The sequence below is a fragment of the Tympanuchus pallidicinctus genome, unplaced genomic scaffold, assembly GCF_026119805.1.
Source record: "Tympanuchus pallidicinctus isolate F22 unplaced genomic scaffold, pur_lepc_1.0 scaffold2, whole genome shotgun sequence".
Lineage (NCBI taxonomy): Eukaryota > Metazoa > Chordata > Aves > Galliformes > Phasianidae > Tympanuchus > Tympanuchus pallidicinctus.
In genome coordinates this window covers 5,380,470-5,668,827 of record NW_026294721.1, presented here as the reverse complement: position 1 = coordinate 5,668,827, position 288,358 = coordinate 5,380,470, and the positions used below count along the sequence as shown (strand labels likewise).

The following is a 288,358-nucleotide window of genomic DNA, read 5'->3' as shown; positions in this document are numbered from 1 at the left end:
CCCTAAATATGGACTTATACCCAAAGTCTGTGTTTGGATATGGTGCCAGCTCTTAAGCTGGGCACGAGATGTGCTGCAAATGCTAATTACATATTTTTACTGAAGAAAAACTTAGACATAATGTTCCTCTGACAGGTGATCAAAACATCTCAGCAACTATCAAACCCAGTTTCCTACTGTCAGAAGTAATGGTGTTATCTAGACTGGGAGCTATTAACATTATGTTAATGCACTGCCATTCATAGAGCCCAAGGGAGGATTTTTTTTTTTTTTTTCCTTAAATTGCAATCTGTCAGGCGTGAATGAAGATCTTTATCGTCTGAAAGATAACAGCTGATGTCTTCCCTCCTGCTTTCAGACAGAGAAAGTAATACTCTACATAATGGAATAGGGGAGCTGTAGTAGCTCAGGCGAGAATGAAGAGAAGGGAGTAGATTGTGTTTCAGGTGTAAGTGTTGAGCTATTATGTTTCACAGAATAATGATGTCCTACCCTGTAAGACAAAGTAGAAAGAGGCTTTTTATGCTGCCCTCAGGGGCACAGCGGGGCTGTGATCGCATTCCCATTGTGTGGGGAGAGCAGGGGATGCAGAAGCCACAATCTGTTTTCCCACTTCAACTTATCTAGCAGAAGGGGAAAAGGTAATACTCTGATAGTCAGGATGAGACTTTCTGAATGCAGCATTTGTTTTGGCTGGTAGAAGTAGCCCCAGTTAAGTAAAATGACAGAGTTTTCAAGATCCACAGGAAAGCGATGGGCAGGGCATGTCTCATCTCATTTAAGGCTTGTCTTTGAATTGCTAGAGCCTGTAGTGGCTATGGAGTGGCCATTGATAATTTCTATTTCTACATTCTGTGAAAAATCACACATTAAATCTCTGGGGATTCACTGTAAGAACAGCAGTCCATGTTTACAGTACTATTCTAAATTCTCCTTGTCTCCAGCCTGGGACACAGTGCTACATCATTGCCTTATCAATCATGGGGAAGCTGAAGGAAAAGTAAATTTGGATTGGTACAAGTCAGTACCAAGGGCTGTACTTTCATTAAGGTACAGTTATGAACATGGGTGGCTTTGGATTAGCTCAAATGTCTGTCACCACAAACGACTGGAGATCCTTAGGACTTTAGAGCCTTGCTGATCTGCTTTCTCAGTATGTTTTATTGTTTTTCCTGAGCTGCATGACTAAAGACCACAAGTCAGCAACACTGCAGTGACACACAACAGTGACAACAGTGTCAGAGAAGACTCGTGTGATTCATCCTAGTTTCACACAGGTAGAAGAGAGAAGGGCAAACAGCCTGGGTTATCAGGGAGCTGTAGTATTTTGATGATGTTTTTCTGCCTTTTTGCCAGACGTCCAAATTACGATGAACATTACTTCAGAAACCCCGCTTGCATGTTCGCAATGCAAAGTCAAATTGCATCTACAGAAGTACTGGTAGAATTTTTAGGTTTTTCCTTTCTCTAATTCCTGTATCACTAATGAATTCTTCCACTAAATATATATCAAAGAAGTTGTGGTTCTCCTCACAGACTGAATTAAGAATGAGAATTTGTTCTGCTCTTCCTCATAATACAGTCAAAGGCTGAAGTCAAGTTAGTGAATTACTTCAAAATGGAAAGCTCTCTCTTTGCTCTGTGAAACACTTCACAATTACCTTTTGCTGTAATTTACATGTAAAATTACCTGTAATTTGAGACTCTTGTTCACTCACCTACTCACTTTTATATAATGAAGCAAGTCCTTCTGAACAGGAACACAAAAATGTGTTCCACTAAAACTGAGAGAGTGAATGAGGCCAAGGTCATCACACAGGGGTGGGAACAGCTATATCCTGCTCTGCAGGTTTTGGCCTTGCCTCCCCCTTTAACAAAGAGCTCAGAGAAAAAACTGCTTTGAATGCTGAATAAGACCTTAAATTAATGTAGCAGAAGCGTACGGTCACAGATTTGTTTCAAACAGACATGGGAAACCCTGCTACAGCTTCTACGTGAGCTTTTGTTGATGCCATTCCAGGGGGTCACTTTCCATGCATGTATTTTAAGATTATCCAGTAAAAATGGGCTGCATCTAGGATGGTCTCTGCCAGGTGGGTGCTCTCAGATTACCATCTGGTGGTGCCTTCAACTTATTCACACATAAATAAATGAACAAACATAGTGAGGTTGATGACAGAGGGTGCCATGTGGTTCTGTTGTCTCTATTTTTCCTGCCTGCTGTATTGCTCTCACATGCACTATGATCTAAACGGAGTGCTTAAAAAAAAAAAAAAAAAAAAAAAACCACCAAACTATTTACATTTAAAAATCCATCACCTTGACACTTTGACAGATGGTTTAGGAGGCTGTCTTTTATACCATGCTTCTTAAAACTCATCAGATGCTGCTTCTTCTGTTTCAACTCTCTCCCCACCCCGTTCACTATCATTAACATCATAGCTAAATTGCCAGATGTATAAATGCTATTTTCCATTAAGGTTGCCATGTTACCAAATAAGTACAAGTTAGAAAGAGGAACATGAATTTAATTCTGAATACCAGTGAGACAGATGTTTCTGTTACGAGGGATTAGCACTAAAGGCTTCTTTTCTCTTACTCAAAAAATAGTGGCGTTTCTAGCACTCTTCTGTAATTAAGTATCTGCTCTGTCTGTATATTCTTTGTGCTAAAAGTTTTACGCATTAGGGATTATGTCATTTTTCTGTTTTGGCGCATTAATAGAGCAAAAAAGATTGCTTGCCAGAAACTGCCCATAAGTTCTTGAATAAATAAACAAAATCAATTTCTTAAGTAAATTCTGCTCAGTTGGAAAAGGGGCAGAAAAAGTCTTTTGGAACTAAACCCAGGTTTGGTTGGTTATGATGATCCCAGGTCCTTGTGGGCAGAGGAGCCTGTGGAGCTATTCAGCTGACAGATGTTGGCATCTGTTCCTGGGGAGTTGAATCACTCCCTATGCTCCTTTGACTGTGCAGATGGCAGCTCTGTCTGGGCTGAAGTAAGCCTGAGCTCTTGATTCACACACATATGCATACATTACACACCTAACTGAGGTGTCTTGATCCAAGAGCTGAATTTCGCCCTGGTGGGATTATTTGGCTACTTCAGTCAAAGAGCTTTAGCAGAGCAGTAGGGTGCTGAGACAACCACGCAGGATTGGTGGAGTAGGAAAGGGACATCCTGGAGACCTGGGCCTTCTGGAGTGGCAGCTGGAGACCAGCTGGACAGCACAAGAGCATCTCAAGTGATGCAAATGCCGATGTGTTGGCGATGGTGTGGAGTGCCAGGTGTCAACCGTCAGTGGGAAAAATTACCCTCTGGAGTTGACTGTCTCTGTATATTGCTGGAGTCTTGATGGCCAGCATAGATTAGACTGTCAGCTTTTAGCTGGTGAAAAGAATCTTACTTTATGAAAAATTGAAGTGTGAATGGCTCAAATGTGTAATCTGTGTTTGCATTGTAGAGACTTAGCAACCCAGCCAAGATAGCTCCATTTTTCTGAGGCTTTCACAAATGAAAAAGTGTTTTCTTTATCTGCCATATATATTTTATATATATATTTTAGATATTCCTCGCATACTCGAGAGAAGTGAGGAACCACTGGAGTATTGATCCTACAGATTCAGAACTGAAGCAGAGAGGAGTGAGATGATATGCCTACAGTGGCATAGAAAAATCAGGGCAGGAGGAGCAAGGAGCTTGCCTGGCTTTCCTGTCCTTAATTCCATCTCTTAATGTCAAAAATGTTTTTCTTTTCTTCAGGTAGCAGAATTCTTAAAACAAAATCTTGACTTAGTAAGCGCCTGTTCTCTGCAAACCAGATTCAATTACACAAGTTAGTTTTGAAAATAGATGTCTAATAAGAGAATCTTTTCCTTATTATTAGCATTATATGTAACATGGAAAAAAATGTGCATTTCCTTACATGAATTGGATGCATTTCGGTTTAGTGAAGAAGAGTTTGACCACACACACACACACACACACACACACACACACACACACACACACAGAGTACATGTATAATGTATGTACAGTGCTGAGATAATTTATAGCAGGCAGAAGGAAGCAGTAACTAATCTCAAAAGACATGCCCTAAGAGTTTTTTGATGGAAATAAGTGCATGGCTTTATTCTGGCAGGATGCAGAGCACAGAGTAACCATAGCTTTTTGATAAATCATGTACTTTGCACTTTGCAAGGGTTACCTTGAGAAACTATTGAATTAGTGTCTGTTTTTTTGCAGCAGATCATAGGGAGCTCTTCCGTAAGGTGCAATTTTGGGGGCTTTTTGTTTGAATGTATTTGAATTGCCTGTGATACTCCCAGACATAACAACATCCATCAGCTTAATCCTCTTCTCTGCTAGAGTCTGAGGAAGAACACTGAAAACCTGTGAGGTTATAAAGCTCTTTATCAAAAGACACAGAATTCCTATGACATTTAATAGATTTTTTTTGTACTTTGCCTATAAACTGGAATGTGAGTTGAGAAACATACCTTAGGAAGAAAAGAGTAATGATGGGAACACTACCTGGAAATTTTTGGTAGTCTGAAATTGACTATAACAAACCTCAAGCCTAAGATTGTGCAAACTCTGTTGTGAAACTTGAAGTTAACAAAAGTCAGTGGCAGAAGACCATTCACTTTTGTCAGTCCTTTCCCCAGGACTCTCAAGGGAATAATTTGTCAGTACTATTTATGGTCCTATGATTTGATATCTGTGTTTCGTTATGCATGCGTGGGAAGCCCAAAGATCCCCTGTCCTTTCTTAGTGACAAATTACATTGCAAACGCATTTTTGTTGTCCTCTTTGTCTCTCTTTCCTTCATTGCTTTTCTGTTTTTTCCTTTTCACTGCTATCATTCTAAAAATTGCAGAGAATTGCCTCATTTATCTTAAAAGGCAAATGTGCAGAGGAAGCTTTGCTCTAAGAAGTTATGATGTTCTTTAGAGCAAAAGACCCTAATGTGCCCTATTTTAAAGTACTGGCAGAGACTGCTTGGGATCTTTCAGTATACCCTGGCATGCAGCAGATGCTTAGCACTCATTTCCTCTTGTGAATCTAAGTATAAAACCCAGATGATGAAAGTTTAATCCTTTGGCACAGGTACTGTGCATTGCATCTTTCGACACAATTGAGCTCATTTTCTGCTGAGGAGAGGTACTAACAAAATGCCTTACACAGGTCTCCAGCACAGGTTCTTGGGTGGAGAACAGGAGAGGTTAAGAAAGGTGTAATTTCTGCAAATTAAGTTCCATCTCCAAGATACACATCTTGCAAGCCAAGATGTTGCTTACTGAAAGAAGCAGAGTGCCTTAAACTATCTGCACAATTTCTTAAAACTTCACTTCCCTGATGGATAACAGATGGGGGAGAAAATTTATAAGGAAAAGATTAGAGCAACTCTGCTTATAAACAGGAGTACTAATCACTCTGCCTCTGCCCTGGAGACCAGATTTAATCTGAGGGTTTAGCTTAACGCAACTGTCTTGTTTCTACTGTCAGCTAAGAATGTCCATGAAAAGAGATACCTTGGAATGATGCAAACCTTAACATTGCTTGGGAATTAATGATCCAGCACTTAATCAATGATTACACTCACCATAACATGGTGAAATAATTGGACTTGGTAATCTGTGCACTCAACGTTTGTTATCTCATAGAGTTTTAAGTCTATCTTTACTGATGACCTGGATGAGGACATTGAGTGCACCCACCGTCAGTGAGTTTGCAGATGACACTAAGCTGGGAGGAAGTGTTGATCTGCCTGGGGGTATGATGGCATTACAGAGAGATCTGGACAGATAGGATTGCTGGGCTGAGGCCAAAGGGATGAAAATCAATGAGGTCGAGTGCTGGGTCCTGCAGTTCAGCCACAAAAATCACAGACAATGCTACAGGCTTGCAGAAAAGTGACTGGAAAGCTGTGTGGAAAAAATGGACCTAGCATTGTTGGTCAATGCTCAGCTAAACATGAGCCATCAGTTTGCCCAAGAGGCCAAGATGGTTTTATTCAGCACCCTGAAACGGTGGGGGGGGAGGGAAGTGAGACTGTACCACTGAGTATATTGGGAACAGGGCACAGAGTAATGGATCTGCTGCAGGAGAGGTGTTCTATAGCTTTATATCCTTCATAAAAAAAAAAAATCTGTGCATTGCTGTGTGAGTAGTGTCTGTAAATCAAGGATCTGCGATCATAAAATGGGTTAGGTTGGAAAAGTCCTTAAAGATAGTTGAGCACCAACCCCTGCTGTGGGCTGGATACCACTCACCAGTTCAGACTGCCCAGGGCCCTATCTAACATGGCCTTGAATGATGGGACACCCACAACTTCTCTGAGCATCCTGTGCCAGGGCTTCACCAACTTGTGTGATTTTTTCTAACAACGGTCTTTTCTGAGAGCTTCACTGGAACGGTGTGTCCCTGCATGCTGCAGGATGCGTAAGGCTCAGTGAAGCATCCTACCACCAGCACTCTCAACATAAACTACTAGGTAGCAGATTTTCCACAGTCTGCTTTCTTTTTCTATGCCCCAGTTTTTGCGCTATATTCTGGAGCGCTGGGTAAAAGAACAAGGACAGGTAATTAGATCTATGATGAGAATTGATTTTTCAATTTGCTGCTTGAATTGGAAATTAAAAAGAAAAATTGTCCCAGTTTGACCTGACATGAAGGTGCATTAAATTTCTCATGGAAGAAGAACCCAGCAACATTCCTGCTGTACCCCTGCTTAAACAACGTTAGCTCCAGGTTAAGCAGAGGAATTATTTTCAGAATGGAATGTTTTGTTTTGCTTCTTGCTTCTGGTAACTTCTAAGGTGTATGGTAGCTGCAAACCTGAACACAGCTTCACAGCAGAAAGAAACACTGAAACTGTTTTAAGAAAAAATCTAGTTTTCGTGATGTTTTCTCCTGGACTCTTTCTTGCCACATGTCAGAGAGCTGACCTGAGTTTTACTACTTCACTGCAGGAGGGGGTTTATAGTGCAAATACAGGGAGAGGAATCTACTCTTTGAAAGAGGCTGTCTTGCACCAATTTCAGAGGCTTTGGTGGCTAATTCTGATGTTCCCCTGCTTAAGACTGTTGGCTTCTGTGATGTCTGTTACTAAGTAATTAACTTTTCCTTTATGTCATATGGGAAGTTCATGGCACTTAGGCAGAGGGTTCCTAAAATTAAAGCCAGACGCAGATTGATAACACCTGAGTCTGTTGACAAACACTGATTAAGCAAATGCTTGTTAAAACAGCACACTTCAACTTTGGACATTCTGTAATGGATAAATATGAGGTCCACTTTTGCTGATTAGGAAAATAAGTAAAGTTGAGGACATTGTTTTATAGATGAAGATAATAGTTGAATCATGGAATTATTGTTTGGAAAAGACCACTAAGTCCATTTAGTCTGACAATCAAAGCAACCACTAACCATGTCCCTCAGAGCCACATCTTTATGGTTCTTGAACACCTTCAGGGATGGTGACTCCACCACCTCCCTGGGCATCCTGTTCCAATAACTCACCACCCTTTCTGAGCAGAAATGTTTCCAAGTACCCAACCTAAACATCTCCCTTTGACAAACTTAAGGCTATTACCTGTCAACAACACACACTGAATCACAAATTTTGAGAAACTTTTTTTTTTTTTTTTCTTCCTGGGGCAATCTCAAACAGAAATGCAGTTGGGGCAGAGAATGGCTTGAGAGCAGCCATGATGAAAGTGCAGGAAATGTGCACTGGCAGCTTAGAAGGCCAGCTGTATCCTGGGTTACATCAAGAGAGACCAGCAGGTCAAACAAGGTGATTCTATTCCTCTACTCTGCTCTCATGAGACCCCACCTGGAGTATTGTGTCCAGTTCTGGGGTTCTCAACGTAAGGACACTGAGTTGTTGGAGTGGTCCAGAGAAGATCCACGAAGATGATCAGAGGGCTGGAGAACTTCCCCTACAGGGGCAGTCTGAGAGAGCTGGGGCTCTTCATCGTGGAAAAGAGAAGGCTCCAAGAAGACCTTAAAGTGACCTTCCAGTACCTACAGGAAAGCTGGGGAAGGATGTTTTTAGAAGGGCATGTAGCGACAGGATGAGTGAAAATGGTTTTAAACTGGAGGGGGTAGACTTAGATACCAGAAAGAAATTATTTGCTGTGAGGGTGGTGAGATCCTGGAACAGGTTGCTCAGAGAAGTTGTGGATGCTTCCTTCCTGGAAGCACTTAAGACCAAGTTGGATAGGGCTGTGAACAACCTCGTCTAGTGGGAGGTGTCCCTGCCTATAGCAAGGGGGTTGGAACTAACTGATCTTAAAAGTCCCTTCCGACCCAAACCATTCTACGATTCTATGATGATTATGGGGAAAATCTCATGAAAAAGTGGCAGCGAGACTCTGCATCTTATTAGATTCTTGAGATAACAACTCCAAGACCCAAACCTGTGGGGAAGCAGGTACTGCTTATTCTGTTGCTCATGAAACAAGTTAAGAATTGGAACAGATGAATATTTTCAGTCTATTTCCTTAGGTCTGGCAACAACTGAGAAAGGTATCTTTGTCTATCACTGGGTGTGCTACTCACTGGTGCCAACAAACCTTTAAACTTTATTTGTTTGCTTGTTTTCTTGACTTTTAAAGGACAGTTTCAGAACAGACTGGGATTTCTCTGAAAGCCAAAGACCAAGAAAAAAGGATTAAATAACCATGTTACAAAGCCATGGTATCTAGGTTGGAGGTCTTCATGGATTAAAAGGGGATGCATTCCCCCCTTGGAAGCAGGAAGCTTGTAAGTACACCCTTGAGACCTTTCTTTCTGGAAAAAAGATAAATTTAGTAACTAATTTATTAATAATAAATGCATATCCCACCACTAAGGATATCTCAAATATCTCTTTATCAAGTATGTTTCCACATCCAGTAAAGGCAACCTTTGAGGTTTTTCGTTTTTGGAAGAATGGAAACATATGTATAAATATCTGAATAAAATATTGCCTTTCTAGGCTCGGAGGAAAAAAAAAAAATCCCAACAGAACCTAAGTATGTTTTTGATAGATGTGTTTACACAGAGCCTGAACACTAGTAGTTTTGTAAGAGATATTTTCTTTTTCTGAACTTTTTCTGGCTTGGACATTTTCTCCTTTTATGAAGTGTGTTTCTTTCAGACATCCTGGCCTCATAAAAGTGGCTTATTTAGAACAGACCTGGCCATCTGGGGCTGCCTTGCTATAGGCTAAGCTTAACTTATTAGGTATTGTTGTCCAAAGACAAACAAAGAAGCTACTAATGCATTTTTGGCCTGTTCATAGTACTTCCTATTCTGTAAGGGAAAAAAATATATATGTAGGAAATGAAAACAGAATGGGTTGTCTGCTATTTGCCTGCTTTGTGATGAGCTACATTGAGTGTATGGAGGTGTTCAGCTTAGTTTTCCAGCTGAGGAGAAGAGAATATGCTTCCTTTCCTTTTCCCTCATGTGTCTGCTGAAAACTCACCCCAGAAGGCCTTGTCTGAGTCTGAGGGGGAGATAACCACATGTGCTGTGGCACATTTGTCTTAACTACTTCCCACCATCTGGAACAGTAATAGCTTTTTGAAAGAGAGTGCTGAAACAGGGATGTCACTCATTAAAGCAACAAGACAAGTTCTTTTCGGTGCTACAACACTCAGAGGGCATGGAAAGTAACTGCCACTAGAGCTTAAAGGCAATTACTTCAGTATTAGTGTAACTGCTGGGGAGCTGGGATTTTTAACAAGAAAAAGTCATTTCTCACTACTACAGGTTGCTCTCAATCACGTCATGCTCTCTACAAGATTAAGCACAGAACTCTCAACCCACGTACCCAAGGAGCACAAGTACGTTGGTTTTTTTTCTATTCCATTATGGACTGTGTGATCTTAGAGGTGCCAAAACCAATTACTTTCCACACTAGTGACAAGTGGGACATTGCAGAAGTGTAAGCTTATATGTATTTATAAGGCTTCCCTGGTTTGGGTACTGTGTAGACACTCAATTGTCAGAATCCATTTCAGACCAGCTCTGAGCTGTATTTCTGCCTGGATCTCATCCATACATTGGATGCAAAACTCCTTCATTTTTGCTAGGACCTCTGTTGCTTGCTGCTCTCCCACATTCCCCAGGAGTGTTTCCCAGCTGTTCAGAAACAAGGTACCACTTCCTGCTGAACTGACCTTGGTAAAAAATATCTTCTGAGAAAAAACGAGTTGCTCAGCTCCAATGAATGCCACCGTCTGAAACTTTATTGCATTTAGGAAGTGGCAGGATTTTGGAAGGAAAGTATCTTTTGTTGGTGTGTGGTTGCAGCTTAATGTGCTACGCCTGGAAATAAAACACTGAGGGATGATTTCTTTCCACTGTCTCATTGAGAAAGATGAGAATTTGAAAAAGCTAAAGACAATACAGAGATTAGGCTGCTGTTGTTTCAGCTCAGCAGCAGACGTTTAAGCTTTGGCTGAAAGCCCATTGACAGGACCAGATGTTTTAGTCTTGTGCTTCCTTTGCAATGGGAAATAATGAAAATGGAGCCGCATAAATGAAAGGGGATTTTTCGGAGTTGTTTTTGTGTTGTTGTGATTCATAAGACGTTGTGATTCATAAGAAAATCTATTTTCTGTGGGTCCAGACCAGCAGGGCAGGAGCTCGTAAAGAAGCTGTTAACGGAGTTTCACAAGGTGTCTTCACATCTTGTTTTCATTTCTCAGGTATCATCTTTCGTAGCTTTAGTATCTTGAAAGACCTCCAGGAAACAATTTTTTCAAAGGCACATGCTTTCTGGGAATGCATGTCCTAGAATCACAGAATCTTTAAGGCCACTAAGGTCATCTAGTTCAGCCCCAATCCATCCTCACCATGCCCACTAACTCCGTCCCTCAGTGCCACATTTCAACAGTTCTTGAACACCTCCAAGGATGGTGACCAACTCCCTGGTCAGCCTGTTCCAATGCATTACCACTCACTTTGAAATGAAATTTTTTCTTAATATCCAATAGGTAACACACACACACACACACACACACACACACACACACACACACAAAAAAAAAAAAAAAAAAAAAAAAAAAAAAAACCACAGAGATGATAGAGAAGGAGATAACATATCACTGCAACTTCGTTTTTAGCAGCAGTCAAGGGAATTTCCTTTAGAAAACATCATTGGAAACAAGAGGCAATATATACATTGTTTTCTCATAAACAACTTATTTCTCTCTTTTTTTTTTTTCTTTCTTTTTTCTTTTAATAATCCATATGTACTTTTACATCTATTCCATTTTGTGTTAAAAGACTTTTAAATACATCTTACTGCTTAGAAATCCAAATCATTATAGATTGTAGTGTCAGAACAGAATAAAAAATTGCAGAGCTTCACTCCTATTAAACATGGTTGGAAATGTGTATCTACTTAACAAAGTTGAATTATATCCTAAAAATATGCCTCAGAATATCCAGAATACTAAAATCTCAAAATAGAGTCAATAAAATGTAACAGATTTGAAAGAGGGAAAATGTTGTAAATGAAAACCAGAAATGAGACCCTACAGTAACAATATATGACTATCCACAAAGCCAAGGTTCTGGCAAATGTTAACCCGTTTGCTGTAACAGGCTGCCACTTCTGATCCTAAGCTCAGTAGCTTAGATGAGTTATTGGAAGTTATGCTTCGATTAGGGTCTGTTTTATGGTAGGTATGGAATGGGATATTTAGCAATCCTTTAGCTCTGTTCCTGTAGAATTTCTGCTGACCTCAGTAGCTACAGAGTTCAGAACTGAAGTTTCTGAAAATCCCACCCGAAGGGCTTTGTGCCTGCATTTGCTTGGTCACAGCTAATATTTTCATAGAATGGCTTAGGTTGGAAGGGACCTTAAAGCTCATTGAGATCCAACCCCCCTGTTTTGGAGAAGAGCAGTCAATAAAGGTTTGCAGATCCCTATACCAGATGAGGCAGGGGTGTAGGTTCACATTAAATACAACATGGAGTAAGAAGAGAGTAGGCAAATTCTTCCATTAACCATGTTTATAAAAGAGTGTAAATGTACACAATTATTATGTTCCTCTTTGCATTTGCTTGCTTTCCTAAACTCTCATATACGCCTGGAATTTTCTTGTAAGAAATCCTGAAACTCTGTGAACTTCCATTAGGTCCAATGAGAAATAATATGGCTGAAGGGGTTTTTGCTGCTGGAAACAATTTGAGGCCATCAACATATTAAAAATGAGTTAGTAGGAAATATCAGCATCCATTTCCTGGGACATTTAGGAAAAGATGAAAACTTGATAGAGAGACCGATTGACCAGCTTTGCTGTCGTGTGCTCCAAGATTAGAATCATAGAGCCATTATTGTTGGAAAAGACCACTATGATCATCTGGTTCAACCACGAACTCATCCCCACCATGCCCACCAACCCATGTCCCTCAATGCCACATCTCCACAATCCTCGACTGTCAACAGGGATTGTGACTACAGCACTTCCCTGACTGGAAGTAGTTACTGCTCTTTCTCTGCTCTTTAGTACCTGACTTTACACGCAGCCCAGCTGACAGTGTCTGAGGGACAATTCAGGTGATGGAACGCACTTCTCATGGCAATTTGTTTCCTCAGACTCCCCATTCTTAGATAATTGTGCTGTTTTTCTTGTCTCGGCCTTTAATTTTCAACCCTTTTGTGCTACTTAAAAAAATCTTTTGATATCTGATACATACTGTCTTTAAAGTAGTGCAGATCTTTTGACACTGAAATCATATCTCCCCTTGATCTTTTTGAGGACTGCAGAAGAGCGAGTGTCTGACATGTCTCCATAAGGCACATTTTCCTACTTCTCCACTGAGAACTGTGTATCGCTGTGCTCTGAATTTTGTGAACATGATGCTGAAAATGTGCCCAAAATGTGGCAGTATATCCCTTACAATAATATATTTCCACGCACGCAGACGTATACGAGCATGAATTGAAAGACAATCGGCTAAGTCACAATATATCGTAAAGACATCATTGTACCTGTAAAAGCTTGGAGTTAACTCTATCACAGAAGATGCTTTTTTTCTTCTGTCTAAATCTAATAGAGCTGGAAAAAAAAAAAAAAAAAAAAAAAAGCATTGAGCACTGTTCTTTGCTAAAGAAATTAATAAATGAAGATTGTCACATTTTTTTTTCCTCCAGCAGTTTAAGTACTTTTACAACTTCAATCTTTCCATTCTTCTTCTCCCCAGGCAGTTTATTTAAATGATACTTTGGCAGCTTGTGGTATAATCAAATGTTTTATTCGAATAGCTGAGGAACAGTCGGGAGAAAATGTGCCACTGTTAAATATTTTGTAGGCTGATATTTTCCTGAAGAGCTGGACACCTGCCTGCTGGAGACTTCTGTGATTACCAGGAGATGTGCAGGCAAACAGCAGTCAGATTGCTGAACAGTCATCATTTAAATAACAGAATTAAAATCTTCATTTTTTTCTCATCACATTCCAAAGAAATAAAGAAGGCTGTAAAACTGTCCTCATCACAGTAAGCTAACTCCATGTGTGGGAACATTATGCTTCTTCTTACATTCAATACGGGTTAGAACATTACTGAAAATTGCAAAGCCATTTACATCCTGTCTGGCAAACAAACAAACAAACAAACCCAACAAGCTGCATTTTTCTTCTTAATGTAATTTGAGACTTCCAAAACACAGACAAATATAATGGAGACACTGACAAGCTTTTACTCACAGTGTCACTGAGGCAACGCTGATGATTAAACTACAACTACCAGCTATTAAGAATGCTGCTTCTCATAATTTCTTATGGCATGGTTGTTCTAGAATCTTGCACATGGGGACAGACTGACCCGTGTAAAATTTTCTCCCTCCTATGTGCTCATAATGACTTCTTCTTTGCTCCACTTAAAGAGTGGTGTAAACTCAAAGATTTTTGCTGCTCCTTACTTTGAGGAGATGAGTGGAATATGCAACTTTAGCTCCACTTAAATCATTAATAAGGCAGATATAGGAATACTGTGCCTGTTTCTAGTATCCAAATTTTTGTTCAGATATTATCAGATGGGAGAGAGGTCAAGGGAAAAAGAGGAATTTATTGGTCAAAATCTACTACATGACCAAATGAAATAATTTATAATGAGGGATTTATGAAGCAAGTTCTTAGGTTATCAGAAGAAGACTGATTCAAAAAGTCAAGACATGACTTAACTTCAGTCGATTTTCACTCAAAGAAAGCACTCAGATCGAAAGACTCTCTGTTCCTGTGGACATGGACATTCCTATGACGAAGTGGAAGCCAGACACATTTTTATGAAAACAATTAAACTTTGGGAGAATTTCCTATGAGAAGATGGATTCTCCACATCCTGTCGTTCTTGGTGTCTTATGGCAGTGCTGGCTTGAATTCTGCAGCATGCAAACACAAATAAATGGACTCAGTCATGCACTGTATGGACACACCAATACATCCGATCTCCTGCTCTTAGAATTCACAAATGAGAAGCCAACAGCAAGATTACTTTCTCTGTGTACATCCAATAGTTCTGATTCTTGAGGATGACTCCAATGTGATGAAAAAGAATCAAATATGGATTTATGCTCTTTTGGGAGGAACTACAGATGTCAGATTTATCACAAAGGACCATAATATTTTAATATAGCTACCAAATAAATAACACAAGCATTCTTCTGAAGCACAAGCCTGAAGCAAACACACTTGATGCACTCCTTGATGCATGTACCAGTCAACTTCAGCACAGAGCAAAGCCTCTGCTGAGCATCTGTCAACTCTATACTGAACGAAAACAATGCCTACACCAAGGAACATATCTTTGTTATAGAGGTAGGAAGGTATGCAGTGGCTGGAGTGATAGAAGAAGGAAATCCACAAAGTTCTACTTATTCTGCAGAAGAACAGTAATTTCTTTCTGCCAGCAACAGAAAATCTTTGTAGCATGCACGTATACAAGGCAACTGGTTCCAACAAGAGCAGCTTGAGTGCCAATATTTACAGACAGCTCACAGGGCTGCCTTTTGTAAGTCTCTTAGAATACCAGTGCAGCTCCTAAAAAACCTCTGTTATTTCGGCTATGAGATCTAACTAGAAAAATTGCCTTGGCAGTGAACGAGATATTGATCTGAATTCTGCATTTGAAGAGGGGAAAACTATAGCACAAAAGGAAAATACTGATGTAAGTGCCTGCACTTTGCAACTGCCTATTCTAATTAAATTCACTGCACTTTGAGAAGTGTTGGGCCAGTGTCACACAAGCAATTTACCACGTCTCCCTGTAACGTTTCTAGACTTCACAATTTGACACAAATGTAGAATGCTGTGAACTGTAAATTAGATCCTTATTCATTTCCCTCTCTATTGGGGAAAATAAAAGAAGAAAAAAAAACTGAAGCAGGCTTTCAGGTGACAAATGAGGTGTTGTCAAGGTCTTGTAATATCTCTTTTTCCATGTCCCAGTCTGTGATCAAGGAAAGATTCATGGCTTTGGAATAAGGTAAGGCACACCACCAAGAGGTTGCCATATGCAGATGCTAAATAGGATTCTCACATTAAACATACAAGAGAAGCTGTGGAGGATCACTGCCTTTGTGCTTTAAGGGTGGGAGCTGAGGCTGATAGGAAGGTAATAATAGCAAAAGGTTGTGAGCACTCTGGTGTGCAAACAAAAGGCAGAGCAAGGTGCCAGCAGTGGGGCCAGAAGGGCACATTGCTTTGGAGCTGAAGTGTTCCCTTGGCACCTTATCCTGTGGTCTAGAAGTGGCCTTTATGTGCTTTGATACATTGCAGGTAAAGGAAAACACCCAGTTCATGGTGTCTAAAGCTTCAGCCATACTCAGATGTCTTGTCATTGTCATGCTGACACAGAAGCAGCACCATGCTCTCAAGGCTGACCAGCAGATACTGTGCACATCCATTTTCTCATGTCTATCAGTTTAGAAGTTGAGGTGAACGCTTTCAGAAATATGTTACTACCAATCTGATACGTGCTTCAGTCCACAGCAAAAAACACGCTGTGTGCTCTGTGAAAACGTGGGCATGTGTGTGTAACTTGGCTGAAAAAAAAAAAAAAAAATCACTAAGGTGTTGATACAATTACCACTATAAATATTTGAAAGGTGTCAACATCAAGGTCTAGATTTTACCCACAGAGGCCAGCACAATGTTTCCATTGATTAGCTGCTCTGTAATATAAGCCTGCATATGGAAAACATATATTAAAAAGAGCCTTATGTATATCATGCCAGGATTTCACTTCCCCTGCTTTTGTTGTACCAATGTGAGCTGACTAAACCCACTGGAAATTTGTAGATATTTTTATTACAAGTTAAAATCAGGAGCTTATTGTAAAGAAGAAAAGTATTCTTTGCTGACTGAGGTTGAGAACAGCAGCATTATTTGGATCTATAACTTCCTAGATAACATTCTCATTTGATTACCAGGTCAGCAAGTAGCTATAACTAACAAAGCTCATTCATGGTGTTACAATTCTTTATACTTGATGCTGAGCTGGAGGTTACGTGTGCAGCAAGCTGCTTGTATTACGCAGATGTGCTCCAAACTCTTCTCTAAAGAACTTTTACAAGTTTTTTTTTTTTTTTTTTTTTTTTTTTTTTAAATTGTTCATACATTTAAGCTTGGTTTGCTCCAAAAAGCAATGTACCTTTGTAACATGTATTTGCCCAAAATTCACCAATCATGCTTATAGTAGAGGTCAGAGCAGAGCTCAGGCCTTCTAAGCCTGTAATCTTGTGTTCCACCTTGATAAAACAGTCATCATGTGCTGCCTCACTCTATGATGCAAAAAGAGTTCTGTTAGTCCCAATAAATTAATGGAGCTAGCTCCACGCCTGAAGTTAGCAATGTGCCATATCTAATGCCACGTATAATCAAAATGGGTCTTCATCTACACTGTTAATCACTTTCAGTCCTTGATGCTCACACACATCTTTAGAATTAATAAAAAGATTTTCCATGGCAGACATTTTACATGTGCATAATTAACATAAAAAATGATCAGAAGAATTTGCATGGAATAAATCTTGGATGAAACAGTTCTCAAAATTAATACATTTCTGAAGAATGGTCAATGGCGCGTATCAGAAGAAAGTCATTAGAATGTTTTAGTCCTATAACATTTCATGTGGACATCTAGAAACAGAACCCATAAACTTTTTTTGTAAAGCTGTTTGTTTTAGTTCCTCCCCTGACCCCTCAACCCCCACTTTGCATACTAGTAGCATTTAAATTTGCAAATGAACTAGTTTTAATTGAAATAAGTCAGTGAACTAAGATACCTATATTTGTGATAATTTCTCTTTCATGTAAAACCTCGAAATATTTGGGGCTTTGCTCTGACTTGGGCAGAAGCACGCCTAGGATTTTGAAGCTCCATCACAAAGTGAAAGCTCAGAGCTTCCATTTCCATGCAGCTTAATCCCAAATCAACTTTGTAAGGTCCAGAGAGAGGAACCGACACATTTTTCTGTTCTGTTTCCATTTGAATTGAGCCATAACTGAAGCTGTTCCAGCTCAACTCCAACCAAACTTCAGAATAAGAATTATAACTCAAGGCAAAAAATAAAAAGATTCAAACCAATTTTTGTTTCAAGTTCCCTTAAAAAAAAAAAAAAAAAAAAAGCCCCACACATCAAGAACACCATAACGATTCTAGTGCTATCAGCCAACAATTATCTGCACCTAGTGTTACAAAACTGTTGTTTAGGCTGAACTAAGCCTTATTATGATGCTTGATGGGTGAACTAGATGATCTTAGTGGTCCCTTCCAGCCTTAATGACTCCATACTTCTATGATTCCAAGACCATTCAGCTTTTTTAATCTATCTACCACTAATGCAATTTTGAGATTGCATCCTGAAGAGGAAAATACTAGAGACTGTTTTTTCTTCTTTTCATTTTGTTTTCTCTCACAGTAGCTAATATACCCATGTATTTTGCTCAACAGAAGTAGTGTTCTGATTTCACGTGCTCAGGAAATATTCTGTATAAGCATTTAATTAGGTTACTAATAACTAAAGGGTTGTTAATATTTACCCTGTAGATGACAGGCTTCCTTTGTTTCTGAGACCTTGATGTGAAAACTGTTTTGATCTCACTGAGTATAATGTCAGTGAGATTTTTTTTTTTTTTAAACGGTATTGGCAAAGAGAGAAAACAAAGGTACCCTTTTATTTAGCCATGTCTCAGGGTGAATAACAGGGTTACACATAGTGAGTGATGGTCCTGGAAAACACTGAATGCTGCATGAATCACTCAGGAACCCATGGGCTGCAGATGGTGGTCGTGGGTTGATGCACATCTGAAGACCCTGAATCTGCCCAGATAATAGAATGGGCTGGGTTGGAAGGAATCCCAAGAAGCATTAAGTTTCATCCCCCCTGCCACAGACAGGGCCACCAACCTACAGATCTGGCACCAGACCAGGTTGCCCAGGGTCCCATCCAACCTAGTCTTGAACACCTCCAGAAATGGAACACCCACAACCTCTCTGGGCAACCTATTCCAGCACCTCACCACTCTGTCAGTAATTTAGCACATTGTTCACAGAATTGCAGAATTGTAAGTAACTTCCAGAGATCATCAAATCTTCCCTGTTATTTCTCTACCAGCAAGGAAACCCTTCACTCAGCTAACTTCTCTGGGGCACTGCATGGATCCACACAACAGAAAAACCTCAGCTGGATCCCCGGTGGTAGTATTTTAAGATACAAAAGACAAGCTTATTTGGTGTGAAGAGTATTCTTTCTGGTCACTTCATTACCCCTTGAAGAGGTTCATTACTCATAAAGAACAGAGCTCTTTGGGCATTTTGCACCTGTTGTAGGAGAAAGAGCATCACTTTTGGGAACATCTTCAGCACCCAGCAAAGGTTCCCTCCAAAGCATGGAAGCTCTGGCACTATGGTTTTGGTATCCCCATAGCACCACAGACTGCCCTACCCACACCTCTGTGAAAGGCTGTTAACAGGTACTATGATCACAGTTTGTCCCAAAGACAATAGAAGACCCTTCCTAATCATTAGAACAGCAAGAACAGTGTTCTAGTTGGATAAAAACTCATGAAAGTTGAAAAGAGCATAAGAGCACAAACAGAGGATAATATGCATGACCTGTAAAGGACAATTTCTCTTGCACTTCTGTGCAGCATTAATATTACCAGATTGATCTGTATTACAACTAGCCACAGAGGTGAAGATATCTGATAGGTTTTGTCATGCAGAGATGACGTGGAAGATGATCGTGGAAGAGTGCAAATGCAAGAGCACTCACATTTTTGTGAGGACTTGAATGCAGCAGTTCCAGATTTTCAAACTTCCTTTCTAAACCTACAGCAGGTACCTGAAAATGATGCCATTCCCTATGCAGTACACCTAGCATTCACACAGCCCGCATCTGCCCTGAGCTCATCAGTAGGCAACGAAGGTTTTATAAACAAAAACACTTTCATAACAGGTTATTCTTTCCAAGTAGGAATGGCTAAATGCATAGCTGAAACTAACTCAGATAGTGTTTTCTTCTCAGTTTAAACTTCACAGCTAAAGGTAGTATATTTTCTTAATAAGCACAAGGACCAGGCATACTTGTTCCAAGGAGTGATAAATCTTGGCATTAAATATCATTCCTGGGGAGAAACCCAAACCTTGCTGTACTCTAAAGAAGCATAAATAGCAGGAACACTGTAAAGTGGTGTAGGAGAAAATAGTTACATTGCCTTGGGGGAGAGGGGAAGGCGGCCTCTTAAATCCCTTCCTACTCTATTCCTGTGGCTCATCCAGACCTGCCTGCAATGGGCTGTTGTGCTGCCTCACTATTAGTTTAAATTCTTACGTTCTGAACAGCCAGTGGGTCAGTAAAAGAAGCTCTTTGTGCCTTTGGTGGGAGAGAATGACACGAGGGTTGTTCTTGGAAGAGTCCCAGGGAAAACATGGGGTGAGGAGGGAGTGGAAAAAAAAAAAGAGGGGGGGGGGAGAAAAAGAGTTTCTGTTTCACCAAGCCTGACCTTCAGCAGAACTGCCATTTCCTGAAATGGCACAAAGTGTTCTAAGCAACAGTGTTCATGGGCTGACAAGGTGGGAAGGAGCCAGATACTGGCACTGCCACAGAGCTGGCTCCTCCTCAGCCATCACAGAATCTCAAGGTCCCAGAAAAAAGTTGATGGCCAAGTTGACAAGTACCTGGTCCTTTCTTAAGGAAGAAGATCCATGCAGACTGAGCAGTATCACTCGTCTTGAGAGGGAAAGAGAAACCCTACACAATAACCACCACCCTTTACTTGAGAATCTGAATCAGCTCCATGACAGAAACATTTTGTAGTTGGTTGCTGAATAAAGCTTACCTTATCTCAGCACTGCATCTACTAATGAGGTGGAAGAATGATGAACCCTTGAAGACTTGTTGGGATTATCCTTCTCCAGCAAGATCTTTGCTCTTTGACATTTCTTGAGTTAATGTGCTATTGAAGACAAGAAAATGGGTTAAATTGCTTGGAGTATAGAGAACATCTGAGGTTATTCCAGTAAGAACTGCCAAGTCAGATGGGGACCATCTTTCTGGTAACAGCTCCAAGAGAGGAAAAGTCAGGGAGGGGCCTTATCAGTTCAGAATTGAATTATTCACAGTGCCTCAAAGATACAGTTACTTGGGTCAGTGATTACTCTTATGATAATGAAAACCTTGGGAAGAAAAGTTGGGAGTGAATGTCTACATGCTGCATTCTGAAGCGTTCTTTCTTCTGTATCTGTATCAACAATAGACAGGAGCAGATTATTATCACTAACAGTTTCCATAGAAAATTTCAACAGGTTCTGTAGTAAAGGGTGATGGCAGATAACCAGTTCTAAATTACCCTCAAAATAGCAATGGTCACAATCCAGTTAAAGAAAAAAAAAAAAAAAAAAAAAATTGCTTACCTATCCCAAAGACCAGAGCTTCCTAAACACTCCAAAAGGAAGAACCCCTAGGTAGAGGTCCTTCCCCTGTGGCAGTCAGCCCTTAAATGAAGCTTCCAGTTGCACAGGTGAATTGCTTTCACCTGTGCTCCAAGGGCTCCCAGCACCTGTCCCTTCACCAGATACTCAATCATTGCTTCAGGCCATGACTTAGCTTTTCCCATAGCAGTGTATTTCATGGTAGATAAAAACAAGACCTGAAATTTCATAGAAATTGAAATATTCATTGCTGAAAGTGAACTTGGGTTACGGGTACAGAAAAAAATATTATCACTAGAAGGACAATGGATTTGGCAACGGTATATTGAAGGATGTAAGGTCTTGTCTTCTACAGACATTGAATGTAGTTGGAACAAGAAACGGAGTGGAATATTATCAAGAAGATCTCTTCTTTCTTCCTCTAAATGCTTCACAGAAATATGTTGGTTTTTGTTACATAAAATCGAGATGATAGTGTTTTGAATGGTTGGAAATGCTGAACTGTGAGGTCCTTCCAGAACATGTCTGTATTCCAGTTCCAGCTCTGACTCAGAATTCTTCTGCTCTCCAACACACATCAACTGACTACAAAAAAAAAAAAAAAGAAATTCTCAGATATTTGCAAGACAAAGCAAACAGAGAATAGTTCAGATGTCTTCCACATTCTGTGTTTTTTCTTTCAGTGTGAATCCTACATTTTTCCATGACTAGAAATAATGGTGAACATCTGCTTGGCGAAGATATCTGTGACACTTGCAGAAGGGCGGGAAACATCTTGAGAGGCATCATAATCTACATCAATCATTTCTGTAGCATTACTGTGTTGTGCTTAGGCAGATAATGCCAAACTTCTCACCAAAATCCTCCAGAAATGGAATGGATACACCCAAAGGGTGGGAACCTTTGCCAGCTGCTGAGTCTTGGGCTACACCTTTTATATCCTCACTGCGTTTGAAAGAGACTTGGGTGCACTCTTGTCTGACTGACTACCTTAGATTTCAGATGAGGTTAATGTGGATAACTAAGCAACCTAGCATGACGAAGTGCCATGGAGTTCACTTTCTTACAGCTGAGAGAAAGCCAAAATCAGCACAGACAGAGACTAGTAAATTGCCATTGGCAAAGATAATTGTAAAGAGCATAAAGTATTGAGGTAACTGTAAATAACAGATGGAAATTTGCCTGATCCTTCTTCTGCTTCTCTCCTCAAATAAGAGAATTCCATCCTCATGTAAAAACTTCAGGAACTGTTTCTTGAGCAAAAAGATTGTGCATGCATGGGTCTTATGCCTCATAATTCTGTGAAATTTGGACAAAGGAAGCTAGATGGGAGAAAAACTTACTTTGCTGTTTGTTTTCCAAGACTGTTGAAATGTTAAAATTGTGTTAACCCAACAGTGCTGTGTCTTGCAATCAGTTTTGCCCTCTCTGAACTTTAGTCTGTCTGAATATTTCTGCAGTAAGCCATGCTTCAATTGAATGCCTTGACCAAAACTCTTACTGGAGTGAGGAGTGTCTGGGAGAATGACTAAGGAAGATGGTCTGTAGCACACATAAGGGCACTAAGATGGGACAGAGATTGGATATGTGGTGCAGATCTTACTTTCTTCTTGACTATATCACTCTTGCATGACAGGATTTACTGCAGGATGAGTTAGATAGGACAGATAAAGCATGGCCTCTTTTTCACTGTCAGCCTATTTTATGTCAGGCTATTTTATGTCTTGATAGCTCTAGACTGGAGTTGACAAGTTTGGTAAGAAAACCAGATTTCAAAAAGCGCTGAGTTTTTTTTTCTAAGAGATGCTCAGTCTAGTGTTTATTTAGAATTGTCTGTAAGGCTTTGACTCCTAAGTCAGAAGAAATCACCCAGACTTTCAACTCATAGGGAGAGATAGGAGTTCAAACACATGCTTATATCAAGGATTCTATGATTCTGTGATATTTATCAACTCCTATTAGCTAACATTTCCCTGCTCTGTATGTCAGTTTTCCAAAAAATCCAAAGGGACCAATGACTGTATTCTTAATTGATTTGTGAAGCTCCAGTTTCACATTAGTAGGGTTTCCATTATCCACATTTGAGTTTCAGTACCTTTTAATTCTGACTTTGTAAGACCATATGACAACACCTGGTTTCCCTGGGGGTACTCTGAACTATGCTTTTGTCCCTATATCATGCACTACATTTGCCTGAGCATTATATTTAATTGACATTTATATCAACTACATTTGAAAGCAAGCAGCTCAGCACCCTGCCTCATGATTTAGGTACTGAACCAGCCCCGTGGATGTTGACACCAATGATCCTCTACCATAGCATAGTAGGGAGAACCACTGCCAGGGACGAGTGAAGCTGATCAGTCTTTGCCCTGACAATAATTTCAGGCTATTTCCATCAGTTATCCCTGCTGACTGAACAGCCAAATCATAAATCATGCTTTTGGTGTAGCTTTCATCTCCAAAATACATCATAAACATTAATCTTAACATCCTTGATAAGTACCAGTAAGTTCAATGGTCAAAATCTAATAACTTGCAGACACAGTATTATCCAAGACTGCAGTCTCCCACTGTTCAGATCTGAAAATAACCCAGCATGTAGACGATGATATTTATTGCATCAGTGGTACCTTTTATGGTGGATCCTAACAAATGTCTTAAGATATGCATCAGTTTGGTGGCAGCACTCAGAATTCTATCTCGTGTCCAGTGCAAAACTGGATACTTGATTTTATGCAGTGCGAAATGCAGTGACATTTCCATGACTAAACGAAAGCCATAACAACAGAAGTTGCTCTAAGTGTAGCTGAATGCTGCTGTTCAGGTTGGTCATTCTATGAGACTGAAGTCTGATTTAAGGCAGATCAGATATATGCTCAGTAGCGAGGGAGATGCCAGACATTTCTCTGTAACCAAAATAGATTTTGATGCAACGTGGAGAAACCCACCCCGAACAAAAGCTCACAAAATTGGGGTTTTAGCACTTGCTGGATTACAAAACACCAGCCAGCTGGATATTGTTCACATCAAACTAGCTTACTGCTCTGAGAACTGTGGTTCTTTGATCCCAGTCCTAGCAATACTGTTGCACCTCTGCTGTACAATGAGCTTGAGGTCAGTAAAACATTTTTCAGATGTGATGGAAGCGTTTAGGCTGGAATTTTTTAAATCAGGGGCACAATTCCGTGGGTAGAAATTGAACTCTATTTGTGACATTTCTCTCTTATTTCACTTTAAAGTATAAAACCGTGCAGGTTTTTACTTCCATTAAAAACAAATTGCCAGATTCAGCATTTTGTAACTTTGAAGTCCTTCTTTTGTTCTCTCCCAAAGGGCTTTAACTTTCAGACATGGTTATCCTTAAAAATACATCTACAGTGTTGGTTTTGAGACCTTCCAAAGGATATGGCATTGGTGAAATTCCGGATGGAATGATTTTCTCAAGGGCAACAGTAAGGAACAGCAAAATTTCTCCATTTTTTTCCACCCCCACATTTCCCTTTAGTTTCCAGTATATTTAATTGGCTGTCAGTTCTTTCTACCTTCTGTACTGAGTTTCATGCTGAACTCTTATATAAGCTTTTTTAAGTATTAATTTCTATTGAAAATATTTCCAGAGGATTCATTCATTCCTAGCAGCAATGTGAGACAGCAACACCTGTGGCTGCTCCTTTGTCAACACAACCATGTTGGAGCAATGTTCTTTAAATATGGAGAAAAAAAGCCAGACTCTTATGGATAAAAGTGCAACTTGCAATAGATTCAAACAATCAAGTCATCATGAGATCCTCATTCTAGATTCCAGCTCCTTCTACGTGTTTGAAGGACACAGGACCAAGAATGTAGATGGTAGCTGATCGTCACCTTGCTTGCTCTACCCTCCATCTTCAGAGAAGAGCATAATCCATCATTCTGTTTTTCTCATAGGTTATCCTGGCCCAGCCCCAGTGTTCTTGCTTATGCTGGAAGTGTGAATATGGCTGTCAGGGAAATGGACAGCCAGAAGGTAACTGGAATATACATGCTTGAGAGCCAAGGTGTATCCTTCTAGAAGGCCTGGAATGTCTCTAGCACCACTGACAACACGACCATAAAACCAGTAAGAGGAGACAGGAACTACCATGCACCTCTACATTATTTCATAATGATTGGCTTCGAGCAAAGCCCTCCCTTGCAGAGACCTAAGTGCCCACTGGAAGAAACTTGGCAGGAAACCTAAGTGGAAAATTCTTATTAGCACCTTTCTTTCCATCTGAATTTTCCTGACAGCTCTTAAATCTTTGGGGGAAGCTGTAAAATTTGTAATGATCATTTCAATAATAGCTAAAACTTTTCATATGCTGTTATCATATTCTATGTAGTACTTCTGAAAGAATGGTTTCTGGTCACACCAACACAGAGGAAGAAGCATGAAGGTGTGGATGTAATTTCCCTTTCTTTATAGCTGAAATAAGGTTCCAGGGTCATGGCATTTTTAATTATTTTAAATTCTTCCAGGGAACGTTTTAGAGGGCAATGACTTTGTTGATATTTCTAAGTTGTGAGATGTCTTTACTGTCTTACAGTGTATTCATATTTTTTTTCTTTCAAAACTGAAGTATTTCATTGCCTGAAACTAACCTTCAATTCAGAGAGCATCATCTCTTCTGCTCAGATGTGCCTGATTAAATTTATTTCACAAACTCAAAAGTCATTCTCCTTTTTCTTGTTATCATTCTCAATAAAGCTTCAGATTGTGGTTTGTACAAGGACCCTTTATAGCCTTCACAGAAGGTACAATATAATTATTACCAATATTTTTGTCTTACTTGGTCATCTGCAATCCATCTTGGCTGCATGTACAAGTTAGATTTTTGCATGTGCAAAGGTTTACCAAGCTGCCTAGTTTGCTCAAATCTCTATTCTGGAACAGGCTGCCAAGAAATGTGGTGGATTCACTGTGCCTGGAGGTGTTCAATAACTGTGTAGATGTGGCACTGAGAGACATAGCTAGTAGGTGGGCATGGTGAGGTGGATGGGATGGTGCTTGGATTAGATGATCTTGGGGTCTTTTCTGAACTTAATGATTCTGTGATTCTGTAATTCTGTTCTGCTGACAAACACCCTAAAGTGCCCTTGGTCTGCTTGAATTGATCTATCACGAATTTGTGCTGCCTGTAATTAATTTTTTGTGCTTAATTAAGGTTTTTAAATACAGAGTGGTGTAGAAAATGAGGAGAGTAAGATATCTGAATGTCAAGGAATATGTAAGGAACAAAAGTCAGATGGTGGAATACAGGTAAATAGAGGTGAGCATGCAAAAAAAGTACCTGGGAAAGACCATGGAAGAAATTCTTGAGAGTGCCCTGCTGAGAAGCACTTGGGGGTTCTGGTAGATGAAGAACTTAACACAAGGCAGAAGTGAGTGCTTGCAGCCTGGAAGGCCAACAGTATCCTAGTAGCCTTCCTTTCTGATGTACTGACTTAGTTTGTAGATTAAGTGTGTTTGTTTTTTTTTTCACAGAATCACAGAAACGTGGGGGTTGAATCTGATCTCAAGAGATCACCGAGTCCAACCTGCCTGTATCTACAAAGCAGATATCCTACAGTAAGTCACACAGATAGGCATCTTGGAGGATCTTGAATATCTCCATAGAAGACCTGTCTGGGCAACCTGTTTCAGTGCTCCGTCACCCTCACTGCAAAGAAGTTTTTCTGCATGTTAGTACAGAACTTCCTACGTACAAGTTTTAGGCCATTATTCTTGTCCTATTGCTACACGCGACTGAGAAGAGCCTGGCCTCATCCATTTGCCTCCAACCTCCCTTCAGATGTTTATAAACATTTATCAGATCCTGTCTCAGTCTTCTTTTCCCCAGGCTGAACAAATCCAAGTTACTCAGCCTTTCCTCATGCAGGAGATGCTCCAGGCCCTTAATCATTTTTGTGGCCCTTCACTGACCTCCTTCTAGGAGATCCCTGCCTTTTTTGTACTGGGGAGCCCAGAGTAGTCAAAACGTGGCTTCATCAGGGCAGAGTAGAGGAGGAGGATCAGCTCCCTCAGTTTGCTGGCCATATTATTTTTAATGTGTCCATTTGAGTGTTTTTCTGTAAAACACCCTCTAAATTTGTCATTAGCACCCTGAATGTGCAAAAACACTCGGTTTTGTTCATTGCCCTGAAAAAAAAACTGAAAAAACCCTTCTCTTTAGGAGAGAAAGACTAGAAAGAGAATACTTAAGAAAAGTTTTCTTCAAGAAAATTGGCTTGTAAGTGTTGCCAAAATTAATAACGGGATTTTCAGCTGAGTCTCTTTGACAGCAAAAGTGAATGCAGTTATTGTTATGAAGAATTGCACTGGTGCAGCTGCAGTAGTTTAGAGAAATGATACCGACTCAATCTCAAGGAAGTCAATTTGAATGAAGTTAGGTGTTTATAGTGAAACACACTTGTCCTTATCATTCAGAATATTAACATCAGACAAGAAAATGACAAGTGCTGTAGATTGTTCTTACAAAAACCCTAAGGTTACAGATGTGTTGGTCTCATCCTCTCTAAGACTCCTTCAGTACAAAAATTCTCTTGGTAACTCTACAAGGTAGTTGTAATAAAATTAAAAAAACTGGCAGCTCTAGCACTGTTTTTGAATGTGTCAGTTCTAGACAAAGTCTCATCAAGGTGAGATATACATTCAAAATTGTTGCATTACAAAATCACTGCTCATTCCAGACCTTTGACCATATAACTCTCCTGCCAATCTTTTCAGTGAGAGACAATAGAGAAAATGGCAATGCTAATTTTTTATTAGCATTCATTTTCATTTCAACCATCATTATCTACCACCTAGCAAGAGCAACATTTCAGATAATGACAACATTCTTCATCAAATAGCAGGAAGTGGATGATGAGATAGAATCATAGAATCATTGAGAAATCATTGAGAATCAAAGAATCATCTTGGAAAAGATCACTAAGATCATCTAGTCCAACCACGACACATCCCCACCATGCTCACTGACCACATACCTCAGTGCCACATTTCCATTGCTCTCGAACCACTCCAGGGATGGTGGCTCCACCATCTCTCTGGGTATCCAGTTCCAATGCGTCACCACCCTTTAAGTGAATTTTTCCAGTACACAACCTGAACCTTCCTTTTTGTCCAAAACTTTCTGATTCACAAGCTTAGAAAGCATGAGGAAATTATTCTGATAAATCACCATCCTTAAATGCCTTATAGATAAACATTTCATGGTAAATACTTTATGGCCGCTTGACACAGGAGGGTTGTAAAATGACTGAGTAAAAAGATAGTAGGTAAATTCAGATGTTGTTTACATTTATTCACACCTTCTCAGAAGAGTTGCTAGGGACTTCCAAACCTTTGTCTTACGAGTGAAAAATACAGATATAGCAAAGTGGTGGATTTAACCTCTGAGTAAGCATATGTTAATTTCAATTCCTGAGAGTGAGCTGCATTAAACCACTCTTGACAGCACTTAATAGGAATTTTGGACCTTGTACATTAATAAATTAGTACTACCTTTGTTATTTTAAGAGCAGTGGTTTTCCTTAGTTGAGAAAGCCTGGCTCCCTCACTTGATTTATGTGATGGTATGTTAAAAAAAAGGTAGTAATGATACATGTGTTATTCATGTACTTGGAAGTCTCAAAGGATTTTAAATATATCTTGACACGTATGCTCATAAATTGCATCTCAGGTAGATATTTTGGCAAACTGGATATGGAATTAATGTTCTTGAGACTTCCAAACACCATTGATCAAAAATTCTTTCAAAATTCTCCAGAACTCTGAATTGATTTCTTTTAAACTTGCCTGTGTGGTCAGTGCACCATCTATCAAATTGTCTTCAGCTTGGAGACATGGCTCATGTGCCCAGACTGCATTTCAGTGCAAATTCTTCCCATCATGAAGGCTTGATTTCGTCAGTTTGAAATGGAACAGCATGAGTCTCTAATGAAGCAATATAAAGAGTGAAATGTGAGTGAATACAGAGCTAGTCATCCCAAATGTGCTTGTGTTTATGAGCTTCTCAGTGATGATCTCTTACACTTAGTCTAATGTGTGAAATGCAAAAGCCTCTGTAAATAGCGTGTTTACACCACATATTTTCTGCAGGATGCATTTGGAAGGATGCTCTTGTGAGAGTTTGGGAGACACAGAATCAAACCAAGCTCCAAACTGAGAGCAGAATTGCATTTTGTGCTCTTAACTCAGTCTTCTGAACATTTTTCTACTAATCTCCCATACCTGTCAATTGGGCACCAAAATTAAGTTTTCCTAACTGTCTGTGTAGTGCTGTGTAGTGTCTGTGTAGCAATTTTAGCCTTCAGGTAAGACTGTAATTCCAATAAATGTCGCTACATTCTGGTCCATACAGCTAGGCCAAATGGAGTCCAGGAAAGTGATTTTCCTTAGGAAAGGCAGATTGCAATCAAATATTTCTTTGTCAGAAAGCATTATTCTGGATGCAACAGTAACAAAATTGAGTCTGAACTCTTGCTTGCAGTTCAGCCCCTTTCAAGGCCAGCCCTTAAAGGGGCCCTTAAAGGTCATGTAGTTCAACTCCCCTTCAATGAACAGAGAGAGATTTCTGTTTTTCCAAAAAAAACTTGTTGTCTGGACTAGACTCTTGTTCATTCCCAGTGATAATTTCTTTCTAATGCAATAATTTTGGTCTCTGAAATTATACTCTTGAGTTCTGTTAAAGAAACCTGAAACCTATAACACCTTTTTGTGTGATCCTGCTGTGTTCGGAGCCATCTTCCAAACCTTCTTCAGCCTGGTCTTCCTCATAATTCTACTGACAGCAGGCAAAATACCTCTTCAAAAAGTTCTCTTTTTGGACATGTGGGAAACTTCTTACAAAATAAAAATACCTTCTTCATCAGAAATGAGCACTTTTTTTTCAGATTTCCCATGTAGAATGTTTTATAAGATCCATACTTCTATGTTCTTTCCATGAGCCACATATGAGAATTTATGATGGGCCAGGGTTGATGCAGCAATGTTAAAAGTGTTCTGATATATTTTTCCATCTTTTTGAGTGTTCTTCTGCCCAGAAAAATGGAATATGCTGTTCCCAGTCGTTTTTGGATGGTTGATGCATGTAACTATATGAGCTGCTTTGAACCTTACTAGTACATGAGGGTGCAGAGGCAGGTGTGGGATTTTCAGAACCAAAAAATCTAATAAACCAGCAGAACACTCTAAATTCAATGTTTAAAAGGCTCAGGGGGCATCTCCATCACCTGAGTGCACCTGTATTTCTGTACGTCTTTCAGGGGGTACACATGCTACTGCTTGTAGCACGAGGGCAGTGTTAATGTACAAACAGAAAGGGCATGGAGTAGATTTTGATTTACTGCAAGGTAAATGAATTTCCTGAGGACTGCTTATCACTTTACCTGAAGGGAGCTCCTGGCACTGCCAAAATCTGTATAACATTTTCTCCACAATTTGTATGTAAAGTGGAGTAAGCCAAAAACTCTGCAGAAAATTGCATGTCAAGAATGTTTGCAGAGCTGACTCTTCCACAGAGCCACCGTTTTCTTTTTGTAAGAGATTTCTCTCTTCCACTGGGTTTCGTAACAAATATCTTTTCAACTGACTCATGCTTCTTTGCGCTCACTCACTCTCCTGTTTGACAGCCCACTTGCTTTCTCATCTCAGTAGCAAAAACAGCAAGTTTTGCTCAAAGATTACTAAAGGCTCCATGATATTATCTGGGCTTAAGGTGGCCAGTGCCTCCCAGGTGGAACAGGCTCTTTCCCAGGGTAAGGAAGTTTCACTCTAAGTTGCTGCAGCTCTTTTTCTGGTGTGTTTTCCCCTTGCATGGGGCATTTTCCACTCTTAAGACCAATGTGATACGACAGTTCATCATTCCTAAACATAACAGGAATGCTGTAAAGTGCCCCAGGATAAGGTTTCCGTGCTTCACACTGAGCTGGTCACTTCTGCTTGTTCAACTTGGCTTCTTCTGAAGTTTCATTTCCCTCTGTCCAGCTTCCTGGATAAAAGAGAAGACATTGAAGACACATGATGCTATGCCTTGCCAGCTGGAAATATGCAATGGTGTTGGCCATGAAACAAAGAAATTTCATAACAATAACTTCTATCTGGTCTGTTTCCCAAATTCGTGGTTTTGCCAACTTTTCTCCTCTCTCCTCTCTAAAACAAACTGAGTTTCATTGTTTCCCTGTTAGCTCAGAAATGCCATGACACAAGTTAGAGTCTTCTTGTTTCAGCCATAACAGGGGCAGAGCAGCCCATTAGGGCTCACGCACATCACCTTACCGCACTCCTGCTATGGTGGGCCTTCTCCTGTGGGGTAATGTTGATCACAGGAACTAATTCCCTTCCCTGAAGCTCCTAGGCCTTTCTGTGATTTAAGAGGTACACCTGAGTTCAGATGTGTGTGTTAGTCTTTCATGCCTCATAAGTCTTCTTCTGAGTTCAAATCCACGTAAGCTGAGATGGCGCAAATGTGCTTGGGCTTCCTCCCTGTTACTTAAGGTCAGCTGCTCTCTTCCCATTCATACAGCTCAAAACCATGATCTGGCAAGCTCAGACTGGTGACAGATTTCAAACGGATCTTAACAGTCTAAACCTACTGTCTTTAAAGTCAGTGTATTGTGTATGGCTTTCAAAGCAGAATACTCAGGGTGATTCTGTTTGAACTGGCACATAAAACCTCCAGCCAGTCTTTATGGGTATGAGACTGATTGAGATGTGTATGCTTTCACAAAATTTTTACCCTGAGCTGACATGTGACTTCTATTTGATGTTCACAAACAAGTAATTTGGTATTGCTATGTAGAAGCTGGAGTAAAACGAATCACCAGTGCTGTGTGAAATTCTTTGATGTATAGAATCATAGAGTTGTTTGATTTGGAAGGAACCATTAAAGACCATCTAATCCAACTCCCCTGCAATGAACTGGGACACCTACAGCTCCGACAGGTGCTCAGATCCCACCCAGCCTGACCTTGAGTGTCTCCAGGGACAGCGCATCCACCACCTCTCTGGGCAACCTGTGCCAGCACCTCAATGCCTGTCTACTTTCATTCTTTATTTCCTTTTCTTTTATTTTTCCAGCTCCTTGAGTTCTTGCTCCAAATGAATTGTATTAGTAAGTTCCAGTTGAAAAAAAACCCTGTTTTATGGGAAGATCTGTGATCCATCATATCTGGTTATTCACTATTTTATTGATCCATTATTGAGTGCAACCTGGAAATCCCAAAGAAGCTGAGAACCAGAATCAATGACAGAAAAAAAAAAAAAAAAAAACTGAACAGTGAACTTTTTTCACTTTTCCCCTAAACCTGTAATATTGGATATTGTTAAAATATTATGCTAGATTAATCTTTAGTTTGTCTTACTGCAGTTTTCATAAGTTCTTTTTTATATGCTAATCTGAATTGTATTTGCTTTAGCAGAGTTTTTCAGTCTGCTCAGACACGCTTCAGGCTGCCTCAGAAAATCTGTTCATATTTCTATCTTTTCTGGAAAACTACAGAAATTTGACTTTTTAAAGGGCTCCAGCAATTGTTTAGGTCTTGTTTTAATTATTTTTTGGCCATTGTTGAGTTATCTGAGCACCTCCATTAAGTGTTCCTGCTTGATTGCAGATATCAACTCAACGTTTCTCTTCTGGGAAACTTGATTCTTATGCTGATACTAGCATTTGCCTTCCACACAGCAGTGTTCTTGGTGCACAGGATTGTTTTCACTGGAAGGAGAAATTGGCGACAGATATTTCTTGAATGCAATCCTGCTTGTTTATGGAGAATGTTCACAGAGACCTGCACCAATGAACAAGGAGTCAGCATTCTTGCTCACAATGCCATGTTTCCTCAGTAATTCTACTCCTTCTCAGTGGTTTTTATCTCATAGGAGATGCTCTGACTGCTGTTTCCTACCTGCCATTCTTTGCTTCTGTCACTTGTACAGACATATAAACAGTAAGCAAGCCATGAGCAATGAATTCAGTTCCCAGCAAAACTAGCAAAGACAACTTAATTGATGGATCAGACACATAAATAAGTGTTATGAACAGTGTCTCATGTTGTTAAACTAAAGACCATTTTTCTGCTCTCCCATTTATCCTGATTAAAGGCTGCTACCAGTTCCATTGACTTCAAATAGGTTTGGAAATTCCTATGAAACAAAGACACTTTATTTTGTAGCTATAGATCTTCCAGCTTAATGATGAGAGATTTGGGCTCTGTCACAAGCCTTCATCCCTGCCTATTGGGTGGCTGATAATGTCTAATGCTTATTATATTCTATTTTCCCACTCTGAGGTACTGAGACAGTGGTAATAAAATATTAGCTAGTCATAATCTATGGATATTTTTATTTACAAAGCATATTTGAAATCTTCAGTGTAATCAAACTAGAAAAGCAAATCAAAATTTATTAATCTGAATGGTGACAAACAGATTTTGCAGGTTTCCAGTTGATAAACACCTTTTTTCTTCACATTTTCTTTGAACTGCAAAAGACACACTTCAGTCATTGGAGACGACCTCCACTTCCTGAGCCCAGAAGTACTCCTCCATTTGGTCTGTGGGAAATCAGCTCTATGATGATGTTTAATCTGGAAGAACTGTACCAAAGAGTCACATCTGAAGGACTGAACTTTCTATATCTTTCTTCCTCTGTAGTTAAAAGTTTCACTCTGTTCTGAATATGTAAGGTAACTATGTATAGGAGGAAGATGTAAAAATGGAGTAGCTAGACAATGAGCTAAGATCAATGCATGATTGGAAGAGTTTAGAAATTTGAAGTTATTCCTTAGTGAAAATGTGCGTGTTTGTGAGGTGAAGACGAGAATAAAAAGAAACACATTTATGGCTGCTTTCCTAGTAGCGACAGAGATTGTACTTAAGTTACCACCCCTGGGCTGATCTGAGGATCTCGACAGTGTAATGCCAATCCTCTGAAATCAAAGATTTTGCAGAAAAGATGTAATGTAACTTCCACCCGGGTCAGTGCTTGCTCTTGTCACCCAGCCAAGTCCTTGATCCTGACCTGTCTGTCTGTTGGCACCAGCATGCACACTCCATGTATCCACGTACCTCTGAGGTCAGCCTGACCTGGGCTGTGGCTGTAATGGCGACTCCCATCTATCCCTGCCTGTTGGCCCCAAATAGATCCTTTGTCACTCTGGCAGATATTTTTTTGCTCTGACCTGGCAGAACCTTTTCTTAATTAATCTCTTCTTTTGACTCTTCTTCTCTACTCTTTTGGTCTAAATAGACTATTTTTTGCTCAGCCAGGGAAATTATGTGTTGACTCCAGCTCAGCAATGCTTCTAGTTCCACACTTAATATTTTGCTTGAGGTTCTAAGCTTCTAACTCTCTCCTGTGAACATATCGGATCTCCTTCCATTTCTTTTTTCTTTCATAATTTGGGCTTTATATCATTTCCCTTTGTCTGGGACGTTATGTTCCATCAAACCATAAACCCTTTCTTCGCTTTTACTGTCATCTTTTCTTCTTCAAGACCACAAGCACTCTCACCCGTCTGTTTGGGAGATAGCTCAGAGACATCTTTCTTTTTCCTCCAGAATTTTCTTCAGAAGAAAACTGGCTCTGGTTTGACACTGACCTTTTCTCCAGGGCCAGAACACATGTTCAAGTTTCAATCATTTTCTTTCGTTTTCTTTCTGTGATGTTTCTCGTGGACCCAAAATACAGACAAGTTTTTTTTAATCTGTCTTCTCTAATTGATCTCAGATATAAATTATGCATCTTAAAGCTCACAAGTCATTAGTAATTGAAGGAAGTTTTGGCATGTAAAAAATGGTGTTTAAATGCTGAGAGGAATCTGGCAGAACATTACTGTTTTACCTTTCCAAGTGTTGCAAGATATTCTTGGCTTATTGCATATTATATAACCAAGCTTTTAAACATGGATTATCTTTAGAAAGAAAGTCAGTGATTATTGTCAAACTTCAGTGATATATTAGCTGAAGCTGATGATATGCATTTGCAAAAGGAATTGACCAGAAGTGAGAAGTAGCTTGCCTGGTTTGGGAATAACAGTGTTCTTAAAGATAAGTAAATTATATATGTGGCCTCACATTTATTGTTTTCTTGGAATGACTGTTTTGACTTCAGAATAAACAGCAACTTTGTTTACATTTTAACTGTCTGCTTTCCATAGGACTAACTCTGCTTTTGAAGAATGGCAAAGCAATTGGCCAAAACTGGGGCCACAGTAAGATATTTTCAGTTGGAAGTTCTGTCATACAAGCAATTACTGATGGATGGAGTCACTGTAACTTATGTCTTTCCTAGGGATCTGGAATTAAGAGAAGATCTATACAGGGAGTAAGGACAAAGGAGAAGACTTTTTATGGTTTGCTTTGCTCTTGTATTTGAAATAGATATTACCTCCGAACTTTGAGATATTAGGCTCCAAAACGAATAAATAAATGCATCTTGGATTAATCATTTAATGCTCCTTGTGGGAGTATTTGTGCACTATACACCAACTTAAAAAATTATTTTAAAATTGGGAATACTTAATTTCTTCTGTGACTTATCATGAGGTGTCTATGATTTATGGCAGGTGTAAATTATAACCAACTAATTTTGTGAATATATAATGATTTGATCTTTTGTGAATGTTTAAAGCGCAAGTCAAATGTAAGTCCTGCCAAAACTCCCATTTCTGGTGGTGAGAATTTGCTCTTTTTTACAACTAACAGCTTGCCAAGGAATGTGGTAGATTCTCTTTTGCTTATAGTCTTTAAATCAAAATGAATGTCTTTCCAAGAAAGATGCCATGTATCAACCACAACTTACTGGAATTGATTTAGGAATTGCTGGGCAGCCTCCTCTGGTCTGTGCTCTGCAGATGTCAGAGTAGGTGACTGCAAAATTTCCATATGATCTCAAAAGCTACAAATATACAGTTGGCGTTTGAAATACTGGGGTCTTTAAAAAGTTTTGCTTTTTTTATCAGGGAGGATTTGAGATCTTTGTTGTGCTGTTGGTCAGAGTCAGCTGGCTAGATGGTAAATCCCAGGTGAAACATGTAGATGTTACAACTTTTTTCTCACTTCTGCCTGGGAGCTATGGCACATTTTAGTGAATTCCTTGATTTTAATTACAGCTGTGTAGGAAGATGTTTTCCAATTGTATAAAAGCTCTCTTGATTTTTCAAAATGTCCTCATGCTTCTTGAAGCTGAAATCATAATCTTTTTTATGCCCACCTAATTTAAAAGCCATCTGGTAGAGCTCTGAGATTTTAGTACCCTTAGTCTTTATTCTGGGCTCAACTGAGCAAAAGATTGGTCTTTTGTCTTCTGAATGAGTTGGGATGGGAGCTACAAGACTGCTCCTCTCCATCAAAAGTTCATCTCGTTCTGCAAAGAAACTCTGCACACTGAATCTTTCCTGGGGGAAATGCTCAATGCTTTCTGGAGGAAATGTCACTTCTTTATTAATGATCTTGATTAAAGATATCACATCTTTATTAATGATCTTGATGAGGGGATTGAGTGCACCCTCAGTAAGTTTACAGACAATACCATGTTGAGAGGGAGTGTTGATCTGCCTGAGGGGAGAAAGGCACTACAGAGGAACCTGCATAGGCTGGATCGATGGGCCGAGGTTAACTGTATGAGTTTTAGTAGGCCAAGTGTCAGGTCCTGCATTTTGGTTGCAACAGCCCCAGGCAACCCTACAGTCTTGGGGAAGACTGGCTGGAAAGCTGCCCGATGGAAAGGGACCTTGGTGTACTGATGGACAGACAGCTGAATATGAGCCAGCAGTGTGCCCAGGTGGCCAAGAAGGACAATGGCATCCTGGCTTTGACCAGGAATGGAGTGGTGAGCTGGACGAGGGAAGTCATTGTGCTCCTGTACTCGGCATTGGTGAGGTCTCACCTCGAGGTGCTCAGTTTTGGGCATCTCAGTACAGAAAGGACATGGACATGCTGGAGAAGGTCAAAAGAAGGGCAACAAGGCCTGTGAAGGGCTTGGAGAATGTGCCCTACGAGGAGAGACTGAAGGAACTGGGGCTGTTTAGTGTGGGGAAGAGGAGGCTGAGGGGAGACCTTATGCTCTTTTCAAATACCTGAAAGGTGATTGCAGCGAGAGCGGGGCTGGTCTCTTGTCACTGATGACAAGTGACAGGAAGAGGGGAAATGGCCTGAAGTTGTACCAAGATAAGTTTAGGTTGGATATCAGGAAACACTTCTTTACGGAAAGGGTTGTTAAGCACTGGAATAGGCTTCCCAGGGAGGTGGTTGAGTCACCATCCCTGGATGTTTTTAAAAACCATTTGGATGTGGGCTCAGGAGCATGATTTAGCAGAGGGTTGTAAGAGTTAGGATAGTATGGTTAGGTTGTGTTTGGACCCAATCATCTTTAAGGTCTTTTCCAACCTGAGCAATTCTATGATTCTATGATTCTGTTAATTTGGTATTTCTTGACAAAAACATTGTGTCCTGCCCCAAAATAATTTATTTTTAACAGAACTTTGTGAACAAGTCAATGCAAAACAAGCAATGATCACAAAAAAAGCTACACTCGGGTCACGCTGTGATGCTTTCAGAATCTCAACAGCTTTCTGGACCACCAAATGTAAAATCATAACAGCTGTGAAGGCAAGAAGAAAGCAGTATAAGACAAATTGTTTCTTGCTTTGAAAGTGTTTATAAGTCTTTAATGAGCATGTTTACATATTTCTAAATCACAATTGTTCTGCCAGCATGAGCGCAGACATAGGAAGAACAAAAAGAATAAAACATTTTCTTCTCAAAATCTGGTTTATCAGATATAAGCAAATGCCTTTCCCAGTCTGTCTGAAGCTAGCAGTGCTAAATTTTCACTCCACAGAAAGTATTTAGTGTAATATGTGTAAATATTATGTTAAAGATTTCACGTCCTGTTTTGAACAGTGGCAAAAGTTTCCTTTCAGCCTTTAGGTTTTCCACTAATTTCTTTCATATTGAATCAGAGAAGGCTAAAAAAACTACTGATCAGATCTTTACCGAGCTTTATTATAATGTAGTTTAAGTAAATGCAGACGGTTGGTTTTGCTTTTTTTCTTCTTCTTTTTTTTTTTTTTTCACTTCATTTTTTTCCCCTCCATGTCTGAAATATTATACAAGGAGTGAAGTTCTTGTGGCATTAACACATGAGTCGCAAAATGGTCCAGAAAATAAATATTATAAAAAACATGTCATCCAAATCAAATACTGTACGAATAAAGGAAAGTAGAGAGTTTACAATTGTGGTTCAAGGTTTTACATGCAAGGTAGCTCAGAAGTTAGCCAAAAACATGTCAGATGGATGTAAAAAGAAAAGGAAATGTGTTAAGTATCTTCCACTGGGGAGATCTCAAGTCCACCTTCAGTTACAATCTTGGAGGTAAAGTTCCCAAGCGGTTATCAATCGAGCAATGGAAACAGGCTCAGGTCCTGCTCTTGCTTCAACAACATGGCAAAAAGGCAGAAGATGTGTTATAGCCTGAGAAAGCAGGAAGCTGGCCCAAGGACCTGCAAGCAAAATCTTGAGAAGTATACTGCATTAGTTGGAGCCTTTAGGTTTCCTTATATTTGGCAAAAAATGCTGCTACTGACTGTTGGCTCATGGTGCTTAACTTTCTAATTGCCCTAACTGCGAAATTGCACTGTGCGATCCCTCAACAATTATGAAAGTTAGCAACAGTTTGAAATGACAGAAACGACATGAATATAATTCCAGCATTGTCTGGAAAAGGCATGGAAGTCAATAAATACCAGAGTTCAGACTCTTACAGCTATATGAACTTTCCTGTGCTGTGCATCACCTCTATGATGGAATGATAGAATTGCAATAGTAGTGTGACTGTATGCTTGTGTAGAAAAAAGCCCTCAATACGACTTATGTGGTAGAAGAGGACAAACAAAACTACTCTGAAACTCATAAGTTTTACATGCATTTTGTTGCATGTAGCTGTAAAACCCCAGCACTGCACTGATGCATCCACACTCTCTTTGTACTCTGATTCAGAATGGCTGTGAGTAGTTACAGCTGGTGTGCCTCAATTTCCTGATGAAACTATGATACATCATCTCCATGCTATGGCTGACAGCCTTCAGCTGTCTGTCACTCTTTGGAGGTGTGATGTGGGTTGGAGGGCTGTTTTCTCCTCTTATTTCCTGTGCACACTGTGATAACTGCATGTGACTTTAGTGAAGGGTGCAATCAATAAAAGCACTGGTTACGTAAAAATTCTTTGTGGAACATCTCCACCAAAATGCACAGTTCTAAGTATTCACTAAGTAGTGTAAACAGTTTTAATCCAGTAGTTTATATCAAAGAGCTAATGTTGGCTATTGGTACCTAACTGAAGGGTTTTCAGCTGTTTTCAGTATAACAGTGAAGTATTACCAAGACTGACATAGAGCAGTCTGAAGTTGGTAATCCAGGACAGCTTACATGAACAGATTGTTTTCAGGGTGTAGATCTGGTCAGCTGTCTGACAATATTTTAATATATCTTAATGTTTTCAATAATTTAAATTATTTTAAATGGAATGTTTAAAAAGATAATAATAGATACTTCATTTGTGCAGCAAGCTGTAGCTGCTCTGCCATAGGTCTACTTTCCATAAGACTTTTCAGAAAACTGCATTGTTTTGACCTCTGTGACTGGCAACCAAGAGTAAAAACTGTAGTTTAGCAGAGCAAACAGACACAAGTGGCACAGGCTGCCCAGAGAGCTGTGTGTGCCCCTTATCTGGAGGTGCTCAAGGCTGGGTTGGATGGGGCCCTGGGCAGCCTGAGCTGGTGAGGGGCAGCCAGTCACAGCAGCAACTGGATAATCTTTGAGGTCCCATCCAACTTAAGCCATTCTATGGTTCAATGACCTTAAAGGAGCCGTAGAAAGATACAGAACCAAGTGTCAGCTTTTGTGTTGTATTCCATTAAGGCCAAAAGAAAGGCTGAACATGGATTATTTAGATAGCTGACCAGCTTCACTGTGAAATAACATCATGAATGAACAGAAGCTAGTTTGTTTTCATTATGCTTTCACGTTAGGGCTCTTTAAGGGATTGTATAGGATCCTCTGCAGCTAGCAAGCTTATTATGGGTCTATTTTTAAATAGATAGTTACATGTTATGGGTATTAAATAGGATGGCCACATCAGTGAATTCCATCTTAAATATTAGTGAAGCATTTATGCTTGTTGTTTTAAAGTGCTTCTAAAATCCAGAGCAAGACCCTTAATCTTAGTTACTTTATTGACAGTCTCTGCCAGTGAAACCAGTTCTGTAGAAGCTAGGATTAATTTACATCATGTCAAAGTTATCAAAACTGTGGAGAAGCATTTTTCATTTAACCATCTATGGAAAAATCAGTGCATTCCTCTTTCCATCTTCTGAGGAACCTACAAATTATTGGTTTAGGCATTTATAAAGATAGCTCAGTGTGTGGGATTTTCTAATGAGCCTTACCGAATTCTAGTTTGTGTTTCCTTTGGTGAAGTGAACATGCATATCCCCAGGTAGGCAAACTGCATAGACCCTGTTCAGCTTGAAGAATTTAGCAGTACTGAAAGGCTTAAGCATTCCTAGAAAAGTTTGGATTCCCTTCCAAATTGTAATTACAGTTTTAAATAGCATAAGGGTTTCCAGGATGTACTGTATCCAGAAGAGTTCTTCTGTTTATCAGCTTAACACTTACTCTTTGAGCAATAAAGAGGGCAAACCCTAGGAAAAAAGAAAGGGAAAGGGAAGGGGAAAGGGAAAGGGAAAGGGAAAGGGAAAGGGAAAGGGAAAGGGAAAGGGAAAGGGAAAGGGAAAGGGAAAGGGAAAGGGAAAGGGAAAGGGAAAGGGAAAGGGAAAGGGAAAGGGAAAGGGAAAGGGAAAGGGAAAGGGAAAGGGAAAAGAAGGAAACGAGGGAGAGAGGGAGGAAGGAAGGGAGGAAAGGAACGAGGGAGGGAAGGAAGGAAAGGAAGGAAAGGAAGGAAAGGAAGGAAAGGAAGGAAAGGAAGGAAAGAAAATCTGTTAAAGATGTATAAAGAGGGACATTATTCCTAAGATGGCATGCCTTCTTTTCCCTCTGGTTCTTTAGGACCAGAGGGAATGGTTTCAAGCTACGGTAGGGGAGATTCAAGCTGGACATGAGGAAGTATTACTTTTCAGAAAGGGTGATCAGGCACTGGAATGGATGCCCAGGGAGGTGGTGGAGTCACCAACCCTGGGGGTGTGCAAGGAAAGGCTGGATGTTGTGTTGAGGGACATGGTTTAGTAGGAGCTATTGGGAATAGGTGAACGGTTGGACTGGATGAGCTTTTAGGTCTTTTCCAACCTTGGTGATTCTATGATTCTATGATTCTATGATTCTTGTGTTTGAAGTAGTATCTTGTAGAATAAATGGCCAAAGTTACTTAAAATATGTTCTGAGTTTGGCTTCTTTTGGGAAATAAATGCTTCAGGATCTGAGATTTTGTGCTGAGGATATCTCTGTCATTTAAATCAATCAATGTTTATCTAATGCAAACTAAAAACCTACAAAAACTTACAGAAATGTATAGAAAAATGAATGCTGTGTTTCTATCTATGTTTTTTGTTGTTGTTATTTTTTTATAAGAAGGTTTCAGTCTTAAGAGACTCACATTCAGCAATGCTTCTGAAAAAAGTCAAATAAAACTTTGCAGTTAAAGAATTTCTATATCAGCCAAAAAGATCTATTAAAAACTTGAGGAATTTCTGATGAATAAAATATTATACTGCAAATATTTGCTTTCCTTTAATCTGGCACTGTTCCTGCTCTGAATCTATTGACAACATGAATGGAAAGACACATTATCTTTTCTATCCGTGTTTCAGGATTTTGGTCTAGTTTCTTTACAGAATATGTTACAGCAGCAGTGCCCTGAAAAACATCATTTGATACTTTGGTAGATGTGGAACAGTGTATCCACTCTCTTTCTGTGAAGAATACATTTGTAGTGGACACGGGTCTCAGCAATTACCAGACAAATCTGTGTGGTCCCAGCTTTCCTTATCTTTCACCTTTGTTTCATACACATGACTTCCGTGTCAGACAGCATTTTGTCAGACTGCCCCTCTGCTGCCATCTGTCACACAGCAACAAAATGTAACAGAATACCAGTGGAAAGGTTCAATCCCTACTGCCATCATCTGCCACTGACATAATGGGCCAATTGAATAAAATAGGAGGCATTACTTTTGGAGCAACCTTTGTACTTGACTCATCTCTCATTTCAGTTGCAGTTTTACCACTCTGGGTTTCTCTTGCAGACTGTAGATTGCTCTGAGCTTGTCCCACCTTGGTAAGTATTGTGGTTAGCCTCAATACTACTGATGTGCACCTCTGAACAACAACATCCAGCTCATGAGAAGAGAGCTGTACAGTCCGAGTTCTCTCCTGTTCTACCACTATCAAAACTTAACCTTAAAGGGCTCGTAGATCATGTTGTTTGCGTGAAATGCGTATGTCCCTTGAGAGGCTGCGTGCGTATCTCACAGCCATGCGAACCAGGAGTAATCTCTCTTCCTGGAAACTACTGTCTTTTACACTGCTGCAATAAACCAAGGGTTGGCTACTGTGTTCTCCCCAGTCATCATGTTAATTCCAGCACGTACTTGTATGTTCTCTGCAGTAAAATTAGAGAAAAGAACATCTGGCAAACAATTGATGTTGTCCATTGGCACCGATTTCACACTCAGGATATTTAAAACAAATGTTCTGGTACCACTGAGATCTTGACATGTTTATGTTTAGCTCATCGGGTCAGCTGAAATTGCCTGTGTTCACAGTGATCTTTGATGAGGGATGCTTTGAGTTGCAGATTATTTGGATTATTCTCAGCATGGGGTACAACTCAAAGCTCCTTAGCAGCGTGACTCTCATAACAATGACATAACCCAACAGCAGGTCCCCTGACCTGCCAGCACGCACATCACTCCCAGGGAACTGGTGTAGCTAAACACAAAGTTTGTGTACTAGTGGGGAAACAGGAGTCACCCTCAACAAATCTGTGGGGTTTTTTTTTAGGAAAGAACTCTGTGGTATGTTGTGACTTTCTGCTTCATTGTACCCAGATTTTGTTTGGAAATGGACCACATCTCCAGAAGTGATAACATTTCCTTTATTCTTATCCCCTTCTCAGCTGGAGATGGACACATGCGGTTTGGTTTGGCATCCTTTGTTCCAGCTCTGCATTTTAAAGTAGAGTGGAGATGTTACAGTGATGAGCTAGGCAATGGAGTCCCTAGAAGACTCGTAGCTCGTGCAAATGGGCATTTTTGCCCCGTCAAGTCAGTAGCAGATGTGTACAGGGAAATGTGAAAGAAAAATAAAAGGAATGAGGATGTCTTTGACTGAGAATTGATATTCTCCATAATACAAAGACAGGTGACTGCACAGAATCATAGAATGACATAATGGATTAGGTTGGAAGGGACCTTGAAGTTCATTCTCTCCCAGCCCTTTGGCTGTGGGCTGTGTTGCTCCATACTAAATTAGGTTCACATGGCCCCATCCAACCTGGTCTCCAGCACTCCCAGGGATGCAGCATCCACAGCTCACCAGGCAGCCTGTGCCAGTGCCTCACCAACCTCTGAGAAGAGAATTTCTTCCTAACATCTAACATAATCTTCCCCCAATTCTTCACCAGGAATAAACACTTCCCTGTTACTGAACATATTTCACCCCCCATCTCTTTTTATTTCATCTTCAAGCAGCAAACACTTCCAGCAGATCCAGGTGACCCAGGTAGGGTCACATCTTCCATCACAATAGTAGGGAGTACAGGTTAATTTCTGCCTTTGAACCAACTCTCATATGACATCTTTTTCATCCATTTCTGTTCTTATTCTAAATGTTCAGTTGGGCCTGGTTTTCTAGATAAGAGTGACAACACTTTAGGGTAGGTTTACCTTCTTCTTCTCTCTCTCTCTCTTTTTTTTTTTTTTTTTTTTTTTTTTACTTAACTGGAATAATATCGCCATTCATGGAAGACCGAGACAGTTTTGGTAGGCTTGTGGATGCCATAACCATAACCCAAGGAAACAACACATTCAGCCAGCCAGGATCCCATCAGTGGATCCGTATTTCACCAAAACATGAAAATCTGATCAAATTCAAACACTTCAGAAAACATACTGATTTTGTCAGCACTTCGGTTTGAGAAAACAGAAGGGAGGAACACTTTAAGCTCTGCTGAAATGTGCTGTTTTAAAGTGTGGGTATTTTGGATTTGTTTTCATTTCAGAGAAACTTTTCTTGGTCATTTTAACACTGAACTGTTTTTTCTAAATTTGAGTTATTTCTCTAAAAAAAAGAACAACATTCAGATGACAGCTGGTCTTTTAAGTTGAATTCTGAAGCTTGTGGGCTTAAGCTTACAAAAAAAAAAAAAGATATCTGGATCAGTAGCAATCAGAATGTGTTTCAGCAGAGATCTACACAGCATCAAAAGCTTAGGCAATTCCTCTCGTCTCCCATTATCTGGGAGAAAGTGGACCTGCAAAGGACTCAAATAACAAATTAGTATGGAATCATTACGAGTAATTCGATTTATGACATTAGATATTTCTGAACAAACAATAGATGCTGCTTGAACTCTTTTCTTTCCCACAACTGTCAAACATGGTTGTATTTGTGAGGCCTGGGATAAAACTCAGTTCAATTTGTTGACAAAATCTTTTTGGAATCAAAGGAAGCAAATGTAGTGTGGATCCTGAAGGCTGATGACGAGCACACAAAATCCAAAGCTGACTGTAAGTCATTGGCACAGTAGGTGAGGCTGCTTAAAGCTGAACAGACACAGTACATCAGATATTTCCAACTCATTTTTTGTTATACTTCAACAGATCATTTGTGTTTGTCAAAGAGATGCACTGAAATACTTTTTTATACTGGACCTTATGTCAGATTTTTAATTCTTGCTGAAATCTTTTACATTATAATTTGAAAAATTGAAGACTTTTCTTCAGTTTAAATATTTTCATCTAAAAGTGCTGGACAAAACACAGCTTTTACAAAAATCTGTTTACACTAACAACATTTAGTGACTTCTGAGTAATCATTTCTAAGCGATGAGTTCTATGTACTGCTTCTGATTATTCTTTCAGACTGCATTTAGGGAAAATAGACACAGTCATATCAACAGCAATAGAAAGGACATATCTAATTCCTCTTACACCATCACAGTAAAATCAGTCCTGAATAATAACATCACAGAGAGGTAATTGTACAATCCTATACAGCATGGCATGGGAGCAAAACACAGAAAAAGTTGATTGACTCTCAGAAATGTCTGGTTTCATTACCAAACACACACAAAAAAAGTCATTGTTAGAGAAGTCCAAAAAGAAGCAGCCGGTTGTGTGTCAGCCTGTTAACTCTGTATTAATGAGCAATTAAAGTGTGTTCACGTGGAGAAAAGTAAAGGTGATTAGGAGTGAAAACTTGTCATGCTCCAGAAGGAATTTTGTTTTGGTTCCTAAAAGGAACTGGTTGCTTGCTTACGAACACACAGAGGATCAGAGAAAAATCAGATTCACTATGTATTTTAATTAATGAATCGAGTTTTTGTTTAACCAAATGAAAGAAAAGCTGTAATTTAATTGATTGCATGAAAGTTGGACACTCCAATCTCATCAAGACTAATTGCTTTCCAGTTAATGCTGGAAATGACCACCGCTTTGCAGGGCTGAGCTCAGTGGTTAATACAGCTGTTGCAAGGAGCTGCCATTTAGGGAGGACAAAAATGGGGACAGGAGGCCACTGTTAATGAAATGAGCGTGGCAATCCTCTCAGTGTTTCTCCACTTGGTACAAAAAGAACAAGACGGATTTTATTACAAATGGAAATAACAGGATAACTCCAAAGAAACAAGGAAGCTCGGTGGAAAGAGATGAGATTTGGAGGTGGGGAATGGATACCTTTGGGATTTCATACATCCACATGGGAGCAGCATGCAGGGCAACAGAGGGTGCCATTGTGCTCCTCCTGCAGGGTGGGTGAGGGTAGTTTTCCCCGTGAGCTCCAAGATCTAGCAGATAAAACAATCAGATTGATTTATTTATAAATCTCCAAGAAGCTTCGTTTGCACAGCAGGCTTGGCAATACAAGCAGAAGGACAAGTGACCAAAGCACATTTTCCTTCCCAGCTTCATTTGCATTCCATCCATTAATTTCTTGATCTGTCAGTCTGCATGCTCCCAGCTAAGCCCTGTCTCTTCCCACTCCCCAGTGCTTTGGCACTGGAATATTTCCCTACAAATCTACTCTGGCTTGTGGTCCAGCAGATCAAAGTGCTCAGTTATTGGCAGCATTTGTTTATAGTAAAAAATGCCATAGCTTCATACCCAGATTTAGCACTTGCCTCTTAGTGCTGTAGAAAAGGGACATTTTTAGATACGGATGCTCATTCCTAGCTCTCAAGTTGTCAGAATTTTAATTTGTAATATTCTTATGAACAGAGAAGGCTATTTTTGGTCAGGATGAAGGCCTGTGATGGACCAAAGCTAATAAAACCCTTTACTTTATTACAAGGAATGTAAAAAAAGTAGTCCTAATTAAATATTTTTGAGCTCTCCTAAACTTTCCTAAAATAGCTATCTGTGTAAGGGAAGGGGCATAATCTGAATGCATGACGAGGAGGCACAGTTTTCACGGCACTCCTTTAGCTGCCTGCATTATTCATACCACTTGCTATGTGCCAAGCCCAACGTCTGTCTGATAAAACCTCTTCCCCCCACTGCCATCTATGCCTTACCCAGATGTCATAGTCAAGCACTTGTAAACTCCATGCAGCATTCGCTTCACACAGCAGAAGACACTTGGTGAGTAAAATCACGGATGCCCTTTAAGTCACCGTAAAGCAGGCTGAGGTCTTAAAAGCTTAAGAGGAGAAGCTGAGCTGTACAAATGTTGGTGTAAAAGCTCTGTTGTACAAACAGGAGCTGCGTTCCAAAGATGCTGCCACCTTGGATTTCACTAAAAACAACACCTCCCCCTTTCTGAATTATGAGGCCTGTGAATCCTCAAGACAAACAACCTTTATTTTGAGTCTGTACTTCACAAGCCGCCACATGTGGTGAAACACCCCACCAGGCTAAGGAAAAGCTTTCTGCAGATTCAAGAGTTCTGCAGGCTCAGCATCCTTACTTCCTCCAGAGCACGGATAATGTGTTCTCACAACGCAAATCTACGTGTTTGAATTTCCATTTCCTGGTGGGACATTGACACAGGCTGCCCAGGGAGGTGGTGGAGTCACCATCCATGGAGCTGTGCAAGAACTGCAGAGATGTGGCAGCACGGGATGTGGGCATTTGTGGGCATGGAGAGGATGGGTTGATGTTCCGGGTAGATGATCCTAGAAGTCTTTTCCGGCCTTAATGATTCTACGAATTTTTGAATAAATGTTTGGGTTTCTGTCTGTGATTAAAAGACAGTGCAGCCCTACATCCAATTACCTGTCTGTGGAATAGGAACACCAGCAGCACTCTGGTGGAAGTGGAAAAGGATGTCATATTGGACGCTCTGAGGCTGTAACAAAAAGACTAGCTAATTTTCTAACTAACACTGCAGTTTTGTCCCTAGAAGATTTTTCTGATCAGAGATATGTGCTTGGGGAACAAAGCTGTGCGCTATGCTAGTTGTTCCTGCTCTATATCATTACTGCCATAATGGTGAAATGGTACAAATACCAAAAACCCCTTACATCATGTCCCTATTTGTGCAGACCGATCTGGAAATATTGGTTCCCTTGAGTTTTGCTTTGAAGGTGAAGAGGATCAGACTTGTAACATAAATGTCTCATGGAGAAAGAAATAGCATTACACCATGCGAGAAAGTCCAAAATAAATGCAAGAAGGATCCCAGATTGTCAGTGGCTTGGAAACAGGTTGAAAGTTTAGTTGCAGATAGCCAGAGACTTTTCCAGGCATCCTGGCTGGTTCCTCTGCTTCCTGGGAAGCTGCTTTTGTCCCCTCTGAGCCTCGTCTGCCTGCTACGTTATACAAGCTCTTAGTACATCCCACATCTCTCCACCACTCCCTGGGTTCCATACCTGAGGTTCCATGCACTGTCTGCTCCCATCAACCTGAAGCTCCTATAGGGAACTGATGATTTTGCCCTCCTTCTCAATATCTCCTTGTCCAATCTTCCTGAAGGGAAAAAATCAGATAAAAACAATACCATCTGCTACAGGATGTTGTATTAGCAGAGTTGGATTTTCAGTAGAGCTTAGCATGCAGCCTGAAGCACGTGGTGAAACTGCCTTCGTTACAGAGGGAGCAGACACAGCCTCATGCCAAAAATCACTAGGTATATACCTAAGGTGAACCTTAAACCCATAAACTCCTTCAGAACAGACTCTAATGGCTGGGACAAATGAAAAAGGAGTATTTAGATCCAGTTCACAAGGAACATGGTAGCAGAGGGTATCCACACACACTGCCTGCTTAGCAACCTGCAATATGCTAGGTTAATAACCAAATTGTACAAATGACCATTGCCACAGCACCTTCAGGCTGGCAACATGAAATCCATTGTAAAGGAATAACCATGCTTTTCCTCTTGATCTTGTACAAAATTTGCCCCATTGTAGGGAAACTGTGAATCTGTCTCCTGAAATTCATAGGAGCAGCCTATGAACTGCCAGTTTTTCCTTTGGAACAGGGTAAACTCCCCTGTTCAGACCTTCAAAAGTTTGTGTCTAACGTTGCCAACCTCTCCCTTCCTGTCCCTTCCTTACCTGCCTCTGATGGTAAGCCAGGTATTGTTTGGATGACTTATATGCCCATTTCTTTTCTCTTTACCATTGAAATGCCACCAGCTATAACAGAACAGCTCTTTTTTTTTTTTTTTTTTTTACCCAAACACACTGTTTGTGTGAAGACTGACAATTTCAGTCATTTCCCCTTCCATGAATTCTGTGGAATTTATGCTCATAGATGCTCCCTGCAAATATGGTGGTAACAGTAAGTCACCATGGTGCCTCTGAGCTAGCAGCAGGGACAATCATGCAAGAATGAAGGGTGACATCTTCTGGGATATTTATCAGATCTGGAGGCTGGTGGCCCTGCCTGCAGCAGGGGAGTTGGAGCTTGACGGTTCCTTCCAACCCGCACTATTCTATGATTCTATGAATTTATGTGCATCTAAATGAGACTTGAGCATCTCCCGCTTTCCACCTGCAGGCTAGGAATCAGTTAAGATATGAATTCCCAAAATTTATTCATTTTAAGTGTTTACACATTGTGGTCTTACAATTTGCTACCTTTGTTTTTATGACAGGGTCAAACCTTTGAATTTCTATCGTATGCAAAATTCTGACATTTTGGTCTTTTCTATTCTCAGGCAGAACTGAAAGGAAATGAACAGAAATTCCAGTAAAAAAAAGTTAATGCCCATCACCCAAGCCATCTCCTTTTGAATATAACTGAATGGGTTTTGTCAAACTGTTTTTTTTCCCCCCTCTTTCTATCGAAATGGAGCAAATATATCTTTTAAAGTTTTCTATAATCTTAAAAAAAAACAAACAATCAAAGTTGTCCTATTCTCATGGAAGATTTCTTTTTTGGGCAAAACTTATTTTGACAAAAACAAACAAAAAACACCACAACCACCCAACAATCAACAAGCATTTAGTCAAAAGTTAGATTGTAACTGTAGTGTTTTCCTGCCTGATTTTTGCCACATGCGTGAACTCAGAGACATGGAGACTCATTCTCCATTCTAAAAGTCTTTTTGACATAGCAACCATTTTGCCACAAAAATATCTTGCAGTAATAACATAAGGCCAAGCACTGATTTGAGACCTCAGCACCTCCTGACCTGGTAACAAAGGACTCCTTAGTGAGTCCTTCCTGACAGAGGGGTTTATGGGTTCAGAAACAGTTGGCCAAGATGATTGTATATTTTCACCTACAGAATTGTGCCTTCACTTGAAACTCTAACACTTAACACTATGATTAGTCTGCTGTGCCGTGTCCATCCTATGATCTAGAATGCCACAAAACCCCAAACAAAATGGTGTATTGCTTATTCTGTGAGAAATGCTATATAATCAGAGACACTTTCCAGAAAGGGCTGCTATCAATCTGTGCAAAAGTCCTCCCAGAAGTTCTCTAGCCCTTATAAGAATATCTGGGAGAGAAGAGTGGTCAAAAAAAAAACAAAACAAACCTATGGCATGGGTTAATTTCACAGCACTACCCACCCTTAGAGTCTACTCATACTAACACTAAAACAGAATTATATTAATTGACATGACAAACATGCTAAAGGACATGCAAACAGTCATCACTTATCTTTTTAGTGGCATGCTACACTTCTGCACATTCATCTGAAATGAGCCCAGCAGGATGCTGTTTTTGAGAGCACATATAACATAGTTAAGAGTTAATCTCATTATTCAAAAACTGCATCTTCATTCAACCTACTGGCCTACATCAGTGCTACATCACCTTCTGAGCTATGTGGGATGAATTGTTGGCCACTGCAGTACCAGGCTGCAAGGTACAAACCGGTGCCCGAACATTGCTGCCTGGGGCAGGGGTTTATTACTTGTTCTGTGGTGCCTGTCAGCATCTTACCACGAGCTTCCATTCTAAATTTATGAATAGGTACTTAGGCACAGCACACAGGCATTATACATGATCTTCAGCATAAAAAAGGATCATGCCCTTATCAGTTTTCTATAGTAATTTGCTAAATGTCATTGCCCTTACCCAGGTCTCATTCTGCAGAGCCCTAGCCCTGCCTGCTAAAGGCAGTCTGTCCTTCCCCTTGCACTCATATGAGTGTTTGCTCTGTTATGAGATCGTCTGAATGCTGGATGTTTGATAGGCCAATTAGCTGCCTGAGTAAATATTTTTACTTGCTCTCATTGAATGCTAAAGCCAATGTTTCAACTGAAAATAGCTTGGGGTAAGTATCGTTGGTTTTAAATGAATTTTAGAGCAAATTCTCTTTGTGGACTCCTGGATTAGCACTCCTATGCTTTTAAAAGTACACCATGCAATATCACAGAGAAATAACATTTTAACCACTTGAACTACTACACTTTAGACTCATTATTTTTGGAAGGCTATCCTAAATTTTTCATGGAAAAGTAAGGGAAAATACAACAATCCAAGAAATAGTGATACAGGTCTATTGCTGACAGATTTGAGTATATGTCTTAAGTGTCTGGTTATAGTTACTGTCTACTTCGCTGCAGCCCAAAGAGTCTTTATACAAAAAAGAATATTAATAAATTGTAGACTAGTTCTTATTCAAGAACATTCGTAAGATAAAACAAAGTTTTGTAAATAACAAAGGTAAAATGCTACTTTGGATGATGAGCTACTTTTGACATTGCTTGATGCAATAAATTAACATGGATCTTTTTGAAATATGGCTCTTATTACCATTCATATAGAGGACACTTCCTTTTCTTGATTCAGCTGTGAAAAAAAAATCCAACTTACAGATAGCCCATATATTAGTACAACTTCTTTCACACATTACTACAGCATAATATATTTGGCTGCACTTGCTTCAAACAGGCCCATTTTACCCATATGGTCTGGCTTTATTATTTCTTGCTCCCATCTGTTTTAAGTTATCATTCTTGAGCTACAGTTTTCAAGAGATGCTCCCCAGCTACATGCACAAAGGCTGTTTCTGAAAGAAAATGTGAACAACAGGTGACTTCTACACTGATTCACATGTGTGCAAGGTTCATTGAGGTCAGTGTAGCCTATTGATGTAGATTTTGGCTTGACAGTCTGTAAAACCCCGTTTTGCCTGCATGGTCTGTGCTACAAAATCCTAGAGGTCTGGTTTGGAAATCCATGATTCCCACGAATACTCCTGCTGATAAGCAGTGTCTTAAAAGAAGTTGTCTTTCATTTTCACGTTCTCATTCAATTCTTTCCCCACCAGGTTTGTGAGTAATAACTACATCCTCCATGCTGGCAAACTAAAACAACATCCCTTGCCCAAAGCTTCGCCATGCTTAGCAAATAGGTTTAAAAGTCAAAATCTAGATGAGATTTGCCTGTCTTCACCAATATTTTGTTGAGTCAGGATGGGCAGGGAAGCTTGGAGAGCAAAACCAGCCCACAAGACCATCTCCTACCACCCAGCCCTACTCCATGCTCGCTGGGTGTTCAGACCTTCGAAGCCACTTCCTTGTTAGGAAGTCCATAATCTTCTCCTTTCTTGTTCTCTCCTGAAACTTGATGTTCCCAACATAGTGAAGCCATTTGACATTACTGATCCCTCCTAAACACCTGCTATCAAATGCATCAAATCTTTTCTTGTCAGCTTGCGTAATGCCCCAGGTCTTTGCAGCATCGAGCAAAACTGATACCACACAGCTGTTGTAGAGCCTTATTTTTTGTTTTGCAGACATGTCACTACCCCATACTTTTGCCCTTGAATTTATTTACATTGATCTTTACCTTCTACTGGTCAAGCTTAAAATGACATCAGACAAAATCCAGACAGAGTGGTCCAGAGCACTGGGAAAGGAAATAAAACAGAAAATTTGAATGCTGCCATGATTGCAACTCATGTCAAAGAGGAAGGGCAAAGCCATTATTTCTTTTCCTCAATAAACCCAAAGCCATTATTTAATCAAAAGCTTTGGTGCTTTTTTCTAGTGAAAATCTCAAAGTTTAGGGTGTTTTTTTTTTTTTTTTTTTTCCTCCCCCCTTTAAGGTGATCACTGATATTTGAGCTCACTGAAGAGGAGCCAAATGATCTGGCAATTCTTGTTAATGGATAAAAAAAAATTTTGTTAACAGATTATATTTATGAAACCCCTTAAAAAAGAAGAACAGAAGGCATCTTCTGAATCTTATACAACTCAGTATGAAGAATGGATTTTCTTTTTCAAAAGGGAAGAAGTCATATTACTGAGTTTGCTGGTTAAATTCTGCATCAAAATCTGTAAAGAAACAACGTAGAGAAAAAAATGGAAGTAAAAATCTCTGTACGTAATTGTTTTCATTTGACCAAATGTCAGCTTCAGTAACAATCCTAACAACGTCTTTTTGCTGTTTACAGAAGTCACATAGACAGTGTGAAAGAGAACAGACATCAGAGTCTGCCATTGATTTTTAAATTAACCTTTCCTAATTTGTTATGTCTTCTTTTAACACTTCCTTTGTTTATGTCAGCATAGAATAGAAAAATGTGTATTTCCATTGATTTTAACAGTGAATATGGAAAAAATTCAAAATAAACAGAAAAATATCTTCCGAAAAAGGCTGTAGCTGTGTAGAATATATTTTGTTTATAGAGAAATCCCAAGAAGCATTTATACAGTGTACAATCAGACTATGCCTGCCCAGGTAGAGCACTGCATATTCTGTAAAGATAAAAATGATGTTTCAAAACAGAGAAAACTTCCTGCCTTAAATTCTAAAATCCTAAGTAAATGAATACAATATGATCTAGACATAAAAACCATATATTAAGCATAAACCATAAGCATAAACCATTAAATAAATCTAGCCTACTCTTCAGTATGGAAAAGAACATTAATAATATGAACAGTATGTATTTTTTTTTTTTAACCAACATGTAATATCATTATCTTGTTATATTCTATTATCATAAACAGAATTGCATTTCAATAAAGCATTATTGAAAATAACTATTGATATATAAAATAATTTTCATGCAATTCATAAGTATTAGATAACTATATTATTATAGCATGCACTGCAAATAATATTCTATATATTACATGTAGGACTGTATTGTTCAGTTTACAATGCAACTTCTCTGGCAATTAAGATAACACTAATTTTTTTGTATGTCTTGATTTTTCTTCTTCATTACAAGTGATATAAACATAAAAATATAAAATATAAAAGACTGATTGTACCTGTAATTCTGTAACTGATGTCTCTACACTCATATTCCATGTGGGTCCTGAAATTATTATTATTTTTTCTTTCAAAGGAAAATGTTAACACATGAGTGAGGCACAAATCAGTTACTACATTGAGTAATTCAACACATAAAAAAAAGTTCCAGCCAAGGTAGTTTTTTTTTTTTTTTTTTTTTTTTTTTAAATCACTACCCATTCCAAATATTGCCTTTTTATATTCTGTTATTTCATATTTAAGGAAATATGAAAATCAACATAAATAATTGGATCCTCAGCATGCCTTTAAAATGCCCATTTCAAAAGTGAGACACTTTAACTGCAAAATAAAGAAATGAAAGCAAGATGAAAAGAGTTTCAGTCTGTTCCATAAAACTTCACTGGAACAACAGAAGAGCTTTAAAATCAAATACTAAATTTTTATGGTCACTTTTACATTTTGGGTCCAGATTAATAGAGGAAGAACAGATTCCTAATGATTCTTGGAATAAAATCTTCCCATAACTTAGTTTTGGAACAGTTCTTGTGGCTTTTTTTCCCCCTGCAGGAAAACAATCGTTGTCACCCAAACTCAAAGCTTTTCTTTCTTTCTGAAGTTGATAACAAAAAAATTGCCACCATCAGAATTTGCAAAAATGTGTTCAGATATTTGAATTGCAATTTAAAAAGCAAATGATCTCCGGTGATAATTTTAATTTTAGTGTGTCATATAATCCAAGTGCACATCCCACTTACGGCCCACTTCAGTTGAATTATGCTTTGAACCCTATGGTAGCACAGCACTGAGAAAGCATTTTACAAGCTTTAAGGCACGGGGTGGGCACTGTACAGAACCTGTCCTTTTATAGCAATAATGACATCAGATAAAGGTGACTTTCAACCTTTTTTTTTTTTTTTTGCCAAGTTGTTGTATGAACATAAAAAGGCCAATTCACAGTCAGCCTATATTTGTCTGAGGTCACTATTTCTGGGTACTGAGGGGCCAAGTTCAAGGCAGCAAGGTTACCTGCATAAAGATAAAGCAGAGGTGGTTTCACTAGAAGCATTAACGACATGCAATGTGATCTTGTTTCTCTTAACTATGAGGGTTTGGATTTAATTTTTTTTAATTAATTAATTTATTTTTTTTTATGGGAGTACGTTGAGGTTTTTTTTCCCCTTAAATTCTAGCTCTTTGAATGTAATAAAAATGAATGGCAGATCCCCATCCCATCCAAAATGCAATGTAAGCTGCAAACTTCCCTTTGCTTAGGAAAAGATCCTAGCATCTAATACAGCTGCAAACTAGCTCAGACTTGGTAGAAAAGGCTGCAGATAAAGGAGATGGATCTCATTCAAAAATGTGAGAAGATGCAAGGGACAGCAACACAATGAAAGTGACATAGAGGGTCAGAAGAAAGTCACCGCAGTCTCTGACCTTGGAGGAAGATTAAGCTGAAATAATTGTTCCACCAGTAAGATGAAAATGCTGGGGCTCATGGAAATTCATGCTCTCAGGTCCAACATGTTCAGACCTGGTTTTCCACCAAACAAACTTCAGTTTCTTGAAGATGTGAGTTTGGAAATACCACTGCTACCTGCTTTTGTGGCACTATGACAGCTTTGGTTTCAAGAGCCAAACGCCATAGGCTGAGCAGTTGCTCATGGGGAACTTTCTAGGAGTTCTTGTCTCTGGGCCCAAAGCAGCCAAGACCAAGTAACAATTAATTCTTGCTGAAATTCTCATCCATTATTTTGTCCTACTTGTAAAGAATGAGTTCAAGGACGTTGTGGTGTAATATAACTCTTTTAACAGACACTTTGAGTGGTCTGGGGAGTGATGTGCTTTGGAGAAGCTTGGAGAGCTAGATGCAGATTAATGGGATTATAAACTACGACACCAAAATCTCAATTTTCAATCCAATATTGTTTTCTTCCATATGAATAACATCAGATGACCACAGAATCATAGAATGGTTGCGCGGGAAGGGGCCTCAATAATCATCTAGTTCCAACTCTCCGCCATGGGCAGGGTTGCCGACCACTAAATCAAAATACCAAGTACCAAATCCAACCCAGCCTTGAATACCTCCATGACATCAGGCAGAAAACACTCAAAAAAGTAAAATCCAACTCTGCCATGTTTCAAATAGATAAGACTTTTTCTTGCCTCTACCTCAACTAGGAATATAATTCTTTTTATGTATGTACTCATGATTTCCAGAGGGAGCTCCCATGAAATCTCACTCTGCAGGAGAGCACAGTGAATGGATTGCAAACAAAAATGGTAACAACTGGTCCTAAGCTGTGATGAAAATTTAATCTGAGAAGAAAATGGAACAAAAAATTGTGCACAAAAAAATGCCACCGGGATAAAGCAGCTTGGTGCACCAACACTCTCACCTAGACTATAGTTTAATTTGCTTTAGGGATGGAGATCTCCAGCTCAGTGTGTAAACTTTCCCCAAAGCCTGTAATCATCAGTAACCTTTCCCTATGCCAAAGATACCTGCAGGAACTGAATCTCAGTAATGCTAAAAAAAAAAAAAAAAACCAAAACAAAACCAAAAACAAACACACACACACAAAAAAAAAACAACAACAACAAAAAAAAACCACACACACAAAAAAACATTAAAGCACAGTTGAGAGAGGGATAGAAATTGACTGCTGTCCTAGATGGAGAAGAAAACTCCGAGATCTGAATTGGCAGATTTAGTGGCATTGCTCACAAATGCAAGAAACAACAGGGTTGGAAGGGGTTGCTGAAGGCAAGACAGAGCAATTACATTGTGAGTTTTGCCCTTCAGACCTTACCTAGGTGGACAGAATCATTAACAACAATTAACATCCCATTTCCAGGCACGGACTGTAAAACTACAAGGGTAATCACTGACTCAAAGCTGAAGTAACATTTAAAGTCTGTTTTACTGCACGTCCAAGTCAAACAAACCAGATCTGAGTTTCTGCAGATGCTCAGTGGTCTCATGTGCTGTTTCTGAGCAACAGGGAGGCTGTTATACAAACAATTTTGAACAGCTCCAGCAGGGCAAAACCGTGCTTTATTCAAACACTTTCTGAATGGTGACTAATTGCACGCTGCCTCCCTGCTTATTTATTATTTTGCATTAGGTGACCCTGTTACCAGTGCAGCTTTGCATAGAGAACATCAAAGGGAGAGTCAGAAGTTATCGAAGCGTTCTTATCTTTTGTAGCCAACACAGCTTCCCATCCGTTTTGCATTTTGTGGATTTTAACACATTAAACAACTCATTGTGGTTCAGAAAAGCTTTTCTGGAGCCTGCCTGGTTGGCGCACGCTCTGCTTCATGCCCTGCTCCCCTCAGACACTCAAATAGTTGAGTAACTTTGCACATCTGAACAGTCCCATTGACCCAGAGGGAATATCAGAGTGGGTAAGTGCCTGCAAGACGCAGATCCAGCATACAAAGTGAGCTGAGAAGGAGAAGCCAAAAGGGGTCAGAGAGGAGGAAGGACATGATAAAAACACTGAGTAGTGAACAACACTGGGCTGTGAGATCAGGTGTTACTATTTAACTTCTCATAATAAAACAATAAGGAACTTCTTGAGGCACAGGTAAGATAACACACTGAAAAATGACAGAAGGAAATACTGATATTTAATCAAGGCTCATAATTCTCCTGTGCAGCTCTTGCTTATGTTGAAAAGTAATTCCTGCTGGAAAGGAATCAAGAAATACAACAAGGGAACTATTGTACCTCTTCCTAACTGTGCAAGAACGAGAGCTTCACTGGATGATTATGCAAGGAAAAAGGTACAGCAACAATCATGGGAGAATTTCTCAGCACGGACTGAGGAACACACTGCAAAAAAATGACTGACATTGATTTTAGACTTCAGGTAATATCTACCACAGATTAAAAACAAAACAGTGTGAAGATGACGTGCTCCCCTCTTCAGTAAGAGGTGAGAAAAGAGGCAGCTGAGAAAAAGAGGTTTACTCTTTGGGATGGAAATTATTTTGAAGCAGAGAACTATGTGGTAATATATCTGCATAGCAATCCTGCACACTAGTACAAATACATATATATAATCCAGAAAAGGACGGCTAAAAAAAAAAAAATACTTTTTTTTGGGGGGAAATAGTACTGTTGGAGATGCACATACTTCAGAGTATCACTTCTCATTCAGAGTTCAAATGCAATTGCTAGGATTTGATACACAGCAAAATGAGCCCTTCCATTAATTCAGCCCAGCATGAGGACGCAGGCACGACTTGGTCTTGGTTTTGGCATTGTGCCCTGATCTGAGTAAATGTGACTGACTGGTATTCTACAAAAATACAGTTTCCTGGATGTGGGGTGACTTGCATTAACCAGCTGACCCATTGCAATCCACTTGCCCTCATTACAGTGGATGAAATGCAAATGTGCTGAAGCAACAACTACCAGTAAACCAGCATGGCTCATGCATCCCAAAACACTGCACTCGAGTTAAAATTCAAAAATCCCAACGCCTTCCTTCACCCTCCCTCAACCTGAACAACTTTCACAATAGCAGCACTGAGGAGCTAATGAAACATGGGGCTTTGAGTGGAGTGTGAGGCTTTGATTTGAGCAGTATCTGAGCGCCTGTCAGCTGGAGCTGATGAGAGCCCAGATCTGCAGCTCTCGGCTTGAGCAGATGCAACAGGAGCAGCACAAGGGGAGAGCGCAGAAAGCAGCAGCCGTGCAGCAGGGAAAAGCGCCTGTTCATCTGAGCTGAAATGTACAGCTTCCTGAATTTGACCAACACCTGGAGAAGGAAGTTTGGGATACATGTGGGACAGCCCCACAGTGCTGGATGATGGCACTTCTATGAAAGGCTGCAAAACAGGACACAAAATGCTGTTTCAGGGTTACCTTCGTATTCTGTGTGCCTTAAGGAGCTCTGGTGCAGGAGACACTGAACATCTTCTCACCGAGTCCTCAGGGTTCAGCACAGCATGGAAAATTCACATCCTTCTGCTTATTTCTCCCTGAATATCTGCACTACTCCCTCTTAGCTGCAATCCGTGCCAGTACCCAGCTTAGGTAAGAAACTGCCTCTTTCTGCACATTAACACAGCTCCCCACAGCCCTCATCAGCACACACAAGTCACACTAAGCCTCGTGTTACCTCTTCACATCTTTGTTCAGTGTGACTTGTTTTAAACACCACTACTGTGTTTCTGAAGGTTGCGCTGTCACTTCACTATTTAACACTGAGCTCACGCATGTAATATTCTCTCACGTATTCCCACACTGTTTGAGATGGTTCAGAACCTTTCACTTAAGTTCTCCATTATTTTATCAATCCAGCATCTCAGACATCTCCAGGAGGCTGAAATTATACAATTAGGACGTCCGTTGGTGATATTCTCACCCCCTCGATCTCTCCTACTGCTCTCATAACTTCTTGCAGCTCATTTTATTTTGTTTTTTTCTTTCCTTTTTCATCTGCTTTGCAGAGCTCAAATAATTTCCTTCTCCAAATGTTAGTGCACAGCTAACTTCATTAGCTGCCTTTTGGGTAATGAAATGCAAACTATGATCACTTATCGAGCCTAGTAATCAACGATAATTTGAATATAATGTGGCTTCAAAATTAATAGCCCTGAAACAAATAAGAATAATGGGCTCTAAGGAAAATTACTGAAGTCAGAGCACAGCAGGCTTTCTTTAAACATGTCTTTAAAAATAAATTGCATATTAATAATTCTATTATTCAACAGGGGGCAAAAAAAAAAAAAAACATATTTCCAAATTTATGACACTCTGGAAAAGCAGCATTATTTTTTAATACTATTTCTCACAGATCAGTTTAATGATAAGATACTGTAGGCTTTGTCTCACATTTAAGTAAAATGCTTATTTCATTCTGGAGAGCGATGTTATTTTAACTTTAAGATTATCGTTGCTTACAAGGCTGTCATAGAGCAACATGAGCACTGGCAAATAGAAATACAGACCATCCCCCCTGTATGCTTAAAAATTAAGATTTTTTTTTTTTCTCCAGCACAAAAAAAAAACTTGTTTGTTTTGACAAAGGAGCAAAGGACAGCGATCAGGGACAGTAATGCTAACTGCTGCCTGAAGTCATAAACATCTGGTGGCTATTTTAATTGCATTGTGAACTAACCACAAAGTTTTCTACTAAAAGAATAGAAATATTTCCCCTGTGCAATATCATATTTTAGGATTCCTCTCTTCTGAATCAATGTCAGACATGATTACAGGACAATGAAGTCTGTGTTTTCATCCCTGCATCTTCCTGAGAATGCTGTACAGGCTTGCTGCAATTACACTGTTACACAAAGATTTGCATTCACTCAGCAGAGAGTGCTTCAGGTTATTGTGAAAAGCACAGGGAGATAAACATCACGCTTGAAGCATGGTCATGTCTTTGCAAATGAAATAAACAGATTAGTACATATAGAAACACGGGATGTTAGAATGCACACATACAAAAGCACACAACTTAGTGCATCTACAAGTGTATATATACATGTATATTTACAGACACATAATCATACATATACATGCATATATGCATTCAGTAAGTAGCAACAGAACCTACCTACATTTGAATAAAAATTGTCGTTAATAAAATACTTGCATGAGTTGTACAGGGACCTTCTAAATGTCTCTGCTTCCTGGGAGACCAAATGACCTCTTTTTTACAGATACTAAGATCAAAGCTCTTGGTTTAGATACTCCAGCTGTCTCTCCCGTTGGCATTTGACATGCAACCCAGTCCATTTAAAATCAGGGGGCATGTAAACATTTTAACCCTTGGCAGCAGTATCTAACAAAGATGCTAGCAATAAATGGCCCGGGCCAAATCACATTTGGTGCCCTTCCTTTGAAGTCCATGCAGGCACTGTACCCTATGGTTTTGACAAAGAGCCAAGTCCAAAAAAAGTGTGTAGGCTCTTGAAGCTGGCTGGACATGGGCTTTGGGATGCAGGGTGGCTCCATGCAGCCAAGCTGCCGCCTCACAACTCGCTGCAGGCTTCTCTGCCTGACCTTGGAGGGTCTTTGCCCACAGCTAGGCCACACTCCACCAATTCAGCTTGAGAGGCAATTTTTGGCTTAAGCAGAAGGGCACCATGATCCCTTACCAAACACTTAGTGACATGCACGTGGGTCACATGTACTGACTGAATTAGACACTGCATTTATTAAAATAATGTTTGTTTGTTTTAAAACGTTGCCACAGGAGGGTGCCATTTTTCTGTTTAAGCCCCCAATTGGTCAAGTCCCTTGCTCAAAACTGTCACAGGTTCAAATCTCTCTTCAGAAGCACTAGAAAAGCAGGAGATGATGGATGTGTGCTTAGGAGAAGGGGTTTAGCATGCCTGTGTCCTTCCTTGCAAAGACAAGCCAGTTCCTTGAGGACAGGTGAGCAAACAACATCAAAATAAGACTGTGAGCTAAGTACTTCTGGAGAGGACTTTGGGCAGCCTGATCTTCTGGTTGGCAACCCAGACCACAGCACAGACATTGGATCTAGGTGATGTCTAAGGTCCCTTCTAATGCAAACTACTCTATGATTTCAGGGTTCTATGAGCCTACAACTAAATGACTTCTAGTTCTCACTGGCAGGTTTGTTTCTGTTACACTGCTGGAAGAGAGATAACAATAGAACTCCTGCACTCTTCCCCCACAGAGACTGAGTCTCTCACTCATCAATCCTTGATAAAGTATATCACATTGGTTTGTCTATGTTTTAAAGGCCATTCTTCCCAGGCAGGGAGCCCAGGGAATTCATTTGAATTTCCAGTTTCACTTTGGGTTCAGATGCCTAAATACTTTGGCATCAAGGTACCCAAAGTGCCCCAGGGCACCTATGCACAAACCAGCTCTGGTGGTTAGGCAGTGGAGGTGTGACACTTGTTATCAGAGGGGCAGAGCCAAACGAAGGGGCAGAGCCAAACGAAGGGGCAGAAGCAGTCCTCACAGCAGCAACCCAGGAATTCTCCTTCTCCAACAGGACTTAAGCTCACAAAGCAGTTTTGGTCTTTGCACTACTTTCTCTTCTGTGCTCACCCACAAACGTTCAGAGGCTCCTCCAAGGTGGAAGTCACTTCACCCATGTGCATGGCTCCCCATAGCATGCTCTCTGACATCCAGGCTGTAGTAAACAGCACTATTAAACTCACAGATACTCAAAGCTGTACTTAGAGATGCATTAGTAACTTTCAGCTCACATGATTATTTAAAGTCAATAGCTCTCACTATCAAATAAACCTTCTATTGGCATTGTAAGCACTGAAGAATGTATTTGCATCTAACATCTATTGCCAGTAATTGTGCAAGCATTTTATATCAATAAAGATCTCAGCAAATACGATCCGGAGAGGTCACTGAAAGGGGAAAGTATAAAATAATGCTAATCTGAGGGTTTTTTCCCATTATTCTTTCTCATAGAATTTCAGCTATTATTGTGCCTTGCTAGATTTGCAGTTTTTAAATAAGTGCTAACTCAAAATTTACTGAGGCTTAATACTCATTTCAAAGTTATGCTTGTGCAAAAAGAGATAAAAACAATTTGTCTACCCCATTGTAGATTACAAACAAATGCATTTCAAGCATGATTTGCTTGTTAACTGACTATAATCGTATCACTGCATTTATTTCCATTTCCATATGATGTTACAAAAAAAAAAAAAAAAAAAAAAATCAGCAGGGAGGGATTTCTAATAGAGCAAATGGAGGTAAAAGTGTTAAAACAAATCCTTTCCCAACTCTTTCTAATTAATGCAGAGTTGTATATAAATGCTTTTAGTCAAAAAATTCAAGAAATCACCATAACTTTTGTGTGAGTGGTGCTACCTAACCAGAAAGACTGAAACCTGGATTCCAAGCGTACCAATCCTGCACTTCGCTATCAATTGCTGATATGGATCACTGGTCACAGCTCTAATTGACTGATTACACAAAAGCACTTTGCAAAAAAATCAAGACTAAGCTTCTGTAAAGTATGAGCTGCAGTTCCTAGCAACTGGTTCCAGCAGAGCTTCAAAGTTTGCATAAAGCCACCGAAATTGAATTTGCTGACTTAAAAGCAAAACTCAGGGGATTTGCTTTGGATATTTACAGACTCTGAAGGAATAATGAATAGAACTGGAACAGCCAGATGAAACAGTGATTGCCAGGGTATAAACTGAGCAGCAGTGTTTAAAAATATGTTTTGTGTCTGGCTTCAAGTGAAAAAAGGGATTTAGGTCAGAATTGGTGTTAAGATTGGAAGATCAGATTTTGATTTGCCGATAGCAAAAGTCAGATGAATGTGGGGAAAAATAATAGCACAGAACAGCATGCTTCTGAAATATGATTTCATTGATAGGGCTGAGAGTTTGTTTTCCCTTCACCTATTTTCAAAACTAATCGAATTAACTGGTACTTCGTCTACCTACTTACACTGTAATCTCAAATCTAATTCTGTGAATGGCCTTGAGACATCTTTTCATCTGTTGCCTTGAAAACAGGAAGAAGAGCAGAGAAAGAGAAAGGAAAGCATAACCAAAATACCAAGTAGTAATTAAAGACCTGCATACCAAACTGTTTCATTGTCATGATTATTTAGAAATAAGCCATCTCACTTTCAGCGCGCACCATAATCTCACGTGGCAAATGGTGCAATATCAGACCAGGAGTGTGGAATTTAGGTAATAAATTAGTCACATCAAGCATAATAAGATTTTGTGTTCTATTTCTGCAGCACCACATTATCCATTTTATGAAGTCTAGAGTATGTTTAAAGAGACCCTCACAGTTTTCATGGACATTTCAGCAGCTCAAGAACAGAAGCCATTATAACGTGCAACCTAATAAATTCTATGAAACCAGTGGGTTTTTCTTCTTCTTTATTTGAAATTCATAGAGGAGATAAATGAGTTAAAATAACAAGGAGGAAAATTACCTTCTTGTAAATCTTTGCTGACTTCTAGTTTATGGAAAAAGACAAATGTAATTTGGGACAGCAGATTTGTATTAAAATGTGACCCTTCACAACTGGAATATCCATAATGGGTGGCGGTTGAAAGATCTGTTTTATAACCCTGTCACTTCTTTAACAACCTCACATGCCATAATTTCTGCATTCAATTTCCTGTACATATGTACGACAGCTTTCCCAAGGGAACAGGGTTCCCCTGCAGCCCTCCTTCTCCCCCTCATCACTAGTCATTTCTAGCTGTTGGAAGGAAAAAAAAAAAAACCAAAAACAAAAAAAACAAAACAAACAAAAAAACACACAGAAAGGAAGAAAGATCCCATAAAAAGTGACACTTATTGTATTTATGAAGCAGTGAACAAGTTCATATTCTTTGCTATCAGTGAAATGGAAAAGGTCATGGCTGTGCCATAGCTCTGCCCTCTGAAGGGCTGCCTATCCTGGCAGTAGCTGGGTGGGAACATGAAATGCAGAATTCCCTTTTCCTCTTCCATATTTTCCACTTGGAGTAGAAGCCCAGGGAAAGGTTAATCCTAGCCTTGCAACTAGTGGAGGTAGTTCTGAACTGGCTATGACAAGAAGTGGTAAAGACGCCATCTAGTTTTAATATCATCTCAGTAGCCCAAGCCTATTATAGCATACACTGCTTAACTGACAATTTATTATTTGGCATGGGAAACCATAAGGAAATCCTTCACTTAAAAATGGAAAGTGCTTTCAGCCTGTTTGATAGCTGACACTTCCTTGTCTATTGTTGTATTTGCTGTATTCCAGCAGGAATGGCTGGAAGGAATTGGTAGTCCAGGTTATGTCCAGAGGACTGACCAGACAACCAATTAATCTCTTCTGGCTGTGTAATTCATTTACAGTCATAAAATTAAACCCGCTATTGGACTACAAACAAATTTTAAGTACTGTTATCTCTGTTAACTAGTGCTCCAGGCTTTTAGAGTTGGCTTTGGGTAGATAAGGAGCCTCAATGCTTTCAAGAAAACCATTTATGCCCAACACCAGATATTAGCATCAGCCTCACCAGCACTGGACTTTGAAGCATGTCTGTAGCACTTACAGACATGAGGTCATCTGTCTTGCAGTACATGACAATACTTCCACCTCACTACTGCCAGCACATTCCAGTTCATGAACATAGGTAGCATATGTATATTTAAACTCTGCACATCATGCATTTTCATATCAATATGTATGAAATCCAGAATGTTTACCAGCTATGAGTGTAAGTCTGGTTTTATAACTCTGAACTAAGACTAGATCTAGTTCATTTTTGTGGCAGACAGCATTCCTGTTTTTGGCATAATCACTATAGGATTATAATGCAATGGAAAGTACAGCAGTAGGAGTAGGGTGGCACAATCCCAGGCTGCAGCAAATGAGAAAAAGCCCAAATGCAGTAGCTATAGAAACAAAGGAAGAAAAACTACTTACCAATGGAAGATCTCTAGTAGGCAGGAGTCTCCAACAAGATAATCTCATCTCCACTACTAACTCTTAAAATAGGTCTGGGAAGGGCTGGATCCTGGCTCCACCCCTTACAGTCACTCAGGTTCATTGCATGCACCTGAGATCCCCTGGGCTGGCCCTGCCTTCCCACCAGGTGTTCAGTCACTGTTGCAGGCTGTGACAGCATTTTTGCTACAGTCATGTTCTCCTCATGCTGCTTAGCACAACTTTGCTATTTTGGCGGATGCAGAAAGTCTCCAGGAAACCTAAATGTTGCACTACAAAGGACTTGCAGGTGTATTTGGAACACAGATGGTGGGAATAGTTCCAGAAAATTTAAATAACTTTTTTCCCATTTTTCTTCATCTTTTTGTGATAGATGATCTTAGAAACAATTTGGTCAGGCACTGCTGCTTCCTGCACCCAAATATAACAAGAAATGCAACAAAGCAGTCATGATATTAAAGAATTTTTCCAATTCCTTTAAATGCATCAAGTGATGTGCCAAAATAAACTCCCACTGGATAATTTTTATTGACATGGTAGCGTATATAGCCTAGAGAAGCTGCCACCTTTGATTTGTTTCATTTAGCAATGAGATATATGAGCATTAGCTCTCCAGTGATATCATCAACAAAAATTAGTGTGGCTTCCATGCCATTTATCTCCTGTTCCTCCTGACACATCCTCCATCCTGCTGTCACAACGAATATTTCTGCAGCTAGAGATACTATGCAATGAGCACAACAGCCCAACGCAGATACACCTACAGTGAGTGGGAGTGGGGAATCAGAGGAGTTGGATCAGGAAACAGAGCCAGATGATCCTTGTGGGTCCCTTCCAACTTGGAATAATCTATGATCCTATGAGTGCACATTCTAAAAAGAATGTCCTAAACTTTGTTTCCCCAGTTCCCTCTTGCTGTATGTGTACCTGTGTAATATTTGCCTTCATTAGTACTTTGTGTTGGAACTCAAGAATTAAGATCACCATCAAAACTGCAGATCTTGTATTTGACAATCGAAGCATGCAGATGTTATGGCCTCCTTCAAAGTACCTGAAAGGTAGTTCTGTGCTTTGTTCCTCTGTGCAGTGCAAAGGAGGCACCAGACACATCATGTGATTAAATGGACTCAGGACAGACAGAAGGACCCCATGTCACTCTCAGTGACATGACATGGCATCTGTCACCACCAAAGAGTGTGAAAAAAGCCATCTGGTTCTTTGAGGAGATTGCAAAAAGAGTGGATCAAAGTGATTTTAACCACATTGCTCTCCTCGTAGTACAGCAGCCTTTAAGAGCAAGATGATCCTTCTTTTTCTTTCTTTATACGGGATTTAGTTTGGTGCAGTACAATGATAGGGAGGCTTTAAAATGGCAAAAAAACATCTGCCTTCACCTCTGTCTGTAATGCTTGCAAGCAGTTATTCCATCTGTCATAGCTTGTTTTTCTTGTCAAGGACAGTGGTGACCATTCTGCTGTCTGAAAACTCACAGCAAAGGGTGCCAGGGGCAAGCTTGTGACCATACCAATTACAGCTATTCAGCCTTCATGCTAAAAAGTTACCTTTGCTAAGCTGGTGAGTTATGGCATACATTCCCTGTACCCCTCTGTCTCATCAGTCAGGTCTGCATCTCTGTGGTGGTTTCAATGCAGTCAGTGTTAACATTCCTTTTTGATGGGTTGAGCACTGAGATCCCCATCCAAACCCCCATGCTACTGACAACAGCCCAGAAGACAAAGCTGGGTGAGATGGACATTTTTTTCCCCATTTTATTCCTCTTCAAAATGTACTTAACTGAAAGCTGCAGTCAGATGGTCAGTGGGCATGTGGATCAACAGGACCTATCCAAAACAATTGGTAGGATGGATATAGGCAGTTGCTATGCTAACACAGCTGTCTCCTGTCTTGCCACCAAATCTGGAGCCACCAAACCACAATGCTGCTGTCATCATTCTTAACTGCATGAGGATTTAGCTGCTGTCTCCACAGTTTGCATAATCATTGGTTCATAGCATCATCAAATGGTTTTGGTTGGAAGGGACCTTTAAGATCAACTAGCTAAGAGCCCCCCTGCTATTGGCACGGCACTTCCATCTAGACCCATCTAGCCTGTCCTTGAATGCTTAAAAGAGTTAAAAAGTATATTTTTTTAATGCAGCTGTATGGATAGAAGATGTTAAGGAACGAAGATTGTAACTGGCAGCTTTATGTTACTGACTAGATAATTCTGTGCTGATGCGAGATTGGATGAGTGTTTGCCAGGTAGGCTACTGAACAAAACAGTTGAGAAACATTTGAGAAATTATTTTGAAAACTTGAAGCCTGAGAACTACAAACATATTGAGAAGTCGAGGTCCTGTTTAGGAAATCAGCAGGGATTAAAATGCCTGAGTAAGTGACAGGCACTAAGCACCTTTGTGCTTCTATGCCTAAAAAGTTATTGATACAAGGGATTGCCAGCAGACTAATTCTGGGAAATTATTTATTCAGCTATTCTGAACTGTTACATTTTGTTCTGGCTGTAGGTACACTGGCAAAATCAGAAGGGGCAGACTGCCCTTTCCACAATGAATTAAACACCAAAGTGCTTTGGAAAGCAACAGGGAGGGCTGAAGGGGGCTTTAGTAGAACTGGGTTTGCTTCACATTCGATCTCAAACTCTTTATGCTTCTGTATTTAAATTATTACTTTGAATCTCTATTGCCCATGTAAACAGTACAAAAATACTTTATTTCTCTGCAGTCTGCCCTGTCTGTAAGTTTTCTCTGTGTAAATACGATGTGTGGCAGTATTAACAGGACACCAATATAAGGTGGCAATTCTAATACTATTACAATAATAACTGTAGCCAAGTCACATAAAATCACTATATATTTGAAGTAGCAGTAACAGTTTCACTGGAATTAGGATAGAGAGAAATTTATCCAAGAGTCTTTAGCAGTGGTTTAAACATGAATGCCTTTTTATGTAAAGCGATAGTTGGAAGGATTAAGATTAGGAGGTTAATCTTTCCTAACGGCTAACTCATTGTTTTCTCACGATTCCAAAATTCTTTGGTCAGAGACATGGTCTGGACAGCTCACCATTAGCAATTTTGGAATGGAAAGTTAACCGCAAAGCAGTCAGAGTTGGATATCTTGCAAAACTCCCTCAAATACTGATTTTTTTCTGAGTCTTTCTACCAGAGGTGCCAGATACATTCCTATCGATGTCCAACAATTCTGTTTTCTGAAAAAGGAATCCCTGTGCATACACACAGACCTGTGCAGACACACATACTCACACACACACTCAAAAGAGACGATTTTCAATTCCTGCCAAACACGTACACTGAAAAATATATTGATTAAATAACGTTTTCTTATCACAGGGTAAGAAACCTTACCCTTTGTAAGACAGGTCACTGCTCACAGGAGGGGCTAACATCAAAGTTAATGTTAATTAATTAGAAATCTTCAATGACTTGATGTTTTCTGAAATAGGAAGATACCCACCAAATATGTGGGACAGAAAGAAATAGTTCTGCTCTACCCCCCCAGATGGGGTAAGACTCTCTGTCACAGAACTGATGGAAAGGAAGAAGAGAGGGTGCCATGAGTAATTTCTGACTTAAACCCCAATGTTTGGAATTTAAAATGAGATTTCTCGGCACCATGCTAACACATACCTGGTATAAATCCACTTCCAGCCTCCAATTGAAATTGCAGTCCTAAAAATCAGCTACATAACCAGCTAATAAAAGCTTTTGTTTCCAGCAGGCTTCTGCCTAGTCTGAACTCAACCTGTGACTCAGTGTTGTGTGTGCTGGGTGCTGTGTTGGACTATGTTCCTCTTGGATGGTTCCTCTTATGTTATGGTCTCACCATTTGGCATGGCCAAGGACAGAGGGAGTCTTCTCCTGTGGGTATTCCAGGAGAATTATTTCTAGGCAAATGTAAAAAAGCCTGGTGGTTTGTTTTCATAGAATAATAGGATCACAGAATGGCCAGCGTTGGAAGGGACATCAAGGATCATCAAACTTCAACACACTGCTGCAGGCAGGGCCACCAACCTCCACATTTAATACTAGACCAGGATGCCCAGGGCCCCATCCAATCTGGCCTTGAACACCTCCAGGGACAGGGCATCCACAGCCTCTCTGGACAGCTGTTCCAGCACCTCACTGCTCTCTATAAAGAACTTCCCCCTGACATCCAACCTAAATCTTCCCTCTCTTGACTTAAAACCGCTTCCCCTTGTCCTGCTGTTATCTACCCTTGTAAAGAGTTGACTCCCCTCCTGTTGGTAGGCTGCCTGGGCTGGTACTGGAAGGCTATAACTAAGACACCCCTCAGCCTTCTCTTCTCCAGGCTGAACAAGCCAGATCCTCAGCCTGTTTTCGTATCTTTTCAGTTATATCCTTCACATATCAAGAGCCTGACAGAGCATCTTGTGCTCAGAGGCAATCCAGAATACAGGATGTTGCTCATGCTTTCACATAATCATAGAATCATAGAATCACCGAGGCTCAGAAAGACCTCCAAGATCATCCAGTCCAACCATCCACCTATCACCAATATTGCCCACTAAACCACATCCCTAAGTACCACATCTACGCATTTCTTGAACACCTCCAGAGGCGGTGACTCCACTGCCTCCCTGGGCAGTCTGTTACAGTGCCCAAGCAGCCATTAGGAGAAGGATTTGTTCTAATATCCTAACAGTTTAAATCATATGGAGAATACACTTTCAGACAGGATTTACAAAATCCAGCTTTGTATTAGACCAAATCTGCCAAGTGATACAAGCGTAGAAACAGAGCAAAGCCTTTGGAGAGCTACTGGAGTATAGTTGTGGAATGTCATTTTTCAGTCACACCCCGAATTCCTGTGTTCTTCTATCCTGTCAGAAGTGAAAGTCCTGTTACTTGGAAATTGTTAGCTATGCTTCCAGATTTTAAACAATTACTAAAGAGGGCTGTCTCAGGTTATTTATGGCACAGCTGCAATCAGAAAAATGGCCATAAATGTGCCATTGGTTTGGCGCCCTTTCATTAGCAGCTCTCTTCATTCTGTTTACGAATCAGACTGTTATCAACAGCACAACTCAAGTCAGGGAGCCAAGATATAGCTGGAGTCATTTTTGGCTCAGTAATCTTTAGCAGTACTCAACTTTCTGCACGATAAAGTGTGTTCCATCTGGGCACAGATTTATATCAGTAGGATAAGAGCCTCCAGCACATAAATTCTTTCAAGGCCAACACTGCCTGCATTTATGTTTTCAGAGTACCTCACTGAAAGGGGCCTCAGAGACATAGAATATTAGATTAAATGTTATTTTAAAATCAGTGTTTTCCTGAATCAATTATGCAATTTTGGCCAACCTCAGCACTACTGATAAAATAATAATAATATTAATAATAATAATAATAATAACAATAATAATAATAATAAGTAATTAATTCAGGACACCTCCAGATGAAGAAATGACAAACATTCTGAGGCCAGTGTAAAGAGAAAAAAAAAAGGAGAGAAAAATAGTAAGTCCAAGTTTGGTGGAAAGGATTTTGTGCCTTACAATTTTGGTTATTGTGAGTTTGGGACTGAATAACATAATTATTTTTTATAGTGCTATAAAACAAAAAACTCTTTTTAAGGAATCCAGTTCAAGCTGTCCCTTTTGGGTAGTCAAGTCCAAGCGTGCTCTGTGCAGGATATAATTAGTCTGTGGCACAAGCTAGTGAAATAAATGGATTTTTAATGACGCTCAAGGTGCTCAAAAGAAAAAGTAGCCAATAAAAAAAAAAAAGTGAGAAAGAGGAAGTCAAATAAAATTATTTCTTGCAAATGACTTTTTGGCTTGTTTTCTCATTTTATCTCTGGATTTCTTTTCTTGCTCTCTCGTTCTTCTGTTTGTTCCAAGGACACAAACCTATTGCAGGCACAGACTTCTCTACTACCTGATGTCCTCCCCCCACCACAAGCGGCTGCCATTTCTGACATTTCCTCGCCAGAACAACCTTGGGAGCCCTTCCCCAGCCCATTGCCATGCCCTTTGGTCTGTTAAGGATGCTCCCAGGTGGAGCAGCGTTCACGCTAAATCTCAGCAGAGGTGGGGGCAGAGATCTCTGGTCAGCCCCGATTCACTCTGCAGAGAAGACATTCGATTTTCTGTCTTGCTTTTCTCTTGGAAGTGGAAAAACTTCTGGATCCTACTGCCTCATGCTTCTGGCTTTTTCTCTTCTGTAAAGAGCAAGTTCAGACCTGAATTTAAAGAGCCCTTTTTCTTAGGAGTTGTCATTTTAAGACGAGCTTGTCTGGCTTTGTATGACTTTGGTTCTAACATGCGTACAGTTTTTAGCAAGCACAAATCTCATGCAAACCACACACATCCAGAGGATGTTTATATTCAAAGGCCAGCCTCCTTTCAAAATGTATAGAGAAAGGGAAATGAATCACAGAACACAGCTTCTATGAGCTGGACAGACTGCAAATGTCTCTCCATCTTGGATCAAAGACACTTTTGGCCCTGAGTTCTGGATCCATTGGAACTAATGGCAACCATCCCAGTGACTCCAGTGGCACTGGATTTTGCCCTGGGACAGTTATATTATCAAATGGAGCTAACAGTCCCTGGACAAGTTAGGAGAAGGGTCTCCTCCAGCCCACAGGGTCAGGAGGTCTGACTCTCACTTACTCAAATATGCAAAACAACACCATCAAAAGCTCATAAACAGCGGCTGAGGCTGGAGGTTAAAAGAAATGTCTGCATGCTTCAGAGACATCCAAAGGCAGTTGTGCAACTGCAAACACATTAAAGCATGAGTCAGTCTGGTGTTTGGAGAGAAAATACATCCCATGGTGGACAGATATAGTGGGTAGATGGACCACATGGCCTACTGCCATCTGAAACTGTTGCTATTTTATCCCCTTACAATGCATTATTTGCAAAACTATATTTTCTATCCAACTGTTGTGCCATGAGGTGCGGTATAACCTCTCTGCAAGTTGTGATTTTGCCCCAGATCTCATTATTTGTCCTGCTCTCAGTTTTCCATTTTCTTTTCCTATGACTCTGCTCCCATTTTTCTTAGAGCTGCCCTTTTTGATCTGCCTCCTTCTCCCTGCTCACACCTCCTAAATCCCAATGTTTGTAGTTACGCCCTTTCCACTTTTCTTCAGTCTGGATCCTTCTGTCCCATTAAACAGAGTATTTATTTACAGAGCTCTGTTTAAGTGTTGCATTCTTCTTTACTAGTCCTTCACTCCAGCTCTTTTTTGATACTGATGGTGCTTGTTTATTCATATTACTATTATTAACTGGTCTGGCATGTGTCCATATTGATAACATTTTCTTCCAGTTCAGTCACTTTACTCACCTACTCATTTCAATGAACAATTCCTTTGTCTTTCTAGGGAGCAATACTGATAGATGCTCTAATAATACACTGAAGAAATGTACAGGCTGGAGGAAGTTCGGTTGTTGAACATGTTGTCAATAGGAAAAGAAGTAGTGGTCTGAAATTGCACCAGGGAGCGTTCAGGTTGGATATAAGGAGAAATTTCTTCACAGTAAGAGTGACAGTGCATTGGAACAGGCTGTCCAGGGAGGTGGCGGAACTACCATACCTGGAGGTATTCAGAAAAGGGTAGTTTTTGTACTGAGTGACATGGTCTAGAGTGGTCGCAGGCATGGGCTGATGATTGGACTAGACGGTATTACTGGTCTTTCCAACCTTAATGATTCTATGATCTTTTTATTTGGGAACAGCTGGAAAAGTGAAGGTGAATCAGTCCACTGATGCTATATTTAACTAGTCACCTCCCATTAACAGGTGAAGGTGGCATTCCATTACTTAACTAGCCACACAGCTGTAATCTTCATGCAGCTTGTGACAGCATCTACAGCAGTCAGCCTCAGTATATGGGAGAAGTACGATTTCAGCTCTAAAATTTTACATACTATTGTTATGAACTGTGAAACTACAGCAGCTTTCCATCTGGAAACAGCTGGGTTTATGTGGGGATGAATAAGCACTGTATTTTACATCTACGCTTGTCTTATCTACCATAAGGTAAGAATTTCTGGAAAATGGATCAGTCATTGCATTAATAAAAAAAAGTATGTTGCTATTCGCACAACAGCAGTGTTATAGAGAGTCACGAAGTTGTCACGCATATCCCATGACCTATTTGCATGTAGATTCTCAGACCCACCTTGGCATTTCTCCTTGGAAAATCTGAGTTCTGCTAGGTGAATGAGCCATTGAGTTATTACAGTATTCCTTTTACAGAGCAAGATTGAATATGTCTTGGATGGCAATCAGCATGGAGAGAAAGGACAGACAAAACTCAAAGAGTGTAAAAATTCTCCTTAGCAAGCTATCATCCCCTTTCCTGCTCCCCTGAAGCAGTCATCCTGGTGGGGAGCTGGTTTTTCTCTCCTTGCAAAAACAGTTGGGAATGTGTAGTGCAAGGCTTGAGCAAAGCAGCTCCCAGCACAGGCAAGCTGCTTCTTACCTAAGAGAACAGCTGAACTCAGTAGAGACAGAAACACAAAATGAAAGGTTAATATTTTGGTTCCAAAGTCCTTCTGGCAGACTAGAGATTATCTTTGGACGTGTCAAGAAAAGCTTTCAAGACAGAACCCAGAGCCAAGCATTTCTGAAGTGACTAGCAGTTTTGGGAAACTCTGCTGTGATGTGCCCAGCTTGAGAAAGAGGTATCTGAATGCTCACCTTGTGAGAAGCCCTTTTCAGGGCTGGGAGGAGGTAATTCAAACGCCACGTCCAGTAATTCTCTGCATATAAAATCATAGAATGGCTTTGGTTGAAGAGGATCTTAAATATCACCTAGTTCCAACTCCTGTGCCATGGGCAGGGTTGCCAACCACTAGATCAGCCTGCCCAGGATCCCATCCAACCTGGCCTTGAATGTCTCCAGGCATGGGGCATCCACAACTTCTCTGGGCAATTGAAAGCATAATATAAATACGAAAGCATTGAGTGAATCCTTCTCAAAGCTGCCTCACTTTCTTTCCAGTGAGACATCTCTGGAATAGGATTCTCATTTCAATATGAACACTTTGACCACATCAGTATTTGAGACATTTTTTATGTTTCTGTTATTGAGATCTAATTGTTTTTAGTAAAAGCATTCACTGAGGAAAATCAATAAAAGGTTTGTCAGTTGTGTCATAGAATCATAGAATGATCACCACAATGATCATCCAGTTCCAACCCCCTGCTATGTGCAGGGTCACCAACCAGCAGACCAGGCTGCCCAGAGCCACATCCAGCCTGGCCTTGAATGCCTGCAGGGATGGGGCATCCACAGCCTCCTTGGGCAACCTGTTCCAGTGCATCACCACCCTCTGTGTGAAAAACTTCCTCCTAATATCTGACCTAAATCTCCCCTGTCTCAGTTTAAAACCATTCCCGCTTATACATACACCCTCATTAACAGCTGTTCCCCCTCCTGTTTATACACTTCCTTAGAGTATTGGAAGGCCTCAATGAGGTCTCCTGAGACCTTTCTCTTTTCCAAAAGTGTCACTTATTTTGATTACACCAAGATCTCACAGTGAGATCTTAGATGTCCACCTGCTGCTTCAGAAAGACCCAGGAAATCACAGGCAGCTGAGAACACAGTCTGCTTGAACTCAGATTCATTGGTCAGATCTCAAAGTTGGCTCCACAAGGAAAAAGCTGATGAAATCAGTGGGGTAAAAACAGTGTAACTGGTGGAAAAGCCTATCTCAAAGAATCAGCCTTTTAAGGATACGTTTTGATTTCTCGTACAATAGCTTGTACCTGGCATATGTCTCAGATAAACGACTCTGCAGCTTAAACTTGTATTTAAATGTGAAAGAAGATCCTAGAAGTAGAGGGCACAAACAGACACAGCAAAATAAACATTGCTGTGCAGTTAAGTACATAACTTAGCTCTGAGTCCTACACTACTGTAAGGTCTGCAAGGCTGGTCTGCCTTTCCTCCAACTCTCCTGCACAGCCACAGAGTGAAAACATGGCTAAAATGTAGGAGACTGAATCTAAGATTTGGAAACCACATTCTTGCTCTGTCTCATCCCTCCCTACCCCTCCTTTTCATACATGTCATACCCCTATACACTTTCTGATGAGCACGAATCTAAATGTTCCCATACTTTGGTCCTCAGGCAGAAGAAAGAGGAACAGCTGGTATGGGAATCCCTTGGGATTAATGCATATATCCAGGTATCAAAGCATTTCCAGGACTTGGAAGATTTGCTTATGCTTTCTGGCAGAAATTTAGACACCTTCTGTGTCAGGTGACCTGACCAGAGTGCAGAGCACCTCAGTCAAGCCTATGTGCTGAGCTCAGGCACCTTATCACCCAGCTGCATTCCCAAGGCCTTTTTGGAATTCAACCCCTTCATTTCCCTGAAATGCTGCTCTGAGTTCAGACTTTCAAAGAGACAGAGCTTGGGTTCAAATGGTGAAAAAACAGGGAATTATGGTGCACTGCTGCTCCTCCAGGCTGGTCCAGAACTGTCCACTGTGCAGATGTTTAAGACGCACATGCCAGACTCAGTGATCTACTTGGCATTCTGCAGATTAAATTTATCTCTTCTGTGGAAGAGCAGCCCTTAGAATAATAGAAACATTAACGTTGGAAATGACCTCTAAGATCATTTGGTCCAATTTTCAACCCATCCCCCCCATGTCCACTAAACCACGTTCCTCAGTGCCACATCTCCACATTTCTGGAACATCTCCAGGGATGGTGACTCCACCGCTCCCTTGGGCATCCAGCAGCTCATCAGCACAGGGACAGCTACATTTGTCAATTAAGAGGAAAGCTTTGATGATCGAGTTCTTGTAGATGGACCAGGGCAATAGCTACTCAGCTCTGCAGTAATACAAAGCTTCAGACTCCACATTGGCTGCAGCTCTCTTGTACTTTACTCTTGACACTCAGCATTCTCAGGCCTTTTTTCACCCCCAGACATTGGCAGCAGAGCAATGGAAAGCAGAACATGTTTAGCGTGTAGGAGTGTTTACTCTTGTAATGACACAATTTGCGATTTTCCATTGAAGCTTGAAAAACAAACCCTAAACATAATTTATTAGGAAAATAGTAGCTATGAGGTAAACTTATGTCAATGGATGCCAAGAGGTCAAATAGATGACACATGATATTTTGGTTGAATATTCTGTGTGTTCCTAGAAGCAGTGTGAAAACTGGCTCAGAAAGTATTTGCTGGAGTGTTACAGTGGCTGGGGAATAGAGCAAGTCCAGAAAGTTCCAGAAAGCAAAGTCTTATTCTGTTTTGTTGCAACAGAGGCCTTTTCTTCAAGCATCAAACCCAAGCACTCCAGATGCCAGGGCTGGATGCCAGCAGCTGCACTGGCCACATTGCCAGAAGGAGTCAGGCAGTGCGAAGCAGGATGGTGCTGTGGACATCCCTACTCTGGTCTGGATGAAGAATAACTGTGACTTTCCCCATGCTGCTCCTGAGTCAATAAGTCATAATTCCTCCATAGATTGTCTTAACCATTCCTTGAGGGTGAGAGATTACAGCCATTTCTGGGGAAGGCACTCTGCTGTTGCTAACAGACAGAAAACCACTAAGCTACCAAGAAGGAAAATAAAGGAAAATATGAACTGATGGTAAAAGTTGAATATGAACAAAAGGGCATCCCTCCCTGTTTCAAGTAATGTTCATATGTTGACCTCAACTAACAATTTATTTGATGTATTTCACCCATTTTTACAAATCTGACTACGTTTTTAACTGCATGATCTGCAAGTTTAAGAAATATTGCACATGATATGAGATCAATGATGAGTACCACAGAATTACTTTGCATGCTTTTATTTAGGCAGTGGCTGGAGACTGGGTAAATCCTACACTGTGAGAGCTCCTGTATTCCTGGGTTAAAAATTGTCTGTGAAAATGTTGCCATTACGCACCTTCTGGATGCCTTGGCACCATCAGAATACATACAATAACACAGGTAATAAAAGGTATTAAAAATTGCCATTGACATATTCCAATAACTCTGAAAAATTAATATTTATCTTATGGCCTTTTCTTCCTGTTCTGTTAATTGTTTTTGTGTATGCTAATAAAGCCATTTACAGGTGTGTGATTGCAGAAATTACTCTCTTTGGTTTACATTGCAAGTACACAGTGCTTGCACATGGTGAGTAGTCTCAGAACTATAGAATTTACTGAGATTATGGGAGTAGAGCTAGGGGAAATTCAGCAGCTGTGACAAAAAGGATGAGCTACAACCAAAGAGCACCCTAAAGTGGCAACTTGACTGTTGTGTAGATAGATCTGTTTTGTAGAGATACAATAAACACTAAGATGATCTTCCTCTCAGAAAATATGGAAAACTCTCACACAGACATCCACTATTTATACCCTGTAGTCTGAAACTCAGTAATTCAGAAGAATTCACATGCCACAGGGAGGTGTGTTAGTTTTCATGGCTGTGATAACTACGCTGTGGTGGGCATATCCCAACAGGTCACTCGTAAGCTGCAAATATGGCATAATAATGTGGTGTGCACAGGGGCCCCTGGAAAAGTCTGTGACACAATTCCAAGTTTTGCTGCATTTCTCTCATGTGAGCTCCAAATTCACACACCATACGGGACTTAATTTGCAGTGCTGAAAAAAATGAAAATAAGCAATAGCAGAGAAAAGTGGAAAAGAGGAGATGTTTCAGATGATAGAAAACATTTCCAGCTGTGTTTGAGGGGTAAAGACACAAAACACGTTCCCATGGGCAAGGCATGAGAAGACTGGGTATACAGATCAGGGGACACGTCATGACAACTGTATGTGGGAGCACTCCAGTGTGACAGCTAGTCCTAGTGCTTTGATCTAGTTCACACACTACCACAGGTAAGAACATGCTGAATTTCATGTTCACCTTCAGCAAGGTGAAATAAAGTCACCTTCTGGTTCACTCTGTGATGACATTTTTGTACAACCAAACTCTAAATCGCAAGTCACTAAGCTTAAGTCACTTTGAAAAATAAGAGTTTGGTTAATTTATTGTTAATTTTTATTTTTTAATTCTATTATTATTATTATTATTATTATTATTATTATTATTATTATTGCAACATTTGCCCAGTAAGATTTCAAAGATGAAATATTTTAGGGTCACAGAATCTTTGAGCATCTAAATCCCCAATGAGTCCAGGTATCCAGGATGTGCCTGTGTGTAAAATTTAGCTCTTCTGAGTCCTAAGCTATAGACCCAAAGCTTCTCCCTAAATATGTTGAATTGTATTGATGAGTACATTTCCTTTCTTCAAGACACCTAATTCATGTTGAAACCCTGCAGGGTCAATCACTGAGATAAGAGCTTCCAAGGTGAGATCCCACTCAGATCACGTGGTATGAAAAGGTGCAACCATCTTCCCTGGATATCTTGTTAGATAGAGAATAAGCTTTTATGAGAGTAGGATAAAACCTGAGCTTTGGTAACGTTTGGTACGTGTTTGCATTATAGACATTGAGGTGTAAGGTTCCATGTTTTGGATTGGAAATCACAGAATCACAGAATCACAGAATCACCTGGGTGAATAAAGATGCTTTATCCTTTGGGCTATCACCACTAGACGTTTCATGAGTTGGCAAGATGGCAAACACTGACCTGTATTTAATCTTACCTTGGGTTTAATTAGCACAGTTTCCCTTGTGTTGACTGGCTCACATCCTTTCTTAAGTAATCTGTGAAACAAAATCCAGAGTCCTCAGTTCAGAGATCCAGACTGCTTTCAAACAGCTAAACTTCTAAGGCACATTCTCCACTGGCTGACCTTTTTCTATCAATTAATCCTTTTTTAGTTCTAGCTCTGAGGCTCTAAATACTCTTACAATGCAATACTTAAACTTGGAGTAAAAATCTTTCTTGGAAAGAGCTGCATCCACATACCTGCAATATCAGAGAATCTTTTTTTGAGAAATTAAGTTCTTAGACACTTTTAAGTATAGGCCATTTAAGTTTTAAAATGCAAACTAGATCTGACATGGAATAGCATGGACCCATAGGGTGCAGTGGAAAGGGATGGCAGAATTTGTATCTCTGTGATGCAGGGAAACAGAGATCTTCTAGCAGAGCACAAACCCTGCCTTGGGCACCTTGACCAGAGCCAGAGTGTGTGGAGGCATTCCTAATACAATCCTACAGTGGATCCCAACAAAAAGACAAATGGAGGTCAATGCACTTCCCTGCCCTGCCATTCTTTGATGCTAGCCCCCCTCCATTCACCCACACAACCCCTTGATGTGAATGGGTCAAGACTTACTTTCCATATGGAGCAGCAAGTGCTATTTTTAATTTTTGAAAGTTAAACCAGCTCTGAAGCTGGATTAGTGATGGCAGATCCCCCTAAACTATAGGCACGTAAACTGAGGGTGGACAGCTGCTGCGACGTTCCTGGATGGGAATCTAACCCTTAAACACACTAGATGCAAATACATGGCTTCTTGGCTGCCCCATTTACGCTCATCTGTTGTGATGGCACAGTGCCTGCTTAGAAGTTGGTCAGATCTTTGTCCTTGGGTAATATACCAAGCAATGATGAATATATAAGGACAGCCTGCAGACAGTGGCAAGAGGTCTCTTCCCTAGGAAGTGCCGCCTTCTGCTCTGCCTGAAGGATGCAGTTTGGTGCAGTGATGCCTCCTTCTACTCCAGGCACACCTGTTTCACTAATGGACCAACATTAAGTAAGCAAGCCGAAGAGAAGAAAAGGAGCCTGTGGACTTCATGGAAAGTTCTGGCTGTCAACAATGAGCTAGGTTGTATTACAGAACATTCCAGAAATACATGTGGTCACCAATGGGGACATCAACATGACAGTTCCACCCACTTCCACCCTGCATAACAGGCAACCGGACCAGGGAACAAATCAAATTTCAAAGGACTGCATACATCTGAGTCCAAGATACCACTTGTACATTTGCCTCAAGAAGAGAAGGACATAATCCTTCCTGGTCTTTAGCAGAGTACATGATGTCCTTTCACTTAAGAGCATGATGACATGAATAACCATGTCAGGTGGAAAAGCAGGGATTTTCTTGTGTTCTATTGAGAAATGTGCATTTTGTATTGCATCAAGTGGGAAAACCCCCTTAAAATGAAAATTAAAGTTTTACAAGTTTCTCTTTCCCCTTTCTCCAATGACTTTTACTGTCAAAAGCCAAGATCTTTAGCCTTTATGGCAAGTAACATTAGATTCAGTGCAGAAGAGGACATGCAGTGAACTACTTTTGTATTTTCAGGAACATTTAGAGAATTCATATGGGATTTAAGTCCTAATCACTCTTCAGGCCAGCTTCTTTTCTTGGAAACATAAAATACAAAGTGGCAGAAGGCAAAAGATGAGAATATTATCCTGTATCTAGCTACTGAGAAATGGATAAAATGACTTATTCATGCTCGCGAACTAAAGCACGTGGAAAGCCCCTCTGAGTCTCTTGCTCACACTTTATAAGTTCTCCTGTGATAGAATTGTCTCAAATACATTTGTGATCAGGCAGGTTGGTAAGTGCCCCTTTTGCTGACTTTCTCTCTAAAGATTTTTCACCACCTTGTGATTCTGCTTCAGATTGCTTTATTAAGATCTACAGAAACAAAAGGGAAACACAATTGTCATCCTGAAAGCTGTTATGTGGAGAAAGATCCCCTCTCCCCCCATGATCCAGGATCCTAACTCAGAAAAGGTGCACTCCTGATTCAGTGCATAGTACCAGTGAGAATTCTACAGTTCTTTTACTCATAGCTACACAGCCAGTAAATCTGCATCTCTTTCTTTACTGTCTGCAAAGCTGTGTGAGCTCTGGTGCCCAAATAAGCACAGCAGGACAGCGTGCCAGTAAGAGTGCACTCCCAGTCCACCATCTCATGGGCACACACCTGGCAGCCCTTCAGAGACCATTCTCAAACAATGACGGGTATGTCCCACAGGTTGGTTTTAGAAGGGTATCTGAACATCTAGATCCCACTGAAATCCTACAGCCCTCCACGTAAATTGGGAATAAGAGGAAATTTCTAGCTTAGAAGAGTGCTACGAGGTACTTAGATACTAACGTATCTAACAGCCATTTATGTATTTCAGGTGGACAGATCTGATGTATTAGCCATGATGACCCTTTTTACTTTCCAAACTAGCCTTCAATATGTGTATGTTAAGCTGTGACATGCTGGCTTATATCCCATGTCTAACAGAGGGCCTTTCACTGGCTGATAATTAGAATATGCTTCGAGACTTTCTGGTGAACTATCATCTGGTCACTGGGATGAGATAATGTTTTAACTACAATGCGAGTCCACAGTGCTCTCACCATCACCAGTGAGAAGCTCGGGGTGTGAACATTTGTCTGTCTGGATGTGCCTCAGTGCTTGGTGCTGTCCCATCGTCCTCTGAGCCTGGCACAGCCCCAGCAGACAGGAGTGGATAATGTATGCTGTTTCTGACCGTAAACCATTTCTCTCACTCTAATTAAGTCTGACAAGCCCAGTTTCTACTTTCACATTAAGCTCACGCGCTCCCATAAGAGAAAATTCTATTCCAGCTGCCATTGTATAATAACATGTGTTATAGGTTTTATTCTTCCTTGCCAGACAGTGTTTTTTCTCTAATTGGATCCATAAGAATGCCCTTACTCCTGAGATGAGACAGACTTTTGCCAAGAGTAATATCTGCAGAGAGGAGTTAACCTCATTTATACCTTACAAAGTCATGCTTTTAATCCAGAAAAAGGATTTTAACACTGTATAATTTGTATGAGTGATGTGGAATGGAAGCCACCTAAATAACTTAATAACTTTAGTTGTTAGCAGCATAAAGTCATCTTCCTAGAACATCTTCCTTCAGTTATGTGTCTACTGGTTGCATTTTGTGGTCTTTTCCAGCTTTAATGATTCCGTGACAGAAGCAGATGCCCCACAGATACCACTGGGTGTGCACTGGAAACAGCTGGAGAAATGTCTCCTGTACACAGCCTGTCAGGATTTAGTTGTAGATGAGATGTGTTGGTTGATCAAAATTTAGCTGGGTGTACCCGGGATTAGAATGGATACTTCAGTATCTAGATAAAATCATCCATAACATCTAGGTAAACATTTTTTTCAGGTATCAGAACATTGTTCTTAACAGACCTGTCCCAGCTCTTCAGTCTTCCAATGTCCTTAAGCACAAGAACATTCATGCTGAGGGACCTTTCCATTGTTAGCATCTGTTTATATGTCTGGGCCACTGTGAATATCATACAGTGAAGCACTGGAAGACCACTTTTTGCACTTATGTCCACGGGGAGTAAGTCAGGCATCCTATTCATTCTTTGGAGCTAGCTTTAGATCACAGATATTTCTTTTTTCTTTTTTTTTTCAGAAATAAATGCCTTCTACTCATTACATTATACGTCTGTTGGCAACTGAGGGCCTTTGACCCCTACAAGCAGCATGTTCTTTCCAGCAGTAAGTTTATACGTAGTCTGGGTAGTTCATTACCACACAAAGCATCACTTCTTTGTTAAGAATAGATGTTGTCTGAGCATGATTAAAAATGAAAGCACAAAGGAAACTTGCCCTTTGCAGGCAGGAAGGGCACAGAAGCAGGCTTCACTGAGTGAAGTCACCAAGCTGCTTAGGACTGCATAAAACAAGAAAGGCATGACACAAAGCTGCAATGTGATGTTGCCAGGTAAGTGCTGGGGCTGCAGTCACTCCTGAACCAAAGACTTACAGAAATAAGCTCTCAGGCCTGCTAGTGTTGTACGACTCCTTTCTTTTTTCTTTTTTCTTTTTTTTTTTAAAAAAAAAAGCATACTAGACAGACGAAGCTGTGCTTGGTGAGCTAACATAGGTTTGGGAAACTCTATCCTATAGAACACTTGAGTGCAAGTGCCCTAAAACTTCATTCTGGATCTAGGAATGACACAGAAGGAAAGGGGGAAAAGCAGAGGAATATGTCCAGGATGTCTGCCTTACACAATACCTTCCAGAAGAAAGGCCAAGATTTCTGACTTCTTGGATGTACTCACCCAAAAACTTGCCAATGCTTTTCATTCTATGTGCTGCTAACAGGAATAAGGTAATGTTAACGGGAGGTGAAATTCAATTAGGTGGAACAAAAGGAATCTTTTATGGATTTTCCATCATAAATCCTTTACTCAGATATTTTTTGGGAAAAAGTCATACTGTTTAAAGAAATGAGGCATAACATATAAACCAGTAATGGTGATTAAATGAACATAAATCAGTACTTAGTGAAAAGTTGGTGCAAATGTAATAGCAACACACTATGTCATTGTCCTTTTGCCAAGAGGAATGCTTAATAATGATGGGTGAAAATCTGCTCTTATTTAGGCATCACCTAGGCATGGATGCCAAATTGCATCTGGGATTTTAAATCACAGTCTATATTTAATGCACTAAGTTCAATGAATTTCAAGCAAGGGACCACTTCCATTCTTTAAACCCTCTAAACTTAAATTCATGCTGACTTACATCTTTTCCTGTTCCAATATTGTGAGGAATTACAAAACATAATTCTGGGTATTTATCCACTGATATTGAGGGATTGACTTAGGTTCTACTTATGGCAGTAGGCCCAAAGAGGCCTTGTAGTACAGCTGAAGGCAACACAGGATGTCTAGGGGCTTTGGGGCTGCTGGTATTGGATAGTTTTCTGCCCTTCCCTTGAAGAGGTCCTTCATTCCTTGGGTAATCAACTCAGTTTCTTTACCTTGCATTGCTAGAACAGCTGCTGGCTGGCATGGTTTTGTCCAAGGCTGGCTAAAATTACCCCAGGCTGGGTATAGGTCAGGAGTAAGCATTCCTATTTTTTCCAGTTTTCTTATGGTCACCATTTGTAAGACTTAGTTTTTAATAAATCAGATTGGTGCAGGCAAGTCTTAATGCAGACACAGATCACAAGCATACATAATTCACTCATACACACACAGAATTTGCAGCCAACTTCCACCATTTTGAGCAATAAGAAAGTGTCTTGAGTCCTCGGCCCTTCAGCCACCCATGTCTGGTTTCCATTTTTGTTATAACAGCTTAGAAGAGGACATCTCAGAGCCACAAGAATGTATGTGACTCGCATCAGTTAACTGTGGTGTCATAAGGTGCCATAGAAACACCAAGTGTATATCAATTCTGGATGTCACAACACCAGACTTATACGTGTTAAAAGATGCATTTCCTTAGAGATAGTCCACAGCTCTCGTCTACTAACTCTGATTTTCAAGACTCAAGTCAAGGAGCTCCATGCTTTGAGAGATGCAAAACATCCACAGAGTTAGAATCACAGAATTGTTTGAGTTGGAAGAGATTCTTAGAGGCCATCCAGTCAAACTCCCCTGTAATGACCAGGGACACCTACAGATCCATCAGATGCTCAGATCCCGTCCAGCTTGACCTTCAGTGCCTGCAGGGATGGGACATACACCACCTCTCTTAGCAACTTGTTCCAGTGGCCCACCTCCCTTATTGTAAAATACTACCTTATATCCAGTCTAAATCTCCCCTCTTTTAGTTTGGAAGCATTTCCACTCGTCCTACCAAAATGATGCTGCTAAAGGTAGTGTTTACAGGTCTTTCAAGAAGTTCATCATGAAGGCCAATACCTAAAGGATGCAGAGAAGGAAAAGCTCTCTGTATTCTCTCTGCATGATGATCCCTATCTCCTCGAGAAGAAACAAGACTGTGTCTCACACTGATTAACAGCTTCAACTTCTCTTCCCTGTTGTAACTAATACTGCAACAACAATATATGGTCTTGTAGTATCCATGTCCCTAAGTTAGAGCAATCTTTGTACACAAATATAAGACATACCTTTCATTACAAAGAATTAAACACACAAAAGAAGGGAACCACATAATTTGCTTTTCCCTAGGAGCCCAACGCATCCCAGGGCTTGAATGGAGAAGATGTGGGCACACAAGTCACCCATCATCAGGCAGCATTTACTGATCCTTCCCACAGAGACATGTTGGCTACACATATGCAAAGAGCTTGGAGAAACCCATGACAGAAGTGTGCAATTTAAAACTCATTCAGCCACATTCTTGTAAACACTTGTCCCCAAGTCAGACAGAGAGAATATACTCAAAATACCAACTATAGGCAAGAAGAATTGCATTGCCATCCAACAGCTCCAGGGTTGCATTGTGGCAAAACACAAGAGAAAACATGGGAATCCACAACTGTAGCCCTAATCATTACCTTGATGGTGGCTTGGAGGTCCTTGGGTTCAAGCAGAAGTTACAGCCCTGCAACCAGAATGGCCCTCAGCTACAAACATATTACCTGGCTGATGCCATACAGCCTTGCTCTCAGTGAAATCAGTGTTGAGACTTCTCACTCTAGTTAAGTTAAAGAATCTTGTGATCCTGAATACGATCTTACATCAGTATGCTGACATTGTTCAGTTGCCTACATAACAGCACACAAGTAATTGTGCACGTTAAACCAAAAATAGAAATGCATTTGTGTGTCTGTATATTCACATATTCACAGATGTCACATGTGTAACCTGTTTTTAAACACAACAATGGAAATAAGATATGTATCTTTAAGAAAATGGAGGCTTCCTTTGGATAAACTGATATTTTTTATTTTTTGAAAGCATAAACAAAAAAGTAGTAGGTTTAATTAATGTTCTTCCTTTCCTTCCCTCCCCTCCATCCCCCCCCCAGAGGTCATTATTTGCAATTTCAAGCATAGAGATCTTTAAAAATAAAAAAAATCAGATCAAATTCAACCTGTTCTTTAATCTGGCCTTTCTTTGAGCCTCTCCTTTTTCAGTAGACATGTCCACTAGTCCTTAGCCTGATTTATGTGATTGGTCAATTGTGAATTAATGAAGGGAATAAAATGTTTTCTGGAATGCTGGGATAATCGACAAATAGCAATGACCAGTAACTGGACCACGGCCAAGACAGGAACTTAATCCCCTGAAGTCCAAGGGTATTGTGAAGTTTCACTGAAGTGGGAACTGAAAGAAACCAGTTACATCATTCCATTTGTTTCCTTCTATTGGGACAAATGTGCTCACTCCAGTAAGCATATTTGAAGACTAATTATACAGAGAGAAAACAAATTAGGAAAGAATTTCTCTACTTTTAAGCATATGAGATTTCAAGTGTGGTTTAAGATTTTTAATCCCCTTCCTTTCTAGCAACTTTTTACTGTTTGGTGCATTCAGCGCAGGTTATTTCTTCCAGAGGTCACACACTCTCGCCCCCTACTAGAGCTTTCTTTAATGATGCGAAGCAGTTCTCTCATCCTCTGTCAAACATTTTGCCTGAATTCTCAGTGGCAACACAAGAGCTGAATGGTTCAGCTGCGAGGATTAAAGAGGTGGGTTTAAAATGTATGTATATCCTTCAAGTGTAAAATTTAAATTAGAAAACAGAGACACCCTTGCTTGCTCTGCCTTGGATTTTGTGTAAAAGGTCAGAATTCATCATTGCTGGGGTCCCACTGAATTGAAGCAGTCTCATCAAGGATGAACTTGGGGCTATACACTACAGACAAGGCTTGTCAGCTTGGATCTTTCTGATTTTTAATCCACACCTCAAAGTAGATTAGATTATCAGGTGACTAGTACATAGTCAATGAGTGTAATAGTCAAAATTATATATATGAGGCCTTGATTAATGCAATTTTGGCATCTAGACAGGGACAGATACACTGCACATGTAAGAATGCCAAGAAGAGAGTTATCACTGCTTTAGTGCAAGGAAAAAGGTACGTATCATCAGCACCGAGGGGCTTCCCAATAATTGAGGGAGAACAACATAATTTGCCTCAGGTCTCCAATTTCGATAAGTTAGACTCAGTCTCCAATGCGTTACATGATATCTACATGTACAAAGAGGTTCATCAACTTTGTCTTGGTCTTAAAGCTCTGCAACACATCTCTCAGAAGAGAGGGAGTAATGCAGCTCTGACCAACACCCAAATGCTCAGCAGTGTTTTATTTCTCACATAAACATCATCTTCTCAGAACTTACATCTTGCTGAAAAGAAATAAGACACCCACAAACAAACTGAAGTGCCAGAAATTCTCTTTGTGGAGTTCCCAGCTAACACCCTCTCACGTATTTTCTGTGCAGCCTAGGCTCACTCTTCCTTCAATTAGTGGTTAGTTTTCACACAGTTGTACAGCTATTTTTCCAACAAGAAGCCCTAGAGAGGCATTGTTGCACATGCAGGTGGATTGTAAATACCCTGGTGAGAAGGCTGAGGTTTATTTGTCTCATTTGCACCTCAGACAGCAGAGCCCTCCTTTCAGTGCAACACCTAAATCACATAATTGATGGGCAAATAATTGCACAGCTTAAAATGCTTAGGAAGACCCAGGAGAAGTTCCAAGTCGACCTTTTACTTTTCTTACAAGAACAGTTGGGATCTGTAATGATGTGAGTTTTGAAGGGAGTAAAAGACAGTGCTTGTGGTAACGAGATTTCCAGGCCTGGGGACCTCACAGGGAATTGCAAAGAAGAGAGTAAAGCCAGACAAGAAAAGTTAGGAGAGATTAATTAGTAACTAGAAACACCCTCTTGGAGCTCTTTAAAAAGACAAAATTCTCATATATGTGAGCTGCATTAACAGTCCTTAAGGAATCATCAGGTAGGCTGGAATTGGTGCATGCACCCAAACGTAGGAGTGTGATCCCAACTCTGCTGCTCCTCTACCTGTCAGATGCTGACCTGCATTTGCAGACTCCCACACTATCTAGACATAGTCTACCTCCCCTTATCTCCTCTACAAGTCTCCTTGCACCCCCAGCCCTTCTCCATGTATTTCTTCAGCAAGCTTACCTCTTTATTAGCACTTCAGTAAGCTAATTGCCGTTCTCTGAGAAACTGCATTGTTTTTTCATGTGGTTTCTTGATTTGTTAATTTAAAATATTAGTTCATCCACAGTCTGACCCTATCAGCTTCATCTTCCTTTGCTGCTGATGAGAAGCACATGGCAGTAGGCCTGGAGATTTTCACAGCTGGTGGATTTCATCAGCATAAGGAGGAACTGAATAAGGAGGCGAGCTCTAATGGTACTTATGCCTTCTTGTCAAAGGCTCGGGATAGAGCCATAGGGAGAAAAGGCAATTGCCAGCACAGAAAACACTGTCCAGAGTTCTATTTAGGACAAACTTCAACAATGGGTGCCTTCAGATAGCAAGGTGCTTCTAGGGAAAGATTGGAAAAGATCATTTTGGCTATGGAAGGTCTGGGAACTTAAGGCAGGAGATGCCAGACTTAGTTTTACCTTGCTTCTAGTAACCAAATAAAATAAAGTACTTACAGGAATTATTGTGGGAAAGTCTTGTGAAAAAACAGAGATTTTTGTTGCTGGGTTTGCATATGGTGTACTAAAGACACACACTAACATACTGCATACACTGAGGAGAGAAGTATCTGGTGTGTTTCAAAGGAAGTTTTTGTTATTAGCCACCTTTTCAACTCACAGAACAAAACCAGATCAGATTAGGTTACAGCCCAAGGTGCTAGTGCTGAACACTGCCTCCACAGCTGTCAAGCAAAGAAAAGACCTGGAGGACATCCGGAATGGTTTTGCTATTCATTTGCCCCAATCTTTAAATACCAATTTATGGTACCATCTTTTAAGTCTAATCTAAAACAGGTTTCAGTTAGGAAAACAATTGTTCTTAAAGACAATGAAGCTATGTCTGGCAATGAATGTCTTCAGCAGGTCAGCCCAAGGCCTGATACACCCATTCCAGGTTTCTCAAAACCTTCCTATTAGAATTGTTCCTATTTAGTTTATAATAGTTTTTTATCTATCCATTGAGTTAGAAATCTTTACTGGTGTTCAGCAAACACGATTCTTCCATTTGTCCATGATTTTTCCATCTGTCTTCTCTCCTGAGATTTGAATCTAGTGAGTCTTGAGTACGCACTGCTTCAGCTGCATTGCCTGGATCTGGGCGGTACGGCCCACATTACTCAGATATGCTTCTCTCAATTAAAAACACAAACTGGAATTGCCAACTGTTGACTTTGATGGTGTGTCTATTAATAGTGACTGTTATCTGAACAATGGAAAGAACAGTAGACAGAAGAAAGACAGTATCAAATTAGATGTTTCTCTGAAAATATGCCCCAACTTAACCATGAAATATAGTTAGATAACCTACAGAATTATGGCTTTGTGGAATGATAAGTTTCCCTTTAATTTTGCACAGGAAACCATGTTTCAGATTAACTTTTCAGAAGGGAAAGCAGAAGTAATTTACTGCTACAAGCACAAAACACCACACAAGTGTGTTTATGCACTTCCATGGGCAAAGTGCCTTCCAGACACTTCAGAATGCTCCAGTCTCCAAGCATTGTGCAAGCCAAAGGCTGTTTTTTGTTGCTTGCTGGAGTACAGCAGCACTTATCATTAATTTTGTAACAAAATCTCAGGTAATGTAAATATTTAGAAATAGCCATGCAGAGCCAAACTCTTACGGGATTTCCCTTATTGTTACTCAGCTTGAAAGTTTTAGAGACAGGAAAACCAAAACGTGTCAAGCTGGACTGATTGTTCCCAAAGACTAAATGCCTGCATGTATGATACTAAATTCACAGGAAAGATTTAAGGATCAGAATTAGACTCTGCTCCTAAATCTTATTTAGGCAATTCTTAGCAGTGCCTGTTCACAAAACCTTGCACCTTGAGCAAGGATCTGCCTAGTACCAGCCTGTCTATTAAAAAAAACCAACAAAACAAAAACAGCAAAATGCTGAATGGGAGAAATTTCATGTGGGATTAACAGCTGGAGATTTTTTCTTAAATCCAAGCACTAAATTAGTCATCCATTCCTCTCTCTCCCCTTCAAAAATCCTACAGATGGGATATTCTATGTAGAACTCTCTTGCTTCACACATTATCCTATGTGTCTTTAATATGAGAAGCTCACCACTTCCTGCACCTGAGGTCTGTATTGGAAGTCGGGCAATTGGGTCTTCAGGTGTGAAGCAGAAGAGATGGGGATTTGGTGTAATGGGAGTGCAAGGACAGGGGTCAGGCTTTCTGCAGTACCCTGTGGGATATGTACTTTCAATCTAGCATGGTTTTCTGTGGTCATGAAGAAAACCACCTGTGGCCTGAAGAAAATCTAAAGCTCAGCTCAGAGTGAGGAAGAGACAGTTTGGAAGAGGCAGCTTGACGTGGTGAGCCACTGGACTGATATACAAAAGCTCTATTTTGGATGGAAAAGCTTCAGTTCCAGCTCTGGAAACATGCTAGCGTCAGGGTACTGACCAAGTTATAATTGAATCTCTTTGTGTTATTGGTCCCTTGGCCTCTCTAAGCTGAAGCAAACTACATTTGATTTCTTTGGCAGCAATCTAGCCTGTGTACTGCCAGCTCTCTGCCCTCAGTGCCTTGTGTAAGCCCAACTGGCCACTTCAGTGACCTCTTGTTCCTTCTATACGTGGAACATATTGCAGTGATTTCATAACTCCTCAAATAAGGTTTCTTTTATTCTCATCTGAATGCCCTGTTAACATGGTTTTGGGCTATGTCCCAGTCTCCAAAATTCCTGATACTTTATATTATACACCAGACGGCTTGCTGCTCAAGGCTGACAGAAGGTGTCTGATTGACACAGTTCCCCCTTCAAAAAAAAAAAAAAAAAAGAAAAAAGAAAAAAAAGGAAAAGGAAAAAAAAGAAAAAAAAAGGGAAAAAAGCGCAAACAGCCTCCTTCTGCATTCTCTGCTGCTCATTAACTCGCTTCTACTCTCTTGGTAACTAGCAAAAGCATCTTGCTATTCAGTTCAGCTTGCCCCACCCATGTAAATGGACCAATTTCACGACCAGAAAGCTCAGTGTGGGTCATTTCAGTACAAGTTCAAGGGGTTGATGAGACACAGGACTACTGAGATGAGGATCTACCAAGCGGAGCAGGGAACTGGCAAGAGAAAAGCCAGATTTCCTGGAAACTCAATTTGTCAGAAAGCAACCTGTTTGCAGGAGCTCTGACGAAGGAAGAATCTCCAGACTAAACATTAAAAAAGAAAATTATTTTCAACTTGACATAATGTGGTCTCTGTCTCTTGTATTTTCTTTAGATGAGGAATTTATTTTGATTCTGAAGCACCTTTGGTTTGAAATTGCAGTGTTAAATGTTTCAAAACTTTTTAATTATCGTTAGATATCAGAATTGAAACAAACTATTCCCATATGCTTCAAATTAAAGATTTCAGTGGAAGCTGATCTGAAACCAGAGGTAGAGAGTTTGGCATGCAATTTCACTTGTTTCTATTTATTACAGGCGGGGAAAAAGAAATTCCTGATAAATCTCACAGGACAGGGAATGAGTTTTCTGCTCGCTTGTGGAGACCAAGTCCTTCAGGCAGATCTGCTGTTCCAGCAAATCAGTTCTTATGAAGGCTTCTTACCATCAATGGATGGAGAGAAAATGCCCCATTCTCAAGGATACATGGGTGACAGAATCACAGATCCGTAGGGGTTGGAAGAGTCCTCACCAAGGCAAAGTAGAAGGGGAGGATCACCACCCTCAAACTGCTGGCTATGCTCTTCCCAATGCACCCTAGGCTACCATTGGCCTTCTTGGCCACAAGGGCACACTGCTGGCTTACAGCCAACCTGCTGTCCACCAGGACATCCAGGTCCTTCTCTGCATAGCTCCTCTTCTCAGGTCATCCTTTAACCTGTACTGTAACCTGCATGAAGTTATTCCTCCCCAGGTGTAGGGCTCTACACTTGCCCATGTTAGAAGCTTATCAGGTTCCTCTCCATTCTGTCCTGGTCTCACTGAATGGCAGCACAGCCTTCTGGTGCATCAACCACTCCTCCCAGCTTTGTATAATCACCAAACTTGCTGAGAGTGAATTCTATCCCTTCATCAAGGTCATTGATGAAAATATTGAACAAGAACCAAAAAACTGAGGTAGATTAGTCAAAGTGGTAAATACTTTCATTCCTAACTCAGCTTCCTCCTCTTCCTCCATGTTAATCATGGTCCATTGTACATCTCCTACTTAGTATTAAGAAAGAAAGTTGAGATTCTATGGTGGTGGGAAATGCAAGTGTAGTTACATTAAATTACATCAGTTGACCCTAAACTTTCCCTGCTTTCTACGCTCTCACAGTTACTTCTGATTTCTCTATCCCTGCCGTTTATTCCCTGAATTTCACTCTCAAAAAGGCCTCTCAAATCCTGAAACAGCCTCTTGTGTCTTCCTTACCTGCAGATTTTATTGTTGGAGCATTTCAGACCACATAAAACTGGCTATCTTTTAGACAAGCCTTCCAGAAGGAAGCTTTAATTGTTCACCCTCTGTTCTCCTTCATCTTCTCTTCACACCCTTTTTTTTTTTTTCATTTTTTTCATTTATTTATTTTTTTTTATGTGGGTTCCAGTCAATTTCTTTACTGTGCTTTACTGTCTTTCTCCCTCATAAAAAAAAATAAAATAAAATAAATAAATGAATAAATCAAGATGTGGAGCCTCATCTCTCTCACTGGTCTTCTCCTGCAATGTGGGAACAATTGGTAGAACCTCTTGTACAGCAGAGCCAAAGAGCTAGGGAAGAATGAATCACAGGGGATTTGGGAGCAGTTCAGAAAAGCCTCTGCAAAATGGGCTGTGTTTTTGAGGATCATCTATGTAACATCATGTAGATCCTAGACCCAAGAATGCTTTTAACCACGGGAGAAATTCTCTTATGTAGTGCTGTCACCAGTCAGTAGTGAGGGTAGTTGTGAACATCTCAAGAGGTTTGCTTTTGAATAAACTTTATTCCCTCCTGGGTGGTGAGAAATTGATCAATGTTCCCCTGCACAGATGGAGGTGTTATTGGTAGAGCAATGGGAAGGGATAGGAAGGGATGTTGATGTGGAGCTGGAGGGAGGACATTGCACAGAGGCTTCAAATGCAAACTCTTTCCAAGGCATCCTACTAGGATGTATTAGATATGTTTACGATAGAAAAGTAATAATACCAGAAGATATTCCTCTTTGCTCCCTGATTGTCATCTGATTACACTGATCTTGCATTCCTGGTTGTAAAACATCCCAGCTTCAAGGAAAAGAACTCAAGAAACTGTACAACCTAGTTGTTAGGACAGTCTTGTGGTGTGAAGGAAAGGAAGGTTTGGTGCTCCTTGGCCTCATGTAGAGCCTTCCTCTTCCTGGATGCATACATGTCAGCAGCAGCCGCTACCAAAAGTAGAAGAAGGCAGCAGCTGTCCTGATCGTGATAGAAAAAGCGGTAATGGCTTTAAGTTGCACCAGAGGAGCTTCAGATTGGATACTAGGAAAAATTTATTCTCAGAAATAATGCTAATACATTGGAAGAGGCTGCCTACGGAGATGGTGGAGTCACCAGCCCTAGAGATTTTCAAGAAAAGGATGGATGTGCACTTGGCGACATGGTTTAAAGAGGTCACAGGCATGGGCTGAAGGTTGGACTAGATAATCTTAGTGGTCTTTTCCAACCTTAATAATTCTATGTTTCTATGATTCTATGCTTTGGAGTTGTCTCTGAGAGGCCTTATGTGGCAGTGATGGGTTGTGTGATTTAAGCCATGGAGCACCAGGTGGGTAATTACCTCTTGGTTTTTCCAGAAAATGGTCTTCTGAACATACAGTACGACTAAAGATAAACATCTAGGGGAATTTCAGGCTATGATGATGCAAGTTTTACCATTATTTGCCATTCATAGGTCTGTATACCAGAAACTCCCTGCTTGATGACCCAGGGAAGGAAGGCAGTAGAAGAGACTGGAAGCCTTGAAGCAGAGGCTCCGAGAAATTGAGAAACCATGCTTAAATTGCAGGAACGACAAGCAGATTTTGCACTCACTCCTTCTGTGTTTTGGTACCACAATCCCTGTTATTCCTGCATCTGTATGTTAGAAAAGTGAGTTCTGGTGATAAGGGGCACAATGATCTCTTCAGAAGAGTCCCAGCTGCTTTCCCTGTTCAGTGTCACTCATACTGCTGGGCCTGGCGAGCCACTGCTCATGCATGTAAAATCACTCTTTTTAATTTTCTGTTTCTGTAACATGACCTACTGCTACACTACATCTTCATGAGGCGGAGCTGTCTGGAGAACATCTGTTGCAGTCACAGCTGTTCGGGTACTTCCTCCATCTGATGTTTCAGCCCTGATATGTGCAAATCACTGGCAGCATTACAACCCCCAGTTCCTCCTACAAATCCCATTTTCTCTGTTCTCACAGGGAGGGGTGGGGTAAAGATACTTTCTGTGGTTAAATAGTGGGCTAAATGCTTTATTCTCACCAAATCAACACCAGTGGGGTCATTGTGCACTGACTCATAGCAGACAGAAAGTAAAAATCATCCCAGTGTTTATTCCTTTTGGAGCCTATATAATTAAAGCTGCCCACCTGCTCCTGAATTTTGCTGTCATTTTTTGATGTTACAGGCAATGCGATACTCAGTTATTATCATAAACTATGTTGAGCTTTACCCACTGTGGGGTTTATGAGAAGAATCCCTGACAAAACTGTAATCCTCTGTGCTCAAGTATATCTCCTTGTTATAATGCTTATGATTCTTGGCTTGAGATGGTGGCAGATGATGGGCCGTGAAAGATTTCCAAATAAGGGTTGTGGTCACTAACTCTTGTCTTCATTTGCTTACATTAAAATGAAGTCATTTGCAGCACCACCATTGTTCCTGTGCTGGGATGTAGGACTGAGAGATGCAACCAACAGTCCCAGGGTACTTGTGGCCCCCTCCTCTTCAGAGCCATCCAATTCTGCATGTATCTGCTGAGGTTTCCGATGAATTAAGGTTGAGGTTGCTGGGGTGTCAGCTAAGCAGCAACAAAGACTAAAGCTGCTGCATTTAAAAAAATCTGGTCTCTGAACTCCAAATACTGTTTATATTCCAGATATTTACAATATTATAAATACAGTCATTGGACAGCTAAATAGTCAATAGTCTTGGAAACAATAAATCATATAATCTAGCACACAAATATGAAAGCAATGATCACAATAACTCACTCAGACTTTGTAGATGAAAACAGCAATAATGTGTTTTCTCTCAGTATATGTTCTGTGTCGGTCTCTGGAATACTAAAAATTATCAAGAATAAATATAATAAAAATTTAGAAACAGTGCAAACACTGAGGATTTTGGAAACCGAATATTTTGATAGACTATTTTTTAAATTCTGAATGATGAAACATCCAAAATTTAACACCACACACTTACAAAAATTCCACATCTGATACAGTTTTCCCTGTGCTGGTGCCTCCCATTACAATCTCAACAATGACAAACCATCAAGATTAACAGTCCAAACATGTTTTCTAGACAGTCTGGTCATCCATAATTGTTGGAAGCAGTCACTTCTCTTCACTGCCAAAGTATTATCTATCATTTGTTGCCTGATACTCCTGGAGGGACTTATCAGCGTTTATTGAACAACTTGAATCTGCTTTGTAAATTTTCCATTTAATGTTATTTGAAATGTGAATTATTTGTCATGATTTTTTTTTTTTCTCCAGTTTTATGAAAAATGACACATGGTCTTTCATAGAAGCTTTTGACTGCTGGAGGTGCATGAGCTGGCATCACACACAGCTTTCCATAGCAGCTGTAGGACAAAGGACCAATGTTGGTGCATCTTGTACAGGTCCTTCTTAATGGTGCAAAATTTCTTTTTATATTTCTTTTGCACATGTTTACTGCAAAAATAGAAAAATAAAAAAATAATCATCTTCCAGTGCTGATGACAACAGTTGCCAAAAGCTTTGTAAGATAAATGAATTCTTTTCCTGAAAAAATTCAGTGTAAGATTCTCAATGACTTTTAGGAGGCTGAGTTCAATCCAAACCACTTTGGTGTCCTCACACAGTAGCTGGGGAACTAGTTCTGTTTCTGTCCATGGCTTTTAGACCATGTTTTGGGAGGAATAAGGACAAATCACAACCCTGAACAGAATAACAGATTAACTGTGACTTCAGCTGAGTGAGAAAGCCAGCTCAGCACCAGGTTAGAGCCACTCTATTATAGAATCATAGAATTGTTTGAGTTGGAAGGGACCCATAAAGACCATCTAGTCCAACTTCCCTGCAAAGAACAGGGATGCTACAGCTCCATCAGGTGCTCAGAGCCTCGTCCAGCCTGACCTTGAGTGTCTCCGGGTTTGGGACTTCCACCACTTCTCTGGGCAATCTGAAATGGCACATGATAATTCACCTACGTGAGGTAAATCATCATATCTTCTAAAACTATTAAACAAACAGGGTTTCCTTGGTGGTAGGTGCCGTTATGACCTCGTTTTACCCATTTAATTTTCTGACTTCCATTTGGTATTTGCCTGATCTGGCAAAAGTGGCCAACCAGCCTAAACGCTGCAGGGAATGTTTCTTTAAATACTCACCACAGAGCAGTGTTTGCACAGAGGCCCCTGCAGCACTGTCAAGGAACCAAAAGCAAGTGCAAACAGAGCTGTGCTGACTTTATGGCCCCTTACAAATCTTTTCTGGCATATGGGAGTATTAGGTCTTCACACACCAAAACGAGAGAGAAGTGTTTTATCACTATCGGGTCAGACCTGTCCCCACATGCAGCCTCTATTGTGTACGTACATTTGAAAAAGGTTTTCAGATAAACATCAAAATGCATCTCCTCTGGTGTCAAGCAGGAAAGCTTTGCTCTTTCTGAACCGTGACAGAGGGCACCTGACATTCCCTGACAGTATGGGCCCAGGGCAGGTGGCAGCGGATGGAGCAGTGAAAACTGGGACTTGTATCAGCAGGCAGCCTCTCATGGCCTCCCTGTGGTTTCTTTCCCTTCCTCCCCATTAATGGGCAAAGGTATTCAGGAAAACACTGTTCCAGGCTCATAGGCTGAGAAGCATAAGGAAAGGCAGAATTATTTACTTAAGTCTCCATCAGATTTGGGTAAATGTAATATATGTGGGCATTTTACCAAAGTGCTACGCATTTCTGTGGTTTTCTAACTCTCTGTTTTGTGCCCAAACCCAGATTCATCCTTTTGTTTTGTGGTACCTGGATGACAAATTTAGCTTAGCTTATTGGCTTTCATGGGCCTCTGTTGGTCCTTTGCTCCACTCAAAAACTAAACCATCTGCTGGAAGGGCCAATTCATGATTACTCTGGCAGTAACTTCTCTATCTGTTTCATTAAGATGGATTCAAGCTTAAAAACACATCGTTACTTCTCTTTCAGATTCGGGCAATGCAAGAACATGCTTCAAATTAAAGATGCTCTTTAGTGACATGTTCCATAGAAATTGCCTGTTATATGGGAGGTGAATGCACAGGTTTGTTATGGGTTTGGAGACAGGGGAAGGTGCTAGCACCCAACACCAAATCCTGGTTATTTCTGGACTCCAATCTGTTTGGACCAGCCAAAGCAATGGTTTCCCTTTATCCTGGAAACCTCTGTGACATGTTCTCTCTGTCCATTTTATTTTATTTGTCCCTCCTTACCTTTCATAGAACCATAGGATCACTAAGGCTGGAAAAGATCACCAAGATCACCAAGTCCAAACACTGACCCATCCCTGCCACGCTCACTAACCCATGTCCCTCTGTGCCATATCTACGCAGTTCTTGAACCTCCAGGGACAGAGACTCCACCATCTCCCTGGGCAGCCTGTGCCAATGCTGAGAAGAAATTTTTTCACGACTTCTCTTTTCACATTCACATCCTGTCTTAAGCAGCACTAGTAAAAACATTAAAATTGAAATAACATAGCCTTAAATACTTACCCAGTACAATTTAGGATCTCAGCTCCCACTGCTTTCAGGATCCGGTCCCCCATTTTATCTCTCTGGTTAAATTATTAGCTTTAAAATCCTTCATGGTCTTCAACTCCATTATAAAGCAAGGGAAAATGTGGCTGCAAGATTCATGAATATTTATTATTTCAACAGTGAAGGAGCAAGTTTACCTAACAGCTTTGCTAACTGATTGTCTGCAGAACAAGGAAGTTATGGCCATGTTAACGCAAGCAGTAGTAGTTTATTGTTTTAGTAGACACTTCTTTTTCCTTCCCTTTGAATAAACACACCGCAGGGTCTGGGAGGACGTGTGCCAAGAGCATTATTGAGTGCAGCAACAGCCCAACAAAGCACGGCAAAAGCACAATCCTAATCATAACAGGGAGAGCAAGTATTGTTACAAATGTTCCCTTTAGTATGGAAATGAGCCAGGGGTAATAAAAACACCATAAAAATGTCAAAATGACTGATCACCATGAAGCAGTGGCCTTTTTATAACCAAAACTTGTAATGAACTTTTAAAAATTCCGTGTGTTAAAAGAAATGCCATTTTTAGTTAACTTTCTTGTTTGACTTATCCTCATTTTGCTGGGCAGTTAAATGACCGCAGAGGAGAATGACTTCGGAAGGGCATCAGTAAAGATCTGGTTGACATTAAATGGCAATCAGGCATGATGGTGGACTCTGGATGGGAACAAACTGTTAATCAGGGCATTAATATTAGCACTGCTACCGCCTCTTTATGAGAATATGGGGCATATTTAGGTACTAATTGTTTGAACAGCAGCAATAAAACATAATGTTTAATGACGTACAAATGAAGAGCTGTGTAACTCGTGTAATTCCATCAGAAAATGCTTAGGAACAGCAACTTGACTCCTTAATTACTCAGATCAAAGAAAAGAGGCATTTTGAAGTCTGCTCTAAAGTGTTATTTATTACTCCTCTCACCAAAGCATAGATCAACTCAGATGGAAATCGCACTGCAGACTGGATTTGGTTAGTGAAAATGGGAAAATAAAAGAATATTCATTGCTTTGCTGATGCCCATATGTACTGCAGGATATATTAAATCCTAATTACAACAGACTGGCAAAGGGGAAAGAGAAAAGGAAGAAGTGTAAAAGCTGAAATACTAACAAATAGAGGTCACTGCACCATGAATTATTCCGAGGGATCAGAAAATGGTAAACAGACACAAAGATGCCTGTGCTAAACACGAAAGGTAAAATGGGCACTTTCTTTCTTCCAGACTCTGCTCTATACGCAGACAATATGTATGTGCTAGTTAACAGTCAATGCAATACTAATACTTTAATTCGTTTTCTTTTTCAACTTCAATAATGCATTTTATTTCATTCGTTTAGCATTTGTAGCAAAGTTTTAAAAGATAGAAATCTTAATTCAAGAAACACTTTGCTGGTAAGGTAAGGTCAAGATCAAGTCTGAAATACCTACAGAATCCTAACCAGTAGCATTTTCTCCCGGGTCCCCATTGTGGAGCCAACCTGGCCTGGATCCCATTTGGATCACAGATCCTGGCCCTCGTCAGGCTGACATCTTCCTGCCTTATTTTTTCCCTCTGCAATTTTTGCTGAGCTCCATTGGTGATGCCTACCCCATAAAGTTGGGTGTGTTTGTAGCCATGTCCCTTGAATCCTCACTATATGGATGCATGAGCAGAGGAATGCAGACAAGTGCCCACCACCAATGGGACCAGGTGTGTAAAGGAGACCTGCATGGTTCACTTTGGCCAAGCTCTACAACCCAATTAGTGAGTCCATGTGTTCGAATGAGAGCCAGGACAGACTTGTGTCCACACCAACATGAATTCTGAGAAGGATTCTGCCCTCCTCCCTGCATGAAGAAAAAAAGGATTGTAGAGACTTTCACCAATAACAAGTCTGAACAACTCAAAGGCCATTTAACCACATGTGTTCGAAAGGCAAATGGGATCCTGGGCTCCATCAGGAGAGGGGTGGTCAGCAGGGAGAGGGAGGTGATTGTCCCTCTCTACTCGGCTCTTGTGAGGCCCCATCTGGAGTACTGTGTCCAAGTGTGGAGCCCTCAGTACAAGAAAGATATAGAGATCTTGGAAAGGGTCCAGAAGAGGGCGACTAAGATGATCAGGGGGCTGGAGCACCTCCTCTATGAGGACAGGCTGAGGGAGTTGGGCTTGTTCAGCCTGGAGAAGAGAAGGCTGCGGGGTGACCTCATTGCAGCCTATCAATACCTGAAGGGAACCTACACCCAGGAGGGGAGTAAACTCTTCAGAAGGGCTGACAACAGCAGGACTAGGGGAAATGGATCCAAGTTGAAGGAGGAAAGATTTAGGTTGGATGTTAGGGGGAAGTTCTTCACAAGGAGAGTAGTTAGGCCCTGGAACGGGCTGCCCAGGGAGGTTGTGGATGCCCCATCCTTGGACGTGTTCAAGGCCAGGTTGGACGGGGTCCTGGGCAACCTGATCTGAATGTGTATGTTTGGTGGCCCTGCTAGGCAGGGGGGTTGGAACTACATGATCCTTGAGGTCCCTTCCAACCCGGGTGATTCTGTGATTCTGTGATCTGTGTTTATTCTCAATTCACGTGTAAATCCTCCCTGACACCAATTGCAGCAAACCCAGCAAGATTTGCCAAAATACTGAATGTAAAAGAGTGGGATGTGTGTATTCACAGGATTATGCTGCTGTTTACACAAGGGGTTATTTGCAGATGCTGAAAATGTCAACGCACAACTCCATTTTATATAAATAACACCATTACTTTAGTAATAAGCCATAAAATGCTGAGCTGACATACTTACAGCCTGGAAGGAAGTAGGGCTGCAAGCAGCAGAGCTGAGTGTGCAACCCACGTGCCAAATGTTGATGCCTGTGCTTCACATCTGTGGTTATCTGCAATCCTGGGGCATGGAGCTTTGCTTGTACCCTCAGCTGCATGTCTTTGAGGCCAGAAGGGATCTCTGGATGAGGCCCTATGGCCTTTCATTACAACAGCATTCACAATACCACGTGTCTGAACACAGTACCCATATAGCACCCTTCCTTCATGCGACACTTGTGAGAGATGCAGGCTCTATCCCTTCCTTTGGTAGCCCACATAGGCAGAGGTGATACCTACATAGCAAAGCCATGAAAAATTTCCCAGTGACTTTTGACCATCTCCCAGTTTTTGTCCAATGCTACATCTCCTGTGGGGCTTTATTCCTTTACTTCAAAAGTCTGAAGAATTTCAGACAGCCATAGAAATGGAGTTGACATAGAAACATTTATTTTTCCTCGCCCTACTTGTGCCACTTCTTCACAGAGCTGCTTGTGCCCAAGCTCCAGTACAGGTTGGGTGAACTGAATTTGAAATCATAGAACCATAGAATATCCCAAGTTGGAAGGGACCTACAAGGATCATTGAGTCCAACTCCTGGCTCCACACAGCACCATACAAAATCCAAACCTACATCTGAGAGCAGTGTTCCAAAACTCCTTGAACTCCAGCAGCTCAGGGCTGTGCCCACTGCCCTGGTCAGCCTGTTCCATGCTCACCACCCTTGGTGCAGACCCTTTCCCTAATCCCCAGCTGCCCCTCCTCTGACAACTCCATGCTGTTCTGTCTGGCTCTGTCATTGTCACAGAGAGCAGAGCTCAGTGCTGTCCCTCTGCTCCCTATGAGAAGCTGTAGCTGCCGTAAGGCCTCACCTCAGCCTGCTCTGCTCCTGGCCCAGGACCTCAGCTGCCCCTCTTACATCTCCCTCTTCAGTCTCATCACTGTTTTTGTAGCCACAGTTGGATGTTTGCTGCTGTGAGGCACCCAGCCATTTACCCACACATTCATCCCAAAGGGTTGGAGCAGCTGGGTCTCAGCCTAAACCCCTTGCTGTTCTCTGGACACTATAATGCTGCCATTGACACCTGCATACCCAAGATTTCATCTTGCTACATTTAGTTTGGCTTGTGGTGCATCTATGCCATTTGCCTATGGAGGTGAAGCAATCAAAAATAGACGTCATAGAATCATAAAACTGTTTGATTTGGAAGGGACACTTAAAAGCCATCTAGTTCAACCCCCCTGCAGTGAACTGGGACACCTACATCTCCATCAGGTGCTTAGATCCCATTCAGTCTGACCTTGAGTGTCTCCAAGGACGGGGCATCCACCACCTCTCTGGGCAACCTGTGCCAGTGTCTCACTGTCACTATTGTAAAAAACTGATTCCTCATATCCAATCTAAATCCCTCCTCTTAGTTCAAAAGCATTTCCCCTTGTCCTGCCACAACATATCTTGGTAAAGATTTTGTCTCCCTCTTTCTGATAGACCCATTAGATACTGGCAGTCCACTGTCAGGTCTTCCTGGAGCCTTCTCTTCTCCAGGCTGAACAATCCCGGCTCTCTCATCCTATCCTTGCAGGGGAGGTGTTCCATCCCTGGGATCATTTTTGTGGCCCTCCCCTGGATATGCTCCAACAGATCCATGTCTCTCCTAAGCCTATTTATTCACTAAGTAATTAGAAAACTTTTCCAAACCACCCCAAGAAGTCTGCCCTGGATTCACAACATACTCAACTAATTAATCAGGCTGGGTCATGGTGCAGAGAGAATTTTTCAATGCTGTGTGCTTCATCATTCTGGCATGTATTTCTCATGTGTATTCACACACATCCCACCACCCTTTCCCTCAAAACAACCTAAGAGAATCATTCTTTCCTCCTTTCTAGCTTTTATTGCACAGCCAGATGCACACAGTGCCATCTCATCTCTTTTTGATGTCCTCAGTTATTGTGTTTGCTACTGTTTGAAAATCACACAACACTTTTTATTTGTAAATGTCTGATAAAGGTTTTCAGTTTAAAAGGGCTGACAGTACAAGCATTGTCCATACAAAGCTTAAAAATGCCACACACAAACCGACATGTAAGGCCATGTTTGATCTGTAATGCAAATAAATTAAACAAAGATGGAGAGCTTTAAGCCTGATGTTCTTTTGATCTTTGAAGCCTGGTGGCTTTTAAAGTACAACTATTTTCTGTATCACAGCCCAGCACTTACATGCATATGACCATATATATACGTATTCTTATGTATAAAACAAAAAAAACTTCTGTGTTCCAAATAGAGTCAGTAGTTAATAGCAAGACTACGATTTTCTTTAAATGCCCTGTATGCATGAGCAGAGATGAGTCCAAATCTTGTCTCATTGGTGAAAACAAAATATTCTGACATGCACAGGATCTGGCAGAATTTATTTAGGCTAAAGATTTTGCAATGCAAGCAAGGCACAATTGAGCCCTAAAAAAGAAATGGCATGTGGTAGGTGGTAGTCATGGGACACAGTGACTCTGAAGAGTGCTTATAGGTGTCCTGTGGAGGAAAAATAACTCCTCAAAACACCAAATCCACTCAGGCCTAGCAAGTCAGTGCAAGATTCAGACAGGACATAAAATATATGTGCAAATCAAAGTGTTTGCACTGTCTTCCACCAGAGCTGGAACTTCAACAGGAAGGAGGAAGCTCCTTCCACTTGAGCCAACTGGCTATCATAGCATCATCTTGGAAGCATCATGGAAGGGTCTCACCCTGGATCACAGCAGGTAGAAGGCTGCAGTTGAGAGCAAAGTGCTCAGCAGGAAGACTGTACCCTATGGGAAATGCATGCTCTGAGGGTCAATGACATAGCTGCTATTAGAAAGTGTTGTAAGGCCATCACTTAGGATTTGCACAGGGCTGAACCAAATGAAACTGGCTGAGCACCTCCTCTAAAGCTGGTATCAGCATGAGCTAGGTGCCATCTTGCTGTAGCACCAACACAGATAGCTGGGAAGGTTGGCAAGCTTACAGGTACAGCTACTGTGCCCTGAAAGCTGCTGAGATGTTCTCAGTGCCTACCACAGTGCAAAAAGTAGGTTCACATAGGCATGAGTTGTAAGACATAGCTCTTGGTATCAGCCACACGCTGTCTTCTTAAAAAATTGGCGATGCATGTAGTGTATAAAAGTATTTTGGCTTTCTCCATGAAGTGACTCAATAAACTGTAGCCACTGAGAGCACTGCCATATACAGAGTCCTCCTCAGTGCTCGTACTTAAGTCTTCCTGAAGCGGAGAGAATGTATGCAGAGACATTCATGAAGCGAATTTAGCTTTTATGAATTTCATAAAATGGCACTAACAAAGTTCTAATGAACTAACCCGCTTAAAAAAAAGTGTAAAATATTGGTAATAATAATAAAATAGCAGTAGCTTGCCTTGTTATAACCTCTACAGAAAAACCATTGTGTTAAGAGAGTTATTGACCTGGGTGGCCAAGGCAAAAAAGGGGACATTTTGGGGAGGCATGTGTTGATGAGGGAAAGTGGGAGTGTTTGTGCTTTGCTGAATGAGGACCCCATCTCAAGTGATCCAGCTGAGCAAACGGAGAGCTGTTTGGTTTGCATCTGAGGATGCAACAAGTCAGCAGAAAAATAACTGCAAATCGATGCAGAGCACATAGTTTTGGAAACACTCAGAGGAAAACAAAAGCCTGAAGCACTCTTTTGTTTCAGCTTAAATGAAGTGTTTCACTCTAAGTCGGAGCAGCTGAAGCTGAAGATCTCTTTTGCAGAGCAGAATTGAGAAAGAAGTAGTTTCAAACCTAAAAATTGGCACATACCTTTTTTTTTTTTCCCTGCAACAAGCTTTGAGTGGCACTCGAGCAAGCAGCAAACAATTGCTCCATCACTGGAGCATCATGGAAAGGTCTCACCTCATCATGTGTTTTCTCCTCCTGAGCACCCTGAGGCTGAAGCTCATTTTACAGACTCACAAATTTTTATGTTTTGATTTATGAAACATTCTTTTTAAAAGAAAAACACCTGCAGGCTTGTGGTTTGCAACCTTTTATCCCACTTCCCTTCACTCTCCCCCCTAAAAATACATAAAAAAAAAAAAGCATTAAGGAAACAGATTTCCCTGTGAGCAGAGCTCTTTGCTCCTGGAGGTGACAAGTGGCCCATGGGAAATGACCCAGTCACTGCAGATCCTCACAATCATAGAGTCATGGAATCATTAAGGTTGGAAAAGATCTCTAAGAACATCAAGTCCAACCACCAACCCATCCCCACCGTGCCCACCAGCCCATGTCCCTCAGTGCCACATTTCCATCTTTCTCGAACAGCTCCAGGGATGCTGACTCCACCGCCTCCCCAGACAGACCGTTCCAATGCATCACAACTCCTTTTTGTGAGGAAATTTTTTCTAATATCCAACCTGAAAAATCAGAATATAAATGGTGGAGAAGGTAATTTTCTAATGTAAATGATGGCACTCAGAACCTGAGATAATACGAGGAGATTATGTCTGAGAAGACATACAGAGAAGTGCAGCTGGTTACTGTTTTTACATTGAGCATATTCTGAGCGTGGTATCTATAGAACCTGCAAAAAAAAAAAATCTTTATTTTCTTTGATCAAAAATATGCATAGAAATGCCAGTCTTGAGGAAAATATCATACATTTCTTTTCTTGTTTAACAAAATAAATTAAATATACATGACTTCTGTTTAAACTCTATATAGAATTACAAAGGTTTTGCATTTGCATTTGGATTAATTTCCAGTCCATACAGGTATTTAATATGGCCCTTAATTAATCTCTTTTATTTCTGTTTTCACCATTGTTCAAACCGGAATGAAACTGTATCATTTCCAAAATGCTACCTGTGGGGAGGGGACAACCACACACAACCTAGGTGAATATTTCTCAAATGCAATTTTTCCTACAATATTATTATTTCATTTTCTTTTTTTTTTTCTCCTTATGTTCTCACGTATCTTGCATTGATGTAGAGAATCCAGTAGCTTGTCACCGTAAGCCATCAGAGAAGGGCAGCGTGTTTTGCTTTCTTCACCATCAGCAGTTCAATTATTATTATTATTAATTATTATTATTTCTTAAATATAAATATAAAGGTGTTCTGTACAACGTTCCTCTTTCCTTCCTTCCTTTTTCATGGCAGTGGCACTGAGTCCTGGGACTAGGGCAGTGACATTTGCTCTGTAAAACCCTCAATGGGGGAACTCAATGCCTTTAACTTGAAGAAATTGAAGCAAGTATCTTGGTTAGCATTATAGACAAGACAACTGTGCTTGAGAAACATTCCACATTTCACTTTGGGAACATAAATTCTTTTTTTTTTCCCCTTGTGTTATTAGGAAGAGGTGAGTTGGTCATCTCTCCTTGTGCTTTGGAACTGAATCTTTACAGCTTGAGTCATTCTAAGGGAAAAGGTTCTCCCACATAAATGGGACAGGTCTGGGGTCTTCCCACCAAAACACGATATGCAGCAAGCACAAGAACAGGGGTGCTTGCCCTAGAAAAGCACCATGTCACCTTTTTTTGCTCCTTTTAGCAACAGAAGGAGGCGGTGGTTTATATCCCTACATCCTGTCTCACTTGCCACCACCTTACTTAAAAAATCCAGGAAGGTTCCACTGGTGGAGACAGCTGCCTAGCTGCTGGGATTTGGAGTTCCTTCATTATTCCTTGGCTACATCCTGATTGCAATAATTAAAAAAAAAAAAAAAACAATCTCTTTTCTCTGTCTTTCTCTATTATATATATATTTATATAGATAGATATAGATATATACACATATATATATACACACATACACACGCATATACAATTATATATATATGTATATATATATTTAAAATCATATATATAATCTTTTCTGTCTGCTTTGCCTACTGCTGGCAGTGTGAGCTGACTTTGAGCAGTCTCTTCTGAGGTACCAGGAGGAAAAGCCCCCATGAGCTTCTGTACACGGCCGCCCTCTTAGCACTGGTACTGAATGTGCTGGTGCTGGTGGACTTTGCCTTCCACATGCGAGTGGGTGTGGGTATGGATGTCCGTGTAAATCTTTGGGTACATTTTGGATGCCATGGCTGGAGCGAGCGCAGGCCCTTGGGACAGTAAATGCTGCTGCTGGGCGACGTATTCCTCATAGTTTATGGAGGAGATGCAGTCTTTGTCTGGGACCTGGGAAACACAGATCCTGTCCCGGGGCTGCGGCCGGTGCACAGGGGCAGCAGCTGGTGGGGAGCAAGGTTTCTTCTTGGTCTGGCAAAGCCACAGGAGGATTGTCCCAAAGATGAAGACCGCCCCAGCAGGGATGCCGATGATCACAGGCCAGGGAAGGCTGCTGGCTGAGGAGGGGGGCACAGGTGCACTCGGAGGCTTGGGATCTGGATGGACATCGTGGCAGGGAAGAGACAGAAAGAGTTAATTAAAAGCAGGCAAGGTAAATTTGAAACAGATGTCACACTTGAGCTGGTTTTGTACAGGCTGTATGGCAACTCTGCCAGACTAAGTAACAAGGGAAAAATCAAGCCAGCACATTGTACTTGGTAACTGCTGTGCTTTTCAGTGCTCCTGGAAGGACAAGCAACTAATTTTCTTTGGTGTAGGGGAAGGTCTTTGGGGATTTTTTAACTTATCCAAGCTGTAATGGATGTACATATACATCCATAGAGCCAGCCCAAGAGTCTCCTAACACCTTCACTCTGTGATGGCATGGGCTTCTCCGTCCAGATCGAAGCACACAACACATGGCATGCCAGTACTGTCTCCATGTCAGCAGCACAATTGGATCACACAGAGCCACAACATGCTGCATGCTTGCCTTTACTGAGTATATCTGTGTCTGAACAGCTTTAGACATACTTTAGTGATACTGGAGCTACTAAACTACGCTCTGCCAGGGCAGGAAGCAAGAATTTGGTGTTCTGGAGGGGTTGTCTTGAGTTTCTTGTGTAGCTGAGAGAAAGGTCAAAAATCACAAGTGAGCTGATGTCTTCTCCTTGGTGCCCAAGCAATAGGGAATTAACATTTCACTTGCCCAACTATTGATGCCAAATAGCCTCCTTCTCCACTAATTTATTTGGAGCTACTATTGGCTTTCCATGGGCAGCAAACTCATTTAAGAAAGGCAATAAGGCAATAAGAAAGGCTCCACACAGTATCTTTCACAGCTGCCTTCCCCCTAATCTCTGTGCTGTTGGCAGCCTGCACCTTCCTGAGCAGTCACTCTGGTTTCATAGCCTGATCTCTCGATTTATAGACCCCAGAGGAGTACTGGGCTAGGACCCCAGCTATCAAAGTCCCTTCCTAGATAGCTACCAGCTGTTGCTTTCAAAAGCCCTGAAAAATACCTAGGTGCACAGTTCAGCCTGCAGGGTGACATTCAGAAACTTAGAAAACCGCAGGCTATCCAAACAGCCCAGAATGTTATTTTCAAACATATATCACTTAACTTTCAAGCCTAACTTCTTTAAAATACTCATGTCTTTTTCTCTCCTTGACAAACAATTCAATGGCTAGTTTGAAATATTAAATATATACCATGTGGCTTCTTTGAAGTCAGGAGGACGTGTACTGCTGACCTCAATAGACAAAACTTTCATCCAACACTGGAAATTACAGACTAATTTAGTCTGGAGGGGACTCTGGAGGTCATCTGGTCAACCTCTTGCTCAAAGCAAGACAGGATCAGGGAAATGACCATCAGCTGACCACGAGAACAATAGTCTTTACATTGTTTGGCAGAAATCTGCTGGGCTAACTCAGAAGTGTTTTGATATTCAACCATACTATTCTTCTAAGCTGTCTATGTCAATTCTGCTAGATTTATGAGCAAAGTTCTGTTTTTCTAACTCATGGCCTTGCAACCACATTTTTGCTTCTGAGGGCAAGCTGGGTTCTCCTTCTCTGTTATTGCCAATAACAGCAGGACTGCGGGCGCTGGTTCTGGTATGAGGCCTCATTATAGTGCCATTCAAATCAATGGAAAGTCTCCCACTGATTTCAGTGGGAGCTGGATCAGGCTGTTGTAGTTTGGAAACTTCCAGAGGCTTTGAGTTATATCCCACCCACACAGCTTTCTGCTTTACACTGGCTTTCTAGTTGGAGTTTAGTCCTAAATCTAAGTGATGCAAAAGAAGGTGCTAAGGACGAATTGAATTTTTTTCTCTTACTTGGCAACATGCTGTCGGTGTCTAAATTCATGTTGCTGACTTTTGATGACTTCTAAGATGCAGAGTGTGGCAAGTATAGAGCAAAAGTAGCCATGGTAGCTTAGTTATAGGAGACATTTTTCCCACTACATACACACACAAAAAAACCAGTCCTAATACTCTGGGAGAGTTTATGGTCTCTGTCTCTTACTGATATCTTGACCAGTGACATCGCATTAGATCTGACAGCTAAAATGTTCTGATACTGGCTCCAGCCCCTGCATTTTCTTATCTGTGTTGGCCTTGTGCAGGTAAAGGGACGAAAAAGCAGAAGGATTTTTGTTATAAAGGTGGTGGTTCTAAAGCTAGATTCACGTGTCCAAATGAGGCAGAAGGAGATTCTCCTTTCAATAAAAATATTTATTGGGCAAAACTAAATGAAGTAAATGATAAAGTGAAGATGGTGTGCCTGAAATACACAGGATATAGCCTCAGCTGGACACAGACACCAGCTCTGAGGCCTGCGGAGAGCAGGAAGCAGCCGTGAGTTTGGTACAACGTTCCTCAGGGGATCTTTGGGTAAGAATTTAACTAATCAATCATTCCCTCTTTCACATTCATTCATTTCCTTTTCTTGTGACCAGGACAGTTTTTATTCTTCTCTCCTTTTATGGGCTTGCATCATTGTTTTCTTTTACCAGTAAAGCAATACAAGTAAGAACAAGAGAAAGGAGAAATGTCAGGGAATAGGGCTGCAAATTGTGCTGCTATTCAGTCCCCCTCTCACCTCCTGCACCCTCTTGCTGAACCCTGTAACTGCAGTATGATTTCCAGATCCTGCATTGTATTTCACCCTGCTGGAATTGTTGATCCCCATGGATGGGAGAAAAGGAACCATCAGCAAGAGAAATTCAGCAGGGGCTGATTTAAATCAGGGCTCACATATTCTTAGTAGAATTGGACTAGCTTAAATCAGCACAGCATCACTGAGGCTCATAGAGAACAACAGGTAATGCATTACTAAATACCAAAACATAGGATACTGATTCAGACTGGGGAAATAAAAGCACAACCCACCTGGCAGGACTGTGAGAAAAGCACTGCGAAAACTGTAGCCCATGGTGTTTGCCCCTAAGCAAATGTACATCCCTGCATCCTCTTCCTTGGCTCGAGTAATCATCAGTTTGTTCAGGTAGGAGCCATCAGGACGGGACCAGACCTCCCCTGTGGGTAGCACAACAAACTTCTGTCCCCCGACATCAATGGTAGAGTTGTACTTGCTCTCTGTGCCATACTCCACCCGCTTCAGCCACTGGATGACAGGTTTGACATCACTGCGGACTTTACACTGGAACGATGTGGTCCCACCGTAGTCTACCGTTGTGTTGACGGGGTGTGTCCCTGTCAGGATGGGCTTGGATCTCGTTCTCTCTGCACAAAAACACAAGGAGCTCCATGGAAAATGGGGTTTGCCAACCTGATTAACTCGTGATTCCAGAACCATTGCAAAAAGATGTAGAATGCATGCAAAAAATTGTCTAATCCAACTCTCTGCCATACAGTAGGCTGAGATCTCAGCTGAATTTCCCCAGTCCCATTTCCCAGGCTGCAACTATGAGAAAGAGCTAAAAGAGGTCATCCTTCCTTATACTCCCACTAAAACATATCTCAGGAAATGCATCCCAGCAAGATGCGATCTTAATGATGTACCTGCACCTACAGAATGTTTGAAAGGTTGCAGAGGAATATAAATGGCTTGAAATTAGCCAAAAGAATAAAACACTTTTGGGATTAAATTTGAACAATACAGCAGGTCTGAATGTGAATTAAGTGGTTTATCTAACTGTAAATGTGTGATTCCAATGATGTCTTATCAATGTCTTATCAATGTCTTATCAATTATCAGTAGAACTATCTGAAGGGAAGATGTAAAGAAGACAGAGCCAGGCTCTTCTCAATGCCAAGAGGCACTGAGCACAAACTGGAGCCCAAGAGCTCCCTCTTTCCATCAGGAAGCATTGCTGTGGGAGCTGCCAAAGCACTGGTACGGGGACCAGAGAGGATGTGGGCTCTCCTCCTTGAGGATTTCCAAAAGCTACCTGGACATGGGGCTGGGCACCTGCTCAGTGGGGGACCCTGATGGAGCCAGAAGGACCCAGAGGTTCCCCTCTCATCCATGCTGTGATTCTGTGTCTTTTATCACTGCCTCTGGTAGGGTGTAATTTACAAGGGCTTTTATTTTTTTAGATCAGATTATTTGCAGTATGAGGCTACCAACAGTTTGGATACAGGAACTTGGGGTAAGACATGTTCCTTCTCCTTTTGGTCTTTCCAAATATCTCTTAAAGACAAAAAAAAAAAAACAGATGGGAAGAAGCCCCTTCCTTCACAGATTGTCTATCAGCAGTGAGGGTAGACTGTGGATTTCTCACATCTTTGCTTTGGGAATCCCTTGGGAGCAGTCTGTCACCTTTCCTGCTGGGTCTGGCATATGTCCATGGGATCAAAACTCTACTGGATGTCATCCCACACCATGTCACCACTGCTGGGCTAGAGCAGCTGAAGCCACAGGCACCACCAGTGCAGAAAATCTTGCATCAACCTCACCTATCATCTGCTTTTATTATTCCTTTTTTCAGTCTAATTGTCCACACACTCACTGTGAAGTAACATTTGTCAAGTAATAAGCCTTTTCTAGACAATGGCAAAATCTTCCATTTCTCACTCAAATTTTGTTTCACGTCTCAGCTAATGAAGGAAACAAGATGGTAGGAAAGGAAATCAAACACAAAAGTTCACAAGACCATGCTTTCCAGCATGATCATAAGCCATAAGTTGTGTCAGTATAACGTAAAATCAAAAGAAAACTAAATTCCTGATTCCTAGGAATATTAGGATCTTATTTTGGTGGCAGCATCACAGAAACAAGCACAAGGATTTACTGAAAACTTCTTTCCTAAGCACAGAGAGAAATGATGGTATCACAGTGGGTGGTAACTGCTGGCAATCATCAACCACTTTTGAAGGCAAAACACTGCTGGATTGATCGTGTAACACAACAGCTCCCACCAGCACAGGCTTTGAGGTGACAGCAAGGAACAATGGACCCTCATTCAAAAAAGTCAGGATACTGTCAACAATGAGAGCTCTAAAGATGTGCCTGGGAAACAAAAATACCACCAGGGTCTCCATAGGACTACAAGCAGAAATCACAGCTGGAGAGACTGAGACTCAGATAAGTAGGATGGGTTTAGGAGTGGAGGCTCAAGAAGAAAAAAAAAAAAAAAAAAGGAGGAAATTGAATAAAACCTGAAATACTCCACAGAATGATGTTAAAAATAGAAAGACGTCTGAAGGCTGCTTAATGCCCTTATCTGCCTGACTCTGGTTCCAGCTTTCGTTACTGTTTTCACTCCTAGCCAGCAAAAGCTAATGAAAACAAAGGTTACATACATCTTTAAGTTGATAAAAACCAAGATAAACAGGGACACAGAAAGGGGTTTGTTCCTGGTGCTGTCTGGTTTTGATGAAGTGAAAATGCCACAGCTGCCATTAGGATGGGGCTTGATTCATTTCCCTGTCTCTGCTCCTGGTTTTAGTGTAAACATATGTTTTTACTGTCTCCACACAGCTGCATCTTTATCAAATCCAGATGTCTAGCAGGTTTGTGCCTTCAGAGCCCAACAGAGCTCCCCACATGTGCTTTTAATTCCTGTTATTCTAGAGAAAGGACTTATCAGAGACCAGATCTTTACCTTTAAGAACAATCTTTCACACTGGGATAAACTTTCTCATGCTAAAACACATGCACAGACGGACAAACAACATGCTTTCCATGTGGCTGGAAATAGCCCTTCGTGCCGCTGCTCCTCATTAATAAAGGATATTGTATCTTCCCCCACTCTGCTCATCTTCTTCTTCAGCTGGCTGTTCCATAATCATTTCCATGACAGTTTATGATGATGCCATAGACAAGGCGTGATGATTTAAGAATAAGAGTTCTACTCTGGTCGACTTAGGTAGCTTTGAGTATAATTTTCTTCAGTAATAATAGGGGAAACAGGAGATTAGAGGCCAAAAATCAGAATATTAGACGGTAAGTGGAGCAATTTACTCTACTACATCACAAAGTAAGGTAATCCCCCACAGCTCATCTTCTAAGGGCTGAGACTGAAGATACACACAGGACTTCGGTGGAATTTTAAAATTTTCTTAGCATCTCATTTGTATCCACCTGAACTTTCGTATGTCTAAATGCTTTTAAAAATCTGACCCTAAAGCCGTGTCTGGCTAATCAATCTAGTCATAAGATTTCTGCTCATTCCCTTGGGAGATTTCTCTAATGAAGTGAGTCTCTTATTACAGATGTCTAGTGTAACTTTTCAGTTGCTTGGTTTCACTTCACTCTGATAAAGTAATCTGGACCATCCTAGTATTTCCACCCCTCCTCTATGGCCCTCTGTGAAGTGTCTTCTTGGTAAGTTCTCATTTTGCACTTAAACTGACTGTCAGCGGTATGGGGTTGAATTGGTCAGTTGTGAACTTATGCCATGTGAGTGATGTCAGAGATGACAGTTTCCTGAGAGTTTCTCTTTATTAAGGAACTTCTAAACTGTATTATTAACACTCTGTCTTTTTTGGATGTTAGGTTTATTCTAGTTTCAACAACATTTTCTCTGATGGTTCCTGTTGGTATTTCTAACACTTACCCAAGTTTATATCCAGCTGTCAGCACTACATCCTCAAAACCATGCTCTCTAAACTCAGCCAGCCCCCTTCTGATAGCTCCCTCCCTCCCTTTCCACCATAGAGGCTGCACTTACGGATCACTTCAACTTTGTAAGTCGCATTGATCTCCCCAACTTTGTTAAACACTCGGCAGGTGTATTTCCCACTATCCTCTGGCTTCAGATTCTTCAGGTTCAGTGTCCACTTCTTCTTCTTGTTCTCCCCAGTCTCATGGGGCATGAGGGGCTTATTGTCCTTCAGCCACGTGATGTCAGGCCGTGGGTTGCCGCTGGCCACACACTTCAGACGGATGGAGCTGCCGACAGGACGGGCGATGACTCTGCGTCTCATCTTTGCAGGCTGGGTGAACCTGGGCTGGGCTGCAAAAGGCATGAGCAATTGACTCCAGTGAGCAAAAGGCATATAAAGCAGGATGCTACTGTCAAACATTATGGCCAAATTTTCTCAAGAGGCACTCAGCAGCACCATACAAGACATCTCATATTCCAGCTCATATAGAAAGCACTATCCAGTCTGATGCAGTCGAGTGTCTAGAGGACTGCTATGAATACATTAGCCTCATGCATGGAATAACCCCAGAATTCCTCAGTGTCCCTAAGGCAACTGAGTCAAAGAATCTCACGAAATAATACTAGAATCATGCTAAAGGCAAAATGTGACCCCTCAATCACATTATAATTGTTAACATATTCTATGCCAGAAATGCAAGACCTTAGCTAAGAACAAACAAAAAAGCCACAGATTCCTGTTAAGCTGGCAATTTTCTCAGTCTTTTGGTTGTCACTTATAGCTTCATTTTTTGAAGACGTTTTTGCCTCTTAGTTCTCACTGGCTTTTGTGGAACTTGGGAAGGGTCAACAACTTTTCAAACTGTAACGCAGTCTTAGAAGTGAGCAAGAAATTTGAACAATCATCTGAACTAAAAGGCATCAGATCCACTGAGTATTAACTTACGTAGCATTCATGTTGAAAGAGCCAAAGGAATCACACAGAATCACAGAATCACAAGGTTGGAAACGACCTGCAAGATCATCTAGTCCAACCACCCTCCCATTCCTATCAGTACCACAAGCACTAAACCATCTCTTGTAGCTCCTCATCCAGGCACCTCTTGAACACTACCAGGGACGGCGACTCCACCACCTCCCTGGGCAGACCATTCCAGTGCCTGACCACCCTTTGAGAGAAAATGTTTCTCCTAATATCCAACCTAAACCTCCTCTGGTATAACTTCTGGCTGATTCCTCGGGTCCTACTATTTGCCTGGGAGAAGAGGCCAGACCCTTTTGCACCACAACCTCCCTTCAGGAAGTTGTAGAGTACAATGAGGTCTCCCCTGAGCCTCCTCTTCTCCAGACTGAACAATCCCAGCTCCCTCAGCTGCTCCTCATAAGACTTGTGCTCCAGACCCCTCACTAGTTTCATTGCCCGTCTCTGGACACGTTCCAGGGCCTCAATGTCTTTCTTGTAGTGAGGGGCCCAAAACTGAACACAATACTCGAGGTGCGGCCTCACCAGTGCTGGGTAGAGCAAACACAACACATGGAAACAAACAAAATACATGGAAATATACAGTAAAAGAAAACTTGAGTCAACCTAATGTCCATCCATCCCCAGTACTATGAAGCAATATCTGCTGATGGAGAGAATCATGGGATAAGATAAAGTTACCCTGATTTAGGATCGAAATAACTAGTATTCCTAGAAACAGTGACAAGAACACCAGAGAAATGTGAGGTCCCTCACCTGGCAAAATCTAGAATTTATGCCCTCAGATTTGGATTAGATAAGAATTCCAGAAGAAAAGAAGTGGTATGAAGATGCTTGGTAGCTTTAGTAATACTGGTGAGGATCTTCCTATAAAATCATGAGTTGGTCTAATTAATCAGTAGAAAGAAAAAATGCTTTGCTTTGCATGCTTTTAAGACACTTAATGCTATATGATTTGTTGCAAGGCAAAAGCTTGAAAATCCAAAAGAAATTACAGCTTTTCTTGTATTTCCTTTCTTTGCTTGGAGAAAATGAAAAACAGAGAATGATTGGCCATTGGCTTGGACATGCCCATCAACCACTGCAATTAACGATCCACAACATCAGTAGAACACAGCACATCAAAGCAAGCTGAGAAGGTTGTACTTCAGATATTGGGGAAGTCTGCTACAGGTGGGACTACCTACTATAGAGTCAGCCCTGCTGCCCAGCAATGGGCAGAAGCTCCAGGATGTGCATTATAGTGGAGAATTGATGGATGGAGGAGGTTAGTTTGCAGCTTCCTCTCTCCATGCATCTGCAAATTGCAGCCATTGCCCTCCGAGGTCTGTGACCCTGTCCCCTGGTGCTCTCACCCACCTGCAGCCTTGACCTACAGATCTTCCTCTCAGAAGAAGACACCCTTTGGCATTCCCCTCTCTTGGAGTCTCTTTCTTTAGGAGAAACCATCTGCCTCTGCAGCCTCCTCTTGCCCTCCTTGACTGTCATTTTGGGTCCCAGCCATTTCATGTTATTTCAAACTCTTGCTGAGAAATGCTTTGCTCTCCATACAGAGACTTTCATGTGTAATCTAATGAACTGGAGCAACTCTGGCTCTGAGAATCCTTGCCATGACAGCTGAGCAGCAAGTGTGACATACTAACCTGCACAGCTCCTGGTGCGTAAATAACCCCCTGCACAGCTCCTCCTGTGTAAATTTCTGGGTATTCCCTTGAGGATCTGCTGCAAGAGGAGGCTCCCTTCCACCAAAACAACTGGCCTCTAGAGGGGAAATTAACCCCATAAGGGCTGAATATTAGGAATGACTGCAAGGTCAGGCCTTTCCCCTCACCCTTTCCTGCTTCCACAGCAGTATTTTGGGACATGATCTCTGTGTTCAGTAAGAGTGGTGCAAAAGAGAAACTTTCTCCCCTTAAGCAGACCTATAACATTTCTGTATTTTTCTTCTGCTCTGATTCCCATAAATCTGTCTGAAGTTTTGCACTCATCTCTCATGCAACGTTGTTCAGATACACACTAAGCTACAAGTAAAGCTAAACTTGTTTGGCTCTTTCTCGTTCTGTTTAGGGAAGGTTAAGTGATTATGCGCTCTCAAAAGCTACTCTAGCCTGCATGCAATATGCTGAAATCAGATCCCATTTACACAGCCCTGAATGCTTCCTTGACAAAAGCCTGAATTGGACGAGTTTAGAAAGGACAGTTGACAAAAAAGGAGAAAAAGACAGACACACACAGAAGAGAGAAAAAGAGGCTCAACAATCACAAAGGAGATGGAGAGAGAAGCAGCACTGTGAGACAGAAAAGGTCTCCTTTGAATTTGTGCTGGTAAATGTCCGTCCCCAGATCTGTACCATTTACAGAAGTTTTGCTTGTTGGAGTGCCAGAGAAGGTCATTACAAAGTGCCCCTGTATTATTTATACTTCATTGCTTGTTCTCTTCCACATCGCTTGGTGTTTGCTTCATAAACATGAACAGCACATTTGTACAGTATAAATTATGCCAAGCACAAGATCAAGGGAAAACATGAGCAGATAGGGACAAAGAAACAGTGTTGTGCATGGGTTTCTTGCTGAAACCTGTTTACCGTGAAGGTTCAAGCTAATGAAAATGAAATGAAGCAGAAGGTTATGAGCACAAAGAGCTGGGAAGGAGTACAGCTATCTCATCTCCCTGGATAACATCCCGAGATGCATGGATTAGTTCCAAAGGCTCCTGTCTATTATTGCTCCTACAAATCTAGGTGATTAGCTAAAACATGCAGTCTGCTGTGATCTGCCATGTATACCTCCACATAGTGATAGTGCTGCTTCAAGCTTTCCTGATGCTTAGAAATCATCCTATGTACTAATAATATGTACAGAAATAATCCTATGTACTACCAAGCACTGAAGTACTTTCAGATCTTTAGGATAAGAGCTCAGTCATTTGTGGGATAATGAGGACAGGGGTATCTGTCTTTTCCTACTCTTGTTGGGCAGGCGCTTTCCCCAGTGATTTCCTTCCACAATGGTAGCTAGATGGCAAGCTGGGGCAATCACCAAGTTTCCTCTCTCACTTCTCCAGTGCCCAAGACTCTGCAAACACCAACTGCAACTTCGCTCATTCTCTTCCTGAAACCCACAGACACACACTGACTGTTTATTATTTGAGCATCTGCAGGGAGAACTCACTCCATTTGCTCTGCCTTTTCCTTTCTTTCTGCAACTGAGAAACATGCTGTGTGAACAACACTGAACAGGAACAGAAGGAAAATACACACTGTTCCTTACCCCATTGCTTCCCAGAATGATCTTCATATTCTCCATTAGAGCCTTCAGGTGTCTGGCTGTTCTTTCCTGAGCTGGTGTCATCTGCAACAGAGAGGAAAGTGAAGATGTTAGGAAGATCTCCTGCAGTGCAGCAGTGTGATGAAGGGAGTTTGCATTTCCTCCTGCAGGCTCCGTGAAGCTGAAAGGCACTTGACATACATTTGGCATTCATATCCCAGCATGTACAGCTTAGCCAGTTTAGTAAACAATTTAGTTGCTGCTTTATGAGCTTTTTGGCAAGCAACCAAAGCAATGGGAGATTAATCAATGTTTCCATTAATAGCTAACAAAAGACTCTTTGTTTATGTTTACAGGTTGCCATTCTCTAGGAGGAGCCGATCTATTGTACCTTCTATGCAAATAATGGTATAAGTCAAAATTACAGATAATTAAACCTGGGAGGTGGTGAAGGCTTATGTGATCAGTAACACAGAGAGCACAAGCAATGGAATTAGGGCCACTAATTTGCCTTTCAGTTTCCATACAAAATCAGGAAAGCAAGCAGGTTTGCTGAGGGGTCAAATGAGCCCTCAAGGGATATCAAACACAAAGATAGGGCTGGTCAAAGCATGGAAAAGTTTTATGTATACATGTATGTTTAAAAAAAAAAAAAGAAATTAAGGCTGCCCATCCACCTATAGCAATGATACAGCTCTTTGCCCCTAATCACTTCCTATTATTGGCACAGGCTGCTCAGGGAGGTGGTGGGATTACCGTCCCTGGAGGTGTTCAAGAACCTTAGAAATGTGGCACTGAGGAACATGGTCAGTGGGCAAGGTGGGGATGTGTCAGTGGCTGAGCTTGGTGATCTTAATTGTGTTTTCCAACCTTAATGATTCTATGATTCTAAGTGTGTGTAATAAAGCCAGAACTAAAGTCTTCATCTCTGTGAGGGCAACTTGGTAGGCAGAGAGAGGTCAGAGGAAGGCAGGATCTACCTTAGTAAGAACTAGCAGAACTACCTCTATAGCAGTGTAAAATGCCAGCAAGAGAAGTGGAAATGCCTAAGCTAAGGAATGAATCCCTCTGAATGCTCAGCTCCTCAAACTCATAAGAAAAAATAATTCAGGCAAAAGAGAGAAAATTCTTTACTAATCTCTGCAGTGGAGAGAAAAAGCTCTGTATTTTTTTAATATTTTTTTTATAGAGAGTTGTATATGCAAAACGTGCAAAGAGTAGAACTGTTCTTCATAGTTACTTCAGAAGATGAAATGGGCTTAAACAGTGGCATATAAACCTGCATGTTGGCTTTGTGAGTGAAGTCCATAGCTATAACCCCATCCTCAGCCCAGTTTCCATTAGTTTGGAAAATCACCCTGTCTCCTCAACATGGGGCACTTTATGCTACCACATGGTTGGCTCTCGTTTCCTGCTGTCTCTTAAGCAGCGAAGCTGCAGTGCCATAAGGGTTTGTCTCCCCTCACCCCTGGCAGATTTTTCTCTTCTCCTCGTGGTGACTTCGGCACGGTTCCCCCCAGAGGTATGTGCAGCTGTCACTTCGAGGGGTAAAGAAAACTTTCAGGGCCGCAGCACGCCGTGCCCTTGCTCCAGCAGCTCGCTCTGGCCGCCCGCCCTGTCCCACCTCCCTCACCCTTCGCCGTCCCTGGAATCCCAGAGGCTTTCCTGGCTGAGCAGTGGGGAAGCAGCGTGAAACGCAGCCACGCTCAGCAAACAGCCTTGGCAAACTGAACGCAGGCAGTACAAATTTACCCATTATATATGGTGGCTTGCTTATGATGGATTGCGTCCTTTCAGTTAAAATGCTGAACGGATTATTTTCTGGTGCTTGTACAATTTTTCTCATAAATACCAGTTGGGCTGTGAATGAAATTCTGGATGCTCCATGGCAGAGAATTTAGTAAATCCTTTAGTACCATTATAAAAATGTATTGGGTAATGAAGAAGAAATGAAAAGTATGGTCAGAGATGTAGGAATCCTGCACACTGTTAAGCTGCTGAATATCTTAAAAGTGGCTAAGGCCTTTAAGTGGTGATGTCCCGTCAGTTATATCTTAATCCTCTCCAGCTCAGTGTACAAAGAGCAGGGCAGCCTCCCTTGCCTCCTGCCTCATGTTACAATATGTCAGCCCATGTGCACTCCTCCTGCCTGCACACCAGGACCGACTGGCATCCTCAACACCTCTTGACATGCTGCCAAGCTTTTGATGTCCATAAAATTGCCCTGAATCTGTTTGATCTTTTGAAGATGCCTCTTGGGTTGTTATCCTACCAAATCCCAAACTTGCAGAGTAACTTACCAAACCCACAGAAAATCGTTTTGGGGGAAGAGATTGGGATAGCTCATGTCACCACAGTGAGCATATGAAACAAATACTTTGGCAGGGTAGCAAGAAGTAGCCACATGCATTTAGGTTTGTTGGTTTAGATCCACTGGAACCAGTTTCATGCTTGTTAGGAATGTGGCAATGTTAACAACAAAACATAGCAGAAGACTTAGGTGGAGTGGAAATGTCATAAACATGGAAACTTGTGTAGAATAGAACTACTCCTCCTTCCCAGACCCAGAGGTGCACAATGGGTGAGGGGATGCTACTGAAATCTCTGTTCCAGCTGCAAGAACTGCAAGAAAACCTGAGAACTGCGAAAAAAAAGAGAAAAAAAAAATCTGATTTATGAAATACTGGATGGAACTCAGCAAAGCTGATTTGGGAGTGATTCCTTGAAACAAGGGAATCTCAGTGCAAGCTTAGAAGTGTGAGCAAGCCAGGAGAACAGCCAGTAATATAACAATAAAGCATTAACCTGGGATGAGAGTACCCCAGGGTCAAGTCCTTCTGCTGCATTCACAGTCGCATTTGAACCTCCTCTCCCACACCTTGGGTGAGTGTCTTAAGCACAGAACTGTGGTACCAGAGAGCCAAAACGAAGCGCATTATTTAAAAAGTGGAACAGAAAAGCAGGAGATAGATGTCTCAGGAGCAATCTTCTTATGGATGAGCCCTGTTTGATTCAGATATATTGATGAGATTTGACTTCCACCTGACACAACCACATCCAAGTTAGCATTGCTTACATAAGAAGTGTCTGTTCTTCCCTGTTTTGAAGAATTTCCTTATTAGACAGAGATTGGGCCTCAGAAAACAAGTCTCATTCAAATATATATGATCAGCATGTAAAGAATGAATTGGTAACCAAAATCATGAATCTTAGCTATATTCAAAAATGACCTAATAAACTGATTGCTTATTCAAACTTTTGTCACTTCCCACAGAGGCAGCCAGGTCAGGGTGATAAGAACACACACAAAAAATCCAGAAGCAGCCAAAGGGCAGTGAAACCAGCTATGCACCAGGGCCAGCCTTGCTGCCAGCAGATTACTGCAAGAGGCAGTGCTAAGAAGGATGAGCTGATGAAGTTTCCTACGAGCTCCCTTTTCCGTGACCTATATTGGAAGGTCATCCTGTGCTGGACATCTTGGACACTATCACAGGGTTAGGAGAGCAGCCAGTTGGAAGACTAAGTGGAAAACCTGCCTTGAAAAATAATCACTGACTAATTTTATGTCACGAGTATCTTGGGGGTAGGAAAATACATGCTGTGCACATGATTTGGGTGTCCTCTCTCTACAAGCTGTTTTTGTGGTGTTAGAAAGCTTGAATAATTTGTCAAGAAACCTTAGGTGGAAGATTCCCATATCAGGTCAGGTGACGAACTATCGTATTATGTCAGGTGATAAACTTGGAGACAAGGGACAAACCTATGTAGCCCCCTTCCCCTCCAAGTATCACACCTGGCCATTAAATGTTGGGTCAGAATGGGTCCAAAGGCACCCAGTTGTTCAGGAATGCCATCCCAGTGCTGCCCCCCAGCTGCTGCCCCCCAGGATGTTGTTCCAAGTTAGCTCCCAGGTTGAGATGCCACGGGTTGGTATGGGCTGGGGAAGTGTTGGGTGTTGGGTGGGGTGAAAGGGGGATCGTGAGCTTGTTTCTGTATGAGATTTGATGCATCTGAAAGTACGAAGCCTCGGCTATCAGTGCTGACGTCATGGCCAAATTGCTCTTTCACACTCCAGAAAGCATGATGCTCCGTGTATATTGCCTGTCATGTGTCCTCCTGGTTGATTTCCTTTCACAAAACAGGCTAGATTTCTTCAGACAGGAATTTCTGTATGTAACCCCATCAGCTGACAAATGGGATCCTATGGGACAAAGAGCGCCATATAAGCAGAGTATGGTTACCATTTATTACCACAGCAGAATTGTTCCACTGACTCTTAAAAGTTAAAACAAATGGAAAATTCTGCATAATGATCTGACTCCAAGAGGAGCTGATGGGAAATACTCACAGGCTGTTACTGAGCCAGGATCAAATTTTATTTACCCACAGACTTCGTGGGGAGGCTTCATGTTCTAGCTGAATGGGCATGACTTGTTTTCAGACCAATACCATGTTCTGAGCACCCATCCCCAAGTCAAAACATCTCAGTTTTTTATGAAGCAAAACTCTAGCCATAATGTTTCTCTATGATTCACAAAGTTGCTTTAATTTGTTATAATGCAAGGCCAGTCTCTGCTCTGACTTGATGTGACCAGCTTTGGAGCCTTTGATGTCAGAGGCCTTGAAAGCCCCATTTCGCAGATGAGCCAGCTTTGCATAAATAAACAAAGTGACCTCTGAACTGGAGCCTGAGACGGGAACACACTTCAAAGCCCTAGGGGAGGCACTGGGGGGCTAAAGGGGGGAGGGGGGAAGGGGGCAACAGGGAATGAAGCGATCAGCATGCATCATTAAGGCAGCCCCTACTCAACACTCAACTGCTGCCCAACAAGGGGTGCAAATGAGGGAGGGAGTGAAATGAGGGGGAAAGTGATGCAATCCAGTCAGGCTTGAACAATTAGAATGAGGCCTTTTCTCATGGATGAATGAAAGGGATCTCTCTGAACTCCAGCTTTAGGTGCTCTCTCTCGCACTTACTTAGGGGCACCATATTTGCACATGGTGTTTGTGCCCCAACTTTGCTGCTGCAGAAGCCCAGTAAATGATAAACTTACAGTTGGCTGTGGATGGTGGGTCTTGGGCCTTCCTTGCAGTTAGATCAGAATTTGTTATCATGAACTTAACCGTAAAATTAAGGGGTGAGAATAGACCAGTAAGTGTTTGGACTCCTTTCCCAGTAGTCCTGGCAGCAGACAAGATAAAGAACTTAGAAGAAAGCAAGTACAATCTGAAAAAGTCTGTATCTACAGTTTATCTCAGATAAATTCAGGATTTCCTGTAGTACTGTCTGAAATTTAAAGGGAAACACAAAGGTAAGATCATTCTGTTTTACTGAGCCTCCTGCTATCCTAACAGGTTCAACTGATGCCCACGTAAATGGTCCATGAGGTATGCATGTAGACAGGCAGTAACAACTTTATCACAGGGTTTGCAGGGATTAAGGCACTTGCTTTCCCCAGATCTCCTTAATGCAGACTAACACTCCAGGTTTCACTTAGAATTTCAGCTGGTATTAACTCCCAATGGTCAGAGAAACGAGTACCAGACTACTGGATGGTGCATGATTTCAACCTGAAAGCTACTTATGCCAGCTTCCAGGATTTCATCACTTGCCTTGTGATATCTGGGGATTCTAAAGAACTTTGATCCTGGCATGAGATTGCTTGAGAATTTCAGGGCTTGTTTGTTATTGATTTGCAGTCTGTGACTGCAAAGAAGAATTCTGCATAAATGTACCTGAAGACTTGGAAGGAAGAAAACATTGATTTTTGAGATCTTGTGACCTTTTTCATTGCCTCGTGTTTTTTTGTTTTTGTTTCTGAGGCCTGGATTATGCATTTAGGTCTCCTGAGTCTAGTGATCCATAGGTGAATTCAAAGCCTGATTTGAAATCACAGCAAGGATTAAAAAGCAAAATTTGTATCTCAGCTAATCCTGAATTTACTCACATCACTAAGGTTTAATTTAGCAAGCTTTCTCTCTGAACACTCCTTTATGCTAGAGTCAGATAGGAAAAAAATCCAATGAATTCATCCCACTAACATAAACCTGGTTTAAATCTTAGGTGGTATTTTGAATATTTTTTCATAGTTCCTCCAGCAACCCTTCATTTCATGCTTGCCACTCCTTAACCTGCCTACTACTATATTAACAGTGTCATCCACTGTATTAACAGTGCTGATGCTATGAAAAGGCAGGAAATGTGTTTAGAATTTATTTGGAAGGGTGCAGTGAAAGCAAAGTGATCAGGAATTTTTGGAGCAATCAAAAAAAGTCTCCTGGAGGAAACCCCTTTCCTTGGGCCCAGCCAAACTAAACCCCTGAAGATGAAAAGGAAGAAACCCACTCAGAGGAGCGCATAGCCAAGGAACACTCTAGCTATTTTTATTTATTTTTTTTATTAAACAAAAAAATATATGTTACTGGCAGAGAATTTGCCTCTGTAATGGGCACTGTAGACTTTACTGCTTATTGCCTTTGGTTTCAGTAGGGCCAAAAATAACCAGAGCTATTGGTACTAGAATTTCCTGAATATTTAGATTATATATGTATAAAGTATGGTTTGTGCTAGTGGCTTTTTTGGTATTTTCATCTCTGGTCAAATTCATGGGAATTTCCATTTTAAAAAATTCATGGATTTCACTTCAGCCTCAGTACTAGGAGTTTCTCTATAAGCAAGATGTGCTGAAAAGAATCATTTGCAGCCCACCTCATGAATTCAGCAGGGACACCACAGGCTACAGCCTATAGCCTACAGCCCTGGCTAGGAAATGAGGACACCAAACTTCTGTCCCTTCCTACAATTCCACTTCTTTAATCTATACCATTCCTCATTGTAGATGACAAAGCTCTTAGTTGTTATCTATTGCTGCAACCCACATCTCAAGAGGTGAACATACATTAGGAGCTTTAAGACCAAAGAAAATAGAACCATTCTACAGAATAAAAGAAGGAGGGACTATGGTGTAGAATAAACATGACAGAGCCAGCTTATTTGATGTCTTGATATCAATCTAGCTTCAGGCACAGGCAAACCTATTCTGCTTCTCTGGACAGCAGCCCACAGGGAATCTAGCACTGCTATGCATGAGCTGCTACCAGCACCTGAGCTAACTCTTTTACCACCAATTCCTTCTTTATACAGCAATCCTCTGCTGAGTGTGCAATGTAGGCATATCCCCAAAGAATGCTGTGGTTTATAGTTTAAGCTTGATTTAAAAAACTTCGGTTTGGAAAGGGATCACATATTTCCTTAGAGAAGTAAATGTGTAAAGAGGAGAGATGGAATTTCAGAAAGAGTGGGCTATTTTAGGCACACGTAAAAGTATTAATGCACAAATAATGAGATGTGGAATGAAAGTATTTAAATTTCAGCATATAAGAGAGCTTCTCAAAAGGGGTATCTACTGGACTATGTCACCTAGAAAAATCAAAAGTTTATTTCCTTCAATTTTTGGAACATCTGAGATTTAAAATTGTAATGGTCTACCTATGGCTAAACTAGAGATTTTATGAATCCATTGGCAAATGTTGGATCATCTAGTTCCCAAAGCATGCTGTAGTAACTTCTCCATTGTATATAATTGTATGATCACTATAATTGTATGATCAGCAAGAACGAAAATGCTCAACAGAAAATGATGTTTATGACAAAAAGACCTTGAGGATCCAAAAAAATCCCTTTACTAGTGGCTGTATCCATACAGAGGAACTGCAGAGATGTTCTGAGCTCCTGATGAGATCTGCCCTGTGCATACCATGCTCATCTGTCCCCTTCGCTTCTCTGTACCTGGGTCAGGTTTTCACACACTTTAATTCTGCACCCCTCTTCCTCAACCACTTTCCATACTGCTGTAGAGGGAGAAGCCTTCCTGAAGATTGGGTTCTTGCCTTGCTCTTTGTGGCCCATTATTACCCACAGAACTCATTAAATCATCTGAGACATTCCCAGCCATGGAACATCTGCACACGAGGATGCTCAATCTACTGCTGTAACCACACAAAGAACCACAAGGGGCAATGGCTGGAGTCACTCATGGAACCACTGCAATTCTCTGACCTACCATTATGACAATTACAAAGGCAATCAGAGCCCTTCTGCCCCACAGACTTCTCCAGACACCAGGACCTCCCGCCTGCATCCAGGTCTCCATTCCACAGGAGACAAGAAAACAACTCTTCCTTTTTGTTCTTGTTGTTGTGGTTACTTTTTTTATCAGCATGCTACACCATACACAGACAGTAGCTCCCAGAGCTCTGCACCGCAGGCACCAGTCTGCGGTTAAGCTCTCGATCTACTGCTGGTGAGGATGAAAGGACAAAGAAATCAGAGAACAAGACAAGTGGTTAGGCTTCTGCCTTGTCACCAGCATTTTCTGGGCATGAAATAGCAGCACCAAGCAAACAGCAGTTACCAATCAACTCCTCCAGCCCTCGAATAACTTGAGAATATCTTCCAGTATTTTTAAATCATTACTTGTACCATGACAATACCAAGGATTTCTTAGAGACAGGTTCCCATTATATTAAATACTGCTCACACACAGAGCAAAAGACAGTCCCTGTTCAAGGTTTTTTGTCTCAGTACTGCAAGCATGGAGTGGATGCAGAGTATATTAAAGTTTGCCAATAATATTTTTTTTAGGCTGCAGTCATTCTGGCCTGCTAGGGGAATGATGAGGATTTCTCATCGATTCATAGAGTTGAGAAACTAAGTTTAATTTATACTATCAGTCAGTCCAACATCTGAATTTACAACAATTTTGTAATTACTTATATTAATGAATCATTTGTTACTTACCTTAAGTTTATAAAAATGGCATATTTCATTTGGTTTACTGTTGTCTGACAAGCACATATTTTTTAAATAGTCTCTCCTTTAGAAATCAGCATTCAAGTTAGGAGTGAGGAGGAGAAGGTTAGGTTGACATCTACCTCTTCTCCCTGAGTGCAAAGGGATGATGGAGGGGTCCTCAGCCATGTACAATGGGTGCCAAAAATGAGGTGGTATGAACGCTCCACCCAAGAACATTGGCCAAAATTCCATCTTCAACAATCCTAAACTGCTTAGGGCTGGGGGAGGGAGACATGCTACTAAAAGGACTAATGCAAGGTTAATGATAAGAAGATTACAGCAGAGCCAAGGATAAACTGCTAAGACTTGGCTCTCAGATTTGTATTTTAAATACTGCGCAGCTACTGTTCCTCACATAAAGTTACCTCTATCCTTCCCCTTCCTAGTAGTGCTGATTGATGTTCATTATTTCCTTTACTGAGATGTGTATGAACATCACTGATACGTACTGAATCTCCCTGAACTTTCATGTGGTCAAAACAGCCAGCTCCCAGAAATTTCCAGAGGGGCTGCTGGGAAAGAGAAGTCAGACATGTCAGTGATTGAGTGCAATAATTATTTTTAGATGGCATTCATGATCAAACAAAAATAATCAATCATACAGTCCTGACCCTTCCAAACACTGAGCTAATTCCTTGGTGTGGAATTACCTAATCCATCACAATGAACTGGGAATTGCAATTCTGAATGATACAGATAGGAATGTGGATCCAGCTGTTTCGTCAATGCCAGTATGAAAATTATTTAAACATCATTTTTGGGCTTGCATATTTCACAGTCTATTGGTGTAAAGGGAAAATATCTCCTATGGAAGAAAATTAAACATCCTATGCAGTAGAGCTATTATGAAAGGAAGCTAAGCCCCAGAGAGAACTGCTGCTTAACATCTTTGATGGGAAAACTGAGTCCCCTGTCTCTTTGCTTGAGGCAGAAACTCACACCTCATCAAGATCCATCAATAGCATATTAAGTTTAACTTTGATTTTAATAATAGCACCTGTATGCGTTAAAAGTGCTATGAAATGGGTAGAAGATGATGGTTTTCAACTGGACTTTAAAAGAACATAATGAAAAGGAGTGTTTAAGTTTTTAGTTATATGCAGTAAGACACAGAACATTGGTATGGAATCTTTTGCCTCAAGTTTCAGGAATAAAGAGATCTCCTATTTCACAAAACAGTCCACGCGTAATAAATAGGATTCCATAAATGATGTCATCTGCAACCATCATCACCTCAACAAGCTACAGGTCTCTGAGCAATACCAAATATCTTTCGATAAATGAACTTTCTAGAGGACACAAGTAAACTACTCAGATAGTATAAAAAAGGCATTGGAAAAAGTGGAGAAGAAAATCAAATTTTGGTAGTTTTTTGTGTTCAAGGTTGATTTAACCTTTGTTAACAAAATGATATGGAGCAGTGCAACAGCAATACAGCAGTGATGTAACCTTGGCTTTTCACACTATCACTCTCTGATCACTATAGTTTTCAGCATGAGAAGAAACTAAAAAAAACTGGAATTTTGGGTTCTGATCATGAAAATACAAAGTACCCTCAGTGCCTGACGATGTCAAACAGTCATTTGATATTCTCTCTAGGCTGTCAAATACATAATTTTATTACTTCTCCGTGATGTTCAATGAATGGTTGCATATATATCTGGTCATTGTCTGACTAATAATAGCAAGGAGCAAAATGTTACCACTTTCACAATTCTGTCCAAGAACAACTCTGGACAAGTGGCAATTTTGCTGGCTCCCAAAACAAATGGAATACTTGGCACCTCAAATAACATGAGGATTACAGTATATTACACTGGATAATTCTGGCCTATGTCTTGCCAGAATTAAACTTAACCTAATTACATGGAGTAAATTATAGCTTTCCATGTGGGGTAAAACACAAATTGTAAAAATGGTTGTTCCACAATTAACTCTATATTCGCAATGCTGTCATTATGAATTTCTAAAACATACTTCAAAACAATGACTGGTGTAGCACAGTCATTCCTGTGGGATGGAATTAACTTCTCTTTTGTGTTTTTGTGATTTATTGTTCATTTTTTTAATCCCTCTCTGAGCACATGACCCGCAGTGTAAGAGAACGGTGGCCAGAGTGCAACCAGAAAGGAACCACAGTCAGGAGCCATCTAACAATACATGCAAAAAAATTTCAGGTGCATTCAAAGGCATTTGGGTCTTTAGTCGCAGTTACTGCATTTTTTAGAGAGCGATAGTGCAGCTCTCCCCGACAGTCAGAACTGAATCTAGAGGCACAAGTCACCCGTGTCAGTGTGCTTCATACCCTGCACCTCTTTAAAAGACTTTGCTGAGATAAAGTAGCAAAGAATCTGCAGTAGTAAATCTATTTTGGGAATAGTTAATAGTCGTGAAGACCATTCAAACGCAATGAGAAAATGGAGTAGGTATGCTGTTCAAATCCAGTGGCTATGAATGAACCAGAGCTGGGTAGCACCAAATCAGAGTTGGCTGCCACCTATGACCTTGCCTAGATGATCCATAAAGAACTTTTTTCACCACCTCTGATATTTAGAAGCTAAAGCAGGTGCAGTTTATTGGCTTTCTATGTGAGTTACCCCATAAGGACCGATCCTGGAGAGCCACACTTCACTCTTAGGGTGCAAACAAGAACATTTAAGCTCTCATTCAAACTACAAAGAACCTATCCTACCTTAATCTGTGGGGAAAATATATTTATTTTTCACAACTAAACGGAGCTTTCTCCAAAACTTCTAAATACTTACTCTTATGAGTAGTGCATTTACATACCTTATTTTTCATGGCCATAATGTATACTGTTATTGACATTCTCATATGAATATTACACACTGAATGTATCCCACACGCTGCTGGCTATTTTAAACAACAGATGTGAGAGGATTTAAATGCCAATTTTAAATCTGCGCAGTTGATTAAAATCCTGTGAGCCATTCATAGATTGCCAGATATTCTATTTACATGTATTCCTCCTATGTAAAATTCTTCAGGGAATACTCTAGACCCTGGCATATGGCTTAGAATGATGTTAACTGATGTCAGAGATGCCACACAGACAACAGGCCGTATTATCCAGTTACATCTGTGCGTAAAATGCTTGGGGATTTTTTGATGGAAGGAGTTATGAATGTGTAAAGATGAGATGCTACATTTATGTCTCTCTAAATCCTGCTCGGAGATAACAAGCATCTCAAGTCCCATCAATACAAAACCAAGCACTTTTATGAATGCGTTTCATTGCATCCATGTGCTGTTATTCTCCGGGGTACTTACGACTTGTGGGTGAACCTTGAAAGACTATGGAAGATCAGCTTAAAAGGAGCACTTCAAGGCCAAAAATCACCAAAGCCTTGGAAATCGAAACCTTGTGAGAAGATCCTGTGTGAAGGCAGACTGCAGCACGCTCAGGGCTTACTGCTCACTTCTCGTAGTGCTGGGGAAACCCCCAGCCGTGCCACAAATCCAACTGCCTCCAGCTCCTGCATTTGCAGCCTCACAAATCCCAAGGCCCCGAAACTCCCACGCTCTATAGCGCAGGCCCTGCCTGGTGGATTACATGCAAATGTTATAAATACATCATAGATTGCACTGGAGGAATGTCACAGCACCGCAGATGACTTCAAGAGAAGAGATCCCACAGGATCCCTCTGTGCAGTCTCCATGGCCATACATCCTGAATGAGGAGCTCCATCATGTGAGAACATTCCTAGTAATTCCTCCAGTTTTCATTAATACTACAAAATTTCACACTTCTAGGGTGCCATTTTGTTAAACAAGGGTAGATTTTTTCTGAAAGACTGTTCCACTGTGGCCTAGTATTACTATTTACGCTGAAGTAATTAAAACAACCAAGCATTCATTTCCAAAATCAGCAACTGGCAAGCCATAATCTCATACCAGCCAGATTAATGTGACACCTGAGATGTGTTTTCATTCAAGACATAGAAGTCTGAATGGCTGAAAGTGTCAGAAATGCATGAAAAAACAGTCACTCTGCTTCAGAAATGTATACGCAATTGAGTCGATAGTGCTGGTAAGTGACCTTCAGTAATCTTTTTCCTGACAAGGAGCCAACTAAAATTAAACAAAATTGTAGTAGGCAAATTGTTTGAAATCACAGGCAAAAAAAATAAATAAATAAAGAGGAAGAAAAAAAAATTGCTTTCTTACTATTTGAAATACTCCATTCTGACCCAGAAATAATTAGGGGTGGATAAATTATCTGGTCTCTGATTTTCTTTGTCATATTATTTTACTCCTGCCTTTCTTCTTCCTCAGCATGGGGTGCTTGTGGTCATATTGTTCTTTTATTTATGACTAACAGCCTTTTCAGTGGCAGCATGCACACCAAAGCGCAGGCACAGGGCAGGAATGCAAATTCCTGGCGAGGTAACCAAGATGAGAAAAATGTCCCCAACCATGCCAACTCTTTACAAGGACAGCAGTTAAACAGAAAGCTATACCCTTAAAACACAAAACCTGGGAAACAAGAGCGCTTAATTAGAATGTCGTGATGTGTGTTTTTATGAGGTTTAAATATAAAACGTGGTTCCCTATTGAGGTCTAATTGGTTCTTTTGAAATTCCCCTATAAACTGGTGCTCACATTATCCAGCCAATGCATTCCCCTATTTATTTTGCTTGCTGGTGACTTGCTTCTGCTTTGAATTGGTTGCTCCGAGGACCTCTCTCTGGCTCAGCTTTCAAGCTGATTTCTCTGACAAGCTGGCAGCAATAAAATAATTCATTCCAGAGGCTGAGAGAATCACCCCACAGCATATAGTACGAGTATCGTCTGGCAGCAGTACAGAGGCCGATGCAATGGGAAGCCTGGGGTAAACCCTGCTCTGGGACACATGAATGCTGTGGGGAGGAGGAAAAGCTGCAGCAATCTGAACAGGAATAAGGGCAGTAGCATGGCTCTGGGATGGAAGGAATGCAGGAGAGGAGGTTCTCCAAAGGATACCCACCAAAAGAGGAGAGAAGAACCCATGGAGAAGAATGTTTTGAGTTAAGACACATTTTCCAAGAGAAGAAACAAACCCTTGTGATGAAGCCTGTGATATGTGAAGCACTGCAGTGTGAGTGTTCAACCTCTGCTTTGCAAACTCATGGCTGCTGCTGGAGGCCCAGGGAAAATAACCCAAAAGTACAAACCAAATGGCAGCAGCCAGGTTTTGCCAGTGCTGTTGATATAGATTTGTCTTTATTTCTGCTGGAAAAGCTGATAAAAGGCAAGCAAAACTCTTGTGCCAAACAAGATGTAGGAAGTCTTTTAACTATGAATCCATTCCCGTTCAGAAGGAAAGCAGAACTCATCTCAACTGGTTTTTGGGATCACATCCCTGAGATTTCTATAAGAATTAAATGGCTCAAGTTCCTGCATCTCCCTGCTGAACTGCCTGGATCTCCAAGCACTCAGGCAAACAGGACTTTCCCGTATCAACATGATGTGTAATGCACTGGCCAAATATCTCACTGCACAATCACCAGCCTGCTGCAAGGAAACCTGATTACATATCCCTGTATGCTTCCAAACCAATCACATCTGGGTAGAGATTAGTCACTGTTTTTACAGCAAACTCCTGGACTCAGACCTGCTGTCTGATGTATTTCCGAAGTCTGGAGATCCCGTATCCATATGCCCCGAAACCAATACTAGCAACAGCCCCAGCAGACTTCCATGCAGGGAGAGGAAAGTTGAGTGATTTGGCAAGCTCCCTTTGAGATAACACAGCAGGGAAGCAAGGAACACAAGCTCAGTGGGATTTAACTGTGCTTTGCTTTATGAGCATTTCAAAATTATACCGTTGGAAAATGATATCAGCCTACACATGAATCTTTCTTAATTTGACTTCTGGTTGGTGTAACCATAATTTCCCAGCATTTCCAACTAGAAGAATCTCCTTCTGCAAGACTAACTTATGCACAGAGAGAGTTGGTCCAGTATAACCCATGGTGCTCAGCTCAGTTGGCAGATATCCAGTACCACCATTGAAATCTGCCCATCTTTGTCCCAACCAAGTGTTCAAAAGGTTCTTCTGTCCATGAGGACAGCTCTGCCAAGTCCACCTGCCCAACCTGCAGCTCTCTGGATGCACCAGGTTGTCCTTTCAGAAGCAACAGCAGGTGCAACCACACTGCCAGTGCACTGAAATGCAAACTTCATAACCACAGAGACCCACACCAAAAACTTTCCTTCATCTGCTAAGGTGAAGTTAGCGGAATTTAGGATTAACTTTTTAATTGCTTCTATCCCATTTCTATGCACTACTCAAGTGACGGATATTCCAAATGAAAACTTCCCACAAATGGAGATGTGCTGTTGATTTTGCATAAAGCAGAGCAGAGGGCAGAATGCTACCTCCTTCCTGTAGCATCCTTGGTGAGCTGATGCCCAGTAGTCTTAAGAAGATTATCTATCACCTTACTTACAGAAGCTTTCTGCTCTGGCTATAAAAATGCTACAACTGCAATAATAATTCAACTGATCATAAAAACTCAATGTTTGGCCTGGATGAATACTACTGCTGCTTTATTCCACACGGAAAGTACTGCAGTGGGTTTTAAGTGCTATCTCATGGGTTAATTATACTTTATTCATTGCAGTTGTTGTGTTTTTTTCCTACTCAGTGGAAAAATGGAATTTTCTGTTTTATAAACAATGGGTTAAATTTGGCAGCAGAAAAAAATAAAACCTTGGAAAGCAGGTAATTTGTTCTCATTAGCTTTCTTACAAAAATGAAAAGCACAACAAAGTGAAAATAACTTTTTAGCTACTGATTTAAAAAAAGAAAAAGAAAAAAAAAGAAGTTAAAAATTTGATTTGGAGATGATGAAAAGGCCAGGGAACACATACCTGCCTCCAAGATAAACATGCCATATGAACACTGTGCAGAAGACATCTATCAGAAGAGATTTTCAGGGAGCTGTTAGCTCAAATATATCAGAGCCCCTTTTCTATTCACATCCTTTCTCAAAGAAGGAGGAGCAGAGCAGATGAGCCCTGAGCTGAGCTCTGGGTTTTCCTCCAGCACCGAGGCAACTTTCCCTGCTGATGGGCCTAGACCTCATCTGTGAAACCAGGTGCAGCAGGTTCCCACCAACTGGGAGTAACATGAGGATAACTGCAGCCCATTTGTGAGCCCCTCTGGTAGAAGCACAGACGCAGATAGACAGGCATGTTGTTTTAGTCAGTGTGTATAACTCCCTTAAATTTACCATGCAGTTTCAACTTGCAATCCCATATTTCCTGTTCTAATCTCACATACAATGTGGGTTTTGTACTGTTAAACAGCTTCTCTGTAGTTGCTCCATAGCAATGGGCAAACCGATTCTTACAAGAAAGGCTTTCAGATAGATACAGTGTTTCTGCTGTTCTGAAAAGGGAGTTGCTGGTGCGCTCAGGAACAACTGATTCAATAAGGTGCAGGGGAGCTGACCTTTTCTCAACTTTTACCAATGCCTCGAAGTAAAAATTAGCAAATTACCTATGTTAATATTAATTCTGTCCTGTCTGCTTTTATTCATTGCAAGGGGTTTTTCAACTGTCTACAACCAGTTGCACAGTAGGTTCCCACTACAAGGAGTTAGTAAGAACTAAGAGCAATGCTAGAATGCTTTTAGAGGAAAAAGTCAATACAATCTCCTTTTAACAACCTATACAGCATGACAGGAACCTTATACTACTATCAAAGTACACTACAGCCAATTAAGTTGTTCACTGGCTTCAAAGTCTAATGGATGGAGGATTTTAATACTTAGGGATAGACAAGAATATTGAAAGAACCAAGAACCTGAAACTTCTCTTTAATAGCTTCTCCCTGAAAGGCTGAAGTGTTTTCCATCATATAAGAAGGGATTACATGGACGAGACTGAAGCAATGCCACGGGAGAAAAAAAAACGAACAACACAAAAACCAACAATGGAAACACAAGCTGTAGAAGTTCTCAGTACAAGGAACAATACAGATTACATTGGAAAAAAGCCTGGATAAAATTACCAACTTCACCCTTCAAAGTTTCTGCCTGAAACCAAATCTAACTCACACCTAAACTGCACATAGGTATTACCAGAGGGAAAGATGAAATGCCTTGTTAACTGCAGCAGTGCAACGAAAGGCAGTGAAAGATGCAAAACCATCTGTTTAGTAAAAGGTTGCCGTAGGACAACATATGCTACATAGGTTATTTGTGTGAGTTCTTTGACTCCTGATTTGATCTGTATCTTCTTGGTGGGTTTGTTTCTTTTATTTATTTTTTTTTTTTTGTGAGCTTAACAAACAGTGACCTCTATGATAAATCCTGATCTGCACACAGTCAGTGGCCCAAGTTCTTACAGATTTTGCTTTAAAAGGAAACTTTTTTTTTCTTCAAAATACACGATTGCTTGTCTGCTCGCAGCAGTAAGCCAACATTGGTTTGTGCTTCTGTCATCTAACTAAAGCTTCCAACATCATCCACAAAAGGGAGCACCCCATACAAGAGAAATTCCACCTGGCCTTACGTTGATTTCTCCGTTCTTGCTGTTTCATATAACAAACAATCTTCACCATTGCCAAAATCCAGATTTGGCAAAAAATACACCTGGAGAGAATGGTGGACAGTATGAAGCTGCCCAAGCATGGGCAATTCATAGAGTCACAGAATTGTAGAATCTTTAAATTTGGAAAAGACCACTAAGTTCAACCCATTCCAGACCGCCTTTCAACCCATTACCGCCATGCCTACTGATAAAAAGGGAGATGAGCGTGCAGCAGAAACAAAGATTCAAATTGCCAGTGGAAACAGATCAAACAGTGCTTGATTTGAAATGAGTGGGCATCGAGATACATAGAAAATCCTTGGGTTTGAAGATACACTTTCTCAGAAAGGTGAGGATTTACTTGTTCAGATAACCTTACTCTGTGCAAAAAGAGGGATCAGATAACAAATATAACCTTTTCCACACCTTCACCATCCCCTTGAGGTAAAACACAAGTAGCAGGTTTGGCTTTTCCAGCAAAAACTCTGCATTTCACTGTGGGTCTTGGCTGCTGGATTTTTTTTTAATCATACATCTTCAAGATCTGAGAGCAGGAACCGGTTATTAAAACAGCAGCAATGAGTGAACACAGTTGACAAGCACAACCCAGAAGGAAGGGAAAAGCGGGCTTTTATGTCATACATTACTGTTTCTGAACAAGGAAAACATAACTGGCAATAAATTACAATGAAAAGAAACAAGACGATTAAATAATCATCACTGAAAAAAATTGCTGCAAAGGGAAAATTATTTGACCAGCCAAAGGTAGTGCACAATAACACATCTGAGCTTTACCCTGTGAAAGGTAAAGGAGATGCTCTTGGAGAATGAGCTAAATGTCTCATAACTGACAAAACAAACTCTCAGACACCCATAGTGCAAAGCCACAGCTGAGAGCATTTCAAGGCTTATTCATAGCACTAGAGAAAAAAGATTTTTTTTCTTATGTCTTAACTATTGCATATTCAGCATGAGAAGCAGCTTCGTCCCTCCTTCACTTCAGTCTGGCCAAGAAAGACCACCAGAGCCAGGGAGGTGTTCGAAGTGGGGCGTCAATGAGAAGTCAGCTACATGTCATGAAGTCCCACAGATTTGCCTTAAACCCACAGGGATAATCTGAGCAGGTCGTAAAGATCCTGATTCACATCTTGAGCAAGGGAAGTTTGGACAAGTTTGAAAGAAGCCAATAAATAGCGGAATCACAGAATGGCCCAGGTTGGAAGGGACCTCAAGGATCATGAAGCTCCAACCCCTCTGCCACAGGCAGGGCCACCGATCTCACCATTTAATACCAGACCAGGCTGCCCAGGGTGTCATCCAGTCTGGCTTTGAACACCTCTAGGGACGGGGCATCCACAACCTCTCTGGGCAGCTGTTCCAGCACCTCACTCTCATAGTAAAGAAGCAGAAGGAGGCAAAAGAAACCAAAAGCCAGGGCAGCTGTGCTGGAGAAAACACTGTTGTATTGGCTGACTTTAACAACTGTCCTTTTCTCCAGAATTGCTGCCAACCTAACATTGTAGAAAAGATTGTTCTCTAATATTGTAGAAAGTATTGTCAGCACAAAGGGTAAGCAACCCTTCCAAAACAACCCTTCTCCTTCACTATTGCTAATTTCTCATCTTTCAAGGAGTTCTGCTCAGACCCAGGTGACACAGGAGTCTGGGAAAATTCAGTGAACCTAATAACTGGGCAGGTCAGACTGCCTGTATCAGGCTTTGAGCACAGGCAGCAATTATCTCCAATTGCCTGCCTTGAAGGCACCTACTCCAATTTTTCTCTCCTGAGCTATGCATGTGGTGGGCTTCGTCCACACAAGTGTCCAATATATACAACACGTGGAGTGCTGTAGGAGAAAAGCGGAAGGATTATGCTACCAACACTTCTGGAGCCTTCAAAAGCCTTCACTATGTTAATAGCCCTTCAAGTGACATTTCAGAGCACCTGGTCCAGCTGCTCACAGCTCCATCTGAGCTCCTCACTGCTCATCTCCCAACCCCATGGCCAAGGTGAGGAGGGCTTGTGAATGCCTACTCAGTGCTAAAATTTATTGGTTGGGCAAGAGGAGAGAGGACACAGGATTCTCCTTTGGTTTCTTGTGCACATTCTCCTCTACAGCTGCTGAACGTAACTTTAGCAAACATCAAGGAGAACAGGAGGCTTTACTGAATTAAAATATTTAACATACTGGCTAGTCATCGTTCCCTTTGAAACCAATACCCATCTGGGATTTGACTTCATGAAGACTGCTACAATCTTTCCATACCATGTCCCAAAAAAGTTCAGAAGGGAAGCACATTGTTGTATACTTTATGTGGGCCCATAGCAAGACTGAGTTGGAGCACATACGCACACAAATGCTTTTTATCTCCAGGGACCTAACTTTTGATAACTGTCATTGCAAGCATTTTATTCTGCTCACTTAAGTAGCACTATCAATAACCACCTTTAGCTCTAAAGACAAAAGTGTTCTGCTTTTCCAAGCAAAGAAAAACAAATTAAAGACTCAAAACACCCATCAGTTGCTCACTTCAGCAATTTGATCACTATCTTTTTTTTTTTTTTTTTTTTGCCAGAAGACCCTTCTGGCCAGATAATAGTCACTAACTGCACTCCAGTCTGCAGCACATGTATTTTTTGAGAGCTTCAGTGAAATATGAGCGAGAGGCACAGATTAGAATCTGCCCTGGAATTACGGTTTGAACTTTGCAAAAGCGGATACAGCAGGTCGAATTCTCTTCTCAGTTACACCAGAGTAGCATTCCAACAAAGAACAGAAAATCCATGTTTTTAGCCCTCATCTTTTAGGTTATTTACACAACCCAGTATGATGAGGAGGGCTTTTGGAAGGATTAAAACCATTTGTAAGAAAAGTACATCAGCTGAATACTCAACTGCAGCCTGAAGAAGTGCCATTTGGGAGGAGGTGGACAGGTTTTCCTGCTGCAAGTCCTACAGCTTGCTGTGGCAAATCCTGGAGTCTACCTGAGCTCAGAGGAAGATCATTAGAACATCTCTCCAGATGACGCACTGGAACAGGTTGCCCAAGGAGGCTGTGGATTCCCCATCCCTGGAGCCGTTCAAAGCCAGGCTGGATGTGGCTCTGGGCAGCCTGGTCTGCTGGTTGGCGACCCTGCACATAGCAGGGGATTGGAACTAAATGATCATTGTGGTCATTTTCAACACAGACCATTCTATGATTCTATAATTTTACCCAAATACTACAGATTTCAGAGTTATTCTGATTTACTCAGCCTAACATTATCCTAAGACACACAGAGCAGCGTGGCAAAGGGATGCTGCTCCTCCTGTATCCATTCTGACTGCATCTGCCATCACTCTATTACAATGGTGATGTGGCATACCCAGAAAACAGAGAGAGGAACTTCACATTTATCTCTGAATGGGCAGAAGCTGGAATTGGCAGCTGACGGTTGGACTTGATGATCTTAGCTGTCTTTTCCAACCTTAATGATTCCATTCTATGATGCTAAGTGATGTAAACATGGTGGGGAAGAACAGCACTGAAAAGGAGATGGGCATCCTGAGCAGTACAGTCTGGAAAGTGCTGGTGTGGGAATAATGTGCAGCAATTTTGATGTGCACAAAAGAAAAGCAGCATGGGGGATCTGAATTTGTACACATGTGTGAATCCAAGGCTGAGGTACACCCACCCTCGTGCATGTGGGAAAGGGAATGGAGATGTGCACCCCTGGAGCTATTGCACTGGAATTATACATATATTGGCACTGCTCCTCTGCTTTCTTACAATAGAGATACATCAGGGATAAATTTCATCCTGTGATTTTAAACAGATGGCCAAAACAATAAAACTGCAATCTGTAAACGTGCTCAGACTTTCCTTTTTTTTCAAAAGTAACAACTTCCCCTTACACACACATATGTGCATTGTTCAGAAATATCAGGCATTTCTCCTGTGCTCCAGCTCTGGTAAGTCAGGTAACTGAAGCTTCAAAGGAGAATCGTGGCTTAATGGAGCTGTGCTTGCCAAAGAAGACAAAGGACCTTCATTAGATTTTTTCCAGCTTATTTACATGACTTATCTTTTTATAAATTCAACTTCCTTCCAAAGTTGATAATGAGGTGCCTTAAAAAAAAAGAAAGAAACGGAATGGTTTATTTTGTCGCAAGACAAGTGATTATTTTTGTGATAGAGTATGTCTGGTGTAAAGTTCAAAAACAATGGAAGTAATAGTCTTTAGGCAAAAAAACATAACTGTTCCTGATAACAGTCTACCAGGAAAAATGGCATTTTTCAGAGTTCTGCATAATGGCATTGACAAATACCTTCCACGGACAGTTGTCATGGTCAATTTCCGCTCTTGAATATTAAACCAGAGATGGCTTTTCAAATAGATCAAATCATAACTTTTTTGCATTCTATTTTTTTTGCCCAAGTAGGAAAGAGACATCTCCGAGACAGGAAAAGAACTATTAACATACTGGATTAAAATGTTTCCATGCATTTCAGCCCTTGTCATTCTTACTTGGACACAAAAATATCCAATTTCTGCATTGCAGAGTCCTTATAAAATCACAGGCATGCTGATATTTTCCTAAACTGACCACTGAAGTGCAGCAATGAGCCCTGCGGAGATTGAGATAGCAGTGAAAGGAACTTCACTCTTTCAACTCTTTGAAAGGGTAGATAACAGCAGAACAAGGGGAGGTGCTTTAAAGTTGAGGGAGGGAAGATTCAGGTTGGATACTGGGGGAAGTTCTTTACAGAGAGTGGTGAGGTGCTGGAACAGGCTGCCCAGGGAGGTTGTGGATGCCCCGTCCCCGGATGGGGCCCTGGGCCACCTGGTCTAGTATCAAATGTGGAGGTTGGTGGCCCTGAATGTGGCTGGGGGGTTGGAGATTCATGATCCTTGAGGTCCCTTCCGACCCTGGCCATTCTGTGATTCTTTGAAGGGAAAGCAGAAACAGAGGAATTGGATGATTTAGACTAATGATGGAAGTTACTTTCAAAGTACTTTCCAGGCTGGATGTGGCTCTGGGCAGCCTGGTCTAGCGGTTGGCGACCCTGCACATAGCAAGGGGGTTGAAACTAGATGGTCATTGTTTCAACCCAGGCCATTCTATGATTCTATGAAAGTAATAAGTGATTAAAAAAATAGACAAAGTGATAGGAACTAGTTCAGCAGCTTAGATGCATGGAGGAGATTTACCCAGAAGGACAGAAGGGGATGGATGGTCTGGAACAGGATGGAGCAAAGCATTCCCTTCTGCAGAGAGTCAGGTGATCACCTCAACTACACCTCCATGGTTTGCATAAAACTCTGAAAAATAAGCATTCACTGAGACAAATTAATCTGAGGGTCCTGAAGGTCTGCCCATGAAGGTTTGTCACCCATAACTATCTTGTTTAAATCATGCTGTAGTCGATTCTCAGTTTACTTGACAAACACATGGTTTTGGCTCCAAGATTCCTGGTTCTAAATTTCTCAATGCATACATCAGTAAATGAACTGCTCATATGTTTGAGTTCACTCAAATAAAAATTTCCATGTCATAAAATAAAAACAGCATTAAAACAGAACTATGTGTGCAGTAATTAAACAAAAATAAAAGCACTAGCATACTTGAGTAGACAACCCAAAAATAGTTGCCAAGGAGATTCTCGAGATTGCTAAAATTAAAAGCTGTCATAATAACAGCATGTTGCAATGGCAAATATTGCGGTAAAAACTTCTGAACCTTCTGTGTGTGAGCTAACAGAAACTAAAGGAAGAATTTTTACAAGTCACTTGACTCAGTATTATGGTGCATTAGCTTTGATTTTTATTACCGCTCAGCATTTTTGCCCTTGGACCAGACTAAAACCTAGAAATACCAATGAATACACAGACGGGTGTGGGGAAGAGAGAACTAGGATCTGGGTTTGTAACAACTGAAAAAAAATATGCAGAGTGAGTTCTGCACTAAAATCTGAGTGGGTTTCCAATTTACCTAACTGATTAACTCCATTCATAATTAAAAAGTAACTTTTCTCTCTTCAGGCTGTGAATCAAAATCTGCAGCTGAGAACAGTGCGGGATGGACAGCAGGGATGCGATGTGGGCTCAGGTCCAGGCACAGCTCAGCCCCTCTCTGTTGAGTCAAGGCTCCAGGAAGAAAGCGTCTTGCCAAAACATCCATTTCAGTGACCACTCTAAGTCAGTGCAATATCACATGGTTTCAAATCAAGCTGCTAAAAATAAAAGGGGTAGCGGTTCTGCCTTTGCCCTGATGGGAAAAGCAGATGTTGCCTCTAGCTCTCCCCACCACAATTTTATTCTCAGTTTACCCACCACCTCCTGTTTTATGGCTTGCCTTGTGGTAAGATACTGGAAGTCAGAGCTGCTGATTGCCAGTATGAGCCTCGTGGCTGCTTGTACCAGCAGCTTTCACTTGGAAAACTGTTAGGAAAATATCAAGACACATTCTCCAATCATTCCACTGGGAGCCCATGAGAGGTCTGAATTAACCTTGGCTAAAAAGGAAGTGAAAAGAGAAATAAAGAAAACAAGATAGCATTCCTAATAATATGCTCAGTTCATGTGCCTAATTCCTGCCCGCAGACAGAAACAGGCGACTCGGCTGCTAAACAAGTGCTTGAGCCAAGAATTTGGCACCCACACTTCAAACCACAGGCCACTGCATACAAATGGTCTTGCTGCCCTTCTCAGGCTGGAGAAGGTCATTTTCCAAAGAGGTAGAGTTCTAAAGTGTTCTGGTGGGCCAGGAGACACCAGGAGCACCATGGTTGAGGACCAACTGTGTGGTGCAAAGCAGCAGTATCAATCAGATCATCTAAATCTCTTAGGTCGATTGAGTTGTTCTGCAGCCTTCCTGATGTTGCTAAAACTGCTTGTGCTTGACACAATGAAATGCTGGTGGTGTGGCTGATCTTCTGGCTTTATCAGGCATCCTCACGCCTTGTTATGGGTCTCATGATCTCCAGATGACAGATTCACAGAACCGTATGAGTTGGAAGGGACCCTTAAAGGCCATCTGGTACAACTCCTCTGCATAGGGATACTTCAGCTCCATCAGGTGCTCACAGTCCCTTTCAGCCTGACCTTAGTGTCTCCAAGGATGGGGCATCCACCACCTCTCTGGACAACCTGTGCCAGTGCCTCACCACTCTTACTTAAAAAACTTCCTTACATCCAACCTAAATCTTCCTTCTGGTAGTTTGAAATCATCTCTTCTTAGTCCTATCACAACAGGCTCTGTTGAAGGGTTTGTCCCCTTCTTTCTTATAGCCCCTCTTCAGGTAGTGAAAAGCCACTCTTAAGTCTCCCTGAAGATGATTACCCCAGATTCTTCCCCTTCATAGCTTCATAGATTTACGTTATGCCAACACAGAGTGGATGCCCTTTCCCACGCTATGTTTGCATCCCTCCTTGAAGTGACACACCTTTACAAATGTCACCACGCTACTGTGGGACTTCTGTAAAATAAATATTTGAAATGTGATTTCTGCTACCAACAGCTCCTGCAATTAGTTGTGAACACTATTCATCTACATCACTAGCAGAAAAACACAAAGATATGCACGAAGAAGCCAAACATCTCATAGCAAATGCACGGGCAGCCAAAAGTAGGAGAAAACAGTAAAAAATTAGCCCGGATTTCTTTAGTCAAACTGACATATGAGTTGTTCAGCTGTGGCTCATCTCTAGTGGAAATGCAGCATATGCTGAGTATTTCAATGATGTGGTGAATGCATTTAGCACAGAAATGCAAGCCCTGAGAAACACATGACTGCTTTTACAGGCAACACAGACTTTTCTCAAACAGCTCTGTCATCACCAACCAACCTCCATCTTTTCTGATATTCTTTAAAAAAATGCATAATCTTTCCAGTGTTCAGCCATATATCCCCTTACTCCTAGAGGTCTGTCATGGTGTGCCCCTGGTGAGCCGGAAATAACAAGAGGGCACATATAGGGTACAAGCAAAGCTTGTAACTTGATGAGTTTCAGTATATATTTTTTTGTTCCTATTAGAGATATTTTTTATATTACTCAATCATGACCCTTTCATCAAGTGAAATGGTTTGGATGCCTTTGGATTCAGGCTGGCATGGTGAGAAGGTGAGACCGGACCTCTATGCCCACCAAAACTCCCACTGCTCCAGGGGAAATAACTCCAAGAGCATTTGTGCTTGGAGCTGGCTCCAGGATTATTATTTTGCTGTGAGCCCCCTGACAATACTCTTACTTCCAAGCTCTCTTCCAGATGAGGAATAAGCAGTGAGCTCAAGCCCCTGGAAAGGGAGGTTTGCACTTCAGAATTGGTGTCACCATATGCCACAAAAACCTTTCCAGAATTTCCAAGTGTTTGCACAAGCAAAGCAAACCAAGCTCCCTGTACGAGTCTCTGTGCCAGTTCACTTGCATTAACTCTGCGTTCAGTCGTATTCCCCAAGAAGAACAAGAACTATTTTGGTTGCCAAAGGAATGTTCCATCGGAACAGCAGGAGGCAAGCCCTGGAGCCATGAGCTTGCTGGCTACATTGGCTGATGCTCAAGTGAGATTCCTGTTCAGCATGGAGAGAGCTCTACCTGTGAACAAACTTTGGACCCAAGAAAATACTGATTCATGAAAACAAAACAAAAAAATCCTCTCTGCCTCCTGAGCATTTGGGATTGGGGGGAAATTCAAAAGCTCTTAACGAAGGGAAACATTTCTATTGAGAAACTCCTCAGTGAGGGCGAATTAGTGGTGGAAAAATAAAATAAAATAAAAAAATAAAAATCAAAGCTCCAGAGGGTTTTATGCAACAGTAGCCAAAACCCTGAAAGAAAACATTGTTAAAGGTTCCCAGTTTCTCTTTTCTTTGGGGGAATGTTTCTTCTGGAGTGGCCTACATTCTCAGGCCTGAATGCTCCCAAATTAATTGCTTCAGATCCCCTTCCCTCCCCCCAGCCCCTTTTCTTTCACTCCCTTCAGCTTATCCCAAGGCAGAGAAGTCCTTGCTGAGGCCACAATGAACTGGCAGAATGATAAAGGGAGGCTGGGCTGGAGGGGGAGCAAAGGCACGCTAATAAGGACAGGATCCCCTACTTACACCATGCCCCACCGCGGGGAAGCCATTAAAGTCCTGCAGAATAGAAGAGAAAAGGAAGAAAGTTCTTAGGGAGAGACCTCCCCTCCCAGCCCTCTCCAGCACTTGTTCAGAGCAGAGCCCTGAACACGGCTAATCCCCCCACCGCTTAATGAACTACAAGCTTCCCTTTCACTGGGACAAAAGTTTCTTTCCTTTCTCGGGCCTAATCGAGACAAATGGTCCCCCCACCATGATGCCTGTTAAAAACCCATTCCCTTTTCTGAGGCTGGAGGCAGGAGGAATGCCACAGGCAAGAATAGGTACCCTTGAAATGAGCTCCTTCTGTGCTTCTGAGAGATAAGTGGGAGATGACATTGGAGCTATAATGGAAAAAATATTTTCACAAGGCAGCATCTGTTGTTTCAGTGGATGCAGCCCCATTTTTGTACCAGAATGCTTCTGTGCATCTGTCTATATCTTTTCTGTCAGTGAAATAATTACCTCCTGCCCTCCCTCTCTCCCCTGCTCACACACACATATATTATGGGGAGGAATGTTGCATGGCTGCACAATAAAGCTGCCATGGCCTGGCTTGAGTTCCATACAGACAGCAACTTTCTGCAAGAGATATTTATTGGTTTGCTCCCAGAATGAAATAGTAGGCATGACTTTTACAGTGCCTATATAACACTTCACAATGTGTGGGATGTACTCAGGTAGTGCCAGTTTGATACAGGGGAAAAGTACGCTATCTAATTGAGTATAAAAAACCCAAGCATCCAAATTTTATTTAGGGACATTATTTCAGGACAGTAAAAAGGTAAAGCGTTTGCAGATCTCACTTCTGTTAAACAGCGGTGAAATCAGCCTGGTTATTTCAGTGCTTAATCTTTAAATACAGCGTGAATATTTTGTCCTGAATGACTTTTTAGATGACCACGCAAAACTGATTTCCCCAAGTTTGTAAAATACATCAGCATCACACTTGGGAAGGCATGAGGTCTTCCGAGCTTCTCTCAAGAGCCATGTCCCATCTCAAGCTCGTGTTTGACAAGAAGATGTATAGACGTTTTTGGTCATCTAATCTGAATCTGAATTCCCATCTGGTCAGTGCTGCTGAATTTAGTAAAAACATTTTTCAGAAAGGCTTCCAGAAAGAAGCTGGAGACACCAAGAGGTGGAAAATTCACACCTTCCCTCAGCAGCTTCCACTTTCACTGCTAGTTTCTAACTTGCTTTTGTCCTGAGTCACCTTTCAGCTCTCACATCAATGTACGACTTCTATTGCTGAATTCAGAGCTGTTTAATACCCTGTACCTTGCTCCCATGAAGTGCTTGCACACTGCAAGTAAGACACCTCTTAATCTTCTTGTTGACAATGTTTACAGCTGGAGTTCTTTAAATCTCTTCCATTAAAGTCCTATCTTCCTTCTGTTGATATTTTTGCAGCTTTTCATATGTCAACATGGTTTTTAATTTATGGGCACTTTGGGTTGTGTGCAACATCCCGCTATGTCACCAACGTTTTCACATGACAGAACTTCCTACTCCTTATGAACGGGACCACACCAGTTCTTTTGCAACAGCGTCACTAACTTTCTGCATCTGGACTGAAAGAGAAGGCAAACTTTAATCTGTTTGCAGGAAAATATTCAGTTTGACTGGATTTGACTGGGACTCTTAAACCTATCCCAGAACAGAGTCTTCGCACACAGGCTTTTGGCTTACTTTTACTAAAGAGAAGTGCTGGAGTTTGAATCCCAGCTTTGACTATGCGTCAACAGACTTCATATCCAGTAATTTTATGTTACAAAAGGGGGAAAAATTGTCTGCTAATTGAATGAGCAGCTGTAAATTGATTACGATTAGATGCTCACAACAAGAAAAAAAGTCACCATCGCTCAGTATGTCATGTCCAGTAAGACCCATGGCATGTCCCTGGAGCATCACACATCATATGTTTTCTTTCCTATAACAAACTGTCATAGAAATAGGCCTCCGTGTGCACACTCAGAGTTTGGATACATCACCAGCCAACCCCAAAGGCTACACAGGAGTTCATGGATGCATTTTTCCTCAAAGGACTCCAAGCAGCTCTTGCTCCTGTCTTGCTTTCCTATCACAATATTTCTGTCCATGCCCTGAGGATCTAAGAAGTGTTGAAGCCATCGAGGAAATGGGATCATAGAATCATGATGGGAGTTGTGCAAAGTGATCTGACATGTCTGTGTGCTGCAGAGGAGGGAGAAGCTGAAAACTGCTGGTGTGAACAGAAGCTCTGTGGCTCTGAGCCCACCTTAAACCACCACATTTATCTTATACCAGGGTGATGACACACATTTGGACCAACGAGGCTTTAAACAGAACTAGTAGCAGCTACGCAGAATCAGGAAAAAACATTTCTGACAGAAGAGGTCTCCTTTAAAGGCCATTCCCCATTACTTCACCAATGAATTTCAGCTTCCTTGGGAGAAGCTCCCCACATTAAAGCAACACAGCCCCCAGTATCAGAGTCACTTCAGGCTTTTGCCAAAGTGTCTCAGAGCTTATCACGACCAGTTCACAGCACAGGACACATCATAGCCTAGGTGCCTTAGCCAGTGTTTGTAAAGCACCTGGGATGTGAGAAATGACAATCATTAGTACTTCCAACCAAGACTTTCTGCCTCTGCAGAGAAGGCTCAGTTTCAAAGGACTAGATTTGGTTCTCCTTTCTCTCAAGTCTGCCTGCCCATCAGTATTTGCAGGGTCAGGCTTAGGAGGAGGGGACTTCTACCCAGCAAATCAAACAGCCACAAAACAAAAGGAATCCCATTCAATTATTCCCAGCAAGCGGATTAAGCAAGGAAATTGACATACGAGCCCTTTGTGTGGTATTTTTGCAATTACATTCATTTTTTCTACATTACTAATATGCTACTAGAAACCAGACACCATGACCAATAATGCAAAAACAAGATAAAAGACCGGAGCCAAGATGGGGAGGAAACAGAGTGAAGAATGTGAAACTATTCCTTTTAGCCTGTGTTAAGTACCAGCGAGAGCACATAATAGCAGGGCTCAGGACTTGGGCAGCAGAGAGCTGGGAGAAAAGCAGCAGATGGTGCAGCAGATCAGTGCTGCCGACTGCCTGTCCAGAGAGCTTTGCTTGGGGTTACGGGGTTGTAGCAAAATACATCAAAGTGGAAGGGTGCTTGAAAGAGGAAGGGCACTGGCTTGGTGGAGCTTAAATTTGCCCATGTGGACTTCACCCTGCCAGAGTTGGAGAAAGCAGACAGCAAGATTTTGTGAATGTGTTACTAGAAAAAGTAACTGGATCATGTTACTGTTGTGAATCAGTGCAGCTGCACTGGCATCAGCAGATCCAAGTCCAAAAGTGCTATATGAGATTCAGACTTCAGAGACCAGGAGAAAACTGATGAAAGTAATCAATTTTTAAAATAAGAATGGCTTATTTTTAAAAGACCAGTAACATACTCTGACCAAAGAGGACAGCAGTAGCTCTGCAGGCCTCAGAGCCCTTCTCTGACCTTTTGCAGAGCCTGCTGTGCAGTGTACTGAATTCTCCGTATCTCTCTCTTGGTTCCTGGCCCCTATGGCTAAGACGTAGTATAGATGTGCACCTACGGTGGGACAGTTTTGGGTGTACCAAAGTGCTCATCGGTGCTCCCTTCCGTGGAGATCAACCATTAATTCTCCTTTACTCATTTATCCCCACAATCTTCCATGGGTAATTGTAGAATGCAGCTCTTTCTATTGTGGAACAAGTGTGTCCAACAAACAAATTCATTCAGAGTTAGGTTTTGTACCAGAGATTCATATTCCCTCTCCCCTTCTGCAGCAGAACCCACTCCCAGTGAAGCCATATGTGCAATCCACACTATGCTCACAGGAACTGATAACAGCTTTTGCTTTTATGTGATTGGGATCACCTTGAGGAAAAGATGATCAGGTATGCTGAGATGAGATTTGCAGTTGGACAGTGTGCATGGGTTTGCTACCTTTAAATCACCTAACGCTTTTCACAAGCAGAGGAATTTGGAAGAGCCAACTAAATAATGTCACAGATCTTGGATTAAGCAAGCAGAATGCTCCCTTGATTCACATGGTCAACCTCATATTAAATAATTCTTAATTAAATTCATGATCACTAGAAGCAGCTACTGGTATACCAGCACATCTCTATTTACAAAATAACAAACACACCTAGGCATGAACCAAAGAGGGTAAAGGAACCAACCTCAAACTTCACAATATATAATCTTCCCCATATATGACCAGAGATATTTTCCAGAGCAGAAGTTAGATGAAAGCTTGGGAGGAGATCTACTGTAGCAGGATGGGCAAATGCATACGTATGTATGCATATACTTATCACTAGCGTGTTCCCAGCCACTCAAAGTGCCTTCTGCAAAGGGATACAGTTTCTTTACTGGGTGATGTCCAAGCATCAGCTTCTGCCATTGGCTTTAAGTAATGAAACATTCTGACAATAAACTGCAGCAAGTTGCATACCAAATTCATCGCTCCAAACCAGTGTGTGTTTGCACATACATTTTTTGAAAGCGCATTTTCCTTGATGAGCCTGTAATTTGACTCGGTGTGTTAGTGCAATATAACTTATATGGGATGGGAGAGTTCTTCATGGTGTCATTCACATGGCCAAGGATCTGAAGCAAATCTACTAAACACATGATGTTATTCCAGATATTTAGCTGTGGAAACAAGATCGGGACCTGGCTTACGATCACAAGGAAAATGTCCCTTATGACCTTTGTCTTTCAAGAGTGGGGGGAAAAATCTGCCACTTGAACATATATAAGGTTTACAGATATATATCTTGACCTGGACTACAGAGGACCTAATGAGTGGGGCAAATGTTCAAAGTAGAAAATTATCCTGCAGCAGGTCAGATCACCAGTTGTCAGTCCTACCAAATGCTGACCTCTTTCTATTCTGGCATCTTCCAACCAAAGCAACATAGGATTCCTATTCTCTCTTGGGAATGCAAAACTCCAAGTAGCCTTGGAGTTTTACTATAAAATACCTATATGCATATGCATTATAACTGCACCCATGTCTCAGCATGACCCCGTTTAGTACATGGGAGTGTATATTTGCAATAAACTATTTTTAAATAGGAATAAGAAAGGGAATGTTCTCCTGCAAATGAAATCTCAAACTAATGAAGGAAAACCAGTTCCCACTAATGTAGTTGTCCCTGTCATAAAGTGACTATAAGGAGGTAAAGTATCAGACTAGTTCAGCACAAATTCTTCAAAGCCATGTTTTCCATGAATATTTCTTCTTAGCACAAATATTCAGAAACTTGGCATTTTCACATAGTATCTTCTGAACAAACAAGATTTTGCTGGTAAATAAGTCAAGCACACAGACTGTCCTGCTAGGGCTTTTCCTGAGAATGCTGTGGGCATGAGAAGCAAAACATGTCATCTCTCACTGCTGCATGGGATGGCTAGAGGGTCAGATCCCACCAGCAATGTTACAGACACGCACTACAAGCTCTGGAAAGTGAGCAGGCAGGGGTTATTGCCACCTCCAGGAGGAATAAACCCCAGTCAGGTTGGCCAAGGCAAATGCTGACCTGCCCTCCAGCCCACCACCAAGGTCAGTCATACAGTGGGGCCCAGCCAAGCGCTGGCTGCTGAACCCAGGCCATCCCACAAAGCAGACGAGGCCCTGCTTTTCCCATACACAGCTGTGTCCAGGGCTGGCAGGCTCTCCTCATTGGTGATGCCAGGACTTTCACCTTGGCTTTGCTTCTGCCATTTGGATGGGAGTCCTTGCTGGCGGCAGACAGGCTGACGCCTGAGGAGGGCTGCCCTGCAGGCAGGATGCAACCATGGCAGTAGCCAAGGGCTCCCTTTTCTCTCACCCTGGGCAATCCCATGGTGCACAGTGCTGCTGGATCCAGCAGAAGGCATAAGCTGTGGTTGCTCCTTCAGTTCTATAAAACAGCAGAGCTGGCGAAGTTTCTTTTTAAAGCCAGCGCCGTTTGTAATGAAAGCAGAAGAAATATGTTGAACTAAAATCCCAATTACAATGGTCTTTTTACATCAAAAGAAAATTTAGTAACTTCGTTGCTTTCACAATAATGATAATTAGAAAAAGAATCACTTCTCAGGATCACAAATTAAATATTTGTCTTTGCGGGGAAAAAGGGTGAGGTTTCCTCATCTGCTGCACAAGTAAATCTGTGTGTGCTCCCCTCGTGTAACACAACCCCTCTCTGCCATCAAAGCAGTGTGTGGGTAGGGTTTAATCACTGCCTCTACTTGCTCTGCTTACAAGCCGTGCCTTAGAAGACAAATCTTCCTTCAGAGATGGATTTTACCATCAAATCCCTCTTTTCAATGCCACACCCACTGCACCGGATCACAAAGAAAGGGGATTGTTTAAACACCAAACCACAACTGTTTGATCACAGCAGAGCTATCACGTATAGATGCTGCAGATTCTTTCAAATCTCCAGGTATGCGTGTAAAAAATAGCTAATTGCTGTTTCACATCTTAAAGACATATTATTCCTTCTTCACTAAAGTCAAATTAAACTTAGAAAACGAGAATGGCATTTTTATACGTAGCATTTATTAATACATGTTCATTCCTCATTCTACACTCTAGGGTTCTACTTAAATATTACCCCAAGTCGTAAGCCAGGATATGAACAAAATCAGGCTGTGAAAACATGTGGATCCAACAGTGTTAAGGCCAATCTCCAGTAAGACAACATGCAGATACACTGCAGCAGAAGAATTAGGGACCCTTCTCCATCTGAATGAGATATTCATTCTAGCAGAATCTGTCCTTCAAGCTAAACGGCTTTTTAGAACATCAGAACCATGCCTGTGTTACTTCTAATGTAACTATGCAATCTGCAAGACCATTGCACAAAATAAATAAATAAATAATGAAATAATGAAATAAAATAAAATAAAGTGACTAACACAGAGATCTTGAGACAACTTTGAGCATGGAACAAACTGAAAAGTACAGAAAAAATACAGAATTTCTGCTCTATGGAAAATTCTGACATTTCAGCATTAGTTATGTATCCTCAGGCTGTATAAATTTTTCACACCTTTTAATGTTTGTCTAGTAGACCAAAATGTCAAGCTGCTTAAATTTCATGCTGTCAAGTGAAAAAAAATGCTAATATTCTCAAAAAATAAATATTCTATTGCAATGCATTGAAAAAACCTATATTTTCTCTTATTTTGACATAATTTCTCCTACCCTTCCACATTGCCTTCTGGGAGCTGTAGTTTTTGGCCATACCTCATCATCTATCAGGTGTAGAATGACTGATTCTTGGAATGGATTAAACAAATCTGGACCAGAGATATATGTATTATATTACTAAAATATCCCATGGGAAAGACTGAAGCACAACTGCTAGAGGGTGCTTGCTGCATTAACAGAAGCAACTTAATACCTTACTGAATTGACTCAAAACTGAGTGAGTCAGATTCAATAAAATAAAATATTTTAATTTGAATCATACACACTCAAAATTTCTTTGAGATTTTCCCAACAGAAGATCTGATGGTTTTGGCATAATCAGAAGTTTTCTGAATTAATGGCTTTTTAATTTAATTTTCCATTAGAAAATGGCTCTGGGAAAAAGCCCCCAACCAGTTCTCACAAACTTTCTGGGACAGCAACCATCTCTGTTCTTTGGCACATTGGCTAGCATAATAGGCTCCCAGTTTGTGACGGAAATCTAAATTCTAAATCCTAAATCCTACCTTGTTACCAATATCATTAAATTCTAGAAGAAGTACATTCCCAATGCCTTGTTTTATGATAGTTTTTTTGGTTTCCCTTGGCATATTTTTCCTCTCTAAGACATAAGTCAATTTGACATTCACAAAGTTTCTTGTATTGCCATATAAAGAACTCGTCCTTGGATCATGAAAGAAGCTGGCAAGGCTTTCAGCCCCTGGCAAAACCCTGCTGAACATGGCTCAGATGACAAATTTACTTTGAAAAACATGCTGATGAAAACTTTCACACTAATTTATTGCACTTCATCAACACACCACTGAATAGGTCTTCTCCTGTTGCTATCAGTTCTTATGTGGGCAAATAAGTTCCATTCGTATTGCACACATCTACTCCTCAGGGCAAGAAAAGTTATTTTCAGGGCTTGGAGGAAAGAATGTGACAATAACCGATCAAGATGAATGGCTGCAGTCCACCTGTTGGAGCCAATGAAACATGGGAACATGCCATCCAAAACTTGTACTATCGCAGCTTAGGAAAACAGCCCAATCAATAAATCCTCTATGAATGCACTATTGTATTGCTGCTTTATCACAACAAGTGTGTTTGATGTGAAGCCATGTGGAACACTTCATTTGGAGAGTGGCCCAGTCGGCCCCTCTGTAAGCAATCCCCCAGCACCATGTTTCCCAGCACTGGAGCAAAACCCAACCTCACATCTGCGCTGCTAGAACCTCATTTTGTGCCCGCTACGTGTCAGCATCTGTTTTTATTTTCTGGCACCTTGAACAAGTATTAGTGACTCTAAATATTAAGTGACTTACAGGCAATTTGCTGGGAATGAGCACCTGGGCTGGATCACGGCCTTCATTAAGCTGCGACACATTCACCTACTGTGCTCTTCTCCTGTACCACACAGTCACTCATGTGCCTACTGGTGAGGTGAGGTGAGAAATGGAAAATACAGCATGCCTCACTGGCCTAACCACTAGATCATGATTCCAGCTAAACTCTCCTCCTCTCTGCTCCCTTTCATCCTTGTTGTATGGCATACTGGATAACACCACAGGCACGCCTTGGTTGGTTTCCTCATTACAGAAGATTAGGCACTTGTTTTTTTTCCACTGTGTTAAAACCAGGGCCGCCATATAGAGGTGCAGTCAAGCTGAAATAGCAAGTAGGCTTTGCTTTAGATGGGAAAACAAATATCAGGTGAAGTTATCTGCAACTCTATAGCTTTATTATTTGCAAAAAACTTGTATGATTGAAGCACATCTTCCATGAAGTTGAACTTCGAAGTACAGAACAGAATGTGCACCACGATGGTTTTGAGACCTATGGTTCTTCACTAGCTTGTATAACAACTATTCACTTAGCACTTCAGCATAACTAGAGAAGGAAAAAAGACACACTAGTGATTCATTTTACAAACTTGAAGAGGTGAATTAACATGGAAATTTATATTGCTATAGAAAACGAAACAAGCATACCTCCTAAGCTTGACTGCTCCCTCATAAGGTATCCTTAGGTTCTAGAGTAGGACAGACAAACTAGAGGCCTTATTCTTCCCAAAGAAAGAACCCAACTTGGCTTTCACATTTAGCATCAGACCCCAATTTCTATATCTGATTAGTCTGTAGAAATGTACAGAAGATGTGTGTTGAATAACTTGTGGGTGAGGAGGAAGTTACCAGCAGTCATCATCCCTGAAAGGATTTGTTGAATTATGCACCCAGCCTCCTCCACAGAGGAAGGTGTGTCTGCAGGGGTGGAGGGAGCATAATGGTTGTGTCGTACTGTGCTAAGTAATGCATGATAATCTAAAGATTTCCAGACCACGTGAAGGAAGAAGAGAGATTTATAACTGTTACCTACAATAAGACCAGTCAACTGAGCAAAGGCTGAACAATCATGAAGCTTTTTCACAGAGCATCTACTTTCCTTGGCAGACCATCCATTTCCATTAGTAACAACAGTGGCTGCTTCTTAAGCCCCTAGACATAGCATTTTTTCTTTCTTTTTTTTCTTTTTTTTTTTTTCCCCTTCCTTTTTTAAAAGAAACTTTCCAGGGATGATTTGGAGCATTTATTCCAGGTAAATGGAGTATTTACTCCATTCCCCATGAAGCCAGTAAACTTTCCATTCATCAAAGACTGTTCCAGCTAAAACAGTGTGTGAAAGTACTGCTAAAACATTATGAAAATGCATATACATTCATATATATGTGTGTATATACATTCCCTGAAAAACAGGGATAAGATTGATGACAAAGAATGTTACTAGTCTTTAAAAAACACAGCCTGCAATAAAACTCAAGCTATAAGAGTGAAACACCAGGGACTCATAGAGCCAAAAACAATAAAGCAACATTTAAAAACCCATTTCCAGTTTAGGGTAAGCCTGTTGCTGGATGGAGAAGGAAAAACCATCAATGGTAGCACAGAAAGGACTGGAGAAAAAGATGACTGTGGATATTGGACCCACAGAGAATACAGATGAGTGATTGCGCATAAACTACACCCTCCATTGCTCAACAATGAACTCTAAGGCAAAACCTGCAGTCTGAAAACAGCAAATGTATTATTTTAATATAAGGGGAGTACAATGTAGAAGAGGATAGGTAGTCTGCCTTTCTACGTGACAGCATTCAGAGTCCAGACTTGAAATCATGGATCAAAAATGAAATAGAAATAATGGGAAAAAAAGGGGAGTACAAAAGTAGGCCAAAAATAATAAAGAGACCAGGAGAAAACACTAGTTATTGGTAAGGTCCTCAACACATCCCCACAGAAGGCTAAATGAGTTGAATTTCCTTAAAAGATATTACTACATAAGCAACACATAAAATTAGAGCCTCTATAATCTTAATTATCTAGGCAAAATGAAAACCTGTGACTGGGGCTGGAAGTTAGCAAATGGCAAAGGAGAATTTGCACCTGACTAAACAACATCCAACCCTTTCCTTGGAATATCACTATTTCTGCCACCACCATTTCCTTACCTGTAGCTTAATTTTCTCCTTTCCATTTTCAAAAGCTGGCTGTGAATTCTTGGGCTCCTTTGACACACTATTCTTCCTCGTTGCTTTTAGACTTAAAAACAGTAGTTTCAATCTCTTTTCTACTTATAATATTCACTCATTGGCTACAGAATATTACAAGTCAGGATGGCAGTTTATGTATTACATCTCTATTTCTGTCACTGAGAAAACATCTTCATACAGCCTACATCTGTTCCCTACTATCAGCAGGTGGGTGCACCTAGCCTCAGAAGTTTAGAACACCCTATAATGATCCAAGTAGTCCACTATTCTCTATGCAAAGCAGCCAGTAAATTGTCCACTAGCTCTTTTGATCACCTATGTGAATACAATGCCTTTCTATAATTTTCACCATGTGCTGATACACAATACCTGGATTCTAATAACTACCTGTAAGACTGATGAAAAACTGCTGTATGAATCACTAAGTAAATGAATTTACTAATCCCTGCACATGCAGATGCGTGTGCACATGCACTTCTTGGACATGAAAAGACTTAAACATAGACAGAGCTGCAATAAGGGACTGAAGAAGTCAACTGATCGGTGGATGTTTGTTTTTTTTTTTTTCATAGCAAATCTTTCAAAGATTCCTAATCCTGCCATTTTTCATCAACTTTAATCTTACCCTACTTTATTTATGAAAACAAAACAACCAAACCCAAATATGTCACAATTTTTCCAAACAAAAGGAATGAGTGTAGCATAGGTAGCCAATGTGATGACATTTGAGATAATCCTATAATCCAGTTTCAATCTCTCATCTGGAGACTGAATACTGAATTGTCTCAAATCCATAAATCCATTGAACTTTAAAGTCTTAGCAGGCAAGTAGAAAGCAATGTAGACCAATGACACCAAATCTGCTATGTGGTCTGCTGAATATAGATTTTTATACGTGTCCTTTGTGTGCCTATTCTGATACAAACAGTCACAGCAAAACAGAAATATGTGCTGTCTGTGCAAGACAGACCGGAATTCTGACCTTGCTCATGCTCATCTACTCACACAGAAGTCAGCAGGATCAGCCAAAGGAAGCAGCATTCTCAAGTCAGAAGGATTTAACAGCAACAACAAAAAAATCCTACAAAAAATGGATCATGAAGGAAGAAAGGTCATGGGGAGCAGAGTATGCATCTTTATTTTCTTTGTATTGCATTATAGTGTGTGACTAGCCCTTGTCCACTAACTCAATCAGGAAGACATATTTTAGAGAGTGACAAGTAAGAATGAATACAGTCAGCCTTGTTTTCACCGCAGGACAAGAGATGGGGTTTTGATGTCTATTTGAAACATTCATTTGCCAGGCAGAATGGGAGCCTGAGGGCAGAAGGGCTCAGAAAAGAAAAGAATATATATTCCCAAAGTCATCTAAAATGTAGGGCTATACTGTCAGTTGGTGTAAATGAATGTAGCTCCGCTAATGAGACTGAGTGTCTAGAGTATAAAGCAGAGGAGGATCTGTCCATGACAAACTAAGATTGTGCCCTTGGTCACATCTGATCTATTCACACAAATATGCATGCCTTCTGGGGCAAATTTTACTATCTGCTCGAGTCTGTTTGGTGAGTATGTATGACTACGTCTGCTGGGAGAAGCAGGAGGGGCAGAGGGAGTGCTCTGGCATAAAAAGCACTACACCATTAAGCATCTTGAGGAGAAAATTTCACCCTCACTTACACAGAAGATCCTCTCCAGAACTCTGTTTCAGACAATCAAGCCAGTGCCGAGAATTCACTATTGTTATAACAAAGCTCCTGATAGAGCTGATCTTCTCCAAGCATCATGTTGGTGCAGAATAGGAGCAACTTTGCTGAAATAACTCTTATCGCCAATCTGCTGTACAGCCTGCAAAGGGAATGCAGTTAGAATTGAGAGAATTTATCTGTCATGTGTGGAAACGTGTTCCATTTCAGAGCAAATTCCTTGTCATTTACACATGCAGCTCTACGTAGTTTTAACCTTAGCACAGCCGTTGATAAGTCAATAGTAACAGGAGTGGGGGAAGAATGATTTATTTATCCTTCTTGACACTGCAGAGAACTACATACTTTCCTTGTCAACAGCTGTAGTTCATACACACTACAGAGATAGGCAGAAAGAAGAAAAAAAACCCCACCCCAATAAACAAGATGTAGGACTCTGAGGAATTGTTATTACATGCTGAGCATGCCACTATAATGCTATTCAGTCTCCTCTCTAGGTCACCAGAGATTCCAGTGTCCTTTATCCAAAACAGTTGCTCTTTCTTTTCTCCTCGACATTCTGCCATGCTGCCAAGACCCAAAGAAGCTTTTAACCAAGGAAGGATGAGCATGTTCCATTTGTGCTCCTATCTGAGCCCCTTCTGCTCTTCACACCAAACTGCCATGTGCTTGTCTGCTCTCTTTCTTTGTATCCTTCTTCCACGCTTCTTTTCTGCTGCCTTCCTCCTGACTGCTGTGTCTGTAATCCAGTCTCAGTCCCACTTCTCTAATGCCTTCAGCACGCTCCTGCTGGGAGGTTTCACTTATGCTGCAGTCGACAGGGACAACTAATCTCAACACTGGCAGGCAGTGATGCTCCTACACGCTTTTCACCTTCTCCATACACATGTTTACAGCTCAGCATATTGGAAACTCCAAGAGAACAAACCCAGGCTATGTGGCTATGTTTCCTTTCAGCATCAAGGCTCACAAGCAAAGACAGCGGAGCTGCTGTATCTCTCCCAGCTACCTCTTCATCACAACACATAATAACTCAGCCTGCCCCTCAGAAAATTAACACGGAAATCCAAACTGCTGTGAATGTGGTAACACAGAAGCATCCAGTTTTGGTTAACACAGCTTAGCTGATTGGGGTAGCTCATTAAACAGGGATCACATCAACATTTTTCATCCAAAATCTGGAGTTCTAAAAGCTGTAAATTCAGTAGCACCTTACTGCCATGAAAATACAAGTGTATTCAGACTCAGCCCTTTGCTTCAGCTTTCTTCAGAGTAGCACATCAAGCATCATCAGCTGTCTGGGGGGCGCAAAACACAAGTGTTGACCTAAACCTTCACCCACCAGCTGAACCAAACTAAAAATGCATTCAGAGGGGTAGGAAGTCCTTACCTTACTCTAAATACTATCTTTAAGTATTTTGACATCTCTCAAGAAAGCTGATATTACAGACTGATGGCAGAGGCTGTTTGTTGAAATGTTGATTAAAATTTACATTAATCGTATAGTATGTCTTAATCACATGTTAAAAAAGAAGTCAGGTTCCCACTGTTTGCAGCATTCCATCCAAGAGCATTCAGCTTCCTGAAGCACCAAATCCTTTTGGTAGGTATATATGCAAAAATGTAAACGAAAATATTCCCAAGGAGACTGGCAATTCTAACTGGGCCACACAAGCCACAGCCTGAATGACCATTCTCTTCTCCCGGGGTTGAATCTCCACCTACTGCAATGCAAATGTGCATATTTCAACAAGGATTTGTTCAGACTGGCTGATGCTGGAAAAGACAAGAAATTGAGGCTAATTATTTAGAGCTCTAACAAAATCCTAGTCAGCTTATATACGGATGCAGTTTTGAGCTTAATTTTGTCCATGTAGGAGCTCAGCAGAAGCTGAGGTCAGTAGAAAAAAACCAAAAAACTTTGTTTTCCACTGTTTTCATCAGAGTGAAAAATAACACAGTATCTGAGCTTCTTACACGGTATCCACATTTTCCAGTTTGAGATCTCATTTCGTGCATGTAATACTGGCTCCATAAACGGCTCCTGGAGAAAATCATGTTACAAATACAAATGTATCAGGAACAGATGCGGTCCTGTGGAAAAACATCTGTTCTCAGGTAGAAAAGGAAGCACACAGAGAATCCAAAACAATTTTAATGTTCATTTTCATAAATATATATAGTAGAAAATAGTCAGTGATAGCTGTAGAGGCTGTAGAGTAGAGTAGAGGCCGTAGGTGTAGAGCCAGGCTGAAGCCTGATTTCAAACCAAGCATTGTGGAAAAATGAACAGCACAGCTGGCATTTCCACAAAGCAGGTTGGAGTCAATGCTGTAACCACGAATTGACACTCTACTCCTTCCCAGTAACCTCTGGGAGCTGCACAGAACTAACATCTCTCTGCACCCACTTGCCTTTACATCCTCCCAGGTGGGCTGAAGTTTGACACCAGCAGCAACGAGAACAACAAAGCACAAAACATCTTGCTCTCCCGGCACGGTGCTAAGCTATGCCTACGTGTCTGAAGGCAGCTACTCTCCTGCCTGGCTTTCGCAATGCCAACTTCTCCTTTGTTTGGAGACACATCTCACACAAAGAACCCATGTCTGCTTGCACTTGCAGGGATCACCCATAGAGCCCTCCCTGTGCCTGCAGGAAACCTTTCTCTTTCTCTCAGTGGGTTTTATGGGGGCTATCTTCCAGTTTGCACAACAAACATGTGGCCTGATCCAACCAGCAGAAAGACTCACAGAATCACAGAATTGTAGGGGTTGGAAGGGACCTCCAGAGATCATCGAGTCCAACCCCCAACGACTCCTGATTTCCATGACTCTTGCTCTCTTGGACAGCAAGGAACTACCTTCCAAATTAGACCCTGGACCAAAAATAGGATTGAACACATGACACTGCTCTCACCCCAACACCACTCTCATCCCCCACCTGCTTCTGCAGGTCACGGCTTTGTAGCCACAGGAAGATGTTTACACCATGGTCCTATTGACACAGGCCAGAGGTCAAGGAAGGCCAGTAAATCATGTGTCTAAATAGGGCAGGGCCAGAGCTGAGCGGAGAAGAGAGGGGAGGTAATGAGAGCAAAACCGTCTCTTTGAAGAGGAACAAATGGGAATTTTTACAGTCCCCCTGGTGCACTCTCCCTCTGCTAAAAACATGTTCAGGCGCTGCTTAAGAAGCTGTGCTGAATGGCAAGGATCCCTATTCACTCAACAACTCAGTTGATGCTTTACCCTATAAAAATCCTAGTTGCGTGGAAAGGAGCCAACACATCAGTCTTGTATTTTTGTCTGCACTGTACCAAAGAGTCCAGAGGCTATGTGTCTGTAAGCCTAACAGGTTACTGAAATCAGACTTAGCAGCAGCACAGAGTGAGATTCTACTGAAAAGGGTAAAAGCCAAAAAAATCAACAAAATAACCAGCAAACAAGACAGGGCATGTTCCTACACTAAACTACAGTTAATAGTTTCATAGCTTTTCACAAGCCTTCTTCATTTATTGATCTAGAGGCAATTTCTTTTTCTCCAGCAGAGTGTGCGTGACCCAGCTCCTTTCTACTACAATTCTGGGTTTCCTGTATTTTTCAGAAGACCTCAAGGATGTTACCAATGCCCATAATTATTGCACAGAGCATTAGTTCTTCACTCACTCATTTCCTCTGTCTCATTACGGTTGGACTACATGACCGCAGTGGTCTCTACCAACCTTAATGATTCTATGATTAAAGCTTCAGGACTGTCTGACTAGAGAATGTAATCAAAATTGAGCACAAGCTAATTATGAGGCCTCATATTATTCTAATCATTTGCTTGCTGATTAATAAACAGTAAACTCTAAAGACTGAGGGGGAAAGTCTAGGACAAAACAAGTGGATGAATTCTAAGAAGGGAGAATTAACGTCCAGGTGTGGACATTAGGTGTCCTGTAAAATCAAATCCATACCAAGGTCCATGCAGCAAGGGTGGACACTTTATTAGATATGCTTGACCTTTCTTTGTTTTGATCACAGTCCATGTTTCAAAGACATATGAAAAGCATTTGCAAGACACAATAGTCCCGTACATGGGGACAGGCTTCTAAAGAGAATTGTGATCTGCCTGCTGTGCTTCATCCACTTAGCCAGTATAATCCAGGCTGTCTTTAGCACAGCCTCTTTACTGATGCCTCATCATTACAAATTGCAAAGGCAGCTACTGAATTAGACTCTTTAGCAGGGTCTGTTTTTATAGGACAAGGGGAAATGCTTTCAAACTAAAAGAGGGGAGATTTAGATTGGATGTAAGAACAAACTTTTTACAAGATGGGCAGTGAAGCACAGGTTGCCCAGAGGTGGTTGCCAGAGGGGATCCAGTGGTGGATGCCCCAGCCCTGGAGACACTTAAGATCAGGCTGGATGGGGCTCTGAGCACCTGATGAAGCTATAGGTATCCCCGCTCATTGCAGAGGAGTTGGACTAGGTGGCCTTTAAGAGTCTCTTCCAACTCAATTTAGAATCAAACATATGATTCTAAATCCTTGCACACAGAAGCCAGCCGGCTCCTCTTTGGAGGCAACCGGAGAAGTGCCTATGGGATCAGACTGACCCTTCCTCCACAACCTGTACACCAAAAGATCTGTTCTGACTGCTGACCTATGATGTGGCATGATACACTGTCTAAATTCTTCACTGAAAACCCTGAAGCCTTTAGTTTCACTAAGTTTTCAATTTTTAGGCAACAAGGTAGAGCACAACAGTGTAAGCCTAACCACAGACTGATTTTCCAGGTCACAGTGAGAAAGAGGATTAATTGCCTGAGCTAGGCCTCCGGGCTAGCAATATCCCTGACTGCAAATAAACAACGAAAAATAAATCTCGAGAGGTTCCTGCCAACACTTTCAAGAGCAAAAAATGGCTGGCTTACATCTGGCAATGAACGGCCCTTACCACATAAGTAAGACAAGAAGACAGACGTTGAAACTGCTGCAGCTGCAGGGTGATTTTCTGCTTCTCAGAAATAAGATAAAAAGTCTCTGTTGTGTTGGTATGCTCTACTGGAGTGGTCTATAAAAGAGGATAATAGGAATTACTCTGTGGTAGTAGCTATTTTCTTCATATTTTTCCTCAACTACTTTTGTGTAACCTGTGAATTTTAACAGTGTAGCATCCCAGTCAGTGCAATGACTGCTGGTTTAATTATTATTGTTAATTCTGCACTACCACGCAGACAAGACACTCAGGTACAGCATATGGCCACACTGTACTCCCAATTAAAAACAGACATAAAATGTGAGACTCAGAGGCCAGGAGAATATGTCCAAGGTGACACAGATACACAAAGCAGCCTTACATCTAGTTTATAGGCTTTGAGTCATTGTTATTATTTTCTTGTTAGGTAATAAAACACGAGTTGCAATGGTATCAGCCAGCCTTCCCGGCACCTGCCCAGCCGCACAAGTGATAAGCAACAAAGCCCATGGTATTGCTTTTAGTAGAGGAACATGCACAATTTCCTCCTCTGGCTACCTGGAACAAAATATTTCTGTCTTATCATCACCGGCAAAAAACATTGCGTTAGCAAATATATTTGTTAGCACAACGTTCAACACTTTTTTTGCCTTGTGAACAGTAACTATCACATTTAAAAACACATAAGTGATTTCAGATATTTCATGGAAACCCAGGTTGGCTGCCTGCTAACACGTTAAATGTGTCTTGGCTCAAGCACTCCAGGAAGATGAAGTCAAGGGCAAGCTTATCTCTCTACCTGCAAAGGACTTGAACTATCTGTATTATTTTAAGGAAGAGTTCAAAGAGTTCACAGCAATATTTGGTTGCAGAATTCTCTGCTGCTTTGCATTCTGAGCTGCTGCAGGTATTTTTGACAACCCTCAAGTAAGCTTGCAGCATCCTGCTCAGCAGAGCACGGGGTGTACCAGCTGCAGCTGTTCAGACAACTTTCCTAACGCCATCCCATGATGCAACGTCTCCTGCTCAGAACTTACTCAGAAATCCCCACTTACGAAAACAGGGCACAGGAAGAGGATTTTCAGGACACCCAGGACAGGCTGGCATAACCATAGCTCTGTCCAAATATGCATCCCTCTCTGGACATAGTAATGATCTTGCATGGTTAAGTGATGTAACTTGCCATGTTCCAAATAAGCACCAGCTGCAATTTTCTCCATATTTTGCAAATTACATGTGGCTTTCAAGAGCTTGGCAAATTGTCAACACAGCCCCTAGTCTGGTGCAATTTAAGTGTCCTTAATCCAAATGGTATAAAAGGAAACAGTTACAGAAAGTCTGAAAATAAAGGATGATGTTGAGTTGATGGCTTTCTAAACATTTTTTTTAAATCCTGGGGGTGCCTTCTGTAGACATCTACTTTCAGGAAAAACCTTAAAAGCCTGCCATAACTTTCCAGAGAGCTAGCTTAAAAGCTGTATTTAGAAGATCCTGTCAAACAAAGTTTCCTTTAAATCCATCAGCTTAGCCCTACCTAGAAATGGATGTCATTTTATACTCATCTGTTTAACTTCTAGACATATTCATACATACACATTTTTTTAAAAGAGAGAAATGAGTGAGCTATCACCTAAACTTAAATGCAACCACCATAAAAACCCCACAGAGAAAATGCCAGTTTTATGCTAGAGTGTAGTATTTTCCTGGCACTACACAAATGGCTGATCCAATGGTTGTTATCTTTGCAAAATACTCAAATTAAGAAATTCTCAGTCGGCTGGCAATTGCTAAAAAAATCCTGGGCAGAACCCAACTTATGTCACTTGAATACTGCTTAGCATCTCTCATGAAAAAGGCTTAGAATGAGATTTCTTGATTTTTTTCTTTTGCAGGAATGCAGTGAAATGTAACCTGAAATTATAAGGAAAGAAACAAGTGAACACAGAAGCTACTACTGAAGTGTTCTTTAAGTATCTTGAACCATCAAGCATTAATGTGATGCTGTCTTGGGGAAGAATAAGATAATCTATTTCTCTAACTCATTTCTAGCTCTTATATCTATCTTTTGGGCAAAACATAAAACCAGTATGCTGATCATTTGTCATCCTTAAAAATCTCACTGTATTTTTTTTACAGAACATACTTGTTCCAGGCAAAATTCCAATTTGTGTAACTAGTATGTATTTTGCCTACCTAAATATCTCTCTTCAGTTTCAGTCACACTGCTCTATAGTCTCTTTTTATCAAAGGCAACAGCCTTTGTTCTTCACTTTCTTGAAGACAGTGCAGTCACTGTCACTTACCTAAAGTGGATACAAAACAGCATTCTGCTGTCTCATTCCTAAAGACAGCATGTAAAGACCCTATTTGAGGGAACAAACTCAGTGACAATAATACAGCAATAATACAGGTATCAGCGATAGTACAGATAGTTTAATAGTACAATTTTGTAGCACAGAGCCCAGTACAGATTGTAATTTCAAAGATTTCTCAAAAAAAAGCAAATCCTTAGAAAACAGAAGTTGTACTTCATTTACTGTAAAGCCACAAATCTGTGAAATTCTAAGATCAAACTGAGTCCGTGAAAAGGTCAAGAAGATTTATGGCACATCCAGCGCAATGGGACACTTTTGGGTCATTAATTCAACAAGTACAATATGGGGATCCTCATGCCCGTGAAACAAATTTGGACAAAACTATATGTATATGTAGGTGTGTATGCACATATATATAATCTTCAGAGGAAAGCATCAACCATAGTCAGAGCTTAGGACAGATTGCAGAAACTTCTGAGTTGTTAGAAGATTGAATCTTCCATATCTGAGCCAGGTATGCCCACATTGAAGCACCTTTATCTCACATCTTTATCTCCTCTTCATGCCAGAACATTACATTGTGCTTTATTTTCTTTTATAAGCATGTCTTCCAGGCAAGATTTGACACTTAATACCTACCATATGTGTTAGAATTTTCCTGACACACCAGCAGATCTTGTTTTTATAAGTAGGACCTAACCCTATACTTCATCATGTATTTGAGTTGTAACAGTAGAAAGCCAAAGCCAAATGAAAAAAAGGGTTATCACATTCATTAGAGTCTGTCTACCTCAAACAAGTAAGACGAAATCCAAGAAGAAAATATTTAGGTTTTAGAAAAGCCTTCCATGTAGAGAAATAACATTAATATGTAAGTTTTAGAGAAGACAGACAGACTTCTGATTCTGGCACTGGGACTTGTAACACAGAGTTCAATTTCCAGTTCCTAAAGAAGCTCAATTTCCAGTTTCTCTACAAACTTCCTGTGGGAATTGGGACAAGGGCTGCCACTCATAATTTGTCTATAGAATAGACTCTGCCTTTAAGATCATAAGGGTGAGATCTATTTCTTACTACATGTAAGAAAAATGTCTACCACAACATGGCCTTGCTTTTCATTTGGATTTCAGAGCACTATGACATAAATAATGAATAACTCCAACATATTTAAAATTGTTTGGGACAATGAACTGAAAAATAGCTTTAGGAGGATAAAAGAATAGCAAGAATGATAATCCATGCTTCTTGTAAAAATATGGTGAAAAGCAGGAGGGAAAACTGCTGCCCAACAAAGAAAAGACCGGACCTGAGGTGAGAGTAGGCAGAGTTTGTAGCCAAGAATGGATAGAAGATTCTCAGGATCTGTCAGATGGACGTAGCTGCCTTGATATCCTAGAGAGCAGGGTGGGACCAGACATGGTATAAATGGTGTAAGCCTTGGATCCTGAAAAATACATGCAGGATTTGCCCTCAGACAGAGAGCAGAATCATTTCAAAACCAGAGAATCAAATTCAGACTTGGCACAGTCCCAGGCATCTCAGGCTACACTGAATCCCAGGGGACTGCAAGGCACTATCTTGCTTTTTAGCACTGTGCTGCCTTTTGGCTATTCCAACACCATAATGCAAATTAAAGGTCCATAAAAGCCCCCATCTTATAAACCTCTGACAGGTGTTCTCATGTCATACAAAAATGTACATGAAGGAGAGAGGTAAGTGGAGAGGGAGAGAGGAGAACTAAGGAAATCAAATGCTGTATGCCCAACTGACATAAACACTAAATATTTACCTCAATGTAAAACCTTTCTCCTTTTCAGCACTATCAAATAATCATTCTAATCCTACACACTTGTTATTTTTCCCCAAGGACACAAGTACAGTTGGCAAAACTTCTACCTGAGGAAAAACAGAGCACTGGTGGTGTGACATGAGCTTACCAGAATCCAAATTTCACCTTAACTCCTAAAATAGGATAATTACAATGAAATCCTGAGCTCAGCTCCTTATGTCTAAGCCTGAGACTTGCCACTTGAATTGAAGGGACTACATTCGCAATTTCTATTAAATGGCTTTTGCAAAGGAAATTGTTTTAACAGGAGCCACACAGGCTGAACCATTTGCAAGCTGTGAAGATCCACAGGAACTGAAGAACTTTTCTCCCGTGACTGTTGCATTGTTCTGCACAAGGAAGGATGAACAGGAGGTCAAAAGAAATGCAGGAACAGGAGCCTTTGGCCAATTTTGCTTGCTGATGTCTAGGAAGTCCCCCTTGGAATTTGCTCTGCATTATACAGAACAATATGGTCCCTTTGCAGTGTCCAAAAATCCCGACTTGTCTCCTCAGCACTGGCTCACAGTCCCTCCAGCATGCAGAAACTTCCTAAAATCATCTCATCCTGTGCTCTGATTAAAGCATTAAACCAGGTTTCCTTCCATCCCTTAAAGCTTAGTGAAGAAAAAAAAAAAAAAAAAAAAAAAAGCTGAAGAAAAAGAAAAGCCTCAAGCTCTCTGCAAAGACGATATCCAGAAGTAGGTCTTTGTATTCTCTCACATCCAGGATAGGTAGGAGAGAAATAAGCCAGTCTGCCTCAAGGATTACATGAAGAAATTAAGAGAAAAATACTTAAAAGCTTTTGCAATTTAAGTGTGACTCACCACTAAAAAGATACTGAGGCCTTATTTGCACACGTACTGCAAAACTGCCAAGTAACATTATTATAGTGCTATCAAATAGCAGAGTGAACTGATTCCAGATGTAATGGGGATGGGAAGGAAGAGGGTGCCTCACAATCCCCCACAGTTACACTTTCAGACTACTGCTGCTCTATCTGAAATTTCCCACTCTGTGTCCTATCAGTAGAGGTCCACAGTGCCTTACACACTGGAACTGCTATGACAAAGGCCACAGTAATACTCAATTTGGCAAATATGATAGTCCCCCTTGATTTCTCTATCAAAGCACATGCAACCTGTTGAGTGCCACAAAACTGAATCTGTTTCTAATCGGCCAGCCCTCCCAGCATCCTATGTGCACACAGAAAATTCCCAGCTGCTCTGGATGGGGACCATACTGGTTAGATACCTTTCCTGCTTTCGGATGTAGCTTGCAGCCAAGGTTTTGTATCCACAAGGCATAGGGACAGCATAAAAAAAGGAGAGGGATCAAGGAGAAGCACACACAAACATGGGAGTCAGACTGGCAAGATGTACAATACAGGCTGAATAAAAGCCAATGCATGAATCTTTTCTACCTTAGACTTTATGGGTATGAACTTGAATCCTATCTAATCTTTCACACAGAGGTCACTGGAACAAACTGCCTGGCTTATTTACTTTCCTGCCTTACTCTCTTCCATCTTCCCTAATGTCATTACACCCAATGAAACCCCACGAATCCCAGGAAATGGCTTTGCCATTGCTCCAGCATGAATACTGGCTGTATGCAGGAGCTTAGCCTGGAGACATAAACCCAAATATACAGCCATGTACAGTATGCTGAAAACTAACCCAGTACAGAGAGCTGCTTTTATGGACAGGATTTGTTTTTCCAAATGGGATTTATTTAAAGGAAAATTGAATGGTTATAAAGAGCTCATTCTAACAATAACACAGAAAATGAATCCAGTGTTCACTGCTGGCCTTGCAGTGTGGTACAATCCAGACTGAAAAAACTGTTTTAATGGGACCAGGCAGCAAATGACTGCAGAGAGAGCAAGCTGTGCCTCATCAGGGAATGGCTGTGTGTAAACTGGGACTGCTAATGCCTGAAATTAAGTCAGGAATTTCACTGGGAGGAGTTACCATGCCAATATGAGAAAGTGAATACAGGAGCACCCGTTTCAATAGGCTATCCAGCCTAGTGAGGTTCTAGGAGACAATCAGGGCTTCATCCTGCAGGAAATCGTTGGTGCTCCCCACTCCCATTTCACCATCCCCATCACAAGGGTAGGGGGCCCTTCAGTCCAAAGGTTGCTTATATTTCCTCAGTGCTCCTGCCAGCTGTATAAAACTGCCTTCATCCCATTTTGCTTCAATTTTGGTGGGATTTGGCACTCATCTATGGGTATGATGGAAGCGTGCACCAATAAAAATCTGATGCTTTAGGTTTCTGCATAAGGCCTCCATAACCTGCCCCACTGAGTTCCTTATAGCATCTGAAACCTACTGAACATCTCGCTGTACAATCAGCCTTCTCTACCCATTTTTTCCAAAGCAGTTTCTTTTGTCCTTTTTGTCTTCTTCACTGCATGTACCAAAACAATCACCTAATTGCAGTTTATCTGACTATCGGGAGAATACAAAAAGAATTACCCATGACCATTAAAGTTTCTAATACAATTTGCTTCAGATCTATCAAATCTACTTCAGTGACTAATTAGAGAGACCATTAGATGTATTTAATCTGGGACACATCAAAGATCTTTCTTCTCCTATTAAGCAAGGGGCTTCACAGAGTCCTGCCCGGGTCACTAAGCCATACATTACTGCACAGATGTTTTCAAGTCACAAAGCAGAGCAGATGGGGGGACAATTTTTACAGCTCTTACTGGAAACCTATTAAGGTCATAGTGTTGAGAAAGAGCACGGTATGGCCTTCATAGTTTAAACTTTGGAAATAGCAACCCCAGATTTATAAGATTATTTATACTGGAAGCTGGTTAGTAGGCAGCTGCCAGGATAGAGCTAATCAAGGGACTGGCTGTCCTATTAATCCTGACATATTCCCTTGCCCATAGCTTGCCCTATAGTCTTCCAGGCCTGCTCCATAGTTAGCAGATGATACATTACACTAAGAAGTCCTGATGAAACCCCAGACACACCAGTTTTGGAATACAAGCACAGAACAAGAAGCTGGTTACTTGGCTGTTACAGGCAGAAAACCAGAGTAATGGGAAGACTGCTTCTTGAGATCACCTGATCCCTTTCCAAACACTCCAAGAGTTTCACAAGAGTCCCTTTTTCTTCCCAAAGGTACATAGCCTTGCAGAGCTATAGAGCTGCTAGAGCCACAGAGGCTCTAGTTTTAATCTAAACCATCTCCCATTTCTTGTGCTAGCACTCTATGTAGCAACTCAGCATTGTCCCTAGCCCACATTTCCCAGCAGCCTGGGTCAACACATCAAAAGCATACTGCAGCATCCTTCCCTTCTCCCATTGTCCAGCATTCAGCCACCATCTAGCACTTCCTTTGCCTCCATCTCATATTGCTTACTGCAAATCTACCAGACTCTGCTCTGCTTTAAAGTCATCTTAACAAAATTCAGGTTTCAAGCAATACCAACGAACACATTTCTATGCTCTCTAATTAACCAGCTGTGCTGATATCCCAAGTTCCATCTTGGTTATTTAATTCCTTACCAAGTCCTTTGAGGAATAACTCACCCAAAACTGTATAGGACATTGAAGAGGTAAGGCACCTTACAAGATCTAAGTTTTAGTGGAGTATATTAAGCGGTGTGTATAAATTATGCAATTTAAGTAGTTTTCTAGGACCTCTGTAAAGAGCCTCCAAGTAGATACTTCTTTTACCATTACACTGGTTCATTTGCTGAGAATCCCAACGTCACCTAGTGCTAGGGAAACCCTGTCAAACAGCTACCAGTGTTAAAAAAGCGGAATTTCCCTTATTTAACCTTTTGAGGAACAAGAGGTTAACAGAAAAGGTAAATTGTAAATCTTTCCAATTTAGAAAATAGGACCTTTTCAACAGCATTTTCAAGAAAATCTATTCCCAGAGTGCTCCCAGAATTAAAATGGAAAACCTGACACCTTTAACAATTTCCTGCCACTGTATAACTGTCAACATGGAATGGATTTTATCAAGACAAAAGTTAAGTATCAAGACCAAAAAACCTTTGCATTCATATGCTTTTGGATTGTTTTCATGTCGTTTCCTTCCAGTACTTGAAGGGAGTTTATAAGCAGGAGGGGATGGACTTTTTACATGCCCTAGTAGTGATAGGACAAGGGAGCATAGCTTTAAACTAAAAAAGAGGAGATTTTAGGGAGAAATTTTTTACTTAGAGGGTGGTGAGGGGGGCACTGGAACAAGTTGTCTAGAGAGCTGTGGGTGTCCCATCCCTGGAGGTGCTCAAGGCCATGGTTGGGCCCTGGGCGACCTGATCTGGTGGGGGACAACCAGCCCATGGCAGGGGGATGGGACTGGATGATCTTTAAGGTCCCCTCCAATCTAAGTCATTCTGTGTAACTCCATACAATAAGGATCTGAAGAGGAGAGCTGTGGATCACTCTTGTGATCCAAAATAGTTCAATTCTGTTGCCCTGCATGTCATGTGACAAGTCATAACTTCTAAAGATCTACTGAGGGAGCAAACATCATCAGCATGGCTACTACTTGCCATACAATTGAAACCAGAGGCCACAGGCAAAATCAGAGCCCTGTGAGGATGAACACTTTGGGAGTGCCACATGCCAGACTCAGGTAGGAAAGCAATAACCAGTGGAATCTGGTAGCTAAATGTCAGGAAGAGGAATAAAATCCAGCTCCTCTCCTTGCAGCCACTGTGTTGTGGCACCTCACTGTGGGGTGAAGTAAGAATTTGGCTTAGCAACCTGCAATGAACATAATTTAGGCATGACAAGAAGGACTGTGGTGAAGTTATGGTCTTGCTGGGTTCATACCATATATGAAAGCACACAGTTCTTTCTGTCCTATCATCCTGGATAGACTTCTTATAGAAAGCACAGCTTCTCTCTTGGTCTCTCTCTCCCATGCACTTAAAAGTCAAATCAGCATCATGAAGACATGAAGATCACACTGAATATTCAGAATCACCAGCATTGAAAAAGGTCCCAGTATTTCACTGCTCTATCCTTTAATTACAGAAAAAGTGCTAGCTTTCTTCTACAGAGGCATTCCATAGTATAGCAGCCCACTGTAATCACCATGCAGTCAGAGGAGCTCTGAAAGAGCTACGTTATTATTTGATCACTTTTAAGAGCTGAAGGAATACAACATTATCAACACAACCCCAAAATACCCCCCAGACGCATGTCTCACTATAAGGAGAAAAGCAGAGCTGACAGGAAGGGAGCCCACATGGGAGGATGCAACTACAATTGGAGAAAATGTTTCTGTGATGCTGTTAATTATTTTGAAGCCATCCTCATCAACCCCCACAATACTTTTTTTTTTTTTTTTTTTTTTTTTTTTTTTTTAACAACAGAAGGAGTGTTTGAGACAGGAGAAGGCATTAGGTTGAGCTGCCTGCTCCCAGCCCCAACAGAACCACAGGGCTGTCTGTGTGTTTCCACCTCCGTTGCACCAGGGAATGACATCACCAGTGCTCGAGGGGCTGGCGGGCCAACACAAATAGCTGTTACTGACCAAGAGAGCTATTGCAAGGAATATTTTTGGAACCACGCACCGCATTCCTCTGACTCCCCTGCTTCCTAGTCCAAACATATCATGGCCTAAAAATTCCTCGCATTTTCTATGCAGTGTTTCCTTTGGGCTCACACAATGGAGCAGTTCTTCTGCTCAGCAGCGCTAGCGTTCGGGAAAGGGAAGGGGAACAAAAAGAGGCTGGAGCACTAAATAACCCTACAGGCAACCACAGGGGCTGTGGTGTTATTTTTCAGTCAGAAAAATGGTGCAGAAGGAAATAGAGTTACCTCACATTTACCTTCCATCGGCCTTTACTAAACAAAGGGCTAAAGAACCTGGTTGTTACTCCCGTGTGGAAGTAATGGGGACAGAGAAACAGCACTTTATTGGATTTTTGCTTGGTCAAAAGGATGTGGTATCGCCCTCTGACAGCAGCTCTGGGGCTGGGCAAGGGTAACACAGCCCAAAACCTCCACAGCTCTGTGCTGTCTGGCTGCAAGAGGAGCAAAGCAAGAGAGGCAAATTTTGGGCTGTGTCTGGGTAGTGCACCAGCAGCCACTGCTTTCCCAGAGGGAAGAGCAGGAGTCCCCAGATGGCAAAGATCCTCCTAAGATCCCATTCCAGAACACAGTCCTGATACTCTCCATTCCCATATCTGACAGTGTGTTGATACAAGGTCATCCTGGGCAGTTTCTTGCTCACAAATGACTGATATTGGCAAAATGTGCTTACCTAAAAAATACCTAAGCCAAGCTGTGAACAGAACTCTAATTCCTTCACTATGCATTTCTACTATTTTTTCCCCTCCTTCATTGTAGGACAGCTCGTCTCCTTAAGAACAAAGTCAAAGTCATGGCTGATCTTGCAAGGAGAAGCTGTACCCAAATGTACCTCCATTCCCAGCCTGCTCTGTCCCCAGTAGAACACTTCACCCACTCTTACTGTGAATTCCTATTTGAATAGCAACAGAGGCTCTTAGACAATACGTGCTTTACTGGCCAATACTTTGTTTCTTTTTCTAGCTGCCCAGATAAGAAAAACAATAGAGATACAAAGTTAATAGGGAACATAAAGAGCCCGCTTATACCACTGGTGCTCCACATAAGGTTCAGAAACTCCCTTTAACATTTTATATCTTCTCCAGTCCTTGATTAGCTTTGCATGCTTAGGCCATAAATCTGAGACTTGTTTTCTGCTCTGCCCCTGCCCTTCCCTCTCCTGCTTGGGCCTTGAAGCATATTTTTCCTGGAAATTATTATGTTTTTAAAAGAGGTCTAGATTCTGCACATCTACAAACAAAGTCACAAGCAACTGAGAGAGCAAACAGTATTCATGCTTTGGGGGTGTTAAATTCGAGAAACAAGGAATGAGCTGGGGAAATCAGCATTTAGGTGGAACTAATTAGCAACAACTAAAAGCTAAATGACAACGTAACTCATAGCCCCCTTGTGGGATATTCTAAAATGGTTGTGGATGTCTAAAGCATTTCAAGGACTTTCATTATCTGCTGGGTTGAGTGGTTTCACAGCTCAGATAAATCAGTATTTTCAACCACAGCATTCAGCCTATTGCCCTGCGGAATAATTCCCCAGTTCATAGAATCCAGCAATACAGAAGCACACAAAATATGGTATCTTTTACTAGGCTAATAAAAATCAAAAAGTACACTGTATAAATTTTATAGACCTTGGAGTTCTATCTTCCGCAGGAGGAAATTGGTACTTCAGACTATCAGCGGCATTGTACCAGACAAAAAATATTTATCATCTGCTTTGGAAAACCCACCAGATAGAAGTCACCAGCAAAGCAAAATGACATAACCACAAACTTACATGAATCTTTCCTCTCTGTGGAGCTCTTCCATGTTGCAGTTTCAGCTTGCTGATAAATTCACATACATACAAGGGGAAAAGGAACAACCAGCAGAAAATACTTCTGCCTCTTCCAGCATAGCTGAGTCAGGCAACTCTATATGATCAGAAAGTAAAATGCTAGAGCCATACAGGTCTCACTCACAGCTCTTTGGCATCGTCATATTGAGCCCACTGGGTGCTGTATGCAAGTTCACCATCGCCCTGCAGCTAAACCAGGCTGGGGGCATTGAGAGGAGAAAGTCCTGCTGATTCAAAGGATGACTCGGGGAACCTATCTAATAGAATCCTTCCCTGGATTTGGGAAACAGAGTGAGACTGCAGTAACCTTGGCAGATTTAAAGGAAATGGAGAGAGAAGAGAGAAACTCTACTGAGATAAAATTTCTTAATGGTATAGCAAAGGTATGCATCTTTTCAAGGTTGTATATAGACCATATTTTTAGGAGACTCAGAAATGTCTGCCTCGAGGACAGAAGTTGTGAGGCTTTACAAATGCTCAAAGACTTGAAAATAATAATAAAAAATGTTCAGTTTTATTCATTGAAACCTTGCTCTATAGCGTATAGGTAACTGGAAGCAATTCAGTTGTGTACAAAACCAGGTCATTTAGTGTTGTGTTCTGACTCTCTTCAGCTTTCTGAATTTTTCTTTCTAACTCTATCACTACCTTAAATCAAGCCCAGGTAGTCTGCCTGAAAGCCTTTCCACCCACATCCATTGCTGATAGCTCATTTTAGTGTTTTCTACTTTCACAGACACATGGTTCTCCAGCAATGAGTTCTTCTAACCCTCAGAAACACCTTGAATGTCTATCAGCAAAATAACTAAGCACTGACTGACAGAAAACCCCCAAAACTGCTGTTTACTAAACTCATATTCCAATAGATTTGGTAGGACTTAATTACAGCCCTAGGCCTGTTCCAGCAACATGTCAAAGCAGGGAGATAGTTTGGTACAAACATAAAACTCCTTGATGGTTCTGAGCCCCTTAGCGAGGCTTAAGCAGAATTTTAGTCTTGAAAAATTCTGCTTGACTGACACAGGAGAGTCACAGAAGCATTTCACATGCACAGCTCTGCCTTCTAGCCAGTGTGGACCACAGATCTTTGCCAAAGGCTTCTCATCCCGTCTACATCTTCGCTCCCAAAAGGAGGACCAGAAGAACAGGCTCCCTGTGCGTAGATCTCAGCATCTATGGCAGTCATATCACTGGGGTTGGAAGCACTTTCAGTACAGTTTGACCTTCTTACCTCAAACCTGTAGCAGGTTTTGGACAATTACCCAAAAACTAGTGATGGCGTTCAACTTATAAAAAGTTGTTCAAGGAGACTTTTGCTGGAGAGATCTGTGAACATAGATTAGTAGTTTATAAACGTGGATGGATGGATGTCCACATGACTGCCAACAAAGTAAAAACTACAGACTTAGGCATCATTTTTCATGAAAAGACATGGAAGTTCTAGCTTAGAAAACTACAAAACCTGTGGTTACAGTCGTGAAGTTTGACCCTTCCAGAAACCCAGGAAACGTATGATGGAAGAAAGGGGTGTATACAGTAAATACTTTTATCCATACATATATGTATGTGTGTGTGTGTGTGTATAAAATGAACACTTTTCAAGTTGAAATGACAATTCCCCAGTGCTTTGTTTTGAATCTCCAAGGGAAATTAACCTAACTACCTGAAGTTTTGAATCCAAGGCAGAGTTAGACATCCCTTCCAGGGGCATGCTCCTGGGATCCAAATGTGGGGTTCTACTAACAGCCCATAAACCACTCTCCCCTACCTTTGCAGAAAAAAAAGGGAGCCTCAGGACCATCTTAGTCCAGGTTAGTGACCAGTGGATACCATCTCAGCAGTCAGCTGGAAAAAACTGCAGGTGTCTGTTCTGCCCAGCTCTAGCTCTAGTTTTGTTGCTAAAAGATGGAACAAAGAGAAGAGACCTGGCTCATGACTTTGACATTCACTCTGCTAACATCACCAGCTCTATCTGATAGGATGACACTGCTTAAAACTATGGTAGCCAGAGGAAATCCAGTGCTAAGGAAATGGACATTCATTTAATGTTTATCCAGGATCTGCTCCACCAATGAATTCCAGATGTTGGCTTTAATTGTCACATTCTGGTGTGTTTAAGCAGTAGGAGTTCGTAAGGCCGATTTGTACATCAATCTGGCAGACTCACAGTGAATCCCATCTCTGCCAGCTTTTCTGAGTAAGATGCTCTTAAAATATTAGGTACTTAACATGTCTACAATACAAAAGGAAGGAAAGATTTTACAAAGTCCCTCACCTGATATTTTTCTCCTTTTACTCCTTCTCTCATTCATTTCCTCCCTGCAGAACCACAATAGAAAGCCATTCCTCTCCTCTTGGATGTGTGCAATGAACATTAGCAGTCCTAAAGCTAATGAGGATAGGTATCAGGGAGACTCCCTGCAACACAGGCAGAACACCCTGACTCACACATACTTTCTGAGTAATTCACTGATTTCCTGCTATGACCAACAGCAACTGAATGAATGCATTACATCCAGTGATAGTGTTTTGATATCTGAGCTTAGAATTTCCTCAAAGTGGAAAAGAATAATTGATTACTGCAACCTTGGGACAGTCTCAGACTTCACCTTCCACATTCTTATTAATTTGTATTTAACAGTTACCTCAGTCACAGCTCATGTCCAGAGATGGTACGTAAATGTCTTCCACAGTCTGAATCCCAAAGCTCTGGACAAGCCCTGAGCTAGGGACCAGCAAACCTTGCAGTTGTTTCATGCTCTGTGTGAATTCACACAACAGCAGTGTGTCAGGCTGGTGTTAGAGGGATTGCTTATTGTGACAGCAAAGTTATCAGTAAAGCTATGCTTACAAAGAGAACGATCTGTAAATATAGCTGCAGCTTAAGTACTATTTTCCTATTGATCAGGACAGTCTATAGCTTATTAAAATTGAGGAAGCACCTCAGTATTCAGCTGATGTGCACCCTAATTAGGGTGCAATGTGTGCTTAGCACACACATTTTTCAAAAGGTGTCACTGAATGGCTAGGTAAGGTTTCAAAACCTTTCAGCATTGGCAATACTCATTCCCAGGAAGTTAATAGGAATTCTTCAGAAGGCCTTGGCTGAGCACTTTTAAAAACATTCCCTTTATCTTCCATCTTTGCTGGCCCCAGAGATAAATTGTAAGTTCAGATTAGCATCCTTTAAAATTACATACCTGTCAATGGAGTCTTCTCCTTTCCTCCCTGAGGGAGGGAAGAAGAGGCAAAAACCATTTCACTCATGTACTGAGTCATGCCATGTTGGAAGAGAGGATTGTAAGAATGATGGCTACACATCCACCTGCTGCTTTATGCTCTGAGCAGTTTCAGCAAATAATTGGCTGTATCATCTCAGTTTGGCAGTGGTTTAGCATTTGAAGCTGGAGAAAAAAAAACCCTTACTATATAAAATCCCATAGAACAGGTAGGACACAGTGAGCAGACTTGGAACTACACTCTGAAGTCCATGAGACCATGAATGAACAAGGCACAGAACCAGGGTCATCCCCAAAACTTAAACCATCATCTGTGTACACACTGCAGAGATGAGGTGGTATCAGGTTTTGCAAAAGACAAAAAGAGTAGCTCCAAACTAAGCAAATAAGCTAACTGTTCATTCCCCTACAGCAAACATTCTCCCTGTGATAAGTGCCAAAAAAGCTGGTATGGGGCTCCAGGGAGGTAACTGTCAATAAGAAAGGCAATAAAACACTGTGAAAACAGGCTGCAGCAGAAATAACAGGAAAGAAGTTTCATTCCCTACGTCTGAAACTATTTCTGTGGTCCATAGCATATGAGCAAGATAAATAGATTTGGCCCAAAATACAGAGGAGTGCTTTCTCCAAATACCAGGTGGATAGGATCTGGTGAATCTTTTAATGAGTTTGCCCTTCAGGACATGTCAATGTGGCCTTGTCGGAGCAGTAGCATTCCCTCCCTCACTGCAGGCGCTGAAGGATGGGAAAAATAGCGCTAGTGAGTAGTCTGGTGTACAGCCCGTCCTGTAAAATGTGGCACTTCAAGCACAAAAAGGAGCCAAAAATTCCTCAGAGGGGTTAACACAGGTCAAACAAACAAATGGCAATAACCACATCGAAAGCCTATCTTCACTATTTGAAGTTTAATAGTTTAATTTATAGTTGGATGTGTCCATGACCCAGGTTTTGCTTAGAATGAGGGCAAAAAAGTAACCAAATCATTCCTGGCAAAGGGATGGAAGATACACTTCAGTGCTGAGGGTACTGAGGATGTCAGGCGGTCAAATTCCTCTCTGACGCAATTCCATGGGTCTACCCCTGACAGCCGCTGCCCTTTTGTCTGTTTATCCTGGCAAGGCTTCAGGGACCCATCACAAAATTCTCCCTAATTACCCAAAAACGAAGCACTCGGATAACAAACACTATTTTTTGAAGGTCACAGAGAGATATTTTTACAATGGCCATGATTACAGCTTCTCAGACACCTCCCTGTAGGCTCTGAAAACCATCCCGGAGAAAAATGGCTGATGGAGTACCCAAAGGTGATCCTAACATAACCATTAACGTGAATAAGGTCAGCCCACATTGCAAGGACACACCTGTTGGAGCTGGAGAAGCACACTCAACACTTCACTCAAGCTTTGAGCCACAGGCACCGATCAGCTTCTCAAAATTCACTTTCAATATTATCCACCTCCCACAGGTGAAGTCTGTTGTATTTTCCAAGCCTCTTCGAAGGAAAGGGATTACAAAACTCCACTCAAACCAAAGCAGTTCACCAGAGTCCTTGGCTGGAACAACCCACTGTGCACTCAATTCCCACAATTTTCATTTGGGCTGGAGCATTTTTCCAGCCAAAGCATATATGAGGGCTACCAGAAGAATCTGAAGTAGGCTTGGAGTTGACAGGAGACACTGCAAACACAGCACAAAAACTGGACAGTGCCGGGGGCTGGGGAGGTGCCATTCCTCTGCTCTGCCACCAGATTCCTAGTACTGCTCTGGAAATAGAAGCAAGCAGGTCTGGGATTCCCACTGCATGGATGATGGGAGTCCAGCCCCCTCCCCAACCTCCTCACCAGCGAACAAGGAGGACTGTCACCAATTCTTTCCCCTTCCTGATGCAAATTCAGCAAGGGTAAGATGGAGACCTCAGCAGATAGGTCACAAACATTCATTCTATCTGAAAAAAATCAACACGCCAACTCATACGGCTTCTCTTTAAGAGGAAAAATATCTAATATTGGCCTACATAAAAGTCAGCCAACAATTTGTGATGGTGCCTTTTCCAAATCAAAATAATTTCATGAGGGAGGACCCAATCCCAATTATTTCAAAGTCCTGTGCTGTCTGTCAAGCAGAAAACTGACTCAGTGTAATAGTTCAATGACTTGACAACATTATTCATGGAAAGAATGAATTGGAGTTAAAATAAAAATGGCAATAAAAGCCCTGTGCATATCATTGTGTGATAAACTCAGATTTAATGGCTTGGTTGGCATGAAGAAACAGGAAGACCATCCACATTCTGCAGTTCTTACCCTATAAACTTTGTAGTGGAACAAAAATTATATACACACACGTGGCACGAGGAATGTAGTAACCTTTAAATATCTAACAGGGGCTATAAGAAAGAAGGGGACGAACCCCTTAGCAGGGTCTTCTGTGCTAAGACAAGAGGAAATGGTTTCAGACTGAAAAAGGGGAGATTTAAATTTGGAACAGGTTGCTCAGAGAGGTGGTGGATGCTCCATCGCTGGGGACACTCAGGGTCAGGCTGGACAGGCTCTGAGCACCTGATGAAGCTGTGGGTGTGCAGGGGGGTTGGTCTAGATGCCCTTTAAGGGTACCTTCCAACTCAAAACATTCTGTGAATGGAAAGAAAAAAGAAAAAAAAGAGAGACACCAACTGCCTTTGCTGCACTGGATATTCGCAATGGAAAATAAAACCATTGCTTCCCTTTAATTTGCACAAAATGTTTTCTGCTCAGGGCTGTTTGTAATTTAGTTGTTGTTTAAACGACAGCATTGTTCTTACTGTTTGTCTCCCTATTGTTCTGCCACTTGCAGCAATTTAAAACAATACAGAAGAAATCACAGACAGATGCGCTGTGCAGAGGACAGATGCACTGACCCATACAGTGCTTTCACAGCTCAGCTTGTAAGATGATGTTCACGTTCTTCACTTTTACTGAACATTAAAAGAAGGTCCCTTTAAAACATTAATTTGAGAGCAGCAAAAGACATTACGGGAGTAGAAAGTGAAGGGATAGATTCTACAGTATCTGATTTCTTTTACCACTTGCAGGGTTTATTTCTCCCTTCGTTTCCTCAGCTTCAGTGAGAGCAGCAGGTTCCACCTCATCAGTGCAACCAGAGAAAAACTGACATTTTATGAGTGGAAACGGTCCAAGAATGGTGGCTTATGCTCTTAACATCCTGACATCTCAACCTCTGAAAGCTGCAGCAGGGCTGCTTCCAGTGGCTGCAGAACACCTTAAAAAGCAGCACAAACTGACAGTGAAAATAAACTACAGTTGCAGCACTGCTGGAGTCTGGCAGCCCTTAACAAATACGGCAGCGTCTGGGTGTTAAAATACATAAATCTGTCATCATTACCAGGCTAAGGGGTCATCATCCTATTCACAAAATAAAAGAACTGTGCATAATCAGTAGGGCAGGGAGTTCAGAACAAAGTACGCCTTTTACAAACTCTCAACTGCTGATAGATGGATGTTTGCAAGGGACTTAATGTCTTTAACAGGGTACGCTCAAGAAGGAGTGTAGGTTTCAGAACTCCTGGGATTAGTGTTTTTTTTCTCTGCTTTTCCAAATTTATTGCCAGAAGTGTATAACGTAAACACTAGGGTCATCTGACTACGAAACCCACGTTATTATAAAGTGAGAAGAATCAAAGCATTCTAGCACAATGCTATTATTCATCAAGCACGATGCAGGATATGTTCTTTCTCTCATCAAACAAAAAAAAAATTGGATTTAAAAATAGGTTTATACAAATTGCCAGAAGGTTTTTTTTTTTTTTTTTAATGCAGATGCCAAATACAGCACAGGAAACCAGATTCTACAGGAATGTAAAAATATACCTCCTCTACAGCCATACATTTTAACAATCAACATACCTACATGCATGGATTGAGAAGCAGTACATGAACAATCAATGGTGTGTGTGCGTGTGCATTTATGCATAAAGAAGGAGTCTCCAAAATCAACAGTCAAGTCACACCCTATAAATTAGCCCAACTTCTGCTGTTCTCTCTATAGTAAATATTATGCACTGTACCTTAATTTATAAGTGTGCCTTTTGTGCATTTTTCAGTTAACTGATATGAAAGGGAATGAAATTTAGCTACAAAACACCTCTTGTGGTATTTATGGGGCAAACAAGTGAGTGACAAATGGGGCATGCTGCTCTTCGGCACAGACCTCATGGTGACACTGCCGAAGAAGCACAGCCCAACTGCAGAGTCCCCTGTGCTCGATGTGGCCAGGTGAAGTCCAGTTTGTGGCATGTATAAGGGGCACAGGTGCCAAGGAAACTGACCAAAGAATGGGAGGACAGTGATAGTTGTAAAAAGTTAACAGAAAGATCTTGCTGTTGGGAGAAGCTGATCTAGGATGGTAGGCATGAGGATGGTAGGCATGAGGGCAGGTATCTCAAAACTGTTGATGACCAGGTCTGCAATTAGCATGACGACTTCCCAATACTCAGGGCAAAATTAAGTGTAATAGTTGGCCCCATTAAGGAGGTTGTGGATGCCCCATCCCTGGAGGCATTCAGAACCAGGCTGGATGTGGCTCAGGGCAGCCCAGTTTGGTGGTGAATCAAAAGACCCTTAACAAGAGACCCGGGTTTGTAATCTAGTCCACCTTCTATGTCTGCTCTCTGCATACCACCTGTTTGGAGGGACTGCTTAGGCTTTGCATAGACCTGTGGCTATTACTAAATGTTACAGACCAGTAGATGTGAGCAGACCAGCAGCTGCGCACACCAGCATTGCTCTGTTTTTATACAGTTTGAAATTCTGCCCATTAACTGTATGGAGAATTAAAACAAAGATAACTGATTAATAAACTCAGACATACTGACAAAAACATCTAACATGTACACCACAAACCCACTGGAGTCAGAGGCCGATTCTATTGGTACCATCTGATGGAAGCCATAAACTGCTCAGATCAAACATGCTTTTAACATCAGCCTGCCTGGCATTGTGTACTGCTTTCATTCCCAAACAATATTTGTGCAGCAAACTGAGCTGCAGTTTGATACTTGCATGGGTGTAGCAGCAGCTACACACTCCAAAGCATCTGCAGAGGATTGTGGGCTAAATGCATCCATATGTCCTGCACGCCTCAAATTTACACTGGCTGCAGCTCTGGTCTGCCACAGTCTACCACAGGACGGCGTGCAGGGGAAAATTATATATACACATATATACGTACGAATTTCATGCTTACATCCATGGAAAAAGAATCTTTTCATTTCCTTTAAATTGTGAACAGGTGTTGTCACCTTCTTAACTTGGCTTCTATGTTACAGCTTCACGAAGGGGAAAAGAAATCTACCCAGAACAGTGAGGCTTTTGTTAGCCAGAACATGATGTATTGATAAGCATACTGTAAAGTTTGTTATAAAATCAAATGAAGCTAATAAAATCTAACAAAGATCTTGTAAAAACTGTGGACATTTTACTGAATTAGCACTGCGTTACATTATAGATCTGGACTTGGAAGAAATAAGACCGCTGCCAGTGATGTTTTCCAGCCTTTCACACCTGCAGACCAACAGCCGTCAGTCAAATCTCTTCTTGCTACACTCTTGATCAGTCAATTTTAGAATGGTTATAGCTAGTAGTGGCACTCACATCATCACCTCTTTCTAGAGACTGACTTTTCAAGAACAAGTTACTACAGGCTGCTCTGACATGAAAATAGCATAGAACTCATCAAAATGACTAAAAATAGTAAAAACATTTTTCTCAAACAACCCATAAATAGCCACTGTTTCACTTTTGAGTATTCCTCTCTTCTTCTCTCCCAGGACAGTGGATATTTTCCAGGACAGTGGATATTTTCCAGGACAAAACAGACTATAAATGGGATTCCCCAAATGAGGAAGAAACGAAGCACCAGTGAAACTACTGATAGGACAAGGGGAAATTGCTTCAAACTAAAAGAGGGCATATTTAGACTGGATATAAAGAAGGGTTTTTTTACGGCAAGGGTGGTGAAGCACTGGCACAGGTTGCCCAAGAGGTGGTGGACACCCTGCTCCTTGGGACATTCAAGATCAGATTGGACAGAGCTCTGAGCACCTGATGGAGCTGTAGGTGTCCCTGTTCACTGTAGGGAGTTGGACTAGATGACTTTTTAAGGGTCCCTTCTAACTCAAATAATTCTATGATTCCATGAACTTGGGGGATGTGAACACCTTTTAGTTGACTTTTAATATCCAGACATGTATGCTTGTGCTGTCCCTGAACAGGGACAAGGGTGTGTGTCTTCATGCCTAAGCTAATAAATACTCAGATGGAAGAGCCTTCGGCCTGGGTGAGACAATCTTTAGTCAACGATGAGTCACTTCCACTGCAAAAGGAGCTTCATTTCCGACAAAAAGTCCTTAGCTACGTATTTGCACCAAAACTTGACAATACATTGTTTATGCTTGGCTCTGCTAGTTAAGAGGATCAGTTCAAGCACATTACCAGCTTCGTCCTAGAAGCTGACACACAGGATCCCTTCACTCAACACCACCCCCTAGATAGCCTTTACTGTGATCCAAAGCCCTGAGCATCAGCACAGATGTCTTGCTGTGCCCCAGTGACACCGCACCATGTGCTGATGAGGCCTTGTGCTGCCACTGCAGTTGGTAGGCTGCAATGAAGGAGTACATCAGGTCTACCCTTTGCAGTACAGCTCCCAAAGGTCAAAAACAAACTGAGCTTTAATTAGCAACATAACCATTACTAAGCATCAGTGACTATGGCCAGATCCTCATCTGGTGTTAATCAGGCTGCGTATGCATAGAAGGCCACCAACGTAGATCCAGCTGCCTTAACAAATTAAACACAAGAACTTTGTTACTGTTTATTGTCACAAGGAATTCTTCATTTCCATATAACAACTGACTAATCATCATTAGTCATGATTATATGCCCTGTGATTGTGTTAACGGTCCCATGCTGGATGGGCTGCCTTTCTCACTTCGTGCTGATGTAAACGTACTAAAGCAGTATTGCTAGTTTCCTACCATGACTAGCACAAGCCCAACCACCTTGTGCTCAAATGCAACGAATACACTTCTTTTTTTTTAAAAGCACTGACTCACTGCAGTTTTTGCTTACTATTAGCAGTCCCGTGGTGCACACACTGCTGACTCAATGTTGATTCACATCGTACTGCTGAGCACATCTCTCTCTGTTCCCTGGAGTTTATTAAGAGGCCAAAATCAAAGCATAAATGAATTTGTCATGCTTTTCCAAGATGGCTGATGGCACCTGACTCTACTCTAGGCTACAAATGTTTTCTCAGCTTTTGCACTATAAATGAGTTCTGAGACACGGATTGATGACTTCATTGGAGAACTGTAATGCAAACCATATTTTACTGTACTTGTCTTTTTTTTCACTTGGTATTTTCTACTACTATGAGCAGAAAAAAAAGCACACTAAAATAAATATTCATTCAGACATTGCCATGACTTTTTTTCAGGATACTTATGCTGACTGTTAAAAAAAGGTTATTTTAATGCAATTTTTTCACACATGCCAGTTATCCAAGAGAGCTGTCTCTAGTCAAGTTGTAAAAAGCATAAAATAGCAGCTGGCTCAGCAGGAAAAAACTACTCTAAAAATAAATCTTCTGATGTCAAGGGGATTCTCAAAGCAATCAATTGCAGAAGACAGACAGTAGCCATTTAACAGCAAATTTGATTTGTTTGAAAACAAGATGTAGCTCAATTTCCCAATAACGTATCTGACGGTCAGGACAACAAGCTGTCCTCTTCCTACTGCTCTGTGCATCAACACTTTCCTGCTCCACAGCCCCAGAAGGGAACAATGTGGCCTTGCCGCTTGGAGGGCCAGGCAGTGGGAAGGGGAGTGTGAACTTGACAGTGATGTATTCTTCCTACAAATCTTCCCCCAGATAAACTCAGAGAAGAGAAAAAGCAAATCTGACAGGCGGAGGTACGCAGTAAGAAAGAAAAACACTGGAGAAGCTGTTCCTTGGATTTAAATGCTGATCTTTTGAGAGTGTGCTGAGATGCACTGAAGCATTATGTCTTATGTAATTGACAAACATCAAGGGAAGCAAGAAACCTACAGATGCTAGTGTCTCCTATTTTCCTTGCTGCAGAAGGTAATAAGCATGCATGCAGACACAAAAATAAATACAGAAAGTCTGATCTTTCATCACTTGGTTGAGCAGTTGATGCAAGATGAAGTATTTACTGGTAGCACCTGTAGCAATAGCCCTGTGTGTTGCAATGCTGGCACACCTTGCAGGGTTTCACCCAGAACATTTCTGCAAGTGAAAAGCCTTTTGTGTTGTGCATTAGTAAAAGAGGTCATTATGCCACATCATAAATATTTACTAATAGTGTTTCCTACAGGTGTTTATCAATGAATTTCCCTTCAGAGAATGAGCAGACCTCTGGAACAAGTGATCCTGTTCATTATTGTAGAAAGGGATGGTAGTGGATGCTATCCATTGCCCTTCCAGATTGTGAAGCCCTTTGCACCAGTGTCTGAAGTGTGTGCAGAAGACTACGGCTATCGATGCAATACTGTAAGAAGGAATATTATTTTCCTGATTTCCTTTATTTTCCACGTGACCCACTAAAATCTCAGAGAATCCACAACTGATCATAAAATCAAAGGATAAGTGGCAAAGAAATTGATGGCTGTATGCAACCTCAGAATTTCTCCACTTTGGCTGCAACTTGATGCAGGCTTCAGTTAAACTATTACTTGGAACTTCTTCCTGCAGAATGTGCCTCATTCAGTACATAAGGTGGACAGTTTTCAAATTATAATAAGCAGTTATTCAATATTTTGTTTTTTGCTCTTTGGCCTTAGGCTCCCTTTCATAGATTACTGGCAAGGAAGTTTCATTCTGCAGTAAAGAAACCACAGGTTTCAACCAATAAATTAAAAACAAAATACAGCTAAGTTTCACATCTATAGATTGCAAACCATCTTTTCTGACTTGATTCAGCTGGGAAAAAAAAAATAATTAAACCTGTAGTGGACATTCAAAGATAAAATTTGCATAGACACCATTGTACAAGTAAGGTTTTGGGGAAGCAAAGCACATTTCTTTTGATGAGCAACAGATAATTCCCATAATAAGAAACCATTGTACTTAATAACTGCAACGCAGATTTAACGCTGATTAAAGAAGAGTTCCTCTTCCAACATTAGTAAATCTGTCTGCAGTATAATTGGCATCCCAAATCTTGTGGTAAGCCACAAAAACTAGTAAGGCTGACTAGAAGAGGAAATTGTAGTTTTGACTTATATTGGTTATCTGCTTTTACTGGCTTACATTTCACGCAGGCTTGTATTAGACCAGGATTCCTTGGATCTTTGGGATCTGGGTCCTGTAGTCTGAGAGAATGTAGAAAAAACCAATTGCTACCATGTGGGTTGGCAAAACCTTTGTCTGAGATCAAAACGCCAGAATAAGAGAAGACTCCCTTTTAACATAATTAGGAAGAGAAGACTTTACCAAGCAATGTGAAGGAGGAGTAGGGTGAGATTTAAGAAATTTAGACTCAACTCTGAGCCACAGTTCATATTTTCTATGGTCTTGAATTAATCACTTGATCTCTCTTTGCCTTAGCTACCATCTGTAAAAACCCAATAATCTTTCCCATCCACATTTGCAGACTGGAAGTTCTCCAATCAGGCAATGTGTAGGTATGTCTACAAGACAGGCAGAGGCTGCCCCAAGTTTGCTGTACTTGTGCACTGAGCCAGCTGGTTGCAAGCAAGACCTGGCACGAGAGCCACAAGTGTCATCAGAAGAGTCCTAAACCCACGTTATTACATTTCACAGAGACCAGCTTGACAAATAAACATGGGAGCTCACCTCTGCCACCCACTGATGTCAGTGGACCCACTGATCTGTTTCCTCTGTACAGTGTCACAAACTTTTTTTGGCTCTCTGTTGTACTCCAATGAAAATAGAGATTAATTGAAGTTAATATTAGTAAGAGTTATACAGCACTGAATGCAGAGAGGTACGGTGCAGCTGAATTTTAGCTTTTACTCTCTGTAGGATCTCAAGTAAGCCCTCAGGTTAACCTTGTGCACTTTATACATATATAACATAGCAGTTACAGTTCTTCACTTGCCAGTGGTTTGGAAAAAGTCAGTTAAAACTGTATAACATAACTACAAAATCCTTCAATAAGCTACTGTATGGATTTCAGATATCACTACTGAAATTCCAAGAATGTCTTCATGCCAAAATAGATTTTTTTTTTTAATACACAGTGTTTAATGAATACTTTGATTCTATTCTAGATTTAATATCTTAACCACCTTGCCCATGCCTGACACCTGCATGGTTTATGCGCATTAGGTGTCAGCAGTAAAGCTGTTTATAGGAGCGCTTTTCTCCTTTGAAGAAGCTGGAGAATGAGAGCCCATATGGTTCAAAAGGCCACTGTGCCTAATGAAGTTTGTGTTCTCCGGAACACAAACAAAACAGCTCCATCAATTTGATCTTCATCCTCAAAACCAACATGTGGTTGGTTTTAAAATACTGCCTCCTTCTCAAAAATCAACAAAGGACCTTTCTCAAGCAAAAGCACTTTCACCACAATCAACACGAGCATCTGGCTAAAGCATTAAATGTTTGGAACTTCTGAAAGAATAAGTCACTGATACCTTGTGTTTACTTCAAAACCTTGGAAAGAAAGACTCTGGGGAACATTTGTTTTCAGGGAAACTCTTGTAATGAAAAGAAATTGGTTTGAACATTACAAGAACACTTCTGTATCACTGGAGATGAGAGACAGCAATAATCCATCAAAAGTGGCCTGAGCAACACTGTGAGACAAGGTAGAAAAGTACAAAGACTAAGAATCACTGTCTTTAGCCAGCATTAAAATAAGGACGCAAAGAGATGAACAATAACTCAGTCCATATGCCTGCCCCACATTTAGTTTAAAATTATCCTTTTTTTGGCACTTGGTTATCAATATTTGTTTGCATAGCGTTCAATCTCACACCCACAGAGGCTGACGGGAGCTTGCTGTTTCCTTCCATAGCTGTGTGATGAGGCCCCAAATAACTGGTGTTTGTGCTCAAGGCTTTTCAGTGCCAAATATAATGAACATCATTGTTCTTGATACAATTTAATTAGATAATCCAATTTCCCTGACCAACTGAAACGCAATTTTTGTCTCAGTCATTCTTGAATACAAGTCAGCTTTTACCCTGTGCCTCCTCATTTTTCCCTCTCATTTCTTTCAGTCATGCTACCAAGGGCCTTCTTTGTCTTACAGATGCTGAAAAACCACTTTGCCTTGGAGTAACATCAGCCAGCTTGGACCCTGAATGCTATAGAAGGCAATGGATGACAGAATTAAAGATTTTGGCAACCTCTGTGAACAGCATAAGCATGACTGAAGCAGTTTCCTATAACACTGTCTTCTCCACACTAAACAGTCTGGAAGTCATGTCCAAGAGTCTGCAGAGGCATTAATCTTTATAGACTATTTTCACTTCGTTCTTTCAGCTCAGAGTAGCAATGAAGAAAGGATGAACAAGGAAAGGAATGTGTATGACGAAAACCAAGCTACAAACGGCATGTAAGCTATAAGCTGGCTTTTACAGTTTTATATCACTGATGCTACAGGAGTTGTACAGCAAGTGTTCCCTCACCTAAGTACTTCTTTCCTGATAAGACACATATGTTCTGTTTTCTTTCCCATATTGGCTTTGCAAAGTGTGTTCACCAAGAATCACCCTGTTATCGGGTGATAATCCTCTACCAAGCAATGTCAAGTGTTTGCTGCATGCTCTGAGTCCAGAGCAGTCCTCCTACTAAGCACAGAAAGAATAAATTGGGAAAAAAAATAAACCAAAAGAACACAGGTCAAGTGCAACCAGCAGGATGGAGCCCAAAGCACCATCTTCACTTTTACTTTCCAAGGAAAAAGAGAACTCTGTGGACCAAATACTGGGAGTGCTGACCTGGCAATAGCATGAGCAAGATGCCTAATTTCCTCTCTTTGTAACATTTCCCTTTGCTCCTTCAGTATCCGCCACCATGTCAAGTGTAATCCAAATCCAGCTTCTTCACAGCTCTTTCCCTCCACAGACAAAGGGTAATGAGTACATTTCTGGGCAGCCACGCCAGAGGAATCTCTGATTATCCAGAGAAGTTTTTCTATGGACTTTCAGGAATCCTCACCCCAAAATCCCATTACCAGATCAAGCAAGCCCTTCGGGGCCAGTCAAAAGCACAACCAGAGAATCCAAGATCACCAAGTTGTTATCCAAAATTTTTTGAATCCTGCAACCATCAAGTGAATTTCTCAGCGAGTGAGCATCCCTGAGTCATACACTATCTCTAAACCTTGTTTCAATCTAAATATTATTACTCCTAAAGATAACACTTTGCAAAAGCTCAGCACATAGATCTTCCAGCTGTACGTTTTTTTTTATAGGTACCTTAATGTTTGTTTTGAGAACTACCCCGTTCCAGCAGCAAACATAAAGATCAGTGTGACCTCTCCTTATCGCACAGTCTTTCCTGTGTGGAATTCATTGTGATCTAGACCCTAGTGACTATTGCATCATTTCTGTTTATTTGTAACCTTTGGCACTGTGTAATCTTATCTGCCTACAGCCGGCTGCAGAAGATGTGCAGCAACACAGCCAGCTCTGGCAGTCCTCAAACACTGGAAGGGTCCAGTTAAGAGTGGAGATCAGTCAATGATTAGCAAAGCAAATCTTCAGTCACTGACAGCTACCCAGAAATCAGCTCGCCCTCTCCTCCCTGCAGAGAAAGTCAGGCTTGGCCTTTCTGTAGCTTTACTCACCTATCACGATGAGGGTGTAGTTCACATTGGTGCTGCCGAAACCATTGGTGGCTTTGCAAATGTAGGTTCCCGCATCTTCACTCTCTACCTCTTTGATTTTCAGCCCTTGCTGAAGGATCCGGAACCTCGTCCAGCCACTGTGGATGGTGCGTCCATCTTTCATCCACATGGTGAGGGGTGGGGGATCACCTTCCACCGGGCACAGGAGCTTGATGGTCCTGCCCAGCCTCACTGACTGACGGTGGATCACTTTATCGGCAATCCTCGGAGGGCCTAAGAAAGAGCAGAGAGAGATAGAGTTGTTACTGCTTTTGCCACTGATAAAGCACTGATTTAAAGGACAGCCATCAATCAAGGCACTACACTGACTGCCACACGGAGAGACAGCAATAAGGGCTCACCAAAAATGTTTTAGAGCTAAAAGTGGAGGTGATTATAGAGAGGGACATCAAGGGACATCTGGGTTTGTGGAAAACCTGAAGCTACATCTTCTTCACCATCATCAGCAGCTTGCACTAATCCACAGCTCTAACACACCAGGAAAGTGCAATCCTCTCTTCCTTTTCCAAAGCAGCCTTCCTATAGCAAGAAGGAGCTCTCTACACAAACCGTTCAGCTGTATTTGGTAAAGCAACTGTAGTTGTTTTAAACTTACCACCAATCCTGAAGACAAAATTAGTAACAGTACCGGTACTTAAAACAAAACACTGCCCCCCTCAAAAAGTTATAGCCCTTTCATGTTATATGTACAGTAATTCCCTTTAATAGTCACCACATGGGCTTTATCTGAGACACATACGCCTGCAGTTGTTGGACATAAAGCATTCACTGGATAACGCTTCACAGAATCACAGAATGGCCAGGGTTGGAAGGGACCTCAAGGATCATGAATCTCCAACCCCCTGCCACATGCAGGGCCACCAACCTCCACGTTTAATGCTAAACCAGGCTGCCCAAGGCCCCATCCAACCTGGCCTTGAACACCTCCAAGGACGGAGCATCCACAACCACTCTCCGGGTAAAGAATTTCCCTCTGATGTCCGACCTAAATCTCCTCTCCCTCAACTTAAAACCATTTCCCCTCGTTCTACACATATCAACCCTTTCAAAGAGTTGATTCCCCTCCCCTCTGTAGGCTCCCTTTAGGTATTGAAAGGCTGCAATAAGGTCATCCCGCAGCCTTCTATTCTCCAGGCTGAACAAGCCCAGCTCCATCAGCCTGTCCTCATAGGGGAGGTGCTCCAGTCCCCTGATCATCCTAATGGCCCTCCTCTGGACCCTCTCCAACAGGTTTTGTTCTCCTGTCTTTATTGTACTGGGGGCTCCACACGTGGACGCAGCTTCACCAAATCACAGCATAGCCTGACACTGCTGCGTTGCTAGCAGTCCAGAAGAGGACATATTCATAAATTGCCTTTGCAACCCTGCTGAATTCTCCCAACTGTCTAATGTTTGTTCTTTGAAAAAGGTGATAATTTCATGCAAAACAGAGCCCCTGATACGCTACAGAGTACCAAACATGCTGTTTGCCATGTGATAACAGGATCATCTGGACCAGGCCAATACGTAGAAAAAGAAGTGATAAAAAAATCCAATGGTAGGAATGGTCCCATAGCTGAATTCAACCTGGAATTTCTTCCCCAGGCTCTGAAGCATCCTCTTTTTCCCTCATCTGTCTTTTCATTAATCAGTCCATTGCACAAGCTCCCCGCTCAAACTGCAATAGCAATGCTCTTCCCAGAATACTGTATTAATGGGTGTGATAATAAGTGCCCTGTTCTTGCATAAGGACAAAATGTTTTGCTAAGGATTGCTGATGCTGAGTTGCACCCAAACCCACAAGATGTTTGTGGGATTTGAAGCTGCTCCTTCGTGTTTTGTTTCTGTTTCTAGTGTTTTGCAGGATAGGACTCACTTGGGACAAGCTACAGAGTTCACATTTGCACTTCCTCATGACTAATTCCTATTATTTTTGCATCTGCCAGAATTTTCTCCAGTATGACTAACACAGCACATACAGTCCGGTTCAGGAACGGCTACAGAGCTGCTATCATAGTTGCTCCCATGAATTTCACAGCTTTGCTGTTGAACAGAAGTGCTGCACAAGCTGAGTAAAGAGTCAGAAATTAGTGTGAAACTCATTAATTAGCTTCATGATGAGCCTGGTTAAAACAGGGGGGCTTAGTTTAGACACATGCATTCTGGAGATCTGTTGAAGTCCCAAAGCAGGCATATATTGAGAGCATTTATTCTGAAAAACTCACTCCCAGGCAATGATCCCACCATCACAGCACATCTCCTGCAGACACACGTGGAACAGGATATTGGAAGTAATGGTACACCAAGGGAAACGGCAAAACACCGTGAGAAATCCTGCCTGATCAGAACTTTCTGGGCACTCAAGTCACACTGTTGACACTTTTGAGTGTAAGGAAACTCCAAGCAGCTCAGTGGATGGGAAAATAATACTGAGATCCTTTGAATGTTGATCTGACACAAGTCACGTTGCTGAATCTTTTAAGAAGAGCTCCACCCATCAGGAAGAATTGTGCCTATTGGCTTAAAGAAGTGGAATTCACTTGGAGATCCAGCCCCAGATTCTTCTAAATTACTCAGTGTAAGGAAGTAGAATTGTCCAAACAATTTCAAAGCTTTGCTGAAATTCTGGGTTGCCCTTTGGAAAGGTTCTTTGTATTTTAAAGCCCCGCCAAGTCAAGTCGAACTTCAAGAGTAGCTTCATTACAGTCTACTTGCAAGCCAGGAAACTACACTGTGCATATTCAGATTGCAAAAGCAGACCTAAAATTAGTGCTGGGGGAAAATGTTTGGTGCGGGGCAAGCAGGGACAGTGGATAGCGAGCGCCCTCCTCCCTGAAGCTCCTTCAAAACCCCTTTCCTTCCGACATTCAGGTTGACTCCTGATGAATTTTGAGACCTGGAGGAATCAGATAGTTTCCCAGTCACGTCATATGCCTCGTTGAGGCGGGCTGCACAAGCAGCTCTCCTGACGGCACTGGGGTTGCCTCTGGATCTGTCACATGGTTGGGTCAGCGAAAAGCTTGGTCCTCCTAAATGCCATTTTCCTTTGATTGACCTTTCGTTCTGAGGAACTGTTGGATCGCTCTCAGTCACAAGATCTACTCACAGACCTTTGTGACATTTAGTAAAGGGTGTATTTCTCAGAGCCTTTTGGCCTGAAAAGCAAAACACCGGCGGGGTCCTTCGCAACCCTTTCCCCCTCCATCAGCCCCTCTGGTGGCTTTTTTCTTGCTACAAATTTTTCTGGATACAGCTGCACGCACTCCTCAATATCATATGGATGCAGGCACGGATGCTAAAATCTCACTTCTGCTTATTGGTGCTGTAAATACTCCTATTTAATTACCCATCGTCTTAGTATTAATAACTTCCCACAGAAGCACTATTCTCCCTCTGCAATCAGTGCCTTCACATATACCAGAGGCTTCAGAGGCCCTGACAAGCCAGCGAGATCCTGTCCTCCCATGGATGCTCACAGCAAAATCAAATGCTGATTTTATCATAGAACAGCTTGCACTGTAAGGGACCTCAAGGATCGTCTGGCTCCAACCCCCCAGCCACAAGCAGGGCTGCCAACCTCCAGACCTAATACTAGACGAGTCTGTCCATCACTGATCTCTGTCTCTCTTTCTAAAATACCAGCATCCTCTCAGTCTTATTTCACTACATAGTTGAGCAGCCCTGCCTTGGGACTGCAATAGAGACAGATAAATGCTTTTCAAGACCAGATACACGTTGGCATATCTCACCGGCAGTGTTTTGAGGGAAGACAGTGTGGAAGGGGACAAATGTTTTGCAGAAAGGTTTTTGCCACATTCCCTAGCACAGCATGACATACCACAGAAATCCCACAGCATCCAGACAGAAACATATTCCCTCTCCAAGTCTATGCATTAAGCTGCCCAGAGCTGCTCAGGCCCTCTGTGATTTCTAGGGCTTCTCTATAGCAGTTTCATCTTCAGTGAAATGAAGTGAGTAAAAGGATAGAGTAAAAAGAAGCCATGCATCTCAGTATCTCACATGAACCACTGGTACTGAAGAAAGCTCCCCAACTCGAAGAATCATCCCATAATATCCTGGAGTGCTGCTGATAATTGCCAGCTCCCCCATGGCACTGATCTGAAGATATCCACAGGCTGCTTCACGTGCAGCTGCCAACAAACTTAAAGACTGAGCCCTAGGTGCTGCCAACTCCCCATCCCTTGATGCTGCTGGTTTCTGCCTCATGCTATAATGCTGACCTAAAAAGCTGATGCAATCACTCCCCAAGCAGCCAGGGTCACAGTTTCAGCCTTTCCAGACCCCAGCTTTATGTTTCAAAACTTGAAATTATTTTGTTGACATATTATTAAAAAATTTAATGTAGACATCTACCAAAATAGACCTTTTAATGCCAATATACGCTATTCTTCTAGACCAATCCCTCTATCCTTACACTTAGCTATCCCCTGTGATCCAATTGCCATGTGCCAGGACTCATGGGTAAAGGCACAACACTGGGCCCTTTCAAACACAGCAGGAGAGAGCAGTGCCTGCTGTTTCTGGTTGGAAATCCTGAATTCCTGCTCCATACCTCCCTCATTTCTTAGCCACTGGGCAGTGCTTCTTGAAATAGACCGGCTTTTGTAAGTGCAGAGAATCTGCAGCCTCTGATGCTCCTGGGGTGAGAGAGACCTTCACACAGTGCTTTTTCCCATGGGATGTGGGAGAAGAGCTCAAAGGAAAGGCCCCAGGTGGGTATTCCACCAAGACTGCTGATGCAGGTTTTTGCACGCTACTATAGCTGGGAGAGAAAACAAGCACCATTCCTTGTTTCTTTCAGCAATCCATTCTGCAGAGGCAGCTCTCTATAGCTACTGGGTGCTGCTGAGAAAAACTCTTTAAGCCACACCAGGCTGCAGGGTGCGGCTGACTTCACAGCCCAGGCAAACAGAAGGAGCTGGTGCAATAAATTACACCCACCCTCAACACAAACCCCGCAGGGGCTGGTATCATTCACTCCCCTTGTCCTCAACCCTATGGTTTGACTGATTCATTTCTTAATATCTGGACTGGGGGGGAAGGGTGGGGTTTGACATCCATGAATATGACTTGGGAAAAAGTGACAGGAATGCAGCTGCCTTCCCCTGTGCCTGGCTGTTATTCTTTCTCCAAATACAAACTAAATATAACTTTGCCCCATACCATTCAAATCATTTTCATTACTAGAAGGGATCATGCCTGGAGTTCCAAGGGCCAGGGTGCAATCAGGCTTAAAATATAATTTAAACAATCCAGACCTTACACTTTCCACCAAGTTATTCTCCTGCTTCTAGTTTCCCCATCTGCAAATACATAGGAGTACACTCAGAAAGAAAGCAACAGTCCCAACCAGATGCCAAGTTTTCTGTTCAAGATCATATAAGCCCAGTCAAACATTAACAAGGAAATGCTGTGATCACCTCGTTTGTTTTAAATATTTCTGCCCATGTACATGCAGACAAGTGTGCAGATTTATTTGCCTCATTTATGAATACAAGCAACTGGAATCTCCATTCTGTTCCATTATATAAAAGACAGATCCTACACCTGTCTTACTGAACAGCTGGGCAATTTTCAATTTATATCCGGCAATTCTGCTCTCTACTATCCTATACCATGGAAAAGCCCCACTTGCTGTTGTATTGCTGACACGACTTCACAAGCATTCCTGCTCTTGTCCCCAGTGCTTGGAAGAGTCGGTTGTTGCCACATCTTAGCAAAGCGGTTATGTAAAACTTAAAAAGCCTCCCCGCTTTTTTTCAGGAAGCAGGAAAAACGATTTCTAGAAGTGTATTTAAGACACAACAGTGGAATAGGCTGGAGCTTCCTGCCCACATTTCTCACAGTCAAAAACACACACACATGTAATTATATTTTCCTGGACTGCACTGCAAAGTTCACGCACTCATTCAACTCATACTTGTAGTAAACATGATTTATAGCTCTGTGTGAAAAACCTCCAGATATATGGTGTTTTGATAGTGACTCGAACCTAACACTATAATTTAGTAACACCTAGCAGTGAAAGCTAAATGATTTCCCACTCCACATTCCTAACTTTCCATGAACCCCTTTTACTGCTAACCTGGGGAGGAGATACTGCTTCTACAATTGTTTGGACTTAGCCTTGTTATTCCTTGAACTAAGCTGCACACTGACTTCAAGCTTCACATATGGTGAACACACCAGCACTGACCCACATCCTAAGAGACCGTTTGCCATGATACAGTTCAAAGTGAACTTTATTAACACATTAAACATAATTACAAAGAGGAAATTCCAAAGAAGGTCAACCAGCCCGGACAGTTTCTTGGAATGGAAAGTAATTTATAATATCCACATACTGTATTGTGAAGTTTATAAAGAAGTTAAATAAGTTTTAAGAGCCCCATGGGTTAAGCATATTTTATTATTTAATACCAAACACATTCACTTTCCATGAAGATAAGATTTCGTTTGAAGTGCTGTGTTAGCGAATTAGCAAAGTCTATTACCACAAAGCACCCAAAACAACTCATCAATGCACGCAAGGAATTAACATCAGGGACCACGGTGTGTCCTACACAAAGAAAACAGCAAAACACAGAAGCCTTCCACTATGACAATGAGGTGAAGGAGTTGGACGAGGGCCACTAACCAAACCACTTGTTCAGTGTGAGCCCAATCTTTTAAACCATTTGACGCAACATTTGGCCTTCACTGTACTCATCACTGCCAAACTTTGTCCTCCAAAGTCCTCACTGCAAGGGAGGCTCACAGCAGAAATAATTTCCATCACCTCTTCCATGTTCCAGAATTAACATGGATGGTTGGAAAGAGTCATCTCAAAATCAAGTTTAAAACTTGACTTTGTTAATTTGAGGAACCTATTGGACTGCAAGTCTCTGCTCAGAGTTTAACCCATTCTGTAATAGTTCTTTGCAATGTCAGCACAAGGTTTGAGTGCTCCTTGCACTCTTCACACATTATAATTACCATTATTTGCATTGGCAGTCAAGTTGTAATGTTGGGTTGAAGGCCCACTATGCTGAGGGGTGGACAAACACCTACCAAAAAGCAAGTCCCACAGGAAAGGGTTTACAAGCAATGATGGCAAAATCTTAATTAACACTATTATGTGTTCCTCAAAGGTCCATGCCCAGTCTCTGCTCAAAGGAAAGCCACTACATGGGAAGCAGAACTGATAAAAATGAAGATATAAGGGGGTTGGACTAGGTGATGTCCAGAGGTCCCTTCCAATCTCTGCAATTCTGTTGATTCAGTGATTCTGTGAAAACTTCGCCTGCATGCAACATTAACTATTGGCATAAGCAATTTACAGGAATGGTGAACTCAATAACTTCTCATTTTTTAAAACAAAACAGTCTGCTTTTCCAAAAGGTATGCAGTAGCCAAGCAAAGAAGGGGTCATCATAGGGGTAACCAGGCCACATGCTTTGGTATGTGACATAAAGAGATCAGATTAGATGAGCTAATGGGTCCTTCTTGGCCTGAAAACATAGGCGCCCACAGACAAAAACAACGCTTATCAAAAACAATCAAAAGATTATAGAAAAAAACAACAGCATCTCTGCAGAACAAAGGCTCCTAGAGAGGAACAAAAAAACACCACAAGTATTTGCTGATCAGCCACGATGAATGGTCAATCTTAGCTGTGGAAATAGTCTCAAGAGCAAGTTGTGAGCCTGAGCTGTGCAGCTGAGCCCAACATGACAGAGGAAACAGCTTTGCAGATACATTTTATGTCAAGTGGCCTATTTTCTCTTTCTTCCCTACCTCTGTGTTAGGAGCTGCTTTTCTGAGGAAATTGATATTTATTGATAGCACAAGAAGTGCTTGCCATGTTTTATACGAGTAAGAACCAGTCCCTTGAGTGAAGGCTGCCAGTAAATTTTCTACTCTAGATGTTCCAAAAATGAGAAAAAAATAGAATATTTGGGAACATGTTCCATTTAATTAAGTGCTCTGCATACACATTTCACCAAGATTTAATAAAATAGTTATTGTATGTTAAACAATTGGCACTTGATTATTGCATAGATTTATTACAGTTCAACAGCAGTAGATGAGATACGTATCTCTTACATGGCTTTTAAATCCTTTGAGCATATGTTTTCAATAATCAGTTGGTATTTATTTAACATGAAATTACCATTTTATTAAACTAAATATGCATAGGTGACATTCAATTTCAAGTTTTGCAGACCATTTTTTCAGCAGCAAAAAATAGTAACTGTATCCCTTAGGTTTTGAGGTAGCAAATGCAAAGGAAAGTTAGGATTACTTCAAATTACTTTTGAAGAAACAGTCTTTGCAGGTTAGAAGGTTTCTCTTTTAGTGCGGAAGAAAATATCTTATTTATTGTTTCTTAAGTGCTGCCAATAGATTTCATGTGGCCGAGAAGGGAGGACTAATATTTTTATTCTGAGGCTAAAATTACACTGACAGTGCACTCCAGGTACATAGCACAATGGATAACCAGAAAAGTTTCCATAGAAAAGAGGTATGACAAAGGTGCATTGGCACTCCTTCCCAAGTAAATTGCCTTCTTCATTCCCATTCAAGAAGGCAAGTCTGTCCGAATAATGACATTCCCAATTAGCCTTTTCTAAAAAATCCAAGTCATTACAACATGTTTTCCAGATTCTGAAATGAAAATGCTTTTTTTAGCCTCGTCTCTAGGCAAGACACACTGCCTGATGCTGGAAGACAGCTAGAAGTCATCTGGCCTGAGTGAGGCAGCAGGATCCAGAGTCCAAGCGAAAATCCTGCCCAATAGCTCTAACCTGCTCTCCCCAAAGCCAGCCCAAACTGCTGGTGCCTCCATCATAAATTCCTGCCAGCACAAGGCATTTTTTTTGCTCACCATACTCTCTGGGAAACAATCCAATCAGGCAGCCCTGTATTGGCTTGTGGGGTTAAGCAACCCCAAATTTAACAGAATTGTTATTGTACTGCTCCCTTCCAACTACGAAAATCCTGCTCCGTGAGCCCAGTGTATTTCCCAGCCAAATCACCCACCACCTCCAAGATTTTTAGCAAAACAAACCAGAGATTCTGCAAATCTCAGTTTAGTTCACATATTTTGCAATAAAATTGAGCCAGTCTGCTCAATTTTTGTCCCCTTCTTTGTCCCCTTATTGACACGTAGTCCCCCTGCCACTCAATCTTTTTATTTGAATGCTCCTAGAAAAAGGGATGCCAAGGTTCAAGTTCAGTGACACAACTTCCCCTTGAGCCTTGGTAGTCAATATTTAACCCAGTCTAAACACAGTTTAAGGTTTAATAAGTAATTAGCCATTTCCCTTATAGACAGATGCTTGTGCGAGAGCTGTACAAGCAGGAAATTGTAAGTGTCATTGTTTATGTCTGCAGGGAAACAGAAACCACGATGGCTGACTCCGTGCCATATTCGGGAATGATGTGAGCTCAGGTCTGTAAATAGCAGGTTTGCCTTCCTGCTAATCCACAGCAGCGAGCCTTCAGACACATATCAACACAGGGACCTTCTTCATCAGTATTCAGAAATTTGGTTTTCCTCAACATATTCTTAAACTAATAATAATAGTATCCTTTAAGGAACAAAATTACAGAAGAGTTGATACTCTTCCATCCATTGCTGGTATTAATGGCCATTCCCAACAGACAAGGCAGAAAATCTGTTATAAGTGCATTAAGAACATGGATTAAAAAATTAAAAAAAGGTCTTGAATGCTCATTCTTGAATAGGAGACACTGCCAAAATGTCCATACACCTCTTGCTGTCAGAACATCAGTGCCAGTGCCCTACATAGTGAGGCTGCTCTCTGTCCTCAGTTTGCTCTACTCTTGTCACTGGGGGTTTCTAATTTTGCTCACCACAAAAACGCTGTAACAAATGTTTGTTGGTGACCACAAAGAGATAAACACCGTGGTATTTAAAAACTGAAGTTATTTTCGGAGGCTTCTCTGAAACAGAAAGCACTTCTAGCTGGATGGCCACAGAGCAGACTTAGTCCTGGAATGTTCTGCAGAAAAGCTTTTCTACCAGAAAACGACTTCTTTTTGTCAAAAGCAGAGATTTTGCCCAGATTTCTCTTTCAATACTTGTCTTTTCATTATGAGAAGTCTTTCACTTCAGAATTTTGATGAATAACGATGCAAAACAAGTGAATAGGAAAGTCTGAATTTTGAAAGCATATAGATTAAGGAATAGTGGTCTTTTTTAAATGCTGCATCACTGAAATATGAAAATAAGTGAATTAATAAGCATGGATGTTATACATTCAGATTTTATGTATATATACATATATGCATATATATATACACATATATACACACACACACAAACATAAGAAAAAGGAAACAAAAAAATCCTCATTTTGCTCCAGAAGAAAAATGCAAACCCAAGCTGACAATCCACCTGCCTCCAAGCCAACAGCAATTTACATTTTTGACTGCAACCATCCACAGTTGCTCTACCAAACCCTCTGTCCACCCTATGTGTGGTGGAAGGGCTCAGAGCTATTCTTCCTCTCCAGATTGAACTCTCGTTATCAGGGCCTACCTTAAGCATACCCTTGAATCAGGAACCTGCTTTAAGTTGAATTTCTTTGTTGTTTCCACCAATTACACTGTGGCTCAAATCACAGAGCTGTAGTTGAGCACACATACTGAATTGCTTGTGTATTAAATTAAAATGCAAGATGTCTTCCAGTTCAAATTGGCACATAATCCATAGGAGCAGCCAGGGGCTATTTTGAAGTGAATACCCACCTGAAATGAGAGCATCGGGTCTGCAGCACCAAATGCTTTAATATCCACATCCAATCTTATCAATCTTATCAATGCTCAGCACTTGCTAATGCAGATATAGAAAGAAATTGCTAATTGGGTGCCTGGTAAAACAAAAGCAGAAGCTGTGCTCTTGGATTTCCATTAACAAGATCTTGGTCTACATGAGCAGACTGGAGCTAATCCAGAATAAACTCCCCAAATGCCTATAGTGTGAACATCACCTCTTCGGCACCAAATATTTCATTTTCAAGATCTACTCCTGCTGTGCTATTCCACAGCCTAACTCTGACATGTCTGTACATCTCTTCCAGGAGGGGAAAATACTTAAAGGCAATTTAAAAGAAAGTGTTCACATAGGTTGATTCAGTGAAAACATACATTATACTCGAGCAATGCCAAGTCTTACACATATGAAAATAAGGAAACCATCAATGAATTCTTATAGCATTCACATCTGGTTCCTGCTCCCCAGACACTGAGGCACGCACTACCTGATGCAGAAGTCTGGTACTGGCAGAAGCAGGGCTTTTTAAAGAATGAAGCATTCACTCCTATAGAATAATATCCTGTCAGGTACACAGCTGACAGTCAACAGCCCCAGGTTCAGATTATACCCAAAGGAAAGCAGATAATGGATCAATTCCAGCTATGTCCCACAGCACAATATTAAAACACGTGCTGATGCCTGCTAAGTCCATGCATAAGCAACTTCATAGAATCATAGGATAACAGGAATCATTTGAGTTGGAAGATACCCTCAAAGGTGTTCCATCCCTTGGATCATTTTTGTGACCCTCCTCTAGATGCTGTCCAAAAGGCCCATGTCTCTCCTGTAGTAAGGACTCCATATCCTTAGTACAGTATTTCAGGTGAGTTCTCACCAGCACAGGACAGAAAGGCAGGATCACCTCCCTCAACCTGCTGGCCACACTTCTTCTGATGCAACTCAATATATGATTGGCTTTTTGGACTGTGAAGGCACACTGCTAGCTTATGTCCAGCTTGCCATCAACCAGTATACCCAACTCTTTTTCTTGCTGTTAAAACTCAAGTTATCTTTGTCAAAGTCGTTGTTTATAGCTAGGAGTGTCAGATGAGTTTCTGGACAGTCCCAGGGAAACTCAGATTTGAAGGCAATATCAATGCATTTCACCTGATGTGTCTGAAGCTGTTCTGCATCCCTTGCTGCTCATAAACTGCTTCACTTCATCTGAAGGAAGATGCTTTCTCTCTGCCCCTATTGTACAGCAACATGAAGCATCTCAGGATGAGCACTATTACCAAAAAACCACCTAATAATGGGGATATTGTGCCTAAATCAAAATGCAAAAAATAAAAATGTGAATTAAAAATTTAAAATTGAAATTCCCCAAACTACTCAAACGTTTTGGAAATATTTCTCCTTTGCTGAAGATCCCATATCTATATAAACCTACACATCTATATAAACCTACATACATAGTGCTAATTATTGTGTGATGCACAGCTAAAGTACAAACACTATCTTGGTAGTGCAGCATTATTCAAACTACAGCTCCCGAGCATGCAGGATTTGTCAGCACTGATTGCCCAGTGATAGCAAATGATGTCATTCCTCTCGTGGGCTGCACGCTGGTACGTACTGTTGTCTCTGTCAGGTAGATAGGGCTACCCTGGAATATCAATCAGTGAGCTCTCCTATTACATCACAGTCTGGTAATGCACAATCCCCACTGCCCTCTTCCATGTGTGCATGGAGGAGAGAAACTTGGAGAGCCCAGCAGCTATCTAGTGAATCTGTGCATGCAGAAATATCGTCTCGGCACTACCCCACATCACGCACGTGTGCGTAACCAACACACACATCTCAACAGCTGTCAGCAGGAATTCCTGGCTGTGTGGCCATAGATTGGCTCCTTGTAGCACAGCAAAGTCCCCATTACAGGGAAGATTTCTGACTTTCTCTGCAGAAATACAAGTTTCTACTGTTGTGACAACTTGAACTTATTCTTAGAGAGGACACATCACACCTGTGCTGCACACTGGCATCTCTGAGTAAGGACGCAGGAGGTCACAGCCTATGCTCAAACAGCACAGGACCCCTTCCTGTCACCTGTGGTGGACAAATCGACACATCCCTAATCACCTGCTAATCCTTTAATCTTTATTGCATGTAAACTCCAACCTTTTCCCCAACGGCAGTGCTGTGATAATTGCCAATCTGATTACAGTGAAACCCCATTGGAAAACTCAGCGATAAAAGATGGATGCAAAATCGATTTGTTGTATAGAACAGTACCACAACTGCCTTCAAATACCGACAAATGAAAGGTCGTTTAAAATGAAAGGTCGTTTAAAATGGCTTTTATCTAATAACTGATTTGACTATCTGACAAAAGGCAAAATTCACTTCTGAACAGAGAACAAAGGCATTATTTTACATACATAAGGGGATCAGCTTATGACTAAGAAAGAAAAGGCAATATAAGAAATTTCATCATCATAGCCTATATTAGAAGACTGAGAGGGCAAAATACAAGAGACCAAACCAGATGCACTTGGGCTCAAAACATCTGTGCAAGAACTCAGACGGAGCCATTGGTCTCACCTTTGCGTCCAGATGTCACAGTAAGAGCAGTGCAAAAGTGACACCTAATATTCATCATGATAAAAAGCAGTAATCACTGGATTGAGCAAAGAGTGAGCAAAACGCGCTGAATCTTGATCTGAGATAAACTGAGCTTTGGGATGGAATGGCCCCAGTAGTAGAGGTGGCAGGTTTGGTCCACTGGGAACAGCCTGAAATCCATAATTGCAGAATATGGTGGTTCTTAGCTTTAAAAACAATGGAAATATGACACGAAAACAAAACATCTGGGCAAGAGCTTATCCTCACATCACTTTCCTATGGTGGGTAGAAGTAAAGCCAAACCCCCCCATCCTGTAATCCACTGAAAGACACAGAAAAATATTAAGTAAAATACAAGCAGAGGCCAAACTAACTCCTGTGTTTCATCCATTGAAGGGAATCTGTCTGCATTCAGAATTTTCTTGCTTTTATCTTGTGATATTAGGTGCTTGTTTCTTAATGTCTCTTTCGTGAGGGCATAATCCCAACGGAGAATCTCTGTTTATTTGAACAGGAGAGGGAATCTGTGACCTTTGTGATTATGAAGAATCACTAAATGCTTTCAAAACAGTAAGCAAATAAATAAAATCCAATCTGTTGTAACATTCATGATATTTAAGCTGCAGCACTGGCTTTCTGGGGTTTGACCGAGGAGTGCTGAACACGCAGGATTAGTAATGCGAGTGTTTCCCACGGATGTGTCCCATGCCATTTATCTAAGTGCCTTTATGACACGCATTAACAAAAAGCTACACTAGCTGCGGGATCCAATAGCTATAGGATCTAATATATCTTACACTCCATTCACCATATAGGAGATTATAAGCAGGTGCCTCTCCTAGGGAAACTGGTATATAACAATCAACAGGAAGCTGGCTCATATCTCCAGATGTTTGACATTATGGGAAGAGGAGAGAAAGCGAGACATCAGGGTCAGTAAAACCATGCTACTACTCTTGCAGCACCTACAGTCCAGGAGGGACTTCAGTAGCTGAGTTCTGCCATTGATAAAAGTTTTACAAGACCTCTGCTCTGAAATCAAAGGTCTGTTTACTTAGCCTTTGCTTGCTGGGCTTTAGTATAGTGCAGGGAAGATCAAAGCTGAGACCTCGTTTAGCATGTCCAAGTACACAACCAGCAAGTCTGTTTATGTTGGATTCCTACACACTGAGTGTGCTGCTGTCTGTCAACACTTCAGGCTCATTTTTGGCAGGGAGGGAAATATTCAGAAAGGCCCCACAGATTTTGGTCCTATTGAAACAGAAGCCGAAGTCAGAACAGGGAGCTCCGAGGTCAAAAGTGAACTCCTTGCAGGAAGAAAGGAGGAGACCCACGGTCTCTGCTGAAGTGCTGCATCACTAAAATGCATCTACAGTCTGCATGAAGAACTGCAAAAGAAAATTCTGGTTCTGCACTGTTTGGATCTCACCTGAGTTTTTACTGCTCACACACAATGCAACCAAGGCACCTGGTTTGGCAGGTGTAAGGGATGACATCCTTTGCAATCATGCACAGAAAAGGGTACTGATGGTTATCAGCAAAGCACACTCCTTCAGTCTCCCAGTGATGGCTATCAACTCATACTGCACTGTTCGAACATTTGCAATAACAGGCCACTTACTATTTCTATTCTCCCTTTCAGTCTTGCTGCCACAAACCAAACAGTTTTGTAGTTGCAGGCAAATTTTCCTGCACCTGTAGAGCAACACTTTCATCCATTAATGTACATCCATTTATGTAACTTTTAGCAAAGGCTAGAGTCATGCCATGGCCTTAGTCCCAGGCACAGTGGTGGTGGGACACAGCAACTGTACAATCACTCTATTCTACATGGCTTTCTATTTCACAGTTTGTAAGAACTTATCAACTCCTTCCCAAAAAGACTGTGTTATATCCGTGCTTTGAGATCCTTAGCTGGTGGATCCCACAGCGGCACTCCTGGAGCAGAAATGGAGCTGTCTGATCCAAACTAGTCCAATCTAACACTGGGAAAGAATTGTCACAACTGAGGACCGTACCAATGATTACTACAGCTATAACCAGAAAAGAACCACTAACACAGTTCAACCAACCACACATGTACCATGTTCTTACCCTCTAGTGTACTGATCAGTTTTAAGGGTGGTTAGAGTAAAATCGCTTCAATCTTAAATCTTCATCTGAACCTACATTGCTTTCAGCGGGTCCCTTCATAGCTTGTTTTCTGATGGGAGCAGCTCACACAGGACTGATAAAGCAGTACCTGCTTCTTCTTCACTTGGTTTTACAAAGAAAAAAAACATTACCAAGAGAAAACAAACAAAAAAACAATCCTATAAAGGAATGTGTAGAGAAGACCACAAAAATTGTAATCTGGAAGTTCTTCCTCTCACTGTCCTATCAACAGAACTGACCCCTAAAAAATGGAAAAGTAGCACAAAAACAAGCTAACAGATAAGGTAGTCCCTTAGGTCTTTGAATCAAGCCAAATGGTAATGGTCACACGGGTATTGAAGAGTCTTCATCCACCCAAAGGAATATCTCCTATTTGTGGTGGTGCAGACTGTGGGCACCTTACAATGAAGGGAGAAAAGACGGATACCTAGAAGCATAAACAGGTGTCTTTTAAATCAATCAGGATCTTTCCAGTCTGTCAAAGGGATTTTTCCTTAAGAGAACAGCACAGACCACTTTGTTCCACCATATTGCACCGCCTATTGTCAAAATCTTCACCTACACCCTAAACTTCTGCCTCCCCCACCTTCTGGCTCTGATATCCAACCCCTTCATACACTTGCAGACAGTTATTGTCCCCTCAGGTGTCACTTAGCCAAGCTATACATACATTTACAAGCAGCTCTTTTAATCTTCTCACATAAATCAGTTCTTCCAGTTGTCTGATCTGATCATCCAGGCCTGCCTCTCTCTGTCCGGATGAAAACCTTGCCTGTCACCCTGACATCTCGTGGATGTTGAGCTGTCAGCTCGAGCTCAGAGCTCTTAATCTTTCTCCCCCTCCCCACCTCCTTCCTTAATTGCTGCATACACTGTGACTATACTGCTGCTGGATTTTCCTTGGCTTTCCCTCTGGCTGCCCACACCCCAACATGTGCCACCATCTTACTGTAGCTCATTGATAAACCCTGGCCCTAACTCTCCATCCATTCACTCAGTCGGCATCCATGATCCTGTCACATTTCAGCACGCCTTGACAAAGCACAGTTCTTGCCACAGCTATACTCATGTTTTCTAGGCTCCACTTTGACCACATCTGCTTCTCTTGGCAACCCTGTCAATGGCAGGGATGCTGGAACTCAAGGATCCTGAAGCTCTCTTCAAGCTAAGTCACTCTACGATTCTCTTCATTTTGAGCTTTCCCTTTCAAATGGCTGATACTTTGCTTCACTGCAAAGAACCCTAGAATCTTAAAGGTTGGAAAAGATCTCTAAGATCAACTAGACTGACCATCAACCCTTCCACACCGTGCCCAATAAACCACATCCCTCAGTGCCACAACTATGTATTTCTTGAAAACCTCAAGGGACAGTGGCTTCATCACCTCCCCAGGCAGCTCTCCCAGTCCTGCTTTCAATAGCACCTCTTCTCTGTCAAAGCTCCAGCTTTGTCCAACTGACCTAGAAGTCCAGGCTCTCTCCTCCCATTGTTTGTTTTGTTCTGTTCTTTTTTTTTTTTTTGTCTTCAAACAACATCACTGGTGTTTTATGTCAAGCTGTCTGTCCCATGTGAGAGCATCTCCTCTGCACTTATACTGCATCCTTTTTACAACTCCCTGAGAGGAGTTTGTGGCAAGATGGGGATCAACTGCTCTCCCAGACAACAGCAATAGAACGAGAGGTAATGGCCTCAAATTGCATCTAAAGGTCTTTTCCAATCTTAGTGATTTTATCTTCCTTCACTTCATGCCCCTGGCAGCAATTTGGGCACAGCCTGCTTGTGGTGCCAGTCAACAGCTCTCAGCAGGGTGAAGGCTCTGAACACAACAGTGACGCACATAAATCACAGTAATCACCATAGCTTCACTAGCACCTCTCCACTGATTATCCTCACTTCTACAACCTCAGCATTAAAGTATAATTGCATTTTAACAAGCTTCATTAGCACATTGCCTTAGTCAAGCTAAACGCAGCCCAAGCATCCAAGGAAACCTCATGGTGCTTCTTTTCTGCTCAATATAATTTTCAAGGCTTCTGTAACCTGATTTGTTAGGAATAACCTCAGGGCTGCAAAGCTTTTCTTGTGCCATCCAGCAATTAAGGAATAATTTGTCACAGAGCAAGTCAAGCTGCAGGGCAGGGAAATCCTGTGCAATACAATGAAGCTATGTAAATCCCAGCCCTCAGTGCAGGAATGAAGTGAGCATCCCTCCCCTCCTCCCTCATTAAGGAGAGAAATGCCTGGATGCACCCTGCCAATGTTAGCTAGCAATGGTTCTTATGTGCTTTTTCAAACAGTGAAGAAAGCTAAACTGAAAGACTCCAAATCATAATGTTGAAACCCCACTGTTTATTTTTAAACAAAAGCTACACTGAGAAATGTTAATTTCTTAGTAAGAAAAAAAAAACAACAATGCTAAGTGATGTTGCATTGGACTGACCTAATTTGCGCACAATGCCATCCACAACAACATGAGGTGCCCTGGGCATATGGTGTGTGTGCCATGGGATCGAGGACACGCTCCTGCACAGCGAATCCCAATCAGGGCCACACTGCAAATAAACATTGGCTCAGTACGTGTTCATGTAGCCATGGGCAGGTACACACATGTACAGACTCACATCAGAAAAAAGGGAGAATAGACAGCTCAAATTTTGGTAGAGCTCAGTATTTCTGTCTGGCTAAACCTTTGCTAGCTTTAAAGTCATTTAAAACTTTCTCCAGATATGTCTGTGACATAAAAGTCAAACAGTTTCCCAAGCATTCCTGGAAAGATGCTTCCTGTTTCATTGAGGGAAAGAAGGTATTTTTAAAGAAAAATGCTCCCTGTGTATTAAGCTCAGTCACGAAACCAGAAGTGGTTTTGCAGTTGGAGGCTGTTACCTGTTTTGATTTTTTTTTTTCCTTACCATCCACAGTAGCCAGATTAAGGAACTGTTAGCAAAGTTCAGTCACAATTTCCAAAACTGTACATAGGAAAAGTGTGGCAGTTATAGAAAGCTATGGAGCTCAATTACTACAGGGCCCCAAACAGCTGTCCATGAAAGCAGAAAACATGGGGTTAATGGCTCTTTTAGCTTTCCCTTTTAGCATTTACAGACAACTGAGGGCTGGCATGGAGATCAGTGATCACTGTTGGAAATTCTGCGTGCAAAGAGAGAGCCTGATCTTGAAAAGTGTGGGCAACACTCAATTCCCATTAAATTAAAGGGAGATCAAAGATGTCCAGCATTTTGTAGGAAATTCTAGATTTATGGACAGGTAGGTTCACTTCTCACTACATAAAAGGGTTTTCTCCTCCAGCAAACTCCTCTCCTGTCTATTCATCCATGCCTTGTAATTTTTCAACTTAAACACATAAAGAAGAAAAGAGGTGCTAACTATCTGATGTTACAATAGCACATTATGCAGGAATATATACTTCTCTCATTCTGCTACCATTATTTTAGGATTCAGAGGAAAAACTTCACCCATCCCCATCTTCCTCCCCCTTAACCAGACAAACAAGGCATTCAGCTCGTCTGAATTTAAATTTTTATTGGAGCTGATCCAGCAACCAGAGCACATTGCTGGAAGCCAAGGTCCCGCTTCCTTCAACACACCTCCTTCATTCTGACTCCCTGCTTTTGTACTGCTTCAGTAATTTCAATCTGTGGTCAGGGACAGGGTAAAATTTCAGCTATTTCCCCCCTTAACTGCACAGAATGGGGCTTGCTCTTAAATCAAAAGCCCTTCACCCTAAACCTCTGGTTAAGTGCTTAACTACAGGCAAGTCTTTGAAAACATCATGGTTTTTTTTTTTTTCTCCTAGATATAGGTCTGAAAACCACAGAAATAAACCAACTTCTCAGGAATAGCGAAGGTATTCAGAGGAAATTGGGGAGGGGGGCACCCAGGGCTGCTCCACAGTGCTTTTTTGGCCTGATCCTCTGAAACAGATGGCATTACCAGTCCTCATAAAGAATGTGAAATTTCCTCCCTTATCCTCTAGGGCATGAGAAAATTCTGTTAACTGTTCTGGAAGCATTAGGAGCAGACAGCAACAGGAACCCAAGCAGAAGTCACGTTTCTGTCACTGCCTTGGTGAATGACCACCTTTCTGCATGGGTTGGTGTGGGCTACCTCTTATATTCTGCAAATATTTCTATTTTCTCCTCTCCGTGTTTTTCTTCTTTTTATTCCCCCACATTCCCTCTCCTGTAACAAATAGTAATTTGATAAATAGAACCACGATCAGCCCATTGCTTGGCTCCAGGTCTCTCACATAGGCTGAAGTTGCCTCCAATTCTGCAGCATGTTTTGGGGAATTTATTTACATTCTGCGTTCTGGAGATAGACCTCACATCTTGCCAAGGGCTAGAATAGGTCTTATAAAAGGAACACTGACAAATATTTATGGAACCTAAAGTGAAACTCAAGACATTGTTAAAATAAAGTTTGCCTTAGCTTTTTTTTTTTTTTTTCCTGAAGAATTGACCTGGCTTTCTTGGCAGAAAGACTAATCCAAATGCTATTGGTATCTTAACAGCTCATAAGAACCACATGCTTCAAATAAAACCATTACTATCAGACATGCTGACTGGTTCAATTAAACAAATATGAAAATAGACACTTCATCCTGCTTTAACTAAGTGGGATCATTTCACTCCTGAACCCAGATTGACAATGAAAACGTATTTATAGAGTAGCTTTTTATCCCGAGGGATCCTATAGGATTACGCAGACCTTCACACACCACCAAGATGATGCCACTTCCAGAGTGGAACCCATGAGCTGTCCTTCAGCCTCCAGTGATGGCACACAGCAGTTGAGATGGAGGAGCAGAAAGGAATTTCACATTCAGCTGAAACTATAGAAGGGAATTTAGGCAAGCAGAATGGAGCTTGTTTAGACTGGAGCACATCCAGCACAGAGGAGGTATAGTGCTCCAGTGTTTTAAATATAAAAGTTGAGGCAAAACAATAAGAAAATTCTGGTTTAAACTATCCACAGAATTTAGAAGAAAAAAAAATGAAAGTCCATCTTGTAGATGAACAGTTTCATTCTCTCCCACCACTTTATTTGTGCAGAGGAAATTCTCCAGAAGGTGCTACTGTGTGCCATTCCCTTCAGGGATACAATAATCAGTACAGGATTTATGTAATTGATACAGGACACTTCATGAATTAAAGGCTTAAAAATGCTTCGTCCTGTAATCACACACAATTCACAGAGAAGAAAACGTTGCGTCTCCCTACAACATTCACAAGACCATAACAAGAGTTGCCAGGATCATAGAATCATTAACACTGGAAAAGACCACTAAGATCATCCAAGTCCAACCACCAAGCCATCATCTCCATGCCCACTAAAGCACGTCCCTCAGTGCCATATCTACCCTTTTCTTGATCAGCAAGAGCCCTGCTGGCATCTCTTCCCCATTTCCCATTAAAGCACTACAAATATAATACAGACCAGAGACAGAGTGACCTTGCCCAGGGCTGCCCAGCAGGTCACTGGCAGCAGAAGGAACCCAGTTTTGATCCCCAGTGCTCAACTAGTGACAACCAGAAAACACATCTCCACACCGGGATGCGCTCCCTTCCTGGGAAACCTCAGCAATGCATGAGGAGCCCAGTAGGCCTTGGGGTTTTCAAATATTGTGCTATTAGCTGGCCAAGAAAGTTGCAGTGAGAGGCTTCTGTGGGAGAAAGAAAAGGAAACTGGTGATTTGTGGGGAAACACTGTGGCAGATAATGGTGAAGCAGAGAAGATCCATCATTTTAATGAGCCAGGGAAATGGTAACATGACACAAAGTCATGAGGAGATGCACCAAAAGTCAACTGCAGCACTAAGGTTCGCAGCAAGACTATTTCAGCATGAAGAGTTCAGCATGTGGGTGCACTTATGTAGATAGGACCGTAAGTCCTATCAACGTCCAGTGTGTTTTTCTTTCTCCCACAAGTTTCACATATGCTCTCGTCTTACAGCGTCAGTGTTCTTTCCTTCAATTCACAAAGACACATATCAGAAAAGGATCAGCCCTGTCATCATTGCTGCAAACATTCCCCCAGCACATGTGTGAAAGAAACACAGCTGTGCAGTGAGAGTTTCCTACCTGGTCCCAAAGCTTGAAGACCTGGTAAAAACCTCTCTGCAGAACAATTAGGGGAAAGCACAGATCTTATAATGCTTATTTCTATTTTTTTTTTTTTTCTTTCTTTTTCAGTTCATTTAGCCTAAGTAGTACAATCAAGGCTGTCCTGGCAGCATACTACATTCTCAATATGTAACCACTTAAAGGAAGAGGACAGATACTGCAGAGAGATGTTCCAGGAGAAGAAATCCTTATACTAGGGAAAGGGAATTCTTTGGAGCGACTGTTTTCAAACAATATAAACTTGCTTTTTTCCCCCCCTTTTTTCTTCCAAGACTGGACTCTGAACCTCTCTTTCCCTAGCCAGCAGTTGTTTGCACATTTAATCTTCTCCCATTCAATGAACCTCCTCAGGCAGGTAAACACCAGTGGGAGGAAGGGGCTGGGACTCCAGGTATAGCACTGCTTTTTCCTTGGAGGAAAACGGAATAGGAAAGAAAGGAAAGCCCTCAGCCTTCAGGAGAAGGGGAAGATGTTGCATGCTGTGTGATGTAGAAGACTTTCAACGGCACTATAACACGACAGAAGCTAATCCTATTCTCTTACTTACATATTTTAGGGGGTTTTCAGTACTCACAGAGCTCATACCACTGACAGCAAGGAATAAAGCACAGCTGTATAGAGACTGCATTTCCCTGTTGAGACAGGGCAAACTGTGCTCAGAGACGGGAACCCGTGAGAAGGACTGCACAGCTCAGATGGGACCCTTGCAGCAGTGACAGACATGCCTAGCTCCATTGTGCTGATAATGGAGGACTCCATATTTCCTAAAGAACTCAATTCTTACATGAATACAGTGCTAGCAGTGAGCATAGCCACATCATCCTGCAAGCCTGTGACATTAGAAACACACCCAAGCTTCAAAATCTTGTAGTTGGAGAGTTTTGGCAATGCTAGCTTTTAAAGTGCAGCCTTATCACCCAGGAAACCATCCACGAAGAGGTGGATGCACCTTTAGGGTGGCTCACTGCACTCTGCTGGTGCATCTTCACTGTCACTACTAACATTAAGTGACCCATGTGGCACCGCCTGCACAGCCCAGCCAAGAGCTCCTGCTAATCCCCCTGCTAAACTCCTCAGGCACTGAGAATGCCTGACAGCTACTGTCGCTGTGGAAAAAAAAATGGTAACTGTCACTGCGAATAGAAAGGCAAGGGGAGGAGAGAGTGTTTAAATATTGAAGCAAAAGGATGAAGGCATTAAAAGCTATTTGAAATCTGTTTTTCTAAATCGAAAAAAGATTTTAGTCAAACTTGGCTGCTTGTAACTGGTTGCTCTGTATGTGCATTCGCATGAACAACGTGCACATATGCACACGCACAATCCAGATGTGAAAACGCATGCATGAAGATCAGGACATACCAGGATCCCACATACCCCAAACGCATGAGGGTGTATTGACATACAGTTGGTGAGAGGAAACTGGGATAGCATTGCATTAATGAAGCATATGGTGCTACTCCCCAGCCATAGGGCTCCTCTGTAACTCAAAATCCATAGTTGGTATGTAGAATCTACGTTCTAGTGGCACGACCCCACACTTAGGGTATAATTAAGACCTTGTCTGGGCTGCAAAAACTGGCCCCATCATTAAAAGTATAAATAAGTTCTGTTCAGCCAGTAGCAGCAACAGCAGTGCTCTAATGCAAGACTGGACTCAGCTGTTTCTCATATTGGATCATATAACTGCTCAGAGCAGGGTTAGAAATTACACTGGGAAAAACTCCCACACCCTGACACTGCCCATCTTAACAATGGGCTAATTGCAGCTGGGAGAGGGGAAATGGCTTTCCAGGCTCCAGAGAGTTCTCTGAAATTTCAAAAGGATTATTCTATTCCAAGGAGGGGTAGCAAGTAATAATGAAAAGTAAGAACATCAGGGTCTTCTCAAAATGCTAATCTACAAATATTTTCCTATCTGGTCAAATGTTATATCAGTGGCTTGGGAGAGTTTCATTTCAATCCCGGCAGTTGCTTTTGGAAGATTTGGCTTTTTGTTACAAATGAACCTCAATCACACACAAACTATTTCAAATTTTAAAATGATGGTTTTCATTTGAGGAAAGTAAACTGCAATCACAACCTCCCAGGGTGAGAGACAATTCTGTTCCTACCATTCTTCATCTGTCCAATTGCCTGTCCTGATCCAAGACAAAGCTCCTCAGGCACAGTCACAAAACGAGACAAGAGAAGGATGGTTGGGTTTCAATTATTTTTATTTTTTTTTTTAGCAGACCTGATGAATGACCAAAATCAAACCTTTCCTCAAAGTTTCACAGAATCACAGCATCTCAGGGGTTGGAGTAGACCTCAAGAGATAACTTAGTCCAACCTCCCTACTAAAGCAGTACCCTACAATAGGTCACATAGGTAGGCATCCAGATGGTCTTGATTATCTCCATAGAAGAGGACTCCACAACCTCTTTTGGCAACCTGTTCCAGTGTTTTGTCACCCTTACCATAAAGAAGTTCTAAATGTTAGTACCAAACTTATTATGTTCAAGTTTAGGCCATTACTCCTTGACCCATCACTACATACCACTGAGAAGAGCCTGGCCTTATCCACTTGCCTTTCACCTCCTTTTAGATATCCTTAAACATTTATAAACATAAAACCAATGGTGACACAGGAGCATAAAATCATAGAATGAAAAAAGGTTGGAAAATACCATCAAGTTGTCAAGTCAAACTTTACACCTAAGGCAGTATTGCCCACTAAGCCATGCCCTAGGAATCACATCTACACATTTCTTGAATGTGATCCTACATTTCACAGCAGTTCACAGTGGTTTTGTTATTCCAAGCTGCTTCTGCAGCTGCATATTGGTACAACCAACAGCTACTCTCCTAAAAGGAAGACTACACAGGATTTCACAGACTGTACTTCAAAAAGACAAAACGAGTCCTTCCCCTACATGGTGAGGTGAATGAAAGACTAAATGAATTTAATTCTTTCAGGCACAGAGGCAACGAGCCGTAATGCAGAGCAGCACACCAGCTCCCTGTGTCAGCAAGCAAAGAGGGAATGTGCTGAGACCTTGTGCCAGAGGCCTCTCATTGCTTCATTCGCATGTGCAACAGACAAGCACTTCGGTAAGGAACCCTTCCCCTCCAGTATGTTCCGTTCTGTCCATTCCCTGCTGGAATGATTGCAGTGACCTGTTCTCTGCAAGCATCTGGGAGGTTGCCCCGTGCTGCAGGCTGCCTGGCATAGCCTTCAAGATCTTCCGTTTCTCTGCACAAATTACTTCAGTCATTCAGATAAAAGCAGAGGGAAATGAAGAAGCACTTGTGTCTGGAATTCCCTGAATTTCATTACAACAGCCGAGGGCTGAGCCAGGGCCAAGCTCTGTGGTTATTAGCACAGCCATGCCTGGACTGCAGAGTGATAATGGTTCATTCATTGCTACCAGTGAGCCTTATGGGGTGCTATGTGAGCCCAACAAGGAGCAAAAAACAGCCCCCATGGTGACACTGGATTGAACTCCTGCAAACAGGGCAGGTACTGCAGCATCCCAGCAGTGACATGCACTGCCACAGTACTTCTGCTGCTCTCATAGTGCTTAACCAAGGTCAACTGCCTCCTGAGCTGCCCGCTTCAAAACCTGATAGTGGCAGATCTGATTTGTTTTGTGAAGACGCAAAAGCCAATTCTGTACCACCTCCCTCCCATGTCCATCAACCTTCCTTCTGGTTTCCCTTGGGATGGAGATCACAGCTCCAAATCATCTCACTCTATTAAAGAAAAAATTGCAATCAATGCTTGCACACTTATTACTGATGAGATACATGATCAATGAGAAGCAATCTCACCCTCCCTCTGTTGCGCTGACTCCATGAATAGATTCCCAATAAAGTTAACCAAACAAGAAGATGCCACTTCTAGCCTATCTTGTAAATGTTAACTTTTACGCAAAACTCCCCAAGATGCCAATTATGCCCTTTTCATCCTGATTTTAACTATATTTAGTGTGTTTTCATGTTTCCAGCTTCTGGAGTAATGGGATAACAAAAAACGATGAACCTCAAGGAATTTTCTAGCTGATGCAATGACAAGCTTGTAGAAAGCTTGAGAGTATGAACCCTCAGCCAGAAAACAAGTAATAAACATCCAAATGGAAACCTAAAAGGACATGCTAATGTCTTCCTGGGTGTTGAAGACTGAATCATGTTTCTGGGAAGTGCAATATTACATCTTCATCATCCACTGCAGGACTTAGGGGGGATGAAATCAGAGGTTTCTGTAACAATTCTGCACCTCTGTCTCACCAGTGAAGGGGTTCATAGCAGGAGACACCTATTAAATTGGCATTAAATTTAACAGAATTACAAGGACTTTTAATAGAATTACAACAGCCTCTGAGGGTCAAGGCCACTTAACTTGTGTAAGTCCCTAAGCATGGATGTAAACAACTATCATTAAATATGGACATTTGAATGCTTAGGACTCAACTTCTAAGTATCAATTCTTCTCAGTGCAGCAGGCCTAAATCTAAATCTTTGCCTTTCTCCAGCAACAAGAGGTTGTTCTGGTGCCTGTAGAGGAACCTGAGATTGAATAAGATGAGCAATGTCAATACCATAACTTGGTAGGAAAAGCTCTGGAAGGAGCATCTTGCATCGGGACACACCACACTAACAGAAGGACAGCACGTGGAGGCCAGATAGATGCTTTTCAGCAAAACCTAGGCATGGCCCAAGGTCCCCCCTTCAAGATGGGCTCAAAAAACAAACTCCTAATGGCCACAAAGCACTTAGAAACACAGCAGGGATTCGCCTTGCTCTCAGCTGTTTCATGCAGTGACTGCAGAGCCCAGGTTCCTGCAGCTCCAAGCAATCACTGCACTGCTATTTTCCCAGAACTGATTTCTTCAACCCCCGTATCTATCAGCCCTAATCATATATATTTTGTTACACCCCTATATAAAGGTGCTATACAAAAGCTCCCTTCTCTTTGAACACAGCCCTCGGCTCTTCATCCACACACTCTGCCTGGTCCTGCAGAAGCCTCCTACACAGAATTCCCATATACCTTGTTATTTATTAATGAAGAGCCAGCTGCAGACACTGATGCTGAGAACAGAGAGAAGATCACCTCCCTATTCCTCTTGGCAACACTTTTTCTGATACAAGCCAGGAATCCATTGGCCTTCTTGGCCACCTAAGTATACAGCTGGATCGTGTTCAGATAGCTGTTGATTAATAACCCCAGAAGTCCCAGCAATATTCCAAAACCCAAATGCTCTAAGGGCATCAGGAGGCTGGGTGAAGTCAAAGCTGTTCACAAACTACCCAGTGTAAACACAAAACAGCTTTCTTAAAGGTTTGCTATATCCTCACAACTTCTGTGCCATACCCAATAGAAAAGATGCAGAAATTACCTCATGAGACTTAGCTGTGTAAGAGGTCAGATGAGATCACAGCACAACAGTATTCCAGCTGCCTGTCAGAAGATGCCAACTTGGATAAAAGCAAAAATTTGGGGTGAAAGTCTACCAAAATTGGCACTGTAAACAATTTTTAGGTTTAAGATCTATATGTTTGACAGAAGAGTCACAGCCTAGATCACAGAAATTCATTTAAAGTACCGCTGTAAATCAGTGTGAACTAAACTCTGCTATTTTCTCACAGCCCTGGTGCACACAGATTCACCTCTGCAGCCTCTCTCTCTCTCTGGCCTGAGGAACACTGGCTTTGTAATAACAAGCGGCTCCAAGAAGTGAGATTGAGATCATCTCAGACCAGCTAACTTGTAACATCCATCTGCCTCATTTAGACATTTTCCTTACCCAAACCATCTAACTTCAAAATGCAATGAAAAACCTGAAAAAACTATATACGGTAAGAGACTCCAAATGATCCCTTTTGCCTTTTAAGCCTATAAAAGGTGTTTCTGCCTTCCAAAAAGCTTCAGCATAAGGATCAAAATCTGTAGTGTTTTTATAGGGGAGCTCCCACAATGCCAGTTATGGTAAAATGCGACAGGTAAGTGTAAATAACACAGCAGAACAGGTGAAACAGATGGCTGCTGAAACAAACAATCAATAAAGTAAAGTGTATTAAAACTCTTCCAAGGTTAATTTTTTCTTTTTTTTTTTTTTTTTTTTTCCCCTTTAAAGAGTTAACATGAACAGAAATGAGACAGTTCAATCCTACAGTTTAAGTCAACAGTTCCCTAAGAAGCTCATTCATTCTTTCTTGCTTCCAGTAGCCTTTACTGAGCAATTAGAAGATGCTGTTTTAAAAGCTAGGACTCAAGTTGGTTAATTGTTACACCTCTTTGTGTTGCCTTTTCTTTCAATGAAAAATAGCTAAAAGTTTGTAAGAAGGAGCCTCAGGGCTGCAACAGATGTCATGAGCCACTTCCTACAAATTAGAAAAGGAAAGTAACCCCCTCAGGTTGATTATGGGAGAGGCCACACACAGAGCTGTGTAACAAGCCAGTGGGACAGAGAGAAAGCAACTGCTTCATATTGGATTTCAGGACACAGAGCATGAAATTTCTCATGCTGACTACACGATTTTACACTGCAAGAGCAATGCCTTCTCCCCCAGGGAGGACACAAGCCATGCATCTGGGACAGGCAGCAGTGAGGAAGGCTTTGACTTCCCCCTGACCCCAACTCTGACCATGGATGGCCACTGCTCAGGCAGCTCTGCGCCTGCCTGATCTGCACAGGTGCAAGGCAGTCTGACAGCCACAGGCTAAGGACTAAGGCATGAAGACTGGGACTTGACTGACCTGGATGCTGTTGTTTTCCTGGTGAGATGAATAAGCCAAAGTCTTTCTATTTTTCTCTGCCTCATTCCCCCATCTGTATAATGATGATGGTACTATTCATCTCCATATGGTCTGATTTGTGCATAGTCTTGTGCGGAGTCAGAAATTAGACTCAACGATCATAGAACCACAGAATCACCGAGGTTGGAAAAGACCCCTAAGGTCATCCAGTTCAACCATCCACCTATCACCAGTATTCCCACTAAAGCATGTCCCTCAGTACAACATCTAAACATTTCTTGATCCTTCCAAGTTCCTTTCCACATGGGATATTCTGTAATTCTATGATCCCCATGTTTTATAAACTTTTTTTTTTTCCCCCTAAGGGAAAGCACCAGGATAGTCCTAAGTAGCATCACTACCAGAAAGCCCTGGGAGTACAAGTTATGGCTTTTTTCCTCTCTCATGCCTTTTGCTTCCATTTCCCTTTCCCTGGCAGGTTGCTCCAGCCTTGTCTGCAAGCCTGTGCTCCATGGAATTGTTTCCATGGGGGTCAAGTCACTTTAAAAAGATAGATGCTCATTTACAATGAACTGATGTAGCTAAGTCACTGTAACTCAGCTATGAACTCTAGCTGAAGGCTCAGATCCATGATTCCTTTAGCTAAAACACACATCCATGGTCAGGTTAGCATGACCTGACAACAAACTCGAGCAATGGAGAAAACAACAAGGCAAAATGAGCCAGCCAGCATGCCTACAAAATTTCTTCTGATGAGGGGGAAATGGCTGTATGTGTACTTAAAGTATAACTTACAGGTTGGAAGTTTAAGTGACAGTGAATGGGTTCACCCATAAACAAGGAGAATCCTGGTCAACACAGGGCTACGGTTTCACCCAGGAAGCCCTCACTGAGAGTAGAGATCAGTGGGACATACAGAGTCCAACCTCCTGCTGCCAGGATGGCCACAGACAGCTTAGTCCAAAGAAGCAGGGATAAGAGACCGCATGCTGTACTGAACACGTACGGTGGCCAGGAAGAATGCAGAAAGCTCAAGACTTTCATCCCAAAAGGGAATTTTTGTTGACATTCCACCTTGTGAAAAATTAAAAAAATTAAATAATGGAACATTCTGAGCTTGTTCCAGAGCAGAGCAGCATTTTATTTTTAAATCTCTGGAGATAAGACTGCCAGCCTTTGGACAACTGCAGCCACAGCAGTTACAGTCTCCTGTATGCACACCACTTCCTACACTTTTGTTGACACTGCACTAAAAAGAGAGGCCAATTATTTATTTAGCAGCAGAAAGGTCTGAATTGGATCAAACATCTCATAAAGTGTGACTAATATAGAATAATACACAAGTTCCTTCAGTGACAAAAGCACCAAGCTGTGGATTTTTATCAACACCTATCGCGTCCAAACGCTCAGAAGGGTATTCACAAATACATTAAAAATGACTAATCAACAAAAAAATATTTAATGAATATTAAATCATGAATATTAAATATTTCATCTTTTTCTGCATTCACAGAAAAACAAAAAATCTTTAGACTTGAGCTGCCAGTTTTCATATCACCTTAAATCACAGACCCATAAAAAAAAAAAGAGTGCACCAAATCCACCCTAGCTTCAGTAGGTAGATTAGAGATTATGCAAACTGGTTTTCTTGAGCAGGATTAGTTGAGGTGCTTCTGAGGTAATCTGTCTGCCTTCCAGGCATCTTCTGAATACTGAGAGGCACTAATTTGTCATCACTGCTGCATCAACCTTGCAAGAAGTTACTCAATCTGCATGGTGGGAAAGTATGTGCCTGTCAACTTGCACATGCATCTACCGGGAAGGAAGAAAAAACTCCATGGCTTCCATATCTCAAGCTGCACATCAAAAAATTACAGGAAAAAACATTGCTATGCCCATGGGTGCAGAACAGCACCCAACTCAGCTACAAGAATGTAGCACGATGGGCCGTTTTTATGAAGACCTTTCAGTTAAGCTAAATGAGTGGTACCAGTTTCTTGTGGCAGAAACAGAAACACAGAATCACAAAGGGTGGAAAAGACCTCTAAGATCATCTAGTCCAACCATCACCACCATGCCCACTAAACCAAGTCACTTGACTAAACAATATCACTCTAATATGAAGGGAACACATAACGCATCTGGGAATTCACCAGCGTCCTGATAAGTGAAGTGGGGTAGCAAGGCAGCCTGAAAGGCTGAAAGAGTACAGCAAGTTCTGTACGTACTTGTACCCAATTTTCCTGAACTCAAAGGATTCCTCTACAATTTAAACAAATAAGAGAGTCAGAGGGTTTTTTGAGAAGCTCCCACAGACTCGGAAGTGGTGTCCAGCCCTTGGTGCAGTCACTAAGTGTGAAAAAAAAACATTTAAATACAGTTATCATGACTTACACCAGCTTAGCATCTCTCATCCGGACTTTAATGGGAACATGACCAGGCTGCTTGCCAGCGCGTTGGCTTTGCTGCAGTAGGAGTGACGTTCAGGTATGCGTGACCACTCACCATCAGATTACTCTACAATGACAAGCTTTGAAGTCAGAGCTTTCTTTGCTCTCCTTCCACAAACCATTTTCACTCAAAACAATAAGTATTTAAACAGGAACCTCACCAAAGTCATTTCAGATTCTTTTTTCCAACTCCTCTGTCAATGATGAAATATAGTTTAATCACAAAACAGAGAGACCTGCCTGCTCCATAGTGTGACATTGGCTGGATATCCCAACGCTGAACCAATTCCACTTTATTGCAGCAAGAGAAGATACCAGAGGCTTCACTCAATACTAAAATAAAAAGCAAAGCTTAGAAAAAGCAGAATAGAGAAAATGATCCTTTTCACTGAATATCTTATTAAGCTGCTCACCACAAAACCTGCTACAAATCTTCATCCAGCCAATGGGGCTGCTAGAGGCAAGGGTGTGATTTGTGAACCTCAACCTGCCTATTCAGAGCAAAGACAACACCTGCGGGAAGCAGGCGAAAGGTTAAAGCCTGGTACCTCTGTGTTTTGCTAAGTGCCGAGCTTGGCACCAGAACAGAGGCTGCAAACAATGGCAGTAGCGTTGTGCGTTTTCTTTTCCCTTAAAGTAACATTTTTGCTGCAGTGTCATCTTTCTGCTCAGCCAAGCAGGCACTCTGGGTCAAATCAGCTGCCTGAGCCGTCAGCAGATTTTTCTGGCCCTTTCAAAAGATCTTCAGGCATTGTATGAAGAAGCCAAATGGGTGAAAAAAAATAGGAAAAAAAAAAATTGCAGACTGCCCACACGTTTTACCGGTCAGGCGCTCACATGACTGTGAAATAATCAGCATTCTTTTGGTGAAATGTAGCAGCTTTAAACCAGCAGTTTGGCTTCAGTGTCTGGAAAAGAGTGTGCTTTCTTGAAAAAGCTAAAACCAGGGTATTACAGCCTGACAGCTTCAGAATTCCTCAGACCTCCCATAGGAATCGCTCACAAAAGAGCAGGCTATTCCCTGGGGCTGGGCGTCAGGGAAACAGATCCTCTGATGGAAAACCCTAAGGGAAAACATACTTCCATTTACACAATCTTTTATGGTTTTGTCTAAGTGGCTTGTTTATAATCATTGGATTTAGGCAAGAGAGGTTTCACCTCTCCTCACAGTTCTGTAACGCAGCAATAAGAGATTTGGGGCCCGTTGGGTCACCTCCCAAATAGAGGAGAGAGAAGCACAGTTCCTTAAAGTCTTTGCGCACAGAATCACAGGGGTTGGAAGGGACCTCAAGAGACTGAGACCAATCCCCCACTAAAGCAGGTACCCTACAATAAGTCACACAGGTAAATACCTTGAGCATGTGTACACAAAGGCGAGGAGCTTCTGGCAGATAGGGACACAAACAGCGTCCCACTCCCACAGCCCTTAGCATGAACTATACCCATTTCTGGGAGCCACTATACACCAACACAGTACAGAAAGAGGAGGCACTGAACAGAGATCGTCACTCTTGCATAAGAGTAACAACATGTAAGAAAAAAAAAAAAAAGCATCTTTTCAATACAAAATTTCTCCCTGTTCTGTTCCTATCCTGAACAAAAGAAAATGCAGACTTACATACAGGACCTCCATACTTAACAGCTACCATTGTCTCAGTGGTTATGATGAGAATTAACATGCTGTTCAAATTGAAGATGAAAAGATTTTAATTGCTCATCATTTTGCCTAACAGAATTTGGGCTAAGGCTTTTGCATGTTTGGGACATCGAATTTTTATGAAAAAATATAATTTTAGCAGAAAAAGGGTAGGAGAATGTCTACTAATTAGAAGTTGTACCATTTAGCACATGCCCATAGAAGACAAATTAAGGCAGAAAAGGACATTTCCTCTCTAGGACAAGATACAATGGCCTTAGGTTAGATATTAGGAAAAATTTCTTCTCCACGAGTAGTGATGCATTGGCATAGACTGCCCAGGGAAGTGGTGGGAGTCACCGTCCCTGGAGGTGTTCAAGAAACACGGAGATGTGGCACTGAGGGTCACGGTTAGTGGGCATGGGTTGGGGTTGGACTAGATAATCTTAAAGGTCTTTTCCAACCTTAATGATTCTGTGATTTTCTTCAAGTCTTTTTTTTTTTTTTTTTTTTTTGTAACCTTAATAATTTGTTTAATGTCATTTTATGCATTTGTAGATACATTTAAGGAGTGGATAAATTAACATTATTTCCCGGTACTTATGAAGCAAAGAAGCTGACCTAGAGATAACTGTACTTTAAAGAACAGGCAATGGTTTTAATTTGCATTAATTAATTAATGGAAATTTAGAACAGTGGCCTTCAAGCCTATGCTTTCCCTCCTGACTCTTCTCATGTCTACTTACTCCAATTTGAACTTTTGGTGAAAGAAAGAGAGAGTCACTTCCAAAGCAAGGCAGAAGCTTGAAATGCAAATCAGAGGAGGAAGTAGTCAGAAAAGTGTCGTCATACAGATTCAGGAGGTTATCAGGCCCTTACCTTTCTGGTAATCAATCCTGCTGCCTGATCAGCTTCAGAGAATGAACTCAACAGAAGCACAAAGGCTCTTTATTCTCTCTGCCTATGTTGTGACTTTGCAGCTAAGCCCAATTCTCTAGGAAAGGCAAGGTGAAGCTGGACATAGTCTATCAGGTGACACTAATGCTTAGACAAGACATGGATCTTGCATTTGAATGAGACAGGCAGTCTCTGAAGAACATAATATGCATTGTCAATAATGGCTGGAGTAAAAGGATCTCTCTGTGGTTACCTTATAGGATGGAGTAGTAAAGCATAGTCAGGTTCTTATCAAGATGTTGAGTTTGTTTTGTTTGTTGTTTTTTTTTTTAAAAAAAAATCACTAATTCATATGTTAATGGCTGAGAGTACAAAATGCAAGGTCTTCAAAGGGAGGAAACATGAGAACAGTATAGATTTTCTAGTTCATGTTAAGGTTGCACATGTCTGTACCGTATGTTTTTTTTTTTTTAATATAGGTATAAACTCCCCTACCTTCAAAGGGCCTGATCCTACCCATGTCTTCCCAGATTCCCTCCCATTCCTCTTGGATGCAGCACACCAGCAGCTCTCCTGGGGTGCTGTGCTCTCACACTGACCTTAGCTCTGTTTACCCTAGCTATCGAAGTTTGGCCCAACATCTGCTAAACAAACTGAAGGGCTGGTGTGACAGGGAGCTAAAAACAAGTGAGATTATTCTGAAACAAGAGAGGAGCTAGAGGATCTGTAGGGCGGTTGTGGTGGATTGGGATAAGGATGCAATTCCCTTTGAAATTCATAGAAAAACTTCCTCTGACATCTCCAATCAGTTTTGAACATACCTATCTAAAGGTATTTCCACTTCAGGCAGAAAGATGTTTCCAAAGCAATGCTGAATTCACCTCAGAGCATCATGATTCAGCCCCTCTCTACCTGCAATCACAGTGTTTCACAGAGATCATGCCCCCCTCTCGGTGTTTGCCAGAGCACATAAATCAAAGCACTCTGCAGAAGAAGCTTGTCACCTTGCTGGTTCAGACAAGCAGGTGATGTTCCGCTTACAGCCCACCTGACCTGTAACTTTGCCCACCAGAGCACCATCCTGGCACTATTTCTGAAAGCCAGGAACGCTGTAAGAGCATACAATTCTTCTGCCTCCAGACAGCAAGGTATGAGTAGCAAACCCTAGAATGACATTACCATTACAGTGGTAAGGCTTTACAGTGGTAAGGCTAAGAGTGATCCCAGATTCACTCAGAACAGATAACGTGTATCAGAAAGCCTGCAATATCTCCAGTTTTTAGAGGATGCTTTAGCTGTATAGACTAAAGTATAGTTTTGTTGTAGCAGCTTCATTCACGCTAGAAAGACACCAAGTGCATAGCATACCATTATATACCAGTAAAGCAATCCTTAAATAACCATACATTCAGCATTCAGCATATGCTTTTAAAGCATCAAGATTAGCATCCCTTAAAAAAGAACAAGGTAATATGAGAGCAGATATTCCCATTATCAACATATCTACATATTTTTTAATCCCAACCAGCACGTGTTCCTGGTGTTATCTCATGGCAATGTGTTCCAGAGCTTATCTAGAATAACTTCGCTTTTCATCACCTTCAGAGTTCCCTGAATATTTCCTTGTATGTCTGTCATGCTGCCTTTTGGCACACTGGACAGTTCTGCTCATACAGAAGAAGCCAAGAGGGGGACAGATCCCAGCTGACTCAAAGACAGCGTCCAGAAAAAAAGAGAAATGAATCTTTCCTTGACAGTGAGCTGTCTGATTCAGGGTGCTTACAGACTGGAACAGGTTGCCCAAGGAGGCTGTGGATGCCCCATCCCTGGAGGCATTCAAGGCCAGGCTGGATGTGGCTCTGGGCAGCCTGGTCAGGTGGTTGGTGACCCTGCACACAGCAGGGGGTTGGAACTAGATGATCATTCTGGTCCTTTTTAACCCAGGCCGTTCTATGATTCTCTTCCATACATAGCAATACTGAGATGGGTAACAGTGTCATCCAAGGTGAGTACAAGCTCAACTACACAACATCAGTGGCTTACAAGGCTTTAGAGCTAATACTGAAGCTTAGACCAATCAAAGATAGGTAAGTAGACATTATCAGTGATAAGGGGAATGGCAAGTTGGGTTGGTCAGTCACTGAACAGGAAAACATCTGGTATTATGCAAAAAAAAAAAAAAAAAAAAAAAAAGAAAAAGAAAAAGATCAACTTAAAAAGATGTTCACTAGATGCCAGTTTCGACACCAGACCACAGCATGTGTTTAGAGGCTGAACAGCTCTGTCTCAGGTCTCCATTCAGCCCTACAGGTAGATGCCAGAAGTCACTTACTGGCAACCTGGCACTTCCCAGTATAGGTATTCTTGGGGAAGCAACAGACCCAGGAAACTCATGCACTGGCTGCTGATGGCAAAGACAGAAAAGATTTCTCTCAGGTCGATCAGATGATGCACAACTGTCATACACACAACCCATGGAGTTGGAAGAGACCTTAAAAGGTCATCTAGTCCAACTCCCCTGCAATGAACAGGGACATTCACAGCTTGATCAGATTGCTCAGAGCTTTGTTCAGCCTAGCCTTGAATGTCATATTTAAGCATCCCTTGCCCACACAAACCAAAAGAAAGCTCTTATGCCATCTTCAACCTTCCACTACCCATTGATATTCACTCTTCCTTGCCAAATCCTTCCCCGTTACCTGGGTGCTCACTCACTGTCATGCATTAAGTGCCAAGAACAGTAACCATTACACTGTTTTCTCTCCTCTCTAGGTTACAAGTCCTCAAATTCATCTGGAACAGATGTCTTGTATGTATCAATCCCATGCTGGGGCACTGAAGGGTTAAACAGTCCTTACAAAGTATTTTCTCTGCTGATAGGAAAGAGTTGGAAATAAGTTACAAATAAAAGTCAATAAAAATTACAAAGGAAGCTCTAATACTAGCTGTCACAGTGGGAAACCCCTGAACGCTATTTGTAGTCAAAAACTGCAAAATGGTAACCTAAGCCTGTTCAGTTCATCTTTAAAAGAAGAAAATTAGAAGAAGCAGGGAGCTGAAATCTGTGTCACTCGATATGCCCTGGCAAACTCTTCTTGGCTTTATGGTTACGCTTCTAAATCCTCCCAATTTAATGGCACAGGTTTCCCTATTTTTAGCTCACAACTTAAGGCAGCTCTGCTTTTTTTCCTCACGTTATTTTTTAACCAGACCATGGTCATTAAACTTAGCAGCAAACGAACAAGACAGCCTCTCAAAAAGAAAGAAAAAAAAAAAAAAAGCATAGAAGTACAATAACCACACAGCTCCCAGGGGCTGACAGACCTCTTGAGTTCCCACTTTGCTGGCCCACGAGGCTGGGCTGATGGTAGGACTCCTGAGCCCCCAGAAGCGCCAGGGTTTTGGGGGCTGACAAGGAGCTGCCTTGGCATGAGCCCCCTATCTAGTGTAGGTTACCAGCAAGTCTGCACTGAGCTCCAAACCACACCACCTCAGCTGGATTATAATCAAATAACCCCCAGTTTAATGCAATAATCAGGGTGAGTATGGCACCCTGCTGCACCTATGTTTGGCTGGTGGGGGATTTGCACTGGGAGGGCATGCCGTCCTCCAGACTGTTTTGAAACAACTAGAAAAAAAGCTTATCGTAATCCTCCTGGCAATTAGAGCCCTGGCTGGCTGTAAAGTGTAATGCATTTATCAAAACCTCCTTTGAAGGCGCTGAGGGAAGTGAATTTGAAGCTGTTGGGGACTGCAGGAGTAAGAAAGCTCAGCTGCTCGCAGGGAGCCTGAACTGGGGCAAGGGGGCAGAGGGAGGAGGAAGAATTTGCCTGTCTGAGACATACCGATTTTCCATCAGCCTGTTTGTGCAAGGATAAATAAAATGTTATCTTGCTCTGTTTATCCCTGGAAAGCTCGGCAGATTACAGCTGGCATGCTTCGGGGGCTCTTCCTGCAAGGTTTGCCAAAATGTTAGCCACCCCTGGAGCCATAAATCATCTCAAACCAGGCTTCTCCTCTCCTGCTCCCCATCAATGTAAGAAAAACACAAGGCAATTAATAAATTTTTAAAATAGAAAGTTGCCTGTTTTGTAAAATGTCAAAAGGATAAAACTGGCAGCTTTTGCCTTTTTTTTTTTTTTTTTTTTTTTTTTTTTTTTTTTTTTTTTTTACAACATGCATCAGCAGTGTTTTCCCTGTGGTGATTCATACACAGCGGCATGTTGGAGGGGATCACCTCCTCTTGCCACGTGACAAGGCCCTGCTCCAGCAGCATGAGGTGGGATTACAGCAGGGCAGCCTTGTAAAAGCCTTCTGAAGTAACAGTCCTACAAGACCTCTGAGCATTGCTTTGCCTCTCCTTCCTCTCCAGGGTTGCAGGTCATTTCCTTAAAGAGCAGAAAAAAGAAAATTGTTCACAATGCTCTCTATCCAATTCTGATTCCCTCTGTCTGGTTTTGGCATAGAATCATTAAGGTTGGAAGAGACTACTGAGATCATCCAGCGCAACTATCAATCCCTCACAGCCACATACGCTAACACGTCCCTCAGTTCCACATCTCCACTGCTCTTGAACAAGGATGGTGACATTTCTCTGGGGAGCCTGTTCCAGTGCCTCACCACTCTTTCTTAGAGGCATCCTTCTTCCTTAGAGCAAGGACCGTAACATCTGATTTCTCTTTACTCATTACAGAGGCACGGTCCCACTCCTCATTTCCCATTCCAAAACTCCCTCTGCAAAGTTTTGTTAATCCCAAACCACTGAACAATCACTGCCTTGCATATTTCTCTAATCACTCCCAAATCCCTCCTCTTTTGGGGGCTCCTGCTGAGCTCCCAGACTGCGTTCTGCATTGGAGCTCTGCTAACTGAGCTGCTGATTGCCATCTACCAGAGATCTGCCCGCCCAGGTTCACTCCCTGTACACAAACCTTGTCTAACAAACTCCTGGTGAAACCTCGCAGCGCATCCTCCCCTGCACAGGGTTATTCCTGGGATTTAAGGAATGCGTGCTTTACACTGCCATGAAAAGGAGCACTGTACTGAATTTACACACAGGGAGGTAACACGGATGAGGGCCTTCCATCTCTGACAATGTTACAGGGGTGACAACAGCAAAAAACTTTGATCAATCCCAGAGTACAAACGCAGGTTTATATTCTTGCCATCTGGCAGAGTATCATGTTAAGGGCTGTGCAGACAACAGTGGCTGCTACTACACAGTGTACCAATAAAAGCTGAATGGATCTACAATAAAGCAGACTTTTGAAATAGCTGTGAAAGGAAAATCTAGGCCACTAAGTGCTGTTAGAAACAATGTCTCTATATTTTTTCCCTTCCCTAGCTATTCTCTTCTGCCTTGCTTCTGCTCTTGAGATACTTCTTCCCTCCCTTTTCCCAGCCCCAGTGGCTGCACAGAGAGCTATCAAGTGAAATGCTGAACCTAAACTAAAGGTTGGGTTCTTTTAACAAGCATTAAATAGCAGGCAGGAGGGGCAGGGTGGCACATGCCTTCACAGCTGGGGCCAATCCCCCTCTGTAAATGGAAGTATAGCATCCTCACGAATGGAGAAGGGAGTGCAGTCCCTCCTTTCCTACCATTTTGGACAAACCGACATTTTACTCATGAGTTCAGAATAGCTTAAAGATGCTTCCAAATCTAATAGCAAAATCAGGAAGAGATTGCTTCCATCCTATTTCCCAGCAACATGTTTTAAAACAAAGAGCAATAGGTTCTGAGCTATCTAAATTCACAGGTCATAGATCTGAAGACAAAAACATGCTTTGTGTTTTTCTTCACTATCCATATAAGTAATCTGAGCCACCAAATCATCACAATTGTTGCATATGGACAGACACAAATGTATCAGTGGCAATATGTACTACTCTCTAGTGACAAACCAGCAAAAATATCACGGTAAACACTGCATCAACTAAGGGTCCCCCCTTCTCTCTTATTTGGGTATGTATTTCTCATTACAATGATTAAGAATATTAACCAGCAATTAGATGGAAGAAAAAAAGCATAGCACAGGAATTAGATCTCATTGTTACTGAATTTTCCTATCAGGAAACACAACGGTCTCAGAAGGGAAGCAATGGAAACTCTCACTCGAAACAGCTGAACAGGTTGCTAAACCAGACACTGCAGAGAACAGCCCTGACCTGGCAGGAAGACCCAATAGCCCCATTCTTCCTCTTTGGCATCCATGATCCTACAATTGCTCAGTCATTTCAATAAATCCTTCAGCTCCTCTATCAGATTTCAATTTTTATAGGCTTAATTCTCAAAAGAACACATTGCCCAGCATTCAGACAAGCTTTTCATCTTCAATTGCAAGTCTGAGCTCACCAGACATGCTCAGCACCCAACAGGCTTTCTTCGGAAAGTCCCAGATGAGCGGCATTACTTCGCCAAGACCCCGAAGTACTGCGGGTACATCCGATGCATGTCTGTCTCTTCAACAGGAGGAAATGTTTGCTTGATATTCTTATGGATTTTCACACTTTCAAATGAGCTAGATACTATTTTTCCCAAAGTAACTTGACCCATTTAAAAAACTTCTCCAGGAAAGACATTTGAGTTTCTCTGACATCTGCGTTACCACGAACACTCTGCTATTAACCACCCTCCTTATCTCACTGTATTTTTGTTGATAGCTGAACTATGCAATGCAGTGGTTCTGGCATCCCAGCAATGGCTAGTTATCAGGAGCAAGAAAGCACGAGGTCTGGGAACTCACTGAAAACATTCAGAGGCGATACGTGAGAGACTGAGAGAGATTAGACAGAGTTTGCTGGGGCTCCAGGAATTCCTGCAATTCAGGAGTTACATGGTGAGATTTTCTTTTTTGTATGGCACAGCAGCAAGATGGAATTTCTATTTCTCTTTAAACTTATTTTCCCAAATCCTTCAGATTCACAGCTTTTCCTGCTTTTTCTCCACTGTTTCAAGCAGCTGAGGTACCCAGGGCAACTCATCAAAGTAACAACCTTGATGCCAACTAGAGAGGCTCACTGGGCTCTCATTTTACCAGGAACCACATTTTGGAGTCTAACAACATCCACAGCTGCCTCCCTAGCAACTCACCACTTAGGTCTAATTAGTATGAGCTAATTAGTTTCAGGCAAAGAATGCTTAAAAAAATAATCTGAGTGTGTAAGGTCAGCCACCCTAGGTTTTATTCAACATACTTTTATTTTTTTTTTCCCCTTTGCTGCTGAAACAGAGCCCAGGAAGATGACGTTAGATACCTAAACCAAGCAGATGCCAGAGATGCAGAAAATCAAGTGCTCAAACACACTAAAATGCTTAAAGTTGCAACTTCAAAGCTAAATGCTTCTGATGTAACAGACATCTAAAATGTAGAGGTTTGATGGGCAATGCTAATTATCCTAAAAGTTCTCCTCCTTTTCCCATACAGTCCCATACCTAGGTTCTTGATCTGCCCAGGGAAACAGCAAAAAAAGCGATCCAGCAGAAGACAGATGTGCCAACAACAAGAGATGTGGCTGCTTTTATTTGCCACTCAGCTCCTGCCCAGTCATGGGGCAGCTGTGAAAACAAGGCTGCTGGGAAAGCATCAAGTGAAGCCTGAATGGAAATGCCGACACAACCCCAAGGAAATAGCAGCCAATCTCAGCCACAGGCGCTGCGGTGGGATCTTTCTTGCACTGTTGTTGTTTTTCCCTAAAATAGCCTGTTAGATACAGAGAGACAGTGATTAGCTAAGTGCCATCTCCTCTGATATGCGTCTGCCCATTATCTGCTCCTGACACCTAATATCTAATTGCACTGAAATGTCCAGCAGGACAGCCTGTTCTGAGGGGCACTGGATAGACTGACTGTGGGAAAAAAAGAAAAAAAAAAATTCTTGCTAGCACATCCAAGAAATGAAAAGGCTGCACTCCAGCAGGGTTAGGATGTCAGCACGGGGATTTCAACAGCAAGAGAGCAAAAGGTTAGGTCTGGGAAGGGGTGACTATCTCCCAGAGCAGCATCCATGCTATTGCAGTTTGGTAAGGTTTTCTGCCCACAAAACTAGCCATGAATTCTCTGCCAATGAGACCTGGGCTCTTCCCTCTTTCCTTCCTACTTATAACACATCACTTCAAGGACATCAGTGAGATCAGAGACTCTCTGCACCCAAGGGAGACAGCCTTTGCATCTCTATGCTTAACATCTGCAGGAGGAGAGAGGGAGTATTGTCAAGAGGTTTATTCCTGCTTTATTGGTTTAGGGAATTTCATTATTTGTTTTTTAAACTTCATCATTTCGCTGATCCTATTTACCAAGAAAACACATGAACAACCTGACTAGCACAGATGGCTGAACAGCACAGCAAGGTGCAGGAACAGGTAACTGGAGATGGAAAGGTGGGAGTAAGGACCATGCCTGGGAAAAAAGCCTGAAGTACACAACACAGGGAACTTTTGGTGAAGCCCAGTTTTCCCAAGCTTCAATCAAGAAGCATGAGATCCACTTGCCTTTCTCTTACTTGGTAACTGAAGAGCCAGTTCCAGTGATGCAAGAGCTTGTACATTGAGGCCTGTGGGTTTTGGCACTGACACAAGTCATCCTGTCCCTGAACGCAAGACCGAGTCCACCATGAGCAAAACACTGCTTCAGTGTTTGTTGTTAACTGAAAAAGAAGGTATCAACTGATTAAGAGCCTCATGCTGTCCACGCTGGACAAGAGAAAAGTCATTAATCATTAAAAAGAAGTAAAAAGAGATTTTGGAGTCTCTCTCTGCTAACTATTTTTGGCTATTAGATTTGTATTCAACCTTGTCTCCCCTCCTGACAAAGTGATACTTTGCAGAAAGTATGCAAAATGCCTAAAGACCAGGAACAAGGCAGAAGTTTGTGAATCAGAGATCTGAATCTGGAGCTTCCTATCCCAACTGGCAACTCAAGATGAGGAGCACCACCTTGTCTTGCTCTTCCTGTCATTTGGCTTCCATCTTGGGATCATTCTGATTAAATTTTCATCATACTTCTACATCTTCTCAAATAGGTGGTTTTCAACAAAAGTCCAAAAACAATTTCAGGAAAGCTTCATTTTCCCTAAACGTTCCCATCACCTCTAATAGTGACTTCACTTTTTCTACATAGGCACCACATGAGTCCAGCTGCAATGTGTGTTGTGTAAACCTGATGTGACCCTGCTGAAGTCAGCAGATACAGACAAAATTTGCACAACTTTCCTGGAATGAGATTTTTTTTTTTCTATTTATAACATACTTCCTTGTTAAAGAAATAGCCTTAAAATGAAATTCACTGTTTCAGTAAATGCTTTTAAATAAATGAAACAAAAAAAAAGAAAGTCCAACAAGCACTATGAAAACCTCCTATTTAAGAGCAAAAAAAATAGCATATTGGCCAAGTTTTGTTGCTATGCTGACATAAAGCTGGAGTCATCTTGATCTTGTCATTAACATGACTACATCTTCATTCTAATTTAAACAGACAACATAAAGCTGTTCTCACGCAAGTAATACATCTGCAAGAAATTGGTGAGACTTCAGCTCAATTTGACAGCTAAACATATCATCAGACAAGTATTGATGATAAATAAAGATAATGGATGGGAAACTTATGTTTAGCAGCCTAAGAAATCCCTAAATAGGGAAAGAAATTCCCTAACTAGGCAAAGACAGGCAGACAGACAGACAAAGTCTGTCAGCACGTGGAAAGAAACCACTAATTGCTTTGCATAAAATTTTCCTTTTGTTTTACAAAAAATCAAACCTGTAAGAACGTTTAAAACAATGGTGTTAAGCTATAGTTCCCTCCTGAGCATAGCAATGCTATATCCAGGCATGTCTCAGGTGGCAAACAGGACTCCAGTGGCACCCCCATATTTAGATTTCCCTCACGTTAGTCAGATGACTTTCCTGTTGACTTAACTCCCCTTTCTTTAATGTCTCTAGGGTTGATCTTTCCAACATAAGTCCTATTCATATTTAATCTCTACCTCTATTTAACTTGTCAAGGCTCTAATAAATGAGGAGAGCACTCTTGGCTGAAGGTTTTCCTCTGATCTGCCCTGGTAAAATAGGTACACGGAAGTGGATATACACTTCAAATGGCATAGCTCACGTCCCAAAGGACACAGGGCTGCAGCCAGCAGTGGGGCTTGTAGACACCTAGTCTCATCATATTTCTGGAAAGGATCATTTTAGGCAGCCGATCTAATGCTAATTTTTGAAGACCAGAGACTGATTCCATCTCCATGACCCCAGTGAAGCTCTTTTGTCTTTAAGGTTTCAATCAGCAGAGGAGCTTCTGCTAGAGACAAGGGGCAAATCCAAAAAACACCCTTTCAATGAAAGCGCAGGATACCTGAGGAACAAGGTGAACAAGATGCAAGCACCAGAAAACAAAGCTCTAACTTCTGTCCAGTGCCATCCAAATAGACAAAAGGCCCATGGGCCACCTCAGGAGCTCTCTGACACCAGGCCCTATCTGCCATATCTGCCGTACCTGCCACATTGAGCTCGACCCACCATCCTGCAGCCTACCCACTGCATTGTGCATCACCCAACGTGCCATGCCCTACCCACACAGTCGTGCCTCACTCACCATGGAGAACAAAACACCAACTCTTCTCTGCCACCATTTCCTTTCTCCACTCTCCTTCCTCCACAGAAGGAGTTTATCTAAATAAAATCATCTTCAAAGAAAAAAGGCACACATCTCCTGGATGACAAGAAAAAGAGGGCTCTGGTCCGGGCAATCTTTTCACCCATGCTGTTCAGATGCTTGGTCAAAGAGTACTATCTCAAAACCAGCTCCATCCTCAGCCCTCAGACAAACACAGCTTCCCACTTGACTTGCTGTTTTAAAAACCAGCCCAAGATCTGGATGCAGCCACTTCACATTAACAGATTAATGGGGCCATGAGCAGGCAGGTGGTGCTTCCCCTCTGCTCTGTCAATACTTGCTGCCAAGCACTGGGCTCCCCATGTTGGAGCTACCAGGGCCTCCATGTAGGGCCATTCTATCTGTTAACAGGCAGCTTAGTCTTATTTTTTAATTTGAGGAGGAGCCTTTTTGTAAACAGGCTAAACACTTTGATTTTGAGGGAGTCACAATTCAGCTGTGGGTATATATTGTACAAATTTTAGGTTTTATTGCATTTACACATCCCCTCTGAGCTCACTCTCCCAGAATAGCTCTTTATCTGCAGACTTGGTTTGCTGACCTGGGCTGAACGTGGAGCTCATACTGAGGCAGACAACACTACAGCAAGATTATTTGACTCCATGCCTTGTGTCCTGCCAGAAAACCTGCTCCCTTGGAAGCCCACAGCCTTCCCAGCCTGCCAGGGCACAGACAGCCTCCTGCTGCCTGTAGATAGGCAGAAGACAAGCATTTTGCTTCACTTAGGATTTCAGGAACTTCAAAATCCAGTTTGACACTGAGCAGCAGAGAAACCTAAAGTGTGGAAATTGTCTTAAAGGTAAACCCTTATTTTCAAGAGGATTGTTTAGGTCTGAAAGTCAGCAAACTTCTCCACATGGCAGTTTGTTCCAATAGAACTGCATTTTTTGACGGAAAACAGCTCTTCTACAAACTTTTTCCTCCAATATATCAGAGCTAATATAATCATGGAAAAGAGAGAGTATTTGTCATTCTGCTGCGTCTAGCACAGTCATTTACAGTGATGCAAAATGAGTTAATGCACAGTGGGGTTTTACATCAAACTGTCACAGCAGCTGCCCAAGGTCCCAGGCAGGTCAGAACCCTGATCAAATGAGGAGCAGCATAACTGAGAGAGCACATCCAAACAGAGTAATAGGGCAGAAAGCATGAAGATGAACAAAGCAATGAAATGAACTGCAGCAAGCTGATTGCAGAGGCAGGAACACAGCCCCCAAGGGCAGCCCATACCTCCCTTCCCACAGGTTTGCACAACTATAAATGATCAGACACTGCAAAATCACTCATTGTACAGGGAAACGTGGCTTTAGGGCACACTGATCCAAAGGTATGTGCCAGGGGCCTCCTTCTTATAGCACATCTGCACTCTTGTTTCAGCAGTAAACAAGGTCCAAATGTCTCTATTAATAGATGGTGACATCATTTAATACCTTCGCTTGCTTATTGAACTTGGCCAAGAAACTCTGCAGCTATTTGATGCAGATTTGGGATGTAGGGGAAGAGTCCAGCACTCTCAGGATTTAGCTGTACCACAGAACGAGAAGAATGGGGACAACTATGGTGGGATAGAGGAGAAGTAACATCCAGCAAGAGAAGGAAAAATAAGAAATTGCCTGTTGATAAAACCCAAGCAGAAAATGCAAACTGGTTTTAACATCTAGAAGCAACTCAAAAAAACCCACAGGAACGCGGACAGTCATTTATGCCATTCTTGTGCAAGCAGCAGACAGCTCTACGCAGATGGAGTAACTATTAAAGCTGTAAGCACATGAATTGGAACAAAATTTCCAAGTGGATGGGAAGAGCTTCAACTCCAGCAGGCATAGATTCTCAGCAATTTGTATTTCACACACTCACGCTGCACCCTAGAAGGCATGGAGCATCACATTCCTTCTAACATGTCTAACAAAGACAGTGCAGTGATGAGATGACATCACTTCTCAGGTAATGATATCAAGTTGCAGCCTGCTGGAAGGGCAACATGTGGGGTTCCAGCAGCTTGAAATTCCTAAGGTTGTTGGTGCACGCTGAAAAAGCGGGTACAATGGAAGAGCTCTGGTTAAAAAACAATAGCAATATTGTATTACAATCTCAAGACATGCATGGTTGAAGTCTAGGGAAAATCTAGTCTAGGAACTCTAGAAGATAATCAATTTGAAGCTCAAAGGCCATCTCGGTGAGCAATATACCCATTGCTTTTAAATATCCCTCTCAGGGAGCAACTTCATCCTCACCATCCTTGAGGAGAAGTCTTCAGAGCATCCACACACATAGCATCTTTCCACCAGTACCCACTCAGCAGTGCAAGGACCACGAATGAACAGATGCCTTCCCTCGGCTTGAAAATGACGTGGCACAGGGTTTGGAGGGCAGCAGAGAGGATGCTCTCCCCAGGCACTGCAGATGTGCATGAGGCCTGTGCATTTACATGCAACCTTTTTGGCTTTGTAATTTCTGACAGCAGCTTTTATGGGCTGAAACTAAAAGAGAACCACAAGGTTACAGAGGGCTTGTAGACAGACACAGGCAATCTCACCAAAGCTGAAACTGTGGATTTCTTAAACAGTACACAGAAATTCTCCAGAACTCTCAAAATCCCATTAAAAGTGCTGGCTCCTTTGTGTCCCCTAAGATTCAGATGAGAACAGGCATCAAATCCATAGCAAATCCATGGTTTAGGAATCCAGATAACAACGGAGGCTTTGACTTCCTTATTTTTACATTCTAGCCATACATAAACAAATAATCTGCTTTAGAGAACTTTAAGTTTTGCTGTCAATGGTGCTTAGCCAGTGCCATCAGCCTCTGTTCATCAGGCCTCATATACTAAGTTGATCTTTTTTTCAATTTTGTTTCCCCCCCCAGATGTCTTAGTAATGGAGAGAGCAATACAGAAGGGAAAACTGAGAATGCCATGAAAGAATTGCTTGCAATTAGAGAAGGCAGGAATACATCTCTGGCTCAGACTAACAGGAATGGGTTATGACAGAGGAAACCCTTCACTGTGAGCTCTTGCATTTTGTCAGCACATGAACACTTCAGTTGGTGCACCATCCAGTGAAATTCTGACCATTAAAGCAATAGCACTTTCAGCACTGTTTCCCTTGAGAGGCTGCCCCATAAGCTCAAATGACTGCAGCTATTTACACAGTCTATCTTTACCCTCCTGTGCAGCTAATGGACAGCGTAGACACAACTCAGAGTCCTCACTTAGACTCCTAAATTTGATGCCTACAGTTAGATGATACCCACACTTTATCATACACTCCTTTTTAGACTGTCAGACTGGTGCTAACAAACCTGAACATCCGCAAAACCAAGCGTCTCTCATTTTAGGATTATATTACCCCAGGAACAAATAGCATCAATCTACAGACTACAGTCCAACTGGCTGTTGGTAATCCGTCTGGGCAGGTTACGAAAGAAAGTTTATCTCCTTTATTGCCATTTCAAACACATTAAGAGAAAGCATATATGAAATGCAGGATCAGTGCCCTGCACTTAAACACCTGTTTACAGTGGCAGTTCCATGCACCCAGGGGCTGATTTACCACGAGAAGGAGAGGAAGAAAGAAAAGAACTCTCTGCATGCACACAGCACCTGTCCAAGTGGACAGCTGACCCCAGGCAGTCTTGCTGTGACATATTACACACTGGATTTGGGCTGGAAGACGTTGCATCATGATCTGCCTGCAGAAGTAACAGCCCCCCATGAAAGCAAGGAGGGGGCTGTGGATTTCCTGCAAAAATGTAACTAGCAGGAATTAAAACATAAAGGAAACACCCTCCAGGATCTTCACATAAGCTGTAAACCTAAGCAAATGTTTTGCCAGGTACTGTTGTGCAGCGTCTGCTGCTAACGCAGCTCTTTGCCTCATCCTCCCGGCACCCTGAGCCCACTGGGCAGGCGGTGCTGAGCTGGGGCAGCCAGGGAAGCTATCGGCCAGTGCTGCTGAGCCAGGACTGAGCTGCAACAATCTTGGAGCACTGAATGAAGTATTGTCATTTCCCAGCTGGGAGTGGAGAAGGAGCACGGTGCCGCTTCCTGGTGCTGTTATTTTATTTTGCAGCAGCTTCCCCTTCCCGCTGTCTGAATGTCACAGATTGCTTCACTGCTGTGCAAGGCTCTTGGCGGGGGGAGTGAAAGGGGAAGAGAGAAATCTGGCAAGTACTTCCCAAGCTGCTAGCATCACTGATGCTCCAGGTGGTACACAGGAACTAGAGTCTGGAAGGGACAGGTGGAAAATCCATCCTTTGGGAATTATCCACCCGCCAAGGCCTGCAAACACCTGAGGATCCTGCTTGCAACTCCCATCTCTTTCAAACCCATGGGATGTCATGCTGACTCAGGAAACACAAGCACAGGGCTGCTTTTTGGAGCCTGTCAGCAGCACTCTTTTGTCAAGCAGAGGCCTTCCTGTCAAGTGATACAAAGTGCTCACTCTCCTTTTCCCTTCGGGAGCAGCGCAGGCTTCCTCTCACAGCAGCCCCAGACTTTGGCAGCCCAAAGGGAGCACGGCAGCTGGCAGGATGCCCGCGCCTCCGGCAGGGACACAGCTCTGCACAGCCTCACAGTGCACTGCCATGCGTGCGAGGAGCCTAGGAAAGGAAAATTTGAGGGACCAGGATGGAGAACAGCATAGATCACTGGTCAGGAGGATCAGCAAGGATCTATACGTTTCAGAAAAAATTTCTTCTCAGAAAGAGGGGTGAAGTGTTGAAACAGGCTGCCCATGGAAGTGGTGGGAGTTACCATTCCTGGAGGTATTCAAGAAGCATGGAGACGTGGCACTGAGGGACACGGTTAACGGGCATAGTGGGGATGGGTTGGGGTTGGAGATGATGATCTTACAGGTCTTTTCTGACCTTAATGACTCCATGATTACTTCAGAGCAAAGCTAACCCCACCTGCCCAGGGTTAATGCCTCCTGTACTAGAGACTGATGGGCTGCATGGCTTGTGGAACACCATGAGCCCAAATTGGAAAAGTAGCAGGAAGGCAATTCAAAAGCAATACATGCTACTTTCTCATGCTTTCTAACCTGTCTGTCTTTATACTAGAGGCATGTAGAAAAAGGGAGGCTATATTTAATCCATTCAGAACAAGTGATGCAGCCATATGACTTCATATCCCCTAATCTGCAGAAAGCTCCTTCCCTCAGTAAGCAGTCTGATCAAGGCTGACGGAAACACTCACAGAGCTAACACAATAACTAAGAATAAGACAAAAGAGTCAAGGCATGATTTCACCAAAGATACTGCAGTTAAAGCAGCAGTGAGAAAATAATTATTTTTTTTTTAGCATATGTCAGAATCTTGTTTCTATAAACATCCTTCTCGCCATTTATCTCTATTAAGCATTTTGAGACGCATCCACTGCCAGGTGCAATACAGGGTTTTAATAGATAAAACTATTAAAAGATCCCATGAATTACGTGCATTACAGCATCAAGATGGGAGAATGACAAGAATGACAGAATCACTGAGATTGTAAAACACTTTCACGACCATCTAGTCCAACCATCAACCCATCCCCACCATGCCCACTAACCATCTTACACCACACCTCCACCTTTCTTGAATACTTCCAGGGATGGCAACTCCACCACCTCCCTGGGAAGCCTGATCCAATGACTCACTAATGCCTTCCTAATATACAACCTGAACGTATCCAGGATATCTCTTTTCTCTGCATAGAACTTCCAGACACCTATCCTAGAATGGCTGAATTCCCAGCCCACATTTAACTCATTTAGCCTCATCCTGCATCCACAAGAGACAACCACAAGAGAAAAGAAGGGCTGGAGTTACTCAGCATTGACCTGAATTGCTACTGAAGCTGAAAGTGGTTTTAACTTGGCTCAGATTATTAACAGTTTACAGCAGCACTAAGATGCGACCATGGGATACAGGCAGGCTGAAACACTTCTTTTGGCAGCAGTACTGGCTTCTAAAGGTTGAAAGTACCAGTGACAGACATGCAACCACACTGCCAGCACCGAGCTGAAGAACAAAAACCATTTGGTAGCACGCAGCACTGCTTTACAGCGATTGAGGCTAGGAGATATTCACCACCACATGGCCCCCTAGTTTGAAGAAGCATTTAACTAGCAGGTTGCATTAAATCCCACGTCAACATGCAGCCTCCGGCTTAGATGTTTGGACTGAACATGTGTAACTCTCCACTAATCTGCAGGGTGATGGGGGGGGGGGAGTAAAACACCATCCTCACATCCCTCAAGGCACAAAGGAAACCTTTTAGTTCTCACTTCTTTTTCACCCCTCTTAAAGTGATGGCATTCCTCGTCAGCTGTAATCAGCATGCAAGTTCTCCCAAGCTGCTATTTGATACTGTCACATTAAACTGCAGCATGACTTACTTTGAGTTATATTGTGCAATAATTGCAAGCCACAGCAACCCAGGTCTGCCAGATTCCAAGAGGCTTTCTGCAAGGACATTGACTCAATCCATGGACTTTCCATGGACTCCTAACTACAAGCCTGAGAGATGGACTGCACTTCTCTCAGGCACATCCACCCCCACCTCCACTTAATTTCATGCTTGCACTGTGACTGCACTAACAGGGCATATCTAGTTTCTCCCTCATGCGCTGATTAAACCAACATGGTGCTTTGCACAGTCTTTCACAGACTCCTTATCTTAGTAACAAGAGGGAGGAAAATGCACAAGGACAACTCTGAGCAAAGCAACACGGTCTCCCTTTCCGGCACTGGCAGAAGTCTCTCTGGGAAATGGTGCACAGCCTCTGTACAGAAACCAGGAGAGAAAAGCTACAATGGCTCAAGGGCTCATTAGGGCAGAACAGTGTCAGTAAAAAGGAAATTCTGGAGATCTGTTTAACAGCATTTTCCAACACTGGCACCAAAGCTGAGTTCTGCTACTTTACATCAGTCCACAACTCACTAGATCAGTTTTAACAGAATGATTTCTCCTAATGTTACTTTTTTGATCTGCTAGGGTTTGGGGTTGTTGAATGCACTTTATGATAAAGTGCCTATGCAACTTCCCTGGAAAAACGTTTTTGTTTTAGGAACGAAAAATACTTTAAAAAGCTAGTCAAGAATTTTGATTTAATCCCAATTCCTTAGTTTTTGAAATGATCACAAAAAACAGGATAAAACAGGCCTAAATATTTTGAAATGAAACTGCCACCATACTAGGATATATTGGTGGCAGCACCATGGGTAGAGGTGGGGCTAAGAGACAACTCTGCAAACTTCAGAGCCTTGAGTTGCTCTAAACATGAGATATCTCTGGCAGCACAAGATGCTCCAGGTCATCCATATGGGGCTGGCAGATAAGATGCTGTGAGATGCCTAAAATCTTGTAGAATAGCAGGGCCTTTTGGCAACAGCACCCACATATCACTCACCTGTGTTTGGGAAACCAAATCTATCATTGCCTAGGTTTCTATGATGCAGGTGCCTACAATCATACTATTCCCCTTCAGTTCCCTTTACTGCAGGTATAGAGAGCCCTCTGATCATCTCATGACAACGCAGGCACTTCAGAACTCTCCTAGCTCACACTTACTCCACAAGGAAATCATTTGACAGGCTTTTCAGGTGTCAATACATAGATGAGTGCAGTGTCTGTAAAATAAGGGTGGCCACAAATCAAAGCCCTCATCAACCTTATGATCCAAAGTTCTGAAAGACCTTTGGAAAATGCTAAGACATTAACTTGCCTTTCCCTTCTGCCTGCTTCTTGCACTCTTATCAGATACAACACTGCTCTGGTACAGTAAGACAGATATTTCACTCCTAATGGACTTGTGAAGCATTCACAGGTCCTTTCAGCTCATGCTAAAACAATTCAGCATCTTTACAAGTTCCTTGGTTTCTCAGAGGAGCCAACCCAGCATCTGCAGAGCAGAAATAGCACAGCACTATGAAAGTATAAAACAAAGGTTGTTTCCAACCCACAGGTTAGAGACTTTGCTTAGAGAACCTCCAGACCCATTACAGACATATCTGTTGTATAAGCAATGCAAAAATGGCAGCACCTGGGAGAGGAACCAGGGAAGCATGCTTATTCTACTGACACACAACTACAGGTAACATTTATGCTGTTTAAAACATCCTATTTCAGGAGGAAATATCTTTGTTTGGTGTGGCATTTTTTTTTTCCTGATGGGACTAAAGAATTGCAGCTGATAACACGATTGAATGGAGCAAGGCCAGGTGGGTTATCATTCCAGATAGCCAGTCTGCTGTAAGTGCTTTTATACACACACAAATTGTTTGGCTGGGCTGGTTAAAACACTGCAGCACTTATTGCTCCTTGAGGCTTATGAGTTCACTTCTAGGCTCCAGGCCAGCTTGGAAATCACATAACCCACACAAGCAGCATAAGTTATAAGCAGATATTTGTCAAGGGGGGGAAAAATTGTTCCTGAGTGCCATTCCCTGCAGGACATATCTCAGCAACCCCAAAACCAAGATAGTAACTAGTCAACAATTTGGGGACTACCCTACGTGAGGTCAGCCAAGACATGACTGCCTATGAGTGAGATGGCCACCATACTGGGAAGGAAGGAGAATGTTCCTTCTAGATCTGACTCATTTCTGTAGAAAAGTACAGAAATTCTGAGTCATTACTCTACCACTTTTATGTCGATTGAAAGGGCCAAAGAGCCAGAAAAGGGCCATATATCATTTATGCTGACTAGGAAAGTTAGGTTTTTTAATGGGCAGGTACTTTCCAAGGACCTTGTTGCAAATACCTGTACAAGGAGCAGGAACGCCAAATAATCAGAGCAAAGCACATTCATGGAGTAATAATGGATGGTACTACATGGCCCAGAGGACACCTCATTTACAGATACACCTCTAAAGGAGATTACAAACAATCATAAATCTCTTTCACACACACAAGTTGGGCAACCAGTGAGGCGGAAAAAACATCATTAAGAACTTAGTATTGATCTTCCTGCAGAAGAAATCCCTTTCTGCAAATCCTGGTAGGTATAGTCATACCAGACCTTACAAACCCACCCCATTTGCATTCTCCCACTGCAGCACCTGGACACTGGCTTTAGTTGGATCACAGTGGGGAGAGAACTGTGTCTGAACCATCAAGTGCAATTAGAAAGCTTTGCCAGCCCTAATTCTGACCCTTCGCAAGAGCATGCCACAAAGGAAGCCAATGGGATATTGGCACAATACATGGATTTGGAATTTAGGCTGGAAACAGGCAAAATGAACTCCTAATGCAACTTCAGTGGTTTTTGTTTGTTTGTTTTTTCATTCTGGTTATAACATTATTTTAATATAATCAAATTTACACTCCCTGACAGTCATTTTTTTTCTTCTTTTGTTTTAATTTTTTGCTATTTAGAGGTAGCTCATTATTTGGGGGAAGCAAGGGGTTATGTTTTTTTTCCAATTAAATTGTGGCAGCGGTGTGCGGAGAAGCACAGCACTTCCCCTCTCTCACCGGGTAAGCTGCAGCACAAAAGCTCAGGGCTGATTTCACATCCTCTTCAACAATTAAAAGTCAAGGCCAGCAGCACAGCCAAAACTTGACACGCTCTTTAGAGAACAAAGGTCACAGGATTGAAGTCTTCACTCCCTGCTTTGGCTGAAGCAGCATGAAACATCCTCTTCAAAACCTAAGGCAGTTGAATCTTTATCAGGTGATGATGGCTTTTTGAAGAATAAAGATGACTGACCTCTGTGCCTTCCCTCCTACTGCTCCACAAGAAGCCTTCAAGCCATCTAATTAGTATGAATCATTTTCCAGTAAGTGCTCCTGCCTCATGATGGCCTCATCAGACACTAGCTCCAGAGATAATACTCCTGGTGTCTGTGACAGCAGCAGGGCCAATGCCAGGCATGATGGTTGAAGCAAGCCAGAAGTTGGACAGACCCAGGCTAAGCTTGGACCTGGCTCCATGAGGAGCAGACAGGCTCACAAGGTCATTGCAAAGCTGCCAATGGACCTCCACACAGTTGCAGGCCAAGGGATGTAGGGCTGGAGAGGACCACAACTGAGCAGGAAATGTGCCAAAGAAACGTCATTAGAACCCTCAATACTCCTGACACTTCAGCATAAACTGCATTTTTGGAAGATTAAATTTAAAAAGTCATTACGTGGTTAAATGGTTAATTTCACAGCCGCGCTCATAACGCTAACAGGAGTCCTGCGTGCAGGCCACATCCAAGCTCGACAGCACCAACACCCTCCTGAGAAATGAGGCTTCACTAAATAATTCTATTTTGGCTGATTTAAAATTAATCCACACAGCACATTGCTTGGCCTGCCCATGAGCCTCGCTCCTGACAGAGCCTAAAAATCAAACATGCAACATAGAACTCAGTCATCTTTTTGCCTGTTACACCAGGCTAGGACTAACATCCATCACAAAGAGTTTGGGAGGCCCTTCTGGATTCTTGCCTCTTGCCAAAGCCCTTTGCTTTGTTCAGCATACTTAAATCCTTAACTGAAACCCCAACCAATTCAAAAGTAGCCTTTGGACTCGGGACGCTTCATGACAGTGGTGAACAAGGCCTAATGGGTTCTCAATTTCTCCTTCCCTGCTCAAGACAAAAATGACCCGTAAGGAAAAGTTACAACAGAGGACAGAAATTACCTTCGGGGTCATACAATTCAACTATGAACTATGAAGGACTCCTTCCTTCCTACCACCTCAGGTGGACCCTGGGAGCACTGGAAACTTTTCCAAACATAAGTTCAAATTGCAAAGAGCAAGCAAATTCTCCCACCATCACCACAAGGATGCTTTGATTCAACTGTCAACTCTGAGCAGGCACACGGCTTGTTCTTTGTTCAAATACATTTCTAGTTTGTGACATTTCCATATGAACTTCACTGGTAGGAGCCAGAGGACAGAAAAGCAAACCACAGGTACAAGGAACTCCAACTTCAAGCAAAGCTAAGGAAAAAAAAAAAAGAACAACAAGATGATATTTTCTTACCCTTAAAGAGTTATTACTTTCTAGGTATTGACATTGTAAGAAGGAAGATTTTGCTCATTAATTATAGAATGATAGAAGCATTTGAGTTGGGAGGGATCTTTAAAGGCTATCTGTAATCCAACACCCCTTCAGTAAACACGAACACCTACAGCTCCATCAGGTGCTGGCCTTGGGCATCACCAAGGATGGGGCATCCACCACTCCTCTGGGCAGCCTGTTTCAGTGCTTCACTACCTTTATTGTAAAAGAACAAAACAAATCAACCAAGCAACAACAAACTTCCACATATTCAGTCTAAATCTCTCTTCTTTTAGTTTGAAACCATTTCCCCTTTTCCTATCACGACAGACCCTGCTAAATGGTCTGTCAGCTTCTTTCTGGCAGAACCCCTTCAGACATTAAAATGCTAGAGCCTTCTCTTCTCCAGGCTGAAGTCAATCTCTCTCAGCCTGTCCTTGTAGGGAAGGTGTTCCATCCCTTGGATCATTCAGTAGAATCCAGCAGAAGATGTTTTGTTGCATTATTTTTCAGTTGTATCATAAACCCTAATGGCTCAGTGCAGCCAGAGGAGCTGGCATCAGGAGGGGACATGAAAAGAGAAGGGCTTCCAGAAAGAAACACCCAAAAATATGACTTTTACATGCAGCTTCTTCTGCTGACAAATTGTTATTTGTCCTAACACTGAGAGGGAAGAACTTCCCCTCGGCAATTAATTCCCTGCTTAGCAAAATAAGATGTGCTGAAGAAGCTAGTACTGCCTCCATATGCCCTATTGGCTTGAAGACAAACATTTCCAGCCATGTTCTGCAATAAATAAGTACTCTGTTTCATGTTTTGATGTATTTTCCTTTCGCTATAGGAAAGTAAAAATCTTCCTCCAATATCGCTGAGCCAGTGGAGCTGTGCTGCCCATGCAGAACTGTTCCTCTCATCAGCATCCTGTGTTAAATAAGGTCCAGAAAGCAAGATATTTAATAAAACACAGGGCAGCTTTGATCAGTTAACCCTAACTTGGACTTTAAATACTAGTATGTAATTTTAAGTTTTATAAGTGTAAAAAAATAAAAAAAATTTAGAGGGGAAAAAACCCCAAATTATCTTCAGTTGTCTTTCATGGAATGCTGAAGAAATTCAAACAGATGGATGCACAGAGTAGAATAAATTGTATTTGAACTCTGGAATCAATTGCTTTAATACTCCCAGGATTTCTGTCAAACTTTATCCCTAGAAAAATGGATCCAAGTTTACTAGACATTAATTTATATAAAAAATAATTCCCACCTCTTGTAAAAAAAAGTGATAAAAAATAAAAACAAAATTGATAAAGAAGTCATAATGGATGAACACACATATGCATTCACTCTGCTACTTACTAACCACGTCTAAATAGGAGATAATGGAAGCTGCTTTCAAATGAAACGTCTAAATGGGCCTAGAGCTTGTTTTCTCCAAACTCAGCCAGGCATTACTGCTGCCACAGCCACTTTCAATCAAGCTTTTACTGCAAAGCAAAACAAAGGAAGAAGTTAAATCCATGGGAGATTTCCAACGAATACTTAAAAATCTTTTCATGGGACAGAGTGGGGGAACTCTGTACCAGCAATGACCTCAGAAATCTGGTGAGTTCACTACATTGCAGACTGTTCCCTCTCTCAGCTAGATTTTAATTAGCTAATTCAAAGCTTTGTATGGAGGAGGAAAGAGTATTGCTTAAGCAGCAGAAAGTTCAGCTGAGTTTGCTGTGTGCTCAGAATTTAATACACGAATACCAAGATCCTTTAGGGGATTGTTATTTTACACAGTTAAAAGGTGGACACACGAACGCTCGGAGATTTTCAGAGGAACACATTCACATCGTGCTCATATATGCAGCCACAGCAGCTCATCTTCTATCCAACACGCATTTGCTGGGTTTGTGTGCTACGTGTGCACCTTCTGATGCAATGGGGATACGTGCATGGGGAGAGGTGCTGCTGCTCTGTACATCCCTCTGCATGCTTCTTGTGCAAACACACAACGTGCACCAGAGGCATTTTTGCTGTCTGCCTGTTTTCCTTCCATAAGCTCTTTTCATTCATCTGAGGAACAAAGCCGGTGGCTGAAAGATTCAGCAAAAGTGCCTTGTTATGCAGAAGAAAGAGATACTTTAACTCAGCTATCAATAAGTTTTGCCCATTTACATGTGTGCGGAACACTTTGAATAAATTACGTTTCCAGGATTTAGCTCCACAACAGCAGCCTAACAAAAGCAGGCTTACAGCACTGGGCAAGGGGAGGGGGCAGAGGGGAAAATGCATTTTGCACAAGATAAAACCCTTTCCAGGACCACAAGGAAAAAACGGGGTGGCATTTTTCTTTGAAGAATGTGACTTTCACATCACTTCAGGTTTCTTTTCAGATACATTTTCTGCTTTAAAACATTGAGTTTGCATCAACTATTAGGGAGTCCGAAATACACCTCTGGATGTACGGATTAGATGATTTTGCCTGTTTAATTATAGACCCCAAAAAAGTAAAAACAGTGATGTAAATGCGTGCTGCTCCTGATGTCAGGCGGATATCTGTCCTTTTGGGGCTCAGGTTTGCCCCTCGGAGTTCATTCACTATCAGACAAGTTCCCTATGAAAATGGCTACTGAAAATATCCCCTGCAGAAAGCCTCTGCAGTGCTTTGGCGACAGCAGGCAGGGACAGCCAAAAAGAGCTCAACACTACACAACATCTTCCTCCTTCAATGCAGCGAATGTAAACATGAATTCCTGACCTCCATGATACAAAAACTAAAATGCTGAAAGCAACAGAATAAGAAACCACCAATATCCCAGGTTCATGTTCAGTATCAATGGGAACATGAAGAAACTTTCTTTAGTGCTTCAAATAAATGCCTTCTCAGCAGCAACCTTCACAGCTGCTGCCAGCTAAAGAAACAATGCAGTATGTGTGTGTGTGTATTATATATAATATATATATGTAAAGGAAAGCCTCTTCTTCCAGTTCCCACCAGAAAGAGGTGCTTGACAAGTGATATGGGAAAACTTTCAAAAAATTTCTCATCATCCAAAACAGCCTCTCTGCAGTTACCCCCTAAGCTCGTCAAAACCACTGGCAGGAGCGTGCTGATTACAGCGCTCTTAATCTTATCTGCAGAAGAGGATCCAAGGCATCAGCTTCACTGATTCCAGGAAGAAAAGCTGTAATCTAACATTTCTCCTCACGAACAACTGACAAGGAATGCCTTCAATTGGCCACAAGTAGCCTAAGAAAAATTAGCAAAACATTATAAAACCCCCTTTGGAAGCAGGGGAGAGCTAGCAGATGATGCAACTGCTGAATTATCTCTTTTAGTGCAGATGCTGCAAGGCTGACCCATGGACAGCATGTCCTTCCAAACTGGCCCAAGCAAATCTGCAAGGTCAAATGCAAGACCCAGTTAACAATGCTAGATGGCAATAATGCAAAATGAAGCTCTCTGCTCCATAATATTTTTTTTATTATTATTATTGTTATTATTATTAAGAAAGCTGCAATAATTACTAATTTCATTAAAGCTTCAGTTGCTCCAGCATTGTAGCAATGTAGAATTTGTAGTCCAAACAAAAGCCACCTGAACATGCAGCAGAAATAGTCCAAGAACCAGACTATATCAGGTGTGAATCTGAGACTATCCATCCCTGGTGTAGGGACTTGACCCATCACTCTGGAAAGCACCAAGTGAGCCACAGAGTATACTAGAGCATCTCTAGAAAACAAATGTTCTCGAATTCATTTATATGCCAATTGGGTATGGTCATTCCCAACCAACCAACCAACCATTTCCTGCATGGTTTGTAGAAGGTACTGAACTTGCCAGGGATAATTACTAATACTGGTATGGCTGTTCCATAGCAAGTAAAAGCACTCCCATGCACGTGCATACATGCAGATTTGCCAGGCGCTTCTTAGAGATCTGACAACATGTAGCAAAGGGTCAACAGTTCTCTTTGGAAGGCTGTGTTGATATTTGCTTCCAGATAATGTGCCCTGCAAAGAGACTGACTTATTTTCTAGACTCGTTACCAGTTGTTATTGTAAGTAAAGCAGTACTATGTCAAATACCCCTTCGTTTTGACCTTACCATGGGCAGGACTCACTAAGATCTCATGGAATGTGAAATAATCATTTATAAAGACTCTGCAGCAGTGCTAATAAATCATAGAGCTCAACATCTTTTAGTGAGGCAATAAAACTTTACCTAAGACACACCAATAAACTGCACATACAAGAAATCTGCCACCCCCAGCCTCTTCCCTCACATTCCAAAAAATGCAGAACAGCAGCGATGGCGTTGGCTCCAATCCTCTAATCCTCAAATCCCCAATTACATCAAGGGAGCAGAAGATAATGCAGATTTAGGACTTGGAACGAGGCTTCTTCCAGGGGCAGAAGAAAGGTGTTAAATAAACAAACCAGGGTAATGAACTTACTTAGAGTAACACCTCTCTGTGCAGGCAGATAGAGAGCATAAAATCTGTGAAGCCCTGGCCTTCTGCATGAGCCCTTAAGAGCTTTTGCGGTACCTGAGCCTTCTGCAAAGAGCTGAATCTCATGGCATAAGGATAAGTTTTGCCTGTGTAAGGAAATGGGGTGGCTTATATATTAATACTTTACCAACATTTACTGCAGCCTGAGGGTGAGTTCACACTTGTTGGATTTAAATGAGGGTTACCCCTTCCACTTCCAAGATGACATTCCTAATTTCTACCATCACACACAGGAACAGCTCATCAACCACTACTTCATCTCTAATTTCAGACACAGTGGAGGCACTTGAAGGTTGTATTGCCTTCCTTTACAGCTCTTGAGAACAAAAAGGTGCTTTCAGGCATGATGCATCTCATTTTAATACAGGTAAATAGATAGATTGGGCTGAACAAATCCTACTCGTGTATCTATTAACAGTAAAAGAGGCCAGGAACTATCAAGAATTCCCTCAAAATTAAGAGAAATGAATCACAAGTGATCTACAGCAGAGCAGGGACAATTGGAGCTCTGCACAGAGCACGTTTTGTCACTGCTCCCTATCATGATGGCCATCATGCCCATTTTCTCCCAGTCTCACAAAGCAGGAACTGCTATACCGACCTATAGCTAGCCCTGAGGAAGGCCACCAAGTCCTTGATGTGCATCACCAGCCTTGTAACCAAGGACAGAGAGGGAAGTTTTTCTTTTCCAGCTTCTCCTCCTGAATCCAGCTACAAATCTTCTGATAGGAAGCTTCAAAATGAAACGCCATGCTTTCAGGGTCACTGTGAAATGATGTTATTTTCAGTGAACAGAACTGTTTCAGCCTGATTTACTGATTTGTTTTATGCTCTGTCCATGCTTTGCAAAGAAAACATCATGCAAGGTTTCATGTAAATGCTTTGAGCCCCTTCTGCTCTAGATACCAGTTCCTGCATGGTGATAAGTGAGCTGCAAGGTCTGTTAATCTTGGGGAACAAACTGATTATTAGTTGAAGAACAGCCATCCCTTTCCCAAATACATACAACATTACACACAGAGAAATTAGCTCATGTTTGAAGCTCCCAACCACAGCTTACCATTGAAGGAGCAAATGTACATCAGTCCTGCTCCCTTTGGCTCACTGGGGCTGTCCTGGTGCTCTTTGCCAGTGAGAGGAGCACAGAGCGCAGGCAGCAGTTTGCAGAAACACTTTTTCCTCCTGTCTAAATCCTCAGTCCAAACCTTTCCCTTTTGCTCCAAGTCCTCACAAACACTAGCAAAACTTTTCCCGTTAATCTTTCTTCATCTTGCTAAAACAACACAGACTGTCTGTCTCCAGGGAAGGCTGTCACAGGATATGGGGGAGGAATCTATCATTTGTAATGCACGGAAATATAACTTACATGTATCAAAGGCATTTTCTGTAAAAACAAATATGCAGCAAAGATTGGGAGGCCAAACCCCCACTGCCTTCAAGCTACCGTGCTTAGCAATTGTGAAAGAAACAGCCTGAGCAAACCCAATTAACTTGATTTGTAGATTGCACAGATTAGCAATTGCGTTCTAATAGCAAATCCCAGAAGGAGCCCCTTCGCTTATATTTCTCTACAGCTCCTCATTCATTACACTAATACTTAAGGATATCTACCAAAAAATCCCTTAAATTTATATACTGCCAAGTAAGCATTCTTGGTCTCTTCTGACCAACAAACTGTGGAAATCTCTGCAGATTTTAATTCTGAAAACTCCCATATCTATGTCAGGTATATAAAGCAAAGCCTTGACATATGGCTGAACTGAGGCATCAAGTTGTTCAATTTAGCTGTTAGGAATTTGCCACAGAGTGGAACAGTCTCGAGGACACAATTTCTGATGGGTTCAAACTAGGACCCCCTGGTCTCCAGCACCCTCCAACACCTCTGACTTGATCCAAATTTACCTCCAATCCACTCAGATCCCAGTGTGAGAAGTTCTGCATGGCAACAAAGCAAACAAGTAGCAGCTATGCAAAACTTTACTCTCAAAATAAACAAACAAAAAATAAAATGCAGCAAGATCCATCTTTGGAGTAGAGATCACTCCTTTGGCTCTATGAATAGTTACTTCTCAGTTAAAAATGCCTGATGTTGAAGAACATGATCAACACTGCATGATGCTGGTAACAACTAGTTTAAAACCAGATATGCCTCTCTAAAATAAATACGTTTAAGAAGTTGAAAGAGAAAGACCCAGTGGTGACAGGAAGGTGGAGCCAACTTTCTTTTTTTCTTCTACATCAACTAAAGAAACATGTTCTTCTGGTTAAAATTAAGAAGAAAAAAAGATGTCTGATGAATAGTTCTACTGATATTGACTGGATTTCTCTATTTCTAAAAACATGAGCGCTTCATAAATACACCAAAATGTTCTGTCATCGCCAGACAGAACGTGCCAGTTTTCTATAAATATAGACATCTGGCTGTGGTTTTTTCTACTGTTATACATTTCTGGTGTGAAGAACACTACTTTTAGAGCAAATGCACGTTTGAAATTAATTTCATATGCAACAGGTTGCATTAAAGGTTGGCTGGGCAGAAGCGCGTAACAAAAACACCATTCCCACACTGCTCTTTTTGGATGAGGATGCCTGCATGATACTACAGGCATGAAACACATCCCCATAAGCACTGTTGTGAAGCTTCATGAAGGCACACTCACTGCATCGAAACTTGAAAGCAGGAATTTGTGTTTGGCATTGTAATTCCAACCACAGTGAAACACCACTGAGAAAATAACGTATATTAATATCAAAAAACAACAGCATGCTTTGTGCAAGCCACTTGAGCTCCCCACAAGAAAAAGCAGGTAAATAACCCAGCATTGAGGGACGTGCCATGAATTATTTGGGTGGATTTTTTTGGTGGGATTTCCTGCCGGATTTCCTAATATGTCTCACGATGATCCACAAAGTTGCCACAGGCAGTGGGCAAGCTGGGATGCAGCAGGTTCATAACAAAGATTCAAGGATACCTTATGCCACTAAGGGCTTGCTTGGGTGAAAACCAGACTATTATTATCAACAGGTTAATCAGCTTTAGCTGGAAAAGCTTATTTTCTGGTTTACATAAGCCAAGCATAAACAGTCCCTTTCACAGTAACAAAATCCAACAGCCCAAATAGAGACAACACTTTAGGAAAAGGAAAGCTGGAGTTGGAGGCAGAGTGAGTTGAAAAGGTGATCAATTACAAGCTTTTCTACACCAAGACATGTTTTGCCAATGCTGGGCACTGTATTGCTTCTTACCCTTTCAAACTGTGGCCAAGGCAGTAACTCCAGCTGAGACTATCACAAGACAGGAGCCAGAGTCTCCTTTGGTGCCCATCTGTCCTACTCTCTTTAGCAAATGCTGCTAATTCACAAACTCCATTAGCACTTTTTTTTTTTTTTTTTTAATACTCCAAAACCATCCTAGAAGTATTTTCAGACCAAAAACAAAGAGAAAGAGAGAGGGAAAATTCACCAAACCCAAAATCTCCAGAGGCTCTCAACACGTGTCAAATACTTGCTAAGAAACCCAAATAAAGACAAAACCAAGAAGCCTCAATGGCCTGTGTTATCTCTGTAGACTGGCTGCTGCCTTATCAGCTCTAACAGAAACCAGCATTTAAGAAAAATTCAGTAGCCTTTGGATGGGAGCTGTTTCCTAAGAAAACAGGCAGCCAAATTGCTGGAAGTTGGCTGAAGAGGAGATGGGAAGCGGGTAAGCCTGAAAGCCTCTGCCATCATCTTGCCATTCTCCATCAGGAAACACGTTGCATGATTTGTAATTATTTTTTCATAATTCACTCCTTGTGCTTCACATCCACTGCACAGGCCAAGAGCTACAAGAGTGAACAATGACTTGCAGCTCCGCTTGCTCTCATTGTACTGGCATAGGGAGAGATCAGAGATTCATGGCTTGGCAGAAACTTTAAAGCCCATCCAGTCTCAGCCTCCTGCAGTGGGTAGGGACACCTCCCACCAGACCAGGTTGCCCAAAGCTCCATCCAACCTGGCCTTCAGTACCTCCAGGGAAGGTTTAACCATGGCTTCTCCAGGCAGCCTATGCCAGTGCCTCACCATCCTCATAGTGAAGAATTTCTTCCTTATATCTAATTAAATTTTTTCTTTTATTTATTTATTTATTTATTTTTTAAGAAGCTTAAAGCTGTTCCCTCTTGTCCCATTACTACACCCTCTGGTAAAGGGTCCCCTTCCAGATTTCCTTCATGACCACTCAGGTCCTGAACAGCCACAGTAAAGCTTCCCCAGAATCTTTTCTTTGCCAGGCTATCATCCCTATACTCCAGTCTCTGTGCATACTTATGGCCCCCACCAGGCTCACTCCAACAATTTCAAAGAACTACCAAGTGCACCAGAAGTGGGAAAAGATAGAGGACCACTTCCACACTGGTGTTAAGTACTACTGCCCTGCTGAGACAGGAAACGTTGGATTTTCTCTACCCTCACTTACAAGATCCTCTCTTTACAGATAAACTATCTGCTGAAGAACTTAGATGCTAGGGTACTGTTTTTTCACCCTGGTTGGTAAGCCGCCACAAGCAGAGCTCCTGAGCATAACTTCCCACACACAGATTTTGGCAGCCACCCTGCACAGGGGTTGGACTTCCCCTCACAAGGGTCTCACTCTTTAAAAAGTTATAAAATAGTTATAAAACACCTTTATGTGACATTAATTGATGGGCAGAATGAACAAGAAAGAGAACTGTCTCAAGGCCAAGGGCTGCATTTCAGCATCTCATTTGTAACATGACAGAGGGAGCAGCCGTGGGGAGGCTGTCTGCCTCTTGTCAACCCCAGAGGAAAGGACAGACAGATGGACACTCTCCAGAGAGCTGTCCTGGCATTATAAATGCCTCTGATATGGGGCAAGCAGATTTCTACCCCTGACCTGAACCTTTCCCCCATGGACCATCCTCACAAATCTTCCTCAAGAACTAGCAAAAACTGAAGTGACACAGTTGGCCACCAGAAATGTTTTCTTCTCTTTTTCCTCCTCCACATTTCAACCAAGATAGCTCTGCAGGAAAGGCAGAGGGATGAAGCAATGAGAACTGCAAACTGCTCTCCTATCCAGGCTGAGGCCCTCACGTAACAGGAGTACAGCCAACCTCAAGAGCACAAAAATTATAAAATAGGCTCTCAAATAGTACAATTGGGTTTAAAGTTGTACAAAAGTTACTTCCTGATTTTTCTTCTGCTGCCTAAAGCCGCACAACTCATATTTTCTATCCATCCTCCAGAACTCTCAAGACTTGTGGTCTCTTTCCCCACTGTCGTCACCTCCACCCCCTTCCCCTCCCCCTCACCCTCCCCCCCCCACTTGAAAACTAAACTATTTCCCTAGTTTCCATGATTCTAGAAAACTTATTTTAATGGAAAAGAAAAAACCAACAGGGTCAGAAACCTCCCAAAATAATTGCTACCACTTCAATCTATGCTTAGGTCCTCCACATTTCGAATAAGCAATGTAATGGGTTCTCCACAAGCATTTCTTTGAATAAAAGGGATTCTAGGGTGCTTAATAGTAAGTCTGTGCTTAAACACTTGGTTGAAATGATGTATGAGGTCAGAAACTTCTATAGTTACAAAAGTGCATTGAAAGACTTTTTTTTGTTCTTCCCCTTGCACATCTCCAGTGTCACGCTACATGAGTTTCAGTGGATTCAAATCAGGATGAATTCAAGTACATGTCATAAATTATTTTCCTTGTTTTATTTGACTTTAATTACTTCTTAACAACATCGCTGTTTGAAAATATTTCTCAATTGAGGGTGTTGGTTATGCCTAGGGCTGCTTGGCCCTTTTCCACCCAAATGCCCTTTCAACAGCCACCACAGCCTTTCCAAGCAAAATGAAATCTTTTTGAAGAACCTCTCTTTTTGTGTGTACGTGTGGAAACTGGTGTTTCTCAATGTTTTTTTTCCCTCTGTAGGATTCCAAAATTTGAGGCTGGGCATTTCTTTGCTCTGCTCCAGGAGGGAACAGAAACCATGGTGGGCTCCAGCAGGACACGGTGTAACGCTTGGGCGCAGGCAGAACTAGTTGTTAGCATGCAAACACTTTGCTGCTACCTGAAAAATCTGTAATTGATTTTTTTTCCCCCCTCCTTTCAAGAAATCTCACCACAAGCATCATCAAAAATAATCACGGCATAATGCAAAACTCTCCCTAAAATCTACCAACTCTGTACTCAGCAGAGAAGGCAAGAGTGGAATTGCGGTCACTGAATACAAATCACACAAGTATGCAGTACAAACCCTCAGCGCATGCATAGGCTGCACCTTTGCACCTGTTCCACCATGAGATTCAGGCTTTGCACGCAACTAGATCTTCTGGGCACTAAACCCCTAGGACTAAAATATTACACTACCTATAAAAACAACTGTGTGTTATGCTGTCTTGCATAAACCAAAATCTACCTGACACAATTGCTGACACATATTCCAAGAGCAAAATAAAATAAATACTGTCTTCTTCCTCCAGCTCTGCCTTAATATCTCTGTCCAGTAGCAAAATATCATCCAACACATGCCACAGAAAGATGGCCAAGCTCCGGTTTTAAGCAGGGATACTTACAAAACAAAGCTCTTTCAATTATTTTGGTGCACTTTTCATCTTCAACTCATAATGGAGTTTCTGTATTTTTTGTTTGGTTGGTTGGTTTTTTTTTGTTTTGCATTTAACAATTAAATGCATTATATGTATTAGTCTTGCAGAGACTGCATAAGAACATGAACAAAAAGGCTGTCATCAAGATGATGTTAAAATTAATTCAGGTTTGTTCTTCTACACTGTTATTTCGATTACTGTTTCCAGGGTGCAGGACCACAGGCCTTTGCATTCTTAGTCAGTTCTTAAAAGTCCAGCTCAAGCTATTTTGAGTTGGGGCTGTTTATAAGGGTGGTGGGGTTTTTTTGTTTGTTTGTTTTTAGTGAGAAAGAAAGAGAGCTACATTTGTCCAAAAGAGAGAACAAAGACAGACCATTTCGGAGAACATACATTTCATTCCTTTGTGATTTTGGCCTTCTCTGGGGCTTCTTGGGACAAAACATACAGCACCTGTGACTTAAAACACCATGGAAACATAACCGAGGCGAAACAGAGGGATGAAACATATTTGAGATGAGAACTGAGAGCAAGGGAAAGCCAGGATGCAGCAAAGACAGCAACAACATGAACACAAGCCGAGCAGCACCAAGAGAAGACTGTCCTGATGTAGTCTGAGTCCCCGTACAGAAGGGTCAGAAATGAACCACCCTCCTACCAAGACAAACCATGGACCTCATGGACCCTACTGCATTTTACACTCCTCAGGGGCTACGCAATAAATGTTCACATAAAAGTCTACTCCTCCAAAGTCCAGAGCCCTCCTGCCACAAAAAAAGAAGGGAAAGGTTTTGCTGCCTATAGTCATACTGATATTCCATGAGCTCAGGCTATAGTTCACTTACCACATTCTTTTCTATGCTGGCTCCAACTTCCCAGAACACCTAACAGCAAGGCCAGGAGAACTTCACACCAGCACAAGAGACATCCAAGGAGCAATGCAGAAGAAGGGGAGGGTGGTGCTGGAATCAATTTATTCTGTCTTCAGCTGCCATGATTTCACACCTGAGAAGCATTTACTGCCAGGAGCCAAGCAGCTGTAATTGGGCAGAGAAGGGGGTCCTATTTGTGCTGCTAATGATTCAATTTAGCAGGACAGCAATCAAATGCTTGACCTTTCCCAAAAATCCCATGAAGCAAATGCTCCACATGATGCGGCTCCAGCATTATCTGCCAGTAACAGGTGCATGATTGCAATTAGAAGTGATCAGCTGTAGTGATCCAAGAAGTGATCCAAGTATTGTTGGAGGCTCATTTGCCACCTTTCCACCCAGACTCCCTAGAGCCTTACTAGCTCAGAAAGCACCAAATAACTCCCTTTTAAATCACAGAATCATCTAGGTTGGAAGAAACCTTCAGGATCACCAAATCCAACCATCAATCTGATCTACCTATTCTTGCCACTAACCCCTTAGTGCCACATCCACATGTTTTAAATACCTCCAGGGATGGGGACTCTGCCATCGCCCTGACATCAGCCTGCTTCAATGTTTGAGCACAATCTTTGTGGCAAAATTCTTCCTAATATCTAATATAAACCTCCCTTGGTGCAACTTGAGCCTGTTTCCTAGCGTACGCTTGTCATCTGAGAAAAGAGACTGACACTGTCCCCACTGCTGTAGAGACCAATGAGGTCTCCCCTCACTCCAGACTAAACACAAATCTTACAGCTATTACTCAGAAATTGGATTGGCAACCACAACACCTCTCTGCACACTGCTAGATCTTAAACTTGGTGCTTGGTTTGTCGTGAGACCATTTCTCACCCCCAGCCCTAAATCAACTTCCGCCGTGAACAATGCTGCCGGTTTGTGTCTACAACAGATTTATTCCCTATTCCAGCAGCTCGCACGCCTGTGCCTTCAAGGAGCAGTAGCTACTTTAGGCGAGTGGTTCCTTCTGGTTTCTGGGAATAAAAGGCTGCCCTCCATAATCGGGGTATTGTTCTCCCTAAATGGACCCAGACTCTGTAAACACGCTCCTCTGCACGGCACTGGGAGGGCAGCTGCGTGTGCATACGTACATGCAGGGAATGTGTCTTGCTCTAAAACCAGTAAATTATGTTAATTCATTTCCTCTGCCCAAGCAGCTGTAATAAACTTGGGGAAAGGAGGAGAAAAAGTAAACAGGAGTGAATTACAAAAAGGTGAGGGGGAGAGGTAACCCAATAACTCCACCAAATGTCTCCTCTGGGAAAGGACACGGAATTTCAGATCGGATGAGCTCCATGCAGCCCTCCCTTGCTCCCAATGGAGGTGTAAATGCAACTGCAGCAATTTTTTATTATTATTTTTTTTTAAATAAGGTTTCAGAGCCAGCTCATTTTCTGAGTTCAATCTTGGGAGCTGAGAACCAAGCCCCCAGCAGTGCCCTGATCCCAGTGAGCACGTCCCCAGGGGCTTTGCACACATGTGATGTGTGTGTGCCTCAGTGTTTGAGGCCAGTAGGAATAGTCAGAGCCTATTTGTAATTTTCTAACAGGAAAATAATTTCACTAAGCAAACTACCATGCTTTGACTCAAAACCCTGATTAGCACAGTTTGAAAACAGGGCAGCATACTGTTTTGGGAATTAACTTGTTTGACCCTAGTCTATAATGGCACTCAAATAATCTGTGAGTCAGACGAAGTTGAAAAACTCTTGGAAGACCACACTGAAAGAATTTACTGGATTTATTGGATTTTCTAGGATAAAAGGAAAATAAGCCTCAAACTCCGCTTAACTAGTCTGTAGTCTTCAGAGAGGCAACCTTTTTCTTCCAGTGTGTCTAGAAGAGGAACCTTATGCTGATCTCTGGGTCTTTTTTGTTCCCCAGAAACTCTCAATAAATATTAATAATATTATAAACATACAAATTGTTTGCACTCTTAAGATTAGTGGTAAAATACAGAATCAGTGGACAGACTCCCACCTCTATGAGCCTGCAATGCTCATCCCAATAGGGGTATTATTTCTTGGGAAGAAAAGCCACAGATAGAATTTCCAATTAAACATCCTGAGGCGACTGCCCATATATATCACTATCACAAACTATTGCTTGAAATTCTCCATAGCCTCTGGTCTATCTCAGTTTGAGTAAGCAGGGAATCAAACAAAGCATTCTGCCTCAGTGCTACAAGCATGCTCTGGTCTAGATAAAGCCTTGCCCATCCCTACCTTAAACGTTTCCAGATAACAAATGTGGCAATTAGAAATAAACTGTCCAAAGCTTGTTCCCCTACATATGTAAATGTCTCCATAATGGGTTTACAACTGTTTGTCAATCAAACCTGTCAAGGAAAAGTAAACACCTGTCTGAGGCCATGATTAAGTGGAATGCTCCACTCTCATTAGGCCCTAACAAAATTAACCCTGGCAATACTGCATTTCTGATTGGTTGTGAATACCAGGAGGAGGAAAGATACTCATCAGCTCTGATCCCTTAATCTAGTTTTATATTAACTCCTGCAGATCACGATGAACCTTGCCTTGGCTTAATGCCACACTACACAGGTCTGACACACAGCCTGCACTGATGAGGCTCCAGTTCCTGCTCTCTGGTAGGATTATTATTTCTGATCCTACTCACAGCCACTCAGCCACAGCTACTGAACCTAAAAGGACTGTTACCTTCATAACTTGGAACAATACCTGACTCTGAATGCTTTGATATGACCAGACTATCTGAAGCAGCAAGACTGGTCTCCATTTGCCGGTAAAGCCGGCAATAGCCCTCCCAGATCCCACTTGAAATGTGCCCTAAAATACATTAAGTACTTCCTAATATTACTCACCCAGCTAAACAGACACTGTGATTGCCACCAGGATATTGTGTTAATCTGGAGAAGAACATTAAAGAATTTGGTTCACCCAGAAGCAGAGGCACAAGGCATTCCCTATCCCAAAGGTATCCAAAGTTTTAAGGGCTTTTAACCACCAATTTTACATCAACTGCTCAATGCCCAGCAAGCATGCAGCAGTCTTGGACAGGCATCCCATAATATCCAGAGTTTTGTCATGTTATTCATTAACCTTTCTATCCTTGACATGCACCTGCAACTTCTCTGACACTTGTCACTGCTTAACCAGTGTTAACAGATTGGGTTAGGTGAGAACTAAAACACCTTCCTCAATTACTCCAACTCACAAATCTGTTAGTCAAGAAGGAGAAAAAGAAACCAGTTCATAGAGCCCCAGGGTCTATAGCAGCCTAACTCCTCTAGTTGGGCTGCTTCTGCTCTGGGGGGCTGAATAACTGCTTCTTCCCCCTCCTTTGGAGTTGATTTGGCCTCACCCAAACCACATGTCTAGAAAACAGAAGATTTAAATTCATAAAGAGTAATAGGAAAATACTAACAATTATAATAAAAGCCGCCCTTTGCAGCAGGATGCTTCTGCTCCAAGTCACATGGTGGCCAGAAGTCAATTAGGTACTTCACCAGATATATAATGATATGGGGTACCTGGGAGGACACAAAGGAAAAGGGAAATACAGGGCAGATTTGGAATAGCTGCATCTCATCATCCTGATCACACACACACACTCGGCCCGTTCAAGTCTCTCTTTCAACACTTGGCCTCACAAGGACTTGAGAGCTTCAGCACTGTAGTTCAGACTAAATTGCCTCCCAGAGGCTGGCTGATGCTTAGATTTCCCTGCATGACCTCTTCCAGCTTTATTCCTTCCTGGACATCTTGTTCTGGACAGAACTGGGAGGTGCACAGCTGCCACTGGTAATCAGTACAAGGCGGTACCAAATTCCTACACCCATCAGTTCACCAGGCATATGTGAGCCAACCCAGCACAGAGAATAGGAATTAATTTGCAAAATAGGCAAATTTTTTAAAATCAGCATTTCTGCATTTGTCTGTTGTTCCTGGATTTTTATTTAATACGCACAAATACAAGTCCTAAAATAATCACTGAAGGCAATACAACCCAAGAGGCACAGTTGTGATAATCCTTGCATTATTCACTTCTCAGCCACCTGACAGGATACCCAAGACTGTGTCAACTATTCTTGAAATACATTTCCCAGACACGAGGAGCAGTGATTCAGGATCTTTACAAACTAGAAGCCATTCGTACTCTTACGCAGGAGAGGCTGGGAATAGAGGTGAAGCAGTCCCGAAAAACATTAACCTTCTCTGGGAAGCCTCTGTTCCCAATTTACATTTTTCTTCCCTTAGCGAAGCTCAAAACTAAGTTTGAACACTTAATGGAAGAAGTAGCCTGGAGTTATTGGCTGAAATTCTTCCTGAAAATCAGGGTGGCTGTGATGAAATCAGAACTTCAGGTTATTCACAGCACTGCTGGATACTGTGTTTCTACTGCAATACAATGGGGAGACTGTTGTAATGAGGGCAAGCAATCAAGCTCCAAGCAGCCCGTTTATTTGACTCAGAAAGGGGAAAAGGAAAAAAAGAAAAAATCCAAGATGTGAAAGGATTCAGCAGCAGTCAGCATATATTAACTTGTTAAATAACACTTAGGCCAGTTGTCAGCTCCTCCACACCTAGCAACCCTGCCTGCAGAATGGCACCCATTCTTCGTGGATAAAACCCAAAGTTAAAGCGATGAATTTCCAAGTTCCTTTCAGCCTCTGCTGTGCACACTCCAGTTGCCAGCCTGAGCCTGCAGCAGACAGAATCTGTGTGTATCTGGGAGAAAAAAAAAAAATCAAGCTGAGCTGTCCCATTGAGTAAGCAAGAAGAAGAATCCAAAATCCTGCCCCTAGCCCACCACTGACAACAGTGGGGGTCAGCCCAGCAGTCGATATCACGTATCATCAGTGCAGGTCATCCTTAAGAGATGGATTCAAAGCCCATGGGAGTGAGGAGGAGTCACAGCATAAATGCTCACAGGCTCCAAATCAGGTCCTAACCTGTTCCGCCTGGCATGGGCTGCATCTGCTTATCTCATCCAGTGTTAGGGCAGCAGGATCAGGCTGTTTGAGCAAGTTTCTTTCTTCTATCATAGCACCACGGCAGATACAAATGAGTGCCAAGTTCAATAAGCTTGCAAAAGTCTTTGCAACTTGCACATTTACACTACTCTTAAAAAGTTCCCTTCTATGAACAAAAGCATTCATAAAAAGTTTGGTGCAAAATATGAGGACAGGTCAACCCAACTAAAAACACAGGCGTGCTTATATTACAGAATGCTCCAAGGGAAGACTGATTACAGAGAGCAAGAAGAGGGATAGAAATACAAATTAAATGCCCAAAACAAGATCAAATGCATTTCAGCTTGAGCAGCTCACCAGAAAACACAGGAAGAGGGCAGATGAAAGACCAACTCTTTGAAACAAGACAAAATGAGGGGGGTTAACAAAATGAAAGAGAAAGGAACATTGCCACCAACACTTGTAATGCAGGGATACGTTTGCACGGTCCCTTTGAACAGCACAATTCTACAGGTTGCTGCGGACACAAGCAGGAGTTTCACATCTTAGAAAAACCAGAAAGCTGCACAGATTCCTCTCCCACTGAGTAAACAAAGCTGTGACCAAAGAGTTTTGTTGTTCTATTTTCTGATTTCAGATAGGCAGAAGACTTCGGTATTATTATTTTCCCACTTTGGTAGAAATGTTTTCTTTTTTCCTGTAAATAATCCAAAATATGCAGTCAAGGCAGTGGCCAAGCAAATCCCAACCCATTGCACAGCAATACACCCACTGGAAAGGACTGATCAGCTTCACCAGCAAAAAAGTAGGTACCAACATCCTAGAAGTGTCACTTTTGCTTTTTTGGCTTTTTTTGAACAATATTTTCTTATGAAAGAACTGCTATTTCTGTATTTTCTCAAGTACAGCCTCATGGCACGTAAATTTTTCTTCTGTAGACAAAAGTCTGGCTTTGGAACTGAGCTGCTTCCAGGTGCATCACAGAACAGACGTATGTGAATTTGCCGCTTGCGTCCTTTAATGAAGGTCAAAGCAGCACACGTACTTCAAAAACAAAGTTATAAAAATGTTAAGGAAAATCCACATGTACTTGAGCCACTTGCTGAGTTCTGTAATATTCCTTAAAAAAAAATAAAAAAATAAAAAAAATATAATTTTCCAGTACAACACATGCTGTACTTTATGTTTAAACTCAGCCACAATTTAAAGAAACCGACGGTCTTGGAAGAAGGGAGGAACCACAGCTTAAAAAAATAACCAGGATTTTCGTAGATTGTCTTGTTGGCTTTCAGTACAAGTCGTGATGACAGATTATTCACAAGCAAGCTCCCTAAGAGCATGGCCCAAAAAAAGACACCAAACTTAACCAGGAAATCTGCAGCGACTTACGTAAAATTTGGATCAGAGTGTGGATCTGAATGCGCTTCTCTTTCACAAGTGAAGAATTACCCAACTGTTATACCTGATAACAACATTGAGGCAGGAATAAAGGAGACTGTAAACAGCAGCCAACAGCCATCTCTTATATTATCATTATCTTATCCGCATTAAATACCGTTCACTCTTATTTAACCTTCCCTAACTTTGTGGTTTATATATCAAGTACTCAGCTTCCAAGGAATAACAATAATAATAAACGCAACCACAAACTTTCTAGTATCCCATTCCCTTTTCTCCAATGCTCAGCAAAAAAGGCAAACAGCATTATTTCTGCACCAAACTGTTGAGTTTTAACATAGTCCCAACACATTCCCCATAAAGCAGGAAGCAACCAGAACTTGGAAGCCAAGTGGCGCAAAGAGAAGTGCAAGAGTAGAAAGTAATTAAGGTCCCGCTCTTCCCCTCCCTACGCAAGGCACTGAAAATGAAATCAACATCCAAACTAATTAGTTTCCAGCAGAATATCAGTTTACTCGCTAACAGGAAGGTTGTCATTGCTCTTACCAAAAACTTCTAAACATACCGTATAAAATCTTGCTTAAGCCACGGGACCAAGCCAGGCACATCCCAATGTGACCATATACGGTAACCAAAGTGAATCGGATGGCAACTTGACAGATTTGGAACAAATATTGCGTCGTGTGTCACTGAGTTAACACCAGCGGGAAAATATCAGATTGTATTACCTGTATCCGACCGGAGGTGTGGAGTGGTTGGAGCCACATTGCTGCAGGACATAGTCACCAAGGGTTAGTGACCCAAGATGGCATTCATCCCCGCGGAGGAGGGCTTTTATGCCCAGTATAGGGCTGTGCAGAGGGCAGGGAACGGAGCGATATGAGGGACGAGCCACTGGCCCTGCATCATTCTCCCAGGTTAAGGGCTGACGTAGCTGGGGCTGCTGGCAGAAAGGCTGAAGCTGTCACCCTGCGCCTCGGCTGCCAGCCAGGAGGGATATTCCCCCACTGAGAGCAGGTTATGTGCTCAAAGGGTGGGTTTTGTGCACACAGAAGTTCCCGTGTTCACCCAGTAGGGAACGGAGGAGTGTGGAGGTTCACCCAAACAGCTCCCAGGGAGCAACCACTGAGTACAAGCTCCTTCCAGAGGGTCCTCAGACTGGATTAAGATTGGTTTCTGGGGCATTTATTCCAGATTAACTGTTTTGGAAGGGTTATTCCAGTGTAGACAAGCCCCTAGCCAAAGTCTTTAAATTTCAGTACTGGAAAATATGGGTTCAGACCTCAACAAAACTACCTCATCCTTCATCCTTTCAGACAGAATAAGTTCCACACCCGATCCTCTAAAATAAAGCCCTGCTCTTGATACTTATCTTGCTGCTTTCTTAAGAGTTTATATTGCTTACCTAAGAAATCCCCTATTTCGCTATTTTGTGTGTGGGTGATGAGACACAACAGGTTGCAAGTGTGCAAGAAGTGACAGAGCCAGAGGGCACAGCTCCCAACCTGGGAAAAAGCTGCAGCATTGGCCCTATCAGGCAGCCCTGTGGGTTCCTTCACCTTAAAAGGCACCACCTAAATAAGGAGGTAAAAATACTGTAAGGCAACATTAATGCAAGATTGCAGATGAGCTGCCAGGAAATAGCAAGGCTGCGTTGTGTGGGCAACCTACCTCTGCCCCCTTGTGCAAATGCACTTTGGTACAGCCCTTACCCAATGCAGTGCACACAAACAACATCCTAATTCCACTAAAATCTCCTCTTGCCTAATAAAAGAGAAGGGCCAATGCTTTCAATCAGAGCCTTTTCAGCCACGTTCCTCACCTGAGCACATCTTGACAACTCAGGTTAGGAAACGCTGGCACACTTTGTGCCATGCATGTAAAATTTGCAATTGGGACAGGGCTACTAAAGGCTGTTTGGCCAAAACAAAGAGCTCATCTCCCTCCAGATAAAAATCTCAGGCTGAAAAACGATCGATAGACTCAAGCAGGTGACACCTACCCACCACCAAATGCACCACATGACACATTTGGAAAAAATCTGTGGGCACATTCATGGTAGGACACGTTTTTACAAGAATCTGAAGTTATCCCAAAGTAAACAACCAATGATCAGTGATGATCGCCTGACCAAAATGCGGCTGCAATGTGTCAGAGATGTGCCACCTCTGCTCATGTGCACGTTTGATCCTTCATCTGCTCCCATCGCCATCTGACTACTCTCAGTTTCAAAGAGAGGCAGAGCAGGATTGTAATGGTAGGGCCATGGCTCTGTTTTTACCACATTTACACTTCTTTCTTCTCTTCCTCTCTCATTACAGACAACGAGTGAATGACGTTTTTCATGGGTTTGGCCCTGGATTTATACTCCATTTCATTTTAAACAACCCACACCAACTCTCCATCCACACACAAGATGGTTTTTCCAGCTCTGAATAGAACGAGTTCAACAAACCCAATCACTATTGTGACCCTGTTAATGTTGCCTTAAAAATAAAAACCTTTTCCATAGGAAAAACAACGATGTTCTGAAATTAACGCTGTTAATTACCTGGCTCTTCTTCACACGACAGCAGCCCGCAGTCAATCGCACCACGTTTTCCAGAGGCAATAAAAGAATACGAGCAAGACAAGTGCAAACAGCATCGAAACGGGCTGCCAGGAAAGCAGCCGACACTCTGCTCACAACAGAGACAAAACTCCTTTTGTCTTCTTCTGCCCACTTCAGATTTTTTTCGGAACTCCACCAGCTCCTCAGGTCTATGGCAATAACCTACATCCATGAGGCCGTTCTTATTTCATACGCCACTGCCTACAAATTCAACGGAGTCTACATTATAGACCTGGCTGGGAACTCAGTCTGCAGGGCTCTGAGCCTATATGCACTGTTTTCTTTTTCATTCAGCTTCCAGCTGATCATTTTATAGTGCTTCTGCCTCCATAAAGTATTTGCTTGGGAGCCAACACGAAGATGGAAAAAAAAGCAAAGCACTAATTTGAGCCTTGGGTTTGTAGAGCAATGCTCCCTCCCCATCCCTTTGGTTTTATTTTTGGCAAATTATGGCCCCAATGAAGCACAAGTTTTAAGATCTTTTCATTGCATCAGGTGATTTAAAGCTCTTTCACCAATTCATGCAACTCCAGTACTCATTCACTCAACTCCAATACTCATCTGCACAACTCCGAACCTCTTGGGACGTGCAACTGAAGCAAGCTACATCCTAAAGCCACGCACCCATTCTGCTGGAACAATGCAACCCCTCCTTTGTCAGCGGTGGTTTCCCATTCAGACAGCACCCACCAAGGCATGGGGCAGGGAAAAAGGCAGCCTTCTCTGCTCTGACCCCACACTTGAGTTAAGGCACCTTCCCACTCCCAGGTCAATGCATTTGGTAACCTGTGCATTGAAACCCGACTGACTGCCGGAGCCCCAGTTCTTAAATGTTCTCACTATCAGGAGCTGTCATTTGTCTGTCACCAGGAAGGTTAATGGATGTGTTTGTTACATTTGCTGGTGGGAATATACGGCGCAGGGGCTGGGGGGGATTACAAGAGGGGAGAGGTATTTCTGATCCACGGAGGAATGCAGCTGCTTTCCTTTAAAATCAAATGGGATGCATGAGGAAAGTCTCATGCAAGTCCACCTGCGACCACAGCACCAAATCCACGCTGCGCCCAGCAGCACCAAGAGGCAGCAATGGAGCACGTGTGCACGGCAGGGCAGCAAGCAGGAGGGCTCGAGCTGCTCGGTCCTTACCTCTCGCTGAGTCCGAGAGCGCGACGATCCCTGCGAGCAGGAGCGCCAGCTGCAATCCCATGGTGAAAAGCGGATCCCTGTGAGCTGTACGAGCTGCCGTCCTCGGAGCTGCAGGAAAGGGAGCGGAGCGATTACGGCGGGAAATGAGCAAACAGCCCACAAGTTTGTACAGTTTTAAGGGTTGTTGCAGAAGCGCAAGAGCAGGAAGAGTAAACGCAACAGCAGCGTGTTTGTAATTCATTCCTTGGCGCTCAGCAAGCAAAACTTTGCCCTCCGCTCTGCTTCAGCGTGATAGAAATCAGGGACCCACTGAGGCCAGCACGCTGCTCTAAGTTTACAGTTAATGCATAATTCTCCGGTATCCCGCACAGAACCAGTCTGGAAGGCAAACAAAACGCGAGCAAAAGCGGCCGTAAACCAAGATTTCAGGTTAACAATTTGCGGAGGAACTCGGATGAGAGAGAGGGGGAGCGCTGCCTCCACAGCCCAACAGACTCCGTTCACCGGCCCCGCTTTGCCCCGGGAACACGCGCTCCTCTAGCACGGATCATCGCTTTCTAAGCATCGCTTTCCTATTTTCCAACCCCCCCACTCATTTCCTTGAGTACCAGAGGTGTGTCCCAAAGCCAAACTCCATGAAACCCACCACCCTCGGGCGATGCCCTCGCAGCGATACGCCGGGGCAGATCGGCTTGACGCTCGTTACGCCCCGCTCCCCTCCTCACACTCTCACTTTCTAAGCACTGTCTGAATTCCTCACCCTCGTGAAGCTCTCGCTGAGACACCTCAGTGCCCCCGGGATGCACAACGCACCGCATCCAACCATCGCCTGCACCATAGGGAGCTCTTAGAGAAGGGTTATCGGGAGGAGGGGTGAGGGGGCAAGAGGGAAAGAGTGTTAGAAGCAAAAATTAGGAGTCGGGGGCGCACGGGGAGTGATGCCGCCAGGTGCGCCCGTAGCCCAGGTGGGGACATCCCAACCCACCCTGCTCCATGGGGGGGTCCCCACTTACCTTGGCCGCTGCCGGCTCTCAGCAGCGAGCGCTGCCTCCCATCCCCGCAGCTCTCCGTTTCATGCCCTCCTGCCGCGGCCCCCGGCCGGGCGCTCCGCCGCCGCCCTCTACCTCATCGTACCCCCCCGGGACCGGGGGCTGCTTTGGGTTGAGCCCTCCCAAGCGGACACGGCACCCCTCGGATCGGCTTGCCACACCGATGAGAGGGGTTAAAGGGAGAGAAGCGGGGGACGGGGTGGGGAGGAGGGGGGTTATAATTCTCACTGCTTCTCGGGGTGGGGTGAGTGTATGTGAGTGCGTGCGAGGAGGGACAGCGGGGACCTGCCGGAGCCCCGGGGGCTGCCGCCGCGGGATGCCCGGTGGTGCCGTCCCGAGCCGGAATCCCGTTTAAGGAGAGATGGGAGGAGGGGAAAGGGGTTGGGGAGTCGGGGCGAGAAGGAGGAAAAGGGGGAGGGGAAAGGGGGGCGAAGAGAAACGGGCGATCGAGCAACTTTCCCTGCAGGGCTTTGTGGCGGCGGGGGCCGAGCCGAGGAGGGCGGCCCGGCACCGCCCAGCTCCAAACTTCGCTCCAATCCCCGGCAGCCCCCGCCCTCCCCGCCGCTCCCCTTAACCCTTAGCGGCGAGGCGAGTGCCCCGCGGTCCCCGAACCACGTCCCGGAGCTTCCGAGTTCCCTCCTGGCCCCGCGCATCCCCGCGGCCCCACTGTGCGCAACAGCCACGGGCACCGCGGGTGGGCAGCTCCATAGGGGCAGCAGGGAAGCGGCGGGGGGACGTTGGGCCACGTGTGCCCATATGTTGCGTGTCCAACTCAGCGCTCGGGTACGGTTCGTCTCGGGAAGAGTTCAAACGAGCTGGAAAATAGGCTGTTGGGATGTCTTTTCTTGAGATGAGCTGCTACAATTCTGCTCGTAACATTTCGGGTTGTATATTAGGAAATAAAAAAAACTCCTTCTCCGAGTGTGGTGATGCATTATCACTGGCTGCCCAAAGAGGTGGGGGGGGGGGGGGGGAGTCATTCACTGAAGCTATTCAAGAACCGTGGAGGTGTGGCACTGAGGGGCACAGCTCAGTGGGCAATACTGGTGGTTTCCTAAACCTATGTCGCCTAAACAGCTCCTCTTTTGTATTTGGAGAGAGAAACGTCTTGACATTATTTAGAATCTTAGAACCTTTTAAGCTGGAAGAGGTTCCTAAAGGCCGTCTAGTTCAACTCTCCTGCAGTGACCAGGGACACCTACAGCTCCATCAGGTGCTCAGAGCCCCATCCAGCTTGACCTTGAATGTCCCCAGGGATTGGGCACCCACCACATCTCCGGGCAACCTGTGCCCATCCCTCACTATGCCCACTCTAAAAGCCCTATTCCTTCTATCTTACATCTCCCCTCTTTTAGTTTGAAACCATTTCCTCTTGTCCCACCACAAGAGACCCTGCTGAAGAGCCCTGTCCCCTTCTTTCTTATAGGCCCCCTTCAGATATTGAAAGGTTGCTATCAGGTCTCTCAGATTTACCAGATCTCGTTTGCTGTGCTCCAGCACAAAGGCCTCTCCCAAGACAAAGCTATCTCAGTGCCCAATGTGGTTTGCAGCCAGAGAATCCCTACAGCCAGGCAGGGAAACAGCCCAAACCCACCTTATCTGTTTTGTTAGGATTATGAAATCACACCCTCTGTTATTGTTGTTACTAAATGCCTTTACTCAGCGGTTCCAGACAGCATTAAATCTGGATATACATAATCAATGTGAAAAACACTCAAGACTAAACATATAAACCCCCTAAGTCAGAAACAAACAAAGTGGCTGACAATATCATTTTTATTTATTTTACATATTTTTACCATCATTTTTATTATTGAAGTTCATCATATGAGAAATCCCAGATGGACTGCTCCTCATGTCAGGCAATAACTTCAGCCTCATTGACTTCAAAGCAGCGTTGACTGAGTCAAACCTCCAGGACTTGACCTACATGGTTGTGTTTGTGCCATGGGTCCTGATAAAGTTGTTTTAAGTTGCACAAGATGAGATCTGCAACTAGAGGATGATATGTTGAACACTTCTTGGTAACATTTCCTGGCCATTTTACTGTGAAGGAGGCAAGGTTTTTGTCCCAAGGACATCACCATTTATTATCTGGTCCTAAAATATTTACACAACATTCTGTTCCCATGCACACTGAAGTCTAAAGCATTTTCAGCTTGGAGGAAAAGTAACTATGGATGGATCCACTACTACGTCCTCATTTTCTTACTGAAAAGTTTCATGTGTTCTCACATGTCCTGGTCTCCCAGTGCATCCCAACCTGTCTAGTGCCTGATTCAGTGCGTGGCAACTCTGCCCAAGGCAGGGGGTTGGAACTAGAAGATCTCTGAGGTCCCTTCCAACCCAAGCCATTCTATGGTTCTGTGATCCTACAATCAATAAAACAGCAGAATGCCTCCTGCAGCCTTTCCCATTGGGACGCTCTGAGAGATGCAGTATAGGTAGACCACAAGATTTTCAAAAGCATCCATGTACCTGAAGATTCCCCTTAGGCCTCCATCTTTGGGCATCCAGAAACTTTTTAAGGATCTGACCACAACAAATGCTGTAAAGGGACATTCACTGTAAAGAGACAGGGAACAAAGCCCACAGTTTACAAACCCCAGGCTAAAATAACTAGGGAACCACCTCTACTGACTCCCAGATGTCTGTATATTTCTTACTTTCTTGTTCAGAGCTTTGGGAGTGCCCCAAAGACAGTCTGAAACCAGGCCACAAGCTTCATCCATCTTTTTCACTATACGGCTGTAGAGAAATAAATGTAAAACATTGATACAACAAAAATAATTAATATTCCTGAAACAGCTCCTACTTTATCAGAAACAAAATCTCATGCCATTTTCCCAACACTTCCACCTAAATAAGGAAACATGCCGAGCTCTGTTTTTCTGGGCTGGCTGTATTTTGCAGGATGATTGATTGGCTGAAATTCAACAGCCCCGCTTTGCTCCCGCACCCCACAGTCAGCTGTGGGAAAAGTGGAGGCAAACAGACCCAAATGCTAAGCAACCAAGGATGTTTCTCCACATGGCTCAAGGAGCAGCTAACAGTCCATCTGTATCCCACTTGTCCCCAAAGCCTTGTTGCTAGAACGTGGTTGTCCAGGCTTGTGATGGTCTAGTGAATGTGCATCCCCATAATGACTTTCCTTCTGTCTCTGAAATTGTGGCTTGGTGTTTTTCCAGCTTTCTTGCTTCTTTTCTCCCAGGTGCTGCTCACCTCCATCGTTACAGATCCCCATTTTTTCTTCACTTCCCATCTCAGCTATTTTGCCTCTTTTTTTTTTCCAACAGAAAATATGGGAGACACATCTGCTCTGGGTTGTAATTCCTCACCTGCTGTTTGGGGATTTCTTCAAACTGCAAGACAGGTCAATGAAATGGGCCAGCACATGGGCTGCTGTGTTTATTCAAGTATCTTTGGGCTAGGGCCACTAAGGCTACTTGGGCTGGCATTGATGTTTTGATGGAGCATAACATTTGGTGGCACAGGTCCATGGCATGGAGGGTCCATGGAATGGGGCACAGCTGATGAGCACAAGAAGGTGAGGAAAGGAAGGGCACAATCAGCATTAAGAGCATTCCCGTGACCTAAACCTAACCCTCTCTGGTTATCAATTGCGTGGAGAATGTCCCAGATGAGCAACCAAGGAGCCCAGCACACAGCTTCCCATCTGCACACTGGGCAAGCCAAGAAACATGGCACCACCTTATACAGATATCTGTATAGTTATTTAACTATAACTGTGTTGTGTAACTACAGATAATCTATGGACTTCCACAGCTCCATAGATGCTTTTACCCGCAGGTTTTGGAGATCACCCCAAAGTTCTGGACCTTCTACTTGGCTACTCAGGTGAGACTCTTCAGACCCCAGAAACTGAGATGAGTTTTGTCATAGTCGCTGTGCTAAGCCACTTGGATCTACAGATAAATTGTCATAGTTAAAGATGAAGTGTGTTTTATGAAGAAAGCAATGTTTTCTGAGAGTTGAATCATCATCTGCTCTATATGTGGTAGCTAAGGTCTGTCAGTAACTTAGATATATTCAGAGAAGAGGTACATGCAGAAGGAAAGATGGACTGGGATTATATGGTCATGAAAACTATATTTTTTTCTTATTCAAAAATGACACTTCTCCCCACATATATGCTTATTCCCTTAGAATAAGCTTTGTTTTAAACAGTGTTGCAAGGAAATGAAATGGCCCGTTATATGCAGAAGATTAAATTTTATATGGACGCCATGGTCTGGCATAGAAGAAAAAGTGATGAAATGATGTTCAGAGTCCTGTCAACCAAATGTGATGCTTGGAGGTTATATTGCTCTCCACTTCCTCAGGGGCTGTAGTTTCAGGGGAAGCTCTAACTTCTCTTAGTAGACCCAACAAAACGTATTCTCCTCCAGCAAGATTTTCTTACTTTCCCCCTAATGCCCACAGAAAACCATTTCCACACACCCAGAAGGTGTTCTGGATGAAGAATATGGTATAAAAACCCCATGGGAGATCAGGTTGCCTTTTTTTCTGGAAGAGCTATGATCCTTCTGCTTTCTTTGAATGGATCTCATTCTTCTTTCTCATATCCCTTTGTATCACTGTGAGCAATTTATTTTATGCTCTGTACTTTTTCCCTTTTAAACATTTGCAGGCAGCTTCCTTACTCAGTGCTTGGTCTAGCTACAAGTAGTTAAAGTTTCCAAATGTTCTCCATAAACACATCCTTCCTTAGGCCCCTTATCCTTTATATCACTCAGCATGGGCTTGCTTGAAGTTGGCCTGACACTGATATATGAAGGATTTGATTTTGCCTTCCTTTTACATCTGGCTATTACAGCAATAATCCCCTTGGAGCCATTGGAATCGCTGTAAGTGAGAAAAAAACTGATCAAGCCAACAGAATCATCTGTGAGCAACTACATCTTCCAGGTATCTGAGCCGAAGACATTGAACATGCATCCCTGAGCCTAAATCATAAAATCATAGAATCATTAAGGCTGGAAAAGACCTCCAAAGTAATCTAGTCCAACCCCAAACCATCCCCACCATGCCCGCTAACCATGTTTCTCAGTGCCACATCTCCAAGTTTCAAGTTCCAAGGGACAATGACTCCACTGCTTCCATGGGCAGCCTGTGCCAATAAACATCTCATCTGGGGATGTGACCAGGGTTTTGGAGGCCTAAATCTCCTCTCAGTGCTCCTTCACACCATCCTGCTGCACAAGGTTTAATTGTAACCGCTGATGCTGGGTTTGTGTCCTCCAGATGTAGCAAACATGAAGGGAGTGATGCAAAAAATAAACAGAAATAAGCAAAAATTTTAAAAGCCCAAGATGGACAGAGTGAAAAACAAAAATGTCAAGACTTAATTGTTGCACAGATGTGAAGAATGTTAAGGGAAACTGTTTGGGGATTTATGTTCAAAAAAATAAGACAACTTCCCAAACTATTTCCTTTTCAAATCTTTCAGCCTTTTCCATAAATTCCGTGCGCCTGTGTGGTGCTCTCTGATAACATACAAATCTGAATACATAAACTGTTTTGAAATGTTTGTACAATTTCATCCAAAAATATGACCGTGTGTTTGTGTTTTAATTGCTGTCAGTAGGATATTGGGTAATAGCTGTGTGCATTGTGTCAGGGTGCTGGGTGAGATGGGTGGCACAAGCACAGCTTTTCCTGGTTCATTGCAGAGAGGATAAACCCCAAATCATCTGAAGGAATAACCCACAACCATCCACTGAAACCAAGAAAATGATTTCGGATTCATACAGATGCAATTGGAATCAGAAATTTGATGACTCCCAGGTCAGGCATTATACTTTTGCCTCTCTTTGTGGAGGAGCACAGACACTTTGCTTCAATCAGTGTTGTTTGCAATGGCTTTCATTTATTAACATTCTTGCTGAAGTTGAACATTAGTTCCACTTTATCATGAATATAATGCAGCTGCATTTTCTGGATGGAAACACCACCAAAAATATGTTAACTCTATAGTTAACAGCTATGCTTTGTTTACTCTTATGCATAAAACCATACGGAAACAATCGTCATAGGAAATATCTTGTTTTGTTTTGTTTTGTTTATCTGTATTCAAATAAAAATAATAATAAAGAAATAATAAGAATTATTCCCTGTTCCTGGCAGGGAATTGGGTGGCAGGAGCTGTGGTTCATTGAGAAGCTCTCTGATTCCTCCAGGTGTGAATCTAGCCAGGATGGGCTGCTCTGGACCAGCAATGGGGTTTGCAGGAAGACCATAGAATCACAGAAAGGCTTTGGTTGCAGGGGACATTGAAACCCCCCAGCCCCAAACACCTGCCATGGGCTGGGTGCCTCAGCCAGATCAGGCTGCCCAGGATCCCATCCACTCTGGCCTTGGGCACCTCCAGGGATGGGGCATCCACACAAATACTTCCCCATCCCTAGGATGTTCTAGTTGAGAACCCAAGCTGCAAAATCTACTGGCATGTGACATGCTGAGGACAACAAGGCACAGCCTCCACCCTACCCTCCCCAGGCACATCAGGATTAAACATTAACTGTGGTGCTGGGAGAAAATCCCCATGGTTGGCCAGCCATCCTCGCCACCATCCCCACATGAAGGGAAGAGCAGAGAGAGCACACTAAGGAGCCCTGGAAATATGCGAGGAGCTGCCAGCATTTGCTGCCAAACACTTTTATCTTTAGACAGAGATAAATCTGTTGCTTACTTAACCCAGCCTTTACGAAACTTGCAGCTCCGGATTTCCAAAATAACAGGAGCAGAATGAAGCTGTCTGGTGGCCTGGGGAACAGCAGATACAGACAGAGCAGCTGAAAGGTGACAACCTTTTGCTTGAGAGTAAATCATGTGCCACAGAAATAAATAAAGAGTTAACCTCCACAGGCTGCAGGACTTATCTGCTCATGTTCCTGTAAAGTGCAGGTGTCTGTTTACTGAAGAGAGCAATTAAGATATATCACTAATAATGAAGAACAAAAAAAAGGCTGTTACTTGCAGTGTGCAGTGTAGGGCAATCATGAGACAGCAGAAACGTGCCATGAGTGCCTACCAGGGCTGCAGACATGGGGGCTTCTCTCACAGTGGCTTCTATCAACGGTGTACATGATTCATAGAATTCATAGAACGGCCTGGGTTGAAAAGGATCACAATGATCATCCAGTTCCAACCCCCTGTTATGTGCAGGGTCACCAACCAGCAGACCAGGCTGCCCAGAGCCACATCCAGCCTGGCCTTGAATGCCTCCAGGGATGGGGCATCCACAGCCTCCTTGGGCAACCTGTTCCAGTGCATCACCAGCCTCTGTGTGAAAAACTTCCTCCTAATATCTGACCTAAACCTCCCTGTCTCAGTTTAAAACCATTCCCCCTTGTCCTATCACTATCCACCCTCGTAAACAGATCGTGTGGTCTGATGGAGAAAATGGATAAATCATAGAATCATAGAATTGTTTAAGTGGAAAGGGACCTTTAAAAGCTATCTAGTCCAACACTCCTGCAATGAACAAAGGCTTCAATAGATAGAATAATGCCTGCAGGGTTCCAAACTCAACAGTCTCAATGAATTCTTTTTTTTTTTTTTTTTTTTTTTTTAATGCTAGAGTTATTATCTGGCAAGCATATAGCCCCTTCCTCTGCCACCCTTGACCCAGCCTGAATCTGTTTGTCTCATCTTATTGTGTTGGTGTAATTCAGTGGAAAAGAGATTGGATTAAACAGGCAGCTCTGGAGGAATAAATGAAAGAAACACACTTACTTACTTACAAGAGTAAATAGACAACCCTGGTATAACAGAATAATTCTTGGCAGTGATCAATCAAAGAGAAAATTACGCACTCACTAAAATCTGAGCAGTGATTGTAGAGAAATCCAGCAAAACTGGATGATCTGTGCATGTGCAGAGCCCTTCCTAAGAAAATTTCAGAGACAGCCTGGTAATTCCTCACTGGTTCCAGCCCAAATCTGTTTAGCAGCAGAAACATGTTTTCTCATCACTGCCAGCCTTGTAGTTCAGCCTGGGCTGGCAGGTCGGGTCCTCAGCTTCACCTCCTCTTTCCCTTTGATGCTGCTCCAACCAAATCTAGAGCATGTTCGAAGGCAGCAATGGGACTTTGCTCACACAGGGATCCTACAGGAGCTCTGCCCAGGGCAGCAGTGTGATGTCCCGAGGCAGGAGAGGATCTTATGCTTTCTGGCAGCCTCAGCATGCAGATCTTTGAGAATGTTTCACAGATGCCATGAATCTGACCAGCTCTAAAAACAATTGATCCGTCTTGGTTCACAGGCTATTTTACCCCTAGCAAAAAGGTAAGAAGCAGATGATGTGAGGCTCACAGCCATTCCAGGCTTTTCCTAGGTGCAAGGAGCACCTGCATTTGTAGGACCACAGCAAGAAACAAAGCTTTTGAAAACCAAGGGTGTGATTGTGTTTATACCTGCATAACCCAAGGTGGAACCCAGACTGCCTCCATCTCTCTGCTGTGTTGACCTACAGTTAGTGGGGGAAAAAGAATTTAATATCAGCTCCCAACTGAACATGTAAGCAGGTTGGATATAATGGAAAAAATCTTCTGAGAAAGAGTGGCAATGCGTTAGAAGAGGCTGCTCAGGGCAGTGGTAAAGTCACAGTCCCTGGACATGTTCATGAACTGTGGAGAAGTGGCACTGAGGGAAATGGTTAGTGGGCATGGTGGGGATGTGTTGGCAGTTGAACTAAATGATCTTAGAGATCTTTTCCAATCTTAATGATTCTAGAACCTACAAGTGGTACAAAGCATATGTGGAGTCGTTATCAGAGCTGACATCCTCTTCTCTCTTTTTTACACAATGGTATTGGGAAAGCCATACTATGAACGACTCTGACACATTTGTTTCTCACCAGCTCCAGGGGAGATCTGCTGGGCTTGCAAGGTGAGCAAGGTGAGCTTTCCCATGGGAAAGCAGGACAGTAAATCTGGAGGGTGAAAAACAAAGACAATTTCTGCAGGAATTCTAGTGGCAGAGCTTAAACAGTGAATTCTGGCAGTACATAATATAGCTCAACTTGCTCATTAAGGATGCATTAATCTGGTAGCACAGGTATAAGGACTGTCAATTCAGTTGAAAAAAGTGCACAAAGGCTAAATATATGAAACTTTATACAGGCATTTTCCTACCTATCATCCAAATGTATTTTCCACAAATCAATTGTTAATATAGAAAGGATATTAGAACATTTGATGCAGCCATTTACTGAGATACACAGAAAACAGCCACAACCACCCCTACTTGCTCATAGCAGATGATGTGAAGGAGGAGGAGAGGCAGAAATTGTGCATATTGTAAAATTATACAGTGCAAAAGAACTCTTCAAGGAATACCACATCCTGAGTCTCACACAAGGAAATGAAGTCCAGGCAGCATGGAAAAAATTAATACATTTCAGGGCTAGGCAGAACAATGAGGATGATCAAGCTGAATAATCCAAGGTACGTGAACTCCAACAAATTCTCCTACAAAGCAGTGAACAAGTCTGTCACGTAACGCAGCACAAAGGCATGGGACTTGGGTTACAGACATTGAGGGTATCTGCAAGGAAGTTCCACCAGGCCCTCACTTCAGAAGAAACTCAAAGATAAAACCAGGCTTGAAAACATTGCTCTACTCTTCCAAGTCACCAGCCACAATGTCCAGTGGAGAGAGCCACACTGGTGAGTGTGCAGCGTGTGCAGCTCTCACAATGCCAGCCCACAGTAATGGCCCAAAGAAGGACTCTGCTTCCACCAACCAAGGGATGAAGAATTGCCCCCTCAAAGGCAACCATCACAAAGCATCTGAGCAATATTCAGTCCCATCACACATTTTCCCAACGATGTTTCTGAGCATACTCATGTTGAGAACATCCTCAGGCAACACAACAGGCTGTGCCTTGTGAAAAGTGCTCCAGAAGGTGCTTCAGAATAGACTGATAGAAATTTGGATGCAAGAAGTACATCTGTGTGGCTTGAAACCTGGGAAGCTGGGAATCAGCAGTAACCTTCTGGAAAAACACAAGATTTTGTACATGAAAAATTGCTTGTCAAGAAGACCACAGGATTAGAGGGCCACTTAGGTTGGAAAAGACCTTTAAAATCATTGAGTCCAACCACTCACCTAACATTCTAAGTCCCTGAGCAGTGTCCCTGAGCATCACATCCACATGGCTCTTAAATGTGGAACTAGAGGGTATACAAGCTGGTGTCTGCAGGAAGGAAATAAGAACTTTTTTTTTTTTAATTGGAGAAACTGGTTTGCTAACATCTATATTCTTGCATAATTACTTTCATTATGCATAGGTCCATGCTGTACTGAAAATACCACCCAAGGAAGCTAATATCACATGGGTGAGAACAACTTAGTAGTTACTTTTTTGCTCAGGCCTCAGAAATGTGCTGGGCAAAATGGTCATTTTGGATCTAAATAAAGCTTTATGGATCACCCAAAAGTGACACAAAACTCAAAGTGCAGTGGAGGTTAACCTACTGCCACTATAACTTTTCTGACAATTCTGTTTGAAGACATACCTGAATTATGCTATATTAATGAACTTCAACAAAGCAGTATTCCAGCAGTCCTGGAAAATCTTTCAGGCCAAGTCTTCTGCCATCTAATAGGACATTTTGAACTTTTTCTCTTGATCTTTCCCTCCTGAGGATAAGAATGTAAAAATTGACCCTGTCTGTTTTCATCCTTTTGATGTTTTCACGCAAAGAAACAGATACCTTTCTATAGCCAACTCTGTGCAGGTTGGTTTCCTCCTTCTGTCTTTTTGTTTTCTTCAAGAAGCAGAATAAAAATGTAAGTCACATTTACTATGTGTACAACTATATGAGAGAGGGAATGCAGTTGTAGAAGAAGGTACTGAGTTTCTCCCATCCCTTTGAGGTTCACTTCAAACATGCAAAAAGCAAAAAAACACCAAAACTAACAAGAAACACCCAAGTCAACAGATCATTACCCAGGGAAAACTGGTGAAGACAAGGAAATTGAGGTGCTTAGAAATGCAATCTGAAATACTACATGTAAAGTTATAAATTCTCCAGCCATACATGCACAGAGGTACAGTCATCCTTGGGAAAGTCGGGAAACCAAAGTCGGGAAGCCAAATAGTCGCCAGTTCTTAGGCTTGTGTAAGAAGCTGTTTGGTTGCTATTCAGAGATGTATGGTTGCTATTCAGATATATACTAGGCTGGTCACTCACATATCTCCAAATGTTTTACAACCATTCATAAATTAAATCTCAGTCTCCCTCTTCACTGGCCTGTGAGTACCTCCATATCACGGAGAAGAAACTTATCTTTGGGCTTCCACTGGAGCAGCATTTGCCATCAAGGACATACCCAGATTTTGACACAGAGCATGAGTAAACCAGATGTCAATCCTTCTCCTCTCACTGCCAGTTCAAATGTCAATCATATACAGGCTCCTGATTTATGGCAAGTCATGTCACAGCTCTTGTGAGCTGGAAGTGAGAATGCCTGTGTGAAGCCCCAGATACCACCACACAGTGCAGGGCACATGGTGTGAAAGTGTCTCCTAACAACGTAGGTGTAGGACAAGCGGCTGACACCACCACCCCCTAACAAGGGGACTTTGCACAATGAGTAAATGTGAAGGCTGTGAGCTGAGATTGACAAAATAATGGTCAGAGATGAGCCACGGCCACAGAAGTTGGCTCAGAGTCCAAACTTCTCCAAAGATCAGAAGCACTTGAGCCTGGAGCTGATGTTCAGCCTGTTAGAGGCAGAAACTCTCATAAAGACACTGTGGGATGTGTCCTCTGCTGCTTTGGCTTCTGCTGCCTCATGCAAATACCTACATGAGCACGTGGTCCTCCCAACACCATCCTCTTCCTCTTCCCCTCCCATGAACCCACCCCTTGTCCTTGCACATTATCATTTACTCACTTTAGTAAGTGCTGTATTCAGGAAATCTTTACAGATACTTGTCAGCTTTATATCTGCCCCCACTGAATCTGCAGAATAAAAACACTATCCTTTTTCTTGTTGTTGTGTTTTTCTTGGTGGGTGTTTTGTTTTTTTTTTCTTCTTTTGTGCAGCTTCGTTTCTCCTTCGTGCTTTTCCCTTCGTGCCTACTTCCTTCTTATTACCTTTGCTCATGAAGATCCAAACCCAGATGAAAGGGATACAATAGCCTTCACCCAGTTTGTCTTGAAGATAGTGCAGAAGATTACATGTCCATCTAGTCTACAGGTGATTGATCTTGCTAATCGTTCCCCTTCCTCACCCCAGCACTGGCCAAAGGAGAAAGAGAGAGAAACTCTGCCAAGTCTCCAGTCATGAGTGAGTAACAGATGGGTGGTTTGTCCCTCTGCAGCTAAACCTTCCTGGTAAAGCGAAGACACCCAGCTGAGTTCCTTCAAAGGCAGCTCAACACCACTGCATTTCTTACATCAGAAGCCATGCAAACCAAGATATTTGGTTTCAAGGTCCAGGCCAAAAGTCTTTGGCAGGATCCTGTTGCTGGATTCAGGCTGGGAAGTCCTTTGAGAACCAGAAGTGCTAGGGCAGATAAGAAAAGATGGATAATAAGCTCTGTGTACAGTGTTCCAGACCTTCTAGGATGGCTGAGCCATTCAGTGTCGATGCTGTACAAGCACGTCTCTATTGTGTTCCCAGTGCATCACATAAATTTCCCTATTTTTGTCAATTTCTAGCTATTCCCATCCCACACTTTCCCAGATAATGGAAGTATGATTATACACTGAATTCACCAAAATCTACTTTTGTTTCTTCTTTTCTTATCCACGTCTCCCCCTTAGCTGGTAAGTGCTGCTCTGTTTTGCCATGTATAGCAGTAGTGTGTGAATAACAAATAACAGTGATATGCTTTCAGCTAGAAAATAAACCCCATATGTGTCCTCAAGTATCTTTTTTCTCTTGAAGAATTAACGCAAACACTGGTTCCAGAGACAGTTATAATCCTGTTTACTTGTCAATGCTTGGAGTGAGCATATAATTACAGTTCTACTGTAAGACACTTAACATGTAATTCAATGGTAAGGAGCTACCACATTACAGTCTTCTAAGGTTGGATTTATGCCCTGAAACTTAAATTAGTCCCAACAGTTTCTGTTCAGAAGAGGATTATTTAATGCAATTATCAGGAGCACCAAAGAACAAATTTCAGCGACCTAAGAGACAACACAGGCAAGTAATTACTATTTCTTTTTAATTTTTTTTTTTTAAGCTCTCTTTGCCACCACAATTCTCTTAGACTTGTATCTTCCTAGATAGGCAAAGGGTTTGTTTGAAATGTGAAATAAAAACTTTCAGTAGCAATCAAAGAAACCTTAGGAGTAATTCTGGAGACGGGCATCTGGCCTTTGGGACACATCCCTTCAGGTGATGCCCAGAGGCACAACTCTGATGTCAGTGCTGAGCGAAAAGGCAAAAAAGTTATAGGAGAATCTGGCCTTGCTCACTTCCTGGCCTCAGTGCTTGCAGGATCTGTTAAGCTGCTGCCTGTCATACCATCATCATCAACAGCATTAATTGGGCCCTGCCTTAAAATAATCCATCCTCAGCACCACAATGCTTAGCACTCCTACGGGCCTGTTCATGCAAGACTCAGAGGGCTTTACAAGTCCCGACTGTTGAAGCATTGCAATGTGCCCAAGAATTTGGTCAGGGGCACAACAGGGGTAACTGTTTGCCACAAAGATACACGCTTGCCTATAGCCACAGCCAAGGCACAGAAAAAAGAATCCAGATCCAGACTACATTTATTTTATAGAATCACAGAATATCCCAAGTTGGAAGGGGCCCATAAGAATCATGGAGTCCAACTCGTGGCTCCACATGGGACCACCCAAATATCAGACCATATGTCTCAGAGTGCTGTTCAAATGTTCTTGAGCCCTGGACAGAATCATGGAGTATCCGTGCCCAATCCTTTGCTTTATTATGAGCCTCAGTTTCCTTTTTTGAAGGGCAGCATTGGACTTTCAGTCTTTCCAAGGGCAGACTGACACCGACCATGGGCATCAACTGATACAGAATAACCTACAGACACGGAGCTATTGGGTCTGCCTCCCTACCTTGAGCCATTATCTGACTCCCAAGGCCGTAGGTACAACACTAACACAGGTGGTGTTACAACACGAAGCTAAGCTGAGGGTCCACAGGAGTCCCATGAACGTGAGCAGAAAGTCCCCAGATCTCACAGGAAGAAAAGCAGAGGAATGCGAGAGCAGGGAGCACCTGGGGTTCTGGTGCTGCCAGCAAGCCCAGGTGTGCAGACACAGGCTGGGGGACTGAGGCCACAAGTCGGTGCTGACAGCTCAGGGTCCCTAATACATTAGTTCCTGGGGTCTCACTTGCATCTGTTGGAGGGTCAGAGATCTGCTGGGGGCCAGGGGGATAATTAAGCAGGTGGGCTGCTGGCTGTCCGAAATGCCTGCCAAATCCAGGCCTGCTGGAAGTGGGTGTAACCCTGTGTAAGTCGTATATGTGATATCCTCACATATGTGTGCACATGAACGCAGAAGTAGAGAGAGGGGGTGAGAAAAAAAGGCACACACACATGTGTAAAAGCACAATAACCACAGAATGATAGAATGGCTTAATTTGGAAGGACCTTAATGATCACCTAATTCACAAGCCTTGCCATGGGCTGGTTGCCCCCAACCAGATCAGGTTGTCCAGGGCAATGCAAATTGGCCTTCAATGCTTCCAGGACAGAAGACCCTAGGAAGACAGATTTGGGGGCTGCAACACTCCAGTGATCACCTGAGTGCCAGCATAGATTCCTAAGAAAACTTCAGACCGTTCAGTTCTCCTTTTAACAACTGTCAGCGCTTTATTTAGGGAGAGCTCTCTGATAGGCTTGGGAGCAGTAATCAGGTTCATACAGCGGTTACATTGTGCCATCTTCTGGTTAAAGGCTGGGGACTCCAGGCCAGGGAGTCACTCCAGCACAGAACAAAACCCTTTCCTTAAGCCTCCAAGAAGTGAAATCCGGAGACATTCCAGCAGCCTGGCTGTTCTGGTATAACAGCATTGCCTGCAGGAGTGAACTGGAAGCATCAGGCAGCGTTAGTGAGGATCACAGGGATGTGGGAGCTGCCAAGCAGAGCCTTGGTCTGCCAAGCCTGGTGTCCCAGCCTTCCTCTTCCACACAATATTGAGGTACCCCAATATCCATTTGGGCAGCTTTGTGGCTGTTGACAGTCTGTAGGTGCAGAAAATGAAGAAGAAAATGGATTTCACAGGATTTGCAGAGGCAAAATACGTTCTCTCCTGAGAAAGATCATAAATATACATAAAAACATGAGGACACATGTTTAGGACAGCTGCCAATTACTCATCTGAATCATGAATATGGGGAACTGGATGTTCCCAACCCACCCTTTGCTGTAAAATAAATAAATAAATAAATAAAAATTAAAAAAAAAAAAAAAAAAAAAGGTACATTACTGCAAACGGATGCATGATCTTGAAGCTCTTTGTGGAGAAATAACTGGTCTGAGTGTACAAGCCCAGACCTGATGCAAATATACACGTACAGCTGACAAATCCTCCTGTTTTCCAGCTGCCCCATTTACTATGTACATTTTAATGTATAGACTCTGAAAGCAGAGGGATTTCCAGCATTGCCACATCACGCCCACCTCCTAGCTCGCTTGCACCAGTGTAGTTGCTTTGATTTCGACAGCAACTTTTCTCCACTTACCAGGATCACTTCACACAAGTAGGTGTGCAGGATGATGGGTTCAAAAGTGACTAATTGCACACAAATTAGACAGACAAATTAGGAACAACGACTTCGCTAAATACTGGCTAAACAAACACAGCTTCGGGGAAGATCCATGCTGCAGGTTGTCATCAGCAGTGCTCATGTGAGCTGGATGAATGAGGTGCATGGCATTCTCTACCAAAAAGCTGGCTGGTAATGATGTTGCTGCAGGAAGGGATGAAATCATCTCCTGTTCCAGGAAAGGGGAAATGGCTACTGCAGAGCATGGGACCTGCAGCCTCATGGCAGCAAGTGTTTGCAGTCCTACTGTTATTTAATTATTTGGCTTCTAACGAGCATATGTGTTTAGTCTGAAAATGCCTTTTAATAGGCTCTGAAATTTCAAGTAAACCAGGGTCACTATGAAAGCAGTCTGATGCTATGCCCAGGTACTGCCTTGTTTTTAGCATAACTCAAGCATAAGAAACACATAGAGAGTTTCAGAAGTCTTAAATGACTTCAATCTCTTCTAGTCACTTCATAATCTACACACATTTCCTACCGCTCAGAGTATCTCTTTGCACAAGCCTGTCATCAGGAGGAGATATGAGAATGTGTGCAAGTTTTGAAGCCATTTAAAGGTCTGCACCCTGGTGGATTTAGCTGAGGAGATATCAGGAGCTTGGGTTGCAGCTTAGTGCAACCTGGCCATGCCTGACATCTCTGCACTCTATAGAGAACATGAATGTGATTACTGAGGTTGCATCCAAATCATCAACAGCATAAAAAGGGATTGGGACCTGAAGGTTGAGGCTGAACTGGGGCTGAACTGAGAAGTGGAGCATATGGATGCCTAAGGCAAGACATAAGCCCTGCTGCCATCTGACCAGTGCTGTTACCTAGTCATCTTCCAAGAATGAGTGAGTCCCACCCTACATTTGCATCACTGCTTGAACACAATGTGAATATGAAGTGTTTTTCCTGCTTGCAAGAATATCAAATATCAATCTTCCTTCTATATCATTTTCAAAACATTGTACCATTTCTTATGGTTGCTATTATGACTACAATTCTTAGCTCATGTCAAGACTGATTGAAATATTCAGAAAGGGGTCTTTCTTAGCCTGTTTCTTGCAGCTGTTCCAAAAGCACTGTATTCATTTCATTATTTACTGTAACTTTCTAATCTCCGCTGAACTCATTTTTTCTATATCTGCTCCCAAGATGCTGTTCACTCATTGTTACTGCAGATTCCTCCTCTCTGCTCTGGCCATCTCTCAAGTAAGCATCACTGACAGCACCCACAGCCCACAAATATTCCTGGTGCCATCAAGGAAAGAGAGAAAGAGCAAGTCACCAGATGACCAGGAACTGATCTGGTCCTGAAGGTGTGAAATAAGAGTCACTACTGACCTCTTTTACACCCTGCTGTGCCCCTGGGAGCTCCTCAACAGCAACACTCCACTGCTGCTGGGTAATATATAGTATGTACAAGTGTATTTTTAACCGTTTCGTATTTTTTATCCAGTTTCTAGCATGGTGCAATATCACATATGCCAGCAGTTCCCAAGAACTCTATGGCTGTGCTAGAAACTGCAATAAGACAGGAAGACAATTATACATTTGTTTGGCATGATCTATTTCTAATGCATTCATGTTGTTTACTGACTATTGGATATTTTTCTGCCAAATGTTTTTATACAAGCTCCTTAACACACTCTGAAGTCTTGACACTTCTCCAGAACAATCTAATAACATGGAAGGTGCCGAGACCTGATTTCATGATCTTCCTAAAGCCAGGTACCATCACCAGATGCTTCAGACCCAGAGATTTATTGACTTAATTTTCACTGGCAGCTAGTTTCATCGCTAGATTCCTAATCCAGCAGTTCCCGTGCTGTTAGATTCCCACAGAGGGCAGAGGGAACTGGGGCTAATCAAGGGCTAGAGGACATGGCCCTGGCTTTTCCCAACTCCCCTGAGTGCATTTCAACTGTTGATTTGTGTGAGAAACTGTTTGCCTTGGTGGAGAAACAAAAACACCCAAGTGAAAAAAAAAAAAAAAAAGGCAACTGAAGACACAATGGTCATGTTGTTATTGCAACGTGCTTCTCACTTCAGAAACAACAGTCTGGGCTCAAACAAAGTGATAAGTGGGGACAGGGATTAAGCCAAAATAAACCTTCCTATCTTAAAAGAAATTCAGCTTCCTAAAGCCAACCTGGTGCTGACCTGTGTGAACAAGAGAAAGTGCAAGAAAGTTGAGATATTTCTTAAAATAATATTACTCTAGGACACAACAACTCAGCTCATGGGACAAAAGTTATTTACAATCAACGCTGACATTATGCCTATGGGAGGTCAGATGGAGAGCAGAGCTCTGACCTTCCTACGTCTCGCACGTTTAGTTTACAAACATAGGCAACAGTCCTGCAGAGAGATACCTTGGCTGGACATCAAACACCAAGCAGTTCACACTGTCTGTGGACTTCCCTTGAAAAGCAACAGGACTCCTCCCAGCATACTGAACTTACAAGTCTTAAAAAAAACTGTACTGAACCAGCTTCCCAACTCCCATCGGGCAGGAAGGATGATGGCACTGAACAAGGTCAGAGATGCTTTGCATCAGGTCCTGACCCTTCCAGAGACTTCCTTGGCACCTGTCTCCACCAAATTTACCATTCTATTTTAATTCCTTAGATTTGGATTGAAATGAAAAAAAAATCTTGAATATGTTCTCTGTGAATTAACTCCATAACTCCGCCTTGGACGCCAAGTCAACACAGACATGAAAGAAAGCAACAATTTAGGCTCAATAACTTATGACCACAGGGACATCTCTTCTGCCATGTCTTTAACTCAGTGCTCTTTAGTTCCCTGATCCACACCAACAGAAGTCTACCAGAGGGTTAGGCTGTGTCTTCCCAACATCCCATTCCTGGCATAGTGCAAAGCCTTCAGTACTGAACACAGAGGCCTGACCCATCTATAGCCCACAAGCAGCCCTGGCTTGGTCCTTCTACCCTACATAGGCATGATCGCTTAAGATCTGCTTTGCTTGCCTGTCTTACAGATCACTCTCCTTCAAGCATGGGTATACGAATATACACATACATATCTATATGCAGGTACACCAGCCTACATATACAGGCTCTATCATTCTCTTCTAATTAAAGACCATAACAAATAACAGCAAAAAATAGGGAAGGAAGAGATGTCACGTTGTGAACTTATCAGGACCTTTATGACATCTACACGTAAGAAGGAACCATTTGCCACCATGAGCAACTACCCTTCATCTAGCCTTATTTTTCTTCCTCAGTTTAGCAACAAACAAGCCCATTCCAGAGGTTTTGCCTCATAAATACACTGAAAATCAAAACAGAATCATAAAGGTTGGAAAAGTCTACTAAGATCAACAAGTCCAACTGCCAACCCCTCCCCATCATGCCCACTATGTCCCTCAGTGCCGCATCTGCACATCTCTTGAACACCTCCAGGGATGATGACTCCAACACTTCTCTGAGCAGCCTGTTCCAATGCATTACCTTTCATTCTAAGTAATTTTTCTTAATATCCAACCTGATTCTGCCACGAGACAGATGTAAGACAGGCTTGAAAGAGATCTGGATGAAGATGGGAGATAAAAACCTCTCTTCAGTCATGCCCACTCTGTCTAGGCAACTGCTGGATCCCAATCTAACAATGTTTTTCCCCACTGAAGCCCGTGTCCAACTGGTGTGTGTTGGCCTAGCCCTGCCATCAAACCATCCATAAAGGGAAGGCACTAAATGAAGCAGAGCATCCACTGGGAAAGCCTCTTTCCCCATTTCTAACTTGTGGAGAGTCTCTCAACACTGTTCCAATCATATGACACACTTGGCAGCTATACAGCCTTGAATTGTTACTCTTCAGGGGTCTATCTGCCAAGAAAAGGCATGACTCAGTAACAGCATTCAGAGTCAGGAGAGGGCAGGTCCAGGAGGTGACTAACAATTAGAGAGCACAGCAGTTTGCTTCCAAGAGAGGACAGGCCAACCCTGTGCAAAGCGCAGAGAAGGGGCCTTTCTGTACACTGGGATGACAGAGAAAAGCAGCGGGTGCATGGACAGCAGAGAAATTGTCTATGTCCTAAGGGGGAGATGGCAGACTTGTCCTTTCTATGAATGATATATACCTGATCTGCTATGGGTTGGGCAACTCAGAAGATACAGATGATTCGAAGATGAACCATATCACTAGAAACTAAGTGAGGGATGTGTGGTGGCAACCTGAAACGCGGTTAGAGTTTCCTGCTGGATTTCTTCCTAAATAAGGAGAAAGGCTCAGTGAAAGACAGTAAAGAAATGGCCAAAGAAAGCCCTTCATGAACCAGAAGAGGGGAAGTTGTGTCCTAGTGGGGAGGCACTGTGGTCCATACAATATCTGTGTTTGAGAAACCCAGATCAGCCCCAGTGATTTTTCCGAGAGAGGCACCTAATGAAACACACGTGAAGAACATACAATGGGAGAATGCATCCCATTTGCTCCTCTAAAGACTTTTTGCTGCTTAATAAGTCATATGGAAAAAAACTGCACCCCTGTTCCTACACCCTGCCGGAAGGATAGTCAAGAAAAAATGGAAAACTTTTTTTAAAAATGGTGGCTCCCTGACACATTTTTTTCCTCTGTTTCATGCAAATCTTTGTCCACCATGGTCCTATCCTGCTGCATGTACTGATGTTCAGATTGGGTATCTCGTAGAGGTAATGGCACACCAGGGCCAGGAAGGTTTACTTAAGCTTCAGGGGAAAATGGGTGAGTGCTGG

General features: G+C 42.0%; 1 protein-coding gene and 1 long non-coding RNA gene across 3 annotated transcripts; both read right to left on the bottom strand.

Moving 5' to 3' along the window:
* Window positions 1–44,291: 44,291 nt before the first annotated feature.
* On the bottom strand, window positions 44,292–65,255 carry LOC128079853 (uncharacterized). 2 transcript variants are annotated; one of them, XR_008206337.1, is made up of 4 exons: window positions 60,384–60,543; window positions 52,390–52,449; window positions 48,039–48,102; window positions 44,292–45,983 (listed from the first exon to the last, which is right to left on the bottom strand). It is a non-coding gene; the product is annotated as an uncharacterized LOC128079853 (long non-coding RNA). The 2 variants fall into 2 exon arrangements; XR_008206338.1 differs by lacking the exons at window positions 44,292–45,983; window positions 60,384–60,543 and adding exons at window positions 47,282–47,945; window positions 65,208–65,255.
* A 40,135-nt stretch (window positions 65,256–105,390) lies between these two features.
* Window positions 105,391–268,306, bottom strand: FGFRL1 (fibroblast growth factor receptor like 1). The gene is made up of 7 exons (XM_052681383.1): window positions 267,798–268,306; window positions 266,785–266,892; window positions 189,526–189,798; window positions 117,988–118,068; window positions 113,802–114,086; window positions 110,056–110,409; window positions 105,391–107,211 (listed from the first exon to the last, which is right to left on the bottom strand). Exons 2-7 carry the CDS (start codon window positions 266,843–266,845, stop codon window positions 106,802–106,804), a joined length of 1,464 nt encoding a protein of 487 aa, XP_052537343.1. The 5' UTR covers window positions 266,846–266,892; window positions 267,798–268,306; the 3' UTR covers window positions 105,391–106,801.
* Between the last annotated feature and the right edge of the window lie 20,052 nt (window positions 268,307–288,358).

Excerpts from the sequence above, each read along its gene's own strand:
- FGFRL1 (XM_052681383.1), bottom strand. The coding sequence starts at position 266,845 with ATGGGATTGCAGCTGGCGCTCCTGCTCGCAGGGATCGTCGCGCTCTCG. Across the intron at positions 118,069-189,525 it reads CTACACCCTCATCGTGATAG|ATGACACCAGCTCAGGAAAG; the intron begins GTGAGTAAAGCT and ends TCTCTGTTGCAG. Across the intron at positions 110,410-113,801 it reads TTACAAAGTTGAAGTGATCC|AGAGAACGAGATCCAAGCCC; the intron begins GTAAGTGCAGCC and ends GTTTTTGTGCAG.